At 48.2% G+C, this 276,609-nt stretch overlaps 10 protein-coding genes across 15 annotated transcripts; 4 read left to right on the top strand and 6 right to left on the bottom strand.

Annotated features, from left to right (window-relative positions):
* Positions 1 to 5,050: 5,050 nt before the first annotated feature.
* Positions 5,051 to 26,052, bottom strand: DOK2 (docking protein 2). The gene is made up of 5 exons (XM_081203116.1): positions 25,273 to 26,052; positions 21,466 to 21,747; positions 17,962 to 18,076; positions 8,095 to 8,273; positions 5,051 to 6,215 (listed from the first exon to the last, which is right to left on the bottom strand). The coding sequence occupies exons 1-5, from the start codon at positions 25,333 to 25,335 to the stop codon at positions 5,394 to 5,396; spliced, it is 1,461 nt and encodes a 486-aa protein (XP_081059242.1). The 5' UTR covers positions 25,336 to 26,052; the 3' UTR covers positions 5,051 to 5,393.
* An 11,773-nt stretch (positions 26,053 to 37,825) lies between these two features.
* Positions 37,826 to 94,765, top strand: XPO7 (exportin 7). Its single transcript, XM_081202963.1, has 28 exons — positions 37,826 to 38,014; positions 52,009 to 52,155; positions 53,322 to 53,415; positions 58,018 to 58,184; positions 58,593 to 58,658; positions 59,401 to 59,505; positions 60,904 to 61,069; positions 63,441 to 63,514; positions 64,543 to 64,662; positions 65,884 to 66,030; positions 66,541 to 66,713; positions 67,615 to 67,808; positions 72,572 to 72,677; positions 73,863 to 73,998; positions 75,425 to 75,498; positions 76,333 to 76,413; positions 77,626 to 77,689; positions 79,914 to 80,022; positions 80,313 to 80,419; positions 85,043 to 85,131; positions 85,968 to 86,075; positions 87,035 to 87,117; positions 87,758 to 87,972; positions 88,865 to 89,003; positions 89,480 to 89,640; positions 91,149 to 91,247; positions 91,378 to 91,505; positions 93,314 to 94,765. The coding sequence occupies exons 1-28, from the start codon at positions 37,997 to 37,999 to the stop codon at positions 93,405 to 93,407; spliced, it is 3,264 nt and encodes a 1,087-aa protein (XP_081059089.1). The 5' UTR covers positions 37,826 to 37,996; the 3' UTR covers positions 93,408 to 94,765.
* Positions 94,766 to 96,756: 1,991 nt separating this feature from the next.
* PBDC1 (polysaccharide biosynthesis domain containing 1) lies at positions 96,757 to 99,456 on the bottom strand. The gene is made up of 6 exons (XM_081203282.1): positions 99,393 to 99,456; positions 99,224 to 99,289; positions 99,064 to 99,123; positions 97,669 to 97,809; positions 97,473 to 97,584; positions 96,757 to 97,158 (listed from the first exon to the last, which is right to left on the bottom strand). The coding sequence occupies exons 1-6, from the start codon at positions 99,426 to 99,428 to the stop codon at positions 97,040 to 97,042; spliced, it is 534 nt and encodes a 177-aa protein (XP_081059408.1). The 5' UTR covers positions 99,429 to 99,456; the 3' UTR covers positions 96,757 to 97,039.
* Positions 99,457 to 106,157: 6,701 nt separating this feature from the next.
* Positions 106,158 to 170,844, top strand: DMTN (dematin actin binding protein). Of its 3 annotated transcripts, XM_081203150.1 has the most exons (16): positions 106,161 to 106,287; positions 133,297 to 133,357; positions 135,768 to 135,824; positions 144,489 to 144,563; positions 148,787 to 148,936; positions 150,298 to 150,342; positions 150,968 to 151,079; positions 152,968 to 153,024; positions 153,122 to 153,277; positions 155,284 to 155,393; positions 155,502 to 155,607; positions 160,956 to 161,020; positions 163,852 to 163,917; positions 165,150 to 165,200; positions 165,334 to 165,414; positions 167,076 to 170,844. In XM_081203150.1, the coding sequence occupies exons 3-16, from the start codon at positions 135,807 to 135,809 to the stop codon at positions 167,187 to 167,189; spliced, it is 1,206 nt and encodes a 401-aa protein (XP_081059276.1). In that variant the 5' UTR covers positions 106,161 to 106,287; positions 133,297 to 133,357; positions 135,768 to 135,806; the 3' UTR covers positions 167,190 to 170,844. The 3 variants fall into 3 exon arrangements, with proteins under 3 accessions (XP_081059278.1, XP_081059277.1, XP_081059276.1); XM_081203151.1 differs by lacking the exon at positions 150,298 to 150,342 and having other exon boundaries at positions 106,159 to 106,287; XM_081203152.1 differs by lacking the exons at positions 165,150 to 165,200; positions 165,334 to 165,414; positions 167,076 to 170,844 and adding an exon at positions 164,881 to 165,133 and having other exon boundaries at positions 106,158 to 106,287; positions 163,852 to 163,900.
* Positions 170,845 to 172,041: 1,197 nt separating this feature from the next.
* Positions 172,042 to 190,802, bottom strand: NDUFA10 (NADH:ubiquinone oxidoreductase subunit A10). Its single transcript, XM_081203187.1, has 10 exons — positions 190,633 to 190,802; positions 188,643 to 188,811; positions 186,892 to 187,107; positions 185,287 to 185,373; positions 183,774 to 183,895; positions 181,238 to 181,317; positions 179,219 to 179,273; positions 177,130 to 177,215; positions 175,004 to 175,112; positions 172,042 to 172,386 (listed from the first exon to the last, which is right to left on the bottom strand). Exons 1-10 carry the CDS (start codon positions 190,693 to 190,695, stop codon positions 172,318 to 172,320), a joined length of 1,056 nt encoding a protein of 351 aa, XP_081059313.1. The 5' UTR covers positions 190,696 to 190,802; the 3' UTR covers positions 172,042 to 172,317.
* Positions 190,803 to 190,851: 49 nt separating this feature from the next.
* FHIP2B (FHF complex subunit HOOK interacting protein 2B) lies at positions 190,852 to 210,247 on the top strand. The gene is made up of 17 exons (XM_081203031.1): positions 190,852 to 191,048; positions 192,008 to 192,086; positions 193,320 to 193,489; positions 194,954 to 195,058; positions 195,952 to 196,074; positions 197,768 to 197,986; positions 198,097 to 198,293; positions 201,433 to 201,541; positions 202,652 to 202,728; positions 202,864 to 203,065; positions 204,781 to 204,950; positions 205,036 to 205,164; positions 206,152 to 206,242; positions 206,431 to 206,574; positions 207,910 to 208,050; positions 208,234 to 208,340; positions 209,670 to 210,247. Exons 1-17 carry the CDS (start codon positions 190,998 to 191,000, stop codon positions 209,773 to 209,775), a joined length of 2,220 nt encoding a protein of 739 aa, XP_081059157.1. The 5' UTR covers positions 190,852 to 190,997; the 3' UTR covers positions 209,776 to 210,247.
* A 1,390-nt stretch (positions 210,248 to 211,637) lies between these two features.
* Positions 211,638 to 214,508, bottom strand: NUDT18 (nudix hydrolase 18). The gene is made up of 3 exons (XM_081203195.1): positions 214,228 to 214,508; positions 213,676 to 213,889; positions 211,638 to 212,309 (listed from the first exon to the last, which is right to left on the bottom strand). The coding sequence occupies exons 1-3, from the start codon at positions 214,399 to 214,401 to the stop codon at positions 211,705 to 211,707; spliced, it is 993 nt and encodes a 330-aa protein (XP_081059321.1). The 5' UTR covers positions 214,402 to 214,508; the 3' UTR covers positions 211,638 to 211,704.
* A 2,368-nt stretch (positions 214,509 to 216,876) lies between these two features.
* On the bottom strand, positions 216,877 to 225,187 carry REEP4 (receptor accessory protein 4). 3 transcript variants are annotated; one of them, XM_081203224.1, is made up of 8 exons: positions 225,036 to 225,187; positions 221,870 to 221,942; positions 220,407 to 220,483; positions 220,148 to 220,268; positions 219,761 to 219,874; positions 218,464 to 218,596; positions 217,823 to 217,992; positions 216,877 to 217,669 (listed from the first exon to the last, which is right to left on the bottom strand). In XM_081203224.1, the coding sequence occupies exons 1-8, from the start codon at positions 225,065 to 225,067 to the stop codon at positions 217,610 to 217,612; spliced, it is 780 nt and encodes a 259-aa protein (XP_081059350.1). In that variant the 5' UTR covers positions 225,068 to 225,187; the 3' UTR covers positions 216,877 to 217,609. The 3 variants fall into 3 exon arrangements, with proteins under 3 accessions (XP_081059350.1, XP_081059349.1, XP_081059348.1); XM_081203223.1 differs by lacking the exon at positions 225,036 to 225,187 and adding an exon at positions 223,177 to 223,694; XM_081203222.1 differs by lacking the exon at positions 225,036 to 225,187 and having other exon boundaries at positions 221,870 to 222,559.
* Positions 225,188 to 232,091: 6,904 nt separating this feature from the next.
* On the bottom strand, positions 232,092 to 258,485 carry LGI3 (leucine rich repeat LGI family member 3). The gene is made up of 8 exons (XM_081203102.1): positions 257,881 to 258,485; positions 246,648 to 246,719; positions 243,362 to 243,433; positions 241,757 to 241,828; positions 239,604 to 239,675; positions 237,682 to 237,851; positions 234,893 to 235,057; positions 232,092 to 233,216 (listed from the first exon to the last, which is right to left on the bottom strand). Exons 1-8 carry the CDS (start codon positions 258,075 to 258,077, stop codon positions 232,399 to 232,401), a joined length of 1,638 nt encoding a protein of 545 aa, XP_081059228.1. The 5' UTR covers positions 258,078 to 258,485; the 3' UTR covers positions 232,092 to 232,398.
* A 7,764-nt stretch (positions 258,486 to 266,249) lies between these two features.
* On the top strand, positions 266,250 to 275,290 carry SFTPC (surfactant protein C). 2 transcript variants are annotated; one of them, XM_081203272.1, is made up of 5 exons: positions 266,250 to 266,453; positions 268,414 to 268,554; positions 269,965 to 270,102; positions 272,551 to 272,661; positions 273,420 to 275,290. In XM_081203272.1, the coding sequence occupies exons 1-5, from the start codon at positions 266,358 to 266,360 to the stop codon at positions 273,552 to 273,554; spliced, it is 621 nt and encodes a 206-aa protein (XP_081059398.1). In that variant the 5' UTR covers positions 266,250 to 266,357; the 3' UTR covers positions 273,555 to 275,290. The 2 variants fall into 2 exon arrangements, with proteins under 2 accessions (XP_081059398.1, XP_081059399.1); XM_081203273.1 differs by having other exon boundaries at positions 266,260 to 266,411.
* Positions 275,291 to 276,609: the final 1,319 nt, after the last annotated feature.

Below are 276,609 nucleotides of genomic sequence, written 5' to 3' on the forward strand. Positions count from 1 at the left end.
GTACCACCTGTATATCATTTTCATAATGTTTTCTTTCAAGGCATTACATGCCGTAAATTTTATACCGGTGGTCCATAACCTTTCCCAGTCTTCAAACATAATATTGTACCCAATGTCTTGAGCCCATTTTATCATGGCTGATTTAACTGTCTCATCCTGGGTGTTCCATTTAAGCAGCAAGTTATACATTCTCGATAGTACCTTGGTCTTTGGTTCTAACAGCTCTGTCTCAAGTTTCGATTTTTCCACCTGGAATCCTGTTTTTTTATCCAACTTAAAAACCTCATTAATTTGGGCATAGTGAAACCAATCTTGCACCTTATCCTTTAATTTTTCAAAGCTCTGCAACCTCCAATTGTCTCCAATGTTTTCTATTATTTCCCAATATTTCGGCCAGCTGGCCTCCATATTAGGTTTTTTCCGAGCCTTGGCCTCTATTGGTGATAGCCACCTCGGAGTCTTACTTTCAAGTAAGTCTTTGTATTTTTTCCAGACCATAAATATTGCTTTTCTGACAATATGGCTTTTGAACATTCCATGTGTTTTTGCCTTGTCATACCACAAATACGCATGCCAACCTAGCGAATTGTTAAAGCCTTCCAGATCTAGGACATCAGTGTTTTCTAGCAAAATCCAATCTTTCATCCAGCAGAAGGCTGCAGCTTCGTAGTATAACCTTAAGTCTGGCAGGGCAAACCCCCCTCTTTCTTTTGCATCAGTTAATATTTTAAACTTTATTCGGGGCTTTTTGCCCTGCCAAACAAACTTCGAAATATCCTTCTGCCACTTTCCAAAACATTCCACTCTGTCCACGATCTGCAAGGCTTGAAACAGAAACAACATTTTTGGCAAAACATTCATCTTTATAGCTGCAATTCGGCCTAACAAGGATAATTTCAATCTTGACCAGATTTCTAGGTCTTTTTTAACTTCTGACCAACATTTCTCATAGTTGTCCTTAAATAAGTTCAAATTTTTGGAAGACAAGTTAACCCCCAGGTATTTCACTTTTTTAACAACATTTAAGTCTGTTTCCTTCTGAAACCCATCTGTTTCAGAAGATGTCAGTGGAACAGGAAGTCTTCTTTACCCATTCCTGTCCAGAAGGATCCAGTGGTCAGCCGGGGCCATGGGGGCAGAGTTACTCCAGGGCCTGTGGCTCCTTCACTGCCTCGGATGGTAATGTTAGAATTCCTGCTCCATGATTGCAGTCCTGGGATTTTTGTCTATCACATGACAGTACAATGGTACCTCAGCTAAGAACTTAATTCGTTCTGGAGGTCCGTTCTTAACCTGAAACTGTTCTTAACCTGAGGTACCACTTTAGCTAATGGGGCCTCCCGTTGCTGCCATGTGATTTCTGTTTTCATCCTGAAGCAAAGTTCTTAACCCGAGGTACTTTTTCTGGGTTAGCGGAGTCTGTAACCTGAAGCATCTGTAACCTGAAGCATCTGTAACCCGAGGTATCACTGTATATGTTTTGACTCCAGAGTGGGAAGTGACGGAGACAGGATGTTTGAGTTACTGTGTTCCATGAAGTGGGACTCTTGTCCTTTGTTCTCTCTCTTTGCTTTCTGATGCTAGAGAGAGAGGGAGCCATGTTGCAGTGCTCCGTGTGTGTTTATATGTAAATAAAGTAGATTAGCCAAAATGCTGAGTTGCTGAGGTCTGTCACGCAAGTTGCACAAACTCTGTGGATCCCTAAGTGTGTCGATATCTGTTGGCATCGGTCGCTGTGATGTTCGGGCTGAAGAAAGCTTTTGAAGCTCCTGAACGATCACCCAGGAGGGACGGAACATGCCAGCCCGGCATGTGTCTCTGCCAGGGTCCTACTCGAGTGTAGGTTGAACTCCTGACAGGTAAATGCAGCATCCTGCAGACCTGCAGCTCACCACCAGGGACATACATATCCCAAGGCTATGGGTTCAAGTCCTACTAGCTCCTGACAGCCACCTGGCCATAATCTTGAAAAGTACTTTCCATGGAAAGAACTGGGACTGGAGCTCAGATTTAATATGCAATAGCTAAAGTGTGCAAGGATACAAGATGATATCATAATATATGCGAAACAATAAATACAACTTTAATTAACACAATGAGAAACAACATTATGTAGAGAAGATCGCGCATGGGTGAAGGCAAGCAATGGGTCGGGGTGAGGGAGGCATAGGGCAATACTTGGAAAATTGTTAAGGATACATAGGTGATTTAAGAGGCTAAGAACAAGGAGTTAAAAGAAGAAGACTAACATTAAAGAGTAGAAAAACAAGGGAATTTGAGAAGAATTTGGTACAAATGAAAATATGTGAGTCATGTTTTTGCTTGTATTGTGGTTTATTTTGGATGTAAAGTCTTCTGCTGAAAGGACTGAACATAAAATAAAATAAAAATAATCATGAAAAGTATTTTCTGAATTGTTAGGTTTATGAAAGAGGAAGTGGAAATGGCAAAGATTGTCAGATGTGAGTTCAAGTTTCCAAAGTTGTTGTTACCCTAGGTAACAGTGATACAGTAATACTCAGTGGCTTTCTGTAGTGAGTGAGATGTAGTGAGTTTGCAATATTAATTTTCTCGTTAATCATTTAGTATTTATTGATGATTTAAACTATGTTTTATGGGTGCTTTTTCCTGATTTGTGTATACATGTATGCTGCCTTGATTTTGTTTTTTAATGAAAGTGTGAATTATGAATGTGCAAGTAAATAAACAATGACATAGGGGGTTTGGGTGCTTTGAAGACCCAAAGTCGGAACTTCAAAGCGCCTCGCAGGACCTGCTAAAACAGAGGGGTTAAACCTTTGTTTTAGAAACTGTTTAAACCTGTTGTGATCAGGAAGGAGTTTGCACTGAATTCTGCCAAACTGAGTAGGATTTAACCCCTGGATGGGCAATCGCTGAGTGCAACCAACAAATAACTGAGCCTCGCTTATCAGCTGATATCCCTGACCCATCAAAGTGACATCAGCTGACTGACAGCTGGATGGTGGCTTTCAGAAAACGGTCTCATGTGCCCAATTTGAGTTCCTTGGCCCATGGATCATACATTTCCCACCCCTCACTTACTTCTTCATTAGTTGCTCTCCACAAGATCCTCTTTAAAGCTCCAGGTGGCTTGGGGCCAAAATTTCTGAACTCAACACAAGGGCCTTTTCTTTGAATTTGACTCTTACAGGATGATTGTTGACATGGGATGGAGACTTTCTGTGGTGGCCCGTCTGTGGAATGCCAACATGACTGTCCTTTCAGCAACAAGTGAAGACGTAAAGATAAAGGGACTCTGACCATTAGGTCCAGTCGTGACTGACTCTGGGGTTGCAGCACTCATCTCGCTTTACTGGCCGAGGGAGCCGGCGTACAGCTTCCGGGTCATGTGGCCAGCATGACTAAGCCGCTTCTGGTGAACCACAGCAGCACACGGAAACGCCGTTTACCTTCCCGCCGGAGCGGTACCTACTACTTGCACTTTGATGTGCTTTTGAACTGCTAGGTTGGCAGGAGCAGGGACCAAGCAACGGGAACTCACCCCGTCGTGTGGATTCGAACAGCCAACCTTCTGATCGGCAAGTCCTAGGCTCTGTGGTTTAACCCACAGCGCCACCCGCGTCCCAAGTGAAGACATACCTGTTTACTTAAAGACTTTTTATAGGTGTTTAATGCTTTTTAGCTTTCTCTGCTCTTTTTAGCAGTCTCTTTCGAGAGTTAGGAACCCCATAGAGATCCCCAGAAACACCACTCCAAAGGGGGAGAAAGAGAAAGAGCGACATGCTAAGCCATCAGAAGGGGGGCAGCTCAGAAGAGTGGAAGAGAGACCAAGGTCTCTTGGTGGCTCAAGGCAGAACTTGGCTTCACCTCAGATCAGCTGAGCCACAAGTGGAAGGCAAGCGCCCTGCAGAATGAAAAACCTTATGCGTGTTTGCAGAGCAGCTATATATCATAGTCTTCACCCTTTAATATATTTCATGTAGAGAAGCCGTACTGGCGCATAATGCATCACATCTCACACAGCCTTCAAAACTGCAGCAAGCCTGCTCTCTCCCACTCAGTTGGATCTACCTGCAATAATGATGGCCAGAATGCTTCCTTTTTATGTTTAAAATTTTTATGTTTTACCAACAACCAAAACACAAACAGTGAAACCCCCCAGGTGACAGATACATTGGGTATACATAATCAATAATAACATATTCAAATCAACCATATGTACAATTTTATAAACGTTAATACTCCTCCATCCACAAAGTTTATTTGACTTTTAACATTTTAATTGCCCCAAATTGTTCAAACCTACCCAAATAATTCAATATCTTCTCAAACTATTCCTCCTCTTTCTCACTGACCTTAAACCCTTTCATTCTGTGTATCTTCACAGTTAGATATTCTAAAATTGTAATATTCAATTTTTTCCTCCATTGGTTCACCCCTAGCTCTTCTGCATTTTTCCAGTTACTCACTATAACCTGTCTGGCCGCAGTTACCATCCATTTTACCCATTTACATTCCTCTTTTGTTTTGAACTCAGTGCTACTCAGACTAATAAGAACCATTAATTTAGATATTCCCACCTTCCTACCCAGAATTTCTATACCAATCTGTTTCCAAAATTCATTAACTAATGGACAATCCCACCACATATGACTGTACGTTCCCATCACTCCACATTTCCTCCAACAATTCTTACTTCCAGATTTTGTAATATGATATAACCTTACAGGTGTATAATACCATTTTTGTACCAACTTCAACCCCTGTTCCTGGATTATCCCAGAGGTCGCAACAAAGGGTCAGCAGACTTCCTCTATAAACATACCACATTTCGCTCTATAAGATGCACCAGACCATAAGACGCACCTAGTTTTTGGAAGAGGAAAACAAGAAATAAGATATTCTGAATCCCAGAAGCCAGGACAGCAAGCGGGAACGCTGCGCAGCGATCCTGCTTGCTGTCCTGGCTTAAGGGATAGCCGCGCGCAGCTTCTCCCAGGCAGTGGGATGAAGGCTTCCACTGCCTGGGAGAGGCTGCGTGCGGCTAAGGCTCCCCAAAGAGCCGCCCTCCCTTTAAAGAGTGTGCGGAGTGTGTATGCGGCTCCTAGGCGCTTTTCCCCGAAGATCCGCACACACGCTCCGCGCGGCTCTTTAAAAGGTGTGCTGAGCAGAGCCTCCCACCTGCATTTGCTCCGTAAGACGCACACACATTTCCCCTTACTTTTTAGGAGGAGAAAAGTGCGTCTTATAGAGCGAAAAATACGGTGCTTGAGCTCTGAGAGGAGGGCAGGCAGGGAGGCTGCACCTGGGCTCATCTCCCACAACAAATGAAACAAAGCGATCCTCTCATTTCCCATCCACCCCTTCATTCATTCATTCATTCATTCATTCATTCCATCCATCCTCTCCTTTCACTGTGCATTTTTCTTGTTCTTGAGGCTCAAGATCACCTGATCATATGCACTTTCTCCAAGCCCATTTTGATCTTCCACGGGGGCATAAGCTGCCGCCATCTTAGGCACAGAGTAGTCATCCAAGCTTGGGTTGTAGGGGTATTCGTGGCCAATAGGGTCCTCGGGAGTGGCCTGCACCTTCCAGGCGTCCCCTGTAAACTCCTGAGGCTCATCGTACACCAGGTGGGCCACAGCCTCTGGGTCATCATAGATGTGGTGCAGCCCCAGAGAGGCAGGGGACAGGCCCAACCCTCTGGTGCTGGCATGCAGGCCTGCTGCCCCCGGTGGCTCCTCGGTGGTAGGCAAGGGGAAACAGCTGCCACCTGAGCTTCCCAACGACTTGGAGATGGCATCAAATGGCTCCGAGTACTCAGACATTGATTCCTGCTGGGGTTTTCGCCTGGGGTGGGCATCAGACCCCTCCATGTAGGGGCAGTTGGTGCTGGAGAGAGGGCAGCTGGCCGTGGGCTTGACTAACCTGCCCTTCGCTGGTCTTCCTTGCCAGGTGGACTCGAAGGAGAGGGATTTGGTGCCCGCAGTACGGAATGACTGCCCTTCTACCAGCCCAGTGGCTTTTGCCCCCTGGGCACCTTCGTCAGGCTTGGCTGGACTGGCGGCCCCGGCAAGAAGGGTGGCACCTGAAGATGCACTGGTGGAGTTCCTCTGAGCATTGATGGCACCTTCAATGACCTGGATGATCTCGCTGCCCTGCTTGGTGGCAAATTCAAAGCTGCCTTCGCCAGAGGCACATCTCCGCCCAGCTTCAAAGGAGAAGATGGCCTAGAAGAAGAAACACAAGGTCTCCTGGGGTCAGTCTGTAGGGAAGGACAAGTGGCCCAACAGCTTGAAATGCTCCTCTCTGCTGGGCAAAGTCAGGTGAGGCCCATCAAGGTAAGCAGAGAGTCAATGGGACCAGGAGGCTGAGACCTGGGAGCTCCATAACAATTCTCCATCTTCTAAGAACTTAGGAAGAGCCTGCTGGATCAGGCCAGGGACCCATCTAGTCCAGCATCCCCTTCTCACAGTGGTCAACCTGATACCTCTATTAGGAAACCAGCAAGCAGGATTTGAGCCCAAGAACCACACCACCTGTGGTTTCTGGCAACTAGTATTCATCAGCATTGCTGCCTCCAATTGAGGAGGCAGAACAGAGCCACCATGGCTGGTAGCCATTGATAGCCCTCTCCTCCAATGAATTTATCCAATACTCTTTAAAAGCTATGCAAGTTGGTGGCCCTCACTGCTTCCCGTGGGACTTAAAATGCTCCTCTCTGCTAGGCAAAGCCAGGTGAGACTTAGGACCGCCACGGTTGGGTGGCAGATATTAGGCAGGACCAGGAAACTGTGAGGTGGGAGTTTCCATCACAGCCCTCCATCTTCACATCTGGTTCAGCCCCAAGACTGGTCTTGGTTCAGCCCCTAGAGAACTCAAACATAGAATTGTAGAGCTGGAAGAGGCCCAATGGGTCATCTAATCCAAACCCCTGCAATGCAAGACTTACTTCCTCTGCATGGTTCCTTCCCTGGGATTTGGGAAGAGAAGGACTCAGGGCATCCTGCAGGAGGCAGAGTGGAGGGGGGCAGGAAAGCCCCACCCAGCTGACACAAAACTTCCTCCAAAGACAGGAAATGTTTCTGCAAAATCATGTGTGATGGCCTGGGATTCAGACTCAGATGTTGAACCTGAGGGATCCCAGCCTGCACAGGATTCCCCGCCTCCAGAACCAGCTGAGCCGGGGCTGGGGCATGAGCCTGAAGGGTCCTCACCTGTGCTGGGTCCTCAGGTGCAGGCATCAGCTGAGTCTGCTCTGGCTCCTGAGGTGATGGAGGACCCATTGCCTGCAGGTGCTCCACTCTCAGCCCCGTCAGAGGAAGCTGAGGTTGCCTCTGGGTCCGGTAACCCTCCAGCCTCTCCTGAGCTGCAGAGGCTCAGGGCAGAGAGGCGGAGGGAACTAAGTTCCCACAGGAGGAGTGCTCGCCTCCAGGCCAGGAGAGGCGAGTCACCAGAGGATCGGGGCCGCCATATGCCTCGGGGCAGATAAAAGCCGGCCAGCCCCAGTTCCAAGTTGTGGGAGCAATGTTGTTGGTTGCTAGTTCCTGCCTGAACCCTGTCCTGCTTTCCTGCCTGAGCTCCTGACCCGCCCTGGCTCCCTGCTTGCTTGCCTGTCCCTGACTTCATCCGACCCCCTGCCCTGCACCCAGCTTCAGCTACTACGGACTGCCTCCACGTTGCACCTTCAGCCACGGACCGGACTTGGACCTCGTCTCTCGGGTAACCCACAGGACCAGCACATCATGATTCCCCCACTACCACCCATTTCACAGACTTGGCTCCTATCTCAGCTCCTTCCTCCGCTTCCCCAGGGGCGTACCATCTCCTACTGCCGCCCAAGGTGGGTGCACACTGTCAGTGGAAAACCAGGTGAGCAGAACAATCCTCCCTCCCTTAAACAGCCAGGAAGGAACAGCAAGGAGGCAGGCAATGGAAACACATCTGGAAAGGAGGCACATCTGAGAGGCATGGTCAGCGGAAAGGAGGCAGTACCAGGCCACTGGCAACTTCCTATCCACACCACGAAGTCTGCTTAGGAACAGCAACTGTCTGGCATTGCACACCTGAAATGTGCTGCACCGGAGACAAACACCCCACAGCCATTACCTTGTCATGACCGAATCTCCGCAGGAACTTGTACGGCCAGGTGTAGATCACTTCCCCCGCTTGCTTGTCCCGCAGCTCTAAGGCATCCGCTTTGGCACAGAGAAAGAACATGCCCCAGATCTGACAGCGCTCAGAGGCCTCGGTTGCCCTCACGGCCACGGGAAACTGCCTCTCAGCAGCTGGAAGGAAACATAAGAACTTAAAAAGATCTTGGCTGCGGTATCAGGCCAGTGGCCCATCTAGTCCAGCGTCCTGTTCTTACGGTGGCCAACCAGATGCCCTAATGCAGGCATAGGCAAACTCGGCCCTCCAGATGTTTTGAGACTACAATCCCCATCATCCCTGACCACTGGTCCTGTAAGCTAGGGGTGGTGGGAGTTGTAGTCCCAAAACATCTGGAGGGCCGAGTTTGCCTATGCCTGGACTAGTGGGACACATGCAACTGGTATTCAGAAGCACTACTGCCTCGGACAAGGGAGGTAGGCATAGCCATCGTGGCAAGTGGCCCCCATTCTTTCCCTGTGGCAGCACCCAAACTTTGGAACTCCCTGCCTATTTACACGGGGCAGGTGCCTTCTCTGTGCTCCTTCTTGGCGCCTGCTAAAAAACACTTTTGTCTAGAGAAGCCTGCCCAGACATGTAGTATTCTGCTGTATGTTTTAGTTAACTGCTGAGTTTATCTTCTGAATGTTTTTAATAGGTTTTTTTTTTTATTGCTTTATTCTCTTTGCAAATCTGCTTTGAAATGTTTTCTCCGTCTTTTTTACAATTGAGCAGTGCATAAATTTAATGAAATAAAATGGAATTCCGTGTCAACGCAGGCTTCTTTCCAATGTCCTGCCCCCAGCCCGCTTTCTAAGGTGCAGGTTCCGCCCAAGGACACTGAAGGTGTTGTCAACAAAAATTGGCCTTATACTTCCGGTCGGTGCCAGCGCTTAATGGCGGTCCTACCTCCGAGCTCCGGAGAAGGACTGCTTCGCAAGTTCGGGTCTTACCCGCTACGGCGAGCGGGGGACCCCTAAAATCTCAGGCGCTGAAGCCTGAGAACAAGGAGACTCGGTGGGCACCTTTGCGCCCCCCGGTACCGTGAAAGAGCCTTTTTAAAGGCTACGGATCGACATCGGGAGTGAGCGCGGTGCTGAGAGTCGCTACCCAGCCTGCGAAGTGAAGCCGCGTCGCCATAAGCGGAGAGCGCCGATTCCTTCCTGAAAAGAAAATTTGGACTGATTCCTCGTGAGTAAGAGCTGAAAAATATTCGGGACTTTTTAAAATTTGAAAATTGGGCTAAAAGCGGGGAGATTAAATTCAAGGAAGTCTGCCTCCCCTCGACTGCATGAAAGTGAAAGCAACGGAACTTTAAACCTGCATCCGTTGAAACTTACTTTTTATTTAATTAAACCGGACATTTGGACCTTGGATCTCCCCTCTAGCCAGTAGGGCAGAGGGGAGGTGAAAGAAACTGAATTAACTGCATGATCCATTTGAAGCAAAAACCCTCTGCTGTCTCATTTATTAAAGTACGAAGCGGTCTGCCTTTCAGGATAATAGGACACTGATCTGACTTTCCCCTGCAAAAGTGACACTGTGATACAAAGTTTAAATTGTGTTTGGCTACAGTACATTATAAGAAGAAACAGTGTAAATTGGGTGACTGCAGCAGTTGGTAGCTATAAGCCTCAAGTTATATTTATTTTAGCCGTGTTTTACATCTTTGGATATACTCCTTTGTCTTCTGTATCTGGACATTTTGCTCTTTGGCCATTTTGACTTGCTCCCCCTAGAGGGTAAAGTAAAGTAAAGTTTGGGAAGACACAGGACTGTGGAATTTTCCAGCAGGGAACAGCTCCCGTGGGAAACGACCTTGACTTTGATATGAGTGGCTCACAAGAAGAGATAATTACAAGGGCCAAAACCAAGCAACAACATCAACAACAGCTGCAGCAGCAACATACAAAGAAAAGAGGCTCAATTTCAGGCATAACTGCTGGACCAGCAGGAACAACAGGACAGGAAAAAGGGACAGCTGCTCCTATGGATGCTGTGACAGAAGCCCTGCTTAAAATTAATCAATCTTTGGAGTCCCTGACAAAACAGACTTCAGAAAATACACAAAAATTATCAGAAATATCATTAAGATTAAACCAGAATACAGAGTCTATAAATAAACTTGTAGAGGAAAACGCTACCACGCGTAAAATTGCCGAAGACGCTAAAGCTGTTGCTGGAGACACACAAGAGAAACTAGAGCCGATTGCTAAGAAGGTCTACGAGCACGATGCAACTCTGGCCTTGTGGGAATTACAGAGAAAAGAGAGAAATTTGAAATTAAGGTTAATTCCAGAGAACGAAAGAGACAACCTTGCGGAATTTCTGACACGGGAGTTTGTTGACTGCTGGGATCTCGAGGAAGACGAATTTAAAATTACAACAGCTTTCAGATTGGGCAAAAAGCAGGAAAGAAAGACCCCAAGAGATTGTCTGATTACATTTAGATCTAAGGAGGAAAGAGACAAAATATTAGGACTGCACTTTGAAAAGGCCCTGCAAATTGGAAACTCAGCTATACAGATCTTCAAAGACATACCAAAATATATTTTGGATTTAAGAAACTTTTACAAGGACTTGGCCCTTCTGCTAAAGAAAAACACTATCCGCTTCAGGTGGGAATTCCCACAAGGACTGTCATTTGACTACAAGGGAAAGAAGGTGAAAATAAAGACAATTCAAGACAAGGACAAATTTCTGGCAAGATATCAGGAGGATCTGCAGAAGGGGACTGTGGACGTACTGGCAGAACAGAGGAGAGCACTAGACATTCTGAGTCTTTCGTTTGGACAAAAACCACCACCATCAGAAGAAGAGCAACAACTCGGAGCTGTTGGAGGAGCTCCAGGAAAATAACAAGATGGCTCTGCAATTCCTTAGCTGGAATTGTAATGGGCTCAATGGGCCTTTGAAGAGAAGACAAGTATTTCATATCTTGAACAGAGAACAACTGGATTTGATATGCCTACAAGAAACTCACATAACTAGAGCCCACAGGAGACTACTTTCAAATAAAAGATTAGGACAAGAATTTATTTCTTCAGACAAAGTCAAGAAAAGAGGAGTCGTAATATATGTGAAAGAGAAATGGGCTCCAAAAATGATATTCAAAGATGAACAAGGGAGATATTTGGCTGTGGAGATACAAGTACAAGGAGAAAAACTCTTAGTTGTTGGAATTTATGCACCAAATGAAGGCAAATCTGACTTCTTTAAGAGGCTTCATGAAACCTTGACGGACTATCTGGATTACAATATGATAATTATGGGAGACATGAACGGCGTGGTCTCCACTAATATGGACAAGGCACAAAGATTAGCAATTAGTAAGGAAGGGAGACTTCCTAAGACTTTCTTTGAAATGACTGAAAATATGGATTTGATAGATATATGGAGAACAAGGAACCCTCTGGAGAGAGAGGGAACCTTTTTCTCCCAAGCAATGATGACCTGGACCAGAATTGACCAAATCTGGATTACTAGTGGCATGGCTCCAAAGATTAAGAAGGTAGAAATCTGCCCAAAAACTTGCTCCGACCATAACGCCGTGAAGATGGAAATGAAACTTACAACAACTGGTCAATTTAGATGGAGAATGAATGACACCCTCTTTCGAGACAGGGAGATCCTTATGAAGGCCGAAAAAACTTTAAAAGACTATTTTGAAATAAATTTGAGGACTGATGTCGAGAAAAGAGTGATCTGGGACGCAAGCAAAGCGGTGATGCGAGGCTTTTTGATTCAACAAAACTCAATAAAGAGGAAAAAACAAAATGAGAAGAAAGAAAAGATTTTGGAAAAGATAAAGGAAGGAGAGAAAAAATTAAGAATAAAACCAAAGTCCCAGGAGATTTTAAGAGAGATCAAGTTATATCAAACACAATATATGGAATTGATGAACCTAGAGATTGAATGGAAGATAAAGCAGATGAAGCAAAAGACATTTGAATCAGCAAATAAATGTGGCAAACTTCTGGCATGGCAACTGAAGAAAAGGCAGAAACTAAATACAGTTACAAGCCTAGAAGTGGATGGAAAGAATATATCCAAACCCAATGAAATTAGAAATTGCTTCTTGAGTTACTTTAAAAAACTTTATACTCAAGGCCCGCAAAATGAAGAAGATATAGATAAATTCCTTGATAAACATGGATTACAAAAAATTTCTCATCAAAGTAAGATCGATCTGAACCAGAGAATAACAGAACAAGAGATAGAGGCTGCCATTCAGAATATGCAACTGGGCAAATCTCCAGGACCAGATGGATTGACTTCAAGATACTACAAGTCACTGAAGGAATGGTTGATTCAACCACTAAAAGAAGTCTGTAATGAGATCCTTGAGGGGAAAAAGACACCTGAATCGTGGAAAGAAGCATATATTTCACTCATACCAAAGACAGAGACTGAAAAGACTCAACTGAAGAACTACCGCCCAATATCACTACTTAATGTGGATTACAAAATTTTTGCAGACATTTTGGCAAAAAGATTTAAAAAAGTGTTGATGGAGAAGATTCATAGGGACCAAGCAGGCTTTCTCCCTAAAAGACACCTAGCAGACAATGTAAGGAATGTGATAGACATTTTGGAAAAGCTAGAGGTGAACATAAACACTAAAGCAGTATTGATCTTTGTGGACGCGGAGAAAGCCTTTGACAATATTTCTTGGAGTTTTATGATAAAGAATCTTCATGGGATGGGGGTAGGTCAAGGTTTTGAGAATGGTATGGCTGCAATATACTCCGAACAAAAAGCTAAATTGATTGTAAATAATGTAGTGACGGAGGAACTTAAGATAGAAAAAGGAACACGACAGGGGTGCCCAATTTCCCCATTACTTTTTATTTCAGTCCTGGAGGTGTTGCTGAATATGATAAGGGAAGACCAGCAGGTCAAAGGAGTGCAGGTCGGAGCTAAACATTACAAGTTAAGAGCGTTTGCAGATGACCTAGTATTGACTTTGCAAGAGCCAAACACTAGTACGAAAAGGGTTTTAGAAATAATCCAACTGTTCGGCCAGGTGGCCGGATTTAAGTTGAATAAACAAAAAACCAAAGTCTTAGGAAAAAATTTAACAGATACAGAAAAGGAGAAGTTTCAAGAGGAGACAGGGTTGACACTGGTTAAGAAGGTGAAATACCTAGGGGTCTATTTGACATCTAAAAATGTGAATTTGTATAAAGACAATTACGAAAAATGTTGGTCAGAAATCAAAAAAGATCTAGAAATATGGTCAAATTTGAAATTGTCAATGTTAGGCCGAATTGCTGTGATTAAAATGAATGTATTGCCTAGAATGTTATTTTTGTTCCAGACCTTGCAGATTCTGGATAAGATGGAGTGTTTTAAGAGGTGGCAGAAAGATATCTCGAAATTTGTCTGGCAGGGCAAAAAGCCCAGAATCAAATTTAAGATATTGACAGATGCTAAAGAAAGAGGGGGTTTTGCCCTGCCGGACTTGAAACTGTACTATGAGGCAGCAGCATTTTGCTGGCTGAAAGAATGGATGCTCCTCGAAAATACAGACATCTTAGATCTGGAAGGTTTCAATAATGCTTTCGGTTGGCATGCATATCTATGGTATGATAAAGTCAATAGTGCCTTTAAGAATCACATTGTTAGAAAAGCATTGTTTAATGTTTGGATAAGATACAAAGATCTGTTGGAAAACAAAACCCCTAGATGGGTCTCACCAGTGGAGGCCAAGGCAGTGAAGAAACTCAATATGGAGGTCGGATGGCCGAAGTATTGGGAAATCTTGGAACAAGATGGAGATAAGTTCAAATTGCAAAGTTATGAGAAACTGAAGCACAAGGTACAAAATTGGTTTCAATACCATCAAATAATGGAATTTTTCAAACAGGACAGGAAAATTGGCTTCCAGATGGAAAAATCAAAATTAGAAACCGAATTGTTAGAACCCAGTACTAAGAATTTATCTAGAATGTATAACTTGTTGCTGAAATGGAATACACAGGATGAAACAGTCAAATCAGCTATGATTAAGTGGGCACAGGATGTCGGTCATAACATCATGTCAGATGACTGGGAATGGTTATGGAACACCGGTATCAAATTTACGGCGTGTAATGCCTTAAAGGAAAATATTATGAAAATGGTATACAGGTGGTACATGACCCCAGTCAAACTGGCAAAAATTTATCATCTGCCCGATAACAAATGTTGGAAATGTAAAGAGACTGAAGGTACCTTCTATCACCTTTGGTGGACATGCCCGAAGATTAAGGCTTTCTGGGAAATGATCTATAATGAAATGAAAAAGGTACTTAAATGTACTTTTCCTAAAAAAACAGAGGCCTTTCTCTTGGGCATTGTCGGCCAATTGGTGCCAAAGAGGGACAGAACTTTCTTTATGTACGCTACAACAGCAGCAAGAATAGTCATCGCAAAATATTGGAAGACACAAGATCTACCCACTCTGGAAGAATGGCAGATGAAAGTGATGGACTATATGACATTGGCCGAGATGACAGGCAGAATCCGTGACCAAGGAAAAGAGACGGCGGAAGAAGAATGGAGAAAATTCAAAAGTTATCTTAAGGACTATTATAAACTTAATGAATGTTAGAGTGTTGTGGTTTTCAGGAACAAAGGGGTACAGTGATATAAGGTCAGAATATAGAGATGACTAAGATGACAGAGGTTGGAAAGTAATAATTGGGAGTTGCTATAAAATTATGGACATTGGGATGCAGAAAGGGGGGGTATGGGGAAGTCCCAGAAAAGAGGTTTATGGAAATATGTTATGAAATTATACGTGTATGTTTGTCTTTTTGAGTGTTTGTTTGTTATCTAAAATTCTGTAAAACTAATAAAAATTTATAAAAAAAAAAAAAAATTGGCCTTATTCCCTTATGGGGTACACAAGAGCTCTTATAGAGTCCTTTGTAGGTTCTCCATCAGTAGGAGAAAATAACAGAGGCCAGCCAGAGAATATTGAGAAGCTAGTGAGCCTGATCTTTATTAAAGCTGTTGCAACAGGGTGATCCCCTCACACGCAGGAGGATGGAGGAGGACCCAGAACAAAGGTGTGCCTGCCCTTATATAGACTATTGGAATTGCCCACCCTCAATTGCCCACCCTCAAACTCCACATCACCCCCAGAAACATCATACATACATCACAGAAGGGGGCGGTCTAAAACAGAATCCTGAGTGTGTTGTTTATCTCCTGTCTGGCAGGTTATTAAAGGTAAAGGGACCCCTGACCGTTACGTCCAGTCATGGACAACTCTGGGGTTGCGGCGCTCATCTCGCTTTACTGGCTGAGGGAGCCGGCGTACAGCTTCCAGGTCATGTGGCCAGCATGACTAAGCCGCTTCTGGCGAACGAGAGCAGCGCACGGAAATGCCATTCACCTTCCCACCGGAGCAGTACCTATTTATCTACTTGCACTTTGACGTGCTTTCGAACTGCTAGGTTGGCAGGAGCAGGGACCGAGCAATGGGAGCTTCCGTCGCTGGGATTCAAACCTTATAACTACTTAATTCCTGAATCCAGGTCTCAGGCTCACCCTATTCACACCTTAAATGTGTCCTTAAAGCAGGATTTGTGAGCACAGAGACAATGGGCAGGTTTTTTTCAGTTCTTCCCTCCTTGCAGAGAAACGTTTGGTCAGTTTGGGAGAGTCAAAATGGTTTCAGGACTGTCTTCCTGTACTGTTTCAGACATGCGGTTTATGTATTTACGCACGAGTTTGCCTTGTACATTTAATTTATATATTTGAGACCTTAAATTCTTATAACAAGGACAAGTGGGGGGAGGGAGGAGGGCAGGAAATGGGGAAGGGACGATAAGTGCCTGGGGACTATCAGGCAGCCGTATCGGTGTGAGCCCTCCACGGCCCGCAAAACCACAGTCAGGAAGAGGGCAAGCGAGAGCTAAGGCGGAGGCAGATTTTCCATGACGCCGCCTCGGTCGGAGTGAGCACTTTACATGCCAGTTCTTGGAAGACAGGCTCCACTGTGGTGCACGCTGCATGCATGCCTGTTGTTGTTGTCGTTTAGTCGTTTAGTCGTTTCCGACTCTTCGTGACCCCCGGACCAGAGCACGCCAGGCACCTCCTGTCTTCCACTGCCTCCTGCAGTTTGATCAAACTTATGCTGGTAGCTTCGAGAACACTGTCCAACCCTCTCGTCCTCTGTCGTCCCCTTCTTCTTGTGCCCTCCATCTTTCCCAACATCAGGGTCTTTTCCAGGGAGTCTTCTCTTCTCATGAGGTAGCCAAAGTATTGGAACCTCAGCTTCAGGATCTGTCCTTCCAGTGAGCACTCGGGGACGATTTCCTTCAGAATGGATGCATTTGATCTTCTTGCAGTCCATGGGACTCTCAAGAGTCTCCTCCAACCAGCACCATAATTCAAAAGCATCAATTCTTCGGCGATCAGCCTTCTTTATGGTCCAGCTCTCACTTCCACACATCACTAGCATACATGCCTAGCCCCCACCTTTGAGCACAGAGTCTTGGTTCAAATGTTGGAGCTCTAAGAGTAGTGCTGGGCAGCTGGAGTTGGAGAGCTGATCCTTTCGGTCTTTCCCCCGACACAGAATCATGGAATTGTAGAAGTGGAAAAGACCGCGGCAGCGCTCAGCTCCCAGCCTGTTCCTGCTTTCTTCGGATCTCCCTGCCTCCCTCCCGCTTAGGTCAGCTTCTTTTGCGTATTGACTTTGCTATGGATTTCATTTGGTTGCCTTGGTTGCCCAAGGGGCCCGGTAGGACTTTTTTTTTATCCATTTGGCAAATTGGCACCAGCCTCTTGGTTTTCTCGCCTGCCTCGTAGCAATTTGTCACAGCTTTCTGGTATTGGCGGTTAAGCATTGGAATATGTGTGCTGTGTTGGAGGATTGGGTATGCGCCATCATCTACCCCTCCTCTTTTGGGTATTCCGTTAAAGGAATCCGGCGGTCGTAGATCCTGTCCGATGCCCTGCTGGTGGCCAGGGCCATGGCACGACCCCCGGTGACGTCATGGGGGAGCTTCCAGTTGTATTTGCATCAACAAGCTCCTCCCATTGGTCCTGTATACCTGAAGGAGCGTCTCCACCCCCATCGCTCAGCCCAGACACTGAGATCCAGCACTGAGGGCCTTCTGGCAGTTCCCTCATTGCAAGAAGTGAGGTTACAGGGAACCAGACAGAGGGCCTTCTCAGTGGTGGTGCCCACCCTGTGGAACACCCTCCCTTCAGATGTGAAGGAAATAAGCAGGTATCTTATCTTTAAAAGACATCTGTTTAGGGAAGTTTTTAATATTTAATGCTGTATTGTTTTTAATACTCAATTGTAAGCCACCCAGAGTGAATGGGAAAACTCAGCCAGATGGGCAGGGTATAAATAATAAATTATTATTATTATTATTATTATTATTATTATTATTATTATTATTATTATTAACCCTGATATGACTCCCGGCTGTGCGGGGTGGAGTCTGGTACAGTGATACCTCGGGTTAAGTACTTAATTCGTTCCGGAGGTCCGTTCTTAACCTGAAACTGTTCTTAACCTGACGCATCACTTTAGCTAATGGGGCCTCCTGCTGCCGCTGCACAATTTCTGTTCTCATCCTGAAGCAAACTTCTTAACCTGAGGTACTGTTTCTGGGTTAGCAGAGTCTGTAACCTGAAGCATATGTAACCCAAGGTACCACTGCATTGCAGTTTCTTACAATGCCTAAGCGAATACTACTCCCATGCTGTAACCAATAAAAGTCCTCGACTCACAACACAAGCACCATCTGTCAATGGCGGCAGCCCCTCCCTCTTGGCTCCCTGCACAACTAGGGGTCTCTTGCTCTCCCCTTCTACCTTTGCAGGTGGTGCTGTACAGGGAATTCTCTGCCATGGAGAGAGCAGTGGGAGACGTGGCCTTGCCCTTCAGGAGTTCCTTCTCCAGCATCACTTTCCAGTCTTCAGTGCTTCTCTAAAACCCAAAGAGAACATATTGTTACCAGAAAACAGCGGGGTGTGTGGCTTCTACAGCCCAGCTCCCCATGAAGGGACTCAAGCGTCCCCCACGGTCCATATCAGAGGAACCTCAAAGAGGAACCTCAGAGAAGCCTCAGCTGAGGCAGGATCCTGTGAAAGCAAGGCAGATCTTTATTTTCCTGTTACAACAAACATCTCTTCCACACCTTAGGTAAGAGGCGAGGACCCTGAACAAAGGTGTGAAAGAACTTTTAAAAGCTTTGGAAATTTCCCAGCCCCTTAGCCAAGGATCACCCAAAAGCATCCTGCACAGGAAAGAGGCCGTCTACAACAGAAATTTGAGAGAGTGGCTTGTCTCCTGTCTGTCAGGCGATCTGATGATGTTTTTTGCTGATGGCCCTATCTTGGTCAGTCTGGGCCATCCTTTTGAAATGGTAAATATCCCGAATCCTTTCACAAATTCACACCTACTGATACAAAGGAAATGCTCTGTTGACTGGTCTGCTCTGCTCAACAGATACTTGCCAGGCCGGTTTTGCAGAGGGATAAGCCCCTTCATTCCAAGCAGTTAGTTGTTTTTCACTTGTAAATCCTGTAAATAAACAATCTAGAAAGGCCTTTTCCTGCTACCAAAGAGAAATATTTGAGGTGAGAGTCCAAATGGCTCCGGGATTGCTCTCCTGCACCATTTGAAATTATGGTTTATGTACCTATGTGTGTGCGCCCACCCTGTGTCTTTATGAACATTTATTTTATTGTTTCGACACCTTAGAATTAGAAGGGTGTGTGCATGCTTTGGTTGTTTCTCACATATCAATACAAATATAAATATAGATCAAGGGAAGTAATAGTGCCACTGTATTCTGCTCTGGTCAGACCTCACCTGGAGTACTGTGTCCAGTTCTGGGCACCACAGTTCAAGAAGGACACTGACAAACTGGAACGTGTCCAGAGGAGGGCAACCAAAATGGTTAAAGGCCTGGAAACGATGCCTTATGAGGAACGGCTAAGGGAGCTGGGCATGTTTAGCCTGGAGAAGAGGAGGTTAAGGGGTGATATGATAGCCATGTTCAAATATATAAAAGGATGTCACATAGAGGAGGGAGAAAGGTTGTTTTCTGCTGCTCCAGAGAAGCGGACACGGAGCAATGGATCCAAACTACAAGAAAGAAGATTCCACCTAAACATTAGGAAGAACTTCCTGACAGTAAGAGCTGTTTGACAGTGGAATTTGCTGCCAAGGAGTGTGGTGGAGTCTCCTACTTTGGAGGTCTTTAAGCAGAGGCTTGACAACCATATGTCAGGAGTGCTCTGATGGTGTTTCCTGCTTGGCAGGGGGTTGGACTCGATGGCCCTTGTGGTCTCTTCCAACTCTATGATTCTATGATTCTATGATTCTATAAGACGAGCCCTCTGCTGGATGGGGCCAAAGGGGGCTTATCTAGTCTGGCATCCTGTCCTCATGGTGACCAAGCGGATGCCTTGCAGCGGTTCTCAACCTGTGGGTCCCCAGATGTTGTTGGACTACAACTCCCATCATCCCTGAGCTCTGGCCTTGCTAGCTAGGGATGATGGGAGTTGTAGTCCAACAACATCTGGGGACCCACAGGTTGAGAACTGCTGCGCTTCAAAGGGAATCCCAGAAGTAGGATATGAACACAACAACAGCCCTCTCCCCTCCTGCAGTTTCCAGCAGTTGGTGTCCAGACGCATTGCTGGCTCCGACTGTGGAGGGCAAAGCACAGCCCCCATAGCTAGGAGCCATCCATATTATTATAAGAATTCTAAGGTCTCAAATATAAAATGAATATTCTTAAATGCACACATATCTACAGTAAATGTATGAACTAAGTGTCTCAAATAGTAAGGGAGAGCAATCCTGAAGCCATTTTGATTCTTCCAATGACCTCAAATATTTCTCTGCAGTGAGGGAGGCAAATGGGGAAAGCCTTCTCATTCTCTTTTCGCTTGCAAATTCTGTCTTTAGGACATATTTGTTTATGAATAGGGTGAGCCTGTGACCTGGACTCAGGAACTAAAGTATTCACAAAAGAATGGCCAGGCTGCCCAGGTAAAACAATCAGCGACCATTATCAGGTATCCTGCCAGACAGGATTTCTGCTGTAGACCACCTCCTTCTGTGATATATGTATGATGTTTTGTGGGGTGGTCTTGGGCAATTTCAAAAGTCTATATAAGGGCTTGGGCACCATTGTTCAGGGTTCTCCCTCTTGTGTGGGGTGAGCGGGGGGGGGGGACCCTGTTGCAACAGTTTAATAAAGTTCAAGCTTACTAGCCGCTTTGCTTCTCAATATACTCTGCTTGGCCTCTGTTATTTTCTCCTACCGATAGGGCTCTATACGGGTTCTTGGATACCCCATAAGGGAAAAGGAGCAGGTTTTTTTCTTTTAACAATAGCCTCTTCCGTCAATTTGTCTAATCCTCTGTTAAAGCCATCTCTGGTTTCCAGTCAGAATCCTCAACAAGTGTTTCCCCTATTTTCCCCAAAATAATGCCACAATGTATGGTTGCATAAGTTTTGTTTAAATCAGTTCTCCAGAGCTTTTGCTTTAATTTAAACAAAACTCGATACATTCCCTAATTCATCTTGCTTTCTTCTTACTCTTGCAAAAAACACAACCCTCCCCTGCAATCTTTCCCTTTAACTGACTAACTTTGTTCTTTATGACATTGTCTGTTGCTGTACACCTGTATTGAAGCTACTGCATGGAACTGTACTAAAAGCTGGTAAGATAAAGGTAAAGGGACCCCTGACCATTAGGTCCAGTTGCAGACGACTCTGGGGTTGCGGCGCTCATCTCGTTTATTGGCCGAGGGAGCCGGCGTACAGCTTCCGGGTTATGTGGCCAGCATGACTAAACCGCTTCTGGCGAACGAGAGCAGCACACGGAAACGCCGTTTACCTTCCCGCCGGAGCGGTACCTATTTATTTACTTGCAATTTGACGTGCTTTTGAACTGCTAGGTTCGCAGGAGCTGGGACCGAGCAACGGGAGCTCACCCCGTCGCGGGGATTCAAACCGCCGACCTTCTGATCGGCCAGTCCTAGGCTCTGTGGTTTAACCCACAGCGCCACCCGCATCCCTAAAAGCTGGTAGTTTTTTAAAATTAATAAAAATTGTGCTCTATTGAAGAAAAAAAAGCAATCTTTGGTTGGGGGTCATCATCACTGCCTCCTGCGACAAGGCATTCCAAAGTTTAACTATATGTGAAGAAGGATTTCATTTCGTCAGTCCTCTGACAGACCATGGGCCAGCGGAAGGCAGTTTCTAAACTGCTACACACACAGGATGATGAGGTGCAGCTTCCCACACCTCCCTCTGCATGAGACATGACCTGTACTACCGAGTGCCATTTTCCTCACAGTGAAAGCAAGCTTGCACAGCTCCAGGATCCAGGCCTCCGCCTCGGCCCTCTCAGCAGCCAGCAGGTAGCATTTCTCGGTGGTCTCCAGGAAGAAAGGCGCTGTCTCCTTGGGGCTGCCGGTCTCTCCACCTGCCTCAGCCACCTGAACACAGTCCTCCAACTTGATGATGCGTCTGCTGCTCTCCCCTTTCTTGGCTTTCTCCGCCGACTCCAGGAGCTCAAGGCGGGCCGGGGCACAGGCACTTTCCCTGTACAGGACAGCCCAGAACTTCCGCCATTTCTGAGGGGGAGAAAAAATGCACAGGAAGGTTTGTTTCTCTAGTCATAAAAAACCTTTGTATACTGCAAAAGCAGAGACATCACCTTGCCGACAAAGGTCCGTATAGTTCAAGCCAGTGGCGTAGCGTGGGTTCTCAGCACCCGGGGCAAGGCAAGTAATTTGCGCCCCCTAACCCGTGGATTTTAGCACTCGAGTCTCTTCCGCGCGCCCCCAGATGTTGCGCCAGGTGCGGCAGGCCCCCCCTGCACCCCCCACGCCACGCTACTGCTCCTACCACAAGTCTTCAGAACAGGCTGGCGCGGGGAGAAGGTCTCTCCGCCCCACCGCCAGGCTTCGGAGGAGGTCCGAGGACAGTGGGGAAGACGCGCTGCGCTTCCCCGCTGTCCCGGAGATTTCCCTATGGACTTTTGTCTTGCAAAGGGCCGACCAAACGCGCCCCCCCCCAATGTTGCGCCCGGTGCTGCTGGCACCCCTGGCACCCCCCACACTACGCCACTGGTTCAAGCTCTGGTTTTCCCAGTAGTGATGTATGGAAGTGAGAGCTGGACCATCAAGAAGGCTGATCGCTGAAGAATGGATGCTTTTGAATTCTGGTGCTGGAGGAGACTCTTGAGAGTCCCATGGACTGCAAGAAGCTCAAACCTCTCCATTCTTCAGGAAATCAGCCCTGAGTGCTCACTGGAAGGACAGATCCTGAAGCTGAGGCTCCAATACTTTGGCCACCTCACGAGAAGAGAAGACTCCCTGGAAAAGACCCTGATGTTGGGAAAGATGGAGGGCACAAGAAGGGGATGACAGAGGACGAGATGGTTGGACAGTGTTCTCGAAGCTATCAGCATGAGTTTGACCAAACTGCGGGAGGCAGTGGAAGACAGGAGTGCCTGGTGTGCTCTGGTCCATGGGGTCACGAAGAGTCAGACACAACTAAACGATTAAACAACAACAACAATGTTTGAAAGAAGTGCTAAGGTATTTAAGCCCTGTGTTCAGCTCCTGCCTATGGAAAGGCTGGGCTCTATCCAGCCTGATCCTTAAAAGACTCAGGGCGCAGCCTGCGCGTTGAAGAAATTCGCCTGTTTTCTTTCTCTTCATTAAGAGTATTTTTCATTTGCCCTTTATCAAGCAATTCCCTGGGTGAGTTACAATAATTTATACATTCGGAGGCAAACTGGGGCCAAATTTCAGAGGGAGCAGAGCAATTTTTAAAGGGTTTTAAAAGGACGGGAGAGGCAAGATATCTGGAGCCTGGTGGAAGTGATCCCTGAGCTTCTAGCCTAAAGCAAAAAAGGAGGTTCGAGGCTGGAGAAAGACCAGCTGGCCTTCGTTTTTGCTAAATTGTATTAATTTATTAACAACAACAACAAGTGCAAGCATAACAAAAACAAAAAGGAATACATAATGTAAACCATAAAGCATCACAGCCTGTAAGGACAAAAATACACAGATCCAGCAGAGCTGCAAAGGAATAATAAAGTATTAACTCATACAAAGGTTCCATTTACAAATCATAAATATGTGTAAATATAAAAGCATTCCCCACTTGTGAGTTCCATCATTATTGAGACGAAAGTTCTAGTCTTAAATGTCTGAGCCAGACATTTACCTACACTGGTGGCAGTGCCGAAGTTACGTATAAGCTAAACAAGCTATAGCTTAGGGCCCCATTCTCTCGGGGGGGCCCCCAAAAATAAAGGAAAAACAACAACTGGATGTACATTTCCAAAATATAAGATAAAAAAACAAATAAAATAAAACCTACATACAGCAACAGTGTTTTGTGTTGTGTAGGCTCCTATGATGTAAGTAATGGGCCCCTCCTGCTCACTAAAATATCACTGGTTTGCTCATTTCTATATCAATTACTTTGAAAAAATACATATTTTGGTATGTGCAAATGGCTTTAGATACCTATTAGGTCCATAAATTACCATATAGCATATATTCAACACAAAAAACAGCGACAATTTGTTGTTGACAAAGGACAGCTGGACATATAAAGGGCCCCATTACCTTCAATAGCTTAGAGCCTCATCTAATCTAAATCCGGCCCTGGGTAGAAATGTATATGATTGACCACAACTCTCAGATTTGGCATAAGAAATGACATAATGCTCCCTGTCTCTCTTTCTATATATATATATTCACACTCTGCCCTTTAGATACTTTTAGTTTATGATGTATCTATTCAAGAAGGGCAATTTGCCAAACCCTTGGACACCAGCAATCCAAATTCTTAAGATGAAAGGCCTTACAGAGTTTGTCAATTCAGCCCTGAGCTGCTGTTAGGAGAGATGAGAAATCAGTTCTTTGCTTTTCAAATCCTGTTTGGTTTCCAGAGACAGGTTCAACAGAGCCAGGTGCAAAAATGGAACAATAATTTCTTTGGGTATCTCGAAATCAAAGAAAGGCTCTGCTAAAGAGAATTCATTAATACATGAAACATTATTAAAAAAACAACAAAAATTACTATCTAAAATGTACAGTGGTGCCTCGCAAGACGAAATTAATCCGTTCCGCGAGTCTCTTCGTCTTGCGGTTTTTTCGTCTTGCAAAGCACGGCTATTAGCAGCTTAGCGGCTATTAACGGCTTAGCGGCTAAGCGGCTTTAAGAAAAAGGAAACAAACTCGCAAGAACTCGCAAGACGTTTCATCTTGCGAAGCAAGCCCATAGGGAAATTCGTCTTGTGGAATGACTCAAAAAACAGAAAACTCTTTCGTCTTGCGCGTTTTTCGTCTTGCGAGGCATTCGTCTTGCGAGGTAGCACTGTATAACCTTTTGCTAGATTTGTACATGATTGACATGGAAGTGAAAGAGACAATGATTAAATGGACACAAGACTTCGGCCACACAATGTATTTAGAGCAAAGGGAGAAACTTTGGCAGGAAGATATAAGGTTTACTGCCTGTAGTACAATAAAAGAAAATTTCATCAAAATGTTCTACAGGTGGTATTTAACACCAGTCAAATTAGCAAAAATCTATAAACTGAAATCCAACCTCTGTTGGAAATGCAACAAGGAAGCTGGTACAACAAAGCATATGTGGTGGAGTTGCACCCCGATTAAGTACCTCTGGGGAGAAATACATGAGGAGTTGAAAAAAATGCTTAAAATCCCATTAACGAAAAAACCAGAGGCTTACCTACTGGGCTTCCTTTTAGGAAAAGAAATACCAGAATCGAAAAAAAGAATTTTCTTATATGCGACCACCACAGCCAGGATAGTAATAGCATCTAAATGGAAAGCTAAAGAACTACCTACCAAGGAGGAATGGCTTCTCAAATTAAATGAATATTTAAAATTGGCTAAATGAACAGCATCCATACGACAGCAATCAAAACAAAAACTAAAAAAAATGAATGGCAATGCTTTGATGATTATATGACAAAATATTGCTCTTAAAAAGACATGCTAATATGCTCAGATTAAGAATGTAAATGCATCAAAACAATAAATTGTTTGGGTATCAAAGAGATCTTAGCGAACACCTTCTTCCAACATTCAGCGAGGAGAAGCCAGTCTTACCTTCCCAAAGGTCTGGTGCTGGAGCAAGTAGAGCAAGCCTTTCTTCACCACTGTCTCTTCCATGGTCAAGGAGGAGCAGCGGCAGCAGCAGGTGGGGACACACAACGTCTCCTTGGCCCCACTCCTGGCCTCTCTGTGGGCGCGCCGCACACTCAGCACTGCTCAACAAGGCTCCGTTTTCCTTCCTCCACCACCCTTTCTCTCTCTTTCTAAAAAGCGTTTTCACGTCAGCTTCCTGTGGTTGCGGTCTCATCGAGAAGGGCAGAAGCTGAAGACACAGATCACTGTGCCATATGTACACAGAGAGAAGTATTTCTCCCTCTCGCTCAGCAGCAGAACTCCTGGACACCCAATGAAGCTGAAGGCTGTAAAATTCAAGGCAGGTGGAAGGTAGTAGGTCTTCATGCAGTGCATACATGTGGCTTAGGGCTTTCGTATCTATGGGACTGCCTCTCCTGGTATGCCCCGCAGAGGACCTTAAGGTCCATGAATAACCATAGTTTAGAGGTCCCGGGCCCTAAGGAAGTCAGACTATCCTCCACCAGGGCCAGGGCCTTCTCAGTGATGGCTCCGAACTGGTGGAATGCTGTGTCCCATGAGACTAGGGCCCTTCAGGATTTAATCTCCTTCCATCAGGCCTGTAAGACAGAGCTATTCTGCCTGGCCTTTAATTTGAATTCAGCCTGATCTTTTATTTTCCTTCCCTTCCCTTCCCCTCCCCTTTTTATGAAGATCACCCACTCTGAGACCCCACAGCAAATTCTCCCCTGGCCTCCTTGCTGGCCCAAGTAGGACCAATTCAGCCAGATAGCCCTGGGGATTATCTGATTGATTTTTGATTTATATTGTTATTCATGTTATTATACTGTATTTTATGCTGCTTTATAATTAAGTGTTTTAAAGTGTTTTAAATTTGTTGTTAGCTGCCCTGAGCCTGGTTTTTGAACTGGGAAGGGCAGGGTATAATAACAACAACAACAACAACAACAACAACAATAATAATAATAATAATAAAAACAATGATGGAACTCACACCCACATGAGGCAGTGGTGGCTTCCAACTTGAATAGCTATAAAAGGTAAAGGTAAAGGGACCCCTGACCATTAGGTCTAGTCGTGACCGACTCTGGGGTTGCGGCGCTCATCTCGCTTTATTGGCTGAGGGAACCAGCGTACAGCTTCCGGGTCATGTGGCCAGCAGGACTAAGCCGCTTCTGGTGAACCAGAGCAGCGCACGGAAATGCCGTTTACCTTCCCGCCGGAGCGGTACCTATTTATCTACTTGCACTTTGACATGCTTTTGAACTGCTAGGTTGGCAGGAGCAGGGACCGAGCAACAGGAGCTCACCCAATCGCGGAGATTCAAACCGCCAACCTTCTGATCGGCAAGTCCTAGGCTCTGTGGTTTAACCCACAGCGCCACCCAGTCCCTAGCTATAAAAGAGGATGAGGCAAATTCATGGAGGAGAGACCTATGGACTAGCCATGACACTGTGCTCTGTGTCTACAGCTGGAGGCAACAATGATTCTGAAGGCCAGTTGCTGGAAACCACAGGAAGGGAGATTGTTCTTGTGTTCAAATCCTGCTTGCTGGTTTCCCACAGACACCTAGTTGTTCACTGTGAGAACAGGATGCAACTGGCTCTTCTGATGTCCTTACGCTAGCCCTCTAAAAGACAGGGGGCTGGAGGGTCCGTGGGATCGCTTCCAACTGTACTCACGGATCCTCCTCCGTCCACAGCGCTAAGGGATTCTGGCCAACTCCACAGCCAACGCTGATCTCCGTACCCCGAGAAATTCACACAGAAGTATTTCAGTTGACACAGAAGAGCCCTGCAGCTGCATCAGATCCAAGATTTCCACAACGGTGAAGCAGGAGCCACAATGGGAAGCCCACCAGTGGGTCCCAAGCACAAGATCCCTCTCTGACAGTTGCTCCAAAGCGACTGGTATCCCGGGGCAGATTGTCTCAAGCAATTAAGACATAGCGTAGCCCTCATGGTTGGTAGCCACCAACAGCCTTACTACCCTCCCTGAAATTGTCTAATTCCCTTTTAAAGCCATCACCAGTGGTACCTCGGATTACAGACGCTTCAGGTTACAGACGCTTCAGGTTACAGACTCCGCTAACCCAGAAATAGTACCTCAGGTTAAGAATTTTTGACTGTCTGCGCATGCGCGAGAGGAGAAACCCGTAAGCAATGCATTTCGTTACTTCTGGGTCGCCGCGGAGCGCAACCCAAAAGCAGTCAACCTGAAGCAACTTCAACCCGAAGTATGACTGTATTCAAAAAAATCAAAACTCAGGCGCCAATTTCTAGACATTTTACAGTTCCATACTCATCTTTATCCACACAAGCTACAGCGTGCATTCAAAGCGCTTCACTTATGCCAACCTGGTGCCCTCTTAATGTTTTGGACTACAGTGGTACCTCGGGTTACATACGCTTCAGATTACAGACTCCGCTAACCCAGAAATATTACCTCAGATTAAGAACTTTGCTTCAGGATGAGAACAGAAATTGTGCAGCGGCGGCAGGAGGCCCCATTAGCTAAAGTGATGCGTCAGGTTAAGAATAGTTTCAGGGTAAGAACGGACCTCCAGAACGAATTAAGTTCTTAACCCAAGGTACCACTGTATAATAATAATAATAATAATAATAATAATAATAATAATAATAATAATAATAATATAATACCCCAGCCAGCCACTCTGAGCAGCTTTCAAGTTCCAACTAATATAAAAACACAACTTAGTGAACAGGGGGGCTGTACACTTTAAAAAAACACAAAACACCAATCCGTGCCCCCGAACTCAGCATCTAAAAGACACAGCACAAATAGGAAAGGGAGTGGGATGGAAAGCAAGCGAAATTAGCCCCCCAGTTAACAAAGATAGGGAGTTCTACTCCTGTCCTTGAAGCTTTTAGAACGTAAACAGAGGAGGGAGGGGAGGTGACAAATGTGATCTGCTGGCCTGTACACAGAGCCCTGCTCCCTCTGCTGCAGAGTCAAATAGTTTTATTTGAATTCATGATGCCTGTCTGACTACTACACTCAGTGCTGTCCAATTCCCCGAATATTTTTCTGCAGGCTTCTATATATCCGTGGACTGCTGCCTTGCCTTGGTGTAATGGACTGGATGAGAGCCAACAAACTGAAGCTCAATCCAGATAAGACGGAGGCACTGTTAGCGGGCGGTTCCTTAGACCTGATGGATGGGAGGTTGCCTTGATATGGTTACACTGCCTTTGAAGGAATGGTTGTGCAGCTTGTGAGAACTTCTGGATCCTTTGCTGTCACTTTGAGTTCCCTTGGCAAAAAAAAAGAGTGACCAATAAATTTAATAAATAGTAATCATGCATGCATGCACAAGCTATAAGGCAAATTGCAGCAGGCATTGCTCCCTATGTACAGATGACAAGGGGGCTCTGCATAATTTCCTGAGCTTCACAAAGAGAATTTCTAAATATATATATATTTAGATGTAAAATCTTGGCAAACAGCTTCTGATGTTAACTGGGGGAGGCGGGAGGCTTGGAGAATGATATGTGTACAGTCATACCTCGGGTTACAGACGCTTCAGGTTGCATTTTTTCGGGTTACGGACCGCCAAAACCTGGACGTACCGGAATGGGTTACTTCCGGGTTTCGGCAGTTGTGCATGCGCAGAAGCACTAAATTGTGCTTTGCGCATGCGCAGAAGCACCAAATCGCAACCCGTGCGTGCGCAGACGCGCCGCTGCAGGTTGCGGACACTGCAAGTTGCGAGCGTGCATCCTGCACGGATCACGTTCGCAACCTGAGGGTCCACTGTACTTGTTTTCTTCACCAGTTGAATGGAAAACATGTTAAAGGGTAGATTGGCTGTTTGAGCCCTGGGCCTCTGAGATGGCCTGGTGGGAAGCCAGGAGGTCAGAAGAGAATCAACAGACGCAGGTAGTGGGGACATCTGGAAAGAGTGGTGGGGGGACTCTCTGAGAGAGGGGGGTCCGACTCAAAGGTCATAGAATCGTAGAACTGTAGAGTTGGAAGAGACCCCCAAAAATGTCTAGTCCAGCTCCTGCAATGCAGGAATCCAGGAACTACAAAGCTTAGAGGTGGCATTGCCATACCAGAACACACACACCCCAGTACTGCTCCCTGGATCCCGCCCCCCACTCTATCTTTATCCTAGAGGTGGCCAGCATGTTGCAGCTGCCCAATGTTGTTGCACTACAACTCCCAGACTGCCTGGTGCGGATGGGAGTTGTAGTCCAAGGGTACCTAGAGAGCACCAGGCTGGCAAAGGCTTTAAGGATCTCTTGGAACACACACAAGATGATGGCATTTCTCTGCCCAGAAACAGCCTCTTATTTATACCCGCCAAGTGGATAGGACAGAAAGTGTTACAGGTCTCCCAGGAAGAATATTTAATAGCTGGTTGTTTTCATTCCCTGCTCGCTCATAAAGCAAATGCAGCCCACATTTCACTGGAAAGGCAAGCCTTTCTCCTCCGCCCTCCTTTGCTCTCGCCCTCCCCTTCCCGCTCTTCCACCTTCACAACCAAGAGAGGTGCCCTGCCAGGAGGGCCCAGAGGGCCAACCCACTTCTGTCATGCTCAGGCCTCAAAAGAAGGGTGGGGCATCCCTAAAGGGAGTGGGTGGCGCTGTGGTCTAAACCACTGAGCCTCTTGGGCTTGCCAATCAGAAGGTCAGCAGTTCGAATCCGTGCAATGGGGTGAGCTCCCACTGCTCTGTCCCAGCTTCTGCCAACCTAGCAGTTTGAAAGCATACCAGTGTGAGTGGATAAATAGGTACTGCTGTGGCGGAAAGGTAAATGGTGTTTCCATGTGCTCTGGCACTCATCATGGTGTCCCATTGCACCAGAAGCTGTTCAATCATGCTGGCCACATGACCCGGAAAGCTGTCTGTGGACAAACGCCAGCTCCCTCGGCCTGAAGCGAGATGAATGCTGCACCCCATAGTTGCCTTTGACTGGTGGGTGGATGATACGGAGCTATACCAAAATTTCTTAGCTGGTGGTAGAGTCTGCTCGCCGTTAAATTTCGGCATAATCCCTATCTACCGTGCTCCATCCTACTTAACATCGCTTATGGCCGCGTCTCACCAATATGCCTTCATTAGAGCTAGGTTCAATGTTTTTCCAACAAATGTCCTGAGACATAGATTCACTAAGGGCCAAGTCCCTTCAATGTGTGCTTGTGATATGAAAACATCTGAATCTCTACAGCATGTCATGTTTATCTGCCCTATGTACAGTTCAGCTCGTGCTAGTATACTAAACTCCATAATTCAGCCTATGGCTGACAAACCAGTAGACCTACAGCTTGCCTGGGTTCTTCAAGATGTGGATCCTTATATTACCCTACAGGTTGCAAAATTCCTAACAGCCATCCTCTCATACAAGAGACGGAATGGAACGTTAGCCGATTATTGATAGTTATAAGAATTTTCTACAATGACATCAGATATTGATTTTAGCGTAGTGCCTAAATCTTAATCTTAAATTTTTCTCTTGAATTGCTAATATCTGTCCTTGTGAGCTGTGAATTGTGTTATATTATTGGTGGCTTGTACGAGGCCACTGTTTTATTTGTTTTGTTTTGTTGTGTTGTGCTTTATGATGGGCGTAAAGTCGAATAAACATTTTCATATTTTTTTTGACTGGACTTAACCATCCAGGGGTCTTTTACTTTATCTAGAGCATCCCTCCTCTGTCCCATAGCCAATACAGTGGTACCTCAGGTTAAGTGCTTAATTCATTCTGGAGGTCTGTTCTTAACCTGAAACTGTTCTTAACCTGAAGCACCACTTTAGCTAATGGGGCCTCGTGCTGCTGCCACGCCGCCGGAGCACGATTTATGTTCTCATCCTGAAGCAAAGTTCTTAACCCGATGTACTATTTCTGGGTTAGCGGAGCCTGTAACCTGAAGTGTATGTAACCCGAGGTACCACTGTAAGTGCTTTATAGCTATAGTTTGGAGCAGGGGCCCGCACGGTTTACAGACGTGATTTCCGGTGCCATGGAAGCAAGTCCCTGCACTGTGCTGTACCGGTTTAGCGCAGCGGGCGGGGACTCGCCAAGCAGGTGGCTCGGTTTGGGGCGGCTCATGGGCCGGTTAAACAACCCCCGTGGGCTGCTTGTGGCCCATGGGCCTTAGGTTGCTGACCCCTGGTTGGGAGGGTAGGGACCCCCCCCCCTATTTAATGCAAATTTGTAACATGATAGTCCAGACCAAAATTAGAGGGGGGTGGCCTCTGACACTTATTTTACACTGGGACAAATTTCTGAAATTGTGTGTGGCATGGAGAAAGTGATAGAGAAAAGTTCCCACCCCACCCACTCTCACAGCAATAGAACTTGTGGGCGTTTAATGATTCTGGAGGATTCAGGACAAAAAAAATAAAGTTCAAGAGTAAAGTCTTCTTGTCTGGGCAGCCCAAGACCTTCATACACGCTGCCCAGGCTTGCGCCCCAGGGAGGTTGCTTTGGTGCTGCTAATGCAGCAGTTGGATTTCACTTCTGGAGGCGCACTCCATTGTCTTTTGAGACAGATGCATGTCAGCCAGCACATAGTGAAACTTAACTCGCTCTGCAGGAGGCAGTGATGGGCACCAACCTAGGCAGCTTTAAAAGGGGATTAGACAAATCCATAGGGAGGGCTCTCAATGGCTACTCAGCATGGTGGCAATGCTCTGCTTCCACAGTTGAAGCCAGCAAAGCTTCCAAATACCAGTTGCTGGAAACAACTAGAGGGGAAAGTGTTTTTGTGCTTGAATGCTGCTTGCAGGTTTCCCATTGGGGCAGCTGGTTAGCTACTATGTTAACAAGGTAAAGGTAGAGGGACCCCTGACCATTACGTCCAGTCGGCGCCGACTGGGGTTGCGGCACTCATCTCGCTTTACTGGCCAAGGGAGCCGGCGTACAGCTTCCAGGTCATATGGGCCAGCATGACTAAGCCACTTCTGGCAAACCAGAGCAGCGCACGGAAACGCTGTTTACCTTCCCGCCGGAGCAGTACCTATTTATCTACTTGCACTTTGACTGCTTTCGAACTGCTAGGTTGGCAGGAGCAGGGACAGAGCAACGGGAGCTCACCCCATCACGGGGATTCGAACCGCCGACCTTCTGATCGGCAAGTCCGAGGTTCTGTGGTTTAACCCACAGCGCCACCTGCGTCCCATATGAGAACAAGACGCTGGAATAAATGGGCTGTTGACCTGATCCAGCAGGCTCTTCTCATGTTCTTATACACAAAGTGATCCTGTTGTCAGTTTATAACTACAGATGGTGACCTTAAGCAGGCATTTGATCGAATCTCTAGAACAGTGTTTCCCAACCACTGTTCCGCGGCACACTAGTGTGCCGCGAGATGTTGCCTGGTGTGCCGCGGGAAAAATTAAAAAATTCGATTTTTTTTTTTAAAGTCAAATTTTCGATTGGGGCACCGTCACTAGATGACCCCTGGGGTTCCCTCCCTCCCTCCCGCACCCGGCCTCTCCCCCTCCGTCCCCGGCGCGGGGGCTGCCGGGATCCGTAGTCCCCTCGCCCTTGGGCTCCGCGCCCGCGCGGGGTGCGAGAACTACGTTTCCCAGCGTGGCCTGGTGGGCCGGGCGTTTTGTTTGAAGTGCTCTTCTCCCGGCCATGGAATGAGCGCAGTGGCGGCGGCCGGGCGGGCAGGGGCTCTTCCGCGCAGACCCCGCGCAGCCTGCCTGTGCCCCCGCGGAGATCGGGCGGCAGGATGGAGCCCGGGGATCCCCGCGGAGGCGGAGCGGCGGAGGCGGAGGCTGCCCCCCAGGTAGGGCTGCGTCGGGGGGGGTTATTTTTGCAATGCTGCATCCGCGCCGGAGGGGATGCATCGGACCGCGGGGAGACCCCTTGGCGGGCGTGCAAGGCAATGCATGCGTGCAGGCGTTGCATGGAGTGCAGTGCAATGCAATGGCAACGCGGCGCCCTGCATGCATGCATGCAACTTCCACTGGCGCTCCGGACTTGGCAGGTGAGGGGGGTCCCCAGTGGGCGGCAGAGAGAGCCGGGAGGGCGAAGGGGAGCCGGGGGGGAGCAGCGCTGCTCCCCGAGCCGAGCCCGGGGGGAAACTTCGGCGTCGTTGCGCCGGGTGTTGGAAGCGGAGGCTGGCGGGGGCCCCTCACCTGCAAAACCTGGTCGCCTCTCATATATTTCGTGCATTGCATTCATCGCCCACTTTCTCCTCCAAGGAGCTCCCGGGGGCGTGCGTGGTTCTCCCCGTGTTATCCTCGCAACAACAGCCCTGCGAGGTGGGTCAGGCGAGTGGCCCAAGGGAGCACCCAGGGATTGTTCTGGCCAGGTGGGGTGATTTGAACCCTGCTCTCTGCCCGGTCTTCGTCCTCGTTTAGCCCCCACATGTGCATGACTGTGCATGACTGAGGTTTTCCCCCCTCGTCTTGGCTATGGTGTGAGTCTGTGCTGTTAATTAATGGGGTTCTGCCTTCGGAGAAGATGAGCCAGCCCTCAAGGAGGTGATTATGTAATTTGCTAGCAATTCATGTCCCTCCCGGCGTGACGCTGCACGCTGACGTCACGGGGCTGTAATGGTGGTGTGCCTCGAGATTTTTTTCATGAAACAAGTGTGCCTTTGCCCAAAAAAGGTTGGGAAACACTGCTCTAGAAAGCAGCTATGGACAAAACTGGCTGCTACAAAGATCGATCGTCGTCTCCTTCATCTGATTATCAGCCTCCATACAAACACCTTTCTGAGAATCAGGCTAGACAATAAAGGCCTAGTCTCCAACCCTGTTACCACCACTAGAGGGGTAAGACAGGGTTGTCTATTATTGGCCCCAGCATTGTTTAATTTTTACATTAACTCACTGGTGACCCACATGGCCAATGATGCTTTCCACCCCCCCAAATTAGCAGGCCGATCTCTGAATGTTCTTCTGTAGGCGGACGCCGCCGCACTTCTTGCCAGATCCCCTATTGGACTGAGGAGAATGTTGCAAGCTCTACATGAATACTGTGATCAGCATGAGCTCCAACCCAACTATGCTAAGACCAAGATCATGGTCTTCTCTGCCCGTCTGAGACTCCATCGATGGTCGATGAACGGGATCCCCTTAGAGCACGTTAACTGCTTTAAATATCTGGGACAAGTAATACGGTCAAATAGGTCTTTTCTGGCCCATAGAGACTATCTAACAACCAACGCATCTAAAGCAGCCATCCAGATTAGATCCCTATATGCTAAGAATCAGGCTCAATCAGTGAAGATAGCCTTGAGACTCTTTCAAATAAAAGTCCTCCCCCTTCTTTTGGTGGGCATTTCTTTAGGCTCCCGTAGGGATTTTTTGAAACTGGATTCTATCCAAACGCGATTCCTTAGAGCCATCCTTAGGATTCCCCCCTCGGTAGCGGGTGCGGTTATGAGACTAGAGGTCAGCTGGCAAGCTCTACGGTATGTGGCCTTGAAGACGAAGCTCTGGCTATGGCTCAAGCACCGGCTCATAGGACACACCGGCCCATAGAACGCACCTAGTTTTTTGGGGGGGAAATAAAGAAAAAAAAAATCCCCCCCAGGTGCGGGGCTGGAAGAACCAGGTCGGGGAACAGCGGGAAGGCGCGCTCCGCCTCCCCGCTGTCCCCTGAGCTTGTGGGGCTGGCGATGGGGAGAAGTGCGCTGAGCCTGGGAATGCAGGCAGCTCTGCGCGACCATCGGGAGCCGGGCGGGGCTTCGCGCCCCACTCCCAATGGCCACGCAGAGCTGCACTGAGCCCGGGACTGCAGGCAGCTCTGCGCGGCCTTCGGAGCAGGTCTCCCGAGGGTTGCGCAGAGCTTCCTGAAGCCTGGAGAGCGAGAGGGGTCAGTGCGCACCAACCCCTCTCGCTCTCCAGGCTTCAGCGAAAGCCTGCATTCGCCCCATAGGACGCACACACATTTCCCCTTCATTTTTGGAGGGGAAAAAGTGCGTCCTATAGGGCGAAAAATACGGTATATGCTGGGTAGTAATGCCATTATGTTAGTAGGACCCCCGCTGGTGCAATCGGAAGAGGGAGGGGTTGTGAGATGGTGAGCTGACCCTGCTTGACCCCTTACGGTTGCTCAGTGCTCATTCCTGCTGCCTCAACTGCCTCCAGTTCAATCTCCTCCACCCCACAGCCGGTCAAGGCCCACTACCATGTAAGACCAAGCCGGGAAGCTTTGATCCTATATATAGTGGTACCTCGAGTTACAAACGCCTCAGGTTAGAAACGCTTCAGGTTACCAACTCCACTAACCTGGAGGAGGTAGGTAGCCGTGTTGGTCTGCCGTAGTCAAAACAAAATAAAAAAATTCCTTCCAGTAGCTCCTTAGAGACCAACTAAGTTTGTTATTGGTATGAGCTTTCGTGTGCATTCACACTTCTTCAGATACTTCTGTTTCAGTGTATCTCAAAAAGTGTGCATGCGCATGAAAGCTCATACCAATAACAAACTTAGTTGGTCTCTAAGGTGCTACTGGAAGGATTTTTTTAATTTTGTTTTAACCTGGAAGAGTTACCTTGAGTTGAGAACTTTGTCCCAGGATGAGAACGGAAATTGTGTGCCGGCGGCGCAGCGGCAGCAAGAGGCCCCATTAGCAAAAGCTTGCCTCTAGTTAAGGACAGTTTCAGGTTAAGAACGGACCTCCGGAACAAATTAAGTTCGTAACTAGAGGAACCACTGTACTGTACATCTCTCCTGTCACCATGGACTTACCCACACTTAGCTTTTGCCCTGCCTGTTTCCAGGCAAACTTTTTTGTCTTGTTCCAGAGCTTTCTGCAGGAAAAGCTCCAGAGAAGGGGGGGGGGGGGGAAGGAGCTTGGATACAGAGGTTTTAAATTCCAGATTGTGCCTGGGAAGAGTGAAGAAAGGTAAGTGTGGATAAGCCCCATGTCTACAGAGCTTTGGAGAGAAGGAGCAAGAGCCAGTGGGGTGTAGTGGTTAAAGTGTCAGACTAGGATCTGGGAGAGATCCCGTTTCAAATCCCCATTCAGCCATGAAGCTCACTGTGTGAACTTGGAAGGACAGTCACTACCCCTCAGCCTGAACTACCTCACAAGGGGAACCATGTATGCAGGGGCAGACTTTTGTAATATGCCCCCCCCAATGGATCTTCTCAATTTTGTACCCCCTCAATTCAGTGCACCCTGCGCACAGGAACCACCCACATCGCCCTAAATCTGGTGCTGACGTACTCCACTGACCATTAGGTCCAGTTGTAGCCGACTCTGGGGTTGCGGCACTCATCTCGCTTTATTGGCCGAGGGAGCCGGTGTACAGCTTCCAGGTCATGTGTCCATCAGGACTAAGCCGCTTCTGGCGAACCAGAGCAGCGCACAGAAACGCCGTTTACCTTCCCGCCGGAGCGGTACCTATTTATCTACTTGCACTTTGATGTGCTTTCAAACTGCTAGGTTAGCAGGAGCTGGGACTGAGCAATGGGAGCTCACCCCGTCGCGGGGATTCAAACTGCCGACCTTCTGATCGGCAAGTCCTAAGCTCTGTGTTTATTTTATTTTTTTAAGAAATTTTTATTGGTTTTACAAAGTTTTAATAAACATAAACAAACAAACAAACAAACACACAAACAAACATGTATAATTTCATATCCTTTTTTCCCCTTAAACCTTACTTCATCGACTTCCCCATACCTCCCCTTTCTACATCCCAATTTCCAAAATTATTTCAGCAAATCCTAACAAAACTTAATTTTGTCAAATTTTTCCCTTATTCTTTTCTTTTACTTAATCTTTACAGCTGTAACCCCCATTTTTCCCTAGAACCTCGACATTTTAACATTCATAAGCTCTGTGGTTTAACCCACAGCGCCACCCACGTCCCTTGAACTCCTTAGGATGTGGTATAAATGCAATAAATAAATACGACTTGGGGTACTGTGGGAAATGCCCTTGGCACAAACAAGAACAAGCCAAGCGTAAGGGGTAAAATGGGAAGTGGTGCTTCTGAATACCGGTTGCTGGGCAACCATAAGATGGGAGAGTTCTCTTGGGATCAGATCCTGCTTGTGGGTTTCCAACAAGAGGCACCTATCTGCTCTTTTTATGTTCGTATTTCGAATCTGGTCGGCCCCTGTCAAAAGAGGCTGCCTGGTCTGACCCGCTTGACTACAACTCCCATCAGCCCCTGCCAGCGCGGCCGTACGACGCTGAGGATGACGGGAGATGTAGTCCAAAAACACCTGAAGGGCGCCTGGTTGGAGAAGGCTCCCTCAGACGCCTCCTCCCTGTCCCCACACCGCCTGCCCCTCAGAGGCTGGCTGTTTCAGACTAGCTCCCTACCCCCGCCCTCCGTGGAGGAGCCCTGCCCCGCGCCACGACGCGCGGCTCCTTTAAGAAGCCATGTAAACAAAGTCCCATTCCACCCCGCGCATTCCCCTGCCCCGTCCCGGCGCGCGCGCGCAACAGTCTCTTCCCCCCCCGCGTCCTGCGCGGTGACGTCACTGCGGCGCGACCGGCGGCTCCCTCCTCTACGCCGCCGCAGAGCAGCCGAGCCATTCCGAAAGCCCGCGCGGCGGCCGCAGCGGCGGCGGCGTCCCTGGTTCTCAGCCCTCGAGGCCCCCGCTTGACGCCGAGTGCGTGAGGAGGGCCGGCGCCAGTGCGCAGGCGCGGCAGCCCTGGCTGGGTCGCCTGCGGTGGGAGGGGGCGAGAAGCGGCGGCGGCGGCAGCGAGAGCGGCGGCGGGAGCGGAACATGAATGGAGCAAAATGGCGGATCATGTGCAGGTGAGGGGATGCGCGAGGGAGAGCGGGGCTCGGCGGACAGGCCGCGCCGCCGGGCCAGAGACCTGAGGGGGCTCTCGGGGCCTAGCCTGGCGGGGGCCACTCGGGGGCCGGGCCTAGCCTGCCGGGGGCCGTGTGAGAGAGCGCGCGCGCGCGGGCCGAGCTCGGCGGGCGCCTCCTGGGCCTGCACCGGAATGGAGGAGGAGGAGGAGGAGGACGGGCGCCCGGGAGAAGTTCGCGGCCGGGCCGGTGGGAGGGTGGCCGCCGGTTCGAGGCGCGTGGCTCCCCGGTCACGGCCGGAGCCCTGGGCCCGTGTAGCTCACGACCACTGGCTGGCAGGCAGCGGCGGCTCTCCGGGAGGGCTCCCCACCTGGAGATGCCGGCGGGGGCTGAGGCTGGGAGCTTCCCTCATGCAAGGCAGGTGCCCCGCCGAGGAGCGCTGTGGCCAGGCGGAGGAAGAGGCGCGGGCGGGAGAAGCGGGGTCGGATCCGGCCCGGGGGTACTTCATTGGGGTTTGATGCTTTCTGGGTTTGGGAAGGGGGCCAAAAGATAGAGCACAGCAGAGCTAGGAAGCCCAAAACCCAACAACTAGCCTCGGCCCACTTCTTAGTCACTTGCCTCGGCTGCACTGGCTTCCACGGAAGGGATAGCAAAAACAACCTTCTGCCCTCTCTCTAGTCCCAAGTAGCGCGGCAGCGTTGTGCCGGAATTTTTATTCCTCTTTTGCAAAGTCTGCTTTGGTCAGTCCAGCCTCCTTGGTGGTCTTTTTGCCAGGACTGTGCTGTGGTTTAGGAAGAATGGAGAACTTGCAGGAGTTGCTCGGAGGGGGATGTGGACCTTGGGCTCCTCCAGGGCAGTGGCTCTGGGCATAACATCCCCCAGCCTGCTCCTTCTGGATTTGGTACCTCCAAGTGCCACAAGGGTGAGCTGTTCATTTGCTCGTAACTTGGCTGTGCAAGTTCTTGGAGATGAAATGCTTTGGAGTCACTTTGCACATTGCAGAGAAAAATGGCTCCCTGCTCCTCCACCACCCATCATAGGTTGACATGTCTTTTCTGAAAGGCATTTGTGTAACTCCTTATAATTATTCCCCCAGGAACAGCAGCAGACTGAGAGGAGGTATGTGTGTACCATCTCCCCTCAGATTTACAAGTGGCTATGGTTGACAGCAAGTGGGAATGCGAGCACCTGTCTGTTGGAATGCATGAAGTGCCCCAAGTGTTTCCCAGATAGATTTCTTTTCTTTTTTCATTTTCCTTAAATTTCCCATTACTAATAAGAATTAGTAATGGTCTGATTAAATGTGAACTTTGGCTGTATGTAGATCATTCTAGCAGAATAGTTAAGCTATAGAACTCACTCCCACAGGAGACGATGATGGCCACCAACCTGAATGGCTTCAAAAGAAGATAAGACGAAACAGCTATTGACGGCCACTGGCTATGAGGTCTATACTGTGCCTTCACAGTTGGCGCAGCAATGCTTCAGAATACACTACAGGAGGCAAGAGTGCTCCCTGTGTTGGGGCCTGCTTGCAGGCTTTCCTTTGGGCATCTGATTGTCCACTGTGAGAATAAGACACAATGGACAATTGGCCTGATCCAGCAGGCTCTTTATATGTTCTTATGTTAATCTTTGGGTATATTCACTAGTCATTTGTTTTAATACACCATATGCGCAAATGTAAAATAAGTTTCTCAAGTTTCATAATGGCAAAACATCCGGTTTTCTGTTAAGTTTGTTCAGGCTGCCTTTATACCAGGTGAGCTTTCTTGTCCATTGAGCCCAGGATTGTCTACTCTAGCTTGCTCCAGCTCTGCAGTCTTCAGTGAATGCCTTTTCCACCACCTGATTCCCTAACTAGAGATTGAACTTCGCTCTACTATCAAAAGTTTCAAGTTACCATCAACGGGGATGATAATTTAAATTCATTCCAATGAATGTATTTATTTATTGCATATATATCTCACCTTTTCTCAAAGGAGCTCAAGGTGACGTACATGTTTCTCCCCTTCCTCATTTAATCCCTGTGAGGTAGGTTAGGCTGAGTGGCAGCGACTGATTCATAGAATCATAGAATCATAGAGTTGGAAGAGACCACAAGGGCCATCGAGTCCAACCCCCTGCCAAGCAGGAAACACCATCAGAGCACTCCTGACATATGGTTGTCAAGCCTCTGCTTAAAGACCTCCAAAGAAGGAGACTCCACCACACTCCTTGGCAGCAAATTCCACTGTCGAACAGCTCTTATTGTCAGGAAGTTCTTCCTAATGTTTAGGTGGAATCTTCTTTCTTGTAGTTTGGCTCCATTGCTCCGTGTCCGCTTCTCTGGAGCAGCAGAAAACAACCTTTCTCCCTCCTCTATGTGACATCCTTTTATATATTTGAACATGGCTATCATATCACCCCTTAACCTCCTCTTCTCCAGGCTAAACATGCCCAGCTCCCTTAGCCGTTCCTCATAAGGCATCGTTTCCAGGCCTTTGACCATTTTGGTTGCCCTCCTCTGGACACGTTCCAGTTTGTCAGTGTCCTTCTTGAATTGTGGTGCCCAGAACTGGACACAGTACTCCAGGTGTGGTCTGACCAGAGCAGAATACAGTGGCACTATTACTTCCCTTGATCTAGATGCTATACTCCTATTGATGCAGCCCAGAATTGCATTGGCTTTTTTAGCTGCTGCGTCACACTGTTGGCTCATGTCAAGTTTGTGGTCAACCAAGACTCCTAGATCCTTTTCACATGTACTGCTCTCAAGCCAGGTGTCACCCATCTTGTATTTGTGCCTCTCATTTTTTTTGCCCAAGTGCAATACTTTACATTTCTCCCTGTTAAAATTCATCTTGTTTGTTTTTGCCCAGTTCTCTAATCTGTCAAGGTCGTTTTGAAGTGTGATCCTGTCCTCTGGGGTGTTAGCCACCCCTCCCAGTTTGGTGTCATCTGCAAATTTGATCAGGATGCCCTTGAGTCCATCATCCAAGTCGTTGATAAAGATGTTGAATAAGACCGGGCCCAAGACAGAACCCTGTGGCACCCCACTAGTCACTCTTCTCCAGTGGCTAGGTGATTCAAGGTCACCTACTGAGCTTTGTGTCCGAGTGGAGATTTGAATCCTGGTCTTCTAGGTTCTAGTCCAGCCCTCTAACCTCTACACCACACTGGCACGAGTAGAATCATAGAATTTCAGAGTGGGAAGGGAACACAAGAGTAATCTGCTCCAACCCTCTGCAATGCAGGGTTCTTTTGCCTAATGTGGGGCTTGAACCCACAACCCTAAAATTAAGGAGTACCTTGAATGTCCTTCTCTAGTGAAGTCTGGTGTATACCAAATGTGAAAAAGCCCACTGCTTCCCTGATAAACTGCAGGTTCTGGTTGGCTTCCAAGCAGCTTGGATTTAACACATCTCAATCAATTCAGAACTTTATTGCTTGGATCATACTGACTATATGTGGTGATCTTGTGAATAAATGAACATGAGTTCTCAGCTTTTAAAACAAAAAAAACACTAGCCCTCCTTGCATAAAGATATTGACCTGGCAAGCAGTTATTTACAGGTCTAGTGTATGATTCCCCACACCAATGCTTGGGTGGATATATTTCATTGCAGGATGTATGGGGGTCCAAATGCAGAGAGGTAATCTGGATTTGCTGATAGATCTCTGGATTGTTTGCAGCAAACTGGCAAGGAGTTCTGTCTCCTAGTTTAAGAGTAGCAGCAACAAAATTACCCTCCTCCCAACACACATAAACACACACACACACAACTAACCTAATTTGTACTTCTAAAAGGGAGAAAGCTTGGGGTAGCTAGGAGCCCCTTTTGTGGAAAAAACTGTGAGCTCTGGAATGCAAAGCACATTCCTGGGTTCAGTTTTAAGTGTATGTTTTTTGCACCAGCTGTGATTGATAGATCTTGGGGTTCTAGTAAAAATTGTAAGTAAATCCAGCAAGCAAGAAGCCTGTCCACACCTCTCCTCAGGTCAACCTTCAGTCAGATAATAGGAAGTTCCAGTTCAATAGAGAGAGACCTGTGTTTACCAGGTGTTACCTGTCAGTTTAATATTGAAAAAGAAATGATTAACAAATAATGTATGTGTACGTGAGAAGGGAAGTTACCCAGCAGGTAAGAGCCTGATGGATCACTCCAATGGTAGATCCAGTTCAGCATCTTGTTCTCACAGTGGCCAACCAGATGCCCATTGTGGGAAACCTGCAAGCACAACCTGAACACGACCATTTTTCACTCCTGCAGTTTCCAGCAACTGGTATTCGCAAGCATTTCTGCTCTTCTGACCAATAGCCATTGATAGCCCTCTCCTCCACAAATGTGTAACCTTTCATCACATTCTAAAACCCAAGAAGGTATCTGTAAATAAAAATAAATAAATAACATCCCCTCCCTCTCCTTGTTTTGTTTGGGCAACCCTTCAAAATACTGCCACAGGTGCAGAGAGTTGCAGTTTTCTTCCTGCAGATAGGATAGCCATTTTGTCTTGTTTTTTTAGTCTACAGGCCCTTGTTGCTTTCAGTTCAGTTGTCATCTGAATGTAGCACATGGTAGATGCCTCTGAACTCAACTGCATATCAAGAGCAGTAGCTGCTTGAACCACCTTCTCCCTGACTGTTTCTCTCAGCTGTCCTGTTTGTCCTCCTTTCTGGGATTTAATGGTAAAACTAGTTGGGTGGTTTTAGAAATTGTTCTAAGAGAGAGTTCTTTACTGTCACAGCAGGATGTTGTTGGCTGGTGTGGATTGCATTTGAACAGAACTTTTCTGGAAGCAGGCCTTGTTGGGTATCACATTTGGGCTTTTGAAATAATCCTTCCTAGGTAAGATTGGATAGTTATCTTGGAGGGTTTTTTCCCTCACTCTGTAGCACATGACATGTTGTCTAGAGCTGTTCTTCTAGAGCCCTGTACTTGCTCTCAGTTTGTGGTGCACTGCTGTCATCTGGATTCGGTAGATAGCCAGATCAGAGAAGAGGTGGTGAATGGCACAAGATTGGACAAGATAGCATGGCTCTTTTAGTTCTGATCTTATGTAAATGTTCTCTACCCACCCTAATGCACTCCTGGGCAACTTGTAAGTCATCAAGGCAAGCACAGTCCAATACAGATTATGGCCTGCTGGGGTCTTGATCAGTCCTATGTTTTGCGATCCCTGGGAATTGGCAAAAGGTAGTCTGTTTAGGCCATGGAGGTCCACAAGTTAGAATCATGGAATTTTAGGTTGGAAGGGATCCTGAGGGTCATCTAGTCCAACCCCCCGCAGTGCAGGAATAATTTGTGTAGTTTTATGCAAGCCTTCCCCAGCCTAGTTTCATCTCCCCATGACTGCAACTCCTTTCAGCCCCAACCAGCTTGGCCATATAAGGCTGAGGGGAGTTGACTGTAAAACATCTGGAGGACACTGGGTTGGGGATGGCTGGTTTGGATACAGGAACAGATCAGTGCTTATTCTCTAGCCCTGTAACGGCTTGAAAAACAAGGCTGCCACTGTTAACTGAGGGAGAAAGTTGGTGTACAGTGGTACCTCAGGTTACATACGCTTCAGGTTACAGACTCCGCTAACCCAGAAATATTACCTCTGGTTAAGAACTTTGCTTCAGGATGAGAATAGAAATCGTGCAGCAGGAGGCCCCATTAGCTAAAGTGGTGCTTCAGGTTAAGAACAGTTTCAGGTTAAGAACGGACCTCCGGAACGAATTAAGTACTTAACCCGAGGTACCACTGTATTTTTGCTCGGTGCTCATGACTTTTGCTTTGGACTTGGAAGGGCTGTTATTCTGCATATCCATTGCAGAAGATGCTCAGAGTGGCTTGATGCTGCCGTTATTGGAAAGTATGTTGAAGCCATCATTTGAATGTCCCAGTCCCATTTGAATGTTTCTCCAAACAGCAGGTTCTGCGATAGTCAAAAAAGTACAGCAAAGGTGGGCTTTCCCTAACCCTACTGCTGCCCCACTTGTCTACTTTTGAGTTTTCTTCTCTTCAGTATCGCTGCCTGTTGAAAGTGTATCTGTCTGTGTTGCTGTTATGGGACTGCTTGTGATGTCAGCCCCAACACCACACATCATGATGGCTACCATAAAACAACTGACTTGGTGTATATTTCTTTCATTCAGTTGTTTGAGCTTTGGGAAGAGAATCTACATAACATAAAGTAGCACTTTTTCAGTCCTTTCTGTAGCATTCCCTCTACCCCTACCCCCAGAGTATAAAGTGGCAATAATCATCATCATCATCATCATCATCAAAAAACTCAACTCTATTAAAACAAAAAGTGCCTAGATTATCAGTTGTGGCAACCGTAACCGAGCTTTAAGGTGCCATTCGGTGATTAGATTATACATCTGAGTTTCTAACACTGCTTACTGATAACTGCTTGTACTATAGCAGTACTGACATCTGTTATACTCTTCACTACACTGCCTGACATTTTATCAGTACCAATGCCCACTTAACTGTTCAGCATGCTATCAGTACCTGCCGTCTTTTTAAATCAGTCACCTGACCAATATAGTGTTTCCCATTTGGTTCTGACTTCAACTTCTGGAATGGCTTTAGACTCCACCCTGGCCTCAGTTAAAGTTACTAAGGGACTTTTGGGAACCCTTTGGTCCTCGGGAATTGGCCATCGAAAGTTTTGCTGTCAGCACTCCCATCACTAGCAGATGGGCTTTTCCTGATGTTTCACATCTCCCAAGAAGTGCAGTTCTCTCTCCAGTCCACTTCCTGACATCCAGTTGCTGCAAGACACCTGAGGCATTTAAGCATCAGCTTTGACTTCACATATGCCCCTGTTCCACCAGCATTTTACATTTGGGTGCCAAACTCCACCGTTCCATTCACACTCGGTGCATGAGCCCAGTGGGTTGTTGGTTGCCACCAGGCTTCAAAATTAAGCCTGGCGCCAGGCGCATTTCAGACTTAAAGATTCTGCATTTGTGAGCACCTCAAAAAGTCAGCATGCCATTTTCTGTGCCTGGCTGATACTCGAGGATTGCCTAAAAGTACAGTGGTGCCCCGCAAGACGAATGACTCGCAAGACGGAAAACTCGCTAGACGAAAGAGTTTTCCGTTTTGGAGGTGCTTCGCAAAACAAATCTCCTATGGGCTTGCTTCGCAAGACGAAAATGTCTTGCGAGTTCCTGCGGTTTTTTTCCCCTCCCCCCTTTTTTTCTAAGCCGCTAAGCCACTTATCAGCTGATCCGATAAGCCGCTAATAGCGCTAATCCTCTAATCCATCAATGGGCTTGCTTCGCAAGACGAAAAAACCGCTAGACGAAGAGAATCACAGAACGGATTCTTTTCGTCTTGCGAGGCACCACTGTATATATCTTGAAGCCTCGAAATACGGTATGTGTTAAGGATAGACAATATGCTGAGGAGTTTAACAATAAAGAGTAGAGTGTTTTGAAAATTGAAGTATGGTACCAATATTTTTATTGTAAACACCAAATTAAACATGTATTAACAATTTCTGTTAAAAATGTGATATTAACAGTGTTTCACTTAAGTGAATTGTGTATTAGTTCATGCTTATCAAAATAATAAACAAAAAGTGTTGCCGACCCCTTCCCCCAAATGGCGACTAGACATTCTGTTTTGGCGCCCACAACCCAGGTTCCAGGAGCCATTTGGCTCCTAGTTTTTCTATCCCAGTTTCTAACAATGGTTGCTGTACTAGGTATGCAGTAGAGTTTGTCTCACTTCCCATGGCACCATCAGTTAAACCCTCCGTCGCCGCCTTTTAAAAGAGGTGATCAAAGCCCTGCTCTGAAAGGGTGCAGTGGGATCTACTGGCTTAATGGGTTCCGTTCAAAGTATTTCGCCGTTGCCCATACTAGACAATAAGGATAGGGTTTTTTTTAAAAAAATATGTTTATTTAACTTTATGAAGTAATCAAAATACTCTACAACAAAACAAAGAGTTAGGTGGTGAGTTGCTGTTATAAATCCATAGTACATGGTTGGATATGACATTGGGACATGAAGAGGTTCAATCCAAAATCAGACTAGAAAATAAGATCATTGTTTTCACAGGAACAGAGAGAGCCAGTAATAGTGGATATCGGTATGCTGTCAGTACCAAATAAAAAATTGATGGGAACCTACCAGACATGAGATTGTTTCTTATTAAACCTCAAAAAACATGCACCGTGGGGTGGTTTAGTCCATTGGCTTGGTGACTTGAGAAGCATGCATCAAATGGGTCAACTTTTCTGAAATTACAATATGTATAGGGTCTTCTTAAACCAAAGGTGAGTGAGAGGTGACATGATAGAAGTTCATAAAATGGCTCAGCTCTGCCTCCACAGTTGGAGAAAACAATGCTCATGAATTCCAGTTGCTGGCTACCCTAGGAGTGGAGATTGCTCTGGTGCTCAAATTCTGTGTGAACAGGTCAAGATGCTGGACTAGATGGGCTCCCTTTAGCCTGATCTAGCAGACTCCTGTAGTTTTATTATGAAAGAGGAGGTGGAGTGCTTGCTGCATCCTTATCTAGTGTGCACAGGGCTCCTGCACTGCATCGCTGCTATGCTCAATACTACTTTATCTAGGTTCAAAGGCTTGATATTGTCCAGCCATAGTAAGGAATAATCCCCACCCTTGGGTTGGCCAAACACATGCCTTCATTGGCTGGCAGCTGGGAAATGAGCATTTGGCAAGTCTGAACAGGATGGTGTAGCTGGAGGGGCAGACACAGAATGGGGCACCAAGGGGGTTGAAATGTTCTGCACTCTTGTCATTTGGAAAGGAAAACAGCCATCCCTAAGAATCTCCAAAAGCCATCTTAGAGTGTGTTTGAATGAATCAGTCTTTTTAAGTGGCCACAAACTGAGTTTTTCTGTGGCTCTCAACATTGCAGTTTGTTCTGTATGGTTTCATTGGGGTTTTTAATAGTGTGATCTAGCCATCTAGTGTTAAGTAGTTTATTTTAGAACTTTTTGTGTAGATGTACATAAGCCACATTGTGATGGTTATACCTAAAAGGCAGTCTAAGAATTCCTTAATAATAATATTAATAATAATAATAGAGTTCCATATCCGCTGCCCTCATTCTTCAAATAATGAATGCAGAAAGATGGAGATGGTTTTTGCAACTGAGAGATTTACCGTATTTTTCGTCCCATAGGACGCACCTAGTTTTTTTTGGGGGGGAATAAAGGAAATCCCCCCCCTTTATTTCTTCCCCCAAACCAGGTCAGGGAATCCAAACCAGGTCGGGGAACAGCAGGATGGCGGCGCTGCGCCTCCCCGCTTTCGCCCGAGCTTGTGGGGCTGCCCGATGTCTGCCCGAAGTGCGGGGCGCTCTGCTTCAGCGCTCCCCGCGCTCTGTGCAGCAGGCTGCTATCCGTAGCCTAGGGAGCCCTGCGGGAACTCCCGCAGGGCTCCCCAGGCTACGGATGTCTGCCCGGCGTGCGGGGCGCTTGCTTCAGGGCGCCCATGCGCCGGGCAGCAGGCTGCTATCCGCAGCCTAGGGAGCCCTGCGGGAACTCCCGCGGGCTCCCCAGGCTTGCTGATAGCTTCCTGAAGCCTGGAGAGCGAGAGGGGTCGGTGTGGTTTGTCAGCGAAAGCCTGTATTTGCCCCATAGGACGCACATAGATTTCCCCTTCATTTTTGGAGGGGGAAAAGTGCATCCTATAGGGCGAAAAATACGGTATTCAACTTGGGAAATACAGGAAGACTCCAAGAAGCTGGGCTGCGTTAGCACAACCTGCAGTTTACCTACACTGCTGTCTAGCCTTCCAAGCTTGAGGTTGCACCTTCCAGAGAGGAAGGTGAAGTAGCAGAGCTGTTATTAGTTGCTACTCACTCTATTGTCTGCTGGCTTCCTAGACCAGGATGAGGTTGCATCACTCTGTCCTTTTTGCCTCCAGCTCAGCCCACGCTGGCTGTGGCCGCCACACTCAGGCACCAGTTATTCCCCCCCCCCCTATAAGAGCATACGAAGAGCCCAACCAAATAAGGCCCATCTAGTCCAGCGTCCTGTTCTCACAGTGGCCAACCAGATGCCCCAAGGGGAAATTTGTAAGCAGGACCTGGCCACAAGAGCACCTTCTTTCTTGCTGTTGTGGTTTTCAGCAGCTGGTGTGCAGAAGTATAGTTGCCTCCAACTGTTGTTCTGGATCACAGGCCCCAAGGAGTGGTTTGATGCAGGGACACCAAAGAAGGATGTCAAAAACACCAGGATGGCCAGTCATAGTTCTTTATTAAAGAAATTTGTGAACTTTGTAAAATTTGTAAACAGTGTGCAAAGCCTTACAGTGAGGGTTTGTCATGACTTCTTTGCACCCAGGCAAACGTGTATACATCTTTTATTCACAAAGCAGCTTATATCAGTTTACCCAGAACCTCCCATCACACCTGGTCCATGAGGCCATAGGTGGCAGCTATCCAAAGCTTCTCCCCTGTCTGGGCCTGGAGCCCAGCATCCCAAGTCTTACAGATAAGTACAGCATCAAAGAAAGCAAATTAGCAGACAGTGGTACCTCGGGTTACAGACGCTTCAGGTTACAGACTCCACTAACCCAGAAATAGTACCTCGGGTTAAGAACTTTGCTTCAGGATGAGAACAGAAATTGTGCGGCGGTGGCAGCGGAAGGCCCCATTATCTAAAGTGGTACCTCAGGTTAAGAACAGTTTCAGGTTAAGAACAGACCTCCAGAACGAATTAAGTTCTTAACCCGAGGTACCACTGTATATCAAAGCAAGTGACTAAACGTATATGAGCTCATTCTTGCAACAACTACCAATTAGTTTGGGGTTATCTTGATTACCAAGATGGCACTTGCAGGCCTTCTGGAACATTTCACCTTTGGTTCAACACATCTGTGAAGGCAAAATATAGCCATTATAGACCAGTAGCTATGGATAGCTCTCTTCTCCAGTATGAGTCTGCCCATTCCTTGTTCCTACACCCCGTTTGATCCTTCTCTTGCACTCCATTCTCTTCTTCTGACCTTTAGACAAGAGGAGAGCCTGCTAGATCAGCCCAATGGCTCTTCTTGTCCAGGATCCTGTTCTCACAGTGGCTGGTGAGATCCCCGTGGGAAGCCACAAGCAGGATTCTCCCACAAGAGCACTCTCCCCTCCTGTGGTTGCCGGCAACTGGTATTTGGAAGCATTGCTGCATCCAGCTGTTGAACATCTGGAGGCTGCAATGCTTCTGAATACCAGTGGCATGCCATCTGAAGCCTAACTTATTAATTGGCTCGTGGCAGCATCTGCATATTCCCTCTCCCGCTGTTTTCCGTGTCTTGCTTTGCTTCTAGACCTGGCTTCTAGCTGCCTATCTCAACTCTCAACTGGTGGAATCCCAGAGTTCATTTTGCTGCCTGTGTGGAGATTCCGCATTCCAACGCACATGCAGTCTTGAAGGCTTCTCCAGTCGTCCTTCCCAGTCTGAGGCATTGACCTTTTTCTGTGTGCTGTTAGTTCCTCAAAATCCTCCTGAGCTCGGCTACTTGTCTCAAGATGTGACAGACCTGCTGAGTCTGCCATGTTTTGGGATGTCAATGCAAAATAAATAGTGGGCAGGGCACAGGGGAGTCTTCTAGCACTGCTTGTTGATGCCTTGGAACAAAAACCGGTTGACATCTGCATAAAACCCCAGACAATACAAGGCATTTGGTTTTTCATCCCCTGGCTTTCAGAACCAGCATTTCAGAAATAAATTTATGCTGTGCAGCTTCAGGAATTGAGCACATTTTAAAAAAATGTCTAGACTTTTAAAGTGTCAGGCTCCTGGGAATTAACATTGAGGATTGCTGTTACAAATGAAATGTAAGCACATAATGAGGATGGGTGTTAGAGAGTGAAATAGACCCAAATGCTGGTGCATATATAGAAACAACATACGCCCTTTTTCTCTGTAGCAGACAACCCTGTATAATGTACCAATCATTCTTGGCACTCTTGATGTTTAATGTACAGAACCAACGTGTGTTGGAAATTCTCATTTGTTGATATCAACAGATGTTAGAATTCCTCAGTCATAGTAAATCTTGGCATGTTTGAAGTACTTTTGCATTCCAGGCCGTTGATCTTCAACGGTGTCCAAACTTTTTTCAAAGAGGGCCAGATTTGATGAAGTGAAGGGCTGCGAGAGCTGACCAAAGGGCCTTTTTTAGGATTGAAGTTGTTATTTCCAGATTAAACCAACCGACGGGCTGAATTAGGCCCCCGAAACGGACTTTGCCCATGCCTGCCTTAGATGATTTATTTCCTCATGGGCATAAAGTTTATAAATAGTATTGTGCAACATAATAATGTGAATTAGATTTTGGGAATCACTAAGGAAACTGTGTTCCACAACATACATGGAGAAGAGAACCACGTTGATTCCATTGCCAATCATTTCCTTAAAGGTAGAGAACTTGTCTCTTTTATACACTCTTTGTTGTTTTCTCCCATCTTTCCTTTTAAACCTGTTTGGGAGACGGATCTTAGAAGAGCAGTGGATAATGTGCCGTGGAGGAAACCATGTCTCGCTCCCCCATTTAAATCTGCCTCCGCAAATATCCAAGAAAAATCTTTTTAAAATAGCCCATCAATAGTTCTTTACATATAACTAGAGTCAGTTCTCCTGTGTATTGGAGGAGATGTGACAAAAAAAGACCCAGTTCACACATGTGGCATCTTACAAGTGTGTGCACAACTTTTGGGTAGAGGTCATGAAGGACTTTTCTGAAATAATAGGTGTGCTGGCGCCTTTAGACCCCAAACTGTGTCTTCTATCAATTTCTGATAAATCAAATATGGACTTAATATATAAAACACTTTTTTTTTTTTTTTGTTCATAACTGCTTGTTTGACCATATTGCAGGGCTGGAAGGAATCCTGGTTTTTCTTTAATCATTTGATTCAACAAAGTAAAGTTTATTCTCATTTCTGAGAAATGAAGTTATAAATTGGGGGTATCTTGGGGTTCATCTAAGCCTATGGATTTTGCCTCTGTTAGGTGGCCATTTGTTATTTAATATGACAGGCCAATCATGGCGGTGGCAAATCCTGATGAAATGTAGCGTTGCTTGGTATTCATAACATTTGTCTTGTACTCTCTCTGTATCAGGTTGGCTTTTGGTGTAACATCTAAATCAATGTGTACTTGAGAATGTACCTTATTTTATGAGGTAATGGTTGTGAACCCTGGATGTGTGGGGAGGTTGGTACTTTCCTCCCCTTTATTTAAGTTCATATTTTCTACTGGATTGTTACTTCACTGTCATGATAGTCTTGAAAAATTAAATGGTAAATGGCTATCTAAAAATGGTCAAATGCAGTGAATTAGTAGAATGAGAACTGTGAAGCCTCAGTACTTAGACACAATTCTCCATTTTTTAAACAACTTGCACAAATTAAATGTTTGGCTTATTCAGGTTCAGATTGTGTGTCCGGGCCTACAAACATGGTTGGCAGAACTACCTAAAGGAGCCCACTGAACTGGAGGCCTTGGAAGTCCTGATCCCAGGACGGAGCTGGTATTTAATGTGGTGGTGGTATTTAGAAGAGCCTCTGGGCTATGTGAGTTTGGAAACAGGGTTCCTTCCAGGTTTCCCTTTGAATTGCTATTACAGTGGTACCTCGGATTGCAGACGGAATCCGTTCCAGAGCTTTGGTCGGATCCTGAGGTTTCCGCAACCAGAGGGACCGCTTCTGCGCATGTGCTCGCAGCGAAACCCGGAAAAATATTTCCGGATTTGCCACATCCATATCCCAAAGGATACGTAACCGGAGGTGAACGTAAGTAGAGGTACCACTGTGCTTTCAAAGGGCTGGAATAGGAGAATGAAAATCTGGTGTTTGCTTCCTATAAGGTGGCAACACAGTTCTTTTAGAGTGTGGTTTTCATCCCCAAGCAAAATGTCAGGGTTTCAAAATTTGTGTTTCGCTTCCCCATGGCTGCATTTTTACTAGCAGGTGCCCTTAAAGGAAGTCCCACCAGAAATATAAAATAAAATAATCAAGCTCTCCTCTTTGGTTTGTTACAGAGTCTAGCCCAGCTAGAGAACCTGTGCAAGCAACTGTATGAGACAACCGACACCACAACACGACTCCAGGCGGAGAAAGCCTTGGTTGAGTTTACCAACAGTCCGGACTGCTTGAACAAGTGCCAGCTTCTCCTTGAAAGAGGGAGTGTACGTAGGCAGAGAAACCCACCACCCTGCTTTCAAACCACCTAAAGTGTTCTCTGGGTATTTGCCTGAGCTCATGGCTTGGTACAGAAAAGCACTGTAGGGGTCCTACTGGTGTGTTCTCTCCTCTGCTCTGCTTACAGCCATGAACTTGAGAACTGATCACTATTGGGTCTCCTTCTGCTTTCTTTTGGAGTAATTTCCACAGAACATCTTGGCCCTTTCTCAGGGCTTTCTATTTAAAATACTTCTAAAGCACTATAAAGGAAGTTGAGTGGAACTATTTCAGAATTAATGTGGTCCACTCTTGAATGATAGTTCATAAGATTCATTGCAGACCAGCATGAGAATTGAGACACCTCCAGCAGACTTCCACAGTTCCTAGCCTTGAACACCTCCTGTGTTCTCTTCTTACACACTCTTTCCTCCAGTATACACGACAGTCTTTCCTGTGAATGCATCTGAGGATCAGACCCTCCTGTCTGTCATGGACTGGCTGAATGCAGAGGAATGGTGGAAGGCACCAGCTGGGGTACACCCAAGGAAAGAGAGGGCTCAGAGACACGGGATTGGTGGTGGGATGACATTGAATGGTCAGAGGGAGAAGAGGGAGCGGACTAGGAGGAGGAGGTGTCAGAAGCTGAAGTGGTAACAGTTTAGTGAACAGGAAGAAGCTGTGACAGAGAGCAGTCCAGAATCGGGCAGAAGCAGAGGCTGGAGAGGAGGGGGACTAAGACACCCAGATGAGGCAGGGAGTCTTCTGCCCAGGTCTCCTAGAACCCATAGAGGTATGAAGAGGCTGGAGCAAAGACAGACAAGGCGAATAAGTCTCAAGTTGCTTGGGAAGGACCGGGGGGGGGGGGAGAGATTTAGAGAGCTGTGGGAAGTTGGGGACCTGCTGTCCTCACTACTGCCTCATTGGGACAAGGCCTACTGGGAAGATTTGCTGTGTTCACTAGGCCAGAGCTGCTTTCATTTCTTTGAATACAGAGTTTACTTCACTGACATATTGTAAATTACTGCTGACTGGCTCCCAGTTCATGCCTTAACACTGCATCACCAGTGTGAACATACTTACATCCTTGACCTTTGACAATCACTTGGGAAGCTTTGTCCTGTCCTGTTTTTGCCTACAATTTAACCATTTGCTTTCTGTTTGTGTTTTACAGTCATCTTACTCCCAGTTATTGGCAGCTACATGCCTTACGAAACTTGTGTCACGCACAAACAACCCTTTGCCCTTGGAACAGCGAATAGATATACGTAAGTAGAAGAAGAGAGCCAGCATGCCCAAGACCAAAATCAATTACATGAGGAGTTTATAAGATGCCCATGGTATTAAAAGAGGACGCCAAAATCTGCAGTTGGGCAAACCAAAATATCAAAAATGTGCAGCAAGCTTTTGAGTTCTCCTGAGCTTTTCATCAAACAAGATGTTACACGGGAGAAAAGTGAGGAGAAAAAGGGTAAAAGCACGAGGCTGATGTTGTAGCATTAAGATCAGCTTGTAGGCCCAGGTCCAAGATAGTGGTGACTAGCTGAATAAGTCTCTCCCAGGTGTTGCAGATACTAGGTTGCACACCTAGGATTCTGGGATAAAGAAACAATGGCTGCTCCTCATCACTAAGAAACTGACATTGGGCGTGTAATCCAAACCAGTGGTGATAAACCTTTGGCCCTCCATATGTTCTTGTACTACAGTTCCCATCGGCTCCATTGATCCCAATGGTCAGGGATGATGGGGTTTGTTGTAGTATAGCAGCATCTGGAAGGCTGCAGGTTCCCCCTCCCAAATCTTAAATGAAGCACGCATGTTCCCAAGCAGAACATCTAAACTTCAGTTTATCTGAGAGAGGGGTCAGCCAATGTTACATCATCCCCAAATCTGAAGTGTGTAACCTGCTAAGTGTAGCACTTGGGAGGGACTTATTCAGCCTTAATTTCTGGCTTGCGGCCGAGAAAGGAAGCTGACATTGGTGTCTCAACAAAAGCCTGATTTATGCATTTTATCCCGTGATCTGTGTAGCATCTTCTCCGATGAAGAGTTCTGGAGAGTCGTTCATGGAGTTCAGTCGATTATGCTTGGCACAGTCCTGTGACAACTGGCTGGTCCTAATAACAGTATTGCCAAACTGGATTTTGGAGTTTTTCTTATAGACCAATGCAGCTACCTTTCACTTTTTAAACTTTCGAGAGTGCTCTATACATTTTTTGAATGCTAGCCTTCAGTAACTGTAACAGCTATTCAGTCATTTAGTGGCACGATGCTTAATCACCATGCTGCTAGTATGTGACCTTTTATGGCAAAGTTGCACATGGGTTAAAATAGCAAAGTTAGTAAAGAATATCAGCCTTCTCAGTATTATCAAGTGTAGTTCCAGATATGTCAGGCTTGTGACAAGTGTTGTCTTGAAAATGACAGTTCCCCTGTATATGTCATAAAAAAATGCCAAATTATATAATAAGTGTCTGGAGGTTCTAGTCCTTATCGAAACCTCAAATTATGCTTAATTTTCTCCTATTATAGCTATATTCCAGAGTGAGTGGTACCAAGTGATCACTGAAAAAAATTTGGCTGTTTTCTATTGAGTTGCAATTACCATTTGTGCTGCCAAGATCATATATAAGGCCAATTATTTTAAATCTTCCATACTTCAGGATGCATTTTGTCAAAAGTACAATTGCATGTGGCATGTTTTTCCAAAGGAGTTATGGGCTGGCTTTGTCTTATTACATAATTCTTTAAAACACGTTTACCTTTCCTTCCCTTAAGAAGCCCAATGCAACCTGCTAATGTAAACTGAAACAATCACTTGTCAAACTTTTTAAAATGGTTAACTATTATTAAGTCCAATAAACCACCCATACAATGTTTAAACAGCCTAGAAACACAAGCAGCCATTTGAAAATAATTTAACCACAACAATTACGTACAGTACAATTGCATCTTACGTGGAGGCTCAATTCCTAGGGTTCCACATATACTCAAAAATTGTATATACCCAAGCCCTTGAAACCCTTAGCCCCACAAGCACATAGTGACCCAAGTGGACCTGGCAGAAAAATAGCTTTTAAACTCTCTTCCTTGCTTGGAGGGCAAGGGCTACTTAGTGCACTAACTCCAGCAGGCTAAAGATGCTTGCACAAAATCTCGTAGGAACTCTGATGTCCCCACGAGATCTCGCAAGAGCATCATCCCAGAACCAATGTGCCAAGAGGGCCTTACCCCACAAGCAAGGGGGAGAGCTTAAAATCTGTGCTTGGAAACTCCAAGTGGACCCAGCACTAAAAGCGCTTTAAAGCTCTCTGCCCTTGCTTGCATGTAACTTGCTAAGTTTCAACCAGGCAGCCTTCAACTACGTGAGGTTGAAATCACACAAGTTAAATATGCACAAGTACAGTCATACCTTGGTTTTCGAACAGCTTAGTTCTCGAACGTTTTGGCTCCCGAACACCGCAAACCTGGAAGTGACTGTTCCTGTTTGCAAACTATTTTTGGAAGCCGAACATCCAATGGGACTTCCTGTTGCCTGCAGGAGCTTCCTGCAGCCAGTCAGAAGCCGTGCTTTGGTTTCCAAACATTTTGGAAGTCGAATGGACTTTTGGAACGGATTTTGATCGATTTCCAAGGTACAACTGTACAGTGGATGCTCGGGTTGCGAACATGATCCGTACAGGAGGCACGTTTGCAAGCCGTGACCCACGCGTCTGCGCATGCATGGGTCGCAATTTGGCGCTTCTGCGCAAGCGCCGAAACCCGGAAGTAACCCGTTCCGGTACTTCCGGGTTCGGCACGGTGCGCAACACGAAATCGCGCAACCCAAAGTATCTGTAACCCAAGGTATGACTGTACTTCAAAAAGGGACCAACCCTGTATAGCCCATAAGCCTTCCTGAAAAGGAAGATTATGTTCATCCCATGTAAGGCCGCTAGAGGGGGCAAGGTGAGTGTCCCTTGTGGAGGAATTGCAGAGCCACTCACAGAGAAGCAAACAGGCAGAAGCCCCACTCTCCCTGGTCCCAACTAAACATATCTCTGGGGCGGTTGATACTCACACAGCAGGGCCTCTGACACTCGTCAGCAGGTGGGCAGGTCCACACAGGAAAAGGTCATCCTTCGGAAATTCTGGTCCCAAATCATAAAAGGCTTTCAAAGTCATCCCAAGCACTTTGAATTACCGTATTTTTCGCCCCATAAGACACACTTTTTCCCCTCCAAAAATGAAGGGGAAATCGGGGTGCGTCTTATGGGGCGAATGCCTGCAAGCCTCGCGCGCCCGGCAGGAGGTCCCACCGGGTGCGCGAGGCTTGGGGCGGCAGCCTGTCGCCCGAAGCACGGGGAGCCCTCGGGAGGGCTCCCCCTGCTTCGGGCGAGTGTCTGCAAGCCTCGTGCACCCGGCAGGAGGTCCCACCGGGTGTGCGAGGCTTGGGGCGGCAGCCTGTCGCCCGAAGCACGGGGAGCCCTCGGGAGGGCTCCCCCTGCTTCGGGCGAGTGTCTGCAAGCCTCGCGCACCCGGCAGGAGGTCCCACCGGGTGCGCGAGGCTTGGGGCGGCAGCGGACTGCTTGCGCGCACCTAGAAGCTTGGGGCGCGCTGAGCTCAGCACGCCCCAAGCTCCTGGTGTAGCGCAGCGCACCTGGGGGGGAAATAAATTTTTTTCCCTTTATTTCCCCCCCAAAAATCTAGGTGCGTCTTATGGGGCGAAAAATACGGTAGGCCCAGAAGCAACTTGGGAAGCCAGCTTGGCTCTGTCAATAAGGCGGCGGCACGCTTTGTCTAGGCAGCCCCTCTTCAGCAGCCTGGCCGCGGCATTGTGGAACAATTGTAGCCTCTGACCCCTTTTCAAAGGCAGCCATACGTAGGGAACTCTTTGTAGTAACCTAAACATAAATGGGTGGTATTCAACTAAGTTTTGCTCAAGTGTATAGATCCACCGAAATTAATGAACATGATTAAGTGAATGTCGGTGGGTCGGAGGTTAGTTGAATACTAACCAGTGTATTTATGCGTCACCCTGAGCAAGTCTTTCCTCAAGAAACTTGCTTTGAGGTTACTGTAGGTAGATAGAGTAACTTCTGGCTAATGACAGAGAAGTGGACATTTGACCTCAGAAGGGTCTGGATCTTTCCAGAGCCAGATGTTTCCCCCCTCACCATTTCCTTTCCCAACACATTCCATATGTGGTGTGGGGTCCTCAACATATAGCAAGTAGCATGGGCATGCCTGTGTAAAAAGGTAAAGGGGCCCCTGACCATTAGGTCCAGTCGTGGCCGACTCTGGGGTTGCGGCGCTCATCTCGCTTTACTGGTTGAGGGAGCTGGCGTACAGCTTCCGGGTCATGTGGCCAGCATGACTAAGCCGCTTCTGGCGAACCGGAGCAGTGCACGGAAACGCCGTTTACCTTCCCGCCAGAGTGGTACCTATTTATCTACTTGCACTTTGACTGCTTTCAAACTGCTAGGTTGGCAGGAGCAGGGACCGAGCACCGGGAGCTCACCCCGTCGCAGGGATTCGAACCGCCGACCTTCTGATCGGCAAGTCCTCGGCTCTTGTGGTTTAACCCACAGCGCCACCCGCGTCCCGCATGCCTGTGTAGAAATTACAATAAATGTCCCACTTACTCCTTGGTTTGATATTATGTAGTCGCCAGGGACACCCAACAGGCACAGCTATAGAAGCATAGAATTGCAGAGAGGGAATGGACATCAAGGGCTATCTAGTCCAAGCCCCTGTGGTGGCTTTTCTGTGTTGATGCAGCAGGGGGGAAGGTTGTTTCAAAAGGTCAGCTTCAGGAGATGCTTTATTTATCAGTTTTTGGCTCCTGTCTTTGCCATTCTGCTTTATCTGGATGTTTCCGTGTCTTTCAGGGAACTACGTGCTCAACTACCTTGCCACCAGACCCAAGCTGGCAACTTTCGTTACGCAGGCACTAATTCAGCTCTACGCCAGGATCACAAAGCTGGGCTGGTTTGACTGTCAGAAAGATGAATATGTTTTCAGAAACGTCATCACTGACGTCACAAGGTTTTTACAGGTTGGCCGTTTCCTCCAGCCCACCCATCCCACTTGGCGTATGTAGTGGTTTAACCAAGAAGCTCCCCAGGATGCCATCAGACAGTCGCCACCAAGCTAATGCTCTCTAGCTGTTTTGGACTGTAATTCCCAGCCAGCAAGGCCATTTGGCACTGGGGCTGATGGAAAACCCTTCAAGGTGGTTTGCGACAATAAATTAAAATAATGAAACACAGTAATAGAGAATACCCAAAATATTAAAACAAAAAACCATCAATGCACAGTACAGAATCACTTCTGCCCAAGGGATCTTAATTGTCTCTCTGTGTGTGTGTGTGTGTGTGTGTGTGTGTGCGCGCAGTAACATTTGTCATCTGGCTGCTTTGACCTCCCTTGTCATTCAGTCTGACTCTGCCTGTTCCTTCTCCAGGACAGTGTAGAACACTGCATCATAGGAGTGACAATCCTGTCTCAGCTAACAAATGAAATTAATCAAGTAAGTGCCTCAGCCTTCGCCAGTAAACTCAGTGTCAACGCTTCTCCTTTGGATTGCTGCTGTATGTTATGCACCGATTTCATGTCCTTTGGTGGTAAGAAATTGAGCACTCCCTCCAGAGATTAGTCTCTGCTGTCTCAGGCTTCGTTTACACCTCTTCCCTATCCAGAGACTCAGAAGGGCACTGCTTTCTATGAAAAGCATTAACTGATGGTGACCCAGAGTTCTTCCTCAGCCAAAAGTCCTCATTTCTTCAGTAAGAATGGCAAAGCCACTCTTTGCAAAATTGCAAATAATCACCCTCTTCCTCCAGCTTCTCCAGCTTCTCCTTTCCCGGCATTTAGATGGCTCAGCCTGCACCCCATGCAAAGGAGACAGTCAACCTCAGTCGGGAAACTTGGGCATTGCCTGAATGCTGCCAGGCTGTCACAGTTTTGTTTTTCAGAACTGTAAATGATTAAATGGACTTCTAAGTTCTTAGCTGGGATTCCTGCGTTGCAGGCTGTTAGACTAGATGGCCTTTGGGTTCCCTTCAAACCCTAGAATTCTATGAAATTAGTGCTCTAGGCGGTTAGCATGCTTTTTTTACTGGCAGAGGGCAGTATATGGGGTGTTCTGCTGTTTCGTGTTTTTCCTTTATTGAGATGGTTACTTTGACTCTGCACTCTTTAACAGACACTTGAGTTCTAATGATCTCTTTCTCTCTCTCTATCTCTCCTTTCCTGCTCCCCACCCCACCCAGGCAGACACTACACACCCACTGACCAAGCACAGGAAAATAGCCTCTTCATTCCGAGATTCATCTTTGTTTGATATTTTCACTCTCTCGTGCAATTTACTAAAACAGGTGATGTGAGAACAACATTTGGGGGGTGGAACTTTGGACAGTGTTTTCTTCTAGCTGTGGGTTTAGGACCCTGAAATTGCTTCTGTGAAGAATGCTGTATCAAGCAAACGCCTGTGTGGTTTTAAATTAGCTGAGCTGTATTGACGAGAAATTTAGCTGTCCTGAAAAGGGAACTACAGAATAATAATAATAATAATAATAATAATAATAATAATAATAATAATAATAATACCTTTATTGCCAATGTACAACCTGTGTACAATGAAATTAACCGAGCCTCCCTCCCCCCCCCCCACTCAATCAATCTCATTGCACTCTGTGTGCTTGTCGCACAACACACCAACCCCGGAAATCAGTTGCATTATATTATTTTCCGTTCAGCAGCCTAACAGCTCACAGATAGAAACTGTTTGTTAGCCTGTTGGTACGACTGATTATACTTCCATATCTCCTGCCCGAGGGTAGAAGATTAAAGAGGTGCTGGCCGGGGTGTGAATCGTCCCTGAGAATTTTTCTCGCTCTCCTAAGACAATGATCCCTTGCGATGTCATCCAGCGGACTCAAGGGACAGCCCATGATATCATGTGCTGTGTTCACCACCCTCTGTAAAGACTTTCTGTCCGTGGCTGTCAAGCCAGCATACCACCCTGTGATACAATATGAGAGGAGAAGAAGCAGTGTTGGGTTCAAATCCCCACTCGGCCATGAAGCTCACTGGCCTCACTGGCTTGTTGTGGGGGTTAAATGAGGAAGGGGAGAATCGTGTACACCACCTTGGAGGAAAATGTGATGTGTGAATGCAATAAATAACAGAAAGAAAGCAGCAGAAAATGAGGGTAGAGAGACACTAAATAAAAGCCATGTCCTTTTACATGGTTTTGTATGTTTTGTAGTATTTTATGCACCGAGACTTGCCGTTATTTTTGTTTATTATAGTTTAGTAATTCTTTATTGTAATTGATAAGTGTAAACTGTATTATTTGCTGATGTTTAATTTTACTGTTTACTATTAAATTTCAATGGATTATTGACTTGCTTTATTTGTTTATTTTAAAGTTATTGTGACTTTTTATATTGGATCAGATTGTTATTATTAGTGTTCAATGTTTTATTATGTTTTTATATGTGTTGGATATAAAACCCAACCAGATGGGCAGGGTATAAATAAATAAAAGCATTATTATTACTTATTAAAACTGAGCTCCACAGGAAATAAAGCTCCACTTTTTCTTTTACTGTAAGATTGGGACATTCCAGTGATTCTGGTAAGGGAGCCCTGAGATGAAACCTTTTTGCTTTCCCACTCCAGGATTCCCTTTTCCTTTAGGCTTGGCAGCTGTCTTGAACTCTGCCCATTAACAGATGTGGTTTTCCATTCTGTTTTTCTTCTTCTGGTAGGCTTCAGGGAAGAACCTGAACCTGAACGATGAAAGCCAGCACGGCCTCCTCATGCAGCTTCTCAAGCTCACACACAACTGCCTAAACTTCGACTTCATTGGTACATCCACAGATGAGTCCTCAGATGACCTTTGCACCGTGCAGATCCCCACCAGCTGGAGATCAGGTAAAGCGCCTTTCTTCCCTGCTCTGGCCCAGCCGTGAGAATCATTGGGAAGTGAGCTGTGTGAGGGGAACTTGATCAGTAGCAGGTGTGACTTTGCAAGCTGTGTGCAGCCTTCCCATCCTCTTTGAGTGACCAGAGTGCTGACAGATCCCCAATTCAAGTATTCCTGTGCTAGTGCTGTTGAGAGTTGTACAGTGGTACCTCGGGTTAAGAGCTTAATTCGTTCTGGAGGTCCGTTCTTAACCTGAAACTGTTCTTAACCTGAAGCACCACTTTAGCTAATGGGGCCTCCTGCTGCCCGCCGCGGGAGCACGATTTCTGTTCTCATCCTGAAGCAAAGTTCTTAATCTGAGGTAATATTTCTGGGTTAGCGGAGTCTGTAACCTGAAGCATATGTAACCCGAGGTACCACTGTAGTCCAAAACATCCAGAGGGCACCAGGTTGGCACAAGTGAAGTGCTTTGAATGCTCCACGCTGTAGCTTGTATGGAACTGTAAAATGTCTAGAAATTGGCGTCTGAGTTTTGATTTTTTAAAATACAGTCATACTTCGGGTTGAAGTTGCTTCAGGTTGACTGCTTTTGGGTTGCGCTCCGCGGCGACCCAGAAGTAACGGAACACATTGCTTACGGGTTTCTCCTCTCGCGCATGCGCAGACAGTCAAAATGACATCATGCGCGGAAACAGCAACACGCGCCGACATGGGTTGTGTTTACTTCAGGATGCGAACGGGGCTCTGGAACGGATCCCATTCGTATCCAGAGGTACCACTGTACTTACTTTCCTCTTCCCTCCCTGTCCCCTTTCCCTTCCATGTGGTGAATGAATGGATGGATGTTTAGTGCAACTTTTACCATCCTGGTGCCTCCTCTAGGTTTTGGACTGACACTCGCATTGACCGCAACTGGCCCGCAATGTAGTGGGGGCAGTGTTGGGAGCACACCCCCATTCTGAGGTTGATGGGAATTGTAGTCCCAAACGTACTGAGTGCACCAGGTTGAAGAGGGCTAGTTTAGTAGAAGCTTCGAAAACAAGAAGCATAAGATGGCACTTTTACACAAGGCTGTACTTGATAGTTGCTACTCGGTTCATGCCAATTAAAAAAATTCTCTCCAGAATGACCGCCTCCCTCAATGGGGAACCAGCATGGGGTGGGGGGAACCTTTCAGCAGAAACATTCTGCAAATAGCATTGGTTTTCTTTTTGTTGTTGTCTTAGAAAGAAAACAGTTTGCTTCTGCATGCTAGTTTCATTCAGCAGCAGCAGCAGCTGAATATTAGAGAATTTTCTTAATGTTTGTACAGTGGTATCTCTGGTTGCGAACGGGATCCGTTCCGGAGGCCCATTTGCAACATGAAAAGCCCGCAACCTGAAGCGCCGTATCTGCGCAGGTGCGTGGCATGATTTGGTGCTTGTGCGCATGTGCAAAGCGTGATTTAGCACTACTGTGCATGTGCGAGCAGTGAAACCCGGAAGTAACCCTTTCCGGTACTTCTGGGTCGCCGCGGGACGTAACCTGAAAAAACGTAACATGAAGCAAACATAACATGAGGTATGACTATATTGAAGTCTGAAAGCTCTGTGTTTCCACTTTCAGCTCTGGGTGGGCGGTGATGTTTAAAATTTCTATACCATCTTCATCCGAGGATCACAGGGCGGTTTACAATAGGAAAACACAGAAATACGCCCCACAGTAACAAACAAAAAACACGCACAGTTTAAAAGGCCATGGTTTGTTTAATTAGGCAAAGGTCTGGGAGTAGAGGAATGTTTTTCCCTGGTGCCTGAAGATACGTAACAAATATAGCAGGCAAGCTTCCCTAGGGAAAGCATTCCACATGCAGGGAACCACTTTTTATATATGGATATATAGTCCTCAAATAGAGGACATATCAGATATTAAACTGATAAGAACAGATACTACACTTGATCTTAGCCAAAAGGCCGAGAAGCGATCACTTTTTATATATGGATAACTCCTGCTTTGCTTCCTTGTGACAGATCAGCTTTAAGTCGAAGCCTCATTTCACACTGAATTTAAGCCAAGTTATTTGGGACATGAGAAGAACCACTCATGGATCTCCTGAGGTCTTTCAGTATCTTTAAAAGCTGTTGAGGGTGGGGATAAGGGCTGTGGTGCTGCAGATTGGCCCCCAGTTTTAGAATCTTAGAGTTGAAAGGCCTTCTAGTCCAACGCCCTGTAATGCAGGAATCTTATCATAATGACGGTGAAAAACCCGTCAGCGCCAAGGGTGTTGGTAGGGATGCTGCGCTGAGCAAAGTTGAAGGCCTGAGATAGTCACGAGTGCTGGGTTGAACCACTTGGCCAGAGTTTGGGTATCCACGGTGATGTGTTGTTTGTTTCTTCCAGCCTTTCTAGATTCCTCAACTTTACAGCTGTTTTTTGACCTGTACCATTCCATCCCTCCTACGTTTTCACCTCTGGTGAGTGTGGCATTCCTGACTTAGTGGGCAGGGGCATATAATAATAATAATAATAACAACAACAACAACAACAATAATAATTTATACCCCGCCCAACAGGCTGGGTTTCCCCAGCCAACAACAACAACAACAACAACAACAATAATAATAATTTATACCCCGCCCAACAGGCTGGGTTTCCCCAGCCACTCTGGGCGGCTTCCAACTGAATATTAAAAACCTGTGCCTCCATGGACAGCTGTGAGTCCAAAATGACTCCCAGGCTGCGCACCTGTTCCTTCAGGGGCACAGTTACCCCATTCAGGACCAGGGAATCTCCCACACCCGCCCGCCCCCTGTCCCCCCAAAACAGTACTTCTGTCTTGTCAGGATTCAACCTCAATCTGTCAGCCGCCATCCATCCTCCAACAGCCTCCAGGCACTCACACAGGACCTTCACCGCCTTCACTGGTTCTGATTTAAAGGAGAGGTAGAGCTGGGTGTCATCTGCATACTGATGAACACCCAGCCCAAACACCCTGATTATCTCTCCCAGCGGCTTCATATAGATATTAAAAAGCATGGGGGAGAGGACGGAACCCTGAGGCACCCCACAACTGAGAGTCTGAACACTCATCCCCCACCACCACTTTCTGGACACGGCCCAGGAGAAAGGAGCGGAACCACCGTATAACAGTGCCCCCAGCTCCCAGCTCCTCTAGACGGTCCAGAAGGACGTTATGGTCGATGGTATCAAAGGCCGCTGAGAGATCCAGCAGAACTAGGAAACAGCTCTCACCTTTGTCCCTAGCTCGCCGGAGATATGTTCCAGGGGCATACATCCCATTGAGAAGATTCACATGGTGGGTTTGATCACCCTGTTGGAGATCAGGAGGAAGTTTTTCTCTTCCCCGCCCCCTCCACAAAATGGTTACCTGCTGGTTTGCATTGTCTTTCCACAACCTATATGCCAATTCAAGTGTGTATATGGTTTCTATTTTATTCCAGACAACTTACGGTTCTCCCTTTATTCACGCTCCTACCTTTAGGTCTTATCGTGTCTAGTGCAAATTGCCTCTGTACGTAGGTCCCTATTTAACAATGCAGAAAGAGCGAAGTTCCTGTCTCATCTCGTTGATGGTGTCAAGCGAATACTGGAAAACCCTCAGGTGAGTCTTTCAGAACTGTGGATGGGAGTCAACCGCCCGCGCATATGTGTGTTTTGTCGCAAACTGCCTCTTGAAACTTGGAAACAGTGGAGATCCAAAGGCCCATGGAACTGAGCAACAGGTGGTAAACTAGCTGGCAACCAGGGCAAAGCTTAAGAGGGTGAATAAACACAAAGCTTCATCGTACACATGGTTAACTTTGGGCAGGCAAAATCAGGGGAAAGAAATAAGTGGCTGTAACTGAGAAAATGTCCCAGAATTGAGATCTGTCAGTATGTGAGTGCTTCATACTGAAACCAGCAACATTATGTGGCAAAAGATTTTTTTGGCAAGTCTCTGTGCTGAGCTCTGCAACCTATAGTGCACACACATATGTGTATTGCTGTGTGAACTCTTCAGTATTTTAGTCACTCCTTCCATATCCACTGATAGTGCTCTGCTCTCATTGGACGGTTATGCCAGTTGTTGAAAACCACTGGAGAGGAGAGTGCTCTTGCACAGGTGTCTGATTGGAACATCTGGTTGGCCATTGTGAAAAGAGGATGCTGCCCCCCCCCCACACATTTCTGCAAACCTTTCCCCCCAGTTGCTGATTCCTTCTTGTGTGTGGACGGTGCCGTTTGTGGTAGGTAAAGGCAGGAACTTGGAACAAGGTCTCTCTTTGTATACTTGTTTGTTCTGCTAGATAACAAGAAGCTACAAAGAGATGCAGGTCACAAGAGCCTCAGCCTACTCCAGGCTTCATAAAGTTCACCTGGCCAGTACCGACCATTCTTGGTGCACAACAGGTTTGAGCAACATTGCTGTGCCCCATCTGAAGACAAGGGCAGCTGTTGACTCCACACAGTGTGCCAGGCTGGTTCACGGTGGTAGGATGCCCACCAACATTGCAGAGCGAGTCAGAGGTCTTAGGTGCCCAGTTATTTAGTGCCTGAACAAATTAGTGTTTCGGATACTGTAATTGATGAGCCCCTGCCACCGGCAGTGTTGGGCTGCTGTTGCCTGGACTCTCAGGTAGACCCATTCATTGTATGCCACAGTGATGAGCCTTCACTAGTCCCCAGCCATGGGAGCAAACGTTTTTTGTGCTGTGCCACACTTTAATGTTGTGAGCTGCCCTGTGATCTTCAGATGGAGGGTGGGATACAAATTAAATAATCAATCAATCCAGTTTACTGATTCCTGTGCCATGACCCATTTCGAAATTTGCTCCTTTCCCAGAGCTTGTCAGACCCAAACAACTACCATGAGTTCTGTCGACTTCTGGCCCGCCTGAAAAGCAATTACCAGCTCGGGGAGCTGGTGAAAGTGGAAAATTACCCTGAGGTCATCCGCCTCATTGCCAACTTCACCGTGACCAGCTTGCAGGTGAGAAGCTGCGTGGTTTGGCACTGTGTGGGTTTGTGTTGCGGAGGGAGGGTTTTCAGCAGGGGGAGAGCACCCAAAATCACACTGCAACCTTGGACCTCATTAGGTTGAAACTGAGAGGGGAGTGGTGGGCTCCCCTCTCAGAGTCACCTGCTGTGGGTATATAAGGTGCATAAGGTAATATTGTGCCCCCTGTCATTATGCAGAATTGCCTTGGCTTGTTCCTCGCTGCACAGCATTTTAGCTCATTAAGAGCAGAAAACACTTCCAGCCGTTCAGACCACAGCAAGGCAAAGCGTACCGTCTGTCAGGGCCACCAGTCTTTGAAACATCTCCTCTCCCCATGTTTGGGAAATGTACTGACGTTAGGTAGCCTGCATGTGAGGGAATTTTAAAAGTGTGTGAAAGGATATTGTTAGGAGAATCTGCTTACTGCATGTTTCTGTAATGTTTGGGGGACGCTGGCCAGCCCGCAAGTGGCATTCTGTTTCCTCCCTTTTGTTCCTACAGCACTGGGAATTTGCTCCGAACAGCGTTCACTATCTCCTGAGCCTGTGGCAGCGCCTGGCAGCGTCCGTTCCTTACGTCAAAGCCACAGAGCCACACATGCTGGAGACTTACACGCCTGAAGTCACCAAAGCTTACATCACCTCCAGGCTGGAGTCTGTGCACATCATACTGAGGTAAAGATGCCAAGAGAGGAGTGGAGGGAGAACAGCCTGCACAACCACTTGTTGGTACCTAAGCAGTTCAGGACCCAGTTATCTGAAGGACCCATGTACCCATACGTACCTACCCAAGCTATAAGCTTGGCCCTGCAGCTGCTGCCCAGTGCACGGGTAAAAGCTGTTAGGTTGGTGAGTACCAGCAGCAGCAGCGCCTTTTCTGTGGTGGCCCCCTAACCCTACAACATCCTTCCCAGGGAAATACACATGATTCCCCCTCCCCCTCTCATAGGCCTTTTTTCATTCTGGTCTGTGTTGGGGTGATTTTAGGGTTGCTGTGTTTTAAGAACTTGGTTTTATCTGCTGCATCTGCATGTTTGTTTTTTAAATGCTTTACAACTTGGGGATTTTAATATTGACCTGTTGTTGTGGGAGTTATTACCCACACAAAAATATGCTGTGGTTATTTATTTACTTACCAGTCTTACTTGTAGCTCCCTCTTATTTGAATGTTCTCAGTCCCCAGAGTGGGAAGGAAAGTAAAAAAAAATTAAAAACCATAGAAAAATGATATAGAAAAATTACAAAATCATATCAACAGGACCAATAAACAGCTAAACAATTCTATCATAAGGTAAGCAAGTCAAATTGCATGAGCATAAATGAATGAATGAATGAATGAATATATCCAGTTTAACAAAATGTGGGCCTCAGGCTCAAGAGAGCTGCCAGGTAGTGATTTACACGTGGATTTGCTGGTCTCCTCCAGAGAGTTGCCACAAAACAACAGCATAGTGGGCCTTGCCTTACAGCCTAGAGGTGAGAACTGAGCAGCGTTCTTTGGGAAACAAGCTTGGTCCACCTTCTGGGAGCCGCGTTTCACTCTCTCTCCCTGCCTTGCTGCTTGCTCCCCATGCAGAGACGGCTTGGAAGATCCGCTGGACGACACGGGTCTGGTGCAGCAGCAGCTAGACCAGCTGTCCACTATCGGGCGCTGTGAATATGAGAAGACGTGTGCTCTCCTTGTGCAGCTGTTTGACCAGTCAGCTCAGTCCTACCAGGAGCTGTTGCAGAGTGCGACGGCCATCCCTGTGGATGTGGCTGTGCAGGAAGGTGAGGGCCCAGAGATCAGCTGCATCACTCCTGTGCATCACAGCAAAGAAGATTTCGGGGAAAGGGGTTGTATAGGGTGGTGCTGCTTCTTCACCCTTTAGCCAACCCAGTGTACTTTAAGATTGTGACCCTTTGTACATATTTTAATTAGTTTGTCATGGGTATTTGCTGTGAATTTTTCAGGTTGTAAACCGCTTTGAACAGATCTTGGAAAAGGGGACATAAATTGCTTTCCTCCAGAGATTTTGTCAGCAAAGCAGATACGGCATACGGCAGGAAGGGACTCTGTTTTGCTGCCCCATCTTGCATCATTTGCTGCAAATTATAGTATGTGTTGCAGTAATGGAGCAGTGGAAATGGCAAAGGACTTTGGGGCAGTAAGAGAGTAGGTGGCAAGTTTCATCTAAATATCAGAGGAAAGGGGCATTAGAACCTATTAGATGCTGGTTGAAACTGCTGAGGTTAAAGAAAAAAGAATAGCATTTGTTCAAAGGTTGGCTGTGGTTAGGAGGAAGAATAAATTAAAGTGCTGGCATAATCTGCTATTTAATAATAATAATAAATAATAATAATAAATTTTATTTATATCCCGCCCTCCCCAGCTGAGCCGGGCTCAGGGCGGCTAACAACAATCAAATAAACAATCAAATAATGACACATTCTAAAAAAATTTCATTATAAAAATTAGTTAAAATCACATTGGTGGCAACCGATTAAACAAAATTCTGTGCAGGTTGCCAGAGGAGGGGGTCAGGCTGCGCCCTGACTAAAGGCCTGGCGGAACAACTCTGTCTTGCAGGCCCTGCGGAAAGATGTCAAGTCCCGCAGGGCCCTGGTCTCTTGTGTCAGAGCATTCCACCAGGTTGGAGCTGCAGCCGAGAAGGCCCTGGCTCTAGTTGAGGCCAGCCTAACCTCTCTGAGGCCTGGGACCTTGAGGGTGTTATTATTTGTAGACCGTAGGTTTCTCTGTGGGGCATACCAGGAGAGGCGGTCCCGTAGGTACGAGGGTCCTAGGCCGTATAGGGCTTTAAAGGTTAAAACCAGCACCTTAAACCTGATCCTGTACTCCACCGGGAGCCAGTGCAGCTGGTATAGCACCGGATGAATGTGATCCCGCAGCGAAGACCCCGTAAGGAGTCTCGCTGCGGCATTCTGCACCCGCTGGAGTTTCTGGGTCAGTCTCAAGGGCAGCCCCACGTAGAGCGAGTTACAATAATCCAGTCTGGAGGTGACCGTCGCATGGATCACATTGGCTAGGTCAGGGCGAGAGAGATAAGGGGCCAACTGCTTAGCTTGGCGGAGATGGAAAAATGCCGCCTTTGTTATAGCTGTAATCTGCGCCTCCATAGAGAGGGAGGTATCGAAGATTACACCCAAACTCTTAACAGACGGTGCTGGCACTAATTGCACCCCCGCAAGAGATGGGAGTTGCCCCCTCGATCCCATATCGTCCCGCCCCAGCCAGAGGACCTCTGTCTTCGAAGGATTTAACTTCAACCGGCTCCCACGTAACCATCCAGCCACAGCTTCCAGACATCTGGTCAGTGTGTCTGGGGCCGAGTTAGGATGGCCATCCATCAAGAGATAGAGTTGGGTGTCATCAGCATACTGATGGCAACCCAGCCCAAAACTCCGGACAAGCTGGGCGAGGGGGCGCATAAAGATGTTAAAAAGCATCGGGGAGAGAATCGCACCCTGAGGCACTCCACACACCAAGGAGTGACGCGATGACAATTCCCCCCCAAGCGCCACCCTCTGTCCCCGATCAGAGAGAAACGAGCGCAGCCATTGAAGGACTGTGCCCTGGATCCCCACGTCGGCAAGGCGGTGGTCCAGGAGTTCGTGATCGACCATGTCAAAGGCTGCTGACAGATCTAGAAGAATCAGCAGCCCCGACCCGCCTCGATCCAGCTGCCTGCGGAGATCATCTGTTAGGGCGACCAGAGCCGTCTCGGTCCCATGACCAGCACGGAAGCCGGACTGGAATGGATCCAAAGCAGATGTTTCATCCAGAAACCTACCAAGCTGTTCAGCAACCGCTCTCTCAATCACCTTACCCAGGAATGGAAGATTCGAGACCGGGCGGTAATTGGATAGATCTAAGGGATCTAACGATGTTTTCTTTAAGAGCGGACGCACCACCGCCTCCTTCAGGTCCCCTGGGAATATCCCGGTGCCAAGGGACAAATTGATGATATCCCCCAGGGGGGCCCGCACCTCGTCTGGACACGCTCTAATCAGCCATGACGGGCACGGGTCAAGAGGACAGGTGGTGGGCTTTCCAGCTTGGAGGAATCTGTCCACATCGCCTGGAGATATCCGGTCAAAGTGGTCCAATACTGGACCCGAGGACAGTCGAGGGGCCTCCAGTTCCTTTATTGTATCCAAATTGGCAGGGAGGTCATGGCGGAGCAACAGGACCTTCTCCGCAAAAAAGCTCGCAAATGCCTCACAGCTGTGTGTCAGATTGTTATTTAAATTTGGCTGTCCTTCAACGGACGTTAGAGACCGAATTATGCTAAATAATTGCGCCGGGCGAGAGCTAGCGGATGCAATGGAGGCCGAGAAGTAAGACTTCTTAGCGGCCTTCACTGCCATCTCATAGGTTTTCATAAAAACCCTATAAGATGTTCTTGAGGCTCCGTCACGGGCACCCCGCCATACTCGCTCTAGCCGTCTGAGGTCCCGCTTCATTTTCCGAAGCTCCTCGGTAAACCAGGGGGCCCGGTTTCTGCGGGGTCGCAGAGGGCGCTTAGGTGCGATCTCATCGATGGCTGCCAGGAGCTGGGTATTCCAGCCCTCAACAAGCTCAGTCAATGAGTCGCCAGGGGGAGCAAGGTCCCGCAAGGCCTGACGGAATCTATCAGGGTCCATCAGCCTCCGCGGGCGAGCCCAAATTGGCTCGCCACCTAAGCAGGGTGGGGGTGGAAAATCAATCCTGGCTTTCAGTGCGTAGTGATCAGACCATGGCACCTTCATCGAGGGAGACATGATCACATCTATACCGGCGCCAAAGATCAAATCCAGCGTGTGGCCTGCTTGATGTGTGGGGCCCGAAACAAACTGGGAGAGCCCTAGTGTCGCCATGGAAGACACCAGGTCCAGAGCCTGTGAGGAGGGAGTGGCATCAGCATGGATGTTGAAGTCCCCCAGTACCAATAGGTTGGGGAACTCCAAGGCCCAGCCGGCCACCGCCTCCAACAGGCCTGACAGGGTGGCTGCTGGTGCGCTAGGTGGCCGGTACACCAGCCAGACAGCCAAGCTCACCTCGGAGCCCCACACTAGGCCAACACATTCAATGCCGGGGATCGATGGCGATGGCAGAGCCCTGAAAGAACAATCTTCTCGGATTAATAATGCCACCCCTCCCCCCCGGCCCACAGTCCGCGACTGGTGGAGGACGGAGAAACCTGGGGGCGCCATCTCTCGTAAGGTAACAGTTTCCCCTTCGCGCACCCAGGTCTCCGTCACACAAGCCAGGTCAACCCCCTGCGAGGTGAAGAAGTCTCGCAGGGTGGCGGTTTTTTTGCCTATAGACCTGGCATTGCACAACACCAGTGACGGAGGTGAGTAATCCTTGCTCACCCTACCCTCGTCTCTCGGGATGGGGCGCAGATTGGAAGGGGTACGAGCATATCCATATCTCGATCCCCTTCGCCTATGACATCTGCCCCCACCGCCATACCTCCCTCGCCCCTCCACGGTAGCAATCCCAAGCCTCAAACCAACCTCCATTTACAGAACAGAAACAAGTCAAATCAAAACAATTGTACCAACACAACAAATCCCCACCCCACTCAATAGCCAACCCCAAACCAAACTAAAACAGAACAAAATAGAAATACATCAATAAAAACCACCGTTCACGGTGGGACAACAAAGTAAAAAATAAAAACCCCTATAAAACATTTTAAAATATATAAAAACATATTAAGCATTTGCCGCGGCAACATCAGTGTCCTTAAAACAGTAGCGGTGGCGAGTGTGGGCCCCGCCCCCTAGGCCTGGAGGAGTGTGCCTACAGGAGGGAGCGGCCTTCCTCAACCCCCACGGTGGAGCCGCAGCAAAACCACTTGCTTCTAATAATAATAATAATATTTAAAACCACTGCTTCTAATAATAATAATAATAATTTATTATTTATACCGCACCCATCTGGCTGGGTTTCCGAAGCCACTCTGGGTGGCTTCCAACAAAACACTAAAATACAATAACCTATTAAACATTTAAAGCTTCCCTAAACAGGGCTGCCTTCAGATGTCTTCTAAAAGTCTGGTAGTTATTCTTCTCTTTGACATCTGGTGGGAGGGCGTTCCACAGGGCGGGCGCCACTACCGAGAAGGCCCTCTGCTTGGTTCCCTGTAACTTGACTTCTCTCAGTAAGGGAACCGCCGGAAGGCCCTCGGTGCTGGACCTCAGTGTCCGGGCAGAACGATGGGGGTGGAGACGCTTCTTCAGGTGTACTGGACCGAGGCCGTTTAGGGCTTTAAAGGTCAGCACCAACACTTTGAATTGTGCTCAGAAACGTACTGGGAGCCAGTGTAGGTCTAACTATAAGAACAGATCAGCAATGCAACAGATTGTCAGGAAAACAGTAGAAACTCACTCACTCCTCCCTTTTTTTCAGAAGTACAGTGGTTGAGATATTTTTAGTATGGACTGTAGATGCAAGGGAATCCCACCTTCCCCAGTTGTTGGACCTTGATCTTAGCTTTTCAGGGAAACACTTCTGTGGATCAGGACTCTTGCTCTTCTGGTTTCAGGACGCCTGACGTGGCTCGTCTATATCATTGGGGCTGTGATTGGTGGCCGAGTGTCATTTGCCAGCACAGATGAGCAGGACGCAATGGACGGCGAGCTGGTTTGTCGGTAGGAGCCGTTGGATTCCTTAGCAGCCCTGGTTTCTTCATGCTGAAAACACTAGAATATGGAAAGGGCCATAATGAAGAGCTGTTATCTGGGATGGGTGGGTGGGAGAATTAGTGGCGCAGCTCTGTGGCTGCTCTTACCTTCAGGATTATCACGAGGGCTGTGTACTGCGCAAGTTTGAACTCTGAGGAGCGTCCATCCCAGAATTAGTGGAAGCAGAATAGATTATACAAATCTCCATCTTATTCCGCAGAGACTGATTGCACATAGAAAGGTTCCTCTTGCCAAATACAAGTTGTGCATTCCGGGGTAAAACATAATTAAGAAAGTGTCGAAAACACTTCTAAAACAGCAGAAAATGTTGGGCGAGAAGCATTTTGAATTTGACTGAATACTTAAAATTCCACACAGGTCAGGGATCCCTGGGAGACTTTTAAGCCCTTGTGGTGGATTTTCTTCAATTAATCCACGCCAGTTGCGGCATCCATCTCTGATCACGCATGCATGCTTTTCCTCTGAAATTGTGACTTAATTTTTCTGCTTGTGTAAAGTTAATGCACAGGAATGCCACTAGATATGCCTGTGTTTACTCACAAGCCTTTGAACGCTGCTTTTGTGAGTTCCCAATGGTTGCTGTTGTTCTGACCAAGTAAAAGCTGTTTTAAACATCACAACTGGAGTGTTTAATCAAAGAAAAACCACTACACCCTCTTTGGCTTGAATCCTACATAAAAGTTTGGGCAGTGCATTGAGTCATTTTCAGCCTGCAGAGAGCACAGAAGCCTGACTGAATATTCCCTCTGCCCACTGCTAGAACTCTTTCTTCTTGCATGCTGCTAGCTGGTGGTTGGACACCAGTGAACTGGAGCAAGTTCTGCGTCTCAGAGGCACCTTCCAGTGGTGACTGTCATGGCCGCAGGCTACCTAACTGTCCTGTGGCTGCATCTTTAGTCTGGTGTCCAGTGACACAAGTGTCTGCCCTGCAGTTAGCCCCCTCTCCTAGTGTCAAAAGTTTGTGCAGAGTTCTGCAGCTCATGCTCTTAATGCCTGCGTTCATCTAACATGGGGTAACAAGAGGCACCTTTCCTCATGGCAGGGGCAATCTCAAACTTGCTGGCTAAGTACTGAGCCTCTGTGATGTTGCATGACCTTCAATTCCCACCCCCTCACTTGTTACCTCTCTAGGGTTCTTCAGCTCATGAACCTAACCGACTCGCGCCTGGCTCAGGCCGGCAATGAGAAGCTCGAGCTTGCCATGCTGAGCTTCTTTGAGCAGTTCCGGAAGATCTACATCGGAGACCAGGTGCAGAAGTCTTCCAAGGTAAATGCCTCCTCTTCCTCCTAGTGGCTTTTATGTTTTCGGGCCTACCTGGCTCTCATGCCATAATGAAAGGCTCCACCTGCGACTGCTTTTTTGTGAATTGCTGGCTGTTTGAAGTCAGCCACAGTTAAGGCTAGTGGCCAAAGAAGTCAAATGTTTTCTCCGTACCCAAATCAAGAGGTGCAGGGTGCTTGGAGGAGTTCCAAGTGAATGCAGCTGCCTCCAAATGGAGAATACCTGGGTGAGGTCTGGGCTAGACAGAGGGCAGCATGGCTGTGAAGCCTGAAAGACCCACCCCACAAGCAGCAGGAAAGAAAGCGTGAGCTCTGTATAGCTATTGATGACCTCTGGCCACAATAACTATGCTCTGCCTCCATGGTTAGGCCGAAACGCTTCTGAATACCAGTTGCTGGAAAGCACTGGAGGGGAGAGTGGTTTTGTGCTCAAATACTGCCAAACCAAAGTGAGAACAGGATGCTGGACTAGATGGGCCATTGGCCTGTTGCAGCAGGCTCTTGTATTCTTAATAACCTCCAGGCTTGATTATTGTAACTCACTCTACACAGGGCAGCCCTTGAGACTGACACAGAAACTCCAGCGGGTGCAGAATGCCGCGGCGAGACTCCTTACGGGGTCCTCGCCATGGAATCACATTCAACCGGTGCTATACCAGCTGCACTGGCTCCCGGTGGAGTACAGGATCAGGTTTAAGGTGCTGGATTTAACCTTTAAAGCCCTACACGGCCTAGGACCCTCGTACCTACGGGACTGCCTCTCCTGGTATGTCCCACGGAGGACCTTACGGTCTTCAAAGAAAAACATCTTGGAGATCCCGGGCCACAGGGAGGTTAGGCTGGCCTCAACCAGAGCCAGGGCTTTTTCAGCCGTGGCCCCGATCTGGTGGAATGCTCTGTCACAAGAGAATGGGGCCCTGCAGGACTTGACATCTTTCTGCAGGGCCTGTAAGACAAGAGCTGTTCCATCAGGCCTTTGGCCAAGGCACAGCCTGACCCCCTCCTTCGGTAATCCTCATAGAACTCTAGCCCAGTGGTTGCCATTAATTTGATTTTGAGTTGATTATAGAATGAATTGATTTTAGAATGCATTTTAATTAATTGATTGATTTTATGTAAACTGTGTTACTTTTATTGTTGTTAGCCGCTCTGAGCCCGGCTTCGGCTGGGGAGGGCGGGATATAATTAAAAGTATTTTGTTATTATTATTATTATTATTATTATTATTATTATTATTATTATTATTATTAATAGATTCTAGGAGGCAGGTGCCGTACTAAACAGCCATTGAGTGTTGTGTTTTCTTTTTCCTGACCTGCTAGGCTTCTGTTTCCTCCAGGCACCTTTGGTCTTAAAGGAAAACAACAATTTCTACTGAAGCCTCTAAGCTTGACTTTGTTTTCCGCTTCTAGCTATATCGGCGGCTCTCGGAGGTCCTTGGGCTGAACGATGAGACCATGGTCCTGAGTGTCTTCATAGGGAAAATGTAAGTGTTCTGACTCCTTGCCAGTTGCACTTGTCCATCATACATCTCTGAAGCCCTTGAGCCTCTGCTGGGATGCTCAGAGACTAGAGCAGGAACACCTCCAGGCTACAGGCTGAACTTTGGGCCTGAGTTTGGCTGATAGGCTGCTCCAGAGATGCACCTGTCCTCCTCCTCTACACCTTCCCCCACATGAGATTTCTCCTCCCAGCAGCAGTTTCACCTGCCTAGGCAGGAGTGAAAAGGCATGCTCTGTTTTGCACGCCAGCCACCTTCCAAGGCAGGACTGTTCTGCTCCTGCTCACCCCCGGGTAGCATTACTTAGTTTTAAATGGTTGAAGGCTCCCTTCTTGGAAGTGTGGCCTGGGATGAGCCAGTCGAGCTCCTGAGGGGCCAAGGGGGTCAAGCACTTCCCTCCCTAGCCCCCAGGCTGAATAAGCCCTTGGCTGCCCACCTTGAGGCCTGTGGCTGCTGGGTGAGACTCTTCACAAGGGCTTCTGGAATTCTGCAGCCGGTGGTGGAAGGGGCAGGTTGCCTCACGGCAGAGGGGCATGTTGTCACTGCCGCAGGATTCTCTTGCCCTTGCTGCAGAAATCGGCCCATCAGTGCCACAGCATTCCACGGGCCCTGAGTTTGGGCCAGTGTAGCTTTGGGATCCAAGTAGTGAAGATTATCTGAAGGATAATTTTCTAGTCAACCAAATGTAAGTACTGTGACTTTACGCTGGTCTTTTCTGGCTTGTGTCGTTGTCTGTGGCTTTAGGGGAGGATGGAAACGGGTGAGAGAAAGGAGGGGCAGTCTTGAATCTGAGCGCCTTTTTTTTTCCTCCCCTTCTAGCATCACCAACCTGAAGTACTGGGGGCGGTGTGAGCCGATCACCTCCAAGACACTACAGCTTCTCAACGACCTCTCCATTGGATATCCTTTTCAGCAGACCTCTTCCTTGGGTTTGGGCACCCAACGGACACGTCGTCACAGTTGCATGCAGCTGTCAGGCAAAGCCAGGCTTCCTTGCTTTGATGTCCTTCAGGGCTCACCGTCCCATTTCCAGTCTGGCACTTGATAACTTTGGTCTGCCTCAAAATCATCATCCCATTTCTCATTTTGCCCAGAAAAAAATGGCCCCTACCCCCTAGGTGATTGATTCCAGCTAAGTACTAGGGTTTTGTAGAGCTCCAGTGTGGTGTAGTGGTTAAGAGCGATAGACTCATAATCTGGTGAACCGGGTTCAGGTCTCCACTCCTCCACATGCAGCTGTTGGGTGACCTTGGGCCAGTCACACTCCTGTGAAGTCTCTCAGCCTCACTCACCTCACCGAGTGTTTGTTGTTGGGGAGGAAGGGAAAAGGAGATTGTTAGCCGCTTTGAGACTCCTTCGGGTAGTGATAAAGCGGGATATCAAATCCAAACTCTTTTTGCACTAGAACAGGTTAAGTTCATTTTCTTAACTCGCTTTGTATTTATAAAGTGCAGATAAATTGGGGAAGAAGCTTAGTCTAGTTGGGTAGGTGCAACTAGGATTTTAAAAAGCAAACTATTAATAATTATGGGCTGGAAGAGGACCCAGACGTTGCCTTTTCAACTCCCAGCCCGATGCAGATTAATCTCTGCAGTCCTGGAGATCTACCACATGAATGTACTTGCAGAGCAGGTAACTTGCACACAGCAGAAGGAAAGTGGAAATCGCTTTGTGGCTATGTTCTGCTCCCACAGTTAGAGGCAGCAGTGTTTCTGAAAATCCATTACTGGAAACCACGGAAGGAGAGTGGCTCTTGTGGTCAGATCGCAATTGCCAGTTTCCCACAGGCATCTGGTTGGCCGCCGTGAGAGCAGAACGCTGGTCTGGATGGACCATTTGCCTGATCCAGCAGGCACTTATCAAGTTCTTAGGGTCACTAGCCAAGCTGACCTGTGGGTCAGGGACGGAGTGTGTGAATGCAACTGCAGTCACGCTGGCTGGGGCTGATGGAAGTTGTAGTCAGAACAATCTGGAGAGTACCAGGTTGAGGAACCCATCTTCCCAGGTTTGCATGAGGCTACCTTGTTGGCAATCCCAGGAACCATCCCTTCATCCTCCCAGGGCTTTCTAACCAGTTTTTGACTGATGCTGTTTCCTTAACATGGCTTCTACCTACAGCAGCGTTAGGAAACTGGTGAAACTCAGCGCTGTGCAGTTCATGCTGAACAATCACACGGTAAGCTTTCAGCCATTTCTGGTGCTTCACTGAGGTTGAGTGGATTTGCACGGTGAAAGGTGTCCTTGATTGTTCCTTAGGATGAAGTCTTCCTGGCCCAGGTAGCTTCTGTTCCCAAGGTCTCTGCTGAATACATGGCAGCTCTCATGCCTCCTCTCAAGGGTTGTTGCTTGTGCTGCGCTGCCCCCTGTGGTGGCTTTTCATGCCGTGCTTCTAGATGGCAAAATTCTCCTACATCCATGCATGAATCATCATGGGAGGCCTCTGTGCTGACAATGTGAGAGACAGGCAGAGATTCAGAGAGACTGTAACTTGAGGAATTGAGGGCAGCAGTACTAGCAGCCTCTGTGCCGCCCCCTCCAATTCCCATGCGACACCCCCAGCATTCTTGGCTCAGTTCCTCACTAGTCTTTGTAGATATGCCACAAATGAGTTATTCTAGATCAGTGGTTCCCAAACATTTTTGAGGTCCCACTCCTTTGGTTCCATAAGCTTATCCACAGTGCCGCCACCCTATAAAAAACATACAGAATAGTGGTTTGCACAGCCCAGTAAGGCAGATAATAGCACAGTAAAATTCAAAACAGAAACCATTAATTGTACATTTATCCAAAAGACAATTAGTTCAATTAATTAAACAAAATTGGTGAACTCGATCCAGTGATGCCAGGTTTCCAAAGCTTATCACTCATTTACACCTCCGGTGCCCCTCTGCTGCCCTCCTGCCTCTTAGCACCCCCCCAGGTCATCCCCCACACTCCGGAAGGAGACGTACCACCCACTTTGGGAAGCTCAGATCTAGAGGCTGGGCTACGTGTTTGGAACACGGCTGCCCTTCAAGATTGCCAGAAGCCTGCTGTTTTGTTCTTGGGCAGAACCCATTGTCCTTCCTACAAAGGTTTGTCCCCAAATCCGCATGGCAACGGAGCTCTGGGATGTCTGCTGTGACTGTTTCGGACCCTCAAATCCGGCCTGCAGACCTGCCCTAAAAGAGAGAGAACCCTTTCAGTTTATAAAAGCCTTGTCTTTCTGCTTGCCTGGAAATGACTATTGCATCCCCAGGTAGCTAGGCAGGCCCCTTAGCCCCCACTGCATGAGTTTCTAGTCTGTCTGTCATCTCCTTTGCACACACCTCCACAACCCTGGATCTGAGATATCAAAGCATCCGAAATACAAGCAGAAGCAAGAGAGAGACCAGTTCCTCTTGCTGTGTAGAGCAGGGGTCAGCAACTTTTTTCAGCCGTGGGCCGGTCCACCGTCCCTCAGACCATGTGGGGGGACAGAATATTGGGGGGGGGAATGAATGAATTCCTATGCCCCACAAATAACCCAGAGATGCATTTTTAATAAAAGCACACATTCTACTCACGTAAAAACACGCTGATTCCCAGACCGTCTGTGAGCCGGATTGAGAAGGCGATTGGGCCGCATTCGGCCCACAGTCCTTAGGTTGCCTACTCTTGGTGTAGAAAGTATGCAAAATGTTTTTTTTTCTGGAGTGTATGAGAGTTGCTTTGAGCCTGGGATTAAAATATTTTAAATAAACACATGCCCCCAGCCCTTGTGAAGAGAAGCTTGTCAGGATCCTTGCCTTTTTCTTCCCCATTAGCTAATGACCTCAGGAAGGTGCTAAAGGTCTGTTTTCTAGGCTGTTCTAGTCCTTTTGGTAAGGGTTTGCATAGCTTTTTGCAGTTGTTAATTTTCAGGATACAGACCGGTTCAAAGTTGCTTCGCCTGTTACCTTTACAATGCTTGGGCATTTGACTTGAGTCATCCACATTTGTCTGCCGTGCCCCACAATCTCATGGCAGCTCTGCCTTGTATGCACAGGTCCAGGCCTTTCTATGGCTGCCTAGTATTGGTGATAGCATTCCAAATGTAGCTAAAGTGCTACAAATTGTGCAAGTAAATACTAAAAAGAGGATGTTTTGCTATAATTTCCTGTTATTCACACTTCTGTTGACAATTCAAATTGAATTTCAAAACCACGCCTAAATCATGACACTTGAGTAAGTGAAAAACCCTGTGCATTGCAAGTAATCTAGTGGACCTACAGGCACTTGACAGCTGGGATTGATGACCAAATTCTAGTCAAGCTGCCTCAACTGCCGAAAGCAGGACGAGGAAGACAGCGTGCTCTTGACTGGCCAGTGTGGGCACAAAACCTGCCCCTTCACTCCCTGACCAGCTGCTCCTCAATAACCTAATTTTTGTTCTTCAACAGAGTGAGCACTTTTCGTTCCTGGGTATTAACAATCAGTCCAACCTGAGTGATATGAGATGTCGGACAACTTTCTACACTGCACTTGGGCGCCTCCTCATGGTGGACCTAGGTATTGCACTCTGTTCTTACGGGCCCACTAGACTTTTCTAGTCTTAACTAATTTAATTATTGGTAGGGGCAGTTAATAAGTTAACTTCCTGTAAAGCAAACAAATCTGCTAGGCAGGGGTGGGGAGGAATCTGAATGTTGATCTTTATCTTGTACACGTTAGCACCCCAAAGTTCACTAGACGGGCCAATTGAGGAGAATTAGTTCTGCTAACGGCGACCCCAGATTTGTGGCGTGTGTTGCTGTGCACAGGGCTGTAGAAGATAACAGTCCTTCATGCCTCTCTTCCAGGGGAGGACGAGGATCAGTATGAGCAGTTTATGCTGCCCCTCACAGCTGCCTTCGAGACGGTGGCGCAGATGTTCAGCACCAACACCTTCAATGAGCAGGAGGCAAAGGTAAAACATTCTGGACTTCAGCTTAACCCATCAGCCAATGGCCCTGCTCACTGGGACTGATGCAAACTGGAGTCCCAAACTTGTAGTGGGCACCTAGTTGGCAAAACCTGGCTTGGAGGCTCTCTCTCAGCTTGTGTGTGCAACCTAGAGGGCTCTTCCACATACAGTCTCTAGCGATGGCCAGCCTCCTTCAGAATCTGAAGCAGGGATTACCTGTCAATGGAGGACGGTATCCTTTGACTTGGGCTCAAGGCAGGTCTTTTACAAATCAAGCATAGTGCATCAGGCCATTAGGAGGAGGCTTTCCCTCAACACACACACCCCTCAAATTCCTGGTCCTGCCTGCTGTTGAGGCTAGACCAGAGGTCAGCCACCTTTTTCAGCCATGGGCCGGTCCGCTGTCCCTTAGACCATGTGTGGGGCTGGACTATGTTGGGGGGGGGGAATGAACGAATTCCTATACCCCACAAATAAGATGCATTTTAAATAAAAGGACACATTCTACTCATGTAAAAACACTTTGATCCCTGGACCGTCCGCAGGCCGGATTGAGAATGCAATTGGGCCGGATCTGGCCCCTGGGCCTTAGGTTGCCTACTTCTGGGCTAGGCATTTGTCAGAGCCCTTCTGCCTCGTCTGAACTTCCTCGTTCTCTTTTGGCTACCAGTAATTTTTTTCCTCCCCTTCCTCCTCCTTCAGTGCTTAGTTAGGTGGCTGCCTGTGTTTGGCCACTTAAATTTTTTCTCACTGCATACAGACCTCATTGGGCTTTCAGGATGCTTCCTGCCACCTGGACTGTAAAGCCATCAGGCTCCTCATGCAATCCTGGCCTGAAAAGAGCAATGGCCAGTCCTTAATTTCATTCAGCGGGAAGTGGGCAGACAACCACTCAGCAAACAGACTCTCGCCGTGGGTATTTATTTATTTATTTATTTATTTCCCACCCATTTATACCCCAGTTGGCAACAGAGGGGGGTTGTCCCTGGCTTTTTCTCTTATCTGGCCCTGATCATTTCACAGGATTCTTAAAACTGTCACAGGCAGCAGATGCTAGCCTGTATGCATCTTTTTTTTTCTTTTCTTCTCATCCTGCGACAAGATGGTGGTGTGCTTAGAATGAATTTATGGCCTAAACACTGAATCATGGAAACAACCTCTAAAACAAACCTTTCTGTGGTTCCTGATCAGAGTCTCAAACTATTCGGGGAAGAAGCCCTCGATTACAGGCTAATTGAGACATTATTTTTACTCTTTATTTGTACCCCGCCCATCTGGGGGCTAGAGGATTGCAGAATCGGGGCGCAGCGTTGATGTCAGATGACACCATCGCTCCCAGAACAAACCAGAGTCCCAGCCCCAGCCAAATGTGCCCTTGACAATTCACACCTTCCCTTCGGGAAGGAGAAACGCAGAAGAAGGGGATCATCCTAGCAACAGTTTTGGCCGTACATTGACTCCAGCAAAAGGAAGGCACCAGTTAATGTCACCAGTGTCCGGGTCTTCAGAAAAATACACTCTAGCCTCCCTGGCAATGCAATATCTGCTTGATAGCCACAGTACAAAACAATTCCAGATTCTCAGAAATGTTTGGGGTGTACAGTAGGGGTGTATGTTTGCTTTTTTAAATGATTTTTTTAAAAAAAATCAAAGTGAACGAACCCCATTTGCTTTTAAGTATAAAAGCAAATGGTAATTCCAAAGAATGAGTTTTAAATGGGGGAAAGCCATTTGTTTCTTTTGGGATAAAAAATGGAAACTGACTGGAACAGCTTGTACTGGTTGCAGAGAGCGGGAAAAGAGAGCAGTCAGACACTGTCTGCACCTTTTAAAGTTGCCTATAAAACAGGCCGTTTGTCCTCTCCATTTGAAATTTGGCAAGTCTGATACCATTAAAGAGTTGTAGGGTGCTTCTCAGTTTTATGTCATTTGGATGGAAAGCCCTGCAATTAGACAGCAAATTACTAGCTAGGTCTGCTACTGAAAGAAACGGGAACAGTGAGATTAACGAAGTCAAATGCACTTGCTCCTGTTCAGTAATGGAAAACTAATAACAAAACAAATGGCATTTTAAATACTGAAAACAAATACAGTGGTGCCTCGCAAGATGAAATTAATTCGTTCCGCGAGTCTTTTCGTCTTGCAATGTTTTTCGTCTTGTGAAGCACGGTCCGTCGCAACTGCGCCTCTTCAAGCGGCTTTAAGAAAAAAGCGAACAAACTCGCAAGACGTTTTTCGTCTTGCGAAGCAAGCCCATAGGGAAAATCGTCTAGCGAAGCAACGCAAAAACCGAAAAACCCTTTCGTCTAGCGAGTTTTTTGTCTTGCGAGGCATTTGTCTTGCGGGGCACCACTGTAGAGTAACTAACTGAGATACGTGTCTTGTTCACCTCTTGATGTATACGCCCGGTATTTTTCTTGCCTGGGAAAACGTTGACTTAGAAGGCAGTTGTGCATCTTGAGTACCTTTTCATCCTGTGCAGTGGAGGCACTCTGCTCCATCACAGGAGCCCAGGCAACCACCAGATTTACCCCCTCTGATAGTAAAGCCATACCTGCATGTTCCAATGCATCTGAGGCACTCTAGACTTCTTGGGAATCTATATCGCCAGCTCTGAGCCCACCCTTTCAGACTGTTGCCTGTATTGTCTTCACAAAGCTTATCCTTCTCCTGGGACGAACACAGAGACCAGGGTTCAGTTGCTGTGATACAACATCATCAAGGCTGCCTGGCTAAGTCACCAAGACTTGGACACCAGAGTCTGAATCCTTCTGTGCGCAAAGTGATTCAGAAGCATTTTGGCATTGCCAAAGTCGCCTGGTGAATGGCAAAGTACAGTGGTACCTCAGATTACATACACTTCAGGTTACAGACTCCGCTAACCCAGAATTAGTGCTTCAGGTTAAGAACTTTGCTTCAGGATGAGAACAGAAATTGTGCTCCGGCGGCGCAGCGGCAGCAGGAGGCCCCACTAGCTAAAGTGCTGCTTCAGGTTAAGAACAGTTTCAGCTTAAGAACGGACCTCCAGAAAGAATTAAGTACTTAACCCGAGGTACACCATTCATTTGAGGTTCCCAACAAAGCGTGTCAAAGAAATAGGTTCCCCATCTTTCCCATCATCCCATCTCCTGACCAGAGACCTTGGGAAGTCCTGGTAAGAAGGAAGAGGTTGCATCGTGGAGGAGATGAGCTGGCTGCCTAGCCCTACTCCACAGAGGCTGCACTCTTTGCTCCAGAGGAACCAGGCCGTTCCTCATCTCTAGCCAGCAGAGAGAAGCCTGCCCCATCACCACTGAGTGACCGAGAACCCACCTAGGCTTAACATCGAGGAGAGTTGGGGCTATATTAGTTCCTGGCTATTTTGCTGCTGCTGGCATAAGCCAGTTGTGTGGCGAGTTCCCGCCCCCCACCAAGGATAAATAAAGACACAAGACACCATAATTTAAGGTTAAATGGGCGAATTAGGCCACAACTTTATTGAATTCAGGAATGAGAGGCATTGGCTTAGGCATTGGTCCTATCGGCTATCCGGCTCCATCCCATTTGCTGGAGACACGGGAAGGGTTAACACCATAGAGGGGGAGTCTCCTGCTGAGGCACGTCAACTAGGAGCTCCCCCGGGTCACCGCTCAGGGGCGTGCCTTTGGCCCACACCTCCATAGGCTTCGGACAGGGCCACGCCCCCCGGAGTCCTTTATCGGACCACCCTATTGTATCCCTGACCTGTTCTTCTTAGAGGCTGTTGCATCCCTCTCCTTCCTTCCCTAATCTTGAGGGGTTTAGTTTAATGCCAATTATTCAGACTTTTTGGTTGGTCCCAGTGGCGTTGTGCCAAGCCTCCTCCTGATGGATGCTTCAGTTTGCTTGCCTTTTGGGCACAAGCCCTGCCTTGAGAGTGAGTGAGAGGGCAGGAAGAATTCCCTCTGGATACCCTCCGTCCACCACAAGGAACATTCATAGTAAGTCCCACTGTTCTTCTTTGAGTGGTATCAAATGAGACAATGGGCCTGTAGATGTCGGTGTCTGGCGACTCTCAAGGGAACTTACCACCAGTGAGATGCACGCAATGTGCTCCGTGTCTTCCCACTAAGGGGGGAAGATGAGCACTGAGCTGAACTGTGTTCCGATGCTGTTGCTCAGGGAGTACAGCACGATCTCATCTTACGTGCAGTTGACTCACAATTTCAACCTTGTGTGGTTGAAAATGGGCTGGTTGAAATTGCACAGTTTATGTGCACACAAAGAGAGTTTAAGAGCTCTTTTTGCAGCGAGTTTTCCTTCCAGGGAAGGAACTTGCTTAATGGGCAGGTCCTGCTCAGCAGGTGGGCTCTGGGATGCTCTCGGTGGAACTCGGATGACTGGCAAGAACATCCCAGAGCCCTTGCCTTGGTAAGCAAGGTGGATGTTTAAAAGCTTTACACCTTCTTTGGGGGCAAGGCCTGCTTGGCCTTGGTCTGGAAGGCAATGATACTTGTGCAGTGGTGGTTCCAAGGAGTGGTTTTAGTGCACATGGTTTTGTATGTACGAACCATCCTCAGAACGTAATCCCTGCACAAGGTGTGATCATACTGTATCCATTTCTACCGTTGCTTCTTCCCCCTAACCCACACCTCTCCCTTCACACAGAGGACATTGGTTGGCCTGGTGAGAGATTTAAGGGGGATTGCCTTTGCCTTCAACGCCAAGACCAGCTTTATGATGCTCTTCGAGTGGATGTATCCTTAATCCTTAATCCTTATGTATGTCCCTTTACTTCTTCCTGCCGCTGCTGAAAACTGCCTTGTGTGTCCTTCAACCCTTCTGACGATACTGCAGCTCAGGTGATAGGCTCTCAGCTGCTTCCCTGATCAAGAAGCAGGGCCTGTGGGCCACAGAATGCCACCTGTAGAATTCCTCTTTTCTTGACATCTGGAGACGCTGCATGACTGTGGCCAGGGAAGAGAACCCACCAATAAGGTGCAGACATAGTGGTGGCAGTGGGATCCCACCAGGATCTCAGCCAAAGGGATCCAGTAAGATAAAGATAAAGGGACCCCTGACCATGAGGTCCAGTCGTGGCCGACTCTGGGGTTGCGGCACTCATCTCACTTTACTGGCCGAGGGAGCCGGCGTAAAGCTTCCAGGTCATGTGGCCAGCATGACTAAGCCGCTTCTGGCGAACCAGAGCAGCGCACGGAAAATGCCATTTACCTTCCTGCCGGAGTGGTACCTATTTATCTATTTGCACTGCGTGCTTTCGAACTGCTAGGTTGGCAGGAGCAGGGACCGAGCAACGGGGGCTCACCCCGTCGCGGGGATTCAAACTGCTGACCTTCTGATCGACAAGCCCTAGGCTCTGTGGTTTAACCCACAGCGCCACCCGCGTCCCTCCAGTAAAGTACTCATCCACTTTTCAGGCTTATTATCTGCACTCTAATCTGGCAACATCAGGTGTCTTTTGTGAGTGCCCCTGCCCTCCTACCTTTAGCCAAATAACACCCTGAGTTTTAAGAACCTGAATATTTAAAGTCATCCTGGAAGCAGTGTTGCCTCCTTAACCTCTGCCTCGCAGCTACCCATCCTACATGCCAATCCTGCAGCGGGCAGTTGAGCTCTGGTACCACGACCCAGCCTGCACCACACCTGTGCTCAAGTTGATGGCCGAGCTGGTGCACAACAGGTAGGTGAGGGGAAGAGGATTGGAACTGCTAGGCCAGGGCTGACTTGCCTAGGAATGCAAGGCGGCCATTCTTATATCTGCAGGGGCCTCCATATACGCCCACTGGGCTGCTTCAATCGGTGGAACTGGCACCACTACAGGTGCCACATAATACCTATTCCGCATTTGTAAGGACTCACTATTTTAGTGTGGTGGCACCTACACTTTGGAAATTCCTGCCTTTTGACACCGGGCAGGCGCCTTTATTATACTCTTATTTGGTGCTGGCTGGCTAAAGAAACACATTTTTGTTTAGACAAGCCTTCACAGATGTTTAGAAAGCTGGTGTGAGTTTTAATCTGTTTTTGGTTTATTGTTGTTTAAACTTTTTGAAAATCTTAAGTTACGGTTGTCATTTTTTCTTACTATTATTATTACTAATAATAATAATAATAATATTGTTTTACCTTTTATGTAAACCACTTGCTTTTTTTTTGCAAACAGTGTATAAATTTTATGAAATAAATCTGAATACGCACGCTTGACTAACAAAGAGCAATGCAAGAAACAATCACAGGAGAACATTTAAACATTTGTTTATTTTATTTATTTATTTGGATACCACCCTTCACCCAAAGATCACAGGGCAGTTCACAACATAAAACTCACAAGAAACTTAAGTGTAACCACAGGAACCAGGTCAGTTTTCCCTGGAAACAGCATAGAAGACCCTTAGCCCTCTGGTTGCCTCTGTTGGCAGGGGCCTCTGAAGATCTGGACAAACCAGAAGTAGTCCTTTGAGCAGCGCATACTTGTCTGTGGAATTCCACAAGAGACCGTAACGGCTTTTTATTTTCGGTGGCTTTTTAAAAGGATAGCTAAATTTATGGAGGACGGGCCTATCATTGGCCATTATATGAGCTCCAGCTCTTTTTCTCCCCATACTTCAGCCAACTCACAACTTTGTTGCTTCCTTCCAGATCCCAGAGGCTGCAGTTTGATGTCTCCTCACCCAATGGCATCCTGCTCTTCCGGGAGACGAGTAAAATGATAACTACCTATGGTAGGTCTCTTTCAAGGGAACGGGCGTCACTTGATGGGCTGCACTAGGTTGCAGTGGATGGCCAAGGGATGCCCCACTCCGTGACTGGCCTTAAACGGGGGGAAGAGGCAGCCTGCAACATTCTCCAGTCACAGACCTCCTCTAAAGGAGCAGATCTGCTGTCTGAAGTCCTGGAGCAGGAGGGAGAAAAGACCCTGCCAAAAGACAGGCAGGCAGGCCAGAACTTCCTTGCCCTCTAGCACTTTTCCCAGGTCGCTGTTGATAGTCTCACTTTTTCTTCTCTAATTACATTCTGTGCTAGGTCATTCACATGAATTTTTGGGTTATTTTAGAGTAGAACCAAAGCTCATAGCGAGCAGCAACAGAGGGCAAACTGTGCTGTGTTATAAAATAACGTTTAAAAACAGGAGTACATTAAAAAGCACCTTTATGTATCAATATAAAGATTGGTATTGGCCTCACCCCCTTGTGAAGGCGATTTGTTGAGAGTGAAGTAATAGTCTCCTGCACATTCAGTGTGGCTTTTTGACTTCCACTTCTCTGTTGACCTCCTGAGAATAATACACTCTGGGCTGAGGTTAAAGGGGAAATGTACTGAGCAGAGTTGAGATAACTAGCCTTTTAAAAAATGCTTTTGCAGGAAATCGCATCCTAACCTTGGGGGAGGTTCCGAAGGATCAAGTGTATGCCTTGAAGCTCAAAGGGATTTCCATCTGCTTCTCCATGCTAAAAGCTGCCCTGAGCGGCAGCTACGTCAATTTCGGTGTCTTCCGTCTGTATGGGGACGACGCACTTGATAACGCCTTGCAAACCTTCATCAAACTCCTGCTCTCCATCCCCCACAGCGACCTTCTGGTGAGCTTGTCCGCCTTGCATCAGGCCCTCAAACCTTCCCCCACTTTGGGGCACCTTGGGCAGCGTTCCACAAACTCCTCCCATAAGCGCAAGGATTATCACTAGCACAACAATACTTCTCCCCGCACAATCCTCAAACCTGCTTGAGTGTTGGAGAAGCCCCTGCAACAGATTTGCAGGCGTGCAGGGGAAGAAGGTCTGTCGCACTATTGATAATCCTTGCACTGATGGGATCCTGGCTCAGCGCTGCTTCACATACAGCCCCTTGTTTTACTGTGCTGCCTGTGCACAAGTGTCACAGTTGGTTTGCAGTTACTCTGCGCCACAGATGGGCAACCTGCTATCAGTGTTTTTTCCTTCTCGGAGCTTAAGTTAAGAATCCACCTTTTTCATGCCTTTATGTATTTCCCCTCCATGTAGTTTTTGACAACCTGTGCTACAAGGTCTGCACTGAATCCTGCATGTTGCTACTAACAGGTGATTTGGACAGTAAGGCTAATGCCCCTTGCTAGACAAAACCATGGGGTTAACATGGCGTCGTGGGATGCAAATGGGAAGTTGGTCGGTAGATGCTGAAGAACGAGGAAGTGTGCTGTGGAGAATAAAACCACAAATTCCTCCTCTTACTTACCACCTCTCTTTGCAAACACACACCTTGAAATTCTGGTGTTGAGGGTTCACAGTACATAGGCTAGTGCCTTACACAAGCTCAACAATCAAAAAGCTATATTTCCCCTGTTATGCTTTGAAAAATACTGCTTCTGACAGCTGGGTTGCAGTGGGGTTGTATAAGCACTGTGCTGTTGCTCCCTGTAGCAGTTTTGGGACACGCCAGGATATGACTCTTCACATCTCTCATACCTGCATTCTCCCTCCCTTCCTTTGTTTGCAGGACTACCCTAAACTCAGCCAGTCCTATTATTCATTACTGGAAGTACTCACCCAGGACCACATGAATTTTATAGCTAGCCTGGAGCCGCACGTAATCATGTATATTCTTTCTTCCATTTCGGAAGGTCTCACAGCACTAGGTAAGTGTATCCATGTTCTCTGTGTGTCTCCTTGGATGTGTCAGGGATGGGCAGGATCCTGAGGAGTCGGGGGTGTATGGGCAGACGAAGCAGTGGGCAGGAAGATACAAGGGGCCAGTGACCTGTGGGGTGCCTCCCTGTGAGGCAGCTGCCAGTGGTGGTGGAACAGGGGTCAGGAGGAGGAGACTGGGCAATTGAGATGCATCACAAGCCTGCAGCCATAGGCACCTAGACAGATAATTAAAGATACAGAACGATGGCGCCAGGCGAGCCTCCTTGGGCAGAGCGTTCCAGTAACGGGGAGCCACTGTTGAAAAGGCCCGTTCTCGTGTTGCCACCCTCTGGACTTCCTGTGGAGGAGGCACACGAAGAGGCCTCAGGTGACGATCATAGTCAGGGTCGTTTCATATGGGGAGAGGTGGTCCTTGAGGTATTGGGAGTCACCCCATTCTGCCCCTTCTTTCCTGTCTTTGTAGACACCATGGTTTGCACTGGCTGCTGCTCCTGCCTGGACCACATTGTCACCTATCTCTTCAAGCAGCTCTCCCGCAGCACCAAGAAGAGGGCTGCCCCCTTGACGCAGGAGAGCGACCGGTTCCTGCACATCATGCAGCAGCACCCAGAGATGATCCAGCAGGTAAGGGGGGGTGCAGGTAGTGGTGGCAGCTGGTGGCCTCCTTGGCTAATCCTATGACACTCATGGAAGTGAGAGCTGGACCATAATGAAGGCTGATTGCCGAAGAATTTATGCTTTTGAATTATGGTGCTGGAGGAGACTCTTGACAGTCCCATGGACTGCAAGAAGAACAAACCTCTCCATTCTTAAGGAAATCAGCCCTGAGTGCTCACTGGAAGGACAGATCCTGAAGCTGAGTCTCCAAGACTTTGGCCACCTTATGAGAAGAGAAGACTCCCTGGGAAAGACCCTGATGCTGGGAAAGATGGCGGGCACAAGGAGAAGGGGACGACAGAGGACGAGATGGTTGGAGAGTGTTCTCGAAGCTACCAGCATGAGTTTGACCAAGCTGCGGGAGGCAGTGGAAGACAGGAGTGCCTGGCGTGCTCTGGTCCATGGGGTCACGAAGAGTCGGACACAACTAAACAACAACAACAAATCCCATTCTTTGGGCAAAATGACTCCCAGGGGGGCTTGCATACAATCCAAACAAGACAGTCTCTACTTACAGGTTTACAATCTTATTTTTTAAAAAAGTTCAGGAGCAGGAGATGCCTGGTGGAGCTGGGCATCTAGCAATGCAGATGGAACAAGCCCGGTTTCCTGTGTCTCCCACTGAGGCCATCTGGTGGAGAATGGCTGTCCCAGCAGTTGACAGGAGAGGAGACCTGATGGAGCTGCCAGCCTGTCACATCAGAGCTGATGATGCGTCTCAGCTCTCCTGAGCGAGAGGCCAGTCGGGAAGCACCTGCAACAAGATGCTAATTTGCGGCCTCCCTACTTCTTCCTTTCAGTGCAAGCTTGAGAATTATTGTGTGGCTATTCTTGTGTGCACCTGCCAAGGCTCAGTTAAGGCTACTAGACGGGGCAAGAGAGAGCCTGTGCCCCAGCCCAGCAAGGGTAGTGACTTAGCTGATGCCCATCATTACCTGTCATGCTCATCCAGGTCACTGAACAGACTGGATGAGTCTTCTAGTGTGCTTAAAGGTAAAGGTACCCCTGCCCGTATGGGCCAGTCGTGACCGACTCTGGGGTTGCGTGCTCATCTCGCTTAAGAGGCCGGGAGCCAGCGCTGTCCGGAGACACTTCCGGGTCACGTGGCCAGCGTGACGAAGCTGCTCTGGCGAGCCAGCACCAGCGCAGCGCACGGAAACGGCGTTACCTTCCCGCTATAAAGCAGTACCTATTTATCTACTTGCACTTAGGGGTGCTTTCGAAATGCCAGGTGGGCAGGAGCTGGGACCGAACGACGGGAGCTCACCCCGCCGCGGGGATTCGATGGTGTGCTTAGGGATGCACATTACCATCACCCAGAGTTACGTTTCCTTGACTGACTGCCTACAATCAGAGATGCAGCAGACCCTTCCCTCTTTAAATGGTTCCATTCAGTCATACGTCTTTCCCAAAAAAAAGTCCCTGCGATCTCTGAAGAGTGTAACAGCTAGCTTGATTTTGCTCATTCCTTCTAGATGCTATCAACAGTGTTGAATATCATCATCTTTGAGGACTGCAGGAATCAGTGGTCCATGTCTCGGCCTCTTCTTGGTTTGATACTGCTCAATGAAAAGGTAAGGCACTTCTTAGAGAGTTGTTCAACGGCTGGGACTCCTTAAAAGGAGTGCTCAGGAGATGCTGACTCCTGTCAGCACAGCCCCTTGAATAACTTAACCAGCATCCCCTCTTTTCTCTCCTTTCCAGTATTTCTCAGACCTACGGAACAGTATAGTGAACAGCCAGCCTCCAGAGAAGCAGCAAGCTATGCACCTCTGCTTTGAAAATCTCATGGAAGGCATAGAGCGTAATTTGCTCACCAAGAATCGCGATAGGTCAGTATCTCTCCTCTGCTACAGAGAGCAGACTGCATAACAGCTGGGGATGGAAATCTCCCCTGCGGCTGCCAGCAACTCAAGGCCCTCCAGGAGCCATCGCAGGCATCAGGGGAGACTCTTTGCCTCCAGAGCTTCTGTCTGTAACGTTGCTCCACTGGAAAACATATGAGGTCATGAACTCCTTAAGAGCTGCTTGGAATTTGCTGGGCAACACTAGTGGCTCAGACACGGGGCGGATATTAGGAATGGGGAATGTTCACAGTAACTCTTACTTGAGGGCAGAAGCAAGTACCCTGCACTTGCAAGTATTTAAAGCAGTCTTCCCCTCTGCCCCCACGTGCCCTTCTCATTAAGTCCTGGCATTTCCTAATTAGCAAGGCCCTGAGCAGAAGAATATACCGTATTTTTTGCCCTATAGGATGCACTTTTCCCCCTCCAAAAATGAAGGGGAAATGTGTGTGCGTCCTATGGGGCGAATGCAGGCTTTCGCTGAAGCCTGGAGAGCGAGAGGGGTCGGTGCACACCGACCCCTCTCGCTCTCCAGGCTTCAGGAAGCTCTCCATAAGGTGCAGGAGCCCGGCACTGGGCTCCCGCGGCTTGCGGAGAGTTGCCTGCATGCTGAAGCCTGGGCGCGCCAAGCTCAGCGCGCCCAGGCTTCGCGCAGCTCTCCGCAAAGCACGGGAGCCCGGTGCTGGGCTCCCGCGGCTTGAGGAGAGTTGCCTGTTCTGGGGGCGGGGGGCAGGGGAAGCTCGGGCTTCCCCTGCCCCAGCCCCGCGCCTGGGGGGGAATAATATTTTTTTCCTTTATTTCCCCCCCCCCCAAAAAAAAACTAGGTGCGCCTTATGGGACGGTGCGTCCTATAGGGCGAAAAATACGGTAATACTTTGCAAAGCCTGTTCTGCAGGCTAAAAGTGAGCGTGCTTAACTGTCCTAAATAGATTATTTTAGGGAGGTGGGAGTGGAAAGTAGGAAATGTCAACAGCTTTCGGATGTCAAAGGAAATTGGTGGGGGAACGGTTCTTGACCAAAAGTAAGGGAGCGGACTTGGCTTCGGCCATTGCACCCCAACCATTAAGAATGCCTTCCCAACTTGAAGAGCAGTTCAGGGATAGGACAGCCTGCCTAGGGTGGCTGTGGAAACCCATTCCAAGAATATTTTGCAGGTACCAATTGGCCCAGCTTAAGGGAATGTGTGTGCACAGCTGCTATCAACCTAACTTTCCAGCTGATTATTACAGAATTATTGTTCAAAACAGAGATTTTCAGAGAATGGGGATGTTAAAGCAAATTTAAGGGAAAGATCCGAGAGGGGTAGAACTTAATGGGAAGAGAGTCAGGGTCTAAAGAACCTCGCAAGAAACCAGGACACAAATGATGACCCCTGCAAGTCTTTACCAAACGCCGACTTGCCGTGCCTCAAGAAAGGGCTGTACACTTGATTTTCATGTGCTTTTCTTAAAGTGCCTTAAATGAGGTTACCAATTCACATCCCTGCAGCAAAATCGAGAGCTGTCCTTATACTTCACTGAGCAGCCTTCCAAGTGATTCTGAGAGTTCAGTTGTCAGTACAGATGGTGACCACCTCGTGCAGGGGTTCCTCTCCCGGTCCCCATGCGTGTCGGCAGAGCACATTTAAGTCCACCTCACCCCATTCTGCCTTCTTCCAAGGCCCACACGTTGGCGATCGCATGTCCATTGGACATGCCTAAAATGATTGCTGCCTGTATTTAATATGCTGACTTAACATCTTGGGATGGTGGATTTTGCCCGCTTTCTAACCCAGCTTTGGCTTGCCTCCTTGGCAGGTTTACACAGAACCTGTCTGCATTCCGGCGGGAGGTAAATGACTCTATGAAGAACTCCGCCTATGGGGTAAACAGCAACGACATGATGAGCTGACATCTCGCGAGGAACCTCTCTCTGGCCCGGGCCGGGGAGGTTAACTTTTCCGATGGAAAGACAAAAGGGCATTTCTGATCCCTGCTGGTCCCTGGGGCTAGGCTGCAGGAGGAAGGGGTGTTAAAAAAAAAAAGTTCACCAGGGCAGAGGGGGCTCCTTTCCTTGGGGGCGGAGCAAGGGGGAGACCAGCGTATTTCCCTGGGTGAATGTTGGAGAGGAACCCCAGCGTCCTGCCGCAGCCTGCCTTGTATAAACATGTACATTTTTTCATAACATTTTGAACAAGGTTTATATTGACTCAAGTTTAAAAAAAAAAAAAGTGTGACTGAAATTTTTACAGAGTTTAGTGCACCAATGCTGAAGTGAGGGTTGTATGTGAGTGAGGAAGCTGTGTCTCCTGGCCGCCTGCCGTGTTCCTGGGCAAGGGGGTGTGAAAGTGCAGAGTTATATTTAGTAACCAGTGTAGAGAGAGAGGCACAAGAAGTGTAAAATTCCAAATGTATATTTTTCTTATACATCCCTTTTAACTTGCACCATCCTACCCTGATCTTCCTTCTCCCCTGCCCACCCCTTCTCGTTAGGAACTCAAAGCCATGCCATGCTCCATGCTGTTCCGTGAGTGTCCATCCCTTCTGCCCCATCAAACTGACACAGCTCTCTTCCCGCCTGGTCCCAGCTGGCCAGACCAAGGAAGCCTGAGCTGCTCTGTCCATGCCTCCCCTCCCCAGAACATTGCACCAGGCTTTTTCCCTCCGTGTGTGAACCTCCTTGTTTCTCAGCTGCTGGAAAATGCATAGAGAATCTGCTTGAGGGCCTGAGCTAGTTTCTCTCCTTCCAAAAAGCAGCCTCGGTGAACTGCCTTGCCTTGTAGAGCCTGGCCATGGGCTTCCTGAGGCCATCTCTGCCGCTTGTCTACACCTGTCTACAGTAGGGACTGTGGGGAGTGGGCACAGGCTTGCTACCAAGGCAGGCCCAGCATGACATGTAACTCCCCTTGAGAAAAGTCCATTCTCTCCCCCCCCCCAAAAAAAATGCTGCACCAACATCAATGTTTTTCAATATTTAAATTTACTTAAGAGAAAATAATGGGGGGAAATGACCTGTTTGCCTTGTACTTCCCCATTCTTCTTGCTGCTAGTTCTGTGCCCACCCAAGCCCAGCCCGAACCTGCCCTGGTTTCTCTTCCCAGATAGCACCTCCTCGGTTTTTCTTTTTTGTTCTTTCTCCTCTGGCGACTGTGTGTTGGGTCCTTTTTGCGTGAGCAGATTGCTGGATGACTTGTAAGGGTGTTTGCTGCATACAGTGTAAGCATTGTGGCTGCAAATAAACTTCAGTGGTTTCTACTGAGCTGTGTGGAACCAGGCCAGAGTGTTACTCTTGTGTGACGTTAAATGACGGTAGTGTGCGATGACCACGAGCCAACAGGCGGGTGCCTGGGAACAAGAGCGCAAGTTCTTGGCAGCAGTAGGCAACCCTCTTAGTACCTGCTTGCTTCCTCATCCCTGCTGGAAAAATATAGTGGAGGGGGGACGGGAGGAGAGGTGGCGGTACCATAACCATCTCCAAAAGTAGCCAGGTTAAGAGGATCTCACGCGCAGCATTTGCCAACACAGTAAGGTCGCATCTTGCATGCATTCAATCTGTGCAATTTCAATGATATGCAGTTGAAGGCCGCTGATTGAAATCCTGTAACTTCAGGTGCAAGCGAGGCAGAGCTCTTAAAAGTTCTTTTTGCGCTGTGAAAACCCAGTGCAAAAAAGCTTTTGAGCTCTCTGGATTTCTTGGGAAGCAAAGCTTGCTAATGTGTGCATCAGTTCTGGAAGCCCTGGGACGCTTGTGCAGAGGTGGCTTCAAAGGGCTTGAGTGCACACATTTCTGCATATACACAGAACCCTTGGAACCAAACCCCCACATAAGATGCAATTGTACAGGCTTGTTGCAGTGGACGACAACACTGGGCTGCTTCTCCAAACTCCTTTTTTATGCTGCATATTTCGATACTCTGATAAGTTAGAGGAGCTGCTAGGGGAATATGTAGCAAACTTGATTTGTAGCTCTCCCCTGAACCCATCTTTTATCTCCACAGCCAACCCTTCACATTCAGGGCTAGAGCAGATACACAATACAAAAGCTGCTCTTCAAGTTTATTTACATGCTGCTTTTAAGCCTCAACTGTCAATACCCACACTGAGGAAGCCTTTTTCTTTTATTTTGGCTCAGGCACATGCAAGGGTGGGTGCCTTAGGTACATGACAGGCACACTCATTCTAGACCAGGGTGTGGCAAGGTTTTCCTTGCCAGGACTGGGTCACTCCCGCAGAGATCGTTCCATGGGCCAGATCGCGTCTGCGCAGACACGATTTCCGTTGCTGTGGAAGTGAGTCCCTGCTCCACCAGTTTAGCACAGCAGGCAGCTCGTGGATCGTTTAAACGACCTCCGTGGGCCCGCTTGTGGCCTATAGGCCACAGGTTGCCAACCCCTGTTCTAGGCAGAGGCATAGAACAGCACACCAGCATCCTACAAGATTTTTCTGAGATCACTGGTACCAATTAGCTTTTTGGGAAACAGCAGTATCCTACATAGTGTAGGTGAATATCCCTCTCAGGATACAGGGCAGCTTAGAGTGTGTGACTTGTAGCTTGGTAACCATATTTAACATGGTTGTTTGTGTTGATTACCTGTAATCATCCCACAGCTTTTAAGTTTGTTGTACAGTGGTGCCTCGCAAGACGAAAATAATCTTCGTCTAGCGGTTTTTTCGTCTTGCGAAGCAACCCTATTAGCGGCTTAGCGGCTATTAAAGGCTTAGCGGCTATTAAAGGCTTAGCGGCTTAGAAAAGGGGGGGGAGCAAAAAAAAATCGGAACACTCGCAAGACGTTTTCGTCTTGCGAAGCAAGCCCATAGGGCAGGGGTCTGCAACCTTTAAGAGAAAAAGAGCCACTTGGACCCGTTTCTGAAGGAAAAAAAAAACTGGGAGCCGCAAAACAGGGAAGGTGTCGTCGGGATGGTGCGTGACTAACACATGCACCGCCCCCATGCGACGTCACAGCCAGTACAGCGCCCGCCACAGTGGGGAGTGTCGGGGCGCACAATGCGCCTCCTCCCCTCGCTAGTATCCGCCCCAGAGCCGCGGCAAAGGTGTAAAAGAGCCACATGCGGCTCCGGAGCCGCGGGTTGCAGACCCCTGCCATAGGGAAATTCGTCTTGCGAAGCAGCTCAAAAACTGAAAACCCTTTCGTCTAGCGGGTTTTCCGTCTTGCGAGGCATTCGTCTTGCGGGGCACCACTGTATTCTGTGAATCAGTGAAAGAGGGTACAAAAACCAGGGACCAATTAGGACTCACCTGCTGCTGTTTTTCATTTTAGCTTTTAATGTTGAGTTCGTTTCCATAGTATTTGGACTCTTGACATTATCAGAGTCTGTTGCTTTGGCTGAGCCCACAAATGTGTCACTGTTAATCCATTATTTAGATCATTTTGGCACCTTAAACAACATTCCAGCAGCAGCTGTGGCTCTTACACCTCTGCCTCGAAACAGGAATAGTCTGCAGCTCGGCTAAAGTTGATGCTGGTGCAAAGCCATGATCCCTGTCCATTCTGAACGTGTTGCCCTTTCTGAGAGCAGAACGTCTCAGCCAGAGCTAACCTCTTCTGTGGCTGAGCTGGCTTTCTTGGCACTGTTGTAGACCACACGGTTGTAGCCTTCTCGGTTACGGGCTATTTCAATGGCGAAGAATTGGATCCTGGTTGCTGCGAAGAGAACTTTCTTTAGGATGGGCATGACACTGGGGATCTTGCTCCAGTTTCCAACTAATACACCACACTTCCCCGCAAAATAGATGCAGAACAAAGGACTGGGAGGGAGGGTGCATGTGCAGTGGGAGGGGCCGCGTTTTCCTTCATCAAGGATGCTCTTGGACTGACCAGCAAAGCCATTCTAGGCATCAGCCTCCTGCAGGGGGCTGGCCAAGTGGCTCATGGGATCCCTTCCAACTCCACAGCTATATGACTCTTATGACCTGGCCAGAGGAAGCACAACTGAAAGCAGAAAAAAGTTACCTTACCAAATACTGTGTTCTCTTCTGTGTAACCTTTACTGCAATCCAGACGTAGAAGTGTGCCATAATTAAAGTCCTCAACTACTCCGTCAAACTGCAAGCAGAATGGACGCCATTTCTGTGAAGCCAGAGCATTCGGTTACTTCCTGCCCCGCAAGAGTCTCAAGAGCAACCAGCCTCAAGCCTCACACCCAACACAAACCTCTTTAGCAGGTTCGGATTTAAGATCCTCCGGGTCGAGCACATCAATCTTAAGATGGTTAAAGTCCTTCCTGAATTCAGTGTAGATCTGGTCGTCAGCTTTGGTAAGTTTCAGGAATTTGGGATCAACTGAAGAAATGAGCTACGCATGGGGAAAGTAGGCAAGGTTAAGTGGGAAGAACAGAAAACAGGATTGCTACCACCACTCTTTCATCCAGGCCGTTAAGTAACTGAAGCAAGCTTTCTGCACATCAGCTTTGTGGTGTAGGGCTCACACTCAAAGCACCTACAAAACATGGGAGGACAAGACATAGTGACAAGGCCTCAGACTCCAAGGAGCTTTGACAATTATGTGGCCAATCCTACCAACTGTAATTGACACCAAAGTCACCAAATGCTGAAGCTGTGGGGCTAGGAAAGGGTTGTCCTGTATTGCTCCCAATGCCCTCTAAGGTTGGGGGTGCCTGGCAGGTTTATGCCCTAGGTGTCCAGATCACAAAGGCTAAACCAGAAAAAAAAATACTCCCTTTCCTGTGGAAACGGGAGCTCTTGGCCACAATGTGATGGATGCCCCACCTACATGCTCCACATCTTTCTATGACCAGAGGAAGCTTATATAACAGTTCCTCAGCCATGGGACTCTGAGCTCCTCAGGGAAGAGAGGAGATATTTTGCAATTGGATTCTGTCTAACCCAGTGGGAGGGAAACTGGTGATCAGACTTAGTGGCTGGGCTCCCAAGGCCAGCCAAAAACTAGCCCTCAATTTAAACAACGAACCAGTCACTTAACTTGAGGTACCACTTTAGCTAATGGGGCCCCCGGCTGCCGCTGTGCGATTTCTGTTCTCATCCTGAAGCAAAGTTCTTAACCCGAGGTAATATTTCTGGGTTAGCGGAGTCTAACCTGAAGCGTCTGTAACCCAAGGTACCACTGTATTGTGTTTGAACCCACAATGGAACCTTAGGGCAAAGGGTGATTAACAAATACAGTGGTACCTCGGGTTACATACGCTTCAGGTTACAGACTCCACTAACCCAGAAATAGTGCTTCAGGTTAAGAACTTTGCTTCAGGATAAGAACAGAAATCGGGCTCCGGCGGCGCGGCTGCAGCAGGAGGCCCCATTAGCTAAAGTGGTGCTTCAGGTTAAGAACAGTTTCAGGTTAAGAACGGACCCCCAGAATGAATGAATTAAGTACGTGACCAGAGATACCACTGTAAGACGAATTAATACTGAGCGGGGGCGACCGGATTTAGGGGCGATGCAGTGTCGGGTTCGTTGTCACCTCCAAAGGCAGGGCCGACTCCCCTCCTCCTCCTCCTGTGCCCTAGCAAGGCAGAGGGTCCCCCCGGCGGGGAGCCCCCCCTATTGCGCCCCCTCCGCCCATAGGACTCACGTTGAAGTAGACCTCGGCGTGCTGGTGGGCCTTCATGGCCCAGATCATCTCCACGGTGGGCTGCAAAGAGAAAAAGAGAGAGGAGGAGGTCCCAGGCTGCTCCCTGTGTCCCCGCCAGGGTCCGGCCCGCCCCCCGCTCCCCACCCGGCCCCTGGCTCACGTCGTTCCCGTAGGCCTCGGCCGGCAGCGAGAGGGCGGCGGCTGCGGCGGCGGCTTCATGGGCGCCCTGCAAGGTGGGAGAGAGAGAAAGAGAGCCAGTGAAGAAGGGGGGGGGGCGACGTCGCCGCCATGGCAACCCGGCCGCCCCTTCCCCTCTTCCGCACGCTCACCAGCGCGGCCAGGCCGCCTCCTGCGGGCGCCGCCATCTTGGTCACGGGGCGGGGCTGTGCGCAGGCGCAGGCGGAAGGGGCGGGGCCCTGGAGGCGGGGCGGGGCTTGGCGGCTGAGCGGGGCGGGGAGCTGAGAGCGTCCAAGGCGAGGAGAGGGGCGAGCGGGGTTTGCGTGATCCTGAGGAATCCGTCGCCTGCCCGGCCTCGCCTTTTGTTTCAAGGGCGCCCCCCCCACCTTCAGGCGGTCTCTGGATTCGTGGCCAAAGATGGGCACACCCCTCCGTCTCTCGTTTCCTTTATTCATTATTATTAACATATAAAACACATACATATACATTTTCACAATACACGTACACAACACATTAATTTTCATAACATAAAACATCCTACATTATATAATACCTACCTATACTGTACATAACTGAATGTTGGAACAATAAGAATAAGAATAAGAATTTATTATTTGTACCCCGCCCATCTGGCTGGGTTTCCCCAGCCACTCTGGGCGGCTTCCATAGAAGGTGTTGGCTAAGATCTCTTTGATACCCAAACAAATTATTGTTCCATCTTTGCACCTGGCTCTTTTGAACCTGTCTATGGAAACCGGGGGGGGGGGAGGGATGCGGGGAAAAAAGGAACGCGGGTGGCGCTGTGGGTAAAACCTCAGTGCCTAGGACTTGCCGATCATATGGTCGGCGGTTCGAATCCCCGCGACGGGGTGAGCTCCCGTCTTCCGCTCCCAGCTCCTGCCCACCTAGCAGTTCGAAAGCACCCCTAAGTGCAAGTAGATAAATAGGTACCACTTACTAGCAGGAAGGTAAACTGCGTTTCCGTGTGCTGCGCTGGTGCTGGCTCGCCAGAGCAGCTTCGTCACGCTGGCCACGTGACCCGGAAGTGTCTGCCTCTTAAGTGAGATGGGCGCACAACCCTAGAGTCGGACATGACTGGCCCGTACGGGCAGGGGTACCTTTACCTTTATGGAAACCGAGGGACGCAGGTGGCGCTGTGGGTTAAACCACAGAGCCTAGGACTTGCTGATTAGAAGGTCAGCGGTTCGAATCCCCGCGACGGGGTGAGCTCCCGTTGCTCGGTCCCAGCTCCTGCCAGCCTAGCAGTTCGAAAGCATAAAGTGCAAGTAGATAAACAGGTACCACTCTGGCGGGAAGGTAAACGGCATTTCTGTGCGCTGCTCTGGTTTGCCAGAAGCGGCTTTGTCATGCTGGCCACATGACCCGGAAGCTGTCTGTGGACAAACGCGGGCTCCCTCGACCTGCGAAGCGAGATGAGCGCCGCAACCCCAGAGTCATCCGCGACTGGACTTAATGGTCAAGGGTCCCTTTACCTTTACCTACGTATACTATACATATCAACGTACCTACACACCTACCCCATACGGACACCCACCAAGTGACTTGACTTCCAGCCGTTCTTGTCACACTACTTTATTTTTCCAACTAGCTTAAACGCATTTCATTATTTCTTTAATCTCTTCTTTTATCTTAACTTTACTCTCCTTTCAATCTAATCATTTTCTGGATTCACTCAGTATCTGTCAGAAATTCTACTTTTTCCACATAATTTTTGATGTATTCCTTAAAGATAGCCCACTCCTTATTCACTTTTTGTACCATATCTCCTCTTATTGGTCTCTCGTTTCCAATGGCATTTCAATGGCTGCTTTTTTCCTGTTTCAACATCTGTGCTCTGTTCTCTGGAAGGGTTCCTACATCTCATGGGGTGGACTAGATGGGCCTTGGGATTCCTCCTAGCTTGCAGTTCTCTGATTCTTCGCTCTGTGCAACAGGCAGCGCAACTCACGGGCCGTCATATCTTTCTCTGAACATATCTTCAAGCAGCGTGCTCCTTATATTGTATTTTTCCTGTATTACAACCGGTATTCTAAAGTATTCAAACAATAAGAAATAAAATTAAAAGCAACAATTAAAAAGCACACCGCATCTTGCACAGTGCTGCTAAGACCCTGAGCAGTTTTCAAGCGGTCCGTGGGGATAGTTTGGGAACCACTGATTTATGGCAAGTGCAGAGTGTGAGTTTTGTGGCTACAGAGCTCTTCTGCTGGGACAGAATTGGGTGGCCTCCTGACCCTGCGAGTCACTTGAGAGAGACCCGCCCTTGTTGGCTGGGCCTGAAGGGAATTGTGCCCCAGTAACAGTTGGAGGGACAAACCTAGACAGCATCTTAAAAAGCAGAGACATCACCTTGCCAACAAAGGTCTGTCTAGTTAAAGCTCTGGTTTTCCCAGTAGTGATGTATGGAAGTGAGAGCTGGACCATAAAGAAGGCTGATCGCCAAAGAATTGATGCTTTGGAATTATGGTGCTGGAGGAGACTCTTGAGAGTCCCATGGACTGCAAGAAGATCAAACCTCTCCATTCTGAAGGAAATCAGCCCTGAGTGCTCACTGGAAGGACAGATCCTGAAGCTGAGGCTCCAATACTTTGGCCACCTCCTGAGAAGAGAAGACTCCCTGGAAAAGACCCTGATGTTGGGAAAGATGGAGGGCACAAGGAGAAGGGGAAGGCAGAGGACGAGATGGTGGGACAGTGTTCATGAAGCGAGTAAACTGAGTTTGACCAAACTGCGGGAGGCAGTGGAAGACAGGAATGCCTGGCGTGCTCTGGTCCATGGGGTCACGAAAAGTAGGACATGACTAAATGACTAAACAACAACACATGGAGGGCGAGGTACAGAGATGCTGCTGCGGCAGCCCCTCCAACCCCAGAGCAAAGGGCCACAAGCCTTCTGCTATGCAGGCAAGAGCTTCAAGTTGTGGGCCACCTCCCTTTTCTTGTTACACCTGTAGATATAGTTGAGAACAGGGGGCAGTTGGATAATAATAATAATAATAATAATAATAATAATAATAATAATAATAATAATTTATTATTTATACCCCCGCCCATCTGGCTGGGCCTCCCCAGCCACTCTGGGCGGCTTCCATAAAAACCAAAAATACAGTAAAATATCACACGTTAAAAACTTCCCAGATGTCTTCTGAATGTCAGGTAGTTGTTTATCGCTTTGATATCTGCTGGAAGGGCGTTCCACAAGGCGGGCGCTACTACCGAGAAGGCCCTCTGCCTGGTTCCCTGTAGCTTTGCTTCTCGCAATGAGGGAACCGCCAGAAGGCCCTCGGCACTGGACCTCAGCGTCCGGGCAGAACGATGGGGGTGGAGACGCTCCTTCAGGTATACTGGACCGAGGCCGTTTAGGGCTTTAAAGGTCAGCACCAACACTTTGAATTGTGCTCGGAAACGTACTGGGAGCCAATGTAGGTCTTTCAGGACCGATGTTATATGGTCTCGGCTGCCGCCCCCAGTCACCAGTCTAGCTGCTGCATTCTGGATTAGTTGTAGTTTCCGAGTCACCTTCAAAGGTAGCCCCACGTAGAGTGCATTGCAGTAGTCCAAGCGGGAGATAACCAGAGCATGCACCACTCTGGCGAGACAGTCCGCAGGCAGATAGGGTCTCAGCCTACGTACCAGATGGAGCTGGTAAACAGCTGCCCTGGACACAGATTTGACCTGTGCCTCCATGGACAGCTGTGAGTCCAAAATGACTCCCAGGCTGCGCACCTGGTCCTTCAGGGGCACAGTTACCCCATTCAGGACCAGGGAATCCTCCACACCTGCCCACCTCCTGTCCCCCAAAAACAGTACTTCTGTCTTGTCAGGATTCAACCTCAATCTGTTAGCCGCTGGTTCTGATTTAAAAGAGAGGTAGAGCTGGGTATCATCCGCATACTGATGAACACCCAGCCCAAACCTCCTGATGATCTCTCCCAGCGGCTGCATGTAAATGTTGAAAAGCATGGGGGAGAGGACAGAACCCTGAGGCACCCCACAAGTGAGAGCCCAGGGGTCTGAACACTCATCCCCCACCACCACTTTCTGAACACGGCCCAGGAGGAAAGAGCGGAACCACTGTATAACAGTGCCCCCAGCTCCCAGCCCCTCAAGATGGTCCAGAAGGGTGCTATGGTCGATGGTATCAAACGCCGCTGAGAGATCCAGCAGAACTAGGAAACAGCTCTCACCTTTATCCCTAGCCCGCCGGAGATCATCAACCAGTGCGACCAAGGCAGTTTCAGTCCCATGATGAGGCCTGAATCCCGACTGGAAGGGATCCAAATGGTCCGCTTCTTCCAGGCGTGCCTGGAGTTGTTCGGCAACCGCTCGCTCAATCACCTTGCCCAGGAATGGAAGATTTGAGACTGGGCGATAGTTGGCCATCGTGGCCGCATCTAAAGATGGTTTTTTAAGAAGCGGTTTAATAACCGCCTCTTTCAGCGGGTCTGGGAAGGCTCCCTCACGGAGGGAAGCATTCACCACCCCACGAAGCCCATCGCCCAGTCCTTCCCGGCTAGCTTTTATAAGCCAGGATGGGCAAGGATCCAGGAGACAGGTGGTTGGTTTCACTCGTCCAAGCAGCCTGTCCACATCCTCGGAGGTAACAGATTGGAATTGATCCCACTCAACTTGACTAGACAGAACTCTAGCACTCTCCCGCCCCGGTCCTGCTCCCACGGTGGAGTCTACTTCTTCCCGAATCTGAGCGATTTTATCTGCAAAAAACTTTGCAAAATCATTGCAGGAGAACATGTGGCCTGTACTGGGCCCCGATGTTGCAGGTGGTTCCGCTCAGTTGTGAACCACCTGAAAAAGTCTCCTGCTGCTGTTTTCTGCAGATGCAATAGAGGCAGTGAAGAAATTCTGCCTCCAGGAAGCTCACCAGCAGGGGAGAAGTCTTCTGCAGCTTCTGTTCTCAAGCAGGTGATATTCAGTGATACACTGCCTCTGATGCTGGAGGTTCCATATAGACATCCTGACTGGTTGCCTTTGGTAGCCTCCTCCTCCTCGCATTCGTCCAATCCCCTTTGATAGCCATCTAAGCCGCTAGCCACCACCCCGTCTTGTGGCAGTGAGTTCCAAAAGTTCAGCTACATTGGCAAAGAAAAAGCGCTTTACATGCGTTTTTAATAATAATAATAAAAATTATTTATACCCCGCCCTCCCCAGCCAAGGCAGGGCTCAGGGCGGCTAACAACCAATAATAAAAACAAGTTGAATGAATGCAACTTAAAAACAAGATTAAAATGCAGTGGTACCTCGGGTTACATACACTTCAGGTTACAGACTCTGCTAACCCAGAAATATTACTTCGGGTTAAGAACTTTGCTTCAGGATGAGAACAGAAATTGTGCTCTGGCGGCGCGGTGGCAGCAGGAGGCCCCATAGGCTAAAGTGGTGCTTCAGGTTAAGAACAGTTTCAGGTTAAGAACAGACCTCCGGAATGAATTAAGTACTTAACCAGAGGTACCACTGTACAACATTAAAACATTAAAATTCATTCTAACACTGTGACACAAGATGGCGCTGTGGAGTTTCGTTTTTGCTAACATGATTTCTCATACAAAGTTTAAAACACGTTTAACTAAAACATTTCTTTGATGTGTCTAGATCCTGAATCCCTGCAGTTTCTATCTAGCATGACAGCGAAAGGGGAACACACGCTTCTCTCTTTGCTACCTCTGCACTGCCCATGCCTTTATGGTATCTTCTGTCATGAGATCTTTGGAGAAAACGGTGGCAGTATTTGTGATTATGATGATACACCTGAAATAAAAGTAATCGGCTGCCCTACCATCTGTAGGCCCTAGAGGGCACCAGAGCACTGCAGTACTGCCCGCTGCCTGCTGATGACGGCGGCGGCTGCTGCGTTGTGCCCGTTTACGCAGCAGGCTCTTTGCAAGGAGGGGATGCGTGGGGGGGGGGGCATCTTGGCCAGGGATGAAAGCGGCCCACCGCTTCTGCCAGAACCTTCCGTCGCCTTATAACGGTACGCTAATGAGCCCCGTGAGGCAACGTGGGGGTCAAACCACCCCAAAACATCGAGGCGCTTGAGGCTGAAACTCCGAGCTGCACGGAGACAATCCGGCTAATTCAAAGGACGCGAAATTCCCCGGAGAAGCGCCGGCCAGCCTCCTTCGGATGAGCAGGCGCTGGCGGCCCCCCTGCGCTGCCTCCGACTCTTCAAGGGGAGGGCTTGTGCCCAGTGGGGGGTGCGATCAGCCTGCCCCCCACGGGCCAGGCCTGTCCATCTTGCCACGCAGGGCGGCTCCAGCAGCAGGCAACGTCCTCGGGGCGGGTGGCTGCGGGTGCGCCGGAGCTGCCCCGATGGCGCGCCCTGCCGGGGATGCCGAGAAGCCCCTGAGCAAAAGGAAGGAGACGCTTCCACCGCCCCCTTTCCCTCGTCCTCGCTGGGGGGCAGGACAGTCGAGCTCCATGGCGAGTTAATCCTCCCGCTCACGGAACGTGCGCCCTCCCCGGTCTAAAGACCATCCGAAGGGGGCCTGGAGAAGGACGAGACGGGGCTGGGCTTGGCGGGGCCGGGGGTGCAGGTGTGCCTCCAGCCAGACCCTCCTCTCCCCTCTGCGTTATGGCAGATCGCCAGTTCCAATCCTGCCCGGGGTCTGCGCGCCCCGAGCTGCCATCACCCAGCTCCAAGCTGCCGGGCGCGCACGCAGGCGCCGGGGCCGGGCTCCAGGGATGGTCTCGTTGGGGAGGCGCCTTTGGTGGAGGCTAGGCGCTGTCCGGCCGGCCCCGCGGCCCCCCAGGACGTCTGCCCGGCGAGAGGAGGAGGAGGAGGGGGCTGTCGCTCGCTCGCTCGCCTCTTCCCTCGCCTTGCGCAGCAGCAGCAGCGGCTGCTCCTCCTCCCCACGCGGGTTGCTGCGGGAGGCGGCCGGGCGGTCGCGCTGGCAACGCGCAGCGCCAGGCGAGAGATGCGGGAGGCAGCAGCAGCAGCGACGAGGATGGCGCCGCCGCCGGGAAGGACCAGCGCCCCGCCCGCCGCCGGGCCCGCGTCGCGCCTCTGAAGGTAGGCGAACGGCTCCAAGGGCGGGCAGAGGCCGGCGGGCCAGGCGCGGCGCAGGTGGGGCGGCCGGCTGGGCCCAAGCTCTGCCCGGCTCCAGAGGACGCCTATTGCTGCCTGGCAGGGCGAGGCTGCGCCACCGCCCCGGCCAAGGGCACCCAAGAGCCTGACACCGGGGCGAGGCGCTAGGGCGCGCGAGGAGGCATCGCCCTGGCCTTTGGCTCCCGGTACCCGGAGCTCCACGTCCAGGGGAAGCCGAGGCTGCCCGCCGGCCCTGCTGCTTTGCGGGGGGGGGGTTGCATGGGACCCCCCAGGACTGGAGTCGCGTGGAATCGGTCTATGGAAATGGAATCAATCCGAGCTGGGTCGCCGGCTGCTTCCTCGTAGGGGCGCTCGGAGAAGCCCTTTCCGGGAGGGTCTGTCCAGCTTGGACTGAAGTCCCCTCCCCCGCCTTGGGCCTTTTAAATGGGGCTCTCCGATGGTCCCGTCCCGTCCCCCAGCTGCCCGCCCTCCACCTGGCCTGGTGGTCTTTGTAGGATGGAGAAGCCCCTCGGGGATGCAGAGGCAGCAGCCCGGGACTGAGCCTGAGCGCGGAAGCGACTGCTGCGTCGGATCCCTCGGCCTTCCCAGCGGGGAGGGTTCCGGCGCAGGGTCCGTAGGGGGCGCCACTGAGCCATTTGGGGAAGGGGCAGAGCGTGAGCAGCGTGTAGCAGTTGAATGGAGTAGGGGGAGGGCAGGGTGAGCTTTCTTCAAACTACCTGGGCGAGGGAGCGCAGGAGTGCGCAGACAGGGCTGGCCTCGAAGGCGGGGGCTCCAAGCCCCTCTTGTGGGGGGGATTGAAGCACCTTTGAGCGCGGGGTGGGGAAGGTGTCACAATGACTGCCAGCTCGTGGGGATGCGGTGGGGGCAGATAAGTCATGGCCTGGAGGACGTCAGCCTCCGAAACAGGTGCAGCGCTGCACCTGTTGGGCGCCCGTCAAAGACAGGGGCAGTATGTGCGGGGCTGAGGCGGGGGTCCAACCCAGCGCGGACTGGCAGCTCTCGAGCCTCCCCAGCTAGGCGAGGCAAGTGCAGGGCCAGATCCTCCGGCCCCGAGGCGGCCCGGCCCCGGGCGGCCCCCGTCTCTCCCCGCAGGCCTCCTCCTCCATCCGGGCGCGGCCCGCTGGTGCTTCGTCACGACGCTCCGCTCGCTGGCTGGCTGCTTCCCCGGCGGCGGGCGGAGGCTCCCAGGCACACAACGCGCGCGCCCTCGGAGCAGCAGCCTTCGGCGTCGGGTGCTCGGCGCTGCCCGCGCAGTCCTTGCAAGCAGCAGCCTCGCTCGCCCGGCCTGGTAAGTGGCGACTTTCTACGGAGGCAGTTGGGGGTACACCTGTTGGGTTTTTGTCTGTCGTAGACCTCTCGAAGACAGGGCGAGGGGGGGGGGGCAAATAAGCCAGTCCGGCCTGAGCCCCCTTTCCTCCCCAAGCTAGCTAGGAATCGCTCCTTCCTTTCGTTGCATCTACTGCGTAATTAGACTAATTTTGGCGGCCGTCGAGCGGGAGGCGGCTTGGGAAGCGTCGCCCAGGCTAGGCCGAGCTGAGCTGCTCCTTTCCGGGGGGTGCTGCATAAGGCACCCCCGGCGGACTCTGCCTTGTTGTTCCTCCTAGCCAGGGAAGGGCGAGGCCAAGAGCGCCAGTCTCGGCGTCTAACCAACCAGATTAAGCAGGGTTGCCAACTTTTTTCCGGCGCGGCTCCTGTGCCACATGTCGAGCTGGAACTGCGCGCACGAGCACAGATGCCGGGATGGCGGTCGGGACTCCGGGGGATAGGAAGCGCTGCTTGACGGCGTGAATCGGGCCCCGTCGGGCTGTTGTTAAAGGCACGGGAGTCCGGCCAAAAAAAGTTGGCAGCTGAGTATCCGAGGGAGGGTCGTCCGCTGGGGTTCGCCAGGGTACAAATTTGGCTCCGACGACCTTTTCCAAGTTCCTGTCCGAGTCTCCTCGAGAGGACTGGCCTCGCTCCCGTCCAGCCCCCTCCGCGAGGTGTTTTGGGGTTGGGCCTCCTTCCTACTCCCTGGTAAAAGCTAAGAAGGGATCGGGAGCAGCCGAGCCAACCGCTGGCAGGCTGACAGGTCGGCCTCTCCCGGACTGGACGTGCCCGGGGGTCCCCCGAGAGTTGACTAGAAGAGCTCCGACGGGCGTGGCAGCCTCCGGCGTCTAAAGTTTGAAAAGGAGCTTTTATTGGCGCGGGAGCCGCCGAGCGCGTAATTCGCCTTGCAAAGCCTCCCTCGACGGCTGCGGCGCTTTCGGCCGCCCCTGCCAGTGTTGCCCTTCGCGGTTTGCAAGAGGCGATCCCCGGGCGGAGATTCCGGAGCGGGACCACCCCCCCCTCTGCACCCCCCCCCCGCGCAAACCGCGTGACGGCTGCTTCGGACGCGGGGTCGTTAATGCCCGAGTTGCCCTTGGTGGAAATTAAAGTCTTCCACGTATCTGCCCCACTCGTCGTTCTTCCTTTACTTTCAGGGGAGAAGTGGTGTAAAAGGCCCCCGTTTTGTCCGCAACATGAGATTCCGACCTGCAACCCTGCCAGTCAGTGTGGGCAATATATGGGTAGGTGGGCCATTGATCTGACTGCCCAAGGCAACTTTCGGTGCGCCCCTGTGGCTATAAGCCCCTGCCCCCCAATCTCAGGAGCAAATTTGTCAGACCCACAAACAGTGCAAGGAAGAAAAAGAGGGGCGCTAAGGGGGCGGGAAGGAAGCCCGGGATGTTTTGAGGCTGGGAGGGCGGGGCAGAGGAAGCAAACTCCACTTAGCCCACCTGGGCCAGCCTGAGACTTTCCTGCTGAATCGGGGCCCCAGAACCCTGGAAATGGGCTGGGAGGGGGCGCCAATAGCAGAGGCCTCTAGGTCCTTTTTCCTGCTCCAGACTGAATATCCCACCTGGCCTTTGGTGTGGGAAATTGTCAAGGGGGACAAAGCAAGGGGGTTGGACTAGACGACCCGTTGGGTCCCTTCCAACTCCGCAGTTCTGTGAATCTATGATTCTGTGCCGTTGGCTGTGATTAAAAGAGAGAAAGAGTGGCACGCAAGGCCCCACTCACAGTCCGCTAAGGGGCATCCTGACCACGCTCCTGATTCCCACACTAGGGAAGCAATTTTATGATGGGGATGGGATACTTCCTCCTCCATCAGGAAGGCGTGGGTGTCCATAGCCCCCTCCCCCACCTACTGGAGGTAGAGCATAGCCATCATGCCTAGTGGTCATCCACCGCCTTCTCCTCCACCAATCTGCCTAAATTCCCTTTAAGGTCAGCCAAGCTGGAAGCCATCATGGCGTCACTGGTTGTGGGAGCAAATTCCTTAGTTTGTGCTGAGTGGGGAAAGTCCTGAGCCTCGAAACATTCTGCTTCCTTGGGTCTCCCCATTTCTAAGCAATTCTTGTGCCGCTGCCAAGTGACTCTCTCACAGCCACAGAAGACCCCTCCTCTTCTTCCCAACTTTTTCCTTCAGCAGTATCTACTATTGGGGGGTGGGGAGGAGAGGTAATCACTCTCCTCACCGCATGGCAAGGGGGCCGCAAGTGGGGGAAGACTCACAGTCTTTATGGGGTGCCAGTGGAAAACCTCAGGGGTGCCATTTCACGCCTGCGCAGCACCAGATCTGTTTGGCGGCCACCATTATCCACATGTTTACTGACAAGGGTGGCGCTGTGGGTTAAACTACAGAGCCTAGGACTTGCCGATCAGAAGGTCGGCGGTTTGAATTCCTGCGACAGGGTGAGCTCCCGTTGCTCGGTCCCTGCTCCTGCCAACCTAGCAGTTCAAAAGCACGTCAAAGTGCAAGTAGATAAATAGGTACTGCTCCGGTGGGAAGGTAAACAGAGTTTCCATGCGCTGCTCTGGTTTGCCAGAAGCAGCTTAGTCCTGCTGGCCACATGACCCGGAAGCTGTACGCTGGCTCCCTCAGCCAATAAAGCGAGATGAGCGCCGCAACCCCGGAGTCGGTCACTACTGGACCTAATGGTCAGGGGTCCCTTTACCTTTACCTTTAAGGAGTCTCAAAGTGGCTAACAATCTCCTTTCCCTTCCTCCCCCACAACAAACACTCTGTGAGGTGAGTGGGGCTGAGAGACTTCAGAGAAGTGTGACTGGCCCAAGGTCACCCAGCAGCTGCATGTGGAGGAGCAGGGAATCGAACCCGGTTCACCAGATTACGAGTCTAGCACTCTTAACCACTACACCACACTGGCTCCTTTGGAAACTCCTTTGGAAGGAAAGGATTGTTGGAGGCAGCAGGAGTGCTCACTTGACCCCGTGACCATGGGTGCCCAAGGCAGTGGGTGCCATGCAGTGTACATGGCCCTGGCACCTTCATGGGAAATTGTGTGGGTGCTTGGGCACCCAGGGCCCCAGGGAGTTGGCACCTAAGGGAGGCAGCAGTGCTTCTGTCTACCAGTTGCTGAAAACCACAGGATGGAAGAGGGATCTTGTGCCTGGGTCCTGCCGCTTGTGGGCTTCCCAGAAGGGGCATCTCTTTGCCAACTGTGAAAACTGGGTGGTGGCCTAGGTGGGCCATTGACGTGATCCATCAGGCTCTTCTTACGTTCTTGTGTTACATTTGGGGCTTTAGGGGGGAAGGTGACTAACATAGGATGCAGATAATTCATCCAGCCTCTCTGCAACTTCCTTTTCATCCTTTAGCACACCTCTCCCCCCCTCCCCATGCCATCTACTGGCCCAACTCCCTCCCTAGTTGTTCTGCCTGGCCTTTGGCTTGGAATCAACTTGATTCCCTCCCCCTCTTTCCTTTTTCCTTTCTCCTTCTGTGTTGGAACTCCTTTGGGGGACTTCCCTGGCTTTTTTCTGGCCCATGTAGGACCAGTCTGGATAGTTAGCCTTGGTGAAGACTTGACGTTTTTATCCCCAGAAAAGTTTTTGATTGAGTTTTTCCACTGAAATGAGGCTTCATTTTAATGTTTTAATGTTGTATTTTAATCTTGTTTTTTAAGATGTATTTCAATCAATTGTTTTGGTGTTAGCCGCCCAGAGCCCGGTCTTGGCTGGGGAGGGCGGGGTATAAATAAAAATTATTATTAGTTGGTCCCCTGGTACTAATGTGCCTGGCAGTTTGTTTTCATGTTGGTCTTGGTGTTTGCTTACTTTGGTGAGAGATGCTCCTCTTTCTAAACGCCTTGAGCTTTCCAGCTACTTGTTCCTGGAGCCCATGCTCAGTGCAAGCTGGGAGGTTTGCTGTGTTTCTCCTGGCAAAGGAAAGGGATGTTTTACAAGCCATCTGCATTTCGAGAGCAGCTCCCTCCTGGGGCTCAGGGTAAGGCCCAAATGCCCAAGGAGATCAGCTGTCTGGTACCAGTCGCAGGGGTGGGTGGTTCGAATCCCTGTGATGGGGTGAGCTCCCGTTGCTCAGTCCCTGCTCCTGCCAACCTAGCAGTTCAAAAGCACGTAAAGTGCAAGTAGATAAATAGGTACCACTCCAGCGGGAAGGTAAACGGCGTTTCCGTGGACTGCTCTGGTTCGCCAGAAGCGGCTTAGTCCTGCTGGCCACATGACCCGGAAGCTGTACGCCGGCTCCCTTGGCCAATAAAGCGAGATGAGCGCCGCAACCCCAGAGTCGGTCACGACTGGACCTAATGGTCAGGGGTCCCTTTACCTTTACCAGTGAGATGGGAAAGAATAGAAGGAGATGCTTCATGCTGAATTGGACAAAGAGGCTGAGAGCCAGAAGGGAGCAGGGGAATGTCCCCAAAGATGCCTGTCCCAGCTGCTGAAGAATCATAGAAATGTAGAGTTGGAAGGGACCCAAATAATACCTGATGAAAGGGGGGACTTTCAGAGGGGGGGATTAAGATGGACATGAGAGTTGCTTGGGGACTCCAGGAAAAATGGGCTGGGGTGGGGAGAAAGGAGGAAGAGGGAATCAGGTAGGAGGCAGAGAGAGCTGAAGGGAATCGTGTCCCCCTTTGGGATATCAACCACGTGGTCATTTTGGTATGCAGTTCATGAGTTGTAAGAATGTTTGCCACACATTTTGAATGAAGCGAAAGCAAATTCCTCTTGACATAGGCAATCCTGTTAAATTAAAATCAGCTTAGCTGTGAGACGAACTGCGAGATCTAGACCTCCAGATTGTTGCGATGGACAGGGGCGCACTTTTTTGTGTGAGTTGCCCCTCCGGTGAGGAGGCAGCTGTGACTCTTTTCCATGTCCGAACAAGTGGCAGCTGTCCATCTCCGGGGTGTAGGTTAGGCTACTGCGGTGCAAGGAGCTGCCCTTGAAGGCTGATCAGAAGCTTCCGCTAGTGTGTGTTGTTCAGTCTGTCTCCTGATAGCATTGGGTTGTGGGGTTCTGCTACTCTTGTGCTCCAGTGTCCCAGCTTCAAAGGTTCAGTGTTAACTGATAAAGAACAACCACTTGGGACCAAGACTGTAAAAATTGGCTCTTGTCCTCCTATCCTATTTCTCCAGTCTGCTGAGAGCCCCTTTCTATTCATTTTGCTCCATCCACATAGTGGACCCATCAGACGTTCTGGCAATTTTGGAAATCCTCTGTCAAAGCATTTGTAGGAAGCAACATAACACCTGGCATTTGGTGCCCAGTGCTGGAATGGGTGTGACCCTAACTGGAGATGGTATGGATTTGGCATGTGTGTTTTATTCTGTTCTTTTTAATGAATTTTGTGGCCTAGCCCCAATTTTCAGGATGTAATTTATTTATTTATCTCATGAAATGTGTAGACTGTTTGGTTGTAAAACACACACACACACACACTTCAAAGTGTTTACAGAAAGATAAAATAACAAAACTTTCCATAAGAAGAATTAACAACAATAATTTAAAACTTTCAGAAAGTTAAAGTAAATATAGACTAAAAACAGATTAAAACTCTCATCAACTTGCTAAACGTCTGGACAGACTTGTCCAAAGAAAAATGTTTTCAGCAGGTGCCCAAAAGAGTGCAGGGAACGTTCCAGCTTTATGTCAATGGGAAGGGAATTCTGAAGTGTAGATGCTGCCGCACTGAAAGACCAGGTTCTTACAAACGCAGAAAAGGTTTGATGTGGCATGTGTAACAGTGCCAGTTCTGCTTATCAAAGCAGTACGTTCAGGATGTCACTGAATGTAGCTCCTCTGAGGAGACCTGTGGAGCCTCCACACTATCATAGTCTACCTTCAAGTTCTACTTAGCTGGGACAGGTGGCCATTGGCCTCAAGCCCTGACTCTGAGTTTCTCAGGTGTATCTAGCTGGCCACTCTTGGCAACACAGAACTGGACTGAAGATGCTCTTGTGGACCTTTAGGAGGTGGGTCTAGTCCAGATTGGTTGATTATCTTCTTATATTTATATCTCGCCTTCCTTCCATCATGGAACCCAAGGAGGCATGGATGAGGCATTCCCAGGTGGTCTCAACCAGGCACTGGCCAGACCTGCCTACCTCCAGCAAAGTAGTGCCCACACATACCCGCAGACCAAACCCCTGGGAATTAGGGAGGGCTAGTGAGGTCGGATCCAGCAGGACAACGCTTAGGTTTTGTTCTGAGGATTGGGAAAACCAGTCCATGCTCATCGTGATGGGAGAGTCTCAGAGAAGTGCCAAGAGGCATGTTGGCTTCCCAAATGCTGATTTCATAAATGGATAAACCAACCAACACAATCCTGCTTCCCCTCTGGAAAATATTGGAATGTTGTGGGTAGCAGGAGAGGATATATTGATTAAATATTGTCCTTCCTAACTCATGCTTGTGAGTTTATTCACACAGAAGAGTCCATTCCCCTCTTTGCACAGCAGGAAGCTAGTTGCAGATTCGTTGTTGTTGTTTAGTCGTTTAGTCGTGTCTGACTCTTCGTGACCCCCTGGACCAGAGCACGCCAGGCACTCCTGTCTTCCACTGCCTCCCGCAGTTTGGTCAAACTCATGCTGGTAGCTTCAAGAACACTGTCCAACCATCTCCTCCTCTGTCATCCCCTTCTCCTTATGCCCTCCATCTTTCCCAACATCAGGGTCTTTTCCAGGGAGTCTTCTCTTCTCATGAGGTGGCCAAAGTATTGGAGCCTCAGCTTCAGGATCTGATTAAGCAATCCAATTTGGCATGCCCAGATTGGAGTATATTTCTGGTAAGACCCCTTTGATTCTCTCCTAAAAGAATAAGGAATAAAAACAGTCTTCTTTTAAAAGTAATAAGAAGTTTACTCACATTCAGTTCACAGTTGTATCGCTGAAGGCAGGCTTTAGAGCTACAGAAAAGGGTTTGAGTTCATCCCATGTGGGAATTCATCCCACATGCTGCTAGCTGAGAGCCAGCAGTGCAGTCCAAGAGAAGAAAAGGCATTAAAAGAGGAATGTGGCTGCGTGACTGGACCTTTTGTGGGGTCTGGAAGGGTCACGCCCACCTACCTGGGCACATGAAAAGGAAGGATGCTCCAGACCAGGTGTAACAGGAAGTTCAACTGGCTGGACCAACACTCCCCTGCATGTCCACCCTAGGCAAACAGGAAATGTTGTATTTGACTGCTTATGTTACATCCCACAGAAAAGCCTCCCCATCAGCCGAGATGCTTCTAGGGGGATGTAGGAGCTTGCCTTGTGCCAAGCCTAGCCACTGGTCTGTCTAGCTCAGGGACCAGGGTTGTCCACATTAGCAGTGGGAAGGCTCTGAACCTTCCATCCCACCTTCAAGATGTTGCTGGAGCACAGTTGCTTTCACCCCCTGCCCATGGTCCATGTTGCTGGCTGAAGGTGAGGGTTGCGGGGAGTCCAGCAGACCTGAAGATGCCACCGGTTGAACAAGGCTACTTTCCAGCCATGGGATGGAACTGGGCACCTTTCTGGGTGCAAAACATTTACCCTTCCAGAGAGCAAAGACTGCAGCAGATCCTGCCTGCAACAGATCCTGCCCTGGTTGGCTCTCAGCTTAGGAGCACTTCTTTATCCTTAGAGCATTGGAGAGGAGGACATGAGGAGCCCTTAGTTAAGCTGACAGTCAGGATGGCACAAAGATTGGGGGGGGAGTCTCCAGCTGATGGGGAAGGGGGCCCCCTTCCAGCTGCCAGATTTATGCAAGTGCCCTGACCTCTTCTCCCCTCCCCCCATTGCCTCACCACAAAGGAACTTAGGAAATGTCACCCGGCTGCTCTCTGCTCTTCCGTGTTCTGGACATTCAGATCCAGAGTTTTGGGAGCACGGCAGTGCCAGGGCTGGGCTGCCAGGAAGCTGCCAGGGAAGGCTGAAAGGTCTGTCTTTTCCCACCAAGCAGCCCTCCCTAATGCACTTGTGCACATCCAGGCACACAGTGGATGCCTGGACAGGACAGGGAAGGCCCTTAGCTGGCTGATAAGGTTTGTGCCAGAAAGACTCTGAGAGAAGGCACTGCGGGGCTGGGGACAGGGAGGAGACTGTCAGCCAGAAAGTTTGAGTTTCTTTTTTAGGTTTGCAGGGTCCTGGTTGCTGCTTCTGCTGCCTATGTTGCTCCTCTCATTTCTGAGAAGGGGAGGGTGGTGCCATTTCTGTGCCTTGAAAACTCACTACTTTGCACAGTTCTGGTTGCCTCACCTCCAAAAGGTGTTGGAAAAGGAAAAGAAAGGGGCAGCCAAAATGATCAAAGGGGTTTTGTGACACTCCCCAAAAAAGGTTGCAGAGTTTGGGACTTTTCAGTTTAGAACAGAGGTTATCAACCTTTTTGAGTCCATGGCTCCCTTGACCAACTATCTGCTTTCTGCGGCACCTCTGTGGGGCTCAGGATCCCAGTTATGTCACCCCTTGCCTGCCAAGCTGGCAGCCCCTCACCCCTTTTCGAACACCCTCCCTTGTGGGGTGTTCCCTCAGCCTCCTCCTTGGAGTCCTCAGGGCAGCCACTGCTGCCATCCTGGTCTCTGAGTGCGCATCCCGGAAATGATCTCTTTCAGCTTCTGCCTTCTGGAAGAAGGTACAGGGTTATAAAGTCAAGGACTAGCTGCCTGAGAAACAGTTTCTATCCAAATGCGATTTTGGTTTTAAACGCAGTGTAAGGAGTCTCTATGGGAGAATATTGTATTTAAAAATGGGGTATCAGAGTTTTTAGGGGGCTAACCAGGTTGGGATAGCTGGGAAAGCAGGCTTGCTGGTTTTTGAATGTCTTATGTAGATTTTTCAATTTCGTTGTTCTGTATGGGTGACAATAGAGATTCGTATCATATCGAGCTGCATCCCCTGCCCCAAAGAGAGGTGCCTCCTCCCACTGCCCCACAGGGGCCTGGGCCAGCCCCAGAGGCACCATTTGCCTGGGGAGCTTATAGCCAGGGCTGCTGCAAAAAACAGCTGTGCAAGTCTTTGGGAGCCAGAGATGTGAGAGGACATCTGAGGAGGGAGGGAAGGAAAGAGGGACAGAGGCCAGTGTTGCATGCAGCACCCCTGACCACCATTCAAGGCATCCCAAGGTACCACAGCACACTGGCTGAAAACCATTGGTTTAGAGGAAAGGCAAGTAAGAGGCAACATGGTGGAAGTTTGTAAAATGATGCACGGCTCGGAGGAAGGGGAAAGAGGAAAGTTTTCTTCCCTCTCTCACAACACTAGAAACCAGGAGAAAGCGGTGGAGTACTACTTTGCATCGGATGCGAGGTCTGTGGCCCCTGTGGAGTCAGCCAAAGTCGCCTTGTCCTTGGCCTCTCACAGCATTCACCAAGGAGGAGGTTGACTGCTAGGCCACCTCTCTTGGATGAAGGACCAGAGGGGAGAAGAGAGAGTGAATGGCATTTGTGTGTCACTTTCAAGTAGCATGTGTGTTATATGTGGCATAAAATGTTTCCTGACTCAACCTGTTTTGTGGACACCTTCAGCACCTAGCGTGCTTCCAGTGGAACGGGAAATGGGTGTGAATCTAACAGACCAGGTACTCTTGGTGTCAGAGGCTCTAAGGCAGGCTTCCTCAACCTCGGCCCTCCAGATGTTTTTGGCCTACAACTCCCATGATCCCTAGGTAGCAGGACCAGTGGTCAAGGATGATGGGAATTGTAGTCTCAAAACATCTGGTGGCTGGATTAGATGGGCCATTGGCCTGACCCAGCAGGCTCTTCTTACAAGATAAAATTTCTGCTGTTTGTTCCTTTGTGATGATTCCTGACTCTTCCATCTCCCTGCATTTATCCGCCTCCCCAACCCTGCAGGACACTGAGCTTCTGGGTCTCAGGCTCTTTCCTGCTTCCTGATCCTGTTAACTTGAGATGCTGCTGGGGGATTGAACCTGCAGAGTGTCTGTTCTGCCACGGAGCTTTGCAGGGAATTCCAGAGCAGGCAAATCCCTCCTCAGCCAGTGGAAGGCTCCTTGGGCGAGGCAGGAGCACAGTCCCTTTGCTCACAGTGCAGCCTGTCAGCTCTGGAGACTGACTGGAGAATTTCCAACATGGGGGAAGAGGGGATCTCGCCACCCAGATTTGAGGGGAGGCACTGAATAGGGAAAGTCAGTTTGGCGATATCAATTGAATGATGGCTCTTTCAGGGCAAATATAAAAATCAATCAAGAAGCAGTGGCAAGGGTCAGTGGCGTAGCGTGGGTCGTCAGCACCCGGGGCAAGGCAAGTAATTTGCGCCCCCTAAGCCGTGGATTTGCGCCCCCTAACCCTAACCCCCAGATGTTGCGCCTGGTGCGGCTGGCCCCCCCTGCACCCCCCACGCTACGCCACTGGCAAGGGTTTTAGGTACGTGGGCAAGGACTGCCAATGTCCTGGGTGTCCTGTGGGTAGCAGAATAGGCTGTGTTGATGTTATTAGTCTATAATACCATATGAAGAGTCTGCATCCCACAAGCAGGATTTGAGCACAAGAGCACTCGCCCCCCATAGGCACCGACTCCATGGGGCCTGAGGGGGCTCGAGCCCCCTCAAAAAAATTTTTTTGGGGGCTCAGCCCCCCCAATAATCTCGGGCGCCCTTCCAGCAGAGCGCCGCCGCCGTCCCCCGCCTCCTCCCCACCTGCTCCTTCGCCAGCCAGCCAGCCAGCCGCGCGCCCTAATCGGAGAGCCCCGGCCGTCCCCCGCGAGATTAGGGAATCCCCGGGGGCGGGGGCTCCTGCCTCGCTGCTTCGCAGCACCACCGCCACTGCCAAGGCACTGCCGGAAATCCCGCGAGAACAGGGGAATCCCGACTGGCCACACCTCCCAGCCAGCCAATCGGCTGGCTGGGGGGGCGTGGCTTGCCCTATTTAGGGCCGGAGCCACTTTATTTGCATATTCATGAGCTTATTTATTATTCATGAGCTTTCCCGGGCCCCCCAAATATTTTTTATAAGTCCGCGTCCCTGCTCGCCCCGCCTGTGGTTTCCAGCAATTAATAATAATAATAATAATAATAATAATAATAATAATAATAATAATAATATCTTTTTACCAATACCACTTATTTTCCATCAGACATCGTTTTAACATTCCTTAATTTTACAGTGCTTCTGCTAGTAGTCTTTAAATAAATAAATAAATAAATAAAGAAGGATTGATAACTGGGAAATTGATATTTATAATAGGTTAATATCTTGAGTGAGGATAAATGCTAGAGGGTAAGGACTTGCTGAATTTAATATTTGAACTGGAATACAAAATGGGAGGTGTGAGGAGGTCAAGAAACTAGTGAATGAAGTATAAGATATGAAAATACTAATCTATTTTCTGCTTTGTTTGTTTTTTTTGGTTTTTCTTTCCTTTCCTTTTTCCCTTACTTTCTTTTGTTAACTGTTTTTTATTGTGCATTTTTTATGTGTTTTGTTTTTGGTATTTTTTCATTTTTGTAGTCTTTCTTATGTTTAAATTTTGAAACTTTTCATTGTTTGTGAAACTTTAGTAAACATTATTTAAAATATTAATAATAATAATAATAATAATAATAATAATAATAATAATAATAATAATAATAATAATAATTTATTACTTATACCCCGTCCATCTGGCTGAGTTTCCCCAGCCACTCTGGGCAGCTCCCAATCGAGTGTTGAAAACAGTACAGCATTAAATATTAAAAACTTCCCTAAACAGGGCTGCCTTCAGATGTCTTTTAAAGATAAGATAGCTGCTTATTTCCTTCCCATCCGTTCTACAGAGCAGGCGCCACTACTGAGAAGGCCCTCTGTCTGGTTCCCTGTAACCTCACTTCTCGCAATGAGGGAACTGCCAGAAGGCCCTTGGTGCTGGACCTCAGGGTCCGGGCTTAACAATGAGGGTTATTATTATTAACCGTGTGAGATAGGTGAGGCTAAGAGGCAGCAAGAGGCCCAAAATCACCCAGCGACCTTCATGACTGAATAAGGACTTGAACCCGGGCCTCACAGGTCCAACGCTCTCTTGTAGCTGGTGAGGAATAAATAACCTCTGAGCCCCAAAGCACCATCTGCACTGAGGCCAATGGGACCTGGCCTCTTGCCCATTGCAGAAGCAGCCACTTTGCTCCAGCCTCCCTCTGCTGAGAACACATCATTCTGCTCCTGGGCCTGGCTCTGAGGTTCCTGTTTGGTTCCCAGCCCCCTGCTCCTCTGCAGCTCTCCTGCATAATCTGCGATTAAAAGCAGGAGGTGGGCAGGTGTGGAGGATTCCCTGGTCCTGAATGGGGTAACTGTGCCCCTAAAGGACCAGGTGCGTAGCCTGGGAGTCATTTTGGACTCACAGCTGCCCATGGAGGCACAGGTCAAATCTGTGTCCAGGGCAGCTGTTTACCAGCTCCATCTGGTACGTAGGCTGAGACCCTATCTGCCTGCGGACTGTCTCGCCAGAGTGGTGCATGCTCTGGTTATCTCCCGCTTGGACTACTGCGTGGGGCTACCTTTGAAGGTGACCCGGAAACTACAACTAATCCAGAATGTGGCAGCTAGACTGGTGACTGGGAGCGCCAAGACCACATAACACTGGTCTTGAAAGACCTACATTGGCTTCCAATACGTTTCAGAGCTGGTTGGTGCTGACCTTTAAAGCCCTAAACGGCCTCGGTCCAGTATACCTGAAGGAGCATCTCCACCTCCATCGTTCTGCCCGGACACTGAGGTCTAGCACCGAGGGCCTTCTGGTGGTTCCCTCACTGCGAGAAGCCAAGTTACAGGGAACTAGGCAGAGGGCCTTCTCGGTAGTGGCACCCGCCCTGTGGAACGCCCTCCCACCAGATGTCAAGGCAATAAACAACTATCTGACTTTTAGAAGACATCTGAAGGCAGCCCTGTTCAGGGAAGCTTTTAATGTTTAATAGGTTATTGTATTTTAGTGTTCTGTTGGAAGCCGCCCAGAGTGGCTGGGGAAACCCAGCCAGATGGGCGGGGTATAAATAATATATTATTATTATTATTAACTTCAGCAGCAGTTCCTCCCAGGCAGCCTTCTCCTTGCATGAGTTGAGAGGCAGCTCAGCTCAGTAGCAATTGGCACAGGCACCAGAGAGGTCAAGAAGCCGGTTTGCAGCGCCTCCTCTCAGGAGCTGCCTGGAATGCTGAACCCTGTTTGGGGGTGGCTGAGATCCAAGGCAAGGCTGGGATGCAACACGCCCAGCTGTGTAGCTTGCAACAGCAGAGGAAATGTGTGTATCTGGACTTCGTTTTTCCACCTCATTCTGTTTAGCAGGAAACATCAGTCCAGCTGCTGACGCTTTGTCCCACCAGCTTGAAACACTCCCGCCTGCATCCAAAGCTTCTAACAAACTAGACAGTCAGTGACTTGTCTCTGGTTGCTTGTTTGCAGGAAACAGGACTGGCCCATTATATTGTGCTGCCTGAGGTGGAGGGCGAGACGGGGCGCATCCAGAAGCTGGCTGACTGCAGGAACATTTGTGGGAATGTTCAGGGATGCAGGAGAGGATATATTGTTTGATTATAGCCTTTCCAACTTGTGTTAACAAGATCACAATTTAGCAGAGTAACATTCCCCCTTTTAAACTCACAGCGGATGCGTTTGCTCAGGCTCACTAAAGCCTCTATAATAACTGTTCTGGTATTTTCCCCTTATTCCCTCATAAAAGATAAGACACGACACAGTCTTCTATAAAAGTATAAAAAGAGTTTTCCCACATTCTATTCAAAATTGGACCCCAGAAGGCAGACTTAGCTTAGAAAAGTAACATACACCTGGAAACTTATCTCATAAGGAGACAGTCCCTTTGTCCTCTCTTGGCTAGAAGCCAAGAGAGCATCTTTGGCTAAGCAGATGTTGCTCCTTCAATGCATGTAGTCAAAGATGGCTGCCCTGTCCTGTGCTTTTGTCGTTACCTGCACAGGTGAGGCCACGCCCACCTCTAGTCACATGCAGAGGAAGTCTGTCCCAGCCCAGAAGGAAACAGGAAGTTTACCTGCTGGCTGGACAGACATTCCTCCCCATGTGTAAACATGTTCACTCTAGGAACGTAGTACTTGACTGCTCTTTTGTTTCACATCCCACAACATAGACTTTGGGCTTCTCTTCTGGGGCATCTTTGCAAATCTCCAGGTGGAACCTGCTCTGCCTCCTGCACCTGTGGCTGAGATGCCAGCTTTGGAAATGGAAAATTCTGAGTGGGGCTGTGGTGAGGACATACCCTTTCTGGCGACTGGCCTAGAAGCAAAAATAGCAGCAGCCAGGCCAGTTTTGGGGTGATGGTGATGGTTTTGTGCTTGCTTGCTCTCTTCCTTGCAGATCGCCAATGCCAGGAAGGAGCTTCTGTCGTCTACCTTGCGAAAAGGGCATATCTAGGCCAGACTGACATTCTATATAGAAAAAGGGTGTGGGGCTGTGTGTGTTTTTGTGTGCGTGTGTGTGTTGCTTTTTCCCTGAGCCTGACTGCACTCAGCTCTCTCCTTATGGCAGTTTCCGTGCCATTAACTTGGTGGCTCCTACATTAAGATTTCATTGTCTCTAATGGACTCTGCTGAAAAGGGAGAGGGGGGAGGGGCACTTCCTTGAGCCCCTCCGCCGCCGCCGCCACTGCCGCCCTCAGAAATCCATGGGAAACTTGTGGCTTTGAGCTGCCAGTCGCTTGTGATTCAATGGAGCCTCTTCAGATGGAAGGAGCGAAGTGGACACACCTCCGTTTACTCCAATGTGCTCCCGCTGCTTATTTGGGGAGTGCGGTGTCTGCACATTAGCCACACTCCATTTTTCTCTCCTGTGAGATGCTCTGCTTGACGCAGTTTTTCCCCAAACCAGCTTCAATCTGATTTGATGGAGGGGTAAAGAGAAACCGCAGAGCCTAGGGCTTGCCGATCGGAAGGTCAGCTATTCGAATCCCGGCGACGGGGTGAGCTCCCGTTGCTCGGTCCCTGCTCCTGCCAACCTAGGAGTTTGAAAGCACATCAAAGTGCAAGTAGATAAATAGGTACCGCTCTGGCGGGAAGGTAAACGGCATTTCCGTGCGCTGCTCTGGTTCGCCAGAAGCGGCTTAGTCATGCTGGCCACATGACCTGGAAGCTGTACGCCGGCTCCCTTGGCCAGTAAAGCGAGATGAGCGCCGCAACCCCAGAGTCATCTGCGACTGGACCTAATGGTCAGGGGTCCCTTTACCTTTAAAGAACAACCTAACTGGGTTTTACAGCCTTGTGGTTACAGCCTTGGCTACTAGCCAGGATGGGGGCTGCTTTGCCTCCACAGTTGGAGGCAGCAATGCTTCTGAGTATTGGTTGTTGGAAACCACCAGAGGAGAGAGTTGCTTTAGTGCTGGTCCCGCTTGCAGGTTTCCCAATACAGTAGAGGCATCTGGTCAGTCACTGTGAGAACAGGATTCTGGACTAGATGGGCCACTGGCCTGATCCAGCATGCCCTTCCGACTTTCTTGTGTTTCTGTGCTGTTTCTCTTTTCAGGGAATTGTTTTAAACAGTCTTTAAATGTGTTGCATTTAAATCCAGTCACTTTTGCGATTGCTGCAGAAGATCCCGGCAGTCACTGGCGTAACTTTTGCTCCTGTGTCAAGGTTGCGGCACAACTTCGCATTTCTTCCTCTGCCCTGTTGTGTGAAGTGTTTGGTACTCTGCGAAACTGCATTTTGGCTCAGAAGAGCATGGTTAGAACACCTCCTGCATCTCTGGGTTTCGTAAAGGGACCCCTGACCATTAGGTCCAGTCGTGGCCGACTCTGGGGTTGCAGTGCTCATCTCGCTTTATTGGCTGAGGGAGCCAGCATACAGCTTCCGGGTCATGTGGCCAGCATGACTAAGCAACTTCTGGCAAACCAGAGCAGTGCACGGAATGCTGTTTACCTTCCCGCTGGAGTGGTACCTATTTATCTACTTGCACTTTGACGTGCTTTTGAACTGCTAGGTTGGCAGGAGCAGGGACCGAGCAACGGGAGCTCACCCCGTCATGGGGATTCGAACCGCCGACCTTCTGATCGGCAAGTCCTAGGCTCTGCGGTTTAACCCACAGCGCTACCCGTGTCCCTCCGGGTTTCATAGAATAACAGAATTGCAGAGTTGGAAGTGTCATCCAGTTCAACTCCCTTCTATGCAGAAATCACAGCTAAATGTATGGGAGGAAAGCTACTTTATGTCCCAGGCAGACCCACAAGCCTTTTTGCTCCTGCCCATGAGTGCCCCAGAGGCTTCATGCCAATGCCACTGGTGGTGCCCTCCCTGGTCATTGTTGTCACATGCACCCTGTAAAAGTGCTAGATGCCCAGCAGGCATCCTGGAGCCCCAGGCACCCATTTCCAGGGGCTCCTGGGACTCTAGAAGGAGCTGAAGGGCAGCGCAAGCTGGAGGGTGATGCCAACAGAGGACATGCAGGTGAACTGAGGAGTCACAAGGTGGCAGGTGGCACCCGGCCCAGGTCTACTGGGGACTTGTGGAAATGCACTTCCAAGTTGGCAGCATGACTGGCATACCTGTACCATATCCAGGTGGTGGGGGTGGTATAGACAGGGGGAAGTGTGGTGTAATGGTCAGAGTGTCAGACTAGGACTGGGAGACGGAGGACTGAATCTCCACTTGGCCAGGAGGCTGGCTGGATGACGTGGGGGGGGGCAGTCACTGCCTGTCAGTCTGACCCACCTCACAAGGTTGTTATGGGGATTACATGAGGTGCGGGGGAAATGAAAATGCCACATTGATCTCCTTGGAGAAACAGGTAGGATAAAAATGCAAAACATTGACCACGAACAATGAAAGATATTTTTTCCCACATTTATTATGCTATTTGTTGTGATGCACATGAGAAAACTCGGTATACTTATTTGGAAAACGTTCTTGCTTGTAAAACCCAATAAAAAGCAAGCAAGCAAACAAATCGAGAAGCCTCGGGCAGGTCGTGGGGGTTCCTGGTGCAAGGCCCGACGGGCGCCTCCGCTGCCTCCCTGCCTGCGGGCCCCTCGCTGGGCGAGTCCGGCCGGCCCCTCCGGCTGCTTCTGGAACTTGTGACCCGGCCGAGCGCGCTTCTGGCACCGTCAGCGGCTTTTCCATCGCCGCGGCCTCCTGACCCCGCGAGCTCGTGCAGCCGGGAGAGGAAAGGAGCGAGGCGGGGAAGGCCCGGGCCGGCTGCCTCTCTCTCTCCTCGGCTGTCGGAAGCGCCCTCCCCGCAGCTGCCGGTCCCCGCCCGTGGGAACTCTGGACGCGCTCAGAGGCACCCTTGGGGCTGGCCGGGCGCCCGCGGCTTCTCCCTATCTGCTCGCAGCCGGCGGGCCGGGCGGGGCGCCGCGAGGTCGGAGGGGGCGCGAGCCGGGCGGGCCCCTGCCTGGGCGCGACAGATAAGCACCGCCGGCCAACCCGCCGTTGCCCTCGCTGCCCTCCCTCCGCCGCCACCGGCCTCTTTCCATTGCGCGCCTCCGCCCCGTCGGGCGCTCTCGGCTCGCTCTGAGTACAGTATTTCCTATGTAGGTTCTCCGGGGCAGAGGTCTCGACTGCTGCCCTAGGAGACCTCTGCGCCACGAGGACGTTAACAGAAACGCGGCTTGAGTGGAGCAAAACCCGTTCACACGGCGGAGCTCCGGCAACCTTCCTCCGCGGGTTTTGGATTCCGATTCACATCTGCGCCCCTGGCGCTGCTGGCTCGGACCGATGCATCCCAAAATATCTGGAAGGGGTCTTTGGGTGTGGCAAAGACCAGCGGACCCATGCCTTTGTGCCAAGGGGCGCTTCGTCCAAGTCGCTGTAGAGCCACTGGAAATGCCGCGGGCGAGGGTCTGCCTAGCAGTTTGAGGGGGAAACGTGTTGAATGAGGCGTTGCTGCCGCTGTGCTGACCCTTTTAGACCACCTGGGCAAAGATGCAGAGTGATGGGTGCATCTCTTTCGCCAACCTGGTGTCCTCCAGGTGTTTTGGACTACAACTCCCATCAGCCCCAGTGACATGTGGCTGTGCCTCATACAGGGCTGATGGGAGTAGAAGTCCAGAACATCTGGAAGGTGCCAGGCTGGTGCAGAATCACCCTTTCAAGTTTATTGACAGCTTGGGTCGTATACCAGCCCCTTGTGAAAACCACTAGGTGGGCTGACACCTTGTTAAACTATGGAACTCTCTGCCACAGGAGGCAGTGATGGCCACCAGCTTGGTCGGCTTTAAAAGAGGGCTAGCCTTATACTCCTCCATGAATTTTTCCATGGCCACAATGGCTTTGCTCTGCCTCTATTTTTTCCCCATGGTCAGTGGCGGCGATGCTGGAAACCGCAAGAGGCTTTTCTTGTGCTCAGGTCCTGCTTGTGAGTTTCCCATTATGGGCGTCTGGTTGGCCGCTGTGAGAACAGGACGCTGGACTAGATGGGCCATTGGCCGGATCCAGCAGGCTCTGCTTATGTTGTTACGTTTTGTGAGGATGGGAAGCTCCCTTTTGCCAGTGCCTTCCCAAAAGCCTAGGGATGCGGGTGGCGCTGTGGGTTGAACCACAGAGCCTAGGACTTGCCGATCAGAAGGTCGCCGGTTTGAATCCCCGTGACAGGGTGAGCTCCCATTGTTCGGTCCCAGCTCCTGCCAACCTAGCAGTTCGAAAACACAAAGTGCAAGTAGATAAGTAGGTACCACTCCGGCGGGAAGGTAAATGGCGCTTCTGTGCACTGCTCTGGTTTGCCAGAAGCGGCTTAGTCATGCTGGCCACATGACCCAGAAGCTGTACGCCGGCTCCCTCGGCCAGTAAAGCGAGATGAACCCTGCAACCCCAGAGTCGGCCATGACTGGACCTAAGGGTCAGGGGTCCCTTTACCCTTTACCTCCCAGAAGCCTTACCTGAGGAGCCAACTTGGTGATGCGGTTCGGAGCACCTCAGCAGCTGGCTCATGCAAAAGTCCTCCCCCCCCCAAGAGCCGCCTCATAAGCCCTCTTGAGAACAAAGGGACATGTCTTCCTCACCCAGTCCTCCTTGCCCTCCCCTTGACTTTCTGAGCCTATGGAAAATGCCTATGGAAAATCTGAGTGTCTGGATGCTGCCAGGCCTGAGTGGCCGGCCTCTCCGGCACACACAATGTGCCCTTCATGCTCCCTGCCTGCTAACGCTGCCGCCGCACACAAACCGGGCTTTCAGGCCAGATGAATGGGACACGCCTGGTCCCAGCATCTTCCACAGGAGATTCCAGATGCCTCCACAATCCCCTGCCGTCCAGGAAAGAGCTTTTCTGTTTAGCTGCAAGGACGTGAGACAACTTAAGTCACAGAGGGAAGGGCGGCAGAAAGAGACGCGTTGCCCTTCCTGATTTCACCCAGCTTTTTCTAGAGGCTTGTTCCTTCTGCAGTCATTGCAGGACAAATTCTGGAGGCAACCGCACCTTAAAAACTTAACAGGTTTATTGTGGTTGGGACTTCTGTGCGCCAGAGGCAAAGCAGGCACAATAACTCTGGTAGTCCTTTAGGTATCTATTTGCTGCAGAAGCAGCTGCTCAGAACAACCTCTCTTTCCCGGTCAGTACCAGCCAGTTCAGACCCCATGAGGGTACACATGACATTATTATTATTTTGCCCCAACATACATCACTTTACCCTTGTTGACACTGAATTGCATTTGCCATTTTACCGTCCATTCACTCTGTTCGGAGAGGTCCTTTCGGAGTTCTTTGCAACATCTCTTTGTTTTAACAGCCCTGAACAATTCAGTGTCAGCAGCCATATTTGGCATCATCTTCGCTGCTCACTCCTAACTCTGGATCCTTTAGGAACAAACTGTGCATGTTTGAGGGAGGGGCAATGTGAGCGTTAGGGCAGCCCTCTGCAACCAGATGTGCTGGTGGGCTGATGGGGAGATGCAGTCCAAAACATCTGGCGGGCACCACCAGACACAAAAAGGTTGTGCTAGGATGTAGTTGCACCTTTGAAACTTTGCACTTTTTGCTGCAGCCTTTCCTTTTGTTTCTAAAATGGTTACATAGCTTTTCTATTCAAAAGGACACAAATTATACATATACATTTGCCAGCAGAATGATGAAAAAACAAAGTTATGGAGGCAGGAGTGCCATCTTGGCCCCGTGACCATGGGTGCCTGGGGCCACGGGTGCCATGCAGCAGGCATGACCTTGGCACCGGATTTTGTGGATGCCCAGCCCCTTCATGGGGAATTTTGTGGGTGCTTGGGCACCCAGGGCCCCAGGGAGTTGGCATCTATGCATGGAGGAGAAGGCTATCAATGGCTGCTAGCCACAATGGCTAGGCTCTGCCTCCACAGCTGGAAGCAGCAATGCTTCTGAATCCCAGTTGCTGGAAACCACAGGAGGGGAGAGTTGCTCTTAGAATAGAATAGAATAGAATAGAATAGAATAGAATAGAATTTATTATTTATACCCGGCCCATTTATACCAACGCGGGTGGCGTTGTGGGTTAAACCACAGAGCCTAGGACTTGCCGATCAGAAGGTTGGCGGTTCGAATCCCTGTGATGGGCTGAGCTCCTGTTGCTCGGTCCCTGCTCCTGCCCACCTAGCAGTTCGAAAGCCCGTCAAAGTGCAAGTAGATAAATAGGTACCACTCTGGTGGGAAGGTAAAGGGCGTTTCCATGCGCTGCTCTGGTTCGCCAGAAGTGGCTTAGTCATGCTGGCCACATGACCCGGAAGCTGTACGCTGGCTCTCTCGGCCAGTAAAGCAAGATGAGCACCGCAACCCCAGAGTCGGCCACAACTGGACCTAACGGTCAGTGGTCCCTTTACCTTTACCCCACCCATCTGCTGGGTTTATCCAGCCACTCTGGGCAGCTTCCAACAAAGTATTAAAATACAGTGGCCTGTTAAACATTAAAAGCTTCCCTAAAGAGGACTGCCTTGAGATGTCTTCTAAAAGTCTGGTAGTTGTTCTTCTCTTTGACATCTGGTGGGAGAGCGTTCCACAGGGCGGGTGCCACTACCGAGAAGGCCCTCTGCCTGGTTCTCTGTAACTTTGCTTCTCTCAGTGAGGGAACCGCCAGAAGGCCCTCGGCGCTGGACCTCAGTGTCTGGGCAGAACAATGGGGTTGGAGACGCTCCTTCAGATATACTGGACTGAGGCCGTTTAGGGCTTTAAAGATCACCACCAACACTTTGAATTGTGCTTAGAAACGTACTGGGAGCCAATGTAGGTCTTTCAAGACCGGTGTTATGTGGTCTCGGCGGCCGCTCCAAGTCACCAGTCTAGCTGCCGCATTCTGGATTAGTTGTAGTTTCCGGGTCACCTTCAAAGGTAGCCCCACATAGAGCGCATTGCAGTAGTCCAAGGTCCTGCTCATGAGTTTCCCACAGGCATCTGACTGGCCACTGTGAGAACAGGATCCTGGGCTCTATGGGCCACTGGCCTCAGGGGTGGTTTTAGGGTGGTGCAGCCGATGTGGTTGCACTGACTGCTACAATGCGCTGCAGGGGGCACCACAACAATGCTGTAGAACAGAGCACAAAAGGGGGGGGCACTGAATTTTAGCCTTGCCCAGGGTGCCTCTGAAATTTTAGAGCCCAAAGTCCACTACTGCAGGCCTGATCCAGGAGGCTTTTCTTACGTTCTTGAGTTCTTAAGGCAGCCATACCGAAATCCCTTTGTTTCATCTGTGGCTAATGGCTGCATTCTGTTCCTTTATGTAGCTGTTTGCTATTGTGGATATGTCACTATTGCCTGTTATGAGAGAAGGGACAAAACCAAATTCCACTTCCTCTGGGCCTGGGACTCTCTGTGGGCTTCGACATGTGGACCTGAACTATCATAGAGTTACCTTTGCGCAGATGCACCTTGAGAAAGGCTCTGTATCATTGTTACCTAAATATTCCTTCTGTTTTTCCTGCGAAATGATCTTCCTCATGGGTCTTTCCAAGTGCCTGCTCCTTGCTCTTCTTCCTCCCTTTCTCTTTGAAGCAAAAGGTTAGGGGCCTAGGAGGCTGCCTTAAAAGGTAAAGGACCCCTGACAGTTAAGTTGAGTCGTGAACGACTCTGGGGTTGCGACGCTCATCTCGCTTTACTGGCTGAGGGAGCCAACGTTTTGTCCACAGACAGTTTTTCCGGGTCATGTGGCCAGCATGACTAAGCCGCTTCTGGGGAAACCAGAGCAGCGCACGGAAACACTGTTTACCTTCCCGCTGGAGTGGTACCTATTTATCTACTTGCGCTTTGTGCTTTTGAACTGCTAGGTTGGCAGGAGCAGGGACCGAACAACAGGAGCTCACCCCGTTGTGGGGATTCGAACCGCCAACCTTCCGATCGGCAAGCCCAAGGCTCAGTGGTTTACACCACAGCGCCAACCAAACCCTTGGCCTAGCTGGCTTAGTATTTGCTCTCTGGAATTCCAGACAGGGAATCTTTCCTAGCCCAGCCAGGATGGAAGCAGGGATTTTCCGCATGCAAGGCAGATGCTTTGCCCTTGAGCTTCAGCCCTGCTAGCAACAAGCAAGCACCAGGGTGAGCAAGAACCACCCACCCACCTGAGCACTGCTGCCTCCTCCTCCCAGAAAGCAGGCTGCTCATTAGGGCTGGCTCTGCTTGTCAGCCGAGCTCCTCCGCCCGCCTGGCTGTTGCCAGGGCCTTCCTCTGGAGCCTTCCCTGGGGGCTGCTGCTTGCGACAAAAGGGCTCATTACCTCTTCCTTGGCTGGCAAGTGCCAGGCGGGCGTGAAAGGCGGGCATGGATCAGCTGCTGGTCACCAGCCCAGAGACAGGCCTCTTTGGCAGACCCAGACCCAGCGGAGCCAGTTCCCTTCCACTGAGCTAAGAGAGAGACCCCCACATGTCTTCACAGGCTCAGCAGCTCTTTCTGAAATTTCGGGTTGCTGTGATTTTACTGAGATGCATTCACTGCTCAATAAATTAATGGTTCTGGTTTGCTTTATTTATGTGTTTGATATTCCAGTGTTTACAGCATTTCTTTCCCCTCTCCTATTGTGACTGTGGTGAGCCGCTTTGAGCCCAGTGTTTGTTGTTGGGGAGGTGGAATGAAAACGTTAAAATAGTAGGAATCCGTGCAAAGAATACAGATAACACAAGCAGTGTAATAAGAACTATTGGAAGGTACCTCAGGTTATATACACTTCAGGTTACAGACTCCGCTAACCCAGAAATAGTGCTTCAGGTTAAGAACTTTGCTTCAGGATAAGAACAGAAATTGTGCTCCGACGGCGCGGTGACAGCGGGAGGCCCCATTAGCTAAAGTGGTGCTTCAGGATAAGAACAGTTTCAGGTTAAGAACGGACCTCCGGAACGAATTAAGTACTTAACCCGAGGTACCACTGTATTGTAATTTGTCATGTAAGTGTAATATATTGTACTCTTTTATGTTTGTTCCTTTATCTTTTCTTCATTTGTTGTTTCTGCTCATTGGTATCGTTTTCTGTTTTATAGGTTATGTATATTTGTCTATCTGAAAAATAATAAAGATTTTCTTAAAAAAACCCAAAACATTAAAATTGAATAAGAGTCAAATAACACGCATGAAAATGGGTGGGGGGGAAGAGACTGTTAGTTGAACACAGCTGGGAAAAAGGGACTCAGTTTCTAAATAGTTGTTTGTGGTGCTGCTGCTGCTGGGTTGATCTCAAATGCATTGGTTTCTGTTATGTACTGAAGTTCACACCCTGGGCCAGCAGGGTACTCAGGTCCACATATGCAAATAAGGAATTGAAAGTGACGTTCAGTGATTGGATAGTTACAGAAAGTGGTTACTGTTGCCTTGTAGTTGAGCTCTATATAAGCAGGTTGGCTGAACCCTTCAGCTCAGTTCTGTCCTGGCCTGTGAATAAACAAGAGCTGTTTGAAGAAAAGCTGTGTCGTCTGATATGTTCACCCACAACTTAACAGTTTCCTGCTGGGACAGCTCTGGGTCTTCTGATTCATGCTCAGTTAGGAAGAACTTTCTGATGGTGAGAGCTATTCAACAGAGGAACGGACTCTCTTGGGAAGTGGTGGACTCTCCTTCCTCGGAGGTTTTTAAACAGAGCTTGGCTGGCCATCTGCCAGGGGTTCTTTTGCTGTGATTCTTGCATTTCAGGGGGGTTGGGTTGGATGACCCTCGGGGTTCCCTTCCACCTTTACAGTTCTATGATTCTGTCTCCACGGATGGATTTGTGAAGATGGTGTCCCATCAGGCATTCCATCCTTCTCAGCAGGTGAATGAATCAAACACCTGGGCCTGCCCCAAATTTCCTCTTCTCCGTGTGCTTCAGGCTCTGAGGCTGAAAGCACTTCTGAGACCTGCCTACCCCCAGCTTACAAGCTGGGCAGCTTTGGAGCTGCTCAGCCATTTGTGTGGTGTGTGTGTGTGTTTTAAATAAATACCGTATTTTGCGCCCCATAGGACGCTCCGGGCCATAGGACGCACCTAGTTTTTTTGGGGGGAAATAAAGAAAAAAAATTATTTCCCCCCCAGGTACGGGGCTGGAAGAACCAGGTCGGGGAACAGTGGGAAGGCACGCTCTGCCTCCCCGCTGTCCCCCGAGCTTGTGGTGCTGGCGATGGGGAGAAGTGCGCTGATCCCGGGACTGCAGGCAGCTCTGCACCGCCATCCGGAGCGGGGCGGGACTTAGCGCCCCCCTCCGGATGGCAGCGCAGATCTGCCTGCAGTCCTGGCACGGCAGGCAGCTCTGCGCGGCCATCTGGAGCGGGGCGGGCTTCGCTCCCGGTGGCCACGCAGAGCTGTCCTGAGCCGGGGACCGCAGGCAGCTCTGCGCAACCCTCGGAGCAGGTCTCCCGAGGGTTGCGCAGAGCTTCCTGAAGCCTGGAGAGCGAGAGGGGTCGGTGCGCACCGACCCCTCTCGCTCTCCAGGCTTCAGCGAAAGCCTGCATTCGCCCCATAGGACGCACCCAGATTTCCCCTTCATTTTTGGAGGGAAAAAAGTGCGTCCTATAGGGCGAAAAATACGGTATTTTATTTAACATAATTGTTACAAAATATAAGCAAAATATTGCAAATACATACATACATATATATATATTTCAAATAAGCACAAATATATGAAAAAAGGAACAAAAGAGAAAAGAAGAAGAAAAAGAAATTTGGAAGAATTTCTTCCAAATTTATTGTACAAATATCTCAATATGAAAATAATAATAACATTTCATTGGTTGACTTCCATCGCTTACATTGGACTTCCTATATACTGTACATTTTAAGCAAGATTGTATCTGTCATTCTGTATCTTCCCCATACCATCTCACACAAATATTCTAATCAATAAGTTTTCTAAATCTTTCATAAATCTGTTCTAAACACAACCGATACCTTACATTTAATCCTTGTCTACATAAATAATCATTTATTTATTTTTCAAATTTTTCAAGTTAATTTTCAACATTTATCACAAACATAATGTATATAACACACAAAAAGAAACATACATTACAATTCTAAAGAAAAATAAAACAAAAACAATAGACGTATAACTTCTAATACCCAATTTAACTTTGATTTGTAACTGACTCCTCCCCCAACTGAGTTTCATTGAATCGCTTTGTGACAGCTCTCCAAAATCATATTTCTCATAAAATTAACTCCTTTAGTTTACTTCCTCTTCTCTTTTCTTAATAATCTAGTCCATAATCTTTTAGAATTCATTCTTATTCTAGTCCTAGGCCTGTTTGGTACTTTCAAGTAACTTCTAACATCTTATCTTACAATATTTACAGAAATAATCATTTAGACATTTCCATTGTTTCTGGATTATATTTTTTGGTTTTTGTCTTATATTTTGTTGTTGTCTCTCCTTGCAGAAGGAGCCGCTGATCCAAGTCCCAGCCAAGCCAGGAGGGATGGGAACAGCCAGGTGAGCAGGTAAGTGGTCCCCACACCTATTTCTCCATCTCTAACACAGGCTGGCTCTTTGCGGCCTCCCTCCATGTAACTCTCTTTCCCCCCCAAAAAAATTTTGTTATTTGTTTTCCATATTTATAAACAAACACAAATACACAAACAAAAATCTTAAATCTAATAATTCCACTTTTGTTTACATTGTTGGATGACTTCCTTGACTCCCCCAAGCTGAGTTTCAATGTATATCACTGTAACAGTTTTCCAAAACTATTTTCACATAAAATATACTTAGGCAATTAACATCTTTCTTTCTTTTCATTTTCACATTAGACATAGTATTCTATAATATCACATATTTAAATCCTAGGCCAATGGTGCTTGCAAATATTTCTATTTAGATTATCTTAGCATCTTGGTTAAATAGTCTTTGAATTTCTTCAATTCCTCCTGGTACTCCTCCTCCTTCTGGTCACAGATTCTTCCGGTCAGGTTGGCTAGCTCCGAAAAGTCCATCATCTTCATCTGCCATTCTTCCACTCTTGGTACTCCTTGTAGTTTCCAATTTTTGGCCAACAAAATTCTAGCTGCATGCAAAAACAGTCTGACATCTTTTCTTGGGCAACCTCCATGTGAATCTCTTAGCTTCACCTCTGCAATCCTGAGATCATGCTGGCCTGAACCCTCCCCACCCCCACCCCACCATCCAGGCGGTTTCTCAGCCCCCTGCCACCGAGCCATGAATCTTTCATGTGCCTGTCATCTGCCCCTCATCTTCCATTAGCTTCACTTCCCCTCACTCTGCTATCCCGCCCCCATCCTCACCTGCCGCCCACAGTCCACGCTTGGCAACCTCAGCCCCCTAATAGGGTAGGAAGGCAAAGCCCATAGAGACCTGGACATGGCAGGACTGTGGAGGTGAAAAAGTCCTGTTGGGAGTTGCCCGTCTGGTTCCTTCCTTGGCCTTCCTGACTGACCCCTCATCCGTACGCCTCTTTTCTGTAGCCGAATCATCTTCAAAGTGACTCACAACAGCAACGCTGCCTTCAACTGTGGAGGCAGAGCATAGCCATCCTAGCTAGTAGCCATCTATAGTCTTCTCCCCACTGCCTCCAGTGGGAGGGAGTTCCATAGTTTAACTTGGTGCTGTCACTGCTGTGTGAAGAAATGCTTTGTTTTTATCCCACCAGTTATAGCATTAGGAGAGAGGGAAGAAACCTCTTCCCTACACACTTTCTCTGTGCCGTGAATCGTTGCCTTTCCTCCAATTTGGCAAGGAGTCAAAGGGCCTGGAACGATGAAGCTCATTTAGGGAGGGAGGGAGGGAACACGGCCACGAGAAATCTGGATGCGGTCAGAGTATCCAGCCACCTTCGCTTTTTGCCCCATTGTCAAATGATCTGGAGGGATGCGGGTGGCGCTGTGGGTTAAACCACAGAGCCTAGGACTTGCCGATCAGAAGGTCGGCGGTTCAAATCCCCGCGACGGGGTGAGCTCCCGTTGCTCGGTCCCTGCTCCTGCCAACCTAGCAGTTCAAAAGCACGTCAAAGTGCAAGTAGATAAATAGGTACCACTCCAGCGGGAAGGTAAACAGCGTTTCCGTGCGCTGCTCTGGTTCGCCAGAAGCGGCTTAGTCATGCTGGCCACATGACCTGGAAGCTGTACGCCGGCTCCCTTGGCCAGTAAAGCGAGATGAGCGCCGCAACCCCAGAGTCGGCCATGACTGGACCTAATGGTCAGGTGTCCCTTTACCTTTGCCTTTACAAATGATCTGGAGCCTTCAGCTAGACAGCATCCCTTTAAATCCTCATGATGGTCAGTAATGCAAAATGTGCTATATGGCGACCCCTTTTTAGGATGCTTTAACAGAGAAAGAGAGAGAGGAGCTGCTGCATGTCATTCCTAGCTTTTGCATCGCCTTTAATCCACATGGAGCCTTTTATTCATTTGTTACTTATTTATTCCATTTCCATCCCGCCTTTTTCTCCACAAGCTCAAAGTGGTGGACTGGGTTCTCTTTTTATCCCGTTCATTTTCCCAGTATAATTCTGAATAACTCGGGAAAGTCACTGCCGTTCCATTTTACCGGTGGAAAAATGAGGCCGAGAGATTTCAGCTGCTGCCTGCTTGGCTGTGATTTCCCAGGAGGTGTCCTCTCAGTTGGAGGGGGGTGAGATGGAGGCAGACTGCTCCCCTTGGCTGTTCCAAAGTGATGACAAGAAGAACCTTATAGGACAGGCTGTTTTGGACTTCAACTCCCAACAGCCCCGTACGATGCTGTGGGGCTGATAGCATCAAGGCCTTCTGTCTGGGGAAGATAAGAGTTGGTTCAAAACATCTAGAAGGCACCCAGTTGGGCAAGGCACTTCTGGAGAAACTGGCCCTGTGAGAATCTGCTCCTTCTAATTTAACCTGCCTCCTTCTCCTTGGACAGGACTTGGTGAATGAGTTGGATCCTCAAGCAGGAGACTGAATGGAGAAACTACAGAAGGTAACCAAGCTGGTCTGGTCTGGCCTGGGCCTGCCCTGGGAAACGGGTTCCATGGGTTCTCTGGGGCTCTCATTATGGGGTGAGGAGGGGATTTGTCTCGCCAGAGTGGTGCATGCTCTGGTTATCTTCCACTTGGACTACTGCAATGCGCTCTACGTGGGGCTACCTTTGAAGGTGACCCGGAAACTACAACTAATCCAGAATGCGGCAGCTAGACTGGTGACTGGGAGTGGCCACCGGAACCACATGACACCGGTTCTGAGAGATCTGCATTGGCTCCCAGGATGTTTCCGAGCACAATTCAAAGTGTTGGTGCTGACCTTTAAAGCCCTAAACGGCCTCGGTCCAGTATACCTGAAGGAGCGTCTCCGCCCCCATCGTTCAGCCCGGACACTGAGATCACACCGAGGGCCTTCTGGCGGTTCCCTCATTGCAAGAAGTGAGGTTACATGGAACCAGGCAGAGGGCCTTCTTGGTAGTGGCGCCCTCCCTGTGGAACGCCGGCTGAACGATGGGGGTGGAGACGCTCCTTCAGGTATACCGGACTGAGGCCATTTAGGGCTTTAAAGTCCCTTTGTGAGGGAAACATGTGGCTGCAAGGTTGAGTGAGCGGAAAGGGGTTACTTGCTCTGTATTCATCTTCTCTTTAACTTCACTGAATGTAATAATCAGTCCACCCATCAGGTTCTTTCAGTACCTGCAAATGAGAAGCTGACTTACAGCACTACAGGGAGGGCTGTGATGTGACCAGGGATCTAATTAAATGGCGCTAAATCTCCTTCTCTGTTTCCTGTGTTGAGCAGGGTGGTTGAATGGCGTGGCCTGCAAGGTCCCTTCAGACTCTGTGAAATTTGAAAACCCTCTTGGCAGGATTCATGTCCTTCAAAAGGTGGCTGTAGAATATTTGCAGAATGACCAGTGGGTTTCTGTTCTGCTCAGCAGAAATATGCAAAATGGGGGAGCAGTTCTAGTAAAACAGATTCCAACACCCATTTGGAAATATTTTTGGAAGAAACAGCCAACACCCTCTGTTGATATTTTATTAAGTCGATGAAGGGGATTTTTTTTTTTAAAAGTGGCATGTTAGTGACATCCCAGAAGTCTGTGATTCCACTTGATGAACTGAATTTGATCGGTGGCTCCAGTGTCTCTGCTGAGATTAAATTCACTCCAGAATTCACACGCAGGAGGGTGCATTAAGGGGGGAGATGGCTGATGCATGGAGCGCCCCAGTCTCCAGCCACCCAACACCCCTTGAGCCTTAGCTCACTCCATCCTTCCCCAGCTTGGTGCCCTCCAGATGTTGTGAATGGCAGCTCCCATCAGCCCCAGCCAACATAGCTGGCAAAGACTGCCGTGTGCTCTCTTGGTAAAGGTAAAGGGACCTCTGACCGTTAGGTCCAGTCGCGGACGACTCTGGGGTTGCGGTGCTCATCTCGCTTTGCTGGCCGAGGGAGCCGGCATACAGCTTCTAGGTTATGTGGTCAGCATGACTAAGCTGCTTCTGGCGAACCAGAGCAGTGCATGGAAACACAGTTTTCTTTCCCGCTGGAGTGGTACCTATTTATCTACTTGCACTTTGATGTGCTTTCGAACTGCAGGAGCAGGGGCTGAGCAACAGGAGCTCAGCCCGTCGCGGGGATTCAAACCACCGACCTTCTGATCGGCAAGCCCTAGGCTCTGTCGTTAGCTTGGCTAAAAAGATGAAAACGTGAAGAAAAGGTCAGCTAAAATACCCCCAGATCAGGTTTCTGTGATCAAGAAGATAGGCTTATTGACAAACACAAAACGCTGTAGAATTGCAGTGGGGTAAGGGAAAAGAGAAAAATAAACTTCTACCTTGAAATGTTTGCCATGGCTGAGATAATCAGCAAGTGAGTGGCAGAAAACAAAGCATGGAGTCAGGCTGGCTACTAACTCCAGCTTTGGCTGTATATTCATAGGAAGCTTAGCCAGGACATTTGGGCGGGGGCACCAGTTCACGATTTAAGGCAGTAAGACATACAGAGCCAGCACCGAAACACATTCCGTGTCTGGTGTGAAGCAAAGGCAACTCTGTCCCTTTAGAAATGGGGTCATTCAGGCACAGGCTGACAGGATTACAATAGATGTCAACTTCATTCCTGCATCGCAGGGGGTTGGACTAGATCACTTTTGGGATCCCTTCCAGTTCCACCTTTCCATGATTCTGTGGACACTGAAAAGCTCAGTCCAGCAGGGACACTTGCCAAGCCCTCTTCCCACTTCTCTGTGACGGACTTGGGGGAAAAGGAAAAATTCTGCAGAATCTTGGAGGTGTTGAAGAGGTTGGTATCACTGCAGATATATTTTTATATATCAGCCAGGCATTGCAAAAAAACCCCTCTATACTCCATGATTTTGTAGTGGTCCAGCAGGGGTTCTGTTAGGTTACATTGAGGATGCTGTAAGGAGAATGTGCATAGATCTCGGAGGAAGTTTGATAACTGCCGCAAGAATAATACTTGCAATGATGATAATAATCACAAGCCCCTGGGGTAATAAAAGAACACCTGCTTAAGGGTTGGGAGGTGGGAGGTGTGGCTTATATTGTTAGGGAACAGGCTCCAGCATCTGTGGGGACATGCAGTTGTGACACAAGCTCTCTTCAGGGAAGGAAAGGCAATTGTCTGTTTGTCATATTGGAATAAAATCTGACTGCAGAATGATGTGAGGTAGCAGTACAGGGGCTGTGTGTCCTTTGGGACAGAGGACAGTCCTCTGTTTGAAGGACTGTCAGGTAAAAGCTCAGTTTGAAGATGACCCAAAGAAGGGAGAGAAGCTGTATGTGTTTGTGGAGGGGGTGGCAGCAGTGTGAAATTCCTCATTCGTAGTAAGCAGCACTTGGACGGCAGATGGAATTATAAAATGACCAAGGTTCATTTATTCCAACTCTCTGCAATGCAGGAATCGCCACCAGGACCGGATTTAGGTTTGATGAAGCCCTAATGAAGTCCTTTGATGAAGTCCTTTGTCAACAACAAATTGTCACTGTTATTTGTGTTGAATATATGCTATATGGTAATTTATGGACCTAATAGGTATCTAAAGCCATTTGCACATGTTGCCATGCAACACTTCCATGCAGTATGTAGGCACCCTATATATAGAAAGGAGCAAACCAGGGATATTTCTGGGAGCAGGCTAGCAGGTGGGGCCCATGATTTACATCATAGGAACCTACACAACACAAAACACTGTTGCTGTATGTAGGTATTATTTTATTTCTTTTTGATCTTACATTTTGGAAATGTACATCCAGTTGTTGTTTTTCCTTTAATTTTTTTTGGGGGGCCCCAAGAGAGTGGGGCCCTAAGCTATACTGTAGCTTGTTTAGCTTACATGTAAATCTGGCACTAAATAATCTTTGACAGATGCCCTCCCCTCCCAACCTCTGTTTAAAAACCTCCAAGGGAGTCCGTTCCACTGTCAAATGGCTCTTACAGTCAAAAAGTTATTCCTGATGTTTAGTTAGAAAAGGCCACGTGGTCACAGTCTTTTCCACTACGGTGAGGCGATGCCCCTTCAGTTTTCTCTCAGCCATAGTACTTATTTATAGTTTTGCACTTACACTTACAAATTAGCCTACAATAAATGGGTGTCCTCTTTTTGGGGGCGATGCATAGAATAGTTGGAAGGGACCCTGAGGGACATCTAGTCCAACCCCTTGCTACCGCGGGCAACGAGTCTTGGCCTCGCTGCTGAAGGAGGGAAATAAATTATCGAGGCTGTATTGAAATGGAAGTCACTGATCAAATGTCAGATGTGCAGGGTTTTACAGTGGTACCTCGGGTTCAGTACTTAATTCATTCCGGAGGTCCATTCCTAACCTGAAACTGTTCTTAACCTGAAGCACCACTTTAGCTAATGGGGCTCCCCACTGCCGCCACACAATTTCTGTTCTCATCCTGAGGTAAAGTTCTTAACCTGAGGTACTATTTCTGGGTTAGGGAAGTCTGTAACCTGAAGCATATGTAACCCAAAGTACCACTGTATTCTGTTTTGTAATTTGACTGCTACGAAGCATTGCCAGATATCTTGGATCCAAAGAGAGCAATCTATTCCGCAATTCTTTTTGTAGGATTATATTGTAATATAGGTAGGCCAGACGAGGTATTCACTTGAAACATTTTAAAAAGACTGCCCCATCTCGCAGACTGGCTTTCCAGTGTGCCCCTCCCCACCCTGCTTTTTAACATCCAGGCAGTGAAACTTGGCAGCCGGCTCACTCTCGGCTTTGTGATGTGTAGCCGGTTCTAAGAAAGGTTTTCTGTTTCTGTCCCCGACTGGATAGCCAAGAATCTTATCAGTCAGTCTCCAGTCCCCTTTGGTGGCACATTTGCAAGGGGGCTGGAATTCAGCAGCTCTGCCCAGAAAACAGCGCTTTGGGGACACACAGCAACCCATCTGATTGGCAGGAGGGAATACAAATGTATATTTGTGACAAAGCCAGAGTTTACTGTGCCTGCTGGAAAGAAATCCTTGCTGGAAACAGCTCTTCAATACGCTGCCTGCATGGCCAATGCAAATTTCCGTTTGGCCTTGTTGAATGGCATTGACTTTCTTTCCTGCAGCTGCTATGCATGTACGGAAGACAAAAACGGATTTTTAAAAATTAAAAATAGTAATGCACTTATAGGGACGCGGGTGGCGCTGTGGGTTAAACCATGGAGCCTAAAATTTGCCAATCAGAAGGTTGGCGGTTCGAATCCCCGTGACGGGGTGAGCTCCCGTTGCTCGGTCCCTGCTCCTGCCAACCTAGCAGTTCGAAAGCATGAAGTGCAAATAGATAAATAGGTACCACTCTGGTGGGAAGGTAAACTGCATTTCCGTGCGCTGCTCTGATTCACCAGAAACGGCTTAGTCATGCTGGCCACATGCCCCGGAAGCTGTACACCGGCTCCCTCGGCCAATAAATCGAGATGAGCGCCGCAACCCCAGAGTTGGTCATAACTGGACCTAATGGTCAGGGGTCCCTTTACCTTTACCTAATGAACTCATATGCAAGCCTTTAATCTATTGGCAGCCATGCAGGAAGGTGGAGCTGCGATTGCATTCAATCTTCTGCCATGTAATGTGCTGGATCAGGCCAAGTTTAGTCCAGCATCCTGTTCTCATACTGGCTGACCAGACGCCCGTGGGAAACCTTGCAAGCAGGATGGAAGCAAAAGAGTGTTGGCTTCTCTTGTAGTTTCAAACCACTGGTCTTCACAAGCATTACTGCCTCCAGCTATGTATGCAGAGCAGTCATCCTGGCTAGTAGCCTTCGATAGCGCTCTCCTCCATGAATTTGTCTAATCCTCTTTTAAAGCCCTCTAGACTGGTGGCCATCACTGCCTCTAGTGGCAGGGAGTTCCATAGTTTAACCATGCACTGCATGAAGGACTTCCTTTTGTGTCACGGAAAAGAAACGTTTTACTACATATTTTATTATTATTTTTAAATATTTTCTTGATTTACAAAAGTGTTTGCAATCTCTCTCTCTCGTATTCCCCCCCCCATGTAACTTTTTTACAAATCAGTTTCATTTGTTGAGACATTAGGAAGAAAAGGGGGAAAGAGGTGGAGAGATTTTACTTACTATATGTGTGGGGTTTTGTGTCAGCGTTGCTTGTGCGCGTTCTTTGCTGTTCACTTGTGTTCCTTTGGTGGTGAGAGAGGTTGGGGTTGGCCTAGGGTGTGGTTGTTCATTTGTGATTGGCTGTGGTGGTCTTTGTTTTAATGTGGGGTGGGTGGGTGTTTTGGATCAGGTTACCCATATTGATTTCTATGCTGTTGGTGGGTTTTTGTCGTTGTCTTGTTGGGCTGTGTATGTGACAAAGAAGGCGTCTTCTTCTATTTGTCCCCCTGTCAGTTTCAGTTTATTGGTTAATTTTTCTAGTAGGGCTGTTTCTCATACTATTTGGTACCATTGGTCCACAGGTCTCTCCAGTGTCTGGAACAGAAATGTTTTATCAGAAGTTCCCTTTTAGCCTGACACGCGGCATTTTTTCCATAGAGTTCTGCACATTTGGCATGAATTTGCACACACACACACACACACACACACACACAATTTTAACCTTTCCTCCCCTTGCAAAATTCTCCTTTTGGCCTCTGATAACAGACACCCCTTCCCTTCTTCTTCCTCTTTCCCCTTCATTTTACATCACAGGAATTTCCTTTGCTGCCCCCACCCTGGTCTCTGTTGTTGGAAGTTGGAGAGAAGCCGAGCAGATTGCGCTTGGCCTGTTGCTTTGTGTGTTGTGATGATGTCCCCCTGTGCTGGTGCTTCTGCAGCCGAACTGACCTATTTTTAAACACCCCATCAGTGAAATTAGCCCCCCCCCCCCGACTTTGGAAGTTTCATGGGAGTCCAAAGTCTGGAACGGCAAAAAAAAGATCTTTGTTGAATATTTCAACCCCACAGCCCAGAGAAATGAAATGAAATAACAATACAAATATGCAGGGAAACAATATACAGTGGTACCTCAGGTTAAGTACTTAATTCGTTCCGAGGTCCATTCTTAACCTGAAACTGTTCTTAACCTGAAGCACCACTTTAGCTAATGGGGCCTCCTGCTGCCGCCGCGCAACCGGAGCACAATTTCTGTTCTCATCCTGAAGCAAAGTTCTTTACCTGAAGCACTATTTCTGGGTTAGCAGAGTCTGTAACCTGAAGCGTATGTAACCTGAGGTACCGCTGTACAAGCACAGATTGATCAGTAGATTAACAGTTCCATCAAAAACGGAACAAAACTCAACAGCAGTGAGGACAAAAATTAGAATTTCCGAGCAGGGGAAGTCAATACCTTCTGCCGTTACCCAGGGAGGGAACATGAATCATTGCCCACAAGCCTCCACAATAGAAACCTCCCACCCTGCTTTTCCATAAACACAGGTGGAAAAGAGGAAGAAGGCAACCTCTTCATAGGGTCCCCAAAGCAAAGAGTCCCTTCCCTTTTGGCGCTGGGGCAACCGCCGCCTTTAATCAGCAATATCTGGGGGGCTAAAAGGCACCCCATGAGCCACAACTGGGGTTCCCCTTCTCCTCTTCCTCCTCCCAGGCCTCAGGGCTGGTGATGGGGCCTCTAGGGAAGAGGCAGGCAGATGGATTTGCTGGTAGCCACAATTGCAATGGATTGCAGTGGGATTTCAGTGGAGACAAATACATGGCCAGAGGTGTTGTTCTCATGCACTAGCGCTCTGTCTGTCTGTCTCTCTCTCTCTCTCTCTGTGTGTGTGTGTGTGTAGTGACATTTAAATGGGAGGAAGAAGCTTCTCGAATGGCCATAAAGCTCTTGCAAATGCAGCTGTTCTAATTTTTGGCCACACATTCTGGCCTTTAGGGAAGCAGCGCCACCTGGTGGCTGTTGACTGGCTGCTGCCCTGGAGAAGGTGACTGCTGTCAATCTCCACCTGCCCGTCCACACCCAGTGCCCCTTCCTTAAAATGGCATCCTTTTTAGAGTGTTTCGGAGCACTAATTTAGACTGTGCACCAAGGGCTCCACAAAGCAAAGAGGCAAGACGCCTGATTCTTTTTCCCCATCCCTCAACATAAAACACTTCCGCCCCCCTCCCCAATCTCCTACATGGTATCAGGTTGATAATGCCTGCTCTAGTATTGCCCCCTTAGTGGAAGCGCCTCCTCCCCATCTGAGTCGGGTCCCCGATTTTTTTTTTAATTGATTTGCTAGCCAAGAAAACAACAACCCTACAAACATAACAAAGAAGAAAACAAACAAACAAATAATCAAATATTTAAACCGTAAAGCACCACAGTCTGGAAGGACAGCTCCAAAAGGATAATAAAGTATTAACTCATGCAAAGGTTCCCTTTACAAATAGCAAAGATTTGTTAAAAATATAAGCCTTCTCCACCTGTGAGTTCCACCATTCCTTAGAGCAAAGGTCCTTTTTTGTCTTAAGTGAGCCAGATACTTGCATGTACTGATGGCGTTGTATAAGAAATAAAATCATGCCATATATAGACTGTATATTTAAAAAGGTTATTTGAGCTCGGCCCTTTAGGTATGTTTAGTTTAGGGCAGGCATTTTCAAAGTCCATTTCGGGGGCCTGGGGTAAAATCCAAAAAAAAACCCCAACAACTTTGGTGGGGTAAAATCGAAAAATCTCAGCAACTTCAATTCTAAAAAAAAGGTCAACAACTTTCGTCGGCCTTCACTTCATTAAATCTGGCCCTCTTTGGAAAAAGTTTGGACATCACTGGTTGAGGGGATATCTTTTCAAGAAGAGGGGTTTGCCGAATAAACATACACAAACTTATTGTTGCTAATATAATAAATGGATAACTTGAGGATCTTTACATTTTTATAACATGCAGAGAATAATATGTGTTAAAAAATCAGAGAGAGGAGCTAAGGGAAGTCGTAGGGGGGAGGGGGGGAGAAAATGGGGGGAAATATAATGAAGATTATTTGCTGGAATCATTTATTATGCGAAAACAGTCAATAATTTTTTTAATTTATTTTTTTTAAAAGCAGGGTGGTTTGCCAAATCCTTGAACACCAGCAATCCAAATTATTAAGATCAAAGGCCTGCCAGGATTTGGCAATACAACCTGGGCTGCTGCTGTTAAGAGATGGGAAAGGAGTTCTTTGCTTTTCACATCCCCTCTGACTCGTGTCTTTTCTCCTCTCTCCAGCACCAGCTGACATCCCCAGGGAGCCTCTGCTCTTCCCGGGGCTCCAGTGTTCCTGGGTCACCCTCCAGCATTGTGGTGAGTAGTACCATGCAGATGGACTCTTTGCTTTTAAATGATACCTCACTGGACATCCGGGGTGGCGCCACCGGCAATGGCAGACTCCCTCTGAACTGGAGGGACTAGCTCCGCATGAAACGGGTCTTTCCCCTGCGGCGTAGTGGGGACCCTTCTGGAAATCACAGGCGGATGAAGCCTGTGACTGTGGGACTCGGTGGGCACCCTTAGCGCCCCCCAACCCACAAAGGAACCCATAAACGGGCTCCGAAGTGAAGAGGGGGAAGTGGCGCGGTGCTGTGAGTTAATTGCTTTTTCTGTGGAGCGAAGCCGCATAGCCGTTGCCGGAGAGCGCTGCCTTTTTCCTGGGACAATTTGGCATCTAAAATAACCAACCGTGAGTACTGGAACATTAAATATTTGGACTTCAAATAAGAACTGGCGAAATAAAAAGGAATTTGGACTTTAAAATTAACCCTAATTTGGTACTGAAACAGGAAGGTTTAAACAGGAAGTCACCCTTCCGTTTCTTTGTAGTCAGAACAAAGCAAAGACAACGCAAACTAGAGCCTTAAAAATCACTTTTAAAGGATCGACTTTCATCATTTAAAATCGCTGAACCCCCCCTTCGGTAGCAGGAGAAGAAGGGGGACTTTTTCCTGAGCTGTTTTAAACCTGCAGAAGTGAAGCTAAAGCAAAGTAATTTTCCACCGTCCTGACCCTGGAGCGGGGTGTCAGATTTGATATTTGAAGCTCATTGACCAGAAATAAATGCTTTGACAGATAGTTAAAAGGAGAGAAACATTGTGACTCCATTGTTTCCTTTCGTCTTTTAAAAGAACAAATATGGACAAAATATCTTAAAAAAGAAACTTTGTTGCTATTGTTTTCAAGGAAAAGAACTACCAGAAGTCTCCCCCCTAAGGGGAACTGTGAAATTGTAACTAAATCCTGGGAACTTGCAGCTGTTACTGATTACAACCGTGGGAAAGGATTTGTGACCTTGTAGGACAATGCCTTCAGAAGCACTGTTGGGTGCTTTCTGTAAAATAAATGCCCTATTGGATCAGTTAAGTCAGAAGACGGATTTTATGACTAATGCGGCCAGAACCTTTGAACAGGTAGTGGGAAACTATATGGAGCCCACCCAGGAACCAAAACAGGAGCGTGCCATGACAGAACAACTGAAAGAAGAGGACCTTGCTGAATCTTGGGCACCAGGGATGGAGGGACTTTTGGCCCAGCAGGAAAATGAGCCTTTGGATTTGACAAATGAACTTGGAAAAAACCAGATTTGGAAAGACAAAGTTTGGCTGGAAATGGGGGATTGGACTGACCCCCCTATGCAGGGATGTTTGGACTCCGAATCTGGCAATGGGCCGTCAGAGGTTTGGAGCTGTTGGGACTTCCAATCTTGGAGGGAATTTGAAACATGTTTTAAAATACCACATGGAGTCTAGTCTGGACTATGAGAAAGGGGCTGATTTGTTGAAAAGGGTCAAAAACACTACCAAGCTGGAGTTCCCACGAGTGAAAGGAAAATATGAAGAAGAACTGCGGAAGGGACATGGAAGAGATTTGATGGCCTCGGATATAAGATCACCAGGTTAATGTGCCAGACTAATGGGATAAAAAGGACTGACAATCCCGGGACCGGGGGGAGGGGACGCTGGAAGAAGATTGGATTGTTTTTATTCTCTTTTTTATCATCAGAAATGTTTTATGAACGTTGTAAAAATGTTGAAATGAAATTACTTGGCTCTTGTAAGAATCTTTAAAGAATTAGGTAAAAAGGTAATGGTTATGAGAAGCTGGTAAAAATAAGATTTAAATTTTAAGTTTTAAGGTTTTTTATAAGATGAAAATAGAGCAAGGTAATGTAATGACAGAATACTATGAATTATGGAAAGGATTTGCTGTGACAATTATTAATCAAGATACAAGAGATGGGAGGAGGAGGAGGTCATGGAAAGAAGGTAATGAAAGTGGAGAATTTGAAAATGATGGTTTTATCTTTTCTTTTTTCTGTTTTTGTCTTTTTTCTCTGTAGTTTTGTCTTTTTTACCTTTGTAATTTTAAAAATTCTTTTTTCAATAAATATCATTATAAAAATAAAAATAAAAATAAATGATACCTCACCTCCATGCATGGATCTCTCAGCTGATTAGAGCGTGGTGCTGACAATGCCAAGGTTGCAGGTTTGATCCCCGTATGGGGCAGCTGCATATTCCTGCATTGCAGGGGGTTGTTTTAGATGACTCTCAGAGTCCCTTCCAACTCTTCTATGATTCTCCAGCAAGCATCCTTCTGGGGATTCATTCAAAATACTAAAAAGCTTAGCACCATAGCAGGAATGCAAGACTACAGCAGGAGCAGAACCAGAAAAAGTCAAAACCATGCCATCGGCAGCAGGTAAGGCAGGTACACCCTACCTGGCCGAAGCTGAGACCCACACTGGGGCTGGAAACTATTGTTTATTAATATCCTTCCTAACTTATGTTAGCAAGTTCCTTTACTTAGCAGAGTTTACATTCCCCTTTTTACATGCACAGCAGATAGCTGGTTGCAGGCTTGTGTAAGCCTCTCACTATTATTACGTTCCTGGTAAGTTCCCTTGAATCCCTCTTAAAAGAATAAAGCTGCCACAATCTTATTCAAAGTCAATAAAAGAAGTTTACTTACATCAGTTCACAGTTGGATCCTTGAAGGCAGACTTAGTTACAAATATGTACATGTGGATCTACCCCATATGGGGGAATAATCCCAGTGCTTTTGCTAGCTGAGAAGCTGAGTCTTCGCTAAAAGCAGGTCAAACGACAAAGGAAGTGAAAAAGAGAGAGGCGTGCTGTGTGACTCGTCCTTTTGTTACCTGGACAGGTTAGGTCACACCCACCTTCTATCACATGCAAAAAGAAGGATGCTCCAGCCAGGAGGAACAGGAAGTTTCGACTGGCTGGACCAAACATTCCTTCGCATGTCTTCTCTAGCAATCCAAGGAATGTTGCACTTGACTGCTCTCAGTGGATTACATCCCACAGAAACTTGTGGGGTGGCTGGAGCAGGGAAACCAGTGTGGCTCGTTACAGATGAGCTGAGATTTAAGAAGGGCATGAATAAGAAAGGGGAGAAAGGGGAAATTATGAAGGAAGGAAGAGTATACACGAGTAGCCAACAGCTGCAGGGAGAAAGGTCAGGTGGGCCAAAGCTCAGGGTGAACCAGCAAGGTCCTCTGTGTGGAGAAGATCAAGAGATCACCCAATAGCATTTCTCCATCACCCAACAGTGTGATGCAGCAGCAAGCAAAGCTAATTCTATTCAGCAGAGGTCCAGTCTCCAGATCAAGGGAGTAATAATCCTGCTTTATTTTGCTTGGGTTAGACCCCACCTGGAGTCCTGTGTCCAGTTCTGGGTACCACAGTTTAAGAAGGATATTGAGAAGCTGGAAGGTGTGCAGAGGAATCCATTCCATTGTCAAACAGCTCTTAACAGAAAGTCCTTCCTGATGTTTAGTCAGAATCGCCTTTCGTGTGATTTGAAGCCATTGGTTCGAGTCCTACCCTCCAGAGCAGGAGAAAACATAGAATCATAGAATCATAGAGTTGGAAGAGACCACAAGGGCCATCGCGTCCAACCCCCTGCCAAGCAGGAAACACCAGCAGAGCACTCCTGACATATGGTTGTCAAGCCTCTGCTTAAAGACCTCCAAAGTAGGAGACTCCACCACACTCCTTGGCAGCAAATTCCACTGTCAAACAGCTCTTACTGTCAGGAAGTTCTTCCTAATGTTTAGGTGGAATCTTCTTTCTTGTAGTTTGGATCCATTGCTCCGTGTCCGCTTCTCTGGAGCAGCAGAAAACAACCTTTTTCCCTCCTCTATGTGACATCCTTTTATATATTTGATGTCACATAGAGGAGGGAGAAAGGTTGTTTCAAACTTGCTCCATCTTCCATGTGACAGCCTTTGAGATATTTGAAGATGGCTGCCATATCATATTTTCAACCAATTTGTTAACAAAAAGAGATTGTTTGCTTTGGTCTAGCTGTGTTTCTACCCCATGATATTTAATGTAGGCAACCAGACTCAAAAGTTTGTAGCTTTTAAGTCGGCTCGAATATCCAGATCCATTGACAAATTAATATGTTGTGCAATATAGCTTTAGGTTTGGTTTTGTAAGTGAGTGTGTTTATTTGAATGCCTCCTGAATCAAGACCTGGAACGCTGATGCTTCTGTCTCCCTTCCCAGGCAAAAATGGACAATGAAGTCTACAAGGACTTAGCAGCAATCCCCAAAGACAAGGCGATCCTGGACATAGAGCGCCCCGACTTGATGATCTATGAGCCCCACTTTACCTACTCCCTCCTGGACCACGTGGAGAGGCCAAGGAGCAGAGAGGTGGGCCAGCCCAACCCCCCTTTTTGGGCCTGGGGTGGGTGGGTCCTTTGCTTTGCCCAGAGTACCGTAGCAAAAGCTATTTTGAGGTTGTGATTCTGTAGGAGTTGTTAGGAAACAGCAATGCCCGACGAAAGAGGAATGGAGGATGAAACTGATGGACTATGCTGAGTTAGATAAATTAACAGGAAGGATTCGAAACTTGCGGTACCAGAGATTCTTAGAAACTGGAGTAAATATATGAGCTATTTGAAAAGTAATTGTAATGAACAGATTACGCTAGTAGGATTGCAAGAAGTTCTGTAAGGAGGATTATTTGAAATATTGCAAGAAAGACTGTGAGGAGAATTATTAAAGGTAAAGGGGCCCCTGACCATTAGGTCCAGTAGTGGCCGACTCTGGGGTTGCGGCGCTCATCTCGCTTTACTGGCCGAGGGAGCCGGCGTACAGCTTCCAGGTCATGTGGCCGGCATGACTAAGCCGCTTCTGGTGAACCAGAGCAGTGCACGGAAACGCCGTTTACCTTCCCGCCAGAGCAGTACCTATTTATCTACTTGCACGTTGATGTGCTTTCAAACTGCTAGGTTGGCAGGAGCAGGGACAGAGCAACGGGAGCTCACCCCGTCACGGGGATTCGAATTGCCGACCTTCTGATCATCAAGTCCTAGGCTCTGTGGTTTAACCCACAGCGCCACCCGCGTCCCTGGAGAATTATTAGTTAATGATAATTAAAAGTAATAGAGAAATTAAGAAATGCAGAATAAGTGATAAAAACGGAAAATCTTTAGAGGAGTTGACGGAAGTCAAAAATATTGTATAAGATAAGAAATTATGTTTTATGAACGTTGGAAATGATATGTTGAAAAAAACTAATGAAAATATTTTTTTTTAGAAAAAGGAAACAGTAAGGCCAGTTCTGTAATGGCTGGCTAATTAATACTGTGAGGTTTTTGTGTTCCACGAGCCCCACTGTGGCTTGCAGTATAGACACAGAATCATAGAAAACTAGGGTGGAAGGGACCCTAAGGCTCACGCCCTGAAATGCTGGAATCTCAACTAGATCATACATGACTCAAGCTCTGTTATAAACCTCCAATGAAGGAGATTTCACCACGTTCCAAGGGAGTCCCTTCCATTGTCAAATAGCTCTTACCATCAGAAAGTTCTTCCGATGGTTTAGCCAGAATCTCCTTTCCTGGAATTTGAATCTATCGTTTCGGGTCTTCCTCTCCGGAGAGGCAGAAAACAAGCTGGCTCCATCTTCTGTAAGAAAGCCTTTTAGACGTAATAGATGACTCAGATGTGAGCGGCATCAAGTGAAGTTCTCTCTCTCTCTCTCTCTCTCTCTTGACTCCCTTCTGCAGCGCTCCCTCTCGCCCAAATCCCTCTCTCCTCCTCCTTCTCCAGAAGTAAGTGTTTCTCAGGGTTGCCTTGGAGATGGGTTTCCAAGATGGGTTACCAAGAGCAGAGAAGAGGCCAGTGGGAGGGAGGGAGTGGGGAAGAGATGAGCAAGGCTGTCAGTGCGACAGGGTGGCGGGGAGAGCGATGTGTTCCTGCATCTGCACAGGCAGCAATTGAGCTCAGCGCACCGGGGCCTGTCAGCTCCAGAAGCCCTCTGGCCAAGAGGCAAGCCCCTTTGCAGGACTCCTTGCCACACGACAGGCCGGCACAGCTCCTCGGCCGCTGACTGTCTCTTGGTGGAGGGCAGGGTGCAGGCTGGTCTTCTGCAATGGGAGGGAAAGGGCTGTGTGGCAATTCAGGCCGGGGCCGGCCCACCCGTTACTGCCGATGAGGCAGCTGCCTCAGGCTGCAGGCTGGAGACAGCTGGGGGGAGCTGCAGATCTGGGGACCCCAGGAACCTGCCATCCGCCGCCCCCTGTGCTTGTAGCTCGCAGCTGCCACCAGGGAAGAACAGAGCCACTGTTGCCACCTGCCTCCTATTTTCTCCCGTTTTGCCTCAGGCGGCAAAATGTCTTGGGCCGGCCCTGAAACCAGACTGCTGGCCTCCTCTGACCTCCTTTGCTCTGCCCACAGGTCACTCGCGACTGGATGGAGGAGAGCAAGTCTCCAGGCAATGCCTCCCAGCCGGGCAGCCGCCGAACCAGCAGCAGCAGCCGCAGCGGAGTCCACCATTTCCACCGCCCTGGTAGGGTCCCCCCCCCTTGCCAAAGGCGCCTTCAGACTTTCCCTGACACCCCCACCCACGCCTTAGACTGCTCCCCCAGACCCTTCCCTGCCCTCCAACAGCTGCAGCCTCTCCGGGGGGTCTCACTCATAGAACTGTAGAGAGTTGGAGGGGACCCCCAAAGGTCATCTAGTCCAGCCCCCTGCAATGCAGCCATCATACGCTACATGGGGCTGCCTTTGAAAAGGGCTCAGAAACGTCAGCTGGCTCAAAGAGCTTCAGCCAGACAGAATCATAGCTGTCAACTTTTCCCTTTTTTAAAGGAAAATTCCCTTATTCCTCGCAAGAAAAGGGAAAAGTTGACAGCTGTGGACAGAATATTGATCCCCTTGTTAGAACAGCTCCGCTAGCTGCCCATCTGTTCCTGAGCACAACTGAAAGTGCTGGTCGTGACCTATAAAGCCCTATATGACTTAGGCCCAGGCTCTCTGAAGGAGCATATTCCCTTATAAGAACCTGCCCAGGTTTTGAGATCTTGAGGGGAGGGCCTTCTCCTAGTTCCACCACCCTCACAGGCCTACTTGGTGGGGGGACGCAGGACAGGGCCTTCTTGGTGGCTGCTCCCAGACTTTACAACTCCCTCCATGGAGAAGCCAGGCGGGCCCCCTCCTTTGGTCCTTCTGCCAGCAGGCGGAGACCTTCTTATTCCAACAGGCCTTTGGGAACAGACTGTTGTCTTTTAATAAGTGCTGTGCTGTTTTATTATTTGTATTTTAATAGATGAGTTTTTAAAATTGCTTTAATTCTATTAGAGTTTAATTACTTTTTATATGTTTCTTAACTTATTTAATTGGTGGTGTTGTAATTTGTGTAAACCGCCTTGAGTCCCAGTCTGGGAAAAAGGCAGGATATAAAAGATGATGAAGAAAATAAAAATACACTGGTAGCTTGGTTTAAGAACAGCTTAGTTTTTGAACAACTTGGATTAAGAACGCTGCAAACCCAGAAGTAGGCATATTGGTTTGTGAACTATTCCTTGGAATAAGAACATGTTTTGCTTCCTGTTGAGTGTGTTCCATTTGTAAATTTAGTCTCCCGCTGCTATGGGAAAGCATGCCTTGGTTTAAGAATGCTTTGGTTTAAGAATGGACTTCTGGAACGGATTAAGTTCGTAAACCAAGGTAAAGGTAAGGTAAAGGGACCCCTGACCATTAGGTCCAGTCGTGGCCGACTCTGGGGTTGCGGCGCTCATCTCGCTTTACTGGCCGAGAGAGCCGGTGTACAGCTTCTGGGTCATGTGGCCAGCATGACTAAGCCGCTTGTGGAGAACCAGAGCAGCGCACGGAAACGGCGTTTACCTTCCCACCGGAGTGGTACCTATTTATCTACTTGCACTTTGACGTGCTTTTGAATTGCTAGGTTGGCAGGAGCTGGGACCGAACAACGGGAGCTCACCCCGTTGCGGGGATTCGAACCACAGAGTCTAGGACTTGCTGATCAGAAGGTCGGCGGTTCGAATCCCTGCGATGGGGTGAGCTCCCATTGCTTGGTCCCTGCTCCTGCCAACCTAGCAGTTCAAAAGCACACCTGTGCAAGTAGATAAATAGGTACCACTCCAGCGGGAAGGTAAACGGTGTTTCCGTGCGCTGCTTTGGTTCGCCATAAGCGACTTAGTCATGCTGGCCACATGACCTGGAAGCTGTGCGCTGGCTCCCTCGGCCAATAAAGGAAGATGAGTGCCGCAACCCCAGAGTTGTCCGTGACTGGACCTAATGGTCAGGGGTCCCTTTACCTTTAAAAGGAAAAATATGGGCGGCAGCAGGCCGGAAAACCACCTCGGGGGTCTCCCTGAGAAGTGGCCCCAAACCGGTTGCTGCGTCCCCTGAGCACCTCCCTGCTCCTTCCCCAGATACCAACACGGCAGAGATGAACATCTACAAGAAGCCCCCCATCTACAAGCAGAGAGGTAGGTGGCGCTCCCTGGTGCCCTCTGGGGCGGGCGAAGGTGGGGCTACACATAGCAGAGGCTCAGAGTCACCTGCCCCCCCCTTTGCACCTTGCAGAGCAGTTGGTGACGCCAACCCCGCAGAGCAAGCACCTGATTGAGGACCTGATCATCGAATCCTCCAAGTTCCCGGCTGCCCAGCCGCCCGACCCTAACCAGCCGGCCAAGATTGAGACGGACTACTGGCCCTGCCCGCCCTCCTTGGCAGTTGTGGGTAGGTGGTCCTTTCAGTGTTTTTCTGTCAGCCAGTGGGGTAGTGGATGGGGGAATGCAGGGGAGCAGAGCTGCAGGGCGTTTTTCCCAGAACTGGAGCAATGATGCCATCTGGTAAGGTGCCCGGGTGATTGGTCTCCTTTGTCTGGCAAATGAATGAGGCGATAACAAGGCTTTCAAGGTTGCTTGTGAGAGATTAGCGTAGAGGAAGTTGGATAATGAGGGAAAGAATCGAGCAGAGGCTGGATACTGCTTTCCTTTTCTTTGATGGGGTTGCTGCTTCGTACCGGCAGTTTTAAATGGTAGTGATTCCTTGCGAGATCTTTTGCATTTCCAGAACAGCTATTTACAACCTTCAAAATAAATAAATAAAAGCAGATTAAAACACACATCACCATTCTACATGCCTGGGCAGGCTTGTCTAAACAAGAATGTTTTCAGCAGGCACCCAAAAGAATACAGTGAAGGTGCCCGCCTGATCTCAATAGGCAAGGAGTTCCAAAGTGCAGGCGCTGCCACACTAAATGACCAGTTTCTTACAAGTGAAGAACAGGTATTATATAGCCCTGTAATAATGCCAGCTGCACAGAATGTGGCGGCTGAGCAGACATATATGGGGTGAGGTGATCTCGCAGGCAAACTGGTCCCATGTCCTAGTTCCAGGTAGGTAGCCATGTTGGTCTGCCATAGTCGAAACAAAATAATAATTACAAAATCCTTCCAGTAGCACCTTGTTGTTGTTGTTTAGTTGTTTAGTCGTGTCCGACTCTTTGTGACCCCCTGGACCAGAGCACGCCAGGCACTCCTGTCTTCCACTGCCTCCCGCAGTTTGGTCAAACTCATGCTGGTAGCTTCGAGAACACTGTCCAACCATCTCATCCTCTGCCTTCCCCTTCTCCTTGTGCCCTCCATCTTTCCCAACATCAGGGTCTTTTCCAGGGAGTCTTCTCTTCTCATGAGGTGGCCAAAGTAGTGGAGCCTCAGCTTCAGGATCTGTCCTTCCAGTGAGCACTCAGAGCTGACTTCCTTCAGAATGGAGAGGTTGGATCTTCTTGCAGTCCATAGTAGCACCTTAGAGACCAACTATGTTTGTTCTTGATATGAGCTTTCGTGTGCATGCACACTTGCACACAAAAGCTCACACCAAGAACAAACTTAGTTGGTCTCTAAGGTGCTACTGGAAGGATTTTATTTTTTTTTAATTTTGGTCCCATGTTGTTAAGGGTGGTTGATATAAGAATAGCAACCCCTTGAACCTGGCCACCAGGGCAGATTTATCAGCGCAGGTGTTCTGTGCTGCCAAAGCCTGTCAGCAATTGTGCTGCAGCATTCTGCACTCCTTGCAACCTCTAGATCAGGTGCAAGGCAAGCCCCACACAGAGCGCATAGCAGTAATCTAGCAGCGAAGTAATCCATGTGAATGCTCAGGTAAACTGGCCCCACGTTACTAAGGGCTTTATAGAGTCCTAGCTTCACCCTCTTTGGTCCCTTTCATCTTCCCCTCCCCAAATTGATACAGTGGTGCCCCGCAAGACGAATGCCTCGCAAGACGGAAAACTCGCTAGACGAAAGAGTTTTCCGTTTTGGAGGTGCTTCGCAAAACGAATCTCCTATGGGCTTGCTTCGCAAGACGACAATGTCTTGCGAGTTCCTGCTGGTTTTTCCCCCCTTTCCCCCCTTTTTCTAAGCCGCTAAGCCGCTTATCAGCTGATCCGATCAGCAGATAAGCCGCTAAAAGCAGCTAAAAGCCTCTAATCGCGCTAATCCTTCAATGGGCTTGCTTCGCAAGACGGAAAAAACCGCTAGACGAAGAGAATCACAGAACGGATTCTTTTCGTCTTGCGAGGCACCACTGTACTATAAGGTTTCCACCCTAAGCACACTCACCTGGGGACGATCTCTTCTGAAATCGGGGAGGGGGGGCATCATTTTTGAAGGTGAGCAAATCCTCCGCTCCTGAAGCTGTCTGCCGCATGTGAGACACCCTCCTGCCTTGTCTTTCTGCAGAGACTGAGTGGCGGCGGCGGATGGCCTCCAAAAGAGGCGAGGACGAGGATGAGGACAGCACGGAAGAATTGGGGAACCTGCGAGAGCTGCAAAAGCAAGAGCTGAGCAAGGTGGGCAGGGGGCTTGGGGGCAGACGAAGCCAGGTGGGGGCGCTCCTGGGTGCCAGTGGCTCCTTGTGTGGCTGAGCTCCCCGCCCCCACTCTCTCTCTCTCCGCCAGGTGGCCTCCAACCTTGGCAAGCTCATCCTCAAGGAGGAGATGGAGAAGTCGCTCCCCATCCGGAGGAAAACCCGTTCCCTTCCAGACCGGACGCCCTTCCACTCCTGTGAGTAAGCAACCCCCACCCCACCCCCTGCTAAAACCAGGGGCTGATTTCCCATGCTTCTCATTCTTTTTGTCCTAAAACAGGAAGGGCACATCTTTCGTGCACCCCTGTTTGTTTGTTTGCATTTATAATCCACCCTTTACTCCGAGGTGCTCAAGATAGCACTCTGTTAGAATTCCTGCTCTATGACTGCAGTCATGGGATTGTTGTTTATCACATGATGGTGTATGTTTTCATTCCACAGAGTGGGAAGTGACAGAGACAGGATGTTTGTGTTACTGTGTTCCATGAAGTGGGACTATTGTCCTTTGTTCTCTCTCTTTGGTTTCTGATGCTAGAGAGAGAGGGAGCCATGTTGCAGTGCTCCGTGTGTGTTTATATGTAAATAAAGTAGATTAGCCAAAATGCTGAGTTGCTGAGGTCTGTTATGCATGATGCGAAGACTCTGCAGATCCCTAAGTGTGCCAGTGTTGGTTGGCATCGGTCACTGTAATGTTTGGGCAGAAGAAAGCTTCTGAAGCTTCTGAATGATTGTCCAAGAGGGAGGGAACATGCCAGTCGGGCATGTGTCTCTGCCAGGGTCCTACTCAAGTGTAGGCTGAACTCCTGGCACATTCATGGTTCTCTTCCTCCCTTTTTTATCCTCTCAACGACCCTGCCAGGCAGGTTAGGTCACCCGGGTCACCCAGTGAGATTCATGATGGCTGAGTGGGGATTTGACCCCCAGGTCCTCGGCCAACACTCTTAACCGCTATGCCACACATAATAATAATAATAATAATAATAATAATAATAATAATAATAATAATAATAATTTATTTATACCCTGACCATCTGGCTGGGTTTCCCCAGCTACTCTGCATGGCTCCCAACAGAATATTGAAAACACACAAAAAAATCAAACAGTAAAAACTTCCCTAAACAGGGCTGCCTTCAGATGTCTCCTAACAGTCAGATAGTTGTTTATTTCCTTCACATCTGAAGGGAGCGCGTTCCACACAACAGGCGCCACTACCAAGAAGGCCCTCTGCCTGGTTCCCTGTAACTTCACTTCTCACAGCGAGGGAACCACCAGAAGGCCCTCGGAGCTGGACCTCAGTGTCCAGGCTGGATGAAAGGGGTGGAGAGGCTCCTTCAAGCTGCTTAGAGCACAAGACTCAAGAACGCAAGACCTGATCCATCTAGCTCAGTACTGCCTTCACAGACTGGAATCAATCGCTTTCCAGGGTTTCAGGCAGAGATTGATCCTGGGGCCTTCTGCATGCAGATATATATATAGGTCCAAAAAATATCTACATGGTGCCTAGGGAACAACTTGCACCTTAATATCAGCAAGATAAAGGAGATGGTGTTGGACTTTCGGAGGAAGAGAGGAGAACTAGCCCCGCTGTACATCGGGAAGGGATGTGTGGAGAGAGTCTCTTCCTTTAAATTCCTAGGAGTTTATTCAGTGAAGACCTTACTTGGAAAATCAATACAACCCAGGTGGTTAAGAAAGCCCAACAGAGACTCCATCTCCTCAGAGCATTGCGGAAGAACGATGTCAATCAACATCTGATGATCTCCTTCTACCGGTCCACAATAGAAAGTGACCTTTCATACTGCATCACGGTGTGGTACGCTGGTTTGACATCAACTGATAGGAAGTGCCTACAGAGGGTGGTGAATACAGCACAAGATATTATGGGCTGTCCCGTGAATCCCCTGGATGACATCGCGGAAGAACGTTGCCTCAGGAGAGTGAGGAAAATTCTCAGGGATGATTCACACCCTGGCCGGCACTTTCTTGATCTCCTGCACTCGGGCAGAAGATATAGAAGCATGACTAGTTGCACCAACAGGGTAAAGAACAGCTTCTATCCATGGGCTGTTAGGCTGCTGAATGAAAAGATAACAACAGGGCAACTGACTTTTGGGTTTGGTGGGTGTGTAAACAAGGGGAATTAAGACTAAGAGAGCTGAGTGGGGGGTGCTCATGTAAGCTCACTGTATACAAGTTGTACAAGTGACAATAAAGTATTTCAATTTCAATATGTATTATATCAAGTTTAGGCCAACTGTACTCCTGCCGTGATCTACAGAAGAAAACCATAGAAAAAGTTGAGATTGGCACACAACATGACACCACTTTGTCCTCTCCTGGGGAGAGTGGCAGAGTGAACAGGCCATGCCCAGAATTGCCCACCCCTGTTCCCAATGCAGGCTGAATGAATGGCAGGGAATAATAAGAGCCTGATGGACCAGGCCAATGAATGGCACATCTGGTCCCAGCGCCCTGTTCTCACAGTGGCCAACCAGGTGCCCGTGGGAAACCCGCAAGGGGGAACAAGACCACTTTCCCCCCTCCTGCAGTTTTCAGCAACTGACATACAGAAGCACTGCTGCCTCTGTCTGTGAAGGCATAGCAGAACCTTCAAAGATAGTACCTCTCCCCCATGACTGTGTCCATCTCGAGAGACAATGGAGTGTGCCTCCAGCGGTCATGTGTCCACAGTGCCTGCTGTGGCTGCAAGAAGAGACTGGTTTTGTATTGTTTTTGCTGTGTTAGCTGCGCCAAAGTGACTGACTTCCGGGGTGGCGCCATCGGTAATGGCGGACTCCCTCTGATCTGGAGGAACCAGCTCCACGGGAAACGGGTCCTTTCCGCTACGGCGAAGTGGGGACCCTTTCAAAAATCACAGGCGGATGAAGCCTGTGACCATGGGACTCGGGCACCTTTAGCGCCCCCCCAACCCGCAAAGGAACCCACTAATGGGCTCTGGAGCGAAGAGGGGGAAGTGGCGCGGTGCTGAGAGTCAACTGCTTCTTCCGTGGAGCGAAGCCGCATAACCGTTGCCAGAGAGCACTGCCTTTTTCCTGGGACAATTTGGCTTCTAAAACAATCACCCGTGAGTACTTAAATTTCAGACAATTGGACTCTAAATAAGGACTTGCGTGCAGAAAGGAAAATTGGACTTAAAAGTTTATTTCAATTTGGCACTGAAACGGGAAGGTCTAAACAGGAAGTCAGCCTTCCGTTTCTTTGTAGATAGATTAAAGCAAAGACATGGCAAACTAGAGCTCAGAAAATCACGTGTAAAGGATTAACTTTCATCATTTAAGATTGCTGAACCCCCTTCGGAAGCAGGAGAAGAGGGGGGATCTTTTCCGGACTGTTTAAACCTGCAGAAGTGAGTGTAAAGTAAAGTAACTTTCCACCGTCTTGATGCTGGAGCGGGTTGTCAGGACTGACGTCTTTTGAAGCTCATTGACCAGAGACAAACGTTTTTGACAGATAGCTAAAAGAAGAGAAACATAGTGATTCCATTGTTCCCCTTCGCATTCTAAAGGAACAAATATTGACAAAATATCTGAAAAAGGAAACTTTGTTGTTAGATTTGTCTTTCAAAGAAAAGAACAAATAGGAGTTTTTCCCCTAGAGGGAGCCTGTGAAACTGTAACTAATTCTGAATCGGGGAGCTTGCAGCTGTTACAGATTACGATCGTGGGAATAGACTTCTGACCTTGCAGGACAATGTATTCAGAAGCTCTGCTGTATGCTCTCTGTAAAACAAGTGCCCTACTGGAACAGCTACATGAGAAGACGGACTTGATGACTGATGCGATCAAAAATTTTGAACAGGCAGTGGGAAATTATATGGAGCCCACTCAGGAATTAAATCAGGAGTGTGCCCTGACAGAACAGATGAGGGAAGAGGATGAGATGGAGGGAGTTGTGGCCCAGCAGGAACATAAGCTCTTGGATTTGACAAATGAACTTGGAAAAAGCCAGATCTAGAAAGATAAAGTTTGGTTTGGAAATGGGGGGTTGGATAGACCCCCCCTATGCAGGGATGTTTGGACTTTTCAAGTCTGGCAATGGGCCGTGAGATGTTTGGGGTTGTGGGGGCTCTTAATTTTGAAGAGACTTTGAAACATGTTCTTAAATACCACATGGAGTTTAGTGTGGCCTATGGAAAAGGGGCTGATTCGTCGAGAAGGGTCAAAAATATTGCTAAGCTGGAGTTCCCACGAGTGAAAGGAGCAGGAGACAAAGGAAAATACAGTTACAAATATGAAGAAGAGCCGCGGAAGGGACATGGAAGGGACTTAAGGGCCTCGGATATAAGATTACCAGGTTAATGCGCAAGATTGATGAGATAAAAAGGACTGACAAAACCCGGGACCAGGAGGAAGAGACGCTGGATGAAGATTGGATTGTTCTTTTATTTCTTCTTTTATTATTAGGATTGTTTTATAAAATTGATGAATGTTAGAAAAATGTTGGAACGAAATTATTTGGCTTTAGCAAAAATGTTTAAAGAATTATGTAAGAATGTTATGGTTATGAGAAGTTGGTAAAAATAAGATTTAAGTTTTAGGCTTTAAGGTTTTTTATAGCAAGATAAGATTAAAATAGATTAAGGTAATGTAATAACAGAATATTATGAAATATGGAAAGGATTTGCTGCGACAATTAATAACTAGGATACAAAAAAAGGGAGGAGGAGGAGGTCAAAGAAAGAAGGTAATGACAGTTAAGGATTTGAGAATATTGGATTTGTTTTTAAATGTTTGTGGTATATTTTTGTCTGGTTTTGTATTGTTTTTGCTGTGTTAGCTGCGCCAAAGTGACGCAAGCCTGGGCAGCGTGTCTGGAGGTCCTGGGCTGCCCAGACGACAAGACCCCCCTCTCAGCCACACTGGAGTGGTCTACAGGAGAGTAGACCAATGCATTTGACACCAGATTGGCTGCAGGAGTTGCTGGAAGGAGGCATTCAATACGCCATCCAACAGTCTTAGGGACATGGGATTTGTGTAGGATTTACACCTTAGCCTTGTCCCACAAGGCAGTGTGTACATGAATTTGTCTAATCCTCTTTTAAAGGTTGGTGGCTCTCATTGCATCCTGTGGCAGAGAGTTCCACAGTTCAGCTGTGTGCTGTGTGAAGAAGCAGGTTTGGCCAAAAGAGCCCAGGAGACACAGAGGCAGCTGCCCCCCATGACAGCTGTCCCTGGTGCCCTTCAAGTGTTGTGGCCTACAACTCCCATCAGTCCTTGCCAGCCTGGCCACGCTCCCATCAGCCCCTGCACCAAAGAGCTGTGCTGCCTGGGGCTGATGGGAGCTGTAGTCCAAAACCAGCTGGAGGGCACCTGGTTGGGGAAGGCTGGTCTAGAGCAGCAAATGTGCCCCTTGGCCAGAGCTCCTTGTCTTGCTGCCGCCCTGAGCAGCAGCCCCACGGCCTGCCCCTTTTCCAAGCTCCCTTCCAGCGCTACCATCTGCGCATGTTCCTGAACTGTTGCTCAACCCAGATTCAAAGGAGCCTTTCCCCCAGCCATGTTAATCGCTGGTCTTCCTCTTTTTCCAGCTCTTCACGGCGGAAGCTCGAAATCTTCCTCCCTTCCTGCCTACGGGAGAAGCACCCTCGCCAGGGTAAGGTGCCAGTTAGGGGCCTCTGCCCCGAACCTTACAACCTTCAGCTTCTATGAGTCCTTTTATATATACCGTATATATATATATATATATATATATATATATATATATATATATATAAAATATATTTTTTTATTAAGTTTTACATAACAAATTTAAATTCAAACACATCATTCACCTCCTCATTTATATTCTCTGAATCTCTTGACTTCCCTCTGCCCTTCCATGGTTACCATTGTCAATCCTTTATTTTATTTTATCTGCTTATCTTATTTTCTCTAATTTGTTAAAAGAATAACGACCCATTTTTTCTATTGTTTTTCATACATTACAAGCATTACTCAAATCCTGCCAAAGTTTTTAAAACTGTTTACTGTGTTCTCTTGAGCACATTATAAATTTTCCACATTCCTTCTTAAAATTCCTCTTTTCCTGGCTTCTGATTTTTCCCTGTCAGTTTCGCCATTTCGGCGTAGTCCATCATAGTCCTTCAGCTTCCACGAGTTCTAGTGTTGTGACAGAGAAAGACTTTTCTCTTTCCCCTTTCTTCTCTTGTGGCTTTCCCCAACCCATGGTTGCACTCACTGCAAGCGCTTTCACGGTCTGGATTGGGCCCATGAAATGCTATAATGCCCCTTGCCTGCCTGCCTGCCTGGAGATGGTGTTTGTGTGTGACTTTTGTGATTCTGGAATGTATGTAGCCTGCTATGAAATGAGAGCAATGCATTTGACCTGTTTTGCCACTCGCCCTGAGCTCCGTTGAATGCAGACCCGAGAAGATTATCCACAATGTGGTGCAAGTCTTGAGTTGAGACACACTGCCCATGTCTGCTCTATCCCTTGGATGGAAGTGAAGGTGTTTGGAGGGAATGTGCATATTCCACACATCTAGAAGTCCTCCGGTTTCCTTTTTATGAAAGCAGTCTTGTCTTGCTGGTGCAGAGAGGGATCAAGAACAGTCTAATCTGAGGCGGTGGAAATCATCTCAATGATCACAAGAAGGGCCGCCCTTCCAAATTGTGCCTGTCCCTCTGGCGCCTGCTTCCATTCTGAAACCATAGAATCATAAAATTGTAGAGTTGGGAAGGAACAACAGGGAGTTGGAGCATCATCTAGTCCATGGGTAGGCAAACTAAGGCCCAGGGCCCAGATCCGGCCCAATCGCCTTCTAAATCCAGCCGGCGGACGGTCTGGGAATCAGTAATAATAATAATAATAATAATTTATTATTTATACCCCGCCCATCTGGCTGGGCCTCCCCAGCCACTCTGGGCGGCTTCCATAAAAACCAAAAATACAGTAAAATATCACACGTTAAAAACTTCCCTGAACAGGGCTGCCTTAAGATGTCTCCTGAATGTCAGATAGTTGTTTATCGCTTTGACATCTGCTGGAAGGGCGTTCCACAGGGCGGGCGCCACTACCGAGAAGGCCCTCTGCCTGGTTCCCTGTAGCTTTGCTTCTCGCAGTGAGGGAACCGCCAGAAGGCCCTCGGCGCTGGACCTCAGCGTATTTTTACATGTGTCCTTTTATTTAAAATGCATCTCTGGGTTATTCGTGGGGCCTGCCTGGTGTTTTTACATGAGTAGAATGTGTGCTTTTATTTAAAATGCATCTCTGGGTTATTTGTGGGGCATAGGAATTCATTCATTTCCCCCCCAAAATATAGTCCGGCTCCCCACAAGGCCTGAGGGACAGTGGACTGGCCCACGGCTGAAAAAGTTTGCTGACCCCTGACTAGTCCAACTCCCTGCAATGCAGGGAACCACGGTTGAAGAATTCCTGACAGGTGGCCATCTAAGGACCTCCAAGGAAGGAGGGTCCAACACTGTCTTCCGAGGGAGTCCGTTCCACTGTCAAACTGCTCTTACAATACAGAACAACAAACCCCTGTGTTGCAAACTAAACACAACAAACAATACAAGCAACACGCTGGCTAGTATACTAGATAGCACTGTAATTCTTACTGCATAATATTCATGTATATTATGCAGTAAGATTTACAGTGCTATCTAGTAAGCTGTTCTTACAGTCAGAAAGTTCTTCCTAATACAGTCATACCTTGGATCCTGAATGCCCTGGAACTTGGACGTTTTGGCTCCCGGACGCCGCAAACCCAGACGTGATTGTTCCAGTTTGCAAACATTCTTTTGGAAGCCGAACATCCGACGGGGCTTCTGTGACTTTTGATTGGCTGCAGGACCTTCCTGCAGCCAATCAGAAGCAGCGATTTGGCTTCCGAACATTTTGGAAGTCAAACGGACTTCCAGAACGGATTCCGTTCGACTTCCAAGGTGCGACTGTATTTAGTTGGAATCTCCTTTCTTGCCCTTTGAATCCCTGTGATTTGGCTCCTCCCCTCTGGAGCAGCTAGAAAACAAGTTTGCTCAGTCTTCTATGGGGCAACTCTTCAGGTATTTGAAGATGGCTGTCAAATTCTGATCCACGCCATCTTTGACCAAGAATCGCACAGCTGGCATTGGCCCTGCAGAGAGACCTGCTGGCCTGGGGCTGAGGCAAGTAGCTGGGGCAAGTAGCCCACATCTCCTGCCATTATTGGGAGGTGGCGGGGGGAGAATCCTTCTGCCACAAGCAGAAAATGAGTAATGAAGGCACAATCACACCATGGACACGTGGAATCAGTTGCCTTTCTCCCACAAAGCTGCAGTTCCCATGAGTCTTTGGGGAAAGTGATGTGTGCTTTAGATGTGTGGCCTGGATGTGACCTAGGAAAGATTGAAGCGCCTGCTCTCTTCATGCCACAAAGGCACCAAGGTTGGCATGTCTCTGTGGGTGACCCTGACTCTCCTGCTTTTTTCCGCCTTCTACAGCTGCAGTCCACAGAGTTCAGTCCTGCCGGCAGTGAGAAAGGGAGCCCAGGTAAGCGAAACTACAGGGTTGGGGTGGGGCAAAGGCAGACCTCTCACCTGCTGACATCAGTCACCTGCCCTAGCTTGGACCCTCTTCTGCTACTTCTGAGCCACTTCTGACCTCCCTCCTGGTCACAGAATTGTAGAGTGGGAAGGGACCCCAAGGGCAATGTTAGAAACTGGGATACAAAAGCTAGGAGCCAAATGGCTCCTGGGACCTGGGTTGCAGGCGCCAAAACAGAATGTCTAGTCGCCATTTGGGGGGGGGAGTGTTTGGCAACACTTTTTATTATTTTGATAAGCATGAAATAATAATAAGCAATTCACATAAGTGACACATTGTCAATATCACATTTTAAGCAGAAATTGCTAATACATGTTTGATTGGGTGTTTGCAATAAAAAATATGGGTACCATACTTCAGTTTTCAAAACACTCTTTTTATTAACATATTGCCTATCCTTAACATATACAGTGGTACCTCAGGTTAAGTACTTAATTCGTTCCCGGAGGTCCGTTCTTAACCTGAAACTGTTCTTAACCTGAAGCACCACTTTAGCTAATGGGGCCTCCTGCTGCCGCCGTGCCGCCAGAGCACAATTTCTGTTCTCATCCTGAAGCAAAGTTCTTAACCCAAGGTACTATTTCTGGCTTAGCGGAGTCCGTAATCTGAAGTGTATGTAACCTGAAGTGTATGTAACCCAAGGTACCACTGTACTTCGATGCACATACATTTCAGTAATCCTTGAGTGTCAGCCAGGCATGAAAATAAAGCACCCAGACTTTTTGAGGTGCTCACAAACGGAGAATCTTCAGGTGCAAAATGCGCCTGGTGCCCTGCTAATTTCGAACCCTGGTCATCTACTCCCAACCCCCCACAATGCAGGAATCACACTAAGTGGTCTTGGAAACTTAGCAATGAACCAACTGAAGAAGATGGCAGGGGACTGTTGTCTTGTCACCTTCATCCCCTTTCCTTCTGTCTTGCAGGTCTACAGGTGAGCACACATGCCTAGCCACAGGTGGTCCCCCTGAGAGGTGATGTATCAGGCCAGTTTCCCCAAGGATACCCGGGAGAGTGACAGCGTCTCACCCAAACCCCAGAGGAAGGCCCAGGAGGGTTTGAGAGGGGGGCCAGGTGGGAATAAGGTGGTGCAACTGGCTGCCTCCTGTGGGTCTACAGCCATGCCAAGCACTATTTCTGTGGGAGAAGGCCCTGCAACTGTGTTGGGTTTATTTTCCCTCCGCAGAACGGCCAGAGAGGGCGGATGGACAGGGGAAACTCCCTCCCTAGTATGCTGGAGCAAAAGGTGAGAACCGCCCCTGGGGCCATGGGGGAATATCCACCGTCCTTTCGCATGGGGGTAATGTGTCCTGATGCGCCCACAAAGAAATGCAACCAAGCGGCCCCTTCGTTAACTTTGATTTTCTTCCTCCCTGAAGATTTACCCTTACGAGATGTTGATGGTGACGAATCGGGGAAGAGTGAAACTGCCTCCAGGCGTGGACAGGACAAGGCTAGAGGTACAAAGAAATAGCACTGGTGCAAATCTACCTTTCTCAACCTTGACACTCTGCAAATCACTTCCTTGCTATTATCATTATCAACATCATCATTATTACAGTCGTACCTTGGATCTTGAATGCCTTGCGACTTGAACATTTTGGCTCCCAAATGCCGCAAACCTAGAAGCGAGTGTTCTGGTTTGCAAACGTTCTTTGGAACCTGAACATCCGACGCGGATTATGCGGCTTCCGATTGTGTGCAGGAAGCCCCTGCAGCCAATCGGAAGCCACACTTTGGTTGTCGAATTTTTACGGAAGTCGAACAGAATTCTGGAATGGATTCTGTTTGACAACCATGGTATGACTGTACTATTATTATTAATAATAATATTATTGTTGTTGTTGTTTTAGAAAATGTATAAGCCACTCAATTGTCAGAAAAACTCAAAAGGGCTTAACAGAAAAGAAAAAGCAATTAAATTGGCAGTAAGAAGAAATAACAAGACATTGGAAAAGTTAAGATAACCGGAGACTAAAAACATATTAAGACTCGCGTCAACTTTCTAAACATGTGGACAGGCTTGTTTAAAGAAAAATGTTTTTAGCAGGTGCTGAAAAGAGTAAAGGTGTCAATAGGCATTGAGTTCCAAAGTCTGGGTGCTGCTGCACTAAAATATCAAGTTCTTACAAATGCGGAATACCTGTATTATGGGGCACTTGTAACTGCGCCTGCCCTGCTGATTGAAGCAGCAGAGGGGCCACATGTGGGGTAAGAAGGTCCAGATGTTGTTGGGCTTCAACTCCCATCAGCCTCAACAGCCCACATGGCCAGTGGGCAGGGACGATGGGAGCTGTAGTCCAATTTCTGCAAGGCACCAGTTGGTGTGCATAATATTGAGCTAGACAAATCACTTGTCTTGACTCAAGATAAGGCAGCTTCCCATGTTCTGACACGAAATACAACACCTTTCCAGACAAGCACCTTGCCCACTCGACCACTTCGATCGGCAGAAGCGGCATTTTTATGGGCTCCACATTTGTAGGAACTCTCTTATCTTTCAGCCTGGCAGCACCTAACCTTTGGGAACTCCCTGCCGATTGATTTCAAGCAGGTGCATTCACTGTACCCCTTTGCAGCGCCTACCCAAATGTTTACGGGACGCGGGTGGCGCTGTGGGTTAAACCACAGAGCCTAGGACTTGCCGATCAGAAGGTCGGCGGTTCGAATCTCCGTGATGGGGTGAGCTCCTGTTGCTCGGTCCCTGCTCCTGCCCACCTAGCAGTTTGAAAGCACGTCAAAGTGCAAGTAGATAAATAGGTACCGCTCCAGTGGGAAGGTAAATGGCGTTTCCGTGCGCTGCTCTGGTTCGCCAGAAGCGGCTTAGTCATGCTGGCCACATCACCCGGAAGCTGTATGCTGGCTCCCTCAGCCAATAAAGCGAGATGAGCGCTGCAACCCCAGAGTCGGCCACGACTGGACCTAATGGTCAGGGGTCCCTTTACCTTTACCTTTAGCCATATGTTTTAGAAAGTTGGTTCAGGTTTTCATTTGCTTCTAAAAAGTTATTTTTCATGTGCCTTGACTGCAAACCACTCGAGTGGTTTCATGAATCTTATGAAATGAATGAATGAATGAATGAATGAATGAGCAAGCCTCCTTCCTTCTCTCCCCATCCCAGCGCCACCTGTCAGCCGAGGATTTCCTGCGTGCGTTCGAGATGTCGCCGGACGAATTTGGCAAGCTGGCCCTGTGGAAGCGGAATGAGCTGAAGAAGAAAGCCTTCCTCTTCTGATCCTGGCCCCCGCGCAGAGCCGACATGCCCGGCGTGACGCTCCGTGCGTGTGTGCCGACCCGTCTTTCATCACAGACGCTTTAGGGCTACTCTCGAGCTCGTTCGAAGGGACGTTGCTCCTTTCTCCCCACCACCACCCAACCGCCCTCACTGCAGAGGTGGCTGCCATGTCTTGACTCTTGGGGCAGAGGAAAAGTGGGTCAGGAAAAGAGTGGTGAGCACCCTGTGCTGAATGTGGCAGCGGCTGTGGGGGGTGCCAAGTCCCTTCCCCACTCCCACCCCGGTGAAAATCAGCCATGTGTGGGGTGGGAAGAGGCCAGGGTGGAGATTAGGTGTTCTGTGCTGCCACCCTTAAGCTCATTCCGTTGCTGGCTTTACTCCCAGACCATGCATCCTCTCCCCCCTTTGGCACACAGGCCCATCAGGTTTTCTAAACTTGGGCAAGAATGAGCCCCCGACTTGGCCCAGCGGGCAGATCTGAGCATCATGGCACCAGGCAGACTCCCACCTTGCAGCAGGACCAGATTGAAGAGGCTCTCTCTGCCCCAGCATCCTCTTCTCACAGGGGGCAGCCTTGCCACACTCTCCCACTGATTTCTGCCCCCTTGTGATTGGTACTCAGCTGCCCACTGGACGTGCCTAGCCCCCACTGGAGTGAACGTGACCTGGGGCTGCTTCTCATCTAAATGGCTACCAAGCAGCAGTGTGATGGCACCCTCCCCAGCAAAAACAAAAAAAGCTTTCTTTGCTAGCTCCTGCCCCTACTGCACTGGACAAACGGAAGTATTTTGTGGCCACTCTTTAAGATGTGCTGTCTACAGGAGGAATGCAGCCACTACCACGGTGCCCGCAGGCATGGAGAAGGGCATAGAGGTGGGCTTCATTTGGAATCGAGGCATGTGTCCAGGCCCCCGTTCTGCAGGGGGTCACTTGGAGTCACTTCCAACTCTATGGTTCTAGTTTCTTCCCCGCTGCCAAAAGCTCCCTTTGTAGGCCACCTTCCTCTACCCATTTCCACCCCAGCATTCCCAACTCTTCCTGCAAGCTGGGCCTGGGCCAGCTATATGTGGCACCTGTTTCCTGCTCTCCCTCTGCCCTGCCATCCCATCCATCTAGGCTGTAACATTCTTCTGTGCTGCACCTGCTGCCTGCCCCCCCACCCCAAAATCCGGGGGCCCCTGCCACCTACCCTGCAAGCTCTATTCAGCGAGACTGAATAGAGATGTGTCTGAAGAGAGGAATGCATTTACCTGCTGCTGTCATGCCCGTAGTTCAGGCCCGCCTCTTCAGCCTATGTGCCTCCCCCTCCACATACCCTGCACTCGTACGTACACAGATCTACCTGCCCTGTCTCCACAGCTTCATGCTAGTCCTGTGGAAAGGACTGCAGAGAAGGTGGCTTGATGCAAAGCCTGGATATGCCCCTGCTCCTGCACAACCAGTGTGGTGTAGTGGTTAAGAGCGGTGGACTCGTAATCTAGTGAACTGGGTTCGATTCCCTGCTCCTCCACATGCAGCTGCTGCGTGACCTTGGGCTAGTCACACTGCTCTGAAGTCTCTCAGCCCCACTCACCTCACAGTGTTTGTTGTGGGGGAGGAATGGAAAGGAGATTGTTAGCCACTTTGAGACTCTTTAAAGGTAAAGGGACCCCTGACCATTAGGTCCAGTCGTGGCCGACTCTGGGGTTGCGGCGCTCATCTCGCTTTATTGGCTGAGGGAGCCAGCATACAGCTTCCGGGTGATGTGGCCAGCATGACTAAGCCGCTTCTGGCGAACCAGAGCAGCGCACGGAAACGCCATTTACCTTCCCACTGGAGCGGTACCTATTTATCTACTTGCATTTTGACGTGCTTTCGGACTGCTAGGTTGGCAGGAGCAGGGACCGAGCAACAGGAGCTCACCCCATCACGGAGATTCGAACCACCGACCTTCTGATCGGCAAGTCCTAGGCTCTGTGGTTTAACCCACAGCGGCACCCAAGACTCCTTAGGGTAGTGATAAAGCGGGATAGCAAATCCAAATTCTTTTTCTACCCTAAAAGCTGGAGGAGTGAGAGCTCTCTTCTGCTTCAGCCACCGCAAGGCCCACAACACTGTGCCACAGCCCTAGGTCTCTCAGAAGCTACTACAGGTAGTTTAAGTCATGCAAGGCAACTGCATTTATGCCAAGGGACAGGAGCCTCCTTGCCGGCCCCTTCTGTCTTGGGCATAGAGGCCAGGCTCTGCAAAGGATCACCTTGGGAGTGCAGCCACTTCATGGGCAAGATCCAGGCTGCTCTGTCACTTTCTGTACCAAGACGGGCTTGCTTTCTTTAGGAGCCAAACAACCGTCAGTCTCAACCCAGACTGAGCAGGGAGAGCAGGGAGAGCCAGGACACGAGGAGACTAGGCTGTCTCTACACTGCCACACATTTCTGCTCACCAAGAGATGAGAATCACCTGCCCACCCCCATCTCCTCCTCCTGGAGGCCAAGGCTCCTTTTTGCCCATCACCATCACACTCCCCCTGTCCCAGGGAGCACACAGGTGGTTGCGTGCAATACACAAGCACCCGTGCCTGTTGAACTACCAGGGCCCACAAGTCAGCACAGTTGGACTAGGTGATCCTTTGGGCCCCTTCCAGATCGCATGATTCTAGGAACACAAACCAATGTTGCACAGGCTGCTAGACATCAGCAGGGAGTTGCAGGGTTGGTTTCTGCTGGGGCGGAAAAGATATCTCTCTCTCTCTGTCCCAATGAGCACCTTCCTCCACAAAATCTACCAGCCCTTAAGTGGTGGCTTCTCACTGACTGGTAAAATTACTGAAATCCAGAGGTACTTTTCATCAGGCTATTTAAAGAGGGGGAAGAGTTTGCCAAGGAGGAGAGGGGTGCTGCAAGCCACACTTCCAAGGAACATTCCCCAATCCAGACCAGCGCCAGGCCTACCTGTCTCACTTAAGGGGTCCTGCACTGCACCAGCAAAAACCTCCCATCCACAATGGTGTCCTGGCACTTTTCAGTCTAGTAAGGGTGCTGCCATTGCATTGTGGGACGGAGAGCAGAAGAGCCTGGAAGGGTTCGCTGCCCTTGGGTGGATCAAAGCAGCAGCAGCAGTCTAGGCCCAAGCAAGTCTATCTTTTGAGTCAGGAAGATGACGAGAGGTGCTTTCCCTCCACCTGGCGCCTTCCAACTGCTTTTGATGGCAGCTCCCACCAAGCCCAGCACAATTCCAGTGTGCTGGCTGGAGCTCAAGGGAGCTGCAGCCCCAAACATCTGGGAAGCAGCAGGATAGCCACCAAGACTGCCCAATGAGCCATTCCCCAGGGCTGTGGGAGAAACTGCCTTTCCTGGCTCAGGAGCCCAGTGTTCAGATCATGCCTTTCCCCTCCACACAGCCCCTGCCATGCTGCCCTCCCCCTTACATTTCCTCCCTCCTGGCCACTCCACTTTGTGCAAATGTAAAGAATGTAATTTATTAGAAGTCACCGGCCTCTACTTGCTTTTCACTGCTATTCTGTGAGCATATCTATAAATAAGGACCTCCTAGTGCGAAGAGCGGCCTACCCCTATTCCACCACCCACTTCGGCTGATGTCAGAATCTGTGTGGAAATGATTTCCTCTCTAACCCCCACCCCCTTTTAATTAAATGTGAAGTGGCTTTATTCAAAAAGGTCTTGTCCATGCTTTGTTATTTGTTTGTCAGGACTGATGTAAGAGCTGCACACACTGTTAAATCCTTTCTAGCCTCTCCTCTGTTTATTATTTCATAAAAATTAAAAACAAAACAAAACCTCCAAGCAATTTACAAACAATGAAATAAAATAATTACTAGTAAAAACCCTAAAGCAAAACAATAAATTGAAAACAGATTAAAACATATAGCAATATTCTACATGTCTGGGTAGCCTTGTCTAAATAAAAATCTTCTGTGCACAGAACCAGACAGAGTACAGTGGAAGCACCTGCTTGATATCAAATGGCAGGGAATCCCAGAGTGTAGCCGCTGCCACACTAAAAAATAAATTTCTTACAAATACGAAATGAGTATTATATGGAACATGTAACAGTGCCAGTTCTGCCAATTGAAGCAATCGAGTGGGTGTCTATTTGGTAAGGTAATCTTGCAAGTAGTGCAAATCTCTGAGCAAAGGTGTTCTATGCTGACAAGGCCTCATTCTGTCAGCAATCGTGCTGCAGCATTCTGCACTAACTACAGCTTCCAGATCAAGCGCAAGGGAAGCCCCACACAGAGGGCATTGCAGCGTTCCAGTCTGGAAGTAACCAATGCAGGAAAAAGTGAGAAATGCTCACTAAGAAAACGTTTGGATGAGGATAGAGGGAACTGGTCATTTTTCAAGCCCTCCCTGGCACATACCTTCTTAAAAAAAAAAGACACTGCCCAGCCACTTCTAAGACAACAGACCACAGGCACTAGAAGAGAAATCTAGCAATCTACTCTGAGACTGCACACTATTCTTCCTGAGCCAGACTGGGCCTTCAGGTAACTGCACACACAACCTGCTGAAAGAACACAGAAGAAGCTGCTGGATCAGGCCACGGACCCATCTAGTCCAGCACCCTGTTCTCACAGTGGCCAACCAGATGCCTCTTCTGGGAAACTTGCAAGCAGGATTCAAACACAATCACATTCCCCCCTCCTGTGGTTTCCACCAGCTGGAATTCAGAAGCATTGCTGCCTCCGACTATGCAGGCATTGTGGCTGGCTGCCATCGATAGCCCTCTGCTCCATGAATGTGTCTAATTCTCGTTTAAAGCCTTCCAAGTTGGCAGCTAACACCGCTTCCTGAGGGAGCGAGTTCCATAGTTTAACTATGTGCTGTGCAAAGAAAAATGCTCACCAAGAAAATAGCACGAGTAAAGGGTTTTATTTCATCGAAATCCAGCCAAGCTCCTGGACCAGCCACCATTGTGATGATAAGACCACATTCCCAGGGCCATGCCTACCTGCCATGCCAATCACTTATCAGTCTTCCTAATGGGATTCAGTTGAGAATTACTTTGCATGGGAGGCGATTTAGACTTCGTTCTTTTCAAGGTCATTCGACAATGACCTGGTCGTGTCGGTCCAGCTTCAGGCATCACCCACAAAAGGCAGGCTGATAACAGGAGCTCCACCAACCCATTATTTCAGCCAGATCCATTTGTCGCCAGCCTCAGCGTTGTAGCCTTGTTCGTATTTACGTCCAGGAAGCTGCAGTAGAAAGCACAGAAGATCCATGAGGATAAGGACAGAGCTTCACTCTTGTCATCACTCCCTTGAAAACATAAGAGCAGGCCTGCTGGATCAGGCGCAAGCATCCTGTTCCCACTGTGGCTAGTCAGGTGGCTATGGGAAGGCAGACCCGAGTGCCACAGCAGTTTTCTCTCCAACTTTAGATTCCCGGCAAGTGAGGCATACCGACTCCCGGCAAGTGAGGCATACCGACTCCAGGAAAACAGGCAGAAGAATATTGTCACTGTGGCTCGTAGCCATAAACAATTCCCTTTTCAAAGGTGGTGGCTGCCACGACATCTTGTGAGAGCCAATTCCACGGCGGCAGCACAGCATAAAAAAGTCCTTCCTTTGGCTTCTCTAATGTTTAGCTTCACCGCATGACCCCATTAAGGTAAAGGGACTCCTGACCATTAGGTCCAGTCGTGGCCGACTCTGGGGTTGCGGCGCTCATCTCGCTTTACTGGCCAAGGGAGCTGGCGTACAGCTTCCGAGTCATGTGGCCAGCATGACTAAGCCGCTTTCTGGTGAACCACAGCAGCGCACGGAAATGCCGTTTACCTTCCTGCCAGAGCGGTGCCTATTTATCTACTTGCACTTTGACATGCTTTCGAACTGCTAGGTTGGCAGGAGCTGGGACCGAGCAACGGGAGCTCACCCCGTTGCCGGGATTCGAACCGCCGACCTTCTGATCGGCAAGTCCTAGGCTCTGTGGTTTAACCCACAGCACCACCCACGTCTCTTATGACCCCATTAGGTTCTCGCATTATATGAGAGGCAGAGAAAGCTGCTCTCATTCCACTTTCTCTATACTATGCATGGTTTTATGCACCTCTTACCATGTTCTCAACACACACACACACACACACAAACACACACACACACTTCTTAAGTGTGTTGTCATAATAAAATGTTCCTTTCTCCTTGGAAAAAGCCTGACCACGTGGGCACGAGGTGGTAGCCGTCCTTCATAGGGAGCTGTTTCAGCTTCATGATATTTTGGTTGCCCTTTCAGAGCCCTTTGGGGATGGCAAACAGAACTGAACACAGTTTTTCAACATAGGGTTTTTTTTTAGCAGGCTGTGGAAAACACTGACCTCGCAAACTTATATAATTGCCTGATTGCCATTCCTTCTCCTCTCTGGTTGTCTCATAAGAACATTAGGAGAGCCTGGCTACTGGATCAGGCCAATGGCCCATCTAGTCCAGCTTCCTGTTTTCACAGTGGCCAGCCAGATGCCTCTATGGGAAGCCTGCAAGCTGGACCTGAGAATGAAAGCCCTCTCTCCTCCTGTGGTTCCCAGCAACTGGCATTCAGAAGCATTGTTGTCTCTGACTGTGGAGGTAGAGCATAGCTAGCAAGCCATCAACAGGCCTCTCCTTCAGGAAATTCTCTAATCCTCTTTTAAAACCATCTAAGTTGGTGGCCATTACTGCCTCCTGCAGGAGAGCCAAAGTTTAAGTGCTGCAGCTGCAGATCTCCAGAGAATTCTTTTTAAGAAAACTGCAAGTTTCAGAATTCTTGGGGGGGATTGGGCACAAGTTATTGTTTTATAGCAGTGTACATTTTTAAAAAATAATTTTTACATTTATTCTATTAAAATAATTCAACATTAATACATATTATGAATATACAAACATACATTTTATACAATCCTTAAAAATATTCATATATACCCACACTCAATCCCACACATACTTTTCCCACCACCATACCTCACCCCACCCTTGTGTTAGACTTCCAATCTATTCAATTGCAATTTCTTTCCACTTCTATTACTTTCTTTCACACACTTTTATACCAACTTTCTACTTCTTTTTCTGTTACACATTGTTATCCATCTTATTTAGTACAGTGGTACCTCGCAAGACGAATGCCTCGCAAGACAAAAAACTCGCTAGACGAAAGGTTTTTTCATCCGCGATTTGCCTCGCAAGACGAATTTCCCTATGGGCTTGCTTCGCAAGACGAAAACGTCTTGCGACTTTGTTAAGCCGTTTAAACCGTGCTTTGCAAGACGGAAAATTCGCTAGACGGCAAAAATTGCGGAACGAATTAATTTCGTCTTGCGGGGCACCACTGTATTTCAGTATTTATAACGGAACTTATTCATTCTAATAGGAGTTCTGATTTTTCAATATGATTTTGCAAATAACCTTTAAGCACCTTCCAGTCCTTGTCTATCTTCTCTTTTGAGAGCCTTCCGATATGGATATATTGTAATACTCCAATAATTTGGCAAGCCACTCTGTATTATACCACTTTTCCAATTTTTCCAGTTGTACATTTTTGTGTGTGCAAAATACCACCTCTCTCAGGCTACAGATCTAAAAGCTGAGCTGAGGATCAAACAACCTCATTTTAAAAATTGCTGAATTGAAAAAGACGGGTGGTATGTACAAGGCACCTGAAGTATCCGAGCATAAAACCAAAAGAACTTTGACAAGATGAAGGTTCACAGCCCATCACCATGAAAAAATACCAGCGTGCTGGACCTTAAACCTTAAATATGCAGGGTGTCTCTTGGGAGTTCTTCTTCTCCCACCTTCCAAAAATTACATTTTACTGTACCACCACTGAATGTTCTCCTCTTACCTCCTTGTATTCAGTAAACGCTTTGTCAGCATCAAGGCCTCCCACTGTGATTTCAGGTATGTAGAAAGGGAGAGTAGTAGGAAGGATCACACTGTACTTGTCCTGTGCCCTAGCATGCAAAAAATAACAACAGCAACTTGGTAATGCTTACTGAAAAGGCAGCAGCTTTGGGGATTCACACTGGGGGGGGGGGGGAGAGAGAGAAATGACAGGTTTTTTTGGGGGGTAAGGAGATAAGATGCTCCTTTCAATCTATCAACATCAGAGTTTACCACCCACCCACCCAAAAGCAGGCCAGAGTTCCACAGAGAGGGATAGACAGGCAGCTTTTTTCCTTCCTTGGCTTGGACTTGAATTACCGTATTTTTCGCCCTATAGGACGCACTCCCCCCCCCTCCAAAAATGAAGGGGAAATGTGTGTGCGTCCTATGGAGCGAATGCAGGCTTCAGGAAGCTCTCCGCAAGCCTTGGGAGCCTGGCACGACTTCCCGCCGGGCTCCCAAGGCTTGCGGATGGCAGCCTGTGGGCTTTTCAGGGAGGTGGGGGAATTCCCCCACCTCCCAGAAAAGCCAGGAAAAGCCGCACGATCTTTAAAGGGGCTGCGCGGCTTCTGCAGGCTTTTGCGAGAGGTGAGGGAATCCCCCTATCCCCCAGAAAAGCCAGGAGAAGCTGTGCAGCCCTTTTAAAGAGCGCGCGGCTTCTGCCGGTTTTGCAGGAGGTGGGGGAATTCCCCCATCTTCTAGAAAAGCCAGTAGAAGCCGCGCAGCCCCTTTAAAGAGCACGCGGCTTCTGCGGGAGGTGGGGAATACTCCCAGAGCTTGTCAGGGCTGGTGGGGGAAGGCTTGCGGATAGCAGCCTGTTCTGGGGGCTGGGGGGGGGGGAATAATTTTTTTTCTTGATTCCCCCCCCCAAAAAAAACTAGGTGCACCCTATGGGCCGGTGTGCCCTATAGGGCGAAAAATACGGTAAGTACCAGCTTCAAAGGGTGCTTGCTGCCTCTCTGCATGAGTCACTACTCTGCTTTGCCTCTGCACAGGGTGGGCATCTCTACCTAGCAAATGAGTGGTCCATTAACTAGGGCACAGAAATGCAGCTGTACTGTCCATAGGAGAGGCCCACTGCACCTCTGCAAGTCATTGCTCTTGGCTGCTAATCAGAGGGCATAAAAAACCAAGGTTAGCATCCCCTGAGGGGAAGGCAATCCCCACTGTGAAGCACCTCCAACTTCAATCCTAGATAAAAAAATAAAAATATATCAAGAGTATGCCTTGATAATCCAATTGGCAAAAATTTATAAATCAAATACCTGTTGGAGATGCAAGAAAGAAATAGGAACAATGTTTCACATGTGGTGGGAATGCCGACCTATTAAACAATTTTGGAATGAAATATATGAAGAAATCAAAAAGATATTTAAAATATCTTTTAGTAAAAAACAGGAGGTATTCCTTTTAGGCACATTTACAAACAATATTCCTGGCAATCAAATGAAAGTCTTCCTCTATGCGACAACAGCTGCCAGGATGCTCATAGCAAAAAACTGGGAGGGGGGAAATCCCATCAATAAAAGAAAGGCAAATTAAACTTTGTGAATATATAAATTTGGCAAGATTCACAGCATTCTTAAGGGGACAATCAGACCAAAAATTAGCAAAAGAATGGGATTGTGTTAAAGAATATAAGAAAAAACATTGCATATCTGTATGTAACGAATGAAGCTTTGCAGGGTTAAAGAAATTGAAAAACGGTACAAAAGGTATAAAGATAGAGGTAATTTACATTAGACACAACAATTCAGAAAGATTAAAAATTTTGAGGTCTCAAAACAGAGGAAGGAAGTCAATATGTACATAAAGATTATTATGCTGGCATGGTTTTCTTTGTGGGTGTGGTTTTGTTTTGTTTTGTGTTTTTTCTTCTTCTTTTGGATTTTATGTTTGTAATTTTTGTTGTAATTTTGCATTGGGGTGAAAAAAGATAATCCAATATATAGGAAACACTGCTGTATGTATTCAATTCTGAAACATTAAAGCTGTGCCACACTCCGCAGCAGGAGGCGGCTCTGAGATGCTTCTGTAGAAAGAGATGCAACATGAAAGGAGACTAGTTAGAAAGTCCATCCTTACAGAACCCTCAAGTGATGAAAAGAGACATCGTCCTGTTCAGGCCAAGGTCCCTTGTTGAACTTCAGGTACTCAATATCTTCTATTACCTGCCAAGAGAAAAGGATTAGCATCAATGCAACCAGCCAGCTCTCCACAAGGACATCTGAGCTTCTTTGCTACCACAAGGCTGCAAGGCCAAGATGACCAAGGGGTATATGCTGCACCACAGACGTTAAAGTACGGAGTTTAGATGGGTTTTTAAAAATCAGCTTAACCTGGAGAACGAACTGGAATGAAATGCAGTGGGAAGTCTAAAACAGGCACCCCCAACCTGCGGCTCTCCAGATGTTTTGGCCTACAACTCCCATGATCCCTAGCTAGCAGGACCAGTGGTCAGGGATGATGGGAATTGCAGTCCAAAACATCTGGAGGGCCGAAGGTTGGGGATGCCTGGTCTAAAATCTGCAACAAGGAACTCCATTAAGTGCAGAGTTCAGGCAAGGTGATTAGAAAGGAAACGAGAGGCTGAGCAATTCCTGTTCCCAGCAAGTCAATATCCTGTAACTCACCCCCCACCCATATTTTGGTTTACAGTACAATCAAATCTCTGCCTTGCTTGGAAGGTAAGGATGGTCTGTGTAGGGGGCAGTTCCAAGGGAGTGGTTCAGATATACACGTTTTTGCGTCTATGTGCCATCCCTGGAATGTAATGCCCCCACTACAAGACGCGATCATACTGTGATTTGCCTACCTTCCCAGTGGGAACACAAAGTGGCTAACAGTTCAGCATCACACGCACAGAAAAATAATAAATCACAATATTAATAACTTCATAGCATAGACACCACTGCAGTATCACCAAGGAGGCCATCTGAGAACTTCTGCATGCAAAAGCGGTGTTCTTCCATTCAGCCGTGAGCCCTCCCTTCGATCACTTGCAGGAGAAAGGACTCTCTCCTCTGAACCTCTCTGGATGTCGAAGGGACAGATTCTTGCCCCCTACCTCCTACAGATCCCCCAATACTCCAGGGGAAGAGGTGAAGGTGCATGTGTGATAAAACACACCAAGAATTCAAGGCCTTTTGTAAGCTTAATGCAACCCTTGCCCCCGGGACGGCCACATTGCTTTTCTTAAAATCACAGAACTGCAGAGCTGGAAGGAACCCCAAGGGTCATCTAATCCAACCCCCTGTAATGCAGGAATCACAGCTAAAGAATCCCTGACAGATTGATAAAACAATAAACACATCTCAAAACCAATTCTGATATGGATGCCGACTGGGAAATTCCCTACTTGAAAGGCTTGTTGCACTAAGACCTGTCAGCTTCCAGCTGATGCAGTTAGTTCACTCCCACAGACACCAAGAGGGAGGAAATACAATGGAATAAAGCAGAGACATCACCTTGCCAACAAAGGTCCATATAGTTCAAGCTATGGTTTCCCCAGTAGTGATGTATGGAAGTGAGAGCTGGACCATAAAGGAGGCTGATCGCCGAAGAATGGATGCTTTTGAATTATGGTGCTGGAAGAGACTCTTGAGAGTCGCATGGACGGCAAGAAGATCAAACCTCTCCATTCTTAAGGAAATCAGCCCTGAGTGCTCACTGGAAGGACAGATCCTGAAGCTGAGGCTCCAATACTTTGGCCACCTCATGAGAAAAGACTCCCTGGAAAAGACCCTGGTGTTGGGAAAGATGGAGGGCACAAGGAGAAGGGGACGGCAGAGGACGAGATGGTTGGACAGTGTTCTTGAAGCTACCAGCATGAGTTTGACCAAACTGCGGGAGGCAGTGGAAGACAGAAGTGCCTGGTGTGCTCTGGTCCAGGGGGTCACAAAGAGTCGGACATGACTAAGCAACAACAATCACACACACACACACCCGCCCCGGCTAGAACGAGCAGGCAGGGGGTGCTGGAAAAGGCTCCCTCTGCTAGTCTACTTGCACTTCTCTGAACATGCCCACTTCATTTAATCCTTCCTGAACCTGACTAAGCAAAGCTGGAAAGACGGACAGTAAACACACAAGCAGCCTCCACCACCATCAGAGCAATGGAAGGGATCCTGCAAAGGAGGTCACAAACAGAGAGAAACAGCTCATGGCAACTTACTTTTTCCACATGTTCAGCCTCACTTGTGGTATACTGCAAGACCTCAGAAGTCTCACTAGAAGGAAACAAGGTAACATTAAATCACTGTATTTGATATGGAGGAAAATAATAACAGTAACAGTAACAGTAATAATAACTTATTATTTATACCCCGGCCCATGTGAATGGGTTTTCCCAGCCACTCTGGGCGGCTCCCAACTGCATATTAAAAACAATACAGCGTCAGACATTAAAAACTTCCCTAAACAGGGCTGCCTTCAGATGTCTTCTAAAAGTCTGCTAGTTGTTTTTCTCTTTGACGTCTGGTGGGAGGGCGTTCCACAGGGCAGGTGCCACTGCCGAGAAGGCCCTCTGCCTGGTTCCCTGTAACCCCGAAATCACATACTGCATGTATGTCATGGAGTCGCTACAGAATGTGTCATATCCCAGAACTGCAGGAGAGATGAGAATGGATTCTGGAGGGGCAGCAGGACATATCTGGGGTAACACAACAACCTTTCAACAACAACATGCTTGGGAGAGGGTGGGGTGGAGGGCGGCAGCAGCAGCAGCAGAGAGACACAGCAGTAATCGCAGATTTTGGTAAGGCTCGTTTGACAACAAGCCGAGCCTTTAGTGTCACTGGCCCAGTCCTGTGGAATGCCCTGCCCCTAGAGATTCAGCAAACACCTTCTGTGCCAACTTTTAAATGCCTGTTGAAAACTTTTCCATTCTGCCAGGCTTGTGCAGGCAATTAACAAGACATCCCTCCACAATGGTTAACTGATATCTCTTTTTAACTTCTTTATGACTTTTATTGTATGGATTTATGTTTAACTGCTGTGATAAAAAATTTTTTATGACGTAGCGGTACATAAACATTTTTATAAGAAAGAAAGAAACAAACAAATAAATAAATAAATACGGAAGGGGAAAGCTACAAAATCATATAATTGTAGAGTTGGAAGGGACCCCACAGGGTCATCTAGTCCAACCCCCTGCGATGCAGGAATCAAGAAGAACTACCGTATTTTTTGCTCTATAAGACTCACTTTTTCCCTCCTAAAAAGTAAGGGGAAATGTGTGTGCGTCTTATGGAGTGAATGCAGGCTGCACAGCTATCCCAGAAGCCAGAACAGCAAGAGGGATTGCTGCTTTCACTGCGCAGCGATCTCTCTTCCTGTTCTGGCTTCTGAGATTCAGAATATTTCTTTTCTTGTTTTCCTCCTCCAAAAACTAGGTGCGTCTTGTGGTCTGGTACGTCTTATAGAGCAAAAAATACGGTAAATATGCCTTTAATGTTTTCAATAGCACAGAAAGGCGAGATGTAAATGGTTTTATTAAATAAATTCCAACTTGCAGAACGATAGCCTAAAAACATACAAGAAACAAAATATTAGTTAAAAGTAAGAAACCCCTTATTGAAATGGATTAAGTTAAGCAAGTACAGGAGTTAAGAGGATCCAGAGCAGAAACAGAGAGGTGCAGCAAAACAGATTTTTTTTTTAAAAGAAGTAATTAAGTTAATCTCTTCAAAGGTAATTTATATACTGTAAACTAGAAGTGTCTGAAATAATGTAGCAGGAAAGAATGAGTAAACTGAGTTGTCTGGAAAGCAAAATTAATGAAGATGTAGTTTTGGAGAGGACAAGAAGGGGGCAAAAACAAATGCAGTGTGAAGATGAAGAACCAACTAGGACAGGCCACACCTGAAGATGTGGGAGTAGAAGTCCAGAAGCAACCTGAAATGGGGCAAAAAGAGTGCAGCCACATGTGAACCTGGAAAGGGTGGCACAAGGCAGAGAAAAAAGAGCCAAGAGGGTTAAGACAGATCAGCCTATGAATGGAAACACCCAAGAGTGACGCACAATCCTGTTCTTTTCTTTCAGTCCTTTGACAGAGAGCAAAGCTGAGATTTGCACTGTAATTTCTAAGGCCAATTGTACATGAAGAAGCAGAATACAAACTGTATGACACAAAGCTGCTGATGTACAAGCAGTTTTACTAAACGGTGCTTGTTTCGTGTTAACACATACTAACCTTATCTGAGGCAGGAAAGATTTCTTGTAGCCATCTTCAATGCTCTGAAGATACGCAGGTGATACTTTCTTTTCATATGGCTTTAAAAATAAATAAATCACACATTCAAACTTAATGTGACTGAAGCTACTGCTGCTTTATTCATTTGACCTGCTAAAGTCATTTAACTATCACCTTTATTATAACATCTAGAAATTCCAGAGAGGCTTTAGAATTATAAAGTTGAGTATTTGTATCAATGCAGTGCTGATCAAAGTCAGAAGATGCACATGAACAGGAAGGTCTTTCCCCTCTTGCCCTTTAGTAATACCAGTAGGGGAGGGACGAAAAGTCACACCACAAGACGCTTCTGTAACATTATTATTTATTGCTTTCCTACCCCACCGTTTCCTCCAAGGCACTCAAGGTGGCATACATGGTTCTCCCCACTTTGCTAGAGCAGAAGGAGATGGAAGTGGAACCACTCATTCCTTCCACTCAGCTGAGATCAGCTCCTCTCCCCCACCCTGAAATGTTCCCATTCCACCTGGCCATTGTAAGAAGAAACCGTGCAACTTTAACAAACAGTGTCTGGGTTTGCTTGTTTTCCTCTTCCCTCCTCATCCCCTTTTCCTTTTGCCTTGTATGTTTTAATTATAAGCCCCTAGGGCATGGACTGCCTTGTTTTATTGCCTTCTGTAAACCACTCTGCAAACCTTTTCAGCCCAAGAGGTTGGCAAAAATACTTCAAATAAATAAGGAAGCAAGCCGACTTGCAGAGTCAAAACGTAATACAGTGGTACCCCGCAAGACGAACGCCTCGCGAGACGAAAAACTCGCAAAACGAAAGGTTTTTTCGTTTTCGAGTTGCCTCGCAAGACGAATTTCCCTATGGGCTTGCTTCGCAAAACGAAGCTTGCCCCGGGGACAGCGGGTCTTCTCTTTTGAAGCAAGGGGCTGCGGGGAGATAGCGATCTCCCTGCAGCCCCTTGCTGCAAAAGACGTCCGGGGGAAGCGGGGAAGCGAAGCGCTTCGCTTCCCGCTGCCCCCGACCTCTTCTGAAGCAAGGGGCTGGGGGGTGATAGCGATCTCCCTGCAGCCCCTTGCTGCAAAAGACGTCCGGGGGAAGCGGGGAAGCGAAGCGCTTCGCTTCCCGCTGCCCTCGACCTCTTCTGAAGCAAGGGGCTGGGGGGAGATAGCGATCTCCCCGCAGCCCCTTGCTGCAAAAGACGTCCGGGGGAAGCGGGGAAGCGAAGCTGTTCCGAAGTGGGGAGGGGGGGCGGGAACAGCTGCCCCATCCGCCCCACTTCGGAACGCTGTTCCGAAGTGGGGAGGGGAGGCGGGAACAGCTGCCCCATCCGCCCCACTTCGGAACGCTGTTCCGAAGTGGGGAGGGAGGGCGGGAACAGCTGCCCCATCCGCCCCACTTCGGAACGCTGTTCCGAAGGGGGGAGGGGGGGCGGGAACAGCTGCCCCATCCGCCCCACTTCGGAACGCTGTTCCGAAGGGGGGAGGGGGGGCGGGAACAGCTGCCCCATCCGCCCCACTTCGGAACGCTGTTCCGAAGGGGGGAGGGGGGGCGGGGACAGCTGCCCCATCCGCCCCACTTCGGAAAGCTGTTCCGAAGTGGGGAGGGGGGGCGGGGACACCTGGCCCAGCCGCCCCACTTCGGAAAGCTGTTCCGAAGTGGGGCGGGGGGGCGGGGACACCTGCCCCAGCCGCCCCACTTCGGAAAGCTGTTCCGAAGTGGGGCGGGGGGCGGGAACACCTTCTGAAGGCGGGCAGGGGGCGAAAGTCTTTGTCCCCCCTGCCTGCCTTCCCAGGGGCTTTTAAATCGCCCCGGACAGCGGAGAAGTCCTCCGCTGTCCGGGGCGATTTTAAAATGCCGCCCGCCAGCATTTTAAGATCGCCCCGGACAGCGGAGAAGTCCTCCGCTGTCCCAGGGTTTTTTAAAATGCTGGGGGTGGGAAGAAAAGCCCTTGTCCCCCCCCCCAGCCTTCAGAAGAGGTCTGGGGACAGACTGTCCCCGGACCTGGTCTGAAGGCGGTTTCCCTAGGAACGCATTAATTGATTTTCAATGCATTCCTATGGGAAACCGTGCATCGCAAGACGAAAAAACCGCAAGACGAAGAGACTTGCGGAACGAATTAATTTCGTCTTGCGAGGCACCACTGTATATTCCTACGAGGGCAGTCTTCCACACCCTAAAGTGATTTGTCAGTAGAAAAACAATGCCGTCACCACAAGTTCTACACTTCTGGAGAAGCAGCACTCTTTGTCAGACTAATACACTAAAGCCCGCAACTCACGTGGGGGTAACAACCCTGGGGTCACACCTAAAGCCAAAATCGCATGTAGTCAAAACACACTGGGTTCAATGGTCGGTGGGATGGCCAAAGTCTCTCTCTCCCCCCCCCCCCCCGTATACTCTCTTGCTTTCCACCTCCTTTATTTGTTACTTTGCCAAGGTGATAAAGCTGAATGTGCACAAGTTAAATGTGTGTAAGGTGTGGGCTTATTGAACACAATATTATTCGCCCGCCCAAGCCAAGCATACCTTGCCTCTCTCTTCAATCCTTTTCATTACTTCTGAGACAGGTACGTCAATATAAATGGTCAGGTGAGGGGGCAAGAAATCAGAAAGACTAAGATCCTTCATTGTATCGTAGTGCTCCACGCCTAGAAAGAAAGCCAGCAAGAGAACGCTTTCGTCAGCTAAAGGCACATCTTGTTTGAGGCAGAGAAAATGGAAAGTTTTACACCAGCTGTTCAAACCACTCTGTAGCAGATGCATACTGAAATGTCCCACTGTATCACATTGTGCCTGTAAGACCACCTTTGGAGAGTCAAAAAATTAAAAATCACTTGCAGACGACCCAGCCAGTCCCCTTCCTCCTGCTGCAACTCTCTCTGCTCCCTCATTCTCCTACCCAAGAGCCAGGAAGCTATGCGGTTAGATCAGCACACACAGCAACTCTTTGTACAAGGACAAGCCAAGGAGCTCCCTCATTGCCTAGCTCAGAGGTCATAGTGTCTCTGCCTTGCAAGTAAAAAGTCCTAGATTGGGCTATATAATGTATGGATTAGGTACAAAGATCTCTTAGAAAGGAAAATACCCAGGCGGATATTCCCAATGGAAACAAAGGCCCAGAAAAAGTTAAATATGGAAAACAAATGGTTGAGATATTCGGATTTACTGTTGGAAGATAATGAAGGATTTAAATTAAAACCATTTGATCAAATTAAAGATAAAGTGGATTGGTTACAGTATTATCAAATTAATGAATTGTATAAGCTTGATAAGAAAAATGGTTTTGCAACGGAAAAAACCAAATTGGAAACGGAGTTGTTAGATACTAAAGTTAAGAATTTGTCTAAAATGTATAATTTGTTGCTGGAGTGGCATACAAAGGATGAACAAGTTAAATGGGTAATGACTGACTGGGCAAGAGATGTTGGACATAATATAATGCTGGAAGATTGGGAAAGGTTATGGAAGAAAGGGGTTAAGTTTACTGCATGTACTATATTAAAAGAAAACATCATGAAAATGATGTGTAGATGGTACTTAACCCCAGTAAAATTGGCAAAGATCTACCACATGAATGATAATACATGTTGGAAATGTAGAGAGAAAGAAGGTACTTTTTTCACATGTGGTGGACGTGTCCCAAGGTGAAAGACTTCTGGGAAAAGATTTATAATGAATTGAAAAAAAATGGGGGGGGGGAATCCCAGATCAATTCCCTGAATCTCCAGGGAGGGTTGGGAGAGACTCCTACCCAACAGTAAATTCCTTCTGCTTACATGATGATGCTATATCACAACCCCCCCCCCCAAACACACACACAAATACCACAGTGGTCATGGGCAGAGCAGAGGGAGGTAAGTTTCAGGTCTGGGAGAAAAGTGGGGAGAGAGACCTTAGAGTTGGGCTCCCCTGTTCCAGTCCTACCTTCTTCCAATAGGATTCGGGCCTTGTTTGCTCGCCCCACATAATCCAAAGCAGTACTGATGATGGCTGGGTTATAAATCTTTTAAATAAATAAAAAATTCAAACGATGACTTACACCTCTTGTGGATGTAGCCCTGCTTATACATCGCCTCCAAGAACACAAAGTCGCTGTAGGGGGAGCGCTCCAGAACCACTCCTTGCCCTGAAGTTAAACAGGGACCACAACTTCAAAATGAGAAACACCATCACGTTATTCATACAAGTTATGGGGTTTGGGCTTAGAGCGAGGCTAAGTTTTTATTTAGGCAACCTTTATTTAAAGCTTGTGCTCCTCAACGCTGCTTCTTATTACGATTTTCTCCCAGTTTGCAAAGCAGCATTATGCATGCAATAATTAATTTCTTGACACTACATCCTAAAGCCCACATGTTCAAGGTCTGCTAATCACAGGAAGAACCTGCAATTGTATCTTAAAGTTGGCAGGAAGTGCAGTGCTCTGCTTTGGCAAACCACTCAACCCTCCAGATCATATTTGTTCAAAATACCTTTGAAGAAGTACAGTACAATTGGGTCTTATACAGGAATTATGTTTTAGGGGTGGCACATATACACCAAAATATGCGTACTCAAACCACCCTATTTACTCTTCTGGAAACGTGTACCAAACAGGCCTTGCCCACCAAGCAAGGCAGAGAACTTTTAAGCAGGCAAGGCCAGCTCAGTGCGTTAGCTCTGGGGTGCTTCTGCAGGGCCATCTGAGCAATCATGAGATCTCACAGGTCTGTCCCCAGGCTTCCAAAGCCAGCACGCCAAGAAAGCCTAGCCCAGCAAGCAAGGTAGAAAGTTTAAAAGCTCTTTTAACTCTAAGGAGTTCATTTCACTTTCTTGCAATATCTCCATTGCTATACCAGTCTTGGCTTTTGAGTCAATATAGGCAAATATAGGCAGCTATTGGGGGGCATTAAGTTCAGGTTCTAAAATAACTTAGCTGCAATCTTTGTGTTAAGAACATTCACTCATCATGGCATAAAGTAAGTCGTCAAGGTGCTTTTAGTGTCACTTGTGAACAGGACCAGACCAAGCCATTTTTATCCCTAAAGAGGAGTTTACTCAAAATGGCACTCCATTGACCTAGTAATGAGCCAAACCTATTTATCTCCAACGCAACTGCGCTTAATAACAGTTGTTGTTGTTGTTGTTATCATCTCCCCGGTCTTGGCTGGGGAGGGCGGGGTATAAATATTTATTATTATTATTATTATTATTATTATTATTATTATTATTATTATTATTATTATCTCCCCAGTCTTGGCTGGGGAGGGCAGGGTATAAATAAATTATTATTATTATTATTATTATTATTATTATTATTATTATTATTATTATTATTATTATTCACTCCTGAAAAAACATGTGTGCATTTAATTTACTAAATTTCAACCAGCCTGTCTTCAATCATGCAAGTTGCAATTGCACAAGTACTACTTCTTAACACGTCTCCATCAACCTGGTATCTGCAATGTCCAGGAAGCCTGCAGCCAATGAGACTTGTAATCCAAAACATCTGGAGGGCACCAGGTTGAAGAAGACTGAAGAACCAACTACGGCTGGCTGCTGCTCTGTGAATTCCCAGTTATGTTTTCATTTTGCCACATTTTCTCTAAACAGAATCCAAATTTCAATTAGTAAGTTTATTTAGGAACAAAAGGAACTACATTACCTGTGGTCAGCAGGTGTTCCAGGGCATCAGCATACTGTAGGAGGCGGTTACTGAATAACCAGGCTTGAAGCCGATACGAGTTTCCATCTGGGTGTTTAGGACTGCTGTAAAATTTCTCCAGGCTACAATTTCCGCTGAATTTTGAATCCAATATTGTTCCATCTCCTGTGACCCTGTCCACATAATGAATATCTGCTTCTGGAAAGTATCGCAAACCTGGAAAGAGCAATCAAAGATTTGAAAGGGAAAGCTAGATATTGATGTTCATCTTAAGCCACTCCAGAATACAAGCTCAATTGCGTCTCCATACACATGCAAGGACTTTCTTTACATTATCTACACAGCACTCTTCAACGAAGTTCCATTCCAAACCTACTTTTCAGAAGCGAACCAATGCAAGACAATTGGAGGTCTCTGTCTTTAAAATAGCCTTCTCAAATCCCATCTTCTCCAGATGGCCACTGCTGTATATTTATTCATTTTATACACCTTATGTCCTGAGGGATCAGGATGGATCAAAGTGTAATATAACACTAAGACCCCATTATCTAGGCTATTAAAGGTAAAGGGACCCCTGACCATTAGGTCCAGTCGTGACCAACTCTGGGGTTGTGGCCAGCATGACTAAGCCGCTTCTGGCGAACCAGAGCAGCACACGGAAATGCCATTTACCTTCCCACCGGAGCAGTACCTATTTATCTACTTGTACTTTGATGTGCTTTCGAACTGCTAGGTTGACAGGAGCAGGGACTGAGCGACGGGAGCTCACCCCGTCGCGGGGATTCGAATGCCGACCTTCTGATCGGCAAGTCCTAGGCTCTGTGGTTTAACCCACAGCGCCACCCACGTCCCTATCTAGGCTATTAGAAGTTGACTAAAAATTTTTTTTTGTCAATTTAGAGTTTCTGATTAACAACAGATTCTTCAAGTTATTAATTATGCTTAAAATAAGCAACCAAAATTCCACAGGGCTGACAGATACTTTCTCATACAAGGCATTTCTCCTCCTCCATCACATATTAGGGAACATCTCTTCTGAGGCAGCACTTGCCAAAACATAGACACACATTTATAAACAAAGATGGTTTGCTGTTTACAAAGCCAGGCAGTTTCGTACAATGGTTAAAGTATCAGACTAGGGCCTGGGAGAACAGGAGTCAAATACCCACTTGGCCATGAAGCTCACTAGGTGACCCAGGTCAGGTACTGCCTCACAGGGTTGTTGTGGAAGTTAAATGAAGAGAGGAAGAACTATGCACCTTAAGCTCCTTGGAGAAAAAGATGGAATATAAATGCAATGATGCAATAGTTCCACTTCGTCTCCAAACGTATGTAGATTTGACGCAGAAAATATAACTTGTAACTAGTTTGCTATGGTTTTGTTAATTGTGCAATAGGCCTAGATGAAATGAACCCTCCAACCCAGAGCGAGCCATCAAAAGTCAACCAGAATGAAGAGGGCTGTCATTGATACATAGATATTCTATGCTGCTTCCCAAAGAAACAGCAACAGAAACTCACACCCAAAGCTCTGATACAAAAATTAAATAGAAACAGGGTGGGTGTGCAAAAAAAAATATCCCCCACCTCCGCTTGAATAGCCAAAGACCTAGTTTAAGAGGAATGCTTTTGTCTGCCACCTAAAGATATGTAACAATGGGACTAGGCGAGCCTCCCCCAAGGAGGGCATTCCACTACCCAAAAGGTTACAAATGATATGTGAGTTCCAACAGCAAAACAGAAGAACATGCCTAGCTTCTCTGCTACTTGCTGTGCAAGCTTGCCCTTGCCGCTTCGTAGATTGCCATCCACCGTGAAGACTTTGCTGTATTCATTCAACCTTGGAGTAGTTCTCTCTCCCAAAAAATATGCCAGCCAGTTATACCGTAGGCTGCACCGGGAACTCACATGAAGCCTTGCCTAGAAGGGAAAAATCAGATTGAATTGACTATATTTGGGGTTTAATGTTCTGCCATATTACCATTATATGCAACAAAACCATACAGTGTGTGTGTGTGTGTGTGCGCGCGCACGTTTTGGGGGGGGGGGACCACAGTATTGACCTAACTCTGACAGAACTTTTTCAAAAAGAAACATTAGATGTCATTAGATAGCTTTATACTGGTTTCACCAGAAATACAACAGAACACTATTATTTATTTATTGTTTATTAATTGCAATTACATCCCAACATTTCCCCTCAGGGAGCTCAAGGTGGCATACATGGCTCTGCTGCTTCTCATTTAATTCGTAAAACAACCCTATGGGGTAGGTTAGGCCCAGGGTCACACCCACTGAGCTTCGAAGCTGAGTGGGGATTAAATCCCTGACCTCCCAGGTCCTAGTCCAACACTCTAACTACTATATCACACTGGCTTCCTACAATGAACAGAACCCTCCCCAATTTTAACTGAGCTTCCTTTCATTGGACTCAGCTATACAGCTGCAAACAAAACATTTTAAGTGTGTTTTAAGTGCGATATACAATGTGACACAAGATGGCAATGGTGGGCCTTGTGGAAAATTCAATGTATTTCTAAAAACGCTTTTAAAAAAGCATTTTCAAAACGGTTTTTATATGTGTAGATTCCACCATTAATACCAGCATGTCACCAATTGTCACATTCACAAATTAAGATGGATTCAAACAATCATACAATGACTGAAATATTGCCAGCAACAACTTAATAGGCAAAATTTTCTATAGGTTCTGGACACCTTAAGGGCCACCTTCTCCCCTAACTACTGTCTTATCTGTCTTCTTCAATAACTGAAGTTCTGATACGTGTGCTCCCAAATAGCTGAAGTTCAACAGGAACTAAATAGGATCAGGGCCTTCTCAGTAGGAGCACCAACGTCTGACAAGGAAGCCTGCAGAGGCCCCAAACTGTCTTCAGACAACAGCAAACTTTATTTTGTCTCAAGATAAAGCAAGACATAAATATTTCAAACCAATACCATTGGTACCAACTAGAAATCTCAAGTTTCTGTCACACAAGAGATCAGTGTCACATTTCACATCAGTTACAAAGCTGACAGCTACTTTGCCCCCTCTCCATATCATATTAAAAAAGGACAATTATTAAAGAGCAAGGGTTTCTTGCAATATTACAACCTTATCTGAGGCATCTTAATGACTTTTCTATGTAAACCTACAACTCCATGGTATGTGTGTGCGTTTTTTAAGCATGAGTCTTAAGCTCATTAAGTGATTCCCTAAATCTGCACTTAGCTAAAAGCACTACTTCCCTGAAACGAAAAACATAATCCCCTCAACACCGAAACCCCCTCAGAAAATGCCTCTTGGGTGACAATGTTTGCCATCTACTGTAAATTCTCCAGATGGATGCTTACGTTTGGCAATGACCTTCACCCAAACCGCTTTGCGGCGGTATATAAATACAGTAAGCAAAACAAGCAATCTGCAAAGCGCTGTTTTAAAAAGGTAAGAAAATTGACTATTGGGGGCGGGGCGGGGGCAGCTTCCAGTCCATTAATTCCTACAGTGGTTTCTGTCGACCAAAGCGATGCGGCCCCAATTCCAACCCCAGGTGGGCCTGCTCGCCATCCTTCCTCCCCGTCCACCTCGCAGGGTGGGAGCCTGGGGGGGGGGGGCTAGCCTACCTCACAGGGTTGTTGTGGGAGAGGGAGAACCGAGGGCGGGCGCCACCTTGAGCTCCTCTGAGGGAAAAAGGCGGGTCCACAAGGGAAGCCTTCCCACCCCCACCCCCTCCTACTCACCACCCTGAGCGAGCTGAGTCCCGCGCGGGCCCTGCCAGCCCGCAGCACCGGCGCCAAGGACATGGCGGCCCTCAAGGGTAGCGGAGGCCGCTCGGCAGCCGCGAGAGACAGACAAGCGCAGCTCCCAGAGAGGCCGCCGCCTCCCGCGCCGCCAAATCCGTCGCGCCTCGATGACGTCCTGAGGAGGTCTCGCCCCTTTCCGCCCAACGCCCCGCCCCCGTACGCGCTCGGATGGACCAATCAGGGCCTCCTGCCCTCCCTCTCCACGGTTGGGCAGGAACGGCCGCGGGCGAGCGGAGGGGAGAAAGGGCGCAGACGGCGCCCTGGGCGGGGAGGCTTCTCCTCTCTCCTCCCGCGGAGAAGCCATGGCTCTCCTGGGCCGCCTGGGAGCCCTCCTGCAACGGGCCGTGGAGACGGTGAGCGGCGGGGCGAGGGAGCGGAGCTGGGCTAGCGGAGCTGGGCTGGCCGCTTGGCTCCCTGACTGGCTGGCCGGCTGGTCAATCAACTGATCAGGGAGCTGACTGGCTACCTGATTGGTTATCTGGCTGGCTGGCCACCTGGCAAACGAATTGATTGGTTGGCTGGCTGGCTAAGAAGCTGACTGTCAGGCTACCTGGCTGGCTACCTGACTACCTAATTGGTTGGCATGGGCATAGCCCCCCCATCAATACAAATCTGAGGTTCTGCCCCCCCCACACAAAAATCCTGGCCATGCCCATGTTGGTTGGCTCACTGGCTACCTGGCTGGCAGGCGACCCACTCAGGTGGGGTCAGGGATGGAGCTCATTCCTTAGAAAACCGCTTCCCTCTTTGTTCCCATCTGCCTGTCCTTTCAGGGTGGGCTGAGGAGCAGGACCAGATTTAGGTTTGATGAGGCCCTAAGCTACCGAAGGTGATAGGGCCCTTTATATGTCCAGCTGTCCTTTGTCAACAACAAACTGTCACTGTTTTTTTGTGTTGAATACAGTGGTTCCTCTGGTCAGATCCTGAGGTTTCAGCAACCGGAGGTGCCGCTTCTGCGCATGCGCAAGCGGCAAAACCCGGAAATATACTTCCGAGTTTGCCACTTTCGCAACCCAAAGTTTACGTTACCCGAGGGCAACGTAAGCCAAGGTTCTACGGTATATGCTATATGGTAATTTATGGACCTAATAGGTATCTAAAGACATTTGCACATAACAAAATGTATTTTATCAAAGTAATTGTTGAACTGAAATACAATTAAGAAGTAGTATTGGGGGCAAGAGAGTGGGGCCCTAAGCTATAGCTTGTTTGGCTTATATGTAAATCCAGCACTGCTGAGGAGGCATATAAGCAAGGGAACAGCGTGGGCCTTTACCCTCACAGCAGCTTTCTCCTCCCCCCCCCCTCGCAGGAGGAGCCGCGCCTGGACCTTCCGGCCGCCTTCACGGACCACTGGAAGGGCATCACCCAGTATTACCTGGAGACCACCGGTAGGAACCCCTGTGGCCACGAATGCCAGCACTCCCTTTTGTGTGCATCCACACCTTGCTTTTCTTCTTGTTGAGCCGTTGCTACTTCCTTTACCGTTGCTCTTGCTGTTGATTGAAGGAAACGCAAAGCTTATGGCACACAGTTATTTTGTGGAGGTGGAGGAAGTTTCTTAGATTAAGTTAGCTGTGATTCCTGCATTGCAAGGGGGTTGGGCCAGATGACACTTTGGGTCCCTTCCAGCTCCACAGTTCTATGATTCTGTGAATGTTCTTTTCCGAAGGAAGGCAGGTGACATGCAGGCTGAAAGGGAAAATAATATATTTGTGGCCCAAGTTGTCCTGACCTGTCAGACCGGTGTGGCACACATTCAAATGAGGCTATATATGGAGTTGAGATGCTTATCTCCCACCTTCCTGCCCAAAAAGTACCCTGGAGACACTCTTATCAAAATGATAATAAATCTTTCCCTTAAAAAACAAACAAACCATGAAATCAAGGTGAGCAAAGGGGAATCTATAGGGACAGAATGGGCTAGTTTTTTCTGCCATTTCCCCCTTTTAAGGATACATGACACCTTTGGATCCAGCTGACATTTCCGAAGAACTTTGAAAGGCAGGAGTATATGATGATAGTATGAGAAAATGCCATAGAGTGGGCCAGTCCTTGTTTTCCAAGAGGGAACCACCCTGCTGTTTTGCGAAAGAGCAAGTAGAAATACTTGTATAAATAAAATTATGGATAAAAGCCAGTTAACACTGGCAAAAAATAAATCCTGGCCCATAAATCAGCCTCCACTTGTGTGGTGTCCTCCAGATGTTAATGAACTGCTACAACTTCATCATCCCTGACCCTCCAGTCTTGCTGTCTTGGAATCTGGAGGTTGGGGAAAGCTGCTACAGAGCTTCTGGGATCAGAGTCTGATTGAGAAGCAGCACAGATCCTTTAGCCCTATTCAGAACTTGCCATGCAGTTGCAGAGAGGTCTGCAGCTGCATTCTGCAGGTATTAGTTCTGGATATTAATTTTTATTACATTAATATCAGACCCTTCCTCCCAAAGGAGCCCAGGGGAGCAAACAACAAGGAAGAAAGCAAAAACATATTAAAATGTTTTTAAATAATGCTGTTCAACCATCTTTTCAGTGCTTGGGTAAAGGAATGAATGAGATCCCTGTGTCTGATGAAAAACGGGTGAGTGGGTATGCTTGTGACAAGCTGATTGTCTTTTCTCAAGATGAAAACAAGCCAGCAAAAGAGACGGACATCCCCTGGCGCTTGAAACAGATGCTAGATATCCTAGCGTACGAGGAGAAGAAGCAGCCATCGGGGGAGACAGGACCCTGTTTGGAGTACTTGCTTCAACACAAAATCCTGGAGACCCTCAGCACTCTGGCAAAAGCAGAGGTACCACAGCTTCCTTTCTGAGGCAGTTCTGTACTTTTCTGCTGTCCCTCCCACCCAAGCAGCGTCTGCTTTGCTGAAATGCAATAGGAGCAGGGCCTTTTTGGCAGTGGCGCCACTGGCTGCAGGCATGACCCTCACTTTGCATGGAGGAGTCAGGCAGTGGAAGAGAATTGCATGCCCAGTTTAAGGGGTTCCACAGAGGATGCCTGGTCTGAGAGCTCCCCAAAATCCGGTTGCTGGGTTTATCTTTTAAGCCAAGGATGTGGAACCTGTGGCACTCCAGGTACTGTTGGATTGTCCGCCCCAGCCAACATGGCCAGCGTACCTCCCATGTACTATTCATGAGGCAGAAACAGAAGCAGAAGCCAGCTTTAAACACCTCCTAAAGATCCATCTCTAAGCAGGCACTCCCAGCCTCTTAAGAGTCATCACGTGATCCTACCAGATTATTTATTGATGTTTAACTGAATGTTTTATTGATGGCTTCTCTGTTTTTACCAATGTATTTCTTTTTATTTTTGGTTTTAAATGTTGTAGAGACATTTTTCTTCTTTAAATCATCTTACCGTGTTTTATGTTAGCCGCTTAAAGATTTTACATACTTTAAATATATATATATATATATTAGATTTTCCATAATTATAACAAATATCACATAACGGAATAACACACAAAAACAAAAAGTAAAATACATCAAGAAATAAACAAAAATAAACAATGAAAACAAATTAATTCTTTAAAAGTCCAACCTTATAAACATCTTAATTGACTTCCTCCAGTCCCTCCCTTCCTTTTCCTTTTAATTGAATGTAACAGCTTTCCAATATCATTATTAAACTAAAATATCTCCAATTATAAGTTTTTCACTTTTCTTAGTGTTCTAAATCCCATTTATTTGATTATATCCTAATTTAATCCTAGACCTGTTTGTTACTTTCAAGTAGTTTCTAATTTTTTATATTACAATATTTGTTCAAGTACTTAAATTTCCTCCAATCTTCTTGAAATTCCTCTTCTTTCTGGTCGCGGATTCTTCCAGTCAGGTCAGCCAGCTCCAAAAAGTCCATCATTTTCATCTGCCATAAAGATTTTACATACTAAGTGGTTTATGAACATTATTGATGGGGATGATCATGGAACTCTCCTGCAGAATAAATTCAATCCACAGGCACCTTTTCTTTTCCCTTCTCTATTCAAGTAGGTGTTTGGAGGCAGCAGCTAGGCATAACTCGAAGGGCTGTTGCTGGGCTATTTTATGCTTTCTGGGTTGCTGTTGGTTTTTTTGCAATTTTAGAGTGCTTAACTGAACTCCTAATTTTTGGCGTTGTGTTTTGTTTTGCTGTTCACACTGACTTGTCTGAGTCAGGCTCAAGGCTCCTTGAAGCCTGGTGGCAGGAGGGACAGGGCAGGATCTTCCGAAGGGACCCTCTGTAGCAGTACTCTTGTCTCTCTTCTAATCCCCAGTATCCCACGGGGATGAGGTCTCACGTGCTCCTCTTCTTCAGCCGCTTGCTGGGACAAATGCAATGCCCTCTGCTGCATTACCTAAACGTGTACAGGCCTGTCCAGGTGAGTTCCTTTCTGCTGAGCCAGCCAGGGTTCGTCTGAGTTGCCCGTGCCAAAGAAGGCAATTTCTGGCACTCCCCTCTCCGTCAAATCTGGCGAAAGTTCCAATTAGCATTGTACTCCGTGCTGACAAAGAAAAATCAAATTCTGTGCCAAGGCAACTCAAGTTCTGCTACAAGAGCAGGATTCCATTTTCGAAAACAAAGCAGACTTGCATGTTTTCTCTTGGTTTGCGTGATTCTGAGCCCTGGGCTCAAAACTCTTTTGGTTACAATAAGATTGCATCTTATGTGTGGGTTTGATGTATAAAAACTCTTTTTGCAGTGGGTTTTCCCTGCACAGAAAAAGTTATTAATCTCTCCAACTTGCTTGCATTTAACTTGCAGGATTTCAGCCAGCGGCCTTCAACCACGTATGGTTGAAATTGAGCATCTTAAATGTGTGTAAGATGCGATTGTAAAAGGTAAAGGGACCCCTGACCATTAGGTCCAGTCGTGGCTGACTCTGGGGTTGCGGCGCTCATCTCGCTTTATTGGCCGAGGGAGCCGGCGTACAGCTTCCGGGTCATGTGGCCAGCATGACTAAGCCGCTTTCTGGTGAACCAGAGCAGCGCACGGAAATGCCGTTTACCTTCCCGCCGGAGTGGTACCTATTTATCTACTTGCACTTTGACGTGCTTTCGAACTGCTAGGTTGGCAGGAGCAGGGACCGAGCAACGGTAGCTCACCCCGTGGTGGGGATTAGAACTGCCGATCTTCTAGGCTCTGTGGTTTAACCCACAGCGCCACCCATGTCCCACAAGATGCGATTGTACTTTATTCTTAAAGCATCTTTCTACCCATTTGCTCCTTGGAGCCACTGCTACCCTCACCTATCCACCCGCTGTCCTTCTACAGAAACTCCTCCACCTTGGGAACGACGCGCTAGGCTCTGAGCCTGAGAAGGAAATGATGCAGCTTGTTGCTGCCCTGTGTACCAAGATCAAACAGGATCCGGCCCTGCTGCCCTACGTCCTAGAGGTGAGGGACTCTTGGATCTGCTTGCATCCAGGTGCCAGTACATCTTTTAACAGTCTGGGACAGACTGCAGAGTGCTCTTTTTTTGCAAGGTCTGTATGTGCGTGGATGACCTTTAAAGCCCTAAACTGCCTCGGTCCAGTATATCTGAAGGAACATCTCCACCCCCATTGTTCTACCCGGACACTGGGGTCCAGCACCGAGGGCCTTCTGACGGTTCCCTCCCTGCGAGAAGTCAGGTTACAGGGAACCAGGCAGAGGGCCTTCTCAGTAGTGGCACCTGCCCTGTGGAACGCCCTCCAACCAGATGTCAAAGAGAACAACAACTACCAGACTTTTAGAAGACATCTGAAGGCAGCCCTGTTTAGGGAAGCTTTTAATGTTTGATGTATTATGGTATTTTAATATTTTTTGGGAAGCCACCCAGAGTGGCTGGGGAAGCCCAGCCAGATGGGCGGGGTATAAATAAATTATTATTAATTATTATTATTACAGAAATACACATGCCTGATCTTTTATTGCTTTATTTTCAAAAGTTATACAGCATTTACTCAACAGAAATTATCTTAAGTCAGTGGTTCCCAAACTGTTCTCTCCTGGCCAGACCACTTAAAAATTGCTGAGAGTCTTGACAGACCACTTACCGCATTTTTCGCTCTATAGGACGCACCTTTTCCCCTCCAAAAATTAAGGGGAAATGTGTGTGCGTCCTATGGAGCGAATGCATGCTCCTTGGCTTCAGCGATAGCAACGCGAAGCCTCTGAAGCACAGAGGGAGCGCTCCCCCTGCGCTCCGGAGGCTTTGCGTTGCTTTCGCTGTAGCCGCCTGAAGCCCCCGGAGCGCAGCGGGACTTCCCGCTGCGCTCCGAAGGCTTGCGGATAGCCGTCTGAAGCCTGGAGAGCGAGAGGGGTTGGTGCACACCGATCCCTCTTGCTCTTCAGGCTTCGCTTTGCTGGAGAGGCGCTGCACAGTTTTCCCTCTCTGCGCAGCGCCCCTTCAGTGAAGCGGGATGAGAAATGGAAGGGGCTCCGTTTCTCCTGCTGCTTCGCTGAAGGGGCGCTGAGCAGAGAGGGGATAATTTCCCCCCCTGTTCTCCCCCTCCTATGGTCCGGTGCGTCCTATAGAGCGAAAAATACGGTAATTCTTTTCCTGCCTGTTGCCACAGTTGTTGTTGGTGGTGTGTGTGTGTGTGTGTGTGAGAGAGAGAGAGAGAGAGAGAATGAATCCCCAGTGCTCCCAAATCATGCACACCGAGCAGACCTTTCATGCTGGGTCTGCAAATCAAGCAGTGTATGAATTGTATGAAATAGCTAACTCATTTTGTTTTTGGAATCAAGCGGTTTACTCATTATTTGAAGGAGCTCAGTGGGTGTTGCTTTCTGCAGTGGGTGCTCAGCTGCAAAGCTCAGGTTCATTCCAAGAGTGGTGATCAGGCACAGGCAAACTCGGCCCTCCAGATGTTTTGAGACTACAATTCCCATCATCCCTGATCACTGGTCCTGTTAGCTAGGGGTGATGGGAGATGTAGTCCCAAAACATCTGAAGGGCTGAGTTTTCCTGTGCCTGGTGTTGATTCTGGAGGAGCCACCTATGGGTTGGACCCAGCTGGGGGATTGTGTCTTTGCTTGATTTCCCACCTTAAGCCCAGCATACCAAACAGGGATAATGTAGCCAGATTCTCCCCCCGTTTTCAAGGGCAAGAATGTGGCGAGTGGTCAGAAAGTGGATCCGGCCTTCCAGCCTCAGGGAGCAACAGCAGAGCCAGCCTTGGACCCTTCCCGGACCCTGCCCACCCCTGTAGAGCAGGACAGAAGACTGTGCCCAGAGGAAGCTTCCTGCGAGGTGCGGCTTGTGGAACCAGCCTCCTCTGCCCCAAACCTGGTGACCTCCCTCATCAGCTTGTGCAAGAGCAAGGTACAGGGCCGTGGGGTGGGGCGTACGCTGCCTCTTGCTAGGGCAGGTGGAGAAGGTGAGACTTCATATCAAGGAGGGGCTTCAGGAGCGTTGTTTTCCCTCCCTTGCAGAAGAGGAAGGTTGCCCTCAAAGCTCAGGAGAACCTTCTACTGCTAACAAGCATCGACCATCGAGCAGCTGCCCTGGCTCTGGCGCGAGACAGCAGGCTTTGCCCCCTGGTGGCTGACCACCTCTGCATGCTGTGTGAGGCCATCCCAGCCACTGTCAACCCTGCCGATGTCACCACGCTTCAGCCGGTCAGCTGGAGGTAAAGATACCCCCAGAGTTTGGTTTGTTTTTTTAAAAAAAGTTTTTATTGGTTTTCCAAAAAATTTAAACAAACATAAATCTTAACTGTACTTAATCCATTCTTCATAACATTTTTAGGTGACTTCCTCTAATCCCTCTGGCTGAGTTTCAGTATATATCTTTGTAACCGTTTTTCAAAACCAAATTTCTCATAAGATTAACTTAACCACTTAACGTCATTCTTTCTTTTCATTTGAACTTTAAACATTTTATTCTCTAACATCACATATTTCAATCCTAAGCCTGTCTGATATTTGCAAATTTTCCCAATTAAGTTATCTTAACATATCTAACTAAATTTCATCCATTCCTTCTGGTACTCCTCCTCCTTCTGGTCGCGGACTCTTCCAGTCGGGTCGGCTAGCTCTGAAAAGTCCATCATCTTCATCTGCCATTCAAGATACCCCCAGAGTTTTGGGGCCACAAGGGGGCCTAGACCTTAGTCCTCCTCCAGCAATTGAAGTGGCCTAGCTGGTTTTGCATGGCTTGTTCCCTGGGAACCAAGGAGCCCTCATTGGGGCTGTTTAGGATGACGTATTGCTTCTGAAGACCAGTTGCTAGACACCCCAGGAGGGGAGGGTGCTCTTGGGCTCGGATCCTGCTTGCACATTTCCCTTTTGGGAATCTGGTTGGCCTGATCCCACTGGGTTCTTCTTGACGTTCTTATGGGTGCAGGTTTCTCCCTCCCAGCCCACAAGTCTCCATAAATCCATACACCATTTTGTAAAAAAACAACCAACCAACTTCCAAATGCAATGCTGCCAATTAATAATTACTGTATTTTTCGCTCCATAACACGCACCTGGCCATAAGACACACATAGTTTTTAGAGGAGGAAAAGAAGAAAAAAAATACGAAACAGTAGATATATGATTTTTGTGGTTCATGCTGTGGCCACAGACATGATATGTGATCTGACGGTGAGTTTGGGGTAGCCAAATGCAAAAATCCTGAGAATCCATGCAGATCTATGCTTTGTAACCACATTTTTGCGCCATTGCGGCCCCACAAAACAGTGGATATGTGATTTTTTTGGTACAGACTGTAGCCATGGACATGCTATGTGATCTGATGGTGAATTTGGGGTGACCCAATGCGAAAATCCTGAGGATCCATGGGCTTTTACCTCCTCCCTCCCAGGCAGCCTCCTTTATCGCTAGAGTCCCTTATCTCCCTACCCAATCGCTTGCTGATCAGCGGCTTTGTTTCAACATCCCCTTCCCTCTTTCTAAAAAGAAAAAAGCGCAATCTGTTTTTTTACCCCTGGGCAATTCAGCTCCAGGGACCACGCATTCGCTCCATAAAACCCACAGACATTTCCCCTTACTTTTTAGGAGGAAACAAGTGCGTCTTATGGAGCAAAAGATACGGTACATTGAAAATATGACAGCATGTTAAACGACATTTAATTGAGGACACAGAGTATTTGGCACCATTAAGACTCAAGCTTGTATTGAATCGGTACTAGATTCCCTATCAAGACTTGGACTGGGAGAGACACTGCCAGAGTCATTCTAGATGGTGCCAGGCCCCAGGGATGTTTCCTTTTCTTCCTCCCTCCAAACAATGCCTGGCACTGCTACTGAGTGGGGATAACAGCCCACCCACCCCCACTATAGGTCTTGGGGTCCCAGTGCCCTCCTTTCAGCATTAACTGTGCCTGCGTGATATCTGGCACCGTGGGGAAGCATTCCCCCATTTACATATACAGTGGTACATCGGGTTACATATGCTTCAGGTTACAGACGCTTCAGGTTACAGACTCTGCAAACCCAGAAATAGTGCTTCAGGTTAAGAACTTTGCTTCAGGTTAAGAACAGAAATCATGCTCCGGCGGCGCGGCAGCAGCGGGAGGCTCCATTAGCTAAAGTGGTGCTTCAGGTTAAGAACAGTTTCAGGTTAAGAATGGACCTCTGGAATGAATTAAGTACTTAACCCGAGGTACCACTGTATATTTCAATAACTTTTTATTGATTTTTTTGTCACAAAAGTAATACAGAGACTTTCACATGGGCAAGGAGAGCCAGTATGTTGTAGTGGTTAAGAGCGATAGACTTGTAACATGGGGAACCAGGTTCGCTTCCCCGCTCCTCCACATGCAGCTGCTGGGTGACCTTGGGCTAGTCACACTTCTTTGAAGTCTCTCAGCCCCACTCACCTCAGAGTGTTTGTTGTAGGGGGGGAAGGAGAATGTTAGCCGCTTTGAGACTCCTTCGGGTAGTGATAAAGCGGGATATCAAATCCAAACTCTTCAAGGGAAATAACAGTACAATAGCATCTTATGCACAATTAACTTGCACAATTTCAACCTTGTGTGGTTTAAAGCTGGCTGGTTGAAATTGTGTAGATTAAATGCAGGCAAGGTGGAGAGCTTAAAATTCGTGGGTTTTTGCACCGGGTTCTCCCAGCGTTGAAAGAGCTTTCAAGTGCTCTGTCTTGCTTACCGGAATCTTTCAAGATCTTCAAAGCTCTCTGCCTTGCTAGGGGAGTAAGTCCTGTTTGGTGCACCTGCTCTGGAAGATAAGGATTCTCATGTGGGGGCAGGTTTGAAGGGGTTAGTTCAGGTATATGTGTTTTTGCATATATCTGTGATCCCTGGAACTTAACCCCCACACAGAATGCAACCGTACTTTAAAGCTGAAGAGCGTATGATTGAAAAACTGGTATACGCAGAGATACAGTGGTACCTTGGTTCTCGAACTTAATCCGTTCCAGGAATCCATTCGACTCCCAAAACGGTTCGAAAACCAAGGCGCGGCTTCCAATTGGCCGTAGGAGCTTCCTGCACTCAATCGGAAGCTGCATAAGCCATGTCGGACGTTCGGCTTCCGAAAAGCGTTCACAAACCGGAATACTCACTTCTGGGTTTGCGGTATTCAGGAGCCAAGCCGTTCGGGAACCAAGGTACTACTGTAAAACTGACTTTCAGTGAATGTCAGGCAAAGTACACACCTCCCTATTCTGTGTCTCTATAACCCAAACCAGTCTGTTTTGAAGCTGTTAGACTTATTTTGCCTCTCACTCTCAATCTGCCTGACGAGATGTTCGGACAGATCAGTCCTCCATACATTGCTGAACAGTACCTCTCGCCCTTCCAGGCTTCAGGGCAGCTGCATTGAGGCGAACGCCTTCCCAGGCCAGGCCAGCCTGGAGGCTTTCTTTGCCTGGCTCGATCTCTGTGATTGCCTAGTGAAAGAGGCGCACCCGGTAAGAGACCTCCTGCTGAGAACTCACTCTGAAACTCACTTACAGGTGGTACCTAACACCAAGGAAACTAAAGCCAATATGCCCAGTAACCTCACCAAAATGCTGGAGAGGGTGCACCTCCACAGGCACATACCTCCACATGTGGTGGGAGTGCTCCAAAATCCAACTATTCTGGACAATAGCTATACAAGAAATATGTAAAATAACTAAGCAGGTATTAGAAATCACCCCAGATCTGGCCCTACTAAACATATTCCAAGACAATAATGCCCACTCATATAACAAAGAACTCATAGCCCACCTACTCTCAACAACCAGAAATGTCATAGCCAGACACTGGAGAGGCCTGTCAAGAGTAAGCATGGACCAATGGTACCAAATAGTATGGGAAACAGCCCTACTAGAAAAATTAACCGATAAACTGAAACGGGGACTAATAGAAGACGATACCTTCACCCCAATATGGCTCCCCTTCATCACATACCCAGCCCAACAAGACAACAACAAGAATCCACCAACAGCATATGAATCAATATGGCTAACCTGATTCAAAAACACCCACCCACCCCACTCACACACGAAAACAAAGATCACCACAGCCAACCACAAATGAACAACCACACCCTAGGCCAACCCCAACTTCTCTCACCACCAAAGGAACACAAGTGAATAGCAAAGAGAACCTGCACAAACAACACTGACACAAAAACCCACACATATATTAAGCAAAACAGAAATATCGCCTCCCGACCCCACCCACCATGGCCCCCTCCACCTCTTCTCCCCTTTTTTCTTTCTAATGTAACCTTAATGTCTCAACAAATGAAACTGACCTATGGAAAATGTAACTTGAAAAAAGAGGCATTGTGCATACCTTTGTAAACCAAGAAAACTTTAATAAAATATTTAAAAAGGAAGAGACCTCCTGCTGAAATCTCCACCCACATCCACGTAGTTAAGTCTTTGGAAGCTGCCTCAGGCTCTTTGCCCCTTTCCAGGGGAGCTTTCTGCGTTGTCACTTCTCCCTTGGCCTGCTGGCTGACTCGGGTTTCTGAATGAGGAGGAGCTGCAGAGATCATGATGAGTCATTGTGGTGTTTCACCCCACCAGGTTGTGGCAGGTGCCGTAAGTGAGACGGTGGCTCAGAGGTTCTTCCAGGGAGTCCTGCAGTCTCAGCTCCTGCAAATGTGAGTCCAAGCTTAACATGGAAAGGGGGGTGAGCACCAAGCCTTGTCCTGCTTGAGGGAACTCAGAGACCTGCCTAATAAGCCCATGGCCAAAGTCAACCCCCCCCCCCCATTCATCCCTGTCTTCCCTGGCAGGTCAGAACGCGGCATCCTTCTCTCGACAGCTGTCCTGACTGCCTTGGTAAGACACATCCGCTCTCCTGCGCTCCTCCAGGAATTGGTTGGGTTTGTGCTGGGAACCAAGGAAGAACCCGCAGTGCCCAAGGATTTAGGCCACCAGCCGCAACATCACCTCTGCTCCCAACTGATTGAGCGCTGCAACCACCTGTCTGACGAGGTGAGCTGAAATCCTGCTGGAAAGGTTCCACCTGAGCAGGATTCCTGCAAGCGTCAGTGGGGAGAAAGATGCAGCATGCAGCGGTGGCTCAGTGCTTGGGTCAGGTTGCCCTTAGGGGGCAACAGCTTGCTGGACCTCAGGCTGTTCAGGACTTCATCTTGATAAGACGGAGGTCTTCAAGCCTTTGAAGGCCAAGCATCAGCGCTTCCTTGTGGGAAGCAATCAAGAGCCTCAGAGCATGTGCAGAGGACTTTTTCTGAGTCACCAAAACTGCCATGCTCCCATCAGTTTCAGAGCAGGGTTGGGGATTATGGGTTTTGCTGGGCTTGAGGTCTTCTCCCAACTTGTTGGGAACCTACTCCTGGGGCGATAGTGATGACCAAAGACCACAGCAGACCAAGGAGATCCCAGCATGGGGGACAGTTTTCCAGCCCTCCCCCTGCCCCCCGAACCTTCCCTTGCAAAATGGAAACTCTCATGGTGCCTTTGAGGCTTAGTGAACCCCAGGGAAGGAATCAGGCTCAGCTCTTTAGGAGGAAATGAAGCCTTCAGCAGCAGCTGAGGCTTCCCTAGGATAGCAGTGAGCTCTGTGGTTGAATCTCTACTCTACGTGGGGCTGTCCTTGAGACTGACCCAGAAACTCCAGCAGGTGCAGAATGCCCTGGCGAGACTCCTTACGGGGTCCTCGCCACTGGATCACATTCACCCGGTGCCATACCAGCTGCACTGGCTCCCAGTGGAGTACAGGATCAGGTTTAAGGTGCTGGTTTTTGCCTTTAAAGCTCTATACAGCCTAGGACCCTCGTACCTACAGGACTGCCTCTCCTGGTATGTCCCACGGAGGCCACAGGGAGGTTAGGCTGGCCTCCACCAGAGCCAGGGCTTTTTTGGCCGTGGCCCTGATCTGGTGGAATGCTCTGTCACAAGAGACTAGGGCCCTGCGGGACTCGACATCTTTCCGCAGGGCCTGCAAGACAGAGCTGTTCCACCAGGCCTTTGGCCAAGGCACAGTCTGACCCCCTCCTTTGGTAATCCTCACAGAACTCTAGCCCAGTGGTTGCCATTAATTTGATTCTGAATTGATTTTAGAATGCTGTGTTACTTTTATTGTTGTTAGCCGCTCTGAGCCCGGCTTTGGCTGGGGAAGGCAGGATATAAATAAAAACAACTTCTTCTTATTATTATTAATAACATTATTATTATTATCTGCCAGGCCCCTTAGTAAGGTCAGAAAAGGAACACCAAAATGATCAAGGGGAAGGAGCGACTCCCTTCTGTAGAGAGTTGCTCTTCTGCTTGGATCCTGCTTGCAGGTTTCCCTTTGGGGGACTAGATGGGCCATTGGCCTGATCCAGCAGCCTCGTCCTATGTTCATGGCTTGATCAAGATGGGAAATGACAGTCTGCAACCCCCGAACCCAGCAACTTGGTGCCCTTGTCCCTCAATAGCTGCTCTTGCTTGTCTTGCTACCAACTGACCTTCCCTGCCGGCTGCCTGGAGTTTCTGTGGGTCTCCAAGGGGGGGCTCCAGGCTGCCTGAAGTGAGAGCTTCTCTCCCAGAAGGGAGGCTTCCCATGGCCACCCCCTGACTTCCATCTCCCTACACCTTTTTCCAGGTGGCAGGAGGTGGTGGAACTCAGCAGCTTCCAGTGCTGGGAGCAGGGCCTCCTTGCGGGCTTTCCTGACTCCTTGCCCTTCTTCCCTCTTCCCCTCCAGATCAGTATGGCCACCCTGAGGCTGTTTGAGGAGCTGCTGTGGCTTCCGGATCGCCGTGTCATGCAGCGCCTGGTCCTGGACCACCTGGAGGAGCGCAGCTACCTCCTGAGAAGCCCACCTGGGCAGGAGGAGTCCCTTGCTCATGAGCAGGAGCCCTGCGAGGATGGGTTGTAAGTGAGAGCAGGAGAGGAAAGTTGGGGGGCGGGACCCTCGTCCAGGCCAGCCACTCAATGCTTCCGTTCTCTGTCCCTGTAGAGAACTGGAGGAGGATCCCTACTTCATAGACGGGTTCCCAGGCACCAGCTTCCAGGTCTCTACCAAGCCGGGCGTCCCTGCCCCAAAGCAGCAAGCCCAGCCGAAGGACGTGAAGGAGGTGGTCAGCAGGTACGAAGGCAGGGCAGGGAGACCGGCTCACAATACATGAACAGCTTAACTGTGCTCTGATGGTGTTTCCTGCTTGGCAGGGGGTTGGACTCGATGGCCCTTGTGGTCTCTTCCAACTCTAGGATTCTATGATTCTATGAACTGAACTCACAAGGCAGGCCTTCGCCAGACTCCTCCACCCCACCCCACCCCAGCCAGGCCCAAGCATTTCAGACATGCTAGATAACTCTGTGGGTCTCTCCCCCCAACTCTACAGTTCTATGGTTCTTATTTCCATGAGGGCCAGCCAGGTGTGGCTGTCCTGACCACTGCTGATGGGAGTTGTAGTAGGCACAAGGTAGACAGGGGCTGCCATCAAGGGAGCTATGTGGCTTGGCCATTTTACAGGATTTTTTTAAATGGCTGAGGATTTTGGTTGGAGCTTGTATGATATATTAGGCAAACAACTTGGCTTTCTGCATCCAGCTCGGTTTTTAACCCTGCCTGGATTATATCTCTGCAATGTATATATATGCAGTGGTACCTCGGGTTAAGTACTTAATTCGTTCCAGAGGTCCGTTCTTAACCTGAAACTGTTCTTAACCTGAAGCACCACTTTAGCTAATGCTGCCTCCTGCTGCTGCCACCACGCCGCCGGAGCCCGATTTCTATTCTCATCCTGAAGCATTCTTAACCCGAGATACTATTTATGAGTGAGTGGAGTCTGTAACCTGAAGCGTATGTAACCCGAGGTACCACTGTATATATATGGGTTATCTGGTCCAAACCCCTGCAGGAATCACAGCTAAAGAATCCCTGACACCTGGCCATCCAACCTCTGCTTAAAATCCCCAAGAGAAGGAGAGGCCACTGCCTTCCGACGGTTAAGGTTCCATGTTAAGGTTCTTCCTAATGCTGACCTCTTCCTAATGCTGACCCTCACACCTGTGTCCTGGGTCTCAGAGGCTTCCTTGCACCCCATCATTGCCACCCTGCTTCCTTTCTCAGCTTCCTCTGCCTGGTTCCCAGTGAAGCAAAGACCTCTGCCTACCTGGAAGAGGCCGGGTATGACACCTATGTCCACGATGCCAGTGTGCTGGTGAGTCCCTTGTCTCCCTGCCTACCTGATCTCTGCTTATGTGTGATTCCTGGCATTGTTCCCTGCTCCTGCGATTCACAGCATTTGAGTTAATTCTCCTTTATTGTCTCAGCTGGGCCCTGCAGGAGCCTCTCCTTAGTCCCTTCCCCTGCCCACCCTCTTCCATCCATCCCCTCCTCTTCTGTCAGTTCCAGGAATGTTGTACCAAGGCGTCTCGCTGGCACTGGCCAAAGGCCCCTGGGCCCCTGGAGACCTGCTCTGCCAGCACCGGCTTCTACGAGGGCCGTTTCTTGGAAGTGCTCTTTGAACGGCTGATGCGCATCCTGGACCAGGTAAGGATGGGAAAGGGATCCTTGCTGGGAGTGGCCAGCATCGCAAAGACCCTGGAGCCTGGTGTTTCTGTGGCCTAGAAGCGGCAGGGAGCGACAAGTTTCAGGGCCTGCTTCCTTCTCTAGGATGGAGCGCTAAGATTCTCCACCAGACTGCCTCAGCGGGGGAGCTGGAAAGCTGGGCTCTGCTGTGAGAGGCCAACTCTATTTGGCCTCCTCTCCCCTCACCTGTCACCTGGGGGCAGCCATTCCGTCAGGCGGTCTCAGGGGAAGAGAAAGTGGGAGCAGCAGGGCTCATGGCATCAGCTGTGCTGGAGGCCCAGCTCCTTCAGCCGCCTCCTACCCCTGAACTGGGCCACCTGGTCAACTATTTAGAAATCTCTGCCTGAGTTTTTGTTTTCCTCATCCCTCCCTTTCCTTTTCCCCTTGTGTGTTGTGTCTTGTCTCGTAAGCCACTCCGGGAGCCTCTGGCTGATGAGGAGGGTACCCAAATGCTCTAAATAAATACAGTGGTACCTCAGGTTACATACGCTTCAGGTTACATACGCTTCAGGTTACAGACACTGCTAACCCAGAAATAGTACCTCAGGTTAAGAACTTTGCTTCAGGATGAGAACAGAAATTGTGCTCCGGTGGCGTGGTAGCAGCAGGAGGCCCCATTAGCTAAAGTGGTGCTTCAGTTTAAGAACAGTTTCAGGTTAAGAACGGACCTCTGGAACGAATTAAGTACTTAACCCCAGGTACCACTGTACATAAGAGGGATGGGGAAGTGAATGATGATCATCAAGTGAGCTGTGCATAAGCAAGCTGCTGGCTAGCTCTGTGGAGGCTCCTTTTATTGGCACAATATGCAAAACCAGTCAGATTTTGGACTGTGACCTTTACACATCTTCCAATCCTGAGATCATGGGGTGGTACAAAGTTATTTTGGCACCTGTTTCCATCGCGTCATTTTCCCCTGGCACGGTGTATGACGAAGGAGACAAAGATCACAGACAGGGCATGGCAGACCACTAAGAAAGCAAAAGGTTAGATAGGTGGCATGATGTTCAGACAGCTGAGGCTGCCTGTGGGCGGAAGTGTGCTTCACACCCAGCGATCATCCCTACAGGGAAGGCCTTGAAATGCCACCTTGCAGCTGGGGCTCATTCCATAACATAACAAAAAGGTCTTGGTTGCAGAGAGCAAGTGCAGAATGTCGTGGGTGGGGGGAATCGCTTCTCTCCTGCTCTCTTCCCTCCCCCTCCGGTGACCCTCTATGCCTGGCTGTTTGTGCAGGCTGTGAATGACGCCCCACAGTTGAGCCCCTTTGCCCCTCTTCTTATTCCTCCCTTGCAGCCCTACGCAGTGAACCTGCAGGTGACGTCGGTGTTGTCCCGCCTGGCTCTCTTTCCCCACCCTCACCTCCACGAGTACCTCCTGGATCCCTACTTGCCTCTGGCCCCCGGCTGCAGGACCCTCTTTTCCGTCCTGATCAGGGTAATGTCTAGTCTTGGCAAGGCAGAAATGGGGAATGCTGCCTGGGGAAGAAGGTGCCTTTTGGGGTGTCCTGTGCCTCTAAGCTAAGGGGAGCCCTGTCGTCCCTCCCCCCCCAGCACCTCCTCTCCACCTGACTTGGAGGCCTGACTCACAAGCCGCCCCGCTGGTCTCTCCTCCTTCCAGGTGATTGGAGACCTAATGCAAAGGATCCACCGGATACCAAACTTCCCCACCAACTTGCTGCTGGTCCGGAGGGGGCTGATGGGGCTGGTCCCTGCTGAAGAACAACAGTGAGTGTTGGGGGGACACGGCACACAGGTTGAAAGGGCTGGTGCCGACCTCCAGTTTGGAGAAAAGGAAAGGTAAAGAAGAGGCTGCATGAGATGAGGGGAACCCTAAAATGATAGACCGCATGCAGCAAGTGAATAGAGAAAAATGAAGCTGAATGGTGGAAGATTCAGGACAGATAAAAAGAAAGGACTTCTTTGCGCAGCACAGAGTTAAACTATGGAACTCCCTTCCACAGGAGGCAGTGGTAGCCACCAACTTGGATGGACTTAGAAGAGGATTAGAGAAAGTCAAGAAGGAGGAGAGGGTTGTTGTTGGCTGCTAGCCAGAATGGCTCAGCTCTGCCTCCACAGTCGGAGGCAGCAATGCATATGAACACCAGTTGCTGGAAACCACAGGAGGGGAGAGAGGGCCCTCATGCTTGAATCTTGGCTTGCAGGTTTCCCACAATGGGCATCTGGTTGGCCAGACGCTGGACTAGATGAGCCCCCTTTGGCCTGATCCTGCAGGGCCATCTTATATTCAGGCACATCCCAAACTCTAAGGCATGGTGTGGGGGGACGACCAGACCTGTCATTTTTATATTCATCTATTCCTTTCACAGTCTGATTAATAATAATAATAATAATAATAATAATAATAATAATAATAATAATAATAATAAATTATTTATTATTTATACCCCGCCCATCTGGCTGGGTTTCCCCAGCCACTCTGGGCGTCTTCCAATAAAATATTAAAACACAATAGTCCATCAGACATTTAAAGCTTCCCTAAACAGGGCTGCCTTCAGATGTCTTCTAAAAGTCTGGTAGTTGTTTTTCTCTTTGACATCTGCTGGGAGGGCGTTCCACAGGGCAGGTGCCACTACAAAGAAGGCCCTCTGCCTGGTTCCCTGTAACTTGGCTTCTCGCAGCGAGGGAACCGCCGGAAGGCCCTCGGCACTGGATCAGACGGAGCTGCGCAGACCATAGAATCATAGACTTGTAGAGTTGGAAGGGACCCCATGAGTCATCTAGTCCTTCCCCTTGGGAAGCAGGAATCACAGCTAAAGACTCCCTGACAAATGACAATCTGCATGGAGGAAATGAGACTGACCTGTAAAGGAGGCAGTCTTTGGTTTAAGTCTCCCCTCCGGCAAGCTCCTGTCCTCCTGGGCGTGACACTGGCCTCCTCTGCTAGGGTTGCAAAGGACTCAGATAGTGCATATATGATGAAGGTGTTTAGCAAATGTAAAGTGCTGTCGTTCTTGAGAAGCAGAAGTGGGGAGGTGAGCAATAGGAAATGAGGGCAAGGCCGCTTCCTCAGCCTCACATGCTGCTTCCTTACAGGTTCGGCCATCGTACCCTCCTGGAGGGGGTGGTTGTCCTCGAAGAGTTCTGCAAGGAGCTGGCGGCCATCGTCTTCGTCAAGTCCATGCGCGAGGTCCCCGCCTGACGTTCCAAGGAGCGCGCTGCCCCTTTTGGATCCCACACTTCTCAAGGGATGGCTGCACAGCTGGGGTCTGGAAAGGGCATTTGTGGCAACCCTAGAAGGCCCTTTGCAGCCTTGTGAGAACCGGGCCGCAGCCGTCGCTGGTTGCCTTCATGCGGGGAGAGCAGAAGCAGGCCCCCTGTGCTTGAAGGGCTGCCCAGGAGCCCCACGCCCAGTCCCTAGAGCCAAAGTCTCAGAAGTCAGGCTGCGACGAGGCGAGACCTAGCTCTCCCTGAGGTCGAGCGTGTGGTTCCTCAGCAAAGCCAGAAGTGCTCTGCCTTCTCCCTCAGAAGTCTCTCGCCTTGCCTCCAGTTGTGATTTCAGAGCATCATGGCTCCCTCCCTCCCTGCAGGAGCCTGGAGCCTGCATGTGGCACCTCAGGGCAATCTGGTACAGAAGATACTAAAGGCTCCTCCTGGACTTTCTGGGTTTTTAATCTCTGGCTTGTTTTATTTAATGTTTGCCCAATGGGAAAGTGGGGCAGGCAGGGTGACCGAAAGCTGCTTTGTGAAAGGAAGAATCTTCCTACTATCCATGGCTGGGCGTTAGGGGTGATGGGGCTGCCTGCCTCTCTACAGGGTACAAAGGCCAGGACAAGAGGGGGAAACACCATTTGCTCCTAACCATGGCAGACGTTTTCTTCTTCTGCCCCTCTTGCTGGATTGCTGGATTGATCTGTCCAGCCTCAACTCCTTTCGTTTTTACTTTCTATTCTAACAGAGTTTCTGCTAGCCTTCCTCTCATCAGCTGCAACTTAACCCCTTCCCAAAGAGCCTCTCTCAACGTGGATTCGCCAGATGGCGTTGGACTACAGCTCTCCTCATCCTTAGCTTGCAGGACCAGTTGTCAGGGATGATGGGAGTTGTAGTCCAATAGCACCTGGAGACCCAAGGTTGAGAGAGGCTGGGTCACAGGGTGGAAGAGGACCTGGGAGGCCAGGGTTCGAATCGCCACTCAGCCATCATGAAACTCACTGGGTGTGATCTTAGGGCAGTCACTGCCTTTCGGCCTCTCAAGGTTGTTGTGGTTGGAATGATATGAGAGAAGAACCACATGTGCCGCCTTGAGCTGCTTGGAGGAAAAGGTGAGCTTTTCGTTTCAATACGCAATACGTAAATAAATAAAGGCCACCACCAGCAGCCCTGGCTGGGGCAGGCTCCACCCACCATGGCCAGGCACGGCGTCCAGTCCGTTGTGGGTCTAAAGACTCTTTTCAAGTGCAATACATGTGAGGAGGGAATCTGCCCCCCTCTCCGTAAGCTGGGGCGCACTTGGTGTCTCCACACTGCAGCTACAGATTCTCTGCTTCTACCCTGATGGGTTTCTTACTCGTGCCTTGAAATAAATAATCTGTGGTAAACGTCCTGGCTTTGCTCACGCTCATGTTTAGGACCTGTGGGAAGTCGCTGAGCCCCCTTTTCTCATTTACAAACAAGAACATGCAGAAACAGTAGAACACGAGGGGAAACTGGCCTTTTTATTTTTATTTTTACCAAGCCTGGCTGGATTCTACAAGGCTGCAAATCATCCATAAGGGTGGCAAGAGCTCTAAGCTCCTCCTGTCAAGGTCCTTTTTCTTGCAGCTGTGGGGAGAACCCAGAAGCTGGGCATTGGGGGGCGGCATGCATAGGTATTGCCATGCTCCTGGTGCGGAAAGGTGGAAGACTCACAGCTGTGAGCTGGTACTCTGGAGCAGGAAAAGGTTAATACTCCTGGCCAGTTCCAGAGTTCAGGCGCCATCAAGCCCTCAGCTGTTGCGTCATTTCCTGCAAAGGCACAATGCAAGGTGCCCCCTGTGGCACCACAGACTCCCAACGTCCCTCTTCCAGGGATCCTTGCCTGGCCCAAAGTCACCACACCCAGGGCCATCCTGTATCTCCACAGGGGGGTGGTTCAGCTGTGAATGGGGACAAAGGACTCTTCATCAAGCCTCTGCAGGATCCGGCTCCGCAGGGCCTCATCCTCCACCTTCCGCCAGAGGAAGTCTCCACTCTGCAACGCCGGGGGCGCTTCATCCAGCCACCGTCCCTTGTCGCCTACAGCCGCCATGATGTTGAAACAGATCCCATCGCTCTGCCCGGGCTCCTTCCCGAGATGCTGGACCCCAAGCAGGCCTTGGATGCAGACGGGCACCTGGGGGTGTGGCAGGAAGTCCTGGAGTAGGCGCTGGATGGCCACCAGGAGCCTGTGGCTCAGCTGTGAGGGAGCCAGGCCGCTTGTGGCCAGAGGAAGGCCCGGAGCCCCCGCTGTCCCCTGAAGCACCCACAAGTCACCACTGCTGCCAACGCAGACAAGCAGCAGGCGTTGGCAGATGAAGGCGCAAGGCAGCTCCACGGGCAGCGTTCGCGGGTGGGCCGGGCTGGCTTGGTACCGCAGAGCCAGCTCTATCAAGGGCAAGATGTCCCGGGAACGCAGAGGCAGGGAGGGCGTCTCCCTGTTCCACCACTGGGCCTGCAGGGATTCTGCGTCAGCTTCCTGAAGGGTCTTCAAGGCACCACCTGGAAGGGAGAAGATGCCTGGGGTTAGGTGGGAGTCGAGACAATTGTGCCATGTGTGTGCACCCACAAGGATGGATTTTCTCGGCTGTATGCCAACCCGATCCAGGGTTCACTTTCCTTGGAATGCTCAGTGGAGACTGGTGTTTTTAGGATACATGTGAAGGCCATTACCTTGCAGAGAAACTTGTTTAGCAACCTCCTCTAATTAGACTGTAGCCCTCATTGGGTCCAAGACCCCAAGAATCAGAAGGGACTCATCCAGTCTGACCCCCACCCCCACTCCAAACACACTCCAGATGTTCAGAAGTGGCCTTGGAACACAGCCACACCAGGACACCCTACTTCTTGCCCAGTTTAATGCTTTGTCCTTCACTGGGGAAAGGAAAAACACGGAGCCCCAGCTTTGAGAAGAGATTTGTGTTTGCAAAGGCACTGTTAGGGCCCAGCACTTTTGCCCTGGGTCCCAGATCTCCTGCCCATCTCCTGGGTCCCTTCTTAATAAGACTTACAGGGCTGGTGATAATGCTGAAAGGCCCAAGGCCAGCGAGAACTCAGGCCAGTGGTTTCCACAGTGGGTGGTAATAAGCCTTGGGGGGGAGGAGACAGGATTACCTGGGAGGATCCTAAGAGGCAATGGGGGGCTGGAGGGGGGCCCCTCTGAGGGCACTGATGGCTTATTTAGGATTGACCAGGCTGGCACCTCAAGTGAAACATCTTCCTTACTTCATATTTACTGCTCTTACTGCTTTCAAAGCTATTTTGTTTGGTCACATTTGTTCGTCTTTATGTTTCTAAATTATCACGTCGCCAGATAGCCAATTATTGCTAACAGCTATTAATTTTCTTATAGTTACTGTACATCTGTGAAGCTTTGTGTATGTTTGGGAAGTACATAAATGCAGGCATTTCATACTATAAATTTCCTTCATCTGCATGTTTTTGTTAGTAAGAATGTATAAAAATACTTTTCATGCAAAATTCTTCGTTGTATATATTTTTAAGCTGCAATGTTGGATCACAGCACGTGTTAATTTTTTTGAATAAATGTTTAACTAATTCTTACTATTCTGAATTTTTTTGTATTATCTTGCTTAGTGGGTGGTGCAAACTGCTGTTCTGGATAATGCTTTCTATGGGATAGTACTGAAGAAGTTTTGGAAGCACTGCGACACAGATGGGCATCTCTGCATGCAAATCAACTTTTGCAAGTGCATGCCCTGGGTCTAGGAAGGCCCAGCAAGCTTCCTGCATTCCTCTGCTGCTGTTGCAACCCCCAGCTGGCTCTGCATCGAAGCAGGGCACCTCTTGCCAAGGGGATAACCCTGACCTCCCAACCCGCCCAGCTCCAAGCCCCCCGGGCCAGCACCGGAGGGTCGGGCGAGGAAGACGAAGCGGATCCAGGCGGGGCCCCTCTCCTCCACGGCCAGCAGGGTGAGGGGCTGGCACTGCAAGCCCGTCTCCTCTTGGACCTCCCTCCGCATGGCCTCCACGATGGTCTCCCGGGGCTCCATCCGCCCCGCCGGCAGGTACCACCGCCCGTGGCACTCCCGCTTGGCCTCCTGCATCATCAGCACTTCTCCCTGTTGGGCAAGGGGGCGAGGAAAGATATATAGACACATATACATTGTGGGAGGGGGGCTGTCAGGCCGCCTGGACTCCGCCACTCCCTGCCGGACCCCCGCCTCCCTGCGTGCGGGCTTGTGGAAGCTGCAAAGCAATCTGGCTGCGGGGAAGAATGCTTTGCAGCGTTGCTTGGCCTGGCGCGCCGTCGAGGGGCCAAGGCAAGCCAGCCGCGTCCAGTCTGGGGGTCCTGGGCAAGCGGGCAGCGCTGGGCAAAGAAAGGGAGAGAGGGGAGCGCCTCCCCCCACCCCCGAGAACAGCCGCAGCGTCAGTTTCTCCTCCCGTCCCGCAGCCGCACCTCCTCGTTGAGCAGGACGGCCAGGACGATGTAGCAGGTGTTCCTCCGCAGGCGCGCCGGCTTCAGATCGCGGCCCTGCGGCGGCGCCACCACCGGCCAGCCCCCGCCGCCCAGCACCGCCGCCACCTCCTCGTCCTCCGCCGCCGCCCCAAGCCCAGCCGCCAGCGAGGACATCCTCGCCAGGGGCGCGGAAGACGCGGGGACGGGGCGGGCGCGCGGAACTCTGCACGCGCTCAGGGGCTCGCTCGCTCGCGCCTGCTCCCGGGTATGGGAGGCGGGGTGGGTGGAAGGAAGGCAGGAAGGAAGGAGAGCGGCTGCTCGGGCCGTTGAGGGGCGAGGCGATGGGGAAGGAGACGCCTCTCCCGCGCCAGCTGGCGGCTGCGCTCGCTTCCTGTTGGACAGGGACAGCGTCAGTCGCCCGGTGACATTGTGACGCGCAAGGTAGTCAGACGTTCAAAAAACAACACCGCCGCTTCGCTCAGCTGGTCAGAGGAATCGAACATCAGAGGAGCCTGCAGGATCAGAGCAGCACCCTGTTCTCACAGTGGCCAAACCTGCAAGAGCCCTCTTCCCTCCTGCGGTTTCCAGCAATTGACATTCAGAAGCATTTGCTGCCCATGAGCGAGGAGGCAGAGGATAGCTATCAGGGCTAGCAAGTCCTCGATACCCTCTCTTCCTCAAGGAATTCGTCTAGTCTGCTGCACTTCATTTTATCCGTCATGAATCTTCCAACATTCAACTTCAGTGGATGCCCAGGAGTTCCTAGTTTTCCTCCCTTATGAGAAAGGGAGAAAACATTTTCTCTACCAACTTTCTCCATGTTGTGCATTATTTCATGAATTTCTCTGTCACATCTCACTCGCCTTTTCTCTAAACACTCAAGTCCCAAGTGCCACTACCATTATGCACAGGGGAGTCTCCCAAGCCCCTGGATCATTTTGGCTGCCCTTTTCTGAACCTTTCCCAACTCTGGTGTCCTCTTTGAGGTGAGGCAAGCAGAGCTGTACATATTATTGGAAGTACAGTCACACCTTAGATTTATTCAACAGCAATGTATCAGCAGCTTTGTTTTCATTTCCTTTGCTGATGATCCCTAGCGCAGAACTTGTTTGTTTTTTTAGCCGCTTCACCCTACACCAACATCTGACTCGTGCTGTCTACTATGACCCAAAGGTCTCATTCCTCGTCAGTCACTGCCAGTTCAGATCCCATGGTATATATGTGAAATTCAGATTTTTGGCCCCAGCATGCATCACTTTACACTTGCTTGCATTACATTGCTTTTGCCAATATAGTACCCATTATGTTGGACAAGGTCTTTTTGAAGCTCTTCATCATCTCTTTTAATGACCCTAAATGACTTATTATCATCAGCAAACTTGCCCACCTCACTGCTCATTCCTAACACTAGATCATTTATGATTATGTTAAAAAGCACAGTTCCCAATACTGACCCTTGGGGGACTCTACTTCCTGCATCTCTCCATTCAGGGAACTATCAATTTATTCCTTCTTCACTTCCTGCAAGCTAACTAATTCCTGAACCACAAGAGGTCCTCTCCTCTTACCCCATGACTGCTAAACTTACTATGGAGAATTTAGTAAAGGACTTTGTCCAAGTACAGTATCTCAACCATCTAGACCTCTATCTAGATGGCCTGTTGACACTCTCTAAGAGCTCGAATAGGTCTGTGAAACTGGACTTGCCCCTGCAGAAGCCATGCTGGTTCTGTAGGGCTTGTTCTTCTTGTTGATTATATTATGCTTAACGATACTTTCCACCAGTTTTCACAAGGACAGATGCTAAGCTAATTGACCTTTAATTTGCAGGATGGTCCCTGGATCCCTTTTTAAAACTGAACATTACATTGGCTAATTTCCAGTCCTCAGACATGGAGGCTGATCTGATGGTGAAGTTACAAATTTTTGTTAGTTCAGTAATTCCACAACTGACTTCTCTGAGAATTCCCTGGGGCTTCAGCCACCAGGTGCAAAGGAAAAACTCCAGCTGCACCAAAACACAGCCAGTTCAAAGGAAGGAAGGGCGGGCTACTGGGGGTCTTTTGTGGGAAAGGACACCTTGGGAGGCTTGATAGTGCCTAAATTCAGGACCTGGCTGAGCTTGGACATTAACCCTTTCTCCCACAAAGGGCTAGCTATAGCAATAGCAGCTCCACAGCCCAAATACTCCAGACACTAAAAGCACCTTCCTTAGATTTCTGATTTTATGGAATGGTCACCCCAGCCCACTGTATACTGTCATATCTTAGGCTCTATAAAATGGCAACCTCCCCTGTAGGGGAGGGGCAGCTGATAGGTCTATGCAGCGGGGATAAAACAGTTAAGAGGAGAACGTGGAAGCTGAGTAGCATTAGACAGCCATTAAATGGCTCTTAGAAACTGCATGGCTCCTGAGCAGGGCCTGACAACCCCATTTCGCGAACTCACCACCACAGGAGCCAGCGATGTGAGCACACTCCTCCCTTCAGTATTTCACTACTCCTACTCCATCAAGATGGGCAGGTAGGGAGCCTCCCCACCCTCCACCCCTACTTAAAAGGTCAATACTGGCCTGGAATGCTTCTTTCATTAGCTCTTAAGCTAATGTTCCCCTTAACACACACATTCTGCTTTTTAAGATGAGCAATATAAGGTCTAATAAAAATGCATTTATTTAATATACAAAACTTACAAATGCACTTAGGTCAAGGTCCTAGCTAGTGATAGTGTTCAAGTAGACATGCCAGTGTTTTCACCGGTGGTGGAGAGGGGGAACCTGAGATGTAAGTAGCTACAAGGAAAGTGGGGGGAGAGAGAGGCTGTTTTCTTCTTTGGTATCTCACCACTGCACCCCAATCCGAAGCGCGAATGTTGTAGAAGTGCACTAAGCTTAACCTGGGGCACCCATCTTCAAAGCAGCCAAGTGTCCAGACAAGAAAAATGGTACCCAGATTCTTGGAGTCTAATACTCCCCCAACAGACAGCTCTTCCACCCCTGGCATTTAAAAAGGCAAGCCTGCTTATGGCACAGTATTCTTGTGTCAAAAAGGGCATTTGTAGTGAAAGGGAAAGAGAGAGATACCTCCCCTTCCTGTAGGCACATCATGTGGGCAGGATATTTGACAGGCAGCAAGTACAGTGAGGAAGGTGGCCACCAGTCATAATCAAGGCACCACTTTGAGACAAGGAGAGGAGGGTGCCCTGAGAGCCAGCTTGCAGTGTGGGTGGTAGCTGTACAGTACACAAGGCTTCACATTGCCAGGACGTGGTATGTTTCAAACCCATCTCCCTCCACAACCAAGCTGTGAAGCACTGCAGTCATCGCTCTCCCAAGCTGTTCCAAGTGCCAGCATTTGCAAACAAGGCTTCCCTGCGGACAAGCCTAACAGATCGGATCAGCCACCTTCTTCCTGCGGCGACTTCGCGGGACCCGAGCCGAGCCCTGCAGAGGAGGACAAAGTGTGAGTGTTCTGGCATGCAGACCCCAGCCTCGGATACAAGAGCTGAAAGGGTGGGGCCCGGGGTTGCAACCTCTCCCTTTGCCAGCACAAGCCAGGGCACTTCCCAGGCTGTGCCCACCACCCAAGGGTCTCACCTCTTTGACAGGCGACTTCTTCACCATGCGGAGGCTCTGGGTCCTGGCCAGCGGCTTGGAAATCAAAGCCTTCCTGCTGTGGCCCCTTATGCCAGCAGAGAGCTCAGAGTCTGACCAGCACTCCTCTTCGCTGCTGTCAGAGCCCAGCTCTTGAGGAGATGCCCTGTGTCCTATGAAACAACCAAGAGTGGTAGGCAAGGAAGGCTGGAGTTTTTCTCATGCCTGTTTTAACACCAAACAACTTGCACTTTTAAATGTAGATACAGCTGCAACAGGAGCCCAGGAAGTTAGAGGGGGAGGGTCTTCTTTCCCCCTTGCAATTGCTGGTGATGCAGGGGGAGGGAAAGGAGCAAACTGGTACACCAGTTATTGTTGGATTGTCATCTGCCCCAGTCAACACAGCCAATGGTCAAACACCCTTCCCATGTGTTGTTCATGAGACAGAAACAGTGGCAAGCTCTCTGTCCACTCCCTCCCTGCCATGCCTTCTATGACCATCTTTCCATGTCACTTCTTGCTTGCCTTTTCTCCAAACTAAAAAGTCACAAACATGGCAAACTTTCCTTAGAGGGGAGTTGCTCCTCCACCCCCTTGATCATTGTGGATGCCAGGAGTTCCAAGCATTTTCTGGGCTTGCTCACCTATTGGCCTCCGGTGGAGCTCCTGTTCCTCCAGGTACAGGGGATCAGAGTAATGCACAGGAGCCGTGTCTGGGATGGAACGCAGGTCCTGCATGCTGAAGCTACGCAAATGCCCGGCCAGGGCCCCTTGACTCTGAACGAGGGGAGACAAAGGGAGGAATGAAGCAGAGAGCTGTAGGCAAACAAAAGTCCACGTTCAAAGGCAGCTCATTCCCCAATGACAAGAAAAGCTTTGCTTCCAAAAATCTTTCCTGGAGGTAATTTTTTTTCCACTATGGAGAAGAAACCAACATGATATGGACACTGCTCCTTGCCCCAATTGTGTTTGGGGAAGATGAAAGGAATACATAGGGTTAAACAGAGCTGACAGACGAGAGGACTGAGCAGAGAGAATTGCCACGGTTAGTGATGTCACATGAGACAAGCTAACCTAGATATTTAGAATGATGACGTGTTTCTAGTTTACTGCTGGTTTTAATTTTTGGATGTTTTAATTGCTTTTACTGTTTTATTCTTTTTGTAAACCGCTTTGAGGTTTTCTGAAATTAAGCAGTATATACATTTTATGAAATAAATTTAATAAATAAGGAGGAATGAGACAAAGAGGGGTGTCCTGTGCCAACGGAGGGGGACACAACTGATAAATGACTCCCAAAAGCAGAATTCCCTCAAATCCCCTTTGGTAGGACCTTCTTAAAGAGTGTGCAGAATGCGAGGCAATCCACAGCTGCAGCCATACAGGGATATTTCTAAACATCCCCACCTCCACAAGCAGAGGTCTGTTTCAGAGGCATCCAGAGAAGGAACCAGCCCAAGCTGGGAAGCGTAATCCTGCTCAAAGGCCTAAGCATCTGCCTCGGGGCCACACTCCCAGTAAGAGCTGGGAGTAAGCCCAATTTTGTTCTACATTCATGTGGATTATTAAAATGAGGTCACCCTACCAGCTCCTTCCCACAGGCGGCAAAGCTTATTGCAGGCAGTATCTGGTCAACTGGGAAGGGCAACTGAGTCCAGAGAACTACCCAGATTCTGGCTGGTTACATCTCAGTCAGCTGGGGTGAGAGGTTTGCATAGCATGCTTCAACCACCCTCCATGGCCTGGCAATGCTGAGCTGGGAACTGGCAAGGCCACAGGGGGTTTTAGTGCAACAGACAAGGCTACTACATTACACCGCCTAGGAATGGGACAGCAGCCCTTCTCTTCCTTCCCCAAAGCCTCCAGGGCTGCTGCTTGTTGCCCAAGCTAGCCCGCCGCCCCATCCCCTTCTTAGCCAATATGCAGAGGAAACGTGGTTACTTTTGCTGCAGCTTGGGCAGCAGCTGTGGCTGCGACATTGAGGCTCTTCTTCCCAAAGCTCAGGAGTGTCTCGTAGCCACGCTCCTGGGCCTGAAGGATGAGCTGATCAATTTCCTGCAGGGAAAGAGGAAGAGGAAGAGAAAGATTGCATGAAATGCACATACCTCTGGCAGAACTAAATAAACAATAGGCAAACCACATTGAAGGCTGGAACCTTTGGTGACCAAAACCTCCATGCATGTACTAACTCCCACAGAGACGCTTCCAGAAACCCTTTGCTCATCCAGAACTGGACGGAAAAATGAAGGAGTGGCTCACCTGGTGCCAGACCCCTGAATGCCTCCCCCCTTCCCTGAAGCGGACAGTCTGCTCCAGGATTACTCTCACCTTTTCCTTGTGGGATAATGTGGGATGTACAAATTTGCGGTACAGCCAGCTAGCCCCCCTTGTGTATGGAGACAACAGCCAGATGACAAATCCCATTTTGATCTCATAGTAGAAGGGGAACCTGTTCAGAAGAAAACACAGTTGTGAGACCAGGGAGCGGGTGGGCTTTGGGATCTTTTCTGTTCAACAGCGGACATGTCTATGTAGTTCGTTGAAACAAGGGGGTGGGGAGAGAGGGAGAGGGAGAAGGGCAACTCACCAGGAAATGAAAGTATCTGCGAGGGTCTCTGTGGCCATGAAGAGGGCAAACACGATCCAGTACATCATCCAGCGGACCTGCCAAGTCACCAGGAAGTGTTAGGTCCCTCCTAGTCAATGAGATGCAAATGCCTGGGGAAACCCTGCCCTGCTACGGAGAAACTGCTCTCAGGTGGCACCCAAATCTTCAGCTCTTGATGTGGAATTGCACCATGGAGACACAGTACGTCAACAAAGGTAAAGAGACACCAGTCACAATATGACTGTCCCCCATCTAACTTTGGTTTATTAATCATCATGACAAGTGTGTCCTCCAAGCCGCAAGTGTCTTTAATTTGCAACACAGCCTGGAAATGGAGAGCCACAATCCTGGTCCCCGGGCTGAGAAGAACAGAGGAGCATATAAGAAGAGCCTGCTGGATCAGGCCAATGGCTCATCTAGTCCAGTGGCTGACCAGATGTCCCAGTGGAAAACCCCCAAGCAGGATTCGAGTGTAAGAGCCCTTTCCCCTCCTGCAGTTTCCAGCAACTGGCATTCAGAAGCACTGTGGCCTCCAACTGCAGAGGCAGAGCAGAGCCATCATGGCTAGCAGCCATTAATAGCCCACTTCTCGATGAATTTGTCTAATCCAGTTTTGAAGACATCTACGTTGGTGGCCATCATTGCTTCCTGTGGGAGGGAGTTCCATGGTCTAACTTTGTGCTTGCATTAAGAAGTCCTTCCTTTTGTCTGTCCTGAATCTTTCAACATTCAGCTTCATTGGATGTCCACCAGTTCTAGAAGGATCTGCCCCAGTCACCCACTGCACCTCAGGCAAGAAGAGGGACAGATAGCAAGACCCCTGAGGAGCAGCATCATGTGGGAGAAGACAACCCAAAGGGAAACCATTCAGTGTCACTTGTAGTCCCCAAATGTAGTCCTCAAGGCAGCCCCACAAAAAGTGCATGGGGCTCAATGCCACAGCTGAGCACAAATGTCCCTGGCTCTGGAAAGCAGAGCACCTGGCTGCTTTAGCCAGGCACTGTGGGAAATACATTTGTTTTATTTCTACAGCAGCCCTGGGCACTGTGGCTACAGAAGAATCTGCCCACTCTGGAAGCCACTCACAGTACTGAGAGGGCATCAACCCACAGCTTGACTCAACTACAGTGCACCCTTGAGTTACGTACCGCTCTGGATACGTAACTTTCAGGTTGCAAACGCGGCAAACACGGAAGTGTATACTTCCGGGTTTCACCATGCACGCATGTGCAGAAGCACTCTGCGCACCACACGCATACGCAGAAGCGCTCTATCACGCCACATGTGTGCACAGAAGTGGCGCCTCCAATTACGGACTTTTCAGGTTAAGTATGGACCCCCGGAATGAATTTAATTCGTATCTGGAGAGTCCACTGTACTGTATTCAGAATCTGAGGGTTACTTCATTCTTCTCCCCCCCCCCCTGCCCCCACACCACTTACATATTCCCGGATATTTTTCGTTTTCACAGCCTTGTAGGAAGCATAGGCAGGGTAGAGCATCCCAAGCACCAGCCTGTAACGGAAAGGGGGCGTCAAGAAGGCAGGCCAGCACCGGTACAATCCAGCTATGATCCACAGGCACCACCGCTTCGCATAGCGCTGCACCTTGGCCTTCGCAGCCTCCATGGCTGCCCCAGAGAATATGCTGTTCCGACCCTGGGGCATGGCAAGAAGGGTGCAAGAGCCCTCCAAGCACCAGGCAGGCAGCTGACTGCACTGAGCAGCTCAGGCACTCTCAAGGATTATTTCTGGGGCCTTCTCCCTCCTACACACATGCCTTGGGTTGCTCAATGAGAGGTGGGACCGGCTCAACAAGCTCCTCAGCCCGGCCTTCCTGGGCTGCTGGGTGTAAACAAAAGGGCAGCTGGAGACATAAACCTCAAGCCCCTCCAGGAGCCTCCAAGACAGGAAGTCCAGCTCAGTCCCCCATGAAATCTAAGAATCTCCCCAGCCCCTGACTCAAAACTGCAGGAATGTTGTGCAGAGCATTCCACCATCAATGCTGGCACCATAACATATATGGAAACAGGGAATATTTGATCAGGGTTACCATAGCTCAGTAGAAGAGTACCTGGTTGTGCACAGAAGGGACTAGGTTCATTCTCCAGCATTTGCAGGGAAGTTTGGGAAAGATCTTTCTCTAAGATGCTGAAATCCCCTGCCAGGCAATTCTGAACAAGATGGTCCCTTCCAACTCTACAATTCTATGATTCTGAATTGATGGGATGCTTCTGGAACTATTGATGGCATGCCTGAAAAGATTCAGTTCCCCAGTCTGGAGCCCTTGAAATGTTCTGGATCACAGCTCTCATCGGCTTCCCCTGCTGTGCTCCCACTCTATGGGCCACGCTGGCTGAATCTGATGAAAAGACATCTGGAAGGCACCAGGTTCAAGAAGCATACAATAGCAAAGACTGAAAGAAACTGAGGGCCATTAGTCTGCAGTTAAGCAAAACTGAGGCAGGTTATATTTAAGAAAAATAGCGGCAGGGAGGCTGAACAATTGTTTACTGAGAACGATGAGCAAGCAATATCTTGAAACTACAAGGGTGAAGATTTAGAATTTTATAAAAAATAAAATAAAAAATTGTCCAGTAGCACCTTAGAGACCAACTAAGTTTGGTCTTGGTATTAGTTTTCATGTGCATGCCGACAATAATTATTATTATTATTATTATTATTATTATTATTATTATTATTATTATTATTATATATTTCTACTGTGTCAGACCAACACAGCTACCTACCAGGATTTAGAACTTGCAAGATTTAAGCTGTAATGTTTATGGTGCATCTGAGTTTCTCTTCATCACAGAAGCCCAGCATTATGTGGCTCCTTCCACACTAGCATGACTCCTCTCTTAAGGATGCAAAGCTGGGGATCATAGACTTACAGGAATTGGGTTATCTAATCCAGCCAATAGTCATCTAATTCGGCCTCCTGGTGCTGACTCAATTCAGAACCACTATGTGCAGCTTGTGAGACACCAGAAGAAAACCCGACTACCACAGGAGTCAAGTGCAAAACGGCCCTTAGCATTTTGCCAGTTGTGCAACCAGGGAGGAGAGGGCATGTCTTGTCATGTCTTGCATTCAGGACTCAAAGAGCATAATATGGCTTGTTGTGTCTTGCATTCAGGACTCAAAGAGCATAATATGGCTTGTTGTGTCTTGCATTCAGGACTCAAAGAGCATAATATAACCTTTGGCTCCTTTGAGAAAAGACCAAGTTTATCGGTGGAGCTGAAGGAACATTGCAAGTTTCAAGAAACCAGCATCAGGTTTTAGGTGCCCAGAGGGCCCCCAACCACTCTGTCAAACCGGAGGATTATAAAGGAAATAAAAATTAAAGGGAAAAGGATCTCTATTGCTAAAGAAAGGGAAAATGCTCCATTGTCTCTGTTCTTTCCACAGATCCACAACTGAATGGCATCCATGCCCCTGGCACAGCAACCGACTCCCACACTGCCTACAGCCCTGACTCAATTCCATGAGAGTTATTCATGCCAAGCCTCCAGAACACACTTCCTCAATGGGCACCCTTGTTACACATACACTTGGCCTGGCGCTAAAGGCATCCCACAAGCATCCAAGTTACACTCCATCACCGAACCAGAGTGCATCTAAAACAGCAGCGTTCCACAAGTGGAAGTGCACAAACTTTTCTTACTTTTTATTAATCTTAATTATTATTTTTTGCAATGCGTTTTAATGTCTTTTACAGCGTTGTTACCTGCCCTAGGACCTTAGGAGGAAGGGCAGGCAATAAACTGAAATAATAATAATAATAATAATAATAATAATAATAATAATAATAATAATAATGTACTATTATAATGTGTTTTGGGGGGTGCTCCATGGCGTCTTTTATATGTCTGTTGTCTTTGTCCATTGAGTTTTCTTGGCAGGGATACTGGAGTGGCTTGCCGGTTCCTACTCCAGGTGGATCACGTTTGGTCAAAACTCTCCACTATGACCTGTTCATCTTGGGTGCCCTGCTCGGCATAGTTCATAGTTTCTCTGAGTTCTTCAAGCCCCTTCGCCACGGCAAGGCAGTGATCCATGAAGGGACGAGATGGTTGGATGGTGTTCTTGAAGCTACCAGCATGAGTTTGATCAAACTGCGGGAGGCAGTGGAGGACAGAAGTGCCTGGCGTGCTCTGGTCCATGGGGTCACGAAGAGTCGGACACGACTAAACGACTAAACAACAACAACAACCATGGCGTCTGGGAGCCAGGGTGCCACTCAAAGGGCTCATCGTTTTCTCTCTGGAGACGAACCCCACCCGCCAAGCTGGAGAGAACAACGGGGCGAGGCGCCTCCATTTACCAGCCCAAGTTTCTAGTCCTCTGGATGGGCATGAACATATCTAAAAAGGAGGCGCAGTTCCAGTCCCATTAGCTGCCACCCCACCCACCGACCGAGCTGCCTCAGGCTCCTACACGGGGCCAGCTCCTTCTGCTCTCAGACGAAAGACCCCCCCCTCCCCGTGACCCCTTCGCCCTGGGCTGAACCCTCGCAGCTTCGCCTCACGGAAACGCCGCGGGGTCCCCCAGAGGCCATCCAGTCGATCCACCACCGGCTCCCGAACGCAGCCCAACTCACACCACGACGCGGTACAGGACCCAGGAGATCATGGCCGGGGCCGCCGGGGCCCCGGAGGCGCCTCTGCTTCCTCCGCCTGGGCCGCCTCAGCCAAGGATGCCCCGACCCCGCGGCGGCGGCGGCAACAGGTGCGGCGACCTCGCCTCGCCAACCGTTTGAACGTTAGTGCCGGTGCGCACGCGCGGCCCCAACAGCTCTGCCTGCCTCCCGATAGGCTGCCCTGGGCCCCGCCCCTTGCGGGCGGGCGAATTAGGAGGCAGACAGAAGACGGCGGTTGCTGCCCCTTAGTGGGGCTGGCGGCTGCTCCCCTTCCGCCCTCTCTGACTGGCTTGAGGAGATCTAAGTAACAGGAGGGAGAGTCGCTTCCGGCCTCTTCCGCCAGCTTGGTGCCCTCTCTAGGCGTTTTGGGAACTACCACTCCCGTCAGCCCCAGGAGGCGATCCTTCCGGTCCGGGTGTTTCCTAACCGCGGAAGAGGCTGATGGGAGTGGTAGTCCAAAACATCCCTGCTTCTTTTATTTTCTTGTACAGTATTAGAGTTTGCACTACTTCTATGGAGTTCTAAGAATTTATATAGAAGAACGCATACCAAAAAATGCAGCATCTAGCAAAGTACATTACAATTGCTACAAAAGACAGAAAAATCATTAATTGATCCGCCAGAACCACCAGCAATTTTCAGGGGGATCCGTGTTCAGGAGGGACTGCCAACTTGAATAAAATATTGGGAGGTTGGTTCCTATGTTGTTGAGGGAGGGAAATTTGGGAATCCGCGTTCTAGGTCAAGGCTGTCATCACTCAGGTAGTAGTAGTAGTAGTAGTAGTAGTAGTAGTAGTAGTAGTAGTAATAATAATAATAATAATAATAATAATAATGTCGCCGGAAATCGCCCCCCCCACACACTAACACGTGTTTGCACAAGCACCACACTCACACATACACGCATCTCCCCTCCTAAGCCCAGAGGTGTCCCTTTAGAGGGCCATCCCTTAAAAGCCTTCCGTAAATAAGGAAGCGCTAACCTGACAGCTTCCCGCTATAGTACTCCGTATCGCCCTATCTTTATTGCGAGTAGACCGGCCGACCGAACTCTGCTGTCAATCGGCGGCCGCCTCAGCCAATCAGTGTTATCGAACAGCGCCCCTTGCGGCGGCCACGCAGGTACTGCAGGCTACTGCCGCTCTCTTTCCCTTACCTTTGACAGCTCTCAATACAAAGTTTCCGAGTTCAATTGACCGTGACTGATTTAATCAAAATGTAGCAAGCCGCTTCCTGAAGACGAAAGTGCTTTGAACTTCAAGGACAGTATTCTTTATAAATTCACTAAAAATCAGCCGTACTTCGGATTTTCACCGGACCACTTTTATTCTGCTGGATATTACAAAGACTATCAAAGGGGGGTGGCCTGATATCAAGCGGCAATAATCCCTTGACCGAGCAGTCACGTACCCTGCGCTCCCTCCAGGTAGACGTGACAACCTTGATAGCCATCGTGATGGGTTCAGACAGAAGGCTATCAAGGATACAATGGACTGCATACTTTAGTGTATTCCGCGCGGACTTTCGCAAAGGAACTGTGACCGGATTCCCCTCAGGGGGCAAGAAACTTCGTCCTTCTCCTTTGTTTCAAACATGACTCATGCAGGGAGGGGGAAGGAGGCTCCGGCCAGGTGTCAAGACACTCGGATTACCTGTGCAGCCCCTCCCCAACTCCTCCTATTTTTAATATAATCATGATGTAAATATGATGTAATTCTGAGGGTGTAGCTTAGGGGATTAGCAACTAATAAAAGTTAGGGTCTCCCTTTGTTCGGGGCTTCCATTTTGCTTCACCTTGTGGGCGGTGGGAGTCCTGTCGCGACAGTCTTTTATTAAATAAAGACCGAGCCTACTGGCTGCTGTTTTGCTCTAACTTGCTCTGGTCGGTGTCTTCATTTGCCCAAGAGAACCCTCGAACTTTTCCGTTAACAACAACAACAACAACAACAACAACAACAACAACAACAACAACAACAACAATAATTTATACCCCGCCCATCTGGCTGGGTTTCCCCAGCCACTCTGGGCGGCTTCCAACAAAACACTAAAATACAATAAGCTATTAAACATTAAAAGCTTCCCTAAACAGGGCTGCCTTCAGATGTCTTCTAAGAGTTTGGTAGTTATTTTTCTCTTAATAATAGGAGATCTCGAACTCTGAGAGTTCAATAGGCCAATATTAAGAAAGGAGGGTTTATGTTTCCGTAGTTCCATCTCTCTTATTTGGCAACAGATAGGATCAGAATGTCAATAAGTCAGAGAGTTGTAGAGTTGGAAGGGATCTCGTGGGTCATGTTACAGAAAATAGGGCTCCACCCTACACAATCTCCAAGGCATTATTCCTCGTTTAAAAGGACCACATTTCCCCTTTAAACCAGAATTTTACCATCGGTGTTTTCACATGCACAACAGTTCCCCCTGCTGGAGTGTTTTGCCGCCTGGAAAGAATCAATTTATAACTCTCATATTTGTAAATAAGATATTTTATGAATGAATAATGTATTTTATGAATGATACTACTGCCTTTTCTTCTCCTGGAGATATCCCACAAGGCAGCAGGTGTTTAGGATCAGACTTCTCCTTTTCTTAGATGGGCAACCTTCCCAGGTTGAAAAGTCCCATCTGCCCCTCACTTCCCTGTACAGTGGTACCTCAGGTTACATACGCTTCAGGTTACATACGCTTCAGGTTACAGACTCTGCTAACCCAGAAATAGCGCTTCAGGCTAAGAACTTTGCTTCAGGATAAGAACAGAAATCGGGCTCCGGCAGCACAGCGGCAGCTGGAGGCCCCATTAGCTAAGAAGAGTTTCAGGTTAAGAATGGACCTCCAGAACGAATTAAGTACTTAACCTGAGGTACCACTGTACAGCATGTGCAGAAACCGCCTGCTTGACTGTTGGACCCACTATTGGTCTTGTCCACTCAATCTGCTGGAGCCTGTCTTTGCATGCAGGGGAAGTCTTTAAATCATTGAGGGTTTGAGACCAATCGGCTATCTCTACCTGATTTAGCTGGCCAATCAGCCAAAACATCACAATGAGTATAGAAGGGGAAGAGGGGCGCCATGTTTGGTTCACATCTGACCCTGGCAGTCACCTCTGCAGTCAGGAACTCCTAAATGGGCTGCAGATTGGTCATTAATTGGTAGGTTGGATACTTGTCCATTTTGTTAATGGTGAGTGAGACCTGTCAAACTGAGGTCTTTTGTGCATCAGTAGAACTGTATAACCCACAACGCGGGGGGCGCTGTGGGTTAAACCACAGAGCCTAGGACTTGCCGATCAGAAGGTCAGCGGTTTGAATCCCTGTGACGGGGTGAGCTCCCGTTGTTCGGTCCCTGCTCCTGCCAACCTAGCACTTCGAAAGCACGTCAAAGTGCAAGTAGATAAATAGGTACTGCTCCGGCGGGAAGCTAAACGGCGTTTCCGTGCGCTGCTCTGGTTCGCCAGAAGCGACTTAGTCATGCTGGCCACATGACCCGGAAGCTGAACGCCGGCTCCCTCGGGCAATAAAGCGAGATGAGTGCCACAACCCCAGAGTCGGCCACGACTGGACCTAATGGTCAGGGGTCCCTTTACCTTTAGGAGTGTGAGAAAAACGAACCCAGATAAATACAATATCTAAAGAAGTGGATACAATATGTCAGGAAGATGAATGGCAGACCTGGATGGGCTATTTACAACGTATCATGATGGACAAGTTGGAAAAACATGTACGGTAACTTATGCATGTTCCAGTTTTTGCTGGACACTTTATGAACTTTTAAAAGTTGTTCCCCATTTTGTTCAGGGCTCTTCTTCTTCCTTTTGTTGGAGAAGGGAGAGACACTGCTGCAAGAGATCAACAAAGACCAGGTTTAAAGAGTCTGCCTTGCTTTCTTTTACCTGATTGTCATCTCTGTTTTGTTTCTCTGACCAAGAGTGGACCTTGGGAGATCCCACATCCCTCGAAAGGGGGTTAGGCTGTAAAAGCAAACCCCAATTTCCACAACACCCTGCAATACAGGAATCACAGCAAAATAATATATAATGGCTAGGCCTTCTAAATAGAAAGGACAACACCCTTTGCCTAATGCTGACCCCCAAAAGAAGGCAGGGGGGAGGGGGGAAGAGGTGTTTTCCCCCCCATGTGAACACAACATTACTTGACATGACAGTTCAAGGCAAAATCAACACCAGCTTCCAGACAGTTAATGAAGAAAGCATGAAGAAATAGGGAATAAATAACTTTATTACAATGAATTAAATTTCCCAAGTCAAATTAAAAGGTGTAGAGGTGCCACTATTTGTCACAGCGCACATTCCCAAGTGCATTTCGTATGTGGTTAAGCAGAAGTGTCTGTCGTGAGAAGTGTCCTGTCCATATAGAGTCTCCCCTACCTGCTTAATATCATGCCTTCCCTAGGAAAGGTCCAAGCGTCCTGATGGAAGCTTCACTTCACCTTTATCCCCCCAATATTTTCCCTCAAGTTCTTCCCAGCAGAGATTTTGAAGGCCATTCTCCTTGCGAATTCAAAATGCTGTTGGTATTTGCTAATTTTGAGCAGCCTCCACACCTACCTGCCAAAGACTATCTTGGCTGAAGACAAGAGAACTACTCATGTTCCAGAATGGTGAGACACAGATTCTCTGTGTAGGCCCAGAGGCACCCTGCTCTCCATCCAAAAAGAAGAAAGGCTGCAATCCTCACTGTAACCACTCAGAGGTAAGCCCCATTTAATTCAATAGGGCTTACTTCAAAGTAAGGGGGTTAGGATTGCAACATAACTCACACCATAGGGCTGAAGGCCATCACACTTGTGTCCTTCATATCCCTGGGCCTTATATTCCTGAATCCAGAAAGGATGGTGTGTGTGTGTGTGTGTGTGTGTGTGTGTGTGTGTGCTACATTTTACACCACAAGAAATGCAGAGCCGAGGGGAGTTGAACTGTCCTTTTCCCCACCCTGCTGTTGCTGTGCATGGCTATTCTCCATGGCTTGAGATGTTTTTCTCCATCGCCTTGGGGAAAGGTGGCTGTGGAGAGTGAGGGCGAGGTCTAGAGAGGAAAGGCATAAGGACAGAAGAAGAATCCTGGTGGATCAGGCCAATGGCCCATCAAGTTTGGCATCCAGTGGCCAACCAGATGCCTTCTAGGAAACCCACAAGCAGGGCCAGAACACAACGTGATGAAGGAAAACTGGAGAGAAGGCAGGGAGAGTCAGTTGAGTTTCAGCCTGGAGTCTTTTCCAGCCCTACCAAGGGATGCTAGGGGTTGGATGTGGGACGTTCTGCATGCCATTATAAGAGAACAAGGGAGGCGTTCATGGTGAGTTCCAGCACCTCTTTTTCTAGAAAAACAGCATTGACTACACTCTGCCTTTACAAGCGTTAGGTGTAAAGGGTCTCAATTGCACCGGAGGCTTTCATAAATACTGCAAATTAAAAGAGGAGACCACGTTTGGGTGCCCTGCTCCTTCCACTAAAGGAAGGCAGTGCATGGATTTCCACCTACGCCCATAGAATCATAGAACTGTAGAGTTGGAAGGGACCCAAAGGGCCAACCCCCTGCAATGCAGGAATCACATGACCCTCTTGAACCCAGGTATCCATGGTGCACCACTTTCTGTTTTATATAACCCTCTGCACCACATTCCTAAGCCTGAGCCATAATTACCAGGCTCCTCCCTGCCCTGGCTCCTGTTCTCGCCCCAAGTTTAGCCTGTTTTGCTGCTCTCCTTCTGTTTGCACACTTGGATGTTCTGCTTGCCCTATGGATTCCATAGCCTCCTTCTACCACCCTTTCTAGAAGCCCTTGGCCTGACTCTGGGAGGCCAAGAGTCTGATTGAGGTTTCTCCATGCTTCAAATGGTTCTGAGGATCTGGCCCATTGAATGGTGCTAGCAGGAGATGTCACCAGTAGATCAAAATCCCATTCAGTTTATTCTGGGACTGGACAACAGCAAGTCCCGCCTTCTGCTGCTCCTCATCTCTCCTGAGCCAGTCCCAAGAGGTTCAAAGCCAGCCTTGATTTGGAAGAGGGAGCTTGCCTAAGTTGCAGCCACCCTGAGCCGGCAAAGCGAGCGACATGCAATGCTGACCCACTCAACTGGGCAAGAGTTTGCCCCATGCACCACCTTGAGTCACAGAGACCCATCTGCCACCTCTGCCCCACACTGAAAGCAGGCTTTGCTCTTTTCTTAATACACTTTTTGCCTAACGAGAAGCAATAAGCAGGACTGAGTACACTTTGGGGAATATGTAAAAATATAGAGAGATGTCCGCTGCCAAAGTCACATATTTTAGTTGCATAATAAAATAGCTGCATATAGTAACTGTCTTCATATAATCATAAACCGTATGCATCAGTTGCACTATCCAGATGGATGTCTGGTCTCGATCCTGTGATATCTTCCAGCATATTCCTCTTAGTATGTGGAATAATGTTTTATGGACCCTCAGAAATCTGCAAACGAGCTTAGAAATCATGGGATTTCTGGTAGGGGTTGTATAATTAATATTTATGTCTCTTTACTTGCTACCTGATTCCCAATCCAATCACCATTATGTTTTCTAGCTCTCTGTCCACAACAGCTAGAAAGCGGCTTTCTTAGGATGAGAGTTGCTGTAGGTTTAGAGGTTAATAAGAGCTGATGGACCAGTCAGAAAAAAACTGGGATGTTAGAGGCACAGCTGGAAGTCAGCTGGGAGCTGCTGGTGCAGAGCCATAAAAAGTGTGTGTGTGTGTGTGCGCGCGTGCGCGTGCAGAATGAGGGTTTATTTGTTGCAAGGCAGGAAGTATGGAGCAAAGGATGTTGGTTTGTGTTGAGCTCCCTGTTAATGGATTCGTATGGATTGGCAGGAGCCAGCTGGTGCCCTCCAGACATCATTTCTACTGCACTTTCATCATGGTTTGCACTCAGGATGCTATTCCATTCCTTAAAAAAACAAAAACAAAATTAAGCTTTTGGGAGATCTCAAAAGAAATGGAAGAAACCCGGGAGGAAAGGCAGGAGAAGAGTGATTTGATGACAACCGGCAGGCTTGGCCAGCGTTGCATGGAGTTAATGACGTGAGGTCTAGGGGCGTGTTATTATTATTGCATATACATCCAGGCTGACGTAGGAGTGTGTGAGTGTATGTTAGGTCCCTTTTGTGTCCTGGAGGAGCCTCTGCATTGAGGAGGCCCTGAGCTTACATCCTTACTGTGGAGAGTAGAAGGGTGGGGGATGAGAAAGCAGCCTTGCTCCAAGTGACTACAGTGCTCAGGTGCCCACCTCCAGCAGAAGTGTGTGTGTGTGTGTGTTTGTGTGCAGGTAGGGGATGGTGGTGACCTACCTCTGCCCTACAAGCTGAGATCTACCACAATATGCTTGTAAACCAGTGTGTTCCCCTTGAAGCTGGGCGCCAGCAGGATATCCATGTCCTCCAAAGGGATGGGGCGGAAGGCGCGGGGAGCCTGCACAGAGAGTTCCTGGAACTTTGCAAACTTCTGCTTCTCTTCGTCCCACAGGTAGATGTGGGTGAAGGAGAAGTCACTCCCCAGGGCCATATATTGATGCTGGGACACACGGAACGGCTCCATCACCATGGAGCCTCGGGAGGGCAAGGTCTGCAGCTCCGTGAACCGCAGGCCCTCCCACTTGACCACCTTGGAGTCGCCAATGTAGCGGCTGAGGCACAGGAAGTTGTCCCTCTTGACCCGGAAGTGCTTGACCATCTGGACGTCCATCACGTCTGCCACATCGCCCAGGTGGAGGAACTGCTTCTGCGAGCGGTTCCACTGGTAGATGATGGGGGCCTGGGAACTGCTGGAGATGATCAGCCGGGGCTTGCCGTCAATCTCCAGGTACTCCACGTCGGTGTCACGGTGCCACGAGTGCAGGTCCTGGTGGGAGTAGAAGCCGTTCTGGTTCCAGCGGTAGAGGCTGGTGGAGCCAGCTTTGGAGCTGTCGGCAATGACGAAGAACCACTCGCCCTCGATCTGGAAGGCCTCGATATCATTGGGCTTGCGGATCTTCTGGCTGTCAATGTCCTGGATCTTGATGAACTTGTCGATGTTGGTGTCCCAGCGGTAGATGTAGGAGCCGCCGAAGAGCTGGGCCACCACGACGTACAGCTGCGACTCGGCCACGATGGGCTTGCAGTAAACAGCTGAGTGAGCTGCAGGAGAACATTATGAGGCATCAGCACACGAAAAGGTCTGTTATAGGAATTCTAAGGTCTTATATATATATAAAAAATAAATGTTCATAAATGTACAAGGCAAACACATACATAAGTATATAAACCATATGTCAGAAATAGTAAAGGTAAAGATAAAGGGACCCCTGACCATTAGGTCCAGTCGTGACTGACTCTGGGGTTGCAGCGCTCATCTCGCTTTATTGGCCGAGGGAGCCAGCATACAGCTTCCTGGTCATGTGGCCAGCATGACTGAGCCGCTTCTGGCAAACCAAAGCAGTGCACGGAAACACCGTTTACCTTCCTGCCGGAGTGGTACCTATTTATCTACTTGCACTTTGACATGCTTTCGAACTGCTAGGTTGGCAGGAGCAGGGACTGAGCAACGGTAGCTCACCCCATCGTGGGGATTCGAACCGCTGACCTTCTGATCGGCAAGTCCTAGGCTATGTGGTTTAACCCACAGCGCCACCCGCGTCCCATCTGAAATAGTACAGGAGAGCAATCCTGAAGCCATTTTGACTCTCCTAAATTGACCTCAGATATTTTTCTGCAAGGAGGAAGGAAATGGGAAAAGCTCTCCAATTGTCTTTGGACTGTAGGGGCTTATAGTTACCTGTATATACATCTGGCAAGTAACTGTTAAGCTGAGCACACTATCAATATGCGTAAGAGATTCAGGAACTAAGTATTTACCATCTCTGGCTACCCAAAAAAGGCAATCCTGGCAGACAGGAGAGAAGCAACACACTCAAATTTCTGCTGGGGACCACCTTTCTGTGATGTATGTATGATGTTTTAGGGGATGGTCTTGAGCTACAGGGTGGGCAATTTCAAAAGTCTATATAAGAGCTTGCACATCAATGTTCTGGGAATGTTCTCCTCCCTCCCTGCGTGGGGTGAGGGGAGTACCCTGTTGCAACAGATTAATAAAGATCAAGCTTACTAGCTGCTTTGCTTCTCAATATTCTCTGGTTGGCCTCTGTTATTTTCTCCTACCAATAGAGAACCTACATAAGGACTCTGTATGGGCTCTTGGATACCCCATAAGGGGGAAAGGAGCAGTTTTTTTACTTATATCAGTTGGAAGGAGACCCAAAGGGTCATCTCTTTCGATCCCTGCCCTGCAATGTAGGAATCGCAGCTAAATGTTGCAGGCAACAGACTACAAGGAAGGAGGCACCATGGAGAGAGGATTGGGAAATGAAGCAACAGCCCCTTCAAACAGGTTGCGATGAGGAATGTGGCATGCACCTTAGTCACCCCAGAAATCTTAGTCTACAACAGAAATCTGAGTGCGTTGTTTATCTCCTGTCTGGCAAGTTACCTGATTGCATTATCTGGGTTTTGGTCACTCTTGTTGTTATAACTACTTAATTCCTGAATCTAGGTCACAGGTCAAAGGCTCACACCCTGTTCATATCTTGAATGTGCCCTTAAGACAGGATTTGGGAGGACAGAATCTGCGAGGAAAGAAACAATGGGGAGGTTTCCCACTTTGACCTTGCAGAGAAATATTTGAGGTCAATTTGTTCAGGACATTTTCTGTGGGGTTTCAGACATGTGGCTTATATACAGCTATGGACATTTATATTATGACCTTAAAATTCTTATAACACAACTCTACAAATTCTATGGCTCCATCCACTGCTTACCAGGGATGCGGTCAAAGTCCCGCAGCTTCCGTTCGACATAGTCCCACTTGAGGATGCTGCAGCTGCTGGAACTGGGCTGGGCCAGGGCCACGTAGAGGTCGCTGGAGTACAGGAAGGGCTCTGCGGACACAGACTGGAAAGGCAGGACCTGGTGCACCACGAAATCTGATGGAGGAAAGAAAGAAAGAGACCTTGTCTGTATCCCAAACAATTCCTGCTGATTGCCTTAAAAAAGCTTGGGACCCTGGATACCTGAAGGGCCACATTCTACCACACCAGCCTGCCTTAACTCCATGGGTTCCCATTCCCACATGAAATTAGACACTGGTCAGGAAAAACCTTCTTGATTACGATGTCCTATCTACATAGCATCCTCACCTCCTGGACATCAGTCCAGTGCCAGGGTAACCTTCCCTACCAACCATGTTTTGCCACGTGAAGTGTAGGTTGTTTATAGCCATGGTTTCATCCGTTCTGTTACATTTCATTGTTCTGTAGTGTGAACATAAGAATGTAGGAAGAACCTGCTGGGTCAGGCCAATGGCCCATCTTGCCTAGCATCCTGTTCTCACAGTGGCCAACCAGAAAGCAGGACCCAAGGACAAGAGGCCTCTCCACTCCTGTGGTCTTCAGCAGCTGGTCCTCAGAAGCACTGCTTCCTCTGACAGAGCCATCCTGGCTGGTAGCCATCAACAGCTCTCTTCTCCTCCATGAGTCTGTCTAATCTTTAAAAGTCATCTAAGTTGGTGACCAGGGACGCGGGTGGCGCTGTGGTCTAAACCACAGAGCCTAGGGCTTGCCGATCAGAAGGTTGGCGGTTCAAATCCCCGCGACAGGGTGAGCTCCTGTTGCTCGGTCCCTGCTCCTGCCAACCTAGCAGTTCGAAAGCACGTCAAAGTGCAAGTAGATAAATAGGTACCGCTCTGGCGGGAAGGTAAACGGCCTTTCTGTGCGCTGCTCTGGTTCGCCAGAAGCGGCTTAGTCATGCTGGCCACATGACCCAGAAGCTGTACGCCGGCTCCCTCGGCCAATAAAGCGAGATGAGCGCCGCAACCCCAGAGTCAGTCATGACTGGACCTAACGGTCAGGGGTCCCTTTACCTTTAAGTTGGTGACTATCACCATCACTGCCTCATGTGGGAGCAAGTTTCACAGTTGAACTATGCACTGCATGAAGAAGGACTTTCTTTGACCTGTCCTGAATCTTCTGGCATTCAGCTTCACTGGATGTCCAGTGTTAGGAGAGGGGGGGGGAACGTTTCTCTATTCACTTTCTCCATGCTGTGCATCATTTTACAGAGCTCTGTTCATGTGACCTCCTCTTTGCCTCTCCTCGTACCTAACCCTTTCCTCCAAACCGGAGTCTCAGGGATGTGACTGAGCTGGATGCCTGGGAAGAGTCTGACTCTGAGGATGAGGGAATGCAGTCACAAATAAAGCAAGAGTGGGTTAGTTTGACCCCCTTTCCTCCTGAGTTTCCAGTCGCAGATAGAATAGTAGACTCAGAAGGCTCACAGTCAGCAGGTGGGGGAGGAATCAGACAGCCTTCAGGGGGTTGCTATGCAACCAGAAGGGAGGCAGTGTTTAGAAGGCTCTTCGTTTGAAAGTGGAGGGAAAGTCCATCCACCTTCCCCCCAAACCAGGAGGGCTGAAAAGGTTAAAATGTAAGTGCAAGGGAGGAAGGACTGGACTTTGGCGTGCTTCATGCTGCGGAAGGGGCGGAGATTCAGAGTGAGCAACTAGTTACCGAGGGAGGCTGGCTCGGTGCCGCTTTCTGTAAATTCTAAATAAACGTAATATAAACCTGCCAGAGGCTCATTAATTCGTATTGGAGCTTGGTCGTGCCTGCCAGAGATCCTGACATGGAGGCCCATACAGTCCCATGTATGGGACTTGCAGAAATGACTGGCAGAATCCGAGACCAGGGAGAAGAGTCGGCAGAAGAAGATTGGAAAAAATTTAAGGACTATTTACAAAAATATTGTAAAATTAAGGAATGTTGAATGATGCTGGATTGAAATTAAGTGGTTTCAAGCTGTAACTATGATAAAATGACTTTCTTTTTGTAAGTAAGAATTTAAAGCTATAATAATCTAAGATGTTGAGATAAGGATTTGGTGTACAAATAATTCAAACTGGGTATACAAGAAGGGGAGGTATGAGGAGGTCGGAGAAATAAGTTACAAGAAAATAAGGTGTGAAATTTAACTGTTTTTAATATTTTTATGTTTGTTTTTTCTTTTGTTTGCAAAAAATTGGAAACTTTAATAAATATCTTAAAAAAAAAAAAAAAAAGAGAGATCCTGACATGGAGGTTGGCATAGTTTTATAAAGTCAGTCATGACACCTCTTATTTGCCTTTTCTCTCAACAAAGAAGTTCCAAACCAGGCACAGGCAAACTCGGCCCTCCAGATGTTTTGGGACAACAACTCCCATGACCCCTAGCTAACAGGACCAGTGGTCAGGGATGATGGGAACTGTAGTCCCAAAACATCTGGAGGGCCGAGTTTGCCTATGCCTGTTCCAAACTGTGCAACTTTTCTCCATGCGAGAGTCGCTTCAGCCCTTTGATCTTTTCGGTTGCCCTTTTCTGAACCTCCACAGGTTTGTAGTGAGACAACCAAAACTGTACAAGGTATTCCAGACGTGGTCATGGCGGGCACAGATCTGCAGGAGAAGGGGATGGCAAGGCAGGGTTCACCCACCCCCAGCAAAATCTGTAGATGCAGCGCTGCTTCTGGGTGCCATTCTATTTCCCAGAAGGCCATGCAAATACCAGCTGTTCCTACCTGTGGTGACACAGTCAAAGTCCTTGAGGGGCAGGTCCCGGATCTTCTGGCCTTGGTACTGAGCGGGGCTCCCACAGAAAACGGCGGGGATGCTTGTGTTGGTGCTCTCCATCCACTCCACTAGCCACTTGATGTTGCAGTCACAGGTCAACGAATTGCCCCGAAGGTCTCTGTCAAAGAGAGAGGCAATTCAGGAGCAATCACCTCCACCCACAAATTGGCTACCGTATTTTTCGCTCTATAGGACGCACTTTTTCCCCTCCAAAAATTACGGGGAAATGTGTGTGCGTCCTATGGAGCGAATGCAGGCTCCTTGGCGTCAGCGATAGCAACACGAAGCCTCTGAAGCGCAGAGGGAGTGCTCCCTCCGCGCTCCGGAGGCTTCGCGTTGCGCACCGACCCCTCTCGCTCTCCAGGCTTCAGGGATAGCCGCCTGAAGCCTCCGGAGCGCAGCGGGTTCTTTTGCTGAAGCTGGGAGAGCTGCGCAGCACCCCTTCAGCGAACCGGGAGGAGAAATGGAAGGGGCTCCGTTTCTCCTGCCGCTTCGCTGAAGGGGCGCTGAGCAGAGAGGGGGAGAATTCCCCCCCCCTGTTCTCCCCCTCCTATGGTCCGGTGCATCCTATAGAGCGAAAAATACGGCAATTTAAGAGCAGTCACCCAATCCAAAGGCAAGATTGCAAATCTGATCCAGCATTCTCCAACTACTGCTGTCCCCCGCACTCTCCTCCCTAAGTAAAGAGATTCCCTGTGCTTTGAAAATCTGAATAACATTTGTTTGCTGTCCATCTTCACCAATGATAATGCTGATCTTACAATTCATTTGCTTGTCAGTGTAGACTTATCCTGCTTAACTAGTTTTTTCTGTGGTCTTCTCTAATGCTACCACATAATAAATAAATAATAATTGATGTTTGGAATGGCTCCAAGTGCAAGAAAAGCAAGACAGAAAAACAGCAACCCTAGAATATTTGCTTTATGAAAATTACAGGATTTCAGCTGGAAGTTACAGGTTATGCCCTGATTGGAAATGAAGCAGTGTGACCACCCAAAACTTTTTCATGTATTGAAATTAGTGTTGAAAGTACGATAGCGTTTGATCACCAAACAGCATCATGGACACCAACAATAATAATAAATGCACAGTGAAAAGAATGTCTGCTTCATTTCCAGTCAATGCCCATCCTGAGACTTCCTGCTGAAATTTGATAACCACCAATGTTCTGGGTTTTGTTCCACTTTTACTGCGCTGTGATCTCTCTGGACAGCAATATTATGGTAGCCCAAATCCACTACTATTGTGTAAAGGACATGTTGCTTTAAGGTGAAGTTGGTGCTTTTAAGTCTCACTGATCTTGAAAAGGAGAATTATACATATGCTTAATGCTCTCCTATTCCCCACAAATGAAATAAAATTATTTAACTGGGTGCCTCTTGCTTCTCCAAATTAAATTGGTCCATTCTGCTTGGCTCACCCGTTTTCAGCAAACCCTTCCCAGTAATTGAAGAAGAGAAGAAGAAGAGTTTGGATTTGATATCCCGCTTTATCACTACCCGAAGGAGTCTCAAAGCGGCTAACATTCTCCTTTCTCTTCCTCCCCCACAACAAACACTCTGTGAGGTGAGTGGGGCTGAGAGACTTCAGAGAAGTGTGACCAGCCCAAGGTCACCCAGCAGCTGCATGTGGAGGAGCAGAGACGCGAATCTGGTTCACCAGATCACAAGTCTACTGCTCTTAACCACTACACCACACTGGCTGGACTGTGGTTAATTTAATTACAATGGTGGGTCTTTCATATATGGTGAAATTCTTGCAGCTTGCCATGAACTTGTGGGCCACAAATATGGGAGGACATTGCAATATTTGCAATTGCAAAAGGTGCAGGGAGCAGAATTACTTGCATCGAAGTGGGAAGGAACCTTACAGGTCGCTCAAGATGTCCAGGGGTTTCAGAAGGCCTCTGGGCAGCGTCTGCAGATTGTTGTAGGCCAAAGATCTGGAAGAAAGGAAAACGGGAATGTTGGGTTGTGCCAGGGGTTCCCCTCTTTGCTGCTTTTGAGGAACATAAGGATGTAAGAAGAGCCTGCAGGATCAGGCCAGGGGCCCATCTAGTCCAGATTCCCATTCTCACAGTGGCCAACCAGATGCCCCACTGAGGAGGACCTGAGCACAAGACCCCTCTCTGTGGGATGTGAAACACAGAGCAGTCAAGTACAACATCCCTAGAGTGGACATAAAAAGGAGATGTCTGGACCAGCCAATCGGAACTTCCTGTTTCCTCCCAGGCTGGGGCAGACTTCCTCTACATGTGACCAGATGTGGGCGTGACCTCACCTATGCAGATAACAAAATACCTCAGCGGAGGCCGCCATCTCTCTCTCTTTGACTACATTCGTCAAAGAAGCAACATCTGCTTAGCCTAAGATGCTCTCTTGGCTTGCAGCCAAAAAAGGACAAAGGAGCTGTCTCCTTATGGGATAGTTTCCAGGTGTATATTACTTTTGTAACTTAAGTCTGCCTTCTGGGATCCATCTGTGAACAGAATGTGAGTGAGTAAACTCTTTTATACTTTTATAGAAGACTGTGTCGTGTCTATTTCTTTTATGAGGGACTAAAGGGGAAATTACCAGGTAACATTTTAGAGGCTTTAGCGAGCCTGAGCAAACGCATCCGCTGTGCAAGTTAAAAAGGGGAATGTTAGTCTGCTAAATTGTAGAACTTGTTAACACAAGTTGGAAAGAATATAATCAAACAATATAGCCTCTCCTGCATCCCTGAACATTCCCAAACTCTCCCCTCCTGCCATTTCCAGCAACTGCTTTTCAGAACCTTGGAGCCATTGGTAGCTTTTTCTTTCAGGAATTTGTCTAATCCTCTTTCAAAACCATCCAGGTTGCTGGCTGCTACTGCTGCTGTGACAAAGGCAGACCCTCCCAGTGTCCCAATTTTCCAGGGAAAGTCCTGGAATATCAGAAGCCATCCCGGTTTCTGATTTGATCCCAGAAGCTCCTGCTTTTGGAATGTCCCTATTTCCACTGGAGAAATGTTGGAGGGTATGCAAAGGCAAACCCTGCCACCCCTATGGACACCATGTGACCCAGCCAACCCTCATGGACAAGAATCCTGCAGGAGGGCGTTGCAATATCTCTGTGGGCAGAATGCATCCTGCCCTTTGCAATGAAGAAGCTCTCCCCCACCCCCTGGACAGATCTAGTATACCTGAAGGAGCGTCTCCACCCCCATCGTTCTGCCCGGACACTGAGGTCCAGCGCCAAGGGCCTTCTGGTGGTTCCCTCCTTGTGAGAAGTGAGTTTACAGGGAACCAGGTAGAGGGCCTTCTCGGTAGTGGCGCCTGCCCTGTAGAATGCCCTCCCATCAGATGTAAAGGAAATAAACAACTATCTGACTTTCAGAAGACATCTGAAGGCAACCTTGTATCGGGAAGTTTTTAATGTCTAATGTTTTACCATTTTTTATGTGCTGTAAGCCACCCAGAGTGGCTGAGGAAACCCAGTCAGATGGGAGGGGTATAAATAAAATAATAGTAGTAGTAGTAGTAGTAGTAGTAATAATAATAATAATAATAATAATAATAATAATAATAATAATAATAATCCCTGACCATTTGATCCATGTCTTCATGATCATCATAATTCATTCATATGCAGTGTGAATAGAATTGCATAATTACAAAAATACAACAAAAGTAGTCATAAGCAATAAAAAATATCAAAACACAAGCAACATAATTTAACACCTGCCCCAAACAAGTCATAATAAGATCCACAAATAGAGATACAAAAAATCAACATCAATAATAATGTGATTCCTGCATTGCAGAGAGTTGGACTAGATGCCTCTTGGGGGATTTCTAGCTCTACAAGTCTATGATTCTATAACAGCAAAATTAAGATCTCCAAAATTAAATCTTGACCCCAAGAAAAACAACAACTCCTAAGCTTCATTATTATTCTGGCAGGCACGTCCCACACTGCCAGGAGTGCACCAGTTAATCTTAGCTTGTCAGCAGCATGCAAGGCCAAGTCTGCAGATGCTTCTGCCCAAGTGGCAACTCACAGGTGTGTCAAGGACTTGAGCCCACGAAAGGCGTTTTTTGACAGAGCCTGGATGTCGTTGTTCTCGATGAACCTGAAGGCAAAGAGAAAGACATATTATCACCCAGGGACTCCCATGCTTTTTGTAGGCCACCGCCCTCCCTTGGTTCCATAAACTCATCCATAATACCAACTACCCTATCCTTTAAAACAGCATCATTCAGAACAGCAGTTTGCACGGCCCACCAAGGAAGATAATAAAATTAAAAACATTAGCAGTTAATTACACATTGATTCAAACCCCCCATTAACTGTAGATTTAGTTTAATGAATTCAACAAAAACTATGAGCTTGACTGACACCAGTGAAATAAAAAAATTAAGGTCATATATATATATATATATATATATGCAGGTTTTGGTGTCTTCGGGTGTCTTCCCGTGTAAGAGTTGGGGTGTCTAGGCGACGTTTCGACGAGGTCTCACTCGTCATCTTCAGGCTGGTGCTTTCGGCTTCTTGTTACTGGAACAGAGCCTCTGTTCCAGTAACAAGAAGCCGAAAGCACCAGCCTGAAGATGACGAGTGAGACCTCGTCGAAACGTCGCCTAGACACCCCAACTCTTACACGGGAAGACACCCGAAGACACCAAAACCTGCATTCCTATACCCGTGAAAATCTACGAAAGCAAATATATATATATATATATATATATATATATATATATATATATATATATATATGATGTTCATAAATGTACCAACCAAGCGCATACATAGATGTGTGGACCACATGTCTGGAGCAGCACAGGAGGACCACCCTGAAACCATTTTGGCTCCCAAACTGACCAAATGTTTTCTCTGCAAGGAGTGAAGAGGTGGAGGAGCTTCCCCGTTGTCTTTTTGCTCACAAATCCTGTCTTAAGGGTATATCTGTGTATGAATAGGGTGTGAGCCTGTGACCTGGCTCAGGAACTAAGTATTTGTCATTACAAAAGACTGGCCAGGCTCCCCAGGGTATCCAATCAATTAACAGGTAACCTGCCAGTCAGGAGGTAAACAACGCACTCAGATTTCTGTTGTAGACCACCCTTTCTGTGATGCAGGTATGATGTTTCTGGAGGTGGTCTTGGACTCCAAGGCGGGCAATTTAAAATGTCTATATAAGGGCAGGCACACCTTTGTTCTGGGTCCTCCTCCTTCTCCTGCGTGTGGGGGAGCACCCTGTTGCAACAGTTCAATAAAGATCAGGCTTAGGAGCTGCTTTGCTTCTCAATATTCTCTGGTTGACCTCTGTTATTTACTCCGATCGATGGAGAACCTACAAAGGACTCTATAAGGGCTCTTGTGTCCCCCATAAGGAAATAAGGGCAGATTTATGTTTATTACACCAGCTTTTGAAAGTCTGATAGTTATTGACACCCCATCCCCCGCCAGCCCTCCACTGGCTGCGTAGGGATGGGCATGGCTGTAGCTGGAATAAGATGTGTGAGCTTTGTTGTGTATTTTGTTGTTCCTAAGACTTATAAACATCAGCTCTCCCCTTTCCCCCTGTTCCTGGCCCTTCTTCCTACTACAAGTGTTGTCCCAGTGTGTCCCCTTGTAGAGGCTAGGTAAACGTGACCCGTACAGGTACTGCAGGTGGGAGAGTCCGGTGAACGCATTGTCCCCAATCAAGGAAAACTTGTTGGAATTCAATAAGCTGCAAAGAGAAAAGACACGGTGTTAAGGCAGTGAGAATGGGACAGTAAACCGTAGCAATGCTTGGCTTAACATTTCACGTCAAATTCTGTGCGACTGCCATAAAACTTAGGGAACAAGCTGTACTACCAAAATGATTAATGTTTTAAATGACAATTTTAGGTTATATTTTAGTGATCAAGATTTAATGTATATTTTTAACTGCTGTTATATCTGAATTGTCTCTGTTAAACCCAATTGCAATCCAATGTATCCCTGTTGTGTATTGTGATTTTTCTGATATTGTAAGTGAGCCGGAACTGGTCTGTGACCGTAATAATAAAATTCATTCATTCAACATTTCATGTCACGTTGTGGGGGTTGGACTAGATGACCCTTGGGTCCCTTCCAACTCTACAATTCTAGGATTTTGCTTTGAGCATCACAAGGAGATGGCTTCAGAAGAGGAAGAGATGGGAGCTCAGCGCCTCTTAGTTGAGAGACCAGCAGATTTAAGCTTTCCTCCTCCTTTAAAAGGTAAAGGTAAAGGGACTCCTGACCGTTAGGTCCAGTCGCAGACAACTCTGGGGTTGCGGCGCTCATCTCGTTCTATAGGCTGAGGGAGCTGGCGTACAGCTTCCGGGTCCTGTGGCCAGCATGACTAAGCCACTTCTGGCAAACCAGAGCAGCACATGGAAACGCTGTTTACCTTCCTGCCGGAGTGGTACCTATTTATCTACTTGCACTTTGATGTGCTTTCAAACTGCTAGGTTGGCAGGAGCAGGGACCAAGCAATGGGAGCTCACCCTGTTGCGGGGATTCGAACCGCCGACCTTCTGATCGGCAAACCCTAGGCTCTGTGGTTTAACCCACAGCGCCACCAGCATCCCTCCTCCTCCTTTATTCCATCCCAGTTGCTCATCACATGAATTCTGCAAATTCATCACATGAATTCTGTGAGTATTTAGAACTCGCAAAAATGATAGAGTTAATAAGAAATCAATCGATAGATAAGCTTAAGAAAGAATGGGAATGTTTTAAAAATTACTTGAACAAACATGGTTCCAACAATAACACTTGGCTGTGTTTAGACAGAAGTATCTGAAGATGGAGACCAATAATTAAATACAGATCAAAGGTAGCAATGGCTGAACTGAAACCAGAGAGCAGACAGAAGTCAACAAACCAACAAATTAAAAAATGGGATTCAATCTAGTAGGAGGGACTTTGTGAGCAGCATACCCTGGTACTGGTTTGAATTAACAAAATAATGTTTTTTGTTCGATAGGTATTTTTAGTCTTGTAAATTTTCTGGTTTCATTGCCGTTCATGTTTCTTTTTCTTTTTTTCTTTTCTCTCTCTCTCTCTTTATTTCTTTTATATAATACACATTTATTATAGATGTTTGATAATTTGATAATGTATACTGTAATAACTATCTTTAAGCTAGAAATATCCAATGTAAGTTGTGTTTTTTTCTTTGTTTTGTTTTTTGTATGAAATGTTTGTTTAATAAAAGTGAATAAAAATTGAATTAAATAAATAAATAAATGTGTAACTAAAAAATAAATAAATTCTGTAAATAGGAACTAGTGCCTGGCTTTGTCTCCCCCCCCCCCCAATCTTTTTCCTTTTTGTGTTGTGACTTTTAGAATGTAAGGTGTAAGGTGTGTTCTTATTACTGATATTTATATGCCTCTCTGGGAGGGTTTTTCTCCTTGCTTTTTCTGAAAAGCTGGGTAAAAATACTTTTAAAAAATCAGTAAATGCTCCCCACCCCCCACCTCGTTCAAGGTCTGACATATTTATGGTAAGGGGTTTTTTCTTTCTAAACTGATTTTCCAGTGACCCCGCAGGTGGTGTGCCTTCAGGACTGATGTCCTGCTCTGCACATTGCAGAATATTTATTTATTCATTTAATAAAATTCATATACTACTTGATCACAAAAAAACAACCCCGCACTCAAAGAGGTTTAGGGGGAAAAGATAAAACAATAAAACTATCAGTAAGAAAAATGAACAACTTTAAAACTTTCAAAAAGTTAAAATAACAATAGAATAAAAACTGATTTAAACTTGCACCACCTTTCTAAATATCTGGGTAGGCTTGTCTAAAGAAAAAATGTTTTTGGCAGGTGCCAAAAAGTACAGCAAAGGCACCTGTATGGTCTCAATAGGCAGGGATTTCCAAAGTGTAATGGTGCCAATTCTGTCAACTGAAGCAGCGTAGTAGGCGTGTAGGGGATGAGGCTCTAGCCTAGAGAAGAAAGGTGCCAACTAGCAGCTCAGGTGACGCAGAGTTCCTCTCAACTTGTAAAGGAGCTAAGAACTTGCGAGGAATTCCAGTTCTACAAGAGCTATGCTCTGCTTTGACCTAGGAAACTTATTTCATGGGAAGTTATCTTGACTGTGAAAGGAACTCCAGACAGTTTAGTTGAAATGGACAGAAGGAAAACAGAGGCTCATGAATACCAGATGTTTCCCACTCCAGTTGGGTGCAAAAGCAATTCTATTAGTGCCTTGCCCTGTGGCATTAACTATACAGTGGTACCTTGGGTTAAGTACTTAATTCGTTCCGGAGGTCCGTTCTTAACCTGAAACTGTTCTTAACCTGAAGCACCACTTTAGCTAATGGGGCCTCCTGCTGTACCGCCGCTGCACGATTTCTGTTCTCATCCCGAAGCAAAGTTCTTAACCCGAGGTACTATTTCTGGGTTAGCGGAGTCTGTAACCTGAAGCGTATGTAACCTGAAGCGCATGTAACCTGAGGTACCACTGTATTGCAGAGTCCACATTCCAACCACTGCCGTTTCTAAGCTGAAAAAGTTAATGTGTCAAGGCAGAAAGGATGTCCTCTCTCATCTGCTGCCATGGAAAACTCCTGCCCTTAGCCCAATTACAGTGGTACTTCGGGTTACAAACGCTTTGGGTTACAAACGCCTCAGGTTACAAACTCCGCTAACCAGGAAGTAGTACTTCAGGTTAAGAACTTTGCCCCAGGATGAGAAGAGAAATCGCACAGTGGCGGCGCGGCGGCAGGTCACATTAGCGTGCCTCAGGTTAAGAACTTAACTTGGGATAAGTTCGTAACCCGAGGTACCACTGTACTAGCCTAGGCAGTCACTCTAATGGTAAAGTTCTTTGGCTAGCTAAGCAGCGCTGTGACAACTCAGGGTAACAAGAACCCTCCTCCCCAAAGACAAAACCAGGGGAAACAAACAGGCAGAGAGACATACAGGAACTGCAGGAACGGGAGGTGAGCGAAGGCAGCTTCTTTGATTTCGCTGAAGTCTGCATTTATCAGGGTCCTGCAGGAGAGGAGAGGGGAAAAAAGAGAAATGCTAAAACGTCTGCTGAAACAGAAGGAGGCAACTGAATCTCACAAAAGGATCTGAGCAGCAGTAAAAAGGTAGCTTGTCCACACTTCCACTTGTCCTGGGCCTGGAAAGCACAGGAGTGAGTGGCGTTTCCCTTGTCCCACTCCTTTCCCTGGGAAAACCCATGCTTTTAACTCTAAATGGGAGTGAAAGTCAATCTGGAGAATTGCCCTTTGCTCTGATTGAGCACTAAAGAGCAGTTTTCCCTGGGGAAGCTCACAAAACACCGGGATAAGAGAAAAGTTTTTCTCTATCTCAGCACTAGAACTTGTGGATATCCAATGAAGCTGAATGTTGGAGGATTCAGGATAAATAAAAGGAAGTCCTTCGTACAAAAGGTAAAGGTAAAGGACCCCTGGATGGTTAAGTCGAGTCAAAGGCGACTCTGGGGCTGCAGAGCTCATCTCACTTTCAGGGCGAGGGAGCCGGCGTTTGTCCATAGACAGCTTTCTGGGTCATGTGGCCAGCAGGACTAAACCGCTTCTGGTGCAACAGAACACCGTGACAGAAGCCAGAGTGCACAGAAACACTGTTTGCCTTCTCGCTGGAGCAGTACCTATTTATCTACTTGCACTGGTGTGCTTTTAAACTGCTAGGTTGGCAGGAGCCAGGACAGAACAACAGGAGCTCACCCCATTGCAGGGATTCGAACTGCCGACCTTCTGATTAGCAAGTCCCTGGCTCTGTGGTTTAAGCCACAGTGCCACCCGCGTCCCAGGTTGAGACTCCTTAGGCTAGTGATAAAGCGGGATATCAAATCCAAATTCTTCTTCTTCTTCATTTAGATCACAGGGATTCGGACCGCCAACCTTCTGATCAGCAAGCCCAAGAGGCTCAGTGGTTTAGACCACAGCGCCACCCACATCCTTCGTGCAGTGCATAGTGAAAGCATGGAACTCCCGCAGGAAGCAGTGATGACCAGCAACACTGATGGCTTTAGAGGACCAGACAAAGTCAAGGAGGAGGAGAAGGGCTATTGATGGCTACCAGCCATAATGGCAGTCTTTTGCCACTACAGTTGGAATCAGCAGTGCTTCTGAATACCAGTTGCTGGAAGCTTGGGTATGGACTGCATGCCCTCTGCATGGCGACGTCTGGTCAGCCACTGTGAGAACAGGAAGCTGGACTAGATGGACCATTGGCTGATTCAGAAGACACTTCTTAACTTCTTATGTTCTTATGATACACAGAGAGTTTGTGTACCATCGCACTAGAAACATATGTGGATTCCACACCTGTGTAAATGATCTGTACTTTGATGAGAGAGTGCAGGATTCTGTGGTTCCAGAGAGTGAACAATCTCGAGAGGGAATAATAATAATAATAATAATAATAATAATAATAATAATACTATTTTATTTATATCCCGCCCTCCCCAGCCGAAGCCGGGCTCAGAGCGGCTAACAACAATAAAAGTAACACAGTTTACATAAAATCACAATCAATTAATTGAAATGCATTCTAAAATCAATTCATTCTAAAATCAATTCAAAATCAAATTAATGGCAACCATTGGGCTAGAGTTCTGTGAGGATTACCAAAGGAGGGGGTCAGACTGTGCCTTGGCCAAAGGCCTGGCAGAACAGCTCCGTCTTGCAGGCCCTGCGGAAAGATGTCAAGTCCTGCAGGGCCCTTGTCTCTTGTGACAGAGCGTTCCACCAGATCGGGGCCACGGCCAAAAAAGCCCTGGCTCTGGTTGAGGCCAGCCTAACCTCCCTGTGGCCCGGGACCTCCAAGATGTTTTTGTTTGAAGACCGTAAGGTCCTCCATGGGACATACCAGGAGAGGCGGTCCTGTGGGTATGAGGGTCCTAGGCCGAATAATTGTGGCGAAACCAGTTTCCAATCTGCAAAGTAGGTGGCTTCTCCATTAGTGGCTCAAAGCACGAGCGACGAATTGGCTGTTTCCAATCACACTCCCAGCCACAAACTCACTCACGCCTGCTTCCAGATGTGTGTACGGTTTATCTTTTTGTTTGTGGCATTTATGTTCCATCTTTTTCTCTGAGGATCTCAAGGGGGCTTACATTGTTCTCCTCCTCCCCATTTTATCCTCACAACAACCCTGTGAGGTCGGTCAGGCTGAGAGGCAGAGTGGTCCCTGGTTCACACCCAGTGAGCTTTTTTTATTTGAGGCGTCCAGATGATGCCATTGTCATCAAAACGCCAACCTATCTCCACCCCCAACCCCATTTTGCTTCCCCATACTGGTAACAAACTGTGAAACCCCACCAATGCTTATGATCCTTTCTGGGGCAAATCTCACAAATTATCACAAATCTCTGGGGCAAATCTCACAAATTCTTGTGTTCTGCGATACAAGAATGCCGTCAAAAAAGAAGAAAAAACTTCCTCTCTTTACCAACACATGAAAGAAACAGGACACGAAATTAATTTTTCAGATTCCAAATTGCTCTTTAACATGGAACACCACCACAAGAGAATAATCATGGAAGCCATCGAGATAGAGAAACACCCTCACAACATGAACAAGCGTGACGATACGTCCCGCCTGCCAGACATCTGGAAAATAGCCCTCCCCACAAAAACCGACACCAGAACCAGAGGCACACAGAACGCCATCTCCAATCAACCACACCAGACCCAAACCCAGACCCTCTCCACAGATAAATTACAGACACCATCCAGTAGCCAAACCATAGTGGCACCTCCGGATGCTGCACCCCCCTGCAATCCCTACACAGATCTGGCTGGCACAAGGCACAAAACCACAGCTCGCCCCTATACACGAAGCCAAGCCAGAGCACAACTAAGTGCAGTACAGCCATCTTCTCAGAAAAAACTCTTCACTAGCTCAAGAGGTCAAGACACGAAAGCTTTAGCAACTAATCCACACCTAATGACCCTCCTAAGTGGTACTCAGAATATCACTCAAGAAATCACTCAAGATATCCCTCAGGTAATTAATGAACAAAAGAAGAAAAGACACACTAACCTGGGAACTTCCTCTCTGCCCAGAACGTTGGAGGCTATACACCACACCCCCTCAACAGTATTTATAGGAACTCAAACACTGAGATCCTGCTCTGTTCCAGTAACAAGAAGCCGAAAGCACCAGCCTGAAGATGACGAGTGAGACCTCGTCGAAACGTCGCCTAGACACCCCAACTCTTACACGGGAAGACACCCGAAGACACCAAAACCTGCATTCCTGTACCCGTGAAAATCTACGAAAACATATATATATATATATATATTATATGTTCATAAATGTACCAACCAAGCACATACATAGATGTGTGGACCACCCTGAAACCATTTTGGCTCCCAAACTGACCAAATGTTTTCTCTGCAAGGAGGGATGAGGTGGGGGAGCCTCCCCATTGTCTTTTTGTTCACAAATCCTGTCTTAAGGGTATGTCTGTGTATGAATAGGGTGAGCCTGTGACCTGGCTCAGGAACTAAGTATTTGTCATTACAAAAGACTGGCCAGGCTCCCCAGGGTTTCCAATCAAGTAAGCATTAACAGGTAACTTGCCAGACAGGACGTAAACAACGCACTCAGATTTCTGCTGTAGACCGCCCTTTCTGTTATGCAGGTATGATGTTTCTGGAGGCGGTCTTGGACTCCAAGGCGGGCAATTTAAAATGTCTATATAAGGGCGGACACACCTTTGTTCTGGGTCCTCCTCCTTCTCCTGCGTGTGGGGGAGCACCCTGTTGCAACAGTTCAATAAAGATCATGCTTATGACCTGCTTTGCTTCTCAGTATTCTCTGGTTAGCCTCTGTTATTTTCTCCGACCGATGGAGAACCCACAAAGGACTCTATAAGGGCTCTTGTGTCCCCCATAAGGGAAGAAGGTTTACATTTATTACAGCTAATTAAGACCCTAAAAAGCACCCTAACGGTCTGTCTGCGCTACTGACTTTATTTGCTTTTAATGCCACTCGGTTACCCTAGGAATCCTGGGAATCATAGATCTGGGGTAGGTGGCCCCTCACCAGCAGGAATCCTTTGTGGAAAGCTAGAGCAGCAAACGTTAAGATAAAACTGATTTGCTTGCAGCGTATGGCTTGGCGTCCAATGTCATCCTCCTCAATTACTGTCAGGCTGTCCTACATTCACAGATTTCACGTCGTCTCCCTCACTGGCTACAGGCCAAATGCTAAACTGCACATTTTTCTAGCTGGTAGGCGCCAGCCATCAGAATCCTGATAGCAAGTGACTGGACCGTGCGGACTTGTTTAGCCTTTACTGTGGTTGTTATCTGCATATTTTGAAAATCTTTGAATTTTTATTATTATTATTTTTAAAAGTTGTCTCCTGACTTTAGCTCTCAGTAGGCAGAGCCTGGGGCCCCAATCTTTCTCCATTCCACACGCACCCCTGAGATTGACTTCTCCTCTCTCTGTCCTTCTCCTCCTCTTCTTGCAGTTTCCCTTCTCTTTTATACATAAACTGAGCACAGCCAAAGAAATATAGTCCCTTGGCAGAGAGGATGCATTTAAAGATCTCTCCATTTGCTGTGATTAATGAAGGGTGGTTGGAGAGAGGCTGGGAAAAACACTTAAACAGATCAATGCGGGCATCAGCCTTGGCACAAAGACAGAGCCAGGCGCAGCAGTCTGGGAGAAAAGTGTTAGGAAATGCCAGAAATTCCCAGTGGGAATAGGATGGGGTTGCGGGGCTGCTGAAACAACTTGCAGCCCTAAGGCTTGGTTTCCAGACCCTTGGTCATCTTGGTCACCCTCCTCTGTTCCTTCTGAGACCTTGGTGCCCAAAATAGTCTCACTATTGTTTTCCTTGATCTTGACGCTGGACTTCTGTTGATTCAAAACCATCTCTCTCTCTCACACGCACACTTGCAGTTTGAAGTGGAATTCTGCCATCTCAGTTGATCACACCTTCGTTCTGCATAAATTGGAATTATCTCATCTTATTATCCAGTCTGAATCCCTCACTTCAGGCTGTAGGTGATGGGGAGAGAGTCACACACAGAAAGCCCTGTCCAGAAGCAAGAAACTGGCATTATCAACAAGAGGAGTTTGCCAAAACTCTCTCTCTCCTTCTGATGTGCCCCATGCAAGTTTGTTTTTTAACATGGGAGAAGCAACAATTAAATGCCTACTGTGGGTTAAACCACAGAGCCTAGGACTTGCCGATCAGAAGGTCGGTGGTTCAAATCCCTGTGATGGGGTGAGCTCCCGTTGCTCGGTCCCTGCTCCTGCCAACCTAGCAGTTCGAAAGCACCTCAAAGTGCAAGTAGATCAGTAGGTACCGCTCCAGCGGGAAGGTAAACGGTGTTTCCGTGCGCTGCTCTGGTTCGCCAGAAGCGGCTTAGTCATGCTGGCCACATGACCCGGAAGCTGTACGCCGGCTCCCTTTGCCAATAAAGCGAGATGAGCGCCGCAACCCCAGAGTCGGTTATGACTGGACCTAATGGTCAGGCGTCCCTTTACCTTTACCTTTTACCTGTCCACAGTCTGAAGTGGCATAGTCCAGAATAGGGGTGCCAACCTGAATAAGATATGGGGGCTGGCCCCCTCAAATATTTTATTGGGGGGCTGAAGGCCCCTCAGCCCCTAGGAGTTGGCTCCTATGGCCCCAAATACTGCCATCTCACTGTGCCTGATGTGCACCAATGTCTCTGATATTTATATATTTAACTTCACCGCAGTTTACGAAAATGATAGATCAATTAAGAATTAAGAAAAATTAACAATAATCTATAGTTTTTAGTTTAGTTTAAACCAGTTTGGTTTGATTTGGTTTATAGTTAGACTAAAAGCAGATCAGACTTGCTCCAACTTTCTAAACACCTGGGTAAAGGTAAAGATAAAGGTAAAGGACCCCTGACTGTTAAGTCCAGTCGTGGACGACTCTGGGGTTATGGCGCTCATCTCGCTTTGCTGGCCGAGGGAGCCGGCCTTTGTCCGCAGACAGCTTCCGGGTCATGGGGCCAGCATGACTAAGCCGCTTCTGGCGAACCAGAGCAGTGTTGCTTAAACACAAATGTTTTTTGCAAGCACCAAAAAGAGTACAGCGAAGGCGCCTGCCTGACATCAATAGGCGGGGAGTTCCAAAGTGCAGGTGCTGCCACCCTAAAAGGTCAAGTTCTTAAAAATGTGGAAGGGGTATTAGGAGGCACCTGCAACAGTGTCAATTTTGCTGCCAGAAACAGTTTGAGTGGGCACACACCGGGTAAGGCAATCTCATAGGTAAACTGGTCCAAAGTTGTTAAGGGCTTTATATACTAATAGTACCTCTTGAGAAAAAGGGATGTGGGTGGTGCTGTGGGTTAAACCACAGAGCCTAGGACTTGCTGATCAGAAGGTCGGCGGTTCGAATCCCTGTGATGGGGTGAGCTCCCATTGCTCGGTCCCTGCTTCTGCCAACCTAGCAGTTCGAAAGCACGTTGAAGTGCAAGTAGCTAAATAGGTACCGCTCCGGTGGAAAGGTAAACGGTGTTTCCGTGCGCTGCTCTGGTTTGCCAGAAGTGGCTTTGTCATGCTGGCCACGTAACCCGGAAGCTGTACGCCGGCTCCCTCGGCCAATAAAGCGAGATGAGTGCCGCAACCCCAGAGTCGGCCACGACTGGACCTAACGGTCAGGGGTCCCTTTACCTTTACCTTTAAGGAGTCTCAAAGCAGCTAACAATCTCCTTTCCCTTCCTCCCCCACGACAAACACTGTGAGGTGAGTGAGGCAGAGAGACTTCAGAGAAGTGTGACTTGCCCAAGGTCACCCAGCAGCTGCATGTGGAGGAGCGGAGACGTGAACCCGGTTCACCAGATTACGAGTCCACCACTCTTAACCACTACACCACACTGGTGTATAATAAAAGAGACCCTGGCTCCACATTAGGAATAATTTTCTGACGGTAAAAACCACTTGGACAGTGGGACAGACTCCCTCTGAAGGTGGTGGATGCTTCTTCATGAGAGGTTTATAAAACAGAAGTTGGATGGCCACCTGTCAGGGATTCTTTACCTGTGATTTCTGCCTTGGAGTTGGAGTAGAGTGTCCTATGAGTCCTGCTTCTGTCTCTTATATCAGCCTTCCCTCGCCTGGTGCCTTCCAGATGTTTTGGACTACAGTACACATCAGCCTCAACCAGCCCAGCTGCATGACGCTGGCACCAATAGGAGCTGGCTCATGGAAGCTGGGGCTGATGGGAGCTGTGGTGCAAAACTTCTGGTGGGGAACCAGGCTGAGGAAGGCACCCTTGCACACTCTCACATACTCCAGACTTCTCCATTCAACCCCACAAGCCCCATTTGGTGCACACAGGTGCATATATCCTCACCACCAGTTTTACACACCTGAGTGTGCTCACCACGTGAAGCAGGTAGGCTCTAGGGCGGCACGTTCATACTGTACTTCTGAGGTTTCTTCCAGACAGCTGGCTGCTGCCAGTGTAATAAATTATTGCTCTCCTGTTGCAAGCTGTAAGTGGAATTTCAATTGACTTTCCACACCTTCGGGGATTTTGCACTTCCACACCAGTAGATAGGAGAGGAAGATGCAACTGGGTTAGTAGGGTGGGGGTGGGGAGCTCTAAGTGATCCTCACATAAATAAGTAAATCAAAACCTCCATTATTTATTTAGCGCTAAGCATTCTAGTGTGGTTGCCTATCGCTACCCATGAAATGTTAAAACACAATGCAGATTAAAAAGTGTTTAATTAGCACAAAACCAAATCAAACCAGAAAATCATGTCTAAAACGGTGCTGATGGAAAGAGTTGTTCATTTAATATTTAAATCAGCGCTATAGTTTTATAGTGCTATATCAGTGGTACTATAGGCAGAAAAGAATTTTAGCACTAATGAAAAGGTCGATTTAAAGCAATTAACGGGCTTTGAAATGGTGTCCAGGAAGGTGTTTTGTCTATGAAGACAACATAGAGTTCCTTTCACTCTTTTAAAGGGGGTCTTAAAAATGTATTGGTGGCTTTTAGCTCATGCTGCAAACAGAAAAGCTTCTCTCAACACACTACTCCAAGACTAAAATAATGATTTTTGGGAAACGCAGCGCTCAATATAAATGGAGTTTGGATCAACATAATTTACAGCAAACTTGCTCCTTCATATATCTTGGAGTCCTTTTTAGTGAATCATTGTCTTTGAAGTGGCAAACCCAAAGCACAGAAAGCTATAGGGACACCGATATTTTATTTTATGGAGCGTGGACAGTTGTTTCTTCCAGCATTGAATCTTTTTGGTAAGCAAAGTGATCCCACAAATGCTGTATGGAGCTGAAATTTGGGGTGACGATGTGAACTCTATTAAAGGGTTAGAAACAGTTCAGAATCAATTTCTTAGGAGACAATTCTCCTTAGCCAGCGGAACAACAGCTGCACTTCTATGTACGGAAACCAGATGGACAATGATCAGAGCAAGACTGCAGCCCATTCAACTATCTGAAAAGATTTACTTCCTGACCCTGCGAGCTTTTCCAGCCCTGTGCTGTATGGGGAACAGCTCTGGTGGAAATCAAACGTTCAGTGTATCCTGGATTACTATTGTGTCCATGAATTGAACAAGTTTTTGAATATGGACAAGAGTCCACTAAGGCTCTACTGGACAGAATCTGGACGGGACCTACAAGAGATTAAATCTTCCAAATGTTCTCTGTGGTTCCCACTCTTAAAACAGGGCATTATAGAGCCAGTTATTTGTCTAAAAAACTCTTACCTGGTCCATTAAGACCTGCCTTTATTGAGCTGTGTTACTAAGCAATGCCCTCAGCTGTGCTGGAAGGGCGTTATAAGATTTCATACGTAGATAGACTCTGTATTTGTGGACAACCACATACTTTGTTATTTGTTATATTGCACAGAAACTATATACACAGAACCTAGGAGATCTTTTCTAAATCCTGTTTGTTCAAGAAGGCAATCTCTAACCCCTAGTAAACTGGCGAAAATGTATAATTCGAAGTCAGACACATGCTGGAAAAGTAAAGGAAAAAAAGGGGTACATTCTATCACATGGGTAGGCAAACTAAGGCCTGGGGGCAGGATCCAGCCCAATTGCCTTCTAAATCCGGACTGCAGGCAGTCCTGGAATCAGCATGTTTTTACATGAGTAGAATGTGTGCTTTTATTTAAAATGCTTCTCTGGGTTATTTGTGAGGCATAGGAATTCGTTCATTATTTTTTCAAAATATAGTCCGGCCCCCCACAAGCAGAGGTGTAGTACCCGGTGGTACCCGGTGTGGAATTTTTTTTGTCACCCATTCCCCCCACATCGACAGCTCGGGGTAGGCTTGGGAGTCACAGGTGGGCGCCAAATGTCCGCACCCTTCCTATGCCTCTGTGCCTCCATCCCTGCAACTCCCAAGTACCCCAAGCCACTGGGAAAAGGGGGAAAACTATTCTGCTTTGCTGGGGTGCTGGCAATTTTTTAATTTTTAAATTTTTTTTTGTATCTATGACATATGGGGATTGTTCAATTCCGTTGCATATATTTTAGCATGTTTTCATTTATTGCTTGCAACTACCTCAGTTTTAATTTTGTAATTATGCAAATCTTTTGATGTTGTAAACCACATGGAGCAAGGTTTTAACTATGAGAAGGTGATGAAGATGCCCCTCCTATGTCAATCTGGTTTTCTGGATTTTTGCTTTAAAGTACAGAGCAACGCAGTGATGCGCATTAATGCTTGAATTGTCCCTGTGCAACAAAGGAGCGATGTAAGAGCAAGCGCTGCACCAGTTCCACCCAGCTGACATTTAATATGGATATTCAGTTGTATTTATGGCATGCAAGCATCCCACATGCTCAGATTGCACCATGGAGTGGCTGTGCACCCCCCCCCCCAAGCTTCCCACATACACAGTCATGTTGGCTGGAAACTTACTTTATTTAAAAAAGGAAAGGAAAATCAAGATTTGTTTATTTATACCAGTGCTTAATAAGCATGCTGCAAGCTCACATGAGCTCCAACTTTTCACTGCACATGCATTATGTTATTGCACACTGCTAAGAAATTAGAAAATGGGGGGGGGGGAGAAGACCCTGTATGCACTTGGTACATATTACCATACAATTTGTGGTGGAATTGTAAGCTGGTGCAAGATTTTTAGAATTTAATTTTGACAAAATGATAAATATTACTAAAACTCTTTTTTGCTGTCCAAAATGAATGTTACTGGATATTTTTGACGATACCAGTGTAGATATGTTGTCAAAAGAATTGGTCTTTTGCATGATCTTGGCAGCTCAAATAGCAATTGCAACTCGGTGGCAAACAGCCTAAAATCTTACACTTACCACTCCCTCTGGAATATGGCTATGATGGAGAAAATTATTCATAATCCCCACGTGATCACTGCAACGAAAAGCCTGGTTGAGCTTTCGCAAATCTCACACCACAGAGAGAACTTCTGTATCACCTCAAGGTTTATGATATAACCAGTTCAGCTTCACGTCATTAAAGGCAGACGAGCCAAGCGAGTGCCAAGAAGCAACCAAGAGGTTTGGCTCTATAAACCAACGCAGCCACTACTTTGCATTTGCATGTAGAGCTGCCGTTAAGGATCATGTAGCCCGGCTGGTCTTTTCACCTGCAAGAAGCCATCTATAGGCAGTGCAGCATAGCGGTTAGAGTGTTGGATTAGGACCTGGGAGACCAGGATTCGAATTGCCACTTGGACACGAAGCCCTCGGGCCACTCACTCACTCTCAGCCTAGCCTACCTTACAGGGCTGTTGTGAGGCTAACATGAGGATGATGAGATTTATGCATGCCACCTTCAGCTCCTTTAGCAGAAATGGGACGTGCATGTAATTCATCATCATCATCTATAGAACCCCCGTCTTTCTCCAGGAGCAAACGAGCCATTCCCCAGCTGGGATGCAACATCTGGAAATGGACTTCCACAGGAGACCAGTCTGAAGATGCTGAAGATGCAGACCTTTGCTCCCAATGCTGTCTGTGCTCTCCCTGGCAATCTAACCCCTCACTTCTGACCCCTCATCCCTGTCATCTCTCTCTTGGACACCAACCAGCCCTGTTCCACCCGGGGACACCATCTCCACATGCTCCTGAACCCCTACTGCATAGCAGCCCGTCACCCACCCACCAAGAGACAGGTGTGCGCCCTCCCCAATCCCCCATCCACTTACAGCGAAATGACATCCCGCGGCAGGCTCTTGGGGATGGCCTTGGAGTCGACGCAGAAGGCTGTGTCTCTGGTGCAGGAGCAGCTGGGCGGGCAGGGGGGAGGCCTGGGGGCTTTCCGGCAGGTGGCGGGCAGCCAGAGGCAGGCCAGGCCCAGGAGGAAGAGGAGGAGAAGCTGCCCCAGCCTCTGCAGCTCTGCCATGGCCTTTTCCTGGGGGAGAACCAGCCTTCCAAGGCTGGGGAAGGTCTCCCCAGGGAGAAGCGGGCGTTTGCAGCAGCAGCAGCAGCTGAGGAAGATGTTGCAGGAGCAAACCGAACTCTCCGCTCGCCTCCTCAACAGCTTCTGGTTCCTCTTCTCTGTGTCTGCAGGCTGCTGCAAGCTGCTGGGAGCTATCTCATCCCTGCAGGAAGCTGCGCTCCTCCGCCAGGCGTGATGGAGAGACGCGCGCAGCACGAAAGCACCAAGTTCTGGAGTGATCACTGATGGGGAGGGTGGATGAAGGAGCGCATCGCTGACTGGATGCAGCCTCAGCCTGGGGGTTGTCGCTGCGCCCGCGGGGGGCGGGTCGTGGAACAAAAGGTCGGCTGCACGTGGGAATAGAGCGCAGCAGCAACAGCAGCAGCAGCTGGAAGGAGCTGTCCATCTTCCGCAGCCGGGGAAGCCTCCCCAATCCAGGAGAGAGAGGAAGAAAGAGGCTGAAGAAAGGTGGCCAGCGTCTCGGCACGCCTGACCGTGCAAGCTGTTAAGCCGGCACTTGGTTGGGGTGCTTTTCGGGGTGAAGCAGAGTGGGGTTGGAGCTGCGGACTTGGGTTGCTGACAGAGACAGGATCTTTGTTTTTATGGATTGCATTTCATAGAATCAATGCTTTTTTTCCTGGAAAAAAAGTTTAGGGATACTCTCCTTTTCCTACTCATACTGAAATACTGCCCCTCAATGAGGCCAAACTTTGATTCACAAAATGTTTAGGGGTATGTGCACCCCTGCGTCCCGGCCCCCCCCCCCAGAAAAAAGCACTGCATAGAATCATAAAACCGTAGAGTTGGAAGGGACCCCAAAGGTTTTCTAGTCCAACCCCATGCAATGCAGTGTGATAAGAATTTTACCACTAAATGTTCATAAATGTACCAACCAAGCATGTACATAGATCAGCACAGGAAGACCGACCTGAAACCATTTTTGATTCCCAAACTGACCAAATGTTTTCTCTGCAAGGTCAAAGGGAAATGGAAAAGCCTCCCCATTGTCTTTTCCTTCACCAATCCTAATTTAAGGGTATGTTTGTCTGTGTTTGAATAGGGTGAGCCTATGACCTGGCTCAGCAACTAAGTATTTTGTTGTTGTTTAGTCGTTTAGTCGTGTCCGACTCTTCGTGACCCCATGGACCAGAGTACGCCAGGCACTCCTGTCTTTCACTGCCTTCCGCAGTTTGGTCAAACTCATGCTGGTAGCTTCAAGAACATTGTCCAACCATCTCATCCTCTGTCGTCCCCTTCCCCTTTCCCAACATCAGGGTCTTTTCCAGGGAGTCTTCTCTTCTCATGAGGTGGCCAAAGTATTGGAGCCTCAGCTTCAGGATCTGTCCTTCCAGTGAGCACACAGGGCTGATTTCCTTCAGAATGGAGAGCTTTGATCTTCTTGCAGTCCATGGGACTCTCAAGAGTCTCCTCCAGCACCATAATTAAAAAGCATCAATTATTCGGCGATCAGCCTTCTTTATGGTCCAGCTCTCACTTCCATACATCACTACTGGGAAAACCATAGCTTTAACTATACGGACCTTTGTTGGCAAGGTGATGTCTCTGCTTTTTAAGATGCTGTCTAGGTTTGTCATTGCTTTTCTCCCAAGAAGCAGGCGTCTTTTAATTTCGTGACTGCTGTCACCATCTGCAGTGATCATGGAGCCCAAGAAAGTAAAATCTCTCACTGCCTCCATTTCTTCCCCTTCTATTTGCCAGGAGGTGATGGGACCAGTGGCCATGATCTTCGTTTTTTTGATGTTGAGCTTCAGACCATATTTTACGCTCTCCTCTTTCACCCCCATTAAAAGGTTCTTTAATTCCTCCTCACTTTCTGCCATCAAGGTTGTGTCATCTGCATATCTGAGGTTGTCCTCTGCTTCAATACCACCACGGAAGAGAATCCACATCCTCTAAAGCAGCCTTTCTCAACCGGTGGGTCCCCAGATGTTGTTGAACTACAACTCCCATCACCCCTGGCTAGCAAGGCCAGAGCTCAGGGATGATAGGAGTTGTAGTCCAACAACATCTGGGGAGAGTCTAAAGGGAGTCCATTCCACTGCTGAACAACTCTTACTGTCAAAGTTCTTCCTGATGTTTATATTTATATCCCCCCTTTTTCTCCCAGAACTCAAGATGGTGTGTATAGGCCTCCCTTCTTCCTCCTTTAATCCCCACAACAACCATGTGAAGTGGGTTAGGCTGAGAGGCAGTGCCTGACCCCCAAGGTCACACAATGATCTTCATGGTCAACTGGGGAGATTTGATCTCTGGGTTCCCAGATCCTAGTCCAATGCTCTAACCACTATGCCACACCGCCTACAGTTGAGCAGTGGGATTTTGGGTCCCACTGCAAAGAGGGGAGCCTGAGCTACATCTCCATGAATTGTGATTTAGTGCAACCCTGTCAATTGTTGATTCTGGATTTGTGTTTTATTTTATAAAAAAAATTATTGGTTTTTCACAGTTTTTATAAACACAAACAATACACAATACAAACAAACAAACACACAAACAAACATGTATAATTTCATATCCCTTTTTCTTAAACCTTACTTCGCCGACTTCCCCATACCTCCCCTTTCTACATCCCAATTTCCAAAATTATTTCAGCAAATCCTAACACTTAGTTATGTCAAATTTCCCCTTATTCTTTTCTTTTACTTAATCTTTTACAGCTGTAGTCTCCTTCTTTCCCCTTAAAACCACGACATTTTAGCATTCATTGATTTTACAATGTTTCTTAAGATAAACTTTAAATTTCTTCCAATCTTCTTCCGCCGTCTCTTTCCCCTGATCACGGATTCTGCCAGTCATTTTGGCCAGTCCCATATAGTCTTCATCTGCCATTCTTCCAAAAGTGGGTAGATCTTGAGTCTTCCAATGCTTCGCGATGAGTACTCTTGCTGCTGTGGTGGCGTACATAAAAAAAATTCTATCTTTCTTTGACACCAATTGGCCGACAATGCCCAAGAGAAAGGCCTCTGGTTTCTTAGGGAAGGTACATTTAAGCACCTTTTTCATTTCATTATATATCATTTCCCAGAAAGCCTTAATCTTCGGGCACGTCCACCAAAGGTGATAGAAAGTACCTTCAGTTTCCTTACATTTCCAACACTTATTGTCAGGCAAATGGTAAATTTTTGCTAGCTTGACTGGGGTCATGTACCACCTATAAATCATTTTCATAATATTTTCCTTTAAGGCATTACATGCCGTAAATTTCAAACCGGTGGTCCACAACTGTTCCCAGTCAGCAAACATAATATTATGACCAATGTCTTGTGCCCACTTAATCATAGCTGATTTAACTGTTTCATCTTGTGTATTCCATTTCAGCAACAAGTTATACATTCTAGACAAATTCTTAGCATTGGGTTCTAACAATTCTGTTTCTAGTTTTGATTTCTCCACCTGGAAGCCAATTTTCCTGTCTTGTTTATAAACCTCCATTATTTGATAATAATGGAGCCAATCTCGTACTTTGGTCTTCAATTTCTCATAACTCTGTAGTTTCAATTTATCACCTTCTTGTTCCAAAATCTCCCAATATTTTGGCCATTTAGCCTCCATATTGAGTTTTTCCCAGCTTCAGCCTCCATTGGCGACAGCCATCTTGGAGTTTTATTTTCCAACAGATCTTTATATCTGGTCCAGACATTGTATAATGCTTTCCTAACAATATGATTTTTAAAAGCTTTATGCGCTTTAACCTTATCATACCATAAGTATGCATGCCATCCAAATACATTATTAAAACCTTCCAAGTCCAAGATATCTGTATTCTCGAGGAGCATCCACTCTTTCAACCAGCAAAAAGCTGCTGATTCATAGTAAAGTTTTAAGTCCGGCAGGGCAAATCCCCCTCTTTCCTTTGCATCCGTTAAAATCTTAAATTTTATTCTGGGTTTTTTGCCCTGCCAGACAAATTTCAAAATGTCTTTCTGCCACCTCTTGAAACAGTCCATCTTGTCAAGGATTTGCAATGCTTGAAACAAAAATAACATTCTAGGCAATACATTCATCTTTATGACTGCAATTCGGCCTAACAAGGAAAGCTTCAAATTTGACCATATTTCTAAATCTTTTTTAACTTCTGACCAACATTTCTCGTAATTATCTTTAAACAAATTCACATTCTTGGCTGTCATATTGACCCCTAGATATTTCACCTTCTTAACCACTGTCAAACCTGTTTCATTCTGGAACCTCTGTTGATTCTGGATTTGAACTCAAGACAGAAGGCAGTTGCCTGAGTACTGCTGAGCCAAATGAGATATTTGGTCTTTCTGGATAGCTCAAATAGAGCACATTCACTGAGCAAGAACTACGTATTCACATAACTTGTTTTCTCACTCTTTCACACTTGATGCCCTCTTTACTTCAGTACGCAAAATTCTCGCTACAGAAATCAGCAGGTGTGTTATTGTTTCACAATGGGTCACGGGTAGGTTTTTCTCTAAATACAAATTTACTTGCGAGTCAGTAGAACTTACTTCCAAGCTGACATGCATACGATTTCACTTCTAGTAAAACTACATCTAAGAATTACAGATAAACAATTTGTCTACATAGTTCAGCTGAATACCAGAATGCACTTGCTACTGGACATGTATATATATGAAAAGGCTCCTATTTCATATTTGCATTTCCAACAGTCTGCGGTTGTACTTACTGCTGCAAGCGAACTCAAAACATCCAGGGCTGAGAGACAGGGAAACCTCTGGCCCTCTGTATGTTGCTGGACCCCTTAGTCCTCATCCCTGACCATCGGTCATGCAGGCTGGAGCTTATGAGAGTCTTAGTATCATGTAGTGTGTGTATAATTTCGATTGCACACATACAAAAAATAACATACTAACCTATTATTATTATTATTATCATCATCATCATCATCATCATCATCATCATCATCATCATTCCACCCTATACCTGGGGGTCTCGGGGTGGTTCATAGATGTTGGATATTAATGTTTAGCATATTTACAACGCAATCTAAGTTACAGGTGCCACATAACACCTGTAATAATGCAATCCTTTAGTGTGGCCATTACCAGGCAGTTACCTTCACTGCACTCTTTTCAGCACCTGCTAAAAACATTTTTGTTTAGACAAGCCTGCCTGGGTATTTAGAAGGTTGGTGCGAGTTTAAATCTGTTTTTAGTCTATTGCTATTTTAACTGTTCAAAAGTCTTAAATTATTGCTGCCAATTCTTCTTATGGATGATTTTTAAATCTTTTTTTCTTCTAACCGGTGATGTTTTATCTTTTCTGCAGACTGCTTTGAGGGTGTACAAATTTTACGACATAAAAAGATATGCAAATTTGTTGCCTGTTCTGTCCTCTTTTTGGTGATGGCATTTTTATTACAGTCATAAGGGACCCCTGACCATTAGGTCCAGTCGTGACCGACTCTGGGGTTGTGGCGCTCATCTCGCTTTATTGGCCGAGGGAGCCGGCGTACAGCTTCCGGGTCATGTGGCCAGCATGACTAAGCCACTTCTGGCAAACCAGAGCAGCGCACGGAAACGCCGTCGACCTTCCTGCCAGAGCAGTACCTATTTATCTACTTGCACTTTGACATGCTTTCAAACTGCTAGGTTGGCAGGAGCAGGGACCGAGCAACGGGAGCTCACCCTGTTGCGGGGATTTGAACCGCCAACCTTCTGATTGCCAAGTCCTAGGCTCTGTTGTTTAACCCACAGCACCACCCGCGTCCCTATTACAGTCATACCTCAGGTTAAAGACGCTTCGGGTTAAATCTTTCCAGGTTGCGTCCCGCGGCGACCCGGAAGTACTGGAAAGGGTTACTTCCGGGTTTCTCCGCTCATGCACGCGCAGATGCTCAAAATGGCGTCACGCGCATGCGCCGAAGTGGCAAATCGCAACCCGCGCACGCTCAGACGCAGGTTGCGTTCTGCTCAGTTGCGAGCGGGCTCTGGAACTGATCTCGTTTGCAACCAGAGGTACCACTGTATTACCATTGAATGACCAATAAATAATAATAATAAATAAATAAAGCCTTGGCAGGCATCAACACCACAAGGGATATTTATCCGCTCTGCATCTCTCTGAACTGCCCCCCTCCCTCGCCATCTGCAACCCTGAGTGCTGGCTCATCTCTTTCATCCCCCCCCTCCATCCTGCCAGTCATTAAAGTTGCTGTCAGCTCATTGATGGCACACGAGCTGCCTGTGTGCAGCTGGAGGTTCACAAACATCTCCCGTTCCAGGCACAGCTCTGTCCCAGACAACAAAGGGCAAAGTGTGAGTGCAGAAGATGGCCTGATGTTTGCGAGGCCTTCTGAGCAGCTGGGAGCAGGGTCGAGACATCCACGGGTCTCCCACCACTCGGGGGGGGGCAAGGCCCACATAGAAGAAAAGTGACCGCTTGGAGCATCCTCTTTGGCAGTGAGGCTCAGCACGTGTCAGGCCTCAAGTTGGATGGGGCAGGGAGCTCACCAGTCTGTCCGGACCAGACAATAGTATCATAGTCATCCCTTTGGCCAGAGAGACCTGCAAGTAGCAAAAACATTGGAGTGGTATATATGTAACAGAGGAGGGGGGCTTTGATGAGTATGTGGGAAGGGAAAGGCCTACTATGATCTTCCTACCCAGCAGATGAGAGGAGAGGTGCTCATCCTGTAAACAGGAGTAGTAGTAGTAGTAGTAGTAGTAATAATAATAATAATAATAATAATAATAATAATAATAATAATAATTTATTTATACCCCACCCATCTGGCTGGATTTTCCCAGCCACTTTGGGCAGCTTCCAACAAAGTATTAAAATACAGCAGTCTGTTAAGCACTAAAAGCTTTCCTAAAGAGGGCTGCCTTCAGATGTCTTCTAAAAGTCTGGTAGTTGTTCTTCCCTTTGACATTTGGTGGGAGGGCGTTCCACAGGGCGGGCGCCACTACCGAGAAGGCCCTCTGCCTGGTTCTCTGTAACTTTGCTTCTCGCAGTGAGGGAACCGCCAGAAGGCCCTCGGCGCTAGACCTCAGTGTCTGGGCAGAACGATGGGGGTGGAGACGCTCCTTCAGGTATACTGGACCGAGGCCATTTAGGGCTTTAAAGGTCAGCACCAACACTTTGAATTGAGCTCAGAAACGTACTGGGAACCAGGTAGAAGGCCTTCTTGGTGGTGGCGCCCTCCCTGTAGAACACCCGCCCTTCAGATGTCAAGGAAATAAACAACTATCTGACTTTTGGAAGACATCTGAAGGTAGCCCTGTATAGAGAAGTTTTTAATGTTTGATGTTTTATTGTGTTTTAAATATTTTGTTGGGAGCTGCCCAGAGTGGTTGGGGAAACCCAGCCAGATGGGCCAGGTATGTTATTATTATTACTACTACTACTACATCCTGGCTAGTAGCCATGTCTCCATGAATTTGCTTAATCCTCTTCTGAAGCGATATTGGTTGGTGGACATCACTGCCTCCTATAGGGCAAGTTCCACAGTTGAACTACTATACATGCTGCATGGGTGACTTTCTTACATCTGTCCTGAATAGAGTCCAATCCCTTCCAACTCTATGATTCTGTGAAGACTGAAAAGTCGCAAATGCTGCAATCTTTTTTCCTAGGGTAGTTGCAGAGGACACCACAGGGAGCACCACAACAATGACTTAGAACAGAAGGCGAGGGCAGGGGGTGGATGGACAAATTATGTCCTAGCACAGGGCACCACTGAAATTTGAAAGCCCCAAGTCCTCCACTGGGAGTTGCTGCCCCCACTCAATCATTTTGGTTGCCCTTTTCTGAACCTTCCCCAGCTCTACAATACCCTCTTTGAGGTGAGGTGGTCAGAATGGTACACAATATTCCCAAATTCAGTTGCACCATCAAAGAATGAAGAAAGTGGCCGCCTTCTTGCTTTGAAAGTCCCGAGAACCTTCTGACCCAACTATTGGAGAGGCAAAGAGGGTCCTTAATGAGCCACACTTTGACGCTCCTGGCGTCAGAACAAGCTGACTTTCTGAAGGACAAGAGGCTGCTAAGAGGCCTCTGTGCCTGTGGACAAATCTCCAGAGAGGGTCTCTTGACTGACAAGTGACGCCAAGGGCCACTTAGCTGTACTTTATTTCTTTTGAAAGAACTTGGTGAGAACAGGTAGAGGACACACAGCAAATCACCTTCGGCGCTTTGGTGCCAGGAACCCTATATAAACGGAGCCCTCCTCTCTCGTGCCTGGAAACAACCAGGATCAGTGGGGACAGCTGAAAGCTAGCCAGAAGACTTGAGATGGAGAATAACAGCAAAAGTAGCAAGGATGTCCTGATGATAGAGGCACCCCCGGTGAGTCGTTCTCCACTTGGGACTGAGGTCCTGCTCCTGCAGGTATGGTGTGGAGTCCAGCCTGGGCAAGGAGGGCTGAGCTGGAGAGAGAGGGATGTGCAGGGATGGCCCCTAGCATTTGGAACTGGGGCAAGGGGGTCCTCTGGGATGTTCTCCTCCCTGCTCTCCACTCCAAGGGACTTGTGCTGGAGAACTTCCCACTGGACTTTGCCCTATAGATTCTGCTCTGCCGGGGGTTGGACTGAAAGGCTCTTGCTGTCCTTTCCAACTCGACAGTTATATGATTCAATGGGCCTGTCTCCCACTCTGCTGCCATTTATGGTGCCCAAAATCTGTCCCGCGAGACGGCAGGCGTAACACTAAAACCACCCACACATTGGATTATGAATGGATGGGTGGATGGATGAATAGGAGTTGTGGTTGCATCAAATGGCTTTGTCCTTCTGTGCTTCCCTCTAACTATACAGTGTATACATTTTGGTTCCTATTTCCTCAGTGCCTCAGGTCTTACTAAGGTGGTACACTTGTGTCTGCTCGCCCCACTTTCATGTTAGATCGCTTTTATTAATTTTCCAATAAAAGTCATCCAATTAACATATCAAATCATAATCCAATAAAAATAAAAAACTATGTGAAGCTGTAAAATTAATAAGTAAAATTTGGAAGATAATTTGACCTTTTTTATTGCGTGCCTCACTTTAAGCTGCATGGTGTCACATGAAGGAACCTTTATACAGGAATTCCTGCACATGGAAAGCTAGCCTGCAAGGGTCAAAGTCTATCCTTTTCTCTAACAGGCTGGGCTTTTTATGCACAGGGATTTTTGCTGTATGGAGGAATACTCCATCATAGGAGCCCTACCTGTAATCTGAAGTGGTGCAGTCCAGAGGCGGTGCAGAGTTAAACTATGGAACTCACTCCCACAGGAAGCAGTGATGGCCACCAACTCGGATGGCTTTGGAAGAGGATGAGACAAGAAGGAACATTTTATCATATGTGGTGGGAATGTAAGAAAGTAAAGAACTTCTGGGAAATGATATATAATGAGTTGAAAAAGATGTTGAAATTTACATTTTTTAAAAAACCAGAAGCATTTTTACTTGGTATTATAGGTCAGGACATTAATAGGCATGATGTTAAATTGTTTCTATATGCAACAACTGCAGCAAGAGCGTTGTTAGCCCAGAAATGGAAGCAAGAAGAAATTCCGACGAAAGAAGAATGGCAGATAAAATTAATGGACTATGCAGAATTGGAGAAAATGACAGAAAGGATTCGAAACCTGCGGGAACAGAGATTTACAGAAGATCGGAAGAAGTATACAAACTATTTGCAATTGTAATCAACAAATTATGCTAGTAGGACTACAAGAAGTTCTGTAAAGAGAAAAATATGAAACGTTACAAAGTAGAAAAAGAAAAGAGATATCAGTTATGAGATTTAAATGTAATAGGGAAAGTAAGAAATGTATATTAAGAGATTAGACTGGAAATTTTTCAGACAGGATTGATGGAAGTAAAAAAAAAATTGTATAAGATGTAAAAGTATGTTTAATTACTGTTGAAAATGATAGGTTAAAACACACACACACACACACACACACACACACACACACACACACACACACATATCAATATAGAAGAGGATGAGACCAATTCATGGAAGAGGAAAAGGCTATCCATGGCTACTTGCCCTGAGGGCTAGGCTCTGCCTCCACAGTCAGAGGCAGCAATCTTCTGAATACCAGTTGCTGGAAACCACAGGAGGAGAGAGTGCCGGTCTTCTGCAAGAATCCTGCTTGCTGCTTTCCCACGCGCATCTGGTTGGCCACTGTGAGAAGAGTTTCCTGGACTAGATGGGCCATGGGCCTGATCCAGTCGGCTCTTTTTATGTGCTTACGTTTACTCCTTCCATGAGACCTTGTATGTGCCTCTGTCCAATCATTCTGTCTGGGTCAAAATGTACCACAACGTTCTCATGAGCATCTTTTCTGGTTCTGCAGGGTTACACAGCCTCCCCCCGGCTCCCCGGACTACCTTGCAAGAAGCTCCTGATCGTGGTGGTGGTGGTGGTGGTGATCGTTTTGGTTGTCCTGGCTTTTGGGCTGATGGGGCTGCGTATCACGGAGAAGCACACAGAGACAGTAAGTACAGCATGACGAATCACAGAATTGTAGAGTTGGATGGGACCTCACGGGTCATCTAGTCCAACCCCCTGCAATGCAGGAATCACAGCTAAAGCATCCAAGACAGATGGCCACCCAACTTCTGCTTAAAAACCTCAAGTGAATGAGGTCTGTGAGTCACCTCAAGAAGTGCCACAGCTAGTACAGTGGTACCTCAGGATGCGAACGGGATCCGTTCCAGAACCCCATTCACATCCTGAATAGAACATAAGACGCGACGGTCGTGTTTTGCTGCTTCTGCGCATGCGCGTGACATCATTTTGAGAGTCTGTGCATGCGTGAGCAGCGAAACCCGGAAGTAACACGCTCTGTTACTTCCGGGTTGCACCGGAGCGCAACCTGAAAGTGCTCAACCTGAAGCACATTCAACCCGTGGTATGACTGTAATTCCTCAAATGCCTGTTGGGGCTAAAGGTGGGTCCTTCACCTGCGAAGACTGAAGACAACTGGCTTAAACACCTGTGCACTGAACCTTGTTGAGTACTGTGGTTTCCCTAAGCAGAAGCAAATTCCAAGGGGGAAGACTCTGCTAAACAGCGGGTTAACCTTTAGCGCTCCAGATCTTGCTGGACTCCCACTTCCACCACCCTTGGCTACTTGTTCCCAGACCTGCTGGGTGAAGAGTCCCACCATACCCGGAGGGTCAAAGGTTCCCACTCCTCTGTCTTCTTCCCAAAATGATGGTAGTTGTTTGTTTTCATAGTACTGGCGACTCTCAAGGCCTGTACACACTTCCACCAGTGTGGTGTAGTGGTTAAGAGCGGTAGTCTCGTAATCTGGGGAACCGGGTTCGCGTCTCCGCTCCTCCACATGCAGCTGCTGGGTGACCTTGGGCCAGTCACACTTCCCTGAAGTCTCTCAGCCCCACTCACCTCACAGAGTGTTTGTTGTGGGGGAGGAAGGGAAAGGAGAATGTTAGCCGCTTTGAGACTCCTTCGGGTTGTGATAAAGTGGGGTATCAAATCCAAACTCTTCTTCTTCTCTTCTTCCACTTGCCTGGAAAGCTTGGGTCTGAGTGGTTTTCCACTTGACCCACACTTTCTAGGCAGTCCTCCCCTTGCTCCACTCCTTTCCCAGGGAAAACCCACACTTTAGCTCTAAACTGGAGCAAACATCAATCCAGGAAAAGCCTGAATTCCTGTTTGCTCCAACTGAGTGCTAAGATGCAGTTCTAGGGACAGCGCATAAAGTCAAAACCAGCTGGGATTGCCCATGTCTTTTTTCCTGGACTCGCATCCCCTTTCCACCTCTTATATTTATATTTGCAAAGCATGTAAAGCTGAATGCACCCAAGTTAAATGCTCCAGTTCATACATCTCGTTCCCTTCGCTCTTCATCACTCAACATGGTCTCCTTTTCAACGTCTAGGTCCTGCAAATGACTATCCAAGGCCTGGATGGGGAGGGCTCCCCACAGCATCTTTCCATGAGCAGGAAGGAGAGACTGGCCACCTTCCATGTCAGCAGGGTCAACTCTTCGGCCACCGTGGTGTATGACTACAGCAACGTAAGATTTGCTGAAAGTGGTTCCTAGTTCCCAAAGGAGTCGTGCAGCTTTGCCCAAGGCCTGCTTGTCCACCTAGCAGGTCCCTTTTAGAAATAATAACATCTATCCTGACAAGGGAGCAAGTCAGTGGCGAGTCCTGGTGGGGCTGGCTGGATCTGTTGGTTTCCTTAAGCACAAAGGACAACAAATATTGTGTCACCTTAAAAGCTAACTAGATGGGACACGGGTGGCGCCGTGAGTTAAACCTAGGACTTGCCAATCAGAAGGTCGGCGGTTCGAATCCCCACGACGGGGTGAGCTCCCATTGCTCGGTCCCTGCTCCTGCCAACCTAGCAGTTCGAAAGCACATCAAGTGCAAGTAGATAAATAGGTACCACTCCGGCGGGAAGGTAAACGGCGTTTCCCTGCGCTGCTCTGGTTCGCCAGAAGCGGCTTAGTCATGCTGACCACATGACCCAGAAGCTGTACACCGGCTTCCTCAGCCAATAAAGTGAGATGAGCACCGCAACCCTGGAGTCGGTCACGGCTGGACCTAATGGTCAGGGCTCCCTTTACCCCTTTAACTTTTAAAAGCTAACTTGAGACTATGAAAGTTTATGTCCCAAACTTCCCCCTGCTTATCTGCGGGGATTTTCATCCTTGAAAAGTCCAAATCAGAAAGAAAAACCCTGCGTTTAAAGTGGGAAAGGAGTGGTACCGGGACAACATTGGAATGGGCTACACATTTTCTTCTGGTTTGGACGTGCCCTTAGGGCTTATCCACGCTTCCTCTTGTGTCGCTGCTTCCCCCGTGGAAAGCCACTCTTCAGTGCAAATGGCAATTTAGGTTTTCTCTGGATAGCCATTTCTTCTGACCGATCGCAGGTTTTCCTTTGGAGAGGGCAAGGGGCAATCCTCTGTGATGCATGCCTAGAAGGTGCAAATCAAGCAGAAAGCTGCTCAGACTCATGCTGTCTAGGCATGGCACAACGGGAAGTGTAGCTGAGCCCAGTACAGTGGTACCTCGGGTTACATACGCTTCAGGTTACATACACTTCAGGTTACAGACTCTGCTAACCCAGAAATAGTGCTTCAGGTTAAGAACTTTGCTTCAGGATAAGAACAGAAATCGGGTTCCGGTGGCGCGGCAGCAGCAGGAGGCCCCATTAGCTAAAGTGGTGCTTCAGGTTAAGGAAGTTTCAGGTTAAGAACGGACCTCCGGAACGAATTAAGTACTTAACCTGAAGTACCACTGTAGTGGAAAGGTGGATTAGGACCAGAAGAGAATTGAGAGCAGGGCAGGGCAGGTTAATCCCAAGAGAAAAGCCCTCCCTCTCCCTTCAAAAAGTCTGAAGCATCATATCAAAGCCACACATGCTTCTTATTGACATGATAGATATTTTGTCTGGCGTGGAAAAAGCGAATGGAGAAAAGTTTCCCCTCCCTCTCTCCTAATACTAGAACTCCTGGGCATCGACTGAAGCTCAGCCTTGGAAGCGTCAGGACAGAAAAAAGAAAGCACTGCTTCATGCACCACATAGTTAAACTGTGGAACTCACTGCCACAAGAGGCAGTGAGGGCCACCAACTTGGATGGGCTTTTAAAAGAGGATTAGACAAATACATGGAGGAGAGGTGGCTACTAGTCTTGGTGACTATGCTCTGCATCCTTGTGAATAGCAGCTGCCTGGAGGTGCGAGTCTGGTCGGCCGCCACGAGAGCAGGGTGCTGGACTAGATGGGTGGTTGGCCTGATCCAGCAGCCTCTTCTGATGTTTTTACATGTTCTTATTTATTTGGGGGAAGAATAAAATGTGTTGTCAAAAGGGCTCATTCTGCTCTGAAAACCAAAAGCCTTGGCATTTGACTCAGCCCTAGTCTTTGCTTACCTAGTGTGTGTGAACAGAAGATGCAACAGAGGAAGGCACAGGGAGAGAAGCTTGGAGGGGGGCATGGGGTCTGGGATATGAGGTAGAGCCCTGAGAAGGTGGGGTTGCCCTTGCACATATACCTTGTTGAGACCCAAAATATGTACAGTATAAAGGTAAAGGGACCCCTGACCATTAGGTCCAGTCGTGGCCGACTCTGGGGTTGCAGCGCTCATCTCGCTTTATTGGCCGAGGGAGCCGGCGTACAGCTTCCGGGTCATGTGGCCAGCATGACTAAGCCGCTTCTGGCGAACCAGAGCAGCGCACGGAAACGCCGTTTACCTTCCCACTTGAGTGGTACCTATTTATCTACTTGCACTTTGACATGCTTTCAAACTCCTAGGTTGGCAGGAGCAGGGACCGAGCAACGGGAGCTCACCCTGTCACAGGGATTCAAACTGCCAACCTTCTGATCGGCAAGTCCTAGGCTCTGTGGTTTAACCCACAGCGCCACCCGCATCCCTATGTACAGTATACCCACAATAAAATACCTCCTGCAATACAGGAACCACAGCTAAATTGACAGCCTTTGCCTTTGAACAGCTCCTGATTGGCTACAGATCTTGGCCGGGACAGTCCTGCTACATCACCAGAATGAAGAAGGAAAACATCCAGAGCCTGGATGCTGCTGTCAAGGTGTTCCAGAACATCCAGGTTAGAATAATTGCCCTAACTCTACATTCAGAGTTTCCAAGGCATGGAAAAAGCAAATCATGTGGGAAGATTGCTTCTGGACTGTACCACTTCACACAGTGCAGCTGGCTGAATGTCCCACCATCCTCCAAAACAACCACAAACCCAGTGCTGGGACACATAACACCCCAGTCTGCAGTAATCCAAGGACATTGTGATTTGCTGTTTGGGCTGTTTGGGATAGCAGTTGTCTTTTGAGAGTGGCTAGACGGGGATCCCTGTCCTTAAGGCTGGCTGCCACTGGTTTGCAGGCAGGACATGAGGGCAGAATGAAAACAGACCAGTGCTTTCTCATGTCCCATTTCTCCATTTGGGAAAACTGCTCTTTAGTGCTCAATCAGAACAAATGGCAATTCTGTTTTTCCATAGGTTGCCATTTGTTCTGCTCTATCACAGGTTTTCCCCCAGAAAGGAGTGGGCCAAGGGGAAAACCACTTGGACCCGTGCTTTCTAGGCACACAGGACAGGTGGATGTGTGAACAAGTCCCAAGAGCTGAAGGGAATCCATCCACACCCACCTGTTGATTGTCGGAACATCTTTAAAGCCGCTTAGAAAACTATGCAGAACCTTTCCCAGAGGGATTTGGAGGGACTGTGTGAAGCGGTCAGGCTGTGTCAAAGTTTGCAGGGCAATTTTATATTTCAGAGAAACATACAGTTATAGAATTGGATAGGGTTCCCCAGGGTCGTACCATTAACAAAGAGATCTGTTTTTGCAGCCCAGACCTCCAGCGTCATTCCTCAAAGAGAATGAGGAGGGAACAGAAGGGCTCCCGGCGTCGCTGGCTGACCGTTCTATCCTGGGTACCACCATCAACATCCTCTGTAGCAGCGTCCCCATCTACTGGGCTTAGAGGAGGAGAGATGGGTGAGAGAAGTGAAGACCAAAGACCCAACAGAGCGTGCACACCAGCAACGAAAGTCAGACTTCCTGCAACAGGGATGCTATGCAAGAGATCCCTGAAATGGCCCTGTGGGAACCCTCAGCCTTTATGTAGAGATCATAGAATCACAGAATTGGAAGAGACCCAAAGTCTCATGTAGTTCAACTCCCTGAAATGCAGGAATCACAACAGATAGATAGATAGATAGATAGATAGATAGATAGATAGATAGAACTGCAAACAACACCCCTTTGCTAATCTCTTGGCCTCAGGGGATAAAGTCCATTCTTGGTCAATTGCCACGACTTCATCAGAATAGAAAGCCACATGCAGCAACTACATGGATTGAAGCATTGCTAGACTAAGCCGTTTCATGGGAAGGGGAGCCATTCCTCAAAGGCAGAGCCCATGCAGAAAGTCCCATGTTCGAGCCCTGGTATCTCCAAGGTGAAAAGCTCATGCCTGAAATCTTGGAGTCGAGGAATCAGATGGTGGAGAATGTGGTGAGCTAGCTGGACCCATCTGGGCTCAGGCTACAGACAGAAGCTGGAGTGCATGTTCTCCTGTCTGCACACACTTCTGGCATGGTATTTCATAATTATTTTATTTCACAAAATTTGTACTCAGCTTGATCGTAAAAAAAGCAACAACCTCAAAGCAGTTTACAAAAAAAAGATAAAACCAAAAAATTACCAATTAGACACATTAACAACAATAATTTAAGACCTACAAAAGTAGGGTTGCCATACATCCGGACTTTCGCAGACATACATGGAATACCACAGTCAGAAGCAGTGTCCGGGTAGAAATTGGGCAAAAAAAAAAAGTCTGCGAAAATCCGGACGTATGGCAACCATATCAGCAGTGTCATTTTTGCCTATTTTCCTTAAAAATTGCTGGAAAACGTCCTTTTGGGCAAGAACTTTGGGCAAAAAACCCCAAACCAAAACAAACCATCTCAACAACATTGACAGGGGGGGGGGGAACTCAACAACTTTTGTGTCCAGCTTTTCACTTTTTGAAATATGGCAACCCCACGAAAAGTTAAAATAACAACAGGCTAAAAAGCAGATTAAAACTCATATCAACCTTCTAAATATCTGAGTTAGGCTGGCCTAAAACTTAAATATTTTTAGCAGGTGCTGAAAAGAGAACAGTGAATGTGTGCGCCTGGTATCAATAGGCAGGGAGTTCCAAAGTACGTACTAAAAGACAGAATTCATACAAATGTGGCACCTGTAGCAGTGCCAGTTCTGCCAATCAAAGTGGTCCAGCAGTCAAGGCAATCTTGCAGGTGATAACTCTCTCCATGCCAGCTTAGTATGTGCAGGATGCTAGTCCAACATGTAAAGAGAGAAAGAGAGTTTGCTTTCAGATGGGGATGAGACGGGACATCCAGACATTTAATCCACTAGCTGCAATTTGAGGGAAGGCACTTAGCCCAACCATGTTATCATCATGTATCCTGGCCCTAAGCAGATGGGAATTCAAGACAAGGCAAGGAAACAGATTTTATGTACTAAACTTTTTTTTTGAAAAATCTATTGTTATAAGAATAATTCTGCTTGAACATCTCTAGCTGCTGATATCAACCATGCACATCTTTTTATTGTATGCTTTGTACTGGTCGTCTGCTGGTTATGTTCCCTTTTTCTTAACGCTGCTTGTCAAATCTATAATCATCAATAAAGTGCAGGAAGGCAAAATTTGAGCTGTTGGGGTGTGTGTGTCTTAATAATGCCAGAAAAGGTCTGGCCTTGAGTTTGCTGGAAGATCCAGTACATATAAAAATAAGTATTTCTTTATACAGCATATAGTTGAACTATGGCAGGGGGAAGTGATAGCCATTAATTTGACTGGACAAATTCATGGAGGAAAGGGCTATTGGTGGCTACTAGTGTTGTAGACAAAACATCTGCCCCTTTCCCCTTATGGGGTATCCAAGAGCCCAATAGGTTCCCTATTGGTAGGAGAAAATAACAGAGGCCAACCAGAGAATATTGAGAAGCAAAGCAGCTAGTAAGCCTCTTCTTTATTGATCTGTTGCAACAGGGTGCTCCCCTCACCACACGCAGGAGGGAGGAGGAACCCAGAACAATGGCGTGCAAGGCCTTATATAGACATTTTAAATTCCCTGCTCTGGAGCTCAAGACCACCCCTCCATACATCATACCTACATCACAGAAAAGGTGGTCTACAACAGAAATCTGGATGACTTGTTTATCTTGTCTGACAGGTTACCTGTTTAATGGTCACTTGATTGGATTGCCTGGGGAGCCTGGCCAGTCTTTTGTAATGATAAATATTTAATTCCTGGGCCAGGTCACAGGCTCACACCCTATTCATATCTTAAATGTGCCCTTAAGACAGGATTTGCGAAGGAAAAAGGCAATGGGGATGTTTCCCACTTTGACATTGCAGAGAAATAATTGAGGTCAATTTGTTAAGAACCTTTTTTCTGTGGGGTTTTCAGACATGTGGTTTATATTTTTATGTACGTGTTTGCTTGGTACATTTATGAACATTTATTACATATCTAAGACCTTAAAATTCTTATCACACTATGACAGGGGGCAGTGACAGCCACCAATTTGACTGGACAAATTCATGGAGTAAAGGACTATTGGTGGCTACTAGCCACCCAAGTTTGTGGCTATCGCTGCTTCCTGTGGAAGAATCGCTTGCTAACATGGACAGACTGTGGCCCACAGTCAATAGATTGGCTTCTCCTCTCCACGATTTAGGAAACTGCTCAGATAAGAGGGAACAGTCAAGACAGCTATTTCCAGGTTCCACCTACAATTCTGGCCTAAAACAGAACAGCTGCCGTTTGGAAGATCGCGTGAGATCTCTTCCTATGAACACATACTAAATGGTTTAGCAGTGCATCTCTGCTGCTGTCATAACAGCAGAGCTCTGCCAATACACAGGGAAGGTTCACTTAGCGCTGCGGACAAAGGAGAAAGGTAGGGCAAAGGCATTATTGATGACACGGAATGCTTATCCTTGCTTCAGCTCACCCACA

The sequence above is a fragment of the Podarcis bocagei genome (genome assembly GCF_964188305.1).
Source record: "Podarcis bocagei genome assembly, chromosome: 7".
In the NCBI taxonomy this organism is placed as follows: Eukaryota; Metazoa; Chordata; class Lepidosauria; order Squamata; family Lacertidae; genus Podarcis; species Podarcis bocagei.

Coding starts and splice junctions, on each gene's coding strand:
- DOK2 (XM_081203116.1), bottom strand. CDS start 25,335: ATGGAAGAGACAGTGGTGAAGAAAGGCTTGCTCTACTTGCTCCAGCAC. Junction 8,274..17,961: donor GTACAGCACCACCTGCAAAG/GTAGAAGGGGAG, acceptor GTTTCCTTCCAG/CTGCTGAGAGGCAGTTTCCC. Junction 6,216..8,094: donor GGAGATTCGGTCATGACAAG/GTAATGGCTGTG, acceptor TTCTTCTTCTAG/GCCATCTTCTCCTTTGAAGC.
- XPO7 (XM_081202963.1), top strand. Junction 66,714..67,614: donor TCTGTGCACATCATACTGAG/GTAAAGATGCCA, acceptor CTCCCCATGCAG/AGACGGCTTGGAAGATCCGC. Junction 72,678..73,862: donor GACGGCGAGCTGGTTTGTCG/GTAGGAGCCGTT, acceptor TTACCTCTCTAG/GGTTCTTCAGCTCATGAACC.
- PBDC1 (XM_081203282.1), bottom strand. CDS start 99,428: ATGGCGGCGCCCGCAGGAGGCGGCCTGGCCGCGCTG. Junction 99,124..99,223: donor CCGAGGCCTACGGGAACGAC/GTGAGCCAGGGG, acceptor TTCTCTTTGCAG/CCCACCGTGGAGATGATCTG. Junction 97,159..97,472: donor AGAAGAGAACACAGTATTTG/GTAAGGTAACTT, acceptor TTCTCTTCGCAG/CAACCAGGATCCAATTCTTC.
- DMTN (XM_081203150.1), top strand. Junction 144,564..148,786: donor GGTCACCCTCCAGCATTGTG/GTGAGTAGTACC, acceptor CTCCCTTCCCAG/GCAAAAATGGACAATGAAGT. Junction 151,080..152,967: donor CCACCATTTCCACCGCCCTG/GTAGGGTCCCCC, acceptor CTCCTTCCCCAG/ATACCAACACGGCAGAGATG.
- NDUFA10 (XM_081203187.1), bottom strand. CDS start 190,695: ATGTCCTTGGCGCCGGTGCTGCGGGCTGGCAGGGCCCGCGCGGGACTC. Junction 181,318..183,773: donor GGATTGAAGAGAGAGGCAAG/GTATGCTTGGCT, acceptor TTATTTTTAAAG/CCATATGAAAAGAAAGTATC. Junction 177,216..179,218: donor AGGCTGAACATGTGGAAAAA/GTAAGTTGCCAT, acceptor TTCTCTTGGCAG/GTAATAGAAGATATTGAGTA.
- FHIP2B (XM_081203031.1), top strand. CDS start 190,998: ATGGCTCTCCTGGGCCGCCTGGGAGCCCTCCTGCAACGGGCCGTGGAG. Junction 206,575..207,909: donor TGATGCGCATCCTGGACCAG/GTAAGGATGGGA, acceptor CCTCCCTTGCAG/CCCTACGCAGTGAACCTGCA. Junction 208,051..208,233: donor TCTTTTCCGTCCTGATCAGG/GTAATGTCTAGT, acceptor TCCTCCTTCCAG/GTGATTGGAGACCTAATGCA.
- NUDT18 (XM_081203195.1), bottom strand. CDS start 214,401: ATGTCCTCGCTGGCGGCTGGGCTTGGGGCGGCGGCGGAGGACGAGGAG. Junction 213,890..214,227: donor CCGTCCTGCTCAACGAGGAG/GTGCGGCTGCGG, acceptor CTTGCCCAACAG/GGAGAAGTGCTGATGATGCA. Junction 212,310..213,675: donor CTTCCTCGCCCGACCCTCCG/GTGCTGGCCCGG, acceptor TCTCCCTTCCAG/GTGGTGCCTTGAAGACCCTT.
- REEP4 (XM_081203222.1), bottom strand. CDS start 222,094: ATGCCCCAGGGTCGGAACAGCATATTCTCTGGGGCAGCCATGGAGGCT. Junction 217,993..218,463: donor GCTCCACCGGAGGCCAATAG/GTGAGCAAGCCC, acceptor GTTGTTTCATAG/GACACAGGGCATCTCCTCAA. Junction 217,670..217,822: donor AGAAGTCGCCTGTCAAAGAG/GTGAGACCCTTG, acceptor CCTCCTCTGCAG/GGCTCGGCTCGGGTCCCGCG.
- LGI3 (XM_081203102.1), bottom strand. CDS start 258,077: ATGGCAGAGCTGCAGAGGCTGGGGCAGCTTCTCCTCCTCTTCCTCCTG. Junction 239,676..241,756: donor CTCAAGTCCTTGACACACCT/GTGAGTTGCCAC, acceptor CCTTTCTTCCAG/ATCTTTGGCCTACAACAATC. Junction 237,852..239,603: donor CTGGACATCTTGAGCGACCT/GTAAGGTTCCTT, acceptor TCTCTTTGACAG/AGACCTTCGGGGCAATTCGT.
- SFTPC (XM_081203272.1), top strand. CDS start 266,358: ATGGAGAATAACAGCAAAAGTAGCAAGGATGTCCTGATGATAGAGGCA. Junction 266,454..268,413: donor CTGAGGTCCTGCTCCTGCAG/GTATGGTGTGGA, acceptor CTGGTTCTGCAG/GGTTACACAGCCTCCCCCCG. Junction 270,103..272,550: donor TGGTGTATGACTACAGCAAC/GTAAGATTTGCT, acceptor GCCTTTGAACAG/CTCCTGATTGGCTACAGATC.